Here is a 243,298-nt window from a genome sequence, read left to right as displayed (position 1 = left end):
AGAAAGAAAGAAAGAAAGAAAGAAAGAAAGAAAGAAAGAAAGAAAAAGAAAGAAAGAAAGAAAGAGAAAGAAAAAGAAAGAAAAAGAAAGAAAGAAAGAAAGAAAGAAAGAAAGAAAGAAAGAAAGAAAGAAAGAAAGAAAGAAAGAAAGAAAAAGAAAGAAAGAAAGAAAGAAAGAGAAAGAAAAAGAAAGAAAAAGAAAGAAAGAAAGAAAGAAAGAAAGAAAAGAAAAGAAAAAGAGTGAATCTTGAAGGCCCACACCCGAACTGAAAATTCTCAGTTCAGAGGGGACAAGAATACATTTGACATATGGGGTAATGTGAACGAGATAAATATACAAAACATACTGACCCGCGGGGATTCCCAGAACCAACCGGACGCCTGCACTGAGCTGGGAGAGAGTGGTGGTGATTAGGTAGTAGTGATGACCACATCTACCAGGTCCCATCCTTCACAGACATGAGCACACTGAATCCTCACAACCACCCTTGTGATGGGTTATTTTATCCCATAACATCGAAAAGGGCTCATTTTAAGTATGAGAAAACATGTTCAGCAAGTTTGTCCTGGGTCAGAGCACAAGACAGGGATTGTAATATTGGTGACTTTTTGAAAGTACCATCTTGGCTCAAATCTCTAAGGGAATGAGGGAACCAGGGTAGGCCAGGGCAGGGAAGGAGCTACACACAGCTGTGGGCTCCACTGAATGCTGGCCTCAGCTGCGTCCCACGGAAATGGCCGGGGCAGTGAATGGCACCGTGCTGTTAGCTGTGCCCCCCGACGTAAGGGGGCGGGCATTTGCACGCCAGTATCCGTTATTCCTTAGCTGTGCACCGCCCTCATCAGGAGAACACATCCCTTCGGGCACGCTCCAGAAAGGCAGGCAGTTCCCTCTGTGGAGGACAACTATGAGGAGGGCACAGCCATGTGCTGTTAGCAGCCGCTGGAAAGGGGGTGCATCAGCCTGGCAAAGGGGACCCGGGGGCAGGCAGGAACCAATAGCTCCTTCCACGGGATTCATGGACCAACACCGATGCAATTGCCAAGTGGCCAAGCCAGGAGGCACACCCTGATCTGCTTGAGCTCTTATCTCTACAAAGGCATAGATTCGCCTATTTATCCTACTCTTCGAAGTTTTACACAATTAGTATTTTTTTTTCAGGGCCAGCTTTGGGCCAGACACCATCCTCAGAGCTGGAAAGGGAAGGGGACCGGCCAAGAGGGAAACGTGGCTTGAACTTTTGAAGCCATTAACCTGTGAGCTGCCGTGGAGGCCTAGGCCATCGGGCCGGCGCACTGAGACATTCATGCTTGTGTTGGCTTTTTCTCCTAAAGGCTGATGAGATGCAGGATGTGATGCATTTCAACTACATGGCGTGGCCTGATCACGGGGTGCCCACGGCAAATGCTGCAGAGAGCATCCTGCAGTTTGTACACGTGGTTCGACAGCAAGCTCCCAAAAGCAAAGGCCCCATGATCGTGCACTGCAGGTAACGACATCAGCCGTATCTTCTGTTAGGGTCCCACAGGCTCTGCTTTATCAAGCAAAGAGCCCACCGTTCCATATACCCAGTCACACTGAATTTGCCATTATGTAAACCATGACTTTTTTAAAATTTACAATTGATATCTTACCTGATACATGATTTACTTATATTATGGCTTTTCTTATCTCCCATAGCCTATGAGATAGATGTTATTATTCTTATTTTCAGAAGAAAAACAAACTGAGAAGAGGGGAGATAAAGGGATTCACACAAATTCAGGCAGCTAGCATGAGGAGGGATTAAGGCTCAAATCCGTGCCTTTAGGTGCTGTGGGATAGTACCCCAGCCTCTCGGTGATTCTGAGTGGCTTATAACATGGCCAAATACAAAGTCAGATTAAAAATAGCTAATCACAGCGCTGAATAATATAAATATTATTGACCGCCTGCAAATGGCTGTAGCCGCAGAGCTAGAACTAGTGTGTGGCCTCTCAAGCAGACTTTCCAGCAGGGAATGTGCACCGAACTCCGAGGCTACACAGAAAAGTGGAATTGTTTTCTGTGTATCCGCTCTCTGAGAGCAGGAAGCGACTCTCCAGCCAGCTCCCTCTGGAATCCTTACCTTCCTCAGGAGGCAGGGTGCCCTGTGGTGGGACCGGGGTGGGGCTAAGACTGTGCAGCCACACACCTCTTTGAGGGAGGCAGCAGGGTGAGTCAGAAATGTGACAATGAAAGACAGTCGGTTAAGCGTCTGTCTTCAGCTCAGGTCATGATCCTGGAGTCGCGGGATCGAGCCCCGCATCGGGCTCCCTTCTCCCTCTGCCTCTGGTCCTCCCCACTTGTGTTCTCTCTCTCAAATAAATAAATAAATAAATAAAATCTTTAAAAAAGAAAAAAAAATACCAACCACAATCACGTACTTCAAAATCAGGAAAATATTGTCAGGAGTATTTCTTCTTTTATTCTGAGTGCTGCTACCTGTAGTTTGGGGGGTTTTCTAGTGGCCGATGTGTTTGCAACCGTGTAAAAGGACTGTCTGAGGAATATGCTGTCCGAACACTCTTTTGCAGTGCCGGAGTTGGCCGGACGGGAACATTCATTGCCCTGGACAGGCTCTCGCAGCACATTCGGGATCATGAGTTTGTCGACATCTTAGGGCTGGTGTCCGAAATGCGATCCTACCGGATGTCTATGGTGCAGACAGAGGTAGGAACAGAATCAAAATGTATTTTCAAATGTGCCCTGGACTGAGAAACTTCCCATGATTCAGTCTGTTTCAAAACAGTTGTCTCAATTTTTATTTTTCTGTCTCTGCTCTTCCCAGTTTCTCAGTGTGCATGTTCAAACTGCTTCAAGGTATTAAAAAAAAAAAAAAATAGATCTTAGCCTCTAGAAATCCATTCAGTGTATAGCGTTTGCACTGTGGTTGGTATCACATGCCCTTTAGTAATCCAGAACATATGGATGTATCTATACTATCTATAATAGAATAAAACTTTTTGAACAGACTGAGTGTTCGGTGAAGGTGACAGCCATTCTGGGTAAATGCCACCAAGTGGAGACTGTGGAACTGATGTGATTTAATTTATATTTGAAATGCTAGATTTGATTCAGTAAGTTTGGCCTTAGTTCGTCCTCCATGTGACTCTCTGTCCCAGTGCATTTTGGATGATGATCAGGGGTTGGATTTATGCTTTCTGTCCCTCTTATAATTTTAAGGATTTCCAGCTCCCATCCAAGCAGTGCTGCCAGTGCCCTTGATCTTAAAGGAATGGAATTATCATTGTAACAACATGGGAGCATCCCCAGAAATATCCACCAGTGTTATGCGCTCCCTCTTCGTCCTCTCCCACCTAGTCCTCTCCTGCCTGGAAGCCTCAGAATGCACTCCAGCCGGCGTGGTTAGCCCTGGGCTGCTTGCTGCCCACACACAGCATCACACCGCCTCCCAGCAGCAGCGGGTGGGCCCCTGGGTGCGCCCCGAAACCTACGCACAATAGCTGGTTCATAATCTTCGTCACCATGCCCTACTGTGACTTCTCAGCTTCGAGCGTACAGTAATCCTTTTTTGCTCAAGGAGTGTGTGTGGGAGGAACGCTTGGAGAGTAGAAGACAACCTGGCCTGACCTCTTACTCAATTTCCAGATGAAATGCTGCCTTCGTCTTCCCCATGCTTTTCCTACTAAGCATCACTAGGTGTCAGTATAACTCAAAGAGCCTGCAGTAATGGCTGCTTTCTGCGCTTCCGGTTTCTCCTCCCCCACTCTCTTTACTTTTCTCTCCGGCTTCCCCACTCCCCTCTGACCAAGGCTCCACACAGCCAGCCCAAGGGATTTATTTCTGCGCTCCAGCAAGATCATACCACTTTGGAAAGAGTGACCCATTCACATGCAGGTGTCTCACTGATGATGTGTTTGCTCACTTCCTGGAGCCCACTCACATCCCAGCCCTACTGCCTTGGAATTCACAGCGGTGGGGACGTTAACATGACCTCATTAGCGTAAGCTCAAAATGTTCTGCTTTCCCAGAGAAGCCCACTACCTAGTGATTAAACAGTGCTTTATGAATCGGTCCATATTTTTGGTTTTCACCGCTGTAAACTGACATCCTAATATGTGGTTAGAACTCCCCAGTATGTCTATTAATCCCCAGCCTTCAAAGGGCCACTCCTTATTTTAAGTATGTTGGATGTGATGAATTGTCTGCCCCACTGACTTAATTTATGCCTCTTATAACTTTATAGACTTTGATTATAGCCTAGTTGCCTTTGACTTTCCCAATTACAGAATCCTAATGCCTTTTTTAAAAAAACTACCTACACGGGGCGCCTGGGTGGCTCAGTCCGTTGAGCATCTGCCTTCGGCTCAGGCCCTGGTCCCAGGGTCCTGGGATCGAGTCCTGCATGGGGTTCCTTGCTCAGCGGGGAGCCTGCTTCTTCCTCTCCCACTCCCCCTACTTGTGCTCTCTCTCTGTCAGATGGATGAATCCAATCTTAAAAAAAAAAAAAAAACTACCTGCACATGGCAGACCCTCTGTCCAATTTTCAACACCATTATCTCTCCTCAAGTGTGGTAATCACGCCAAAGTACAGCAGCCACCGTGTGCCTCTCAGAAGACTGAGGAAGTGTTTTGTGTTCTCCCTAACTTTCTGGTCCCAAATTTTGGTTGTTTGGCTTCTTTGTTTATGGCAGCATTTTTAAGTTGCCGTCTCCAGGGAAACAGTCTTTTTAAAGTACAATATCCCTTCCCTGAACTCTGGTGGGAAAACTCAAAAGTCAGCAAAAGAGGCGGAGGTCACCACAGGTTACTGATTATTTTCCAACTGTTTCAGCTTCACTCTTGAGTTCCCTCGGGATTCTGCAGTGCAGGCTCTCTAGCTCGAGTTATTTATTTATGTCTGTTTTGTTAGTTATGTCTGGAACATCTTGTCCGTTTACCTTTGTATTTTCCTGGTTCCTGTGCTCTTCATGGTTCAACCTGGATTCTGAATGTTAGGGTTTTCCTAACATCCTCCTCGAGCCCAATCATAATACCCCAGTCCTGCTGCCTTTGACCTTACTGATGTTAACAAGTAAGGAGCGGAATAAACAAATTATTTTCCTCAGCTTTTTCATCCCACAGTACCCCTTTGACACTAATGATTTTCCAAGAGGCCAGAGTGATTCTCCAGCTGATTTCCGATTCTCTATATAAACCACCTGTGTGCTGTGGACCAGGTTCCCTCCCATGGCTGGTTTTCTAATTTTTTCTAATTTTCCTACCTCCTCGATTCTACCGCCCGTCATCTCAATTCTACCACCCTGCCCCACTCTAGAAATAGCAGGACTAACTGATTAAAACAGCCTGTCCAGAGACGCACATTTCAGGTCACAGCAACGCACTGCATGGGCTGCATTTTGACATGTTCTCTTCCCTTTTCTCAACTGACCGGCACATGGTATGAGCCTCTCCACAGGAGCAGCAAGGGGTAGTTAGAGAGTTCAGGTCCGCAGGCCAGAACGCTGTGAGTCGGCCTGGGTCACGTATGGCCTCTGTACACCTAGACAAGCACTTTGAAACCATAAAGCGCTCTATATGGGTGGCATTCACCTCTTTTGAGCTCTCTCTTCTATTTCTATCAAAAGTTTTGTTTAGTTTTCCTCTAATAGGCTTTCCCTGGAGGTCAGTTAGTGCTTTGCTTTGAGCAGCCCTCATCCTGATCAGCAGCTTAGACTTCTCAGGGGCTCTCAAGGATATGTCTGTAAATAGTCTCTCATTTACTTTTCCTGTGGTTCAGCTACTTTTTTTTCTTTGTGACACAAAGTTTGGTCACCGAGTAATTTTGAATTGAAAAACAAGGCACTCTCTGGCCTGAACCGTGCTCAGTGCTCGATAACACCAGAAACAATGGAGTGATGTGTGATCATGAGAAGAGGTAGTCAGTTGTGGATGTGATACTATCACAAAGTAAGGGAATATATTTTCTTCAAAGCTTGAAAAATACAGATTAGGCTGAGGTATCAACCTTTAAGTATTAACCTAACCTTTATAAAGTCGTCATACAAAAGACCCCTTAAATCCTTTGACTGTCATGACTGGATTTTATGTCAAGGTTATTTCTAATGGTATTACTTACAGAGAAGCTCTAGGAAATAAAGAAAAAAGGTGAAAGATCATGAAGTTACTTGATTTCATGGCACCAAGACAGCTTCCTCAATATGCTGATGGATTTCATCTCCATCTTCGTTCAAGTATAACTTTACATGCTATATGTACATATACTAACTTTACACTGTAATTTTCCACTTAACATTTTGCTATACATATCATCCCGAATTGTCCAAAACTCTATAAATCTCATTTTAAAGACACTAATATTTCAGTACAGATCTGCTGTGCCTTATTTAAACCATTCTCCTTTCTACAGAACATTAAATTGGGTCCTTTTCCACTGGTTTACTATCTGTGTCCACAAGGCCATTTACTAGCACCTAAGTAATAATACCTCCACCAACAATAGATAAAAATGACAGCTTCTACAAACTCAGGTCATCATCGAGCATTACCATTTTCCTTTAGCTTTGCTCATATCATGGATGAAACAAAATTGTTTCAACTTACATTTTTTATTATGTCACCATCTTTTGCATATGTTTTAATATTTCCTCAGTTTACTTCAGAAAACCTTTCATAAGCCCAAACTGAGTCCTAGGCATGAGGAAAAAAAAGATATAGTCCCTGCCTTCCAGGAACATTTGGTTTAATTGCCGATATATTTTATTGGCCAATTTAAGTGTGTGTGCTAATGACTGCAGGAATTTTAAACAAAAATAAAGGTATCGAGATGCGTTCGTTAGGTTACTCCTCCCTGCCCGTGGATGCCCACCGAGTAAGCGTCATTAAAGTCTCCCTTCCCACCACCATTATATCTAAGTCAGTCTCCCAAGAGCCTGAACAGCAGCAGAAGCTCTTCATCGGAGGTTTGAGCTTTGAAACAACTGGTGAGAGTCTGAGGAGCTATTTTGAGCAATGAGAAATGAGCTCACGGGCTGTGTGGTCATGAGAGATCCAAACACCAAGCGCTCCAGAGGCTCTGGGTTTGTCACGTATGCCCCTGTGGAGGAGTGGATGCAGCCATGAATGCAAGGCCACACAAAGTGGATGGAAGAGTTGTGCAACCAAAGAGGGCTGTCTCAAGAGAAGATTCTCAAAGACCTGGTGCCCACTTAATTGTGAAAAAGATTTTTGTTGGTGGCATTAAAGAAGACTCCGAAGAACATCATCTAAGAGATTACTTCAAACAGTATGGGAAAATTGAAGCGGTTGAAATCATGACTGACCGAGACAGTGGCAAAAAGAGAGGCTTTGCTTTTGTAACATTTGATGACCATGATTCTGTAGAGAAGATTGTCATTCAAAAATCCCATACCGTTGGGGCGCCTGGGTGGCTCAGTCGTTAAGCATCTGCCTTCGGCTCAGGTCATGATCCCAAGATCCTGGGATCGAGCCCCACATCGGGCTCCCTGCTCTGAGGGAAGCCTGCTTCTCCCTCCCCCACTCCCCCTGCTTGTGTTCCCTCTCTCGCTGTGTCTCTGTCAAATAAATTAAAAAAAAAAATCTTAAAAAAAAAAAATCCCATACCGTGAATGTCCACAACTGTGAAGTAAGGAAAGCCTAAGCAAGAGATGGCTGGAAACTTTGGTGGTGGTTGTGGAGGTGGTTTTGATGGGAATGACAACTTTGGTCATGAGGAAACCGGTGAGGTGGCTTTGGTGGTGGTGGTGGATATGGTGGCGGTGAGGGTGGCTATCTTGGATTGATAATGATGGAAGCAATTTTGGAGGAGGCAGAAGCTCTCATGATTTGGATGACTACAACAATCAATCTTCAAATTTTGGACCCATGAAAGGAGGAAATTTTGGAGGCTGATGCTCTGGCCCCTTGGTGGTGGAGGCCAGTACTTCACCAAACCACGAAACCAAGGTGGCTGTGGCAGTTCCAGCAGCAGCAGTAGTGATGGTGGTGGCAGAAGGTTTTCATTGCTGCCAGGAAACAAGGCTTAGCAGGAGAGGAGAGCCAGAGAAGTGACAGGGAAGCTACAGGTTACAACAGATTTGTTACCTCAGCCAAGCACAGTGGTGGCAGGGCTGAGCTGCTACAAAGGAGACATGTTTTAGACAATACTTACATGCATGGGCAAAAAACTCGAGGACTGGATTTGTGACTAATTGTATAACAGGTTATTTTAGTTTCTGTTCTGTGGAAAGTGTAAAGCATTCCAACAAGGGGTTTTAATGTAGACTTTTTTCTTTTTTTGTACCCATGCTGTTGATTGCTAAAGTAATAGCCTGATCTTGATACTGAATAAATGTGTTTTTTTTAAATGGTATCAACATTTTGTCAAATTTCAGAAAATAATTTTCCTTCCCATTTTCCAATTTACCCTTTATTTTATTCATTTTACTTTGTTTTAAAAATTGTAGTTTGAAATTTTCATTTGTGATTTATTACATTGCTTTGAAGTTTAGAAAGTCCCTCCTAAAAGTAATCAGAGAAAAACTAACCTGTATTCCGCCCCCCATATTTTTATGGCTTAATTTGTTAAACTTCCCAGAATTCATTTTGGTGTATTATGAGATGATACACTATTTTTTTTTTCAAAATAGGCCCGTGATTTATTGATTGGATAGTCATTGCCTTTAGCGTTACGTTGTGATGACCTAAGCTCTATTATTAATCAAAATATTTTTACAGTTGATTCTCTTGGATTTTCTAGTTATAAAATTATCTCATAAATAATGGACATTGTTTCCTTTGACATCATATCATAGTATCTAATTCTGCCGTAGTATGAAAATACTAAATCTTTGCATGTGTTTGCACAATACCTCGCTCTGAACCCTGCTTTGGTCTTTTGCTCAGGAGCAGTATATTTTTATCCACCAGTGTGTGCAACTGATGTGGATGAAGAAGAAGCAGCAGTTCTGCATCAGCGATGTCATCTATGAAAATGTTAGCAAGTCCTAGTTCAGAATCCAGAGCAGTAAGTAGACGAGGCCATCGTGGGCACTCTGTCTTCGAACCAGGGAAGGGGACGTGATGGGATACAACAGAAGGCAGCAGTCACCTGTTGTATTGATTCTGACCCCCCAAATGTGGTTATAGGGAGAGAGTAATACCATACAGATCTTAGAGCTCCAGTGCACCTTGGTCAGGGGATGACAGGCAGGAGCTTCGGCAACTCCTTATGATTTGACCTTCCTTCCCTGCATCCAGAACTTTCAGTTGTTCTAATATTGGATCTGTGCCTGAGATATCAGGATGCTACCCTTCCACTCTGTTTATCTCAATATTTTGTGCTAATATTTTATGGATTACAAGGGTCATACAAGGGGTTACAAAGGAGATATGAGCTGGAGTACACATCCCAAAGAAGAGAAACAATATTAACACCAGTCTCGGGATGGTGGAGTCGAGGAATGCCTTGCTTCCGTCCCTTATGTGAACACTTACTTGAGAGCTTCTTGAAAACATTAGTAACATATTCAATGCCTTGTGCTCAACTTTGGCTACGAGATCGATTTTGGAGGTGTTATACTCTTAGCTGAAGTAATAATATGCCAATTCAAGTCAGTAAACAGTGAAATGTATCGGAGTATAGTGAGGTGGGGGGACCATTCGCAGGGTTGGGAGAGGACAGGGGGGCATTGTGGGATTCATATGGAAGGACAAAGAGCATATGGATAAGTGGGTAGCAGGATAGGAATCGTATTCTACCTTTATACCTATCAAAACATAGAAAGCCCAAGGAGGCAGGAAGGGTAAAGACTAAGAAACAAATTTGCCAAAAAGGGGAAGATATTTAGACCCACAAAAGGGACTTAAAGGGAAAAGGGTGCACAGATAAGCCTGTGTCCACATGGGCGATGGGGTTGAGTGTAAAGAGAGCAAGTAGTGGAATCGGGAGGAAGATGCTCTACTTCTAGACCCAGACCTGTCAGTGTGTGCCTCGTCCCTGCCAAGCTGCTTACTGTCTCCCTCTCTCTCTCTCTCTCTCTCTCTCTCTCTCTTTCATCCACAGAACAGGACATGCCTCCCTTGCTTCCAGAGTTTTTTAGGGGCCCTGCTGGCCATTTTGCTAAGAAGAGCCCCTGCTTTGTAGTCTGTGGCCAAGGAGACAATCTATCTCACTGAAGCACCGGGAAGACTTAGCCTTAAAGAGCCTACAGTGTCTTTTGGACTCCTTCACTTCTGGACATTTAATAACGGACCAAATTCAACTGAACACCACAAAGGTCCAGACGCTCTGCAAAGGGCAGGAAGCACAGCACTTCCGAAGAGTTTCCTTGGCCCTTGGCTGGTTGGGCTGAGTTTTTTGTTGTTGTTTTTAAGTGCAATAATTTTTGTATGTGTGATTTTATCAGGAAGTTGAATTGTTTTCTACCCACACGACCGACCAAGCCCATAGCCCATGGGGGAACAGGAATGGTTAGTATCAAATTATACCTCATTGTTAAAAAGTGGCCTGGCCACACATGAGGAAATGTCAATTCCACTTCAAGGAAATTGAACCAGCGATATCGGTCCTCCAACATTAAGCTGCTGGATCAGGAGCGGGGTGGGGGGAGGAGGTGGGGAAGAGAGAAGGCTTCTACCCACAGATCGACTGCATATCTTTTCCAAATAGGAAAAGCTATAATGCAGCTGCAAAGTAGAGTAGAAAAAATATTTAAGTCTTATTTGTTCTAGTTCTTGATGGTTTTCTTCCTTATTAACAGTTAAGTGTTGTTTTTTCCTGGGCCCTCTTGAACTAATGTCACTGTCCAGATTCTTTTTTCACCAAACCAGATCTGGTTCAGAACAGTTTGAAGAAGGACTCTTAAGACTCCATTGCTGTCTGAGCAACCTTGGTGCCTAGACTTTGCATTCCTTTTTCTGTGGACCTGCATACATGTGAAAGCTATTTCTTTGAGAACTATATAGGCTGTGAAAAACGCACTTTCTTGCCCCCAAAGAGCTGGGGATTTATGAAGTTATGGCAACGAACTGCAGCATGCTAGGATGATTATTTGGCTATTGTCAAGCGTCTCTATGGATTCCAACGGAGGTTTCTTTTGGTTTTGTTTTCTTTCGGGTTGTCAGTTTCATTTTAACCAGTGTAACTAGTAACATTTTCTTCGGATTTTGTATAATTACAGTACATGATTGTGTATTGTGACCTACATGCTGTCAAGATGGACGCTGACAGCATCGTGAAGCCTGTTACTTTGTGTCACTTCCTTAACAAAAATAAGAGGTGATGGTATGGAGATACAAAGGAAAACATTTGGAGCTGAGAGTAAACACAAGCTGACTGCTTCACTGTGGCAATGTGGCTGTCCTGCCTTCCCGTGTGTGCTTCCGCAGGCTTTGCTCTTCTCTGTGTATCTGATCATTAACCCCTGGCCCTGGCTTCCCTTCACTCCTGATCATATTCACGAAGCCATGTACCTAGGAGCAGCTTAATAATTTATCAGTGACCTTAGTGGTGGCGAAGGATGCCAAGCAAACAGCTCCGCACCCTGCCGTCTCCTGCCACTGAGAAGGCTTGGCCACAGCGGACCTTGGCACGGGTCTTTGCAAGAGCTGGTCAGTGAGTCTCAGGTTCACCTTGCAGGGGGAATGGCAGAGGACACCCAGACCCCGTGGCTTAACAGCTTGGGCTCCTCAGGTGTTGTGAGTTCTCCCTCGCCTCCCTTCCTCCCCTTCTCGCCTCCCTGCTGCCACCCCCTCTTCTCACCCCTGCCTGTTCCATTTCCCTTCTTGGACATGTTCATAAGGTATCGCTCCATTCTCAGGAACACACGGGGCTAAAGAAAGGTGGCAAAGGGATGTGTGACATTCTTAGATTTCCACACAAGGACAGGTCAGGAGGGACACGGGCAACCTTGGAGGGGGCCAATAAGATGGAGCGGGTAAGCTGGAATTCGTTTTGGCTCCACAGACCGGACTATTACTTCCCCTGAAACTTAAAGCACTTCGTAAATATTTCATGTTTTTTTCTTGAGCACCCCCTTCACTGTCGGGATCAAATGGTACCAGATCAGTTTTCCCAAAAGAGAAGATAAAGTATCCAGCGTTTGGACTGAAGACTCCGAACTGAGACCACAGAAAGTTCCCACGAAAGCATTTTACCAGATCCTTCCTTCAGGGGTCTCCAGAGCAGTCACTTTGTTCACTGGGACACGGGTGCTCCTGAGGCTGTAGAATTTATAGTGAGGAAAGCATCCGTCAGAAGGCTTGGATTTTCATCCCAATAGATGCCTTTGGGACTTCTCTCTCCCAAGTCGCCGCTCACAAGCTGTAGAATGTCTTACCATAGCTCCAGATTTTTCAGATATAAAGAGTATCAGTATGACAATTCACCCAAAGGCGATTTGCATCTTGTCCTCTCATGTACCCTAAAACCACTTTAACCAGCTTCACTTCCACTCCAGGACTCAATATGAGCATTCAGAGGGGAGGTTGCCAGGGCCTCTGTATTATTAATAAGGTTATTGTTGTTGTCGTTGCTGTTTTAATCATCTGAGTGGTGCTACAATGTTCTGAACTCAGAGGTGCTGGCACATACAGGTCAAAATAGCCTACATGGTGCATGGAAAGAGAGGAAGACTTTGGAATCACAAAGTATTTAACTTTCAGTGTGTGGAGATCAAATTTCTTCACTGCAAAAGTCAATTTCTAAAGTTACCATGAGGGCCTAATTTATAAATTTAATATTTAATACCAATATATCCCTCACTACACATTATATGATGTTATTTAACTTGAAAAGGAAAAAAAAGTGATGAATGACAACATTTTTTTGGACAGCATTTTTAATTCAAGGCTTATCATTTTCCACTACAAAGTCAACATGACCCCTCAAATTGAGAGAAGTTAGTAAGATTATTTTAATCTCTCATAAAATCTTTAATCAGAATTTCTAATGTCTCTCCTTTTCTAAAAGCTTCCCCTCCCATACCCCCCACCCTGCCCCAAAAGGCAATACATCTCTCAAAGAAGGCTGTGGTGTCAACACAGAAGGCAGGGGCTGGAGACGTTGGATCTGAATTTTTTTACAGACCATATGATAGCTATTGCCTGGAGGATTGGCCCTTAGCCAAGGGATTAAAGAAACTGAATCCAATCTCTAAGAGCCAAAATCCTCCCCGCTTTCTAGCAAGGAGGCCTTCCTTTCCACCTCAGGAAACGTCTGATATAATGTGCTTCAAATGAGCTGGCTCGCTTCCTGGCTCACAGCTTTCTAGCCGGGTACTTGGCACAGGCTCCAAGTCCAGAGGCCATGCCCAGGACTAAATATAACATCTCCTTTGGCCAAAGGGGTTATAAAGCAACAAAAACAGAACACATGCAGATTTCTACCCCTAGTTTTTCACAGCCCCATTTGGATGCATTTGGAAGAAAAAAAAAAAAAAAAAAACATGAGCTATGATATCTCTGACACCTGGTCCTTCAGAACAGCAAGAGTTTTGTGTTCGGTTTCAGCCAGTGCTTACGGCCAGGCCTGATCCTGGTGGGTTCACTCGATGAAAGATGGAGTGTGATGTGTAGCTCTGGGAGTTGTATCACGAGGGATATTAAGAAACTGAAAGCCGTTCAGGGCAGAGTCACCAGAACCGTTAGGGATGTGGAAAACAGCAGGTCAAAGTTTCCAAGAACTTGAGAGAAGTGGGGCCCTTAAGCCCGGAGTAGAGTTAGCGTCCTTTGTTTATTCAATCATTAATTCAACAAATGTTTGTTGACCGAATCCTGTTGAACAAATCAATCCATTGACCAGTGAAAGATTTCTTGATGACTTGCGATATGCTAGGCGCTGTGAGAAGCACAAGTGGTGCCATATGGTCACTTTTAAAAATGTGCCATGAAATCCGGTTGTTGTTGGAAGGAACAAGAAAACAGTAGTCAAGTCTTTTTCACTATGTTTCACTTACATATCTCAAAACATTGTCAGTATATTTTCGACAGTGCCTACCAGTCAAGAGAATGGTGTTAGGCTTTTTTCCCTATGGCTTGTAGAACAGCGAACTAGCTTCTCATTGTTCTTGTTGCTCATCCGTCACTACGCTGACATGGTCCTGTTCCTTGAGGAGAATCACCCAGCTAGCCTCCTCTCCTCCTCCAAAGAGGACTCTCCTCAACCATATAGATCCCTGGTGGATGGTGAGTTCTTTTCTACTGAGCCCTTCTGGCATGCCCTCACCAGGCAGTCCATCCCTTCATTTGTCAGAAAGCATTTCCTTCTTCTGTTTACACGTATAACCACCTTATTGCTAACATTAAGAATGTCTGAGTCCATACCTCTCGTGGATATAGGCTTGAAGCCCAAATCGTGTCCCCATTTTGGTAAAAGGGCAGGCGCTATGTGTGCTAGCGCCCAGAGCTGCTTTGAACACAGGTCTAATTTCAAACCATTCCATTTGAGAAACAGTCCACTCCTAACCCTCTCAAAAAATCATTTATTTACTCAGCATCCCCTATGAGGCTCAGGGCCTACGAGGATGGATGAGACAAGGTTCCTGCTTCGAGGAATTTCTATTCTATTAGGGGAAGTTAGAAGTGAAACTAAAGGCAACGGAGTGTTACACGCACTGTGATAGAAAAACATAAAGCATCCAATGCGGGCCCAAGAGCGGGGCAGGTGATTTTTTTTTTTTCTAGAAGGGTCAAAAAAGACTACCCTGCCATATGAAAGTGTTAAAGACCGCAGAGCCATATTAAGAAATACTAATGATGTACACTCATTCCTGCACTCAGCAAGCATTCAGAAAACCCATTGTATCAGTCACCAGAGCCCATATGGGCAACTTAACCTCCAATCCTGCCTTCTGAAACTTTTCTTTCTAGATGACTCCAAAGTGACAATCTCTTTCCAAGCCTCCACAGACAGCTCTAGCTCATGTGTTATTCTGCAAAATACAGTGAATTTACTATTACTGCCGATGTAACAGAGCACATCAAGCCCACATTTGCCAGCTACTTACAGTCCGTGCTGTGCAAGGAAGATAGGCAGAAACGGTTAACTCTACTCCCTGGACTGTGATGCTGAAAATCACCCAGGAGCAAACTTCCATCTCTGCCTGTTGGTCTGTCTGTCTCTCTCTGTCCCTCCCTTCCTCCCTCCAGATTGAGATGGTGGCGCCAAAAAGACAGAAGGAGGCTGGGGCCCTGAATCACTACCTGGAGCAGGAATACCTGCCCACAGGCCCATGATGTGACCAAGTAACACATTTCCATTGTGTTCTCACAGTGATTCTGGTATCGTCAGCCCGGGCAGTCAAGCTGCTCTGAACTAATATGGCAGCACAAGGATACATTTTACGACCGTGGGTGGCCTCCATTACCATGGGCATTTTCCAGGGCAATGGTGTGTACTTCCTAATAAAATTCCCAGGGCGCCTGGGTGGCTCAGATGGTTAAGCGTCTGCCTTCGGCTCAGGTCATGGTCCCGGGGTCCTGGGATCGAGTCCCGCGTCGGGCTCCCTGCTCCTTGGGAGCCTGCTTCTCCCTCTGCTTCTCTCTCTCTCTCTCCCTCTGTCTCTCATGAATAAATGAATAAAATCTTTAAAAAATAAAAAAAATAAAAATAAATAAAATAAAATTCCCAGAAGGCAGGTGAGAAATGAAACAGAGCAGAGCAAGGTTACCCCACAATGCAAACAAGTGCTCAGGCAGAGGCCACAGGAGCAATGATGGTTCTTTTAATAAAGTCTTCTATGGAAATATATGCATTCTTCTCCAGAAGTGGTTTTCCCCTGCATTAGATCTCTCCTTCTCTTTGTCATCCCTTTTTAAACCCTATCATAAGAAGACCATTACTTAGGAAACCCACTTGAATTCTTTAGCCTTATGTAAGGCTATTGGCTCTGAATCAAAGTCCTGGATTCCTATTAACGATAGGTCCCACTGTGGTTTCACATCAATAAAAGCCCAAACGTACAGGAGGCCATGAGGCTTGGCGTGTGCAGTGATGCTCAGGAAAACTAGGAAAAGTTCACTGGAACCACTACTGCCTTTACAGATATAAAACAGAATGGTCTTGGAAGGGTTCCTTTATGTCCCAAACCAAACTAGATTACATCCTCCCGTAACCCGTGAGTGAGCTTGGGACACAGGCCAGCCAAGGGTCCAGCAGCATAGCAGAAGGGAGCTGCTTAGAACAAGAGACAATGGACAGGGAGAGACTTGAGCTGAAACTCTGCCCATCTGTGACTCAGTTGTCTCATCTGTGAAATGGACATGGTGATGGTGGCTTTATGGTAGCACAGGGCTTCAAGAAGATGCCATAACATGTGGTGGGGCTGAAAACAATACGTGGAAAAACACAGCGTATTTCATGGCTCCCTGGGACAAGCTAACCACCCACTGTCCCCAAGGGCCATCTTGGTATTCTTGAGTAAATTTGATTAGAGCATCTGAAGCTGGTCCCTGAATTAGGCTGGGCCAGTTTCCCCAGGGTGACAAGTGAACCCCCACCCCCACCACACCTAGTCACACAGCTCAGAATATAAAGGAGGTGCAGCCTGTGATGCAATGTGGACTCTTGTGTCATAGGCACGGGGTGCCGAAGCAGGGGCTGACCCTCCAGATGAGAGTCTTGGACTGTCCAGGCCTGCCCTTCTGCTCTGATTCTCTATTGCCAAGTGCATCAGCAATGTGTGTTTCGTGTCTAGTACACATCACCCACACAGACGGTTGCCCAGCAGAGCAGTGCCACGACCTGACTCACATTCAGTGAGAACGTCTGCCATTGTGCAGGCAAGTTCCGTCTAAGACAAAGGCGCCGATCTGTACGAAGTGTGAGATGTAAGAGTTACGAGTCAACTCTCCTGGGTAAAAAATAGAGGCTTGGAGTGAGCACACGCCGCGGCGAACACCGCTCGGCCCCTCAGAGAACCGGGCTCCTTGTTCGTAAATGGGAGTCAGAAGAGCTTCCTCCACAGTGTTGAGGATGAAATGCAAAGCCTTTGGTGTGGTGCCTGGTGCTCTGAGGCAGCAGAGTGACGTCACTGAAAAAGTACAGACTCGGAGTTCGAGCAGCCCGTGCTCCGCCACGCTGTAGCAGCGAGCCCTTGAGACGTGCCCAACCATCCCTAAGCCTAAATGTCCCCACAAAAACCAAGTAATACCAACTCTGTGAACTTGTGGTTGCGTAAAGCACCAGCCGGGGCCTGGCAGAGCGGCACGGAATAAATGCTGTCCGGTTCTCCAAGTGACCACCAGACCTCCCACTCGTTCCAGCACCGCGACATCTCCCGACTGGGCATGCGCAGGTGATTCCGCGATCCCCTGTGGGAGCGCTGAGCACACGACGCCCTCTGCGAGCCCGGCTCCCCAGATTCGCGGTGACAGCCCTCTGTGCTCAGTGCTGCCAAAGTTGGAGTCAGCAACTCTGCAAGACAGGCATCTGTCTCATCTGCACACTCATGTCCGACAGGGCTGTGGGAGACTCACTTTGACAAATGCTACAAGAAGCGAGGAGCATCCAAGCCATTCCAGATAGCTGTTCTAATTTGCATTTTGTCACTCCGCTGTGCTGTCACCAAGGCATAAAATAACAATAGTCACTTCCTCCATTTTTTTTTCCCTATTGCTGCAAGACAAATGAAATGAATTACCCAAATGTCTAAATTCTGCCCTATGATTAGATTGGTTATAGAGATGAGGTAATAAACTAAATTCCCTGTGCTGTTTTCCTAATGTAAAATGTGTCTTCCCTCACTGGCTGCAGGATCCTGGGTTGTTACAAGTTGCTAATGCTCTAGACCTCCTAACCTTGCAAAGGGCTGTATTTTGTAAGCTAGACAACAGATCAGGGTAATTGTCTTAGCCTGTGGCACAATGGCTCTGCCACTTTCATCTCTTCCCCGGTGCAAGTCACACTGTTTTGCCACATGCCTCCAGGGAGCTGAAGACCCTGACACTGTTGTTTCCCGCATAAACCGCACCACAGATTAACTTGCAGCAAATGTGTATCTCTTCCTGGCTCTGGCCCGGCTATTGTGGGGGAAATTGGGACAAGAATCAACTAATATTTGTCAATTTATTGGCAGCTTTTACAATTTCTACTTCAAAGCATAAGTATGAACTTAAGAGAGGGGGCACCTGGCTGGCTCAGTCAGTTAAGCGGCTGCCTTCCGCTCAGGTCATGATCCCAGGACACTGGGCTCCCTGCTTCTCACACACACTCTCTCTCTATTCCCCTCCCCATCACTTGTTTTCTTTCTCAAATAAATAAAGTCTTACAAAACAACAACAACAACAACAAAAAACTAAGAAAGTATGTCCAAAGGCAATTTTCCCCTGACATTATTTAGTGCTGTTTTGAAGGGGTGGTCAGCCACCTGAAATTTCCCAAAGATGTGAATGACTGCTGAGAGCAAGTCTAGTTGTGGCCATGGGATGATCAGCTCCCAATCCACCTTCACGTTCACCTGCAAGGGTCTTTGTGGGACGTGGGCCAGTGATTTCCAAATCAGGCTCCAAATCTCCTCTCCGCAGCCTTGACAAGAGAAACTCCGATTTAACCTATTTTATACAGTGGTATAATATACAAAATTCCAGGTCTTGAAAAGATGCTTTCTATGCTTAAAATTTTTTTCTACACTGACCTATGATATCCGAGAGTAAAGATAATGCAGGCTATACAGAAGTCCAAGAGAGTTGAGTCCAAATTTAGTTTTTCTACTTACTGTGTGACTTTGTATATGCTGCTTGACTCATATTTGAATCTCAATGTCCCCATCTGTAAAGTGGGGTTATTTATATGTGAAAGATCTTGGAATACTGAGTTCAGTTCTTTCTTTCCCTTCCCTTGGACTAGATGGGAGGCAGAAAGCCTTAGCATATGATACCAGCTTGAAGTAAGACACTTTAAAACAGGACCAAGTACAGATATAAACTTCTCACTGTGTGAATATATCATCCCTTGTTTTTCCATTATCTGAAAGACTGTGTGTTCATGGGGGGGAGGGGATGATGGGTGTAACTAAAGTGGGAGAAATTATGTTTCACCCCACAGCCAGGCTGAGGGGCGAGAAAAGCAGCAGGAACTGGGCCAAGAGGCTGGAACTACACTCAGGAAGGAAAGAGCGCACGGGACCAGCCTGGGCCAGGACCATCTGGGCCTGGCAGGAGCCCTGATTCATTGCCCACCCTATCCGCACACCAGAGCAAAGGCAGTGTGCCTAACGCTCTTCAGGAAGCATCTCAGCTATTAAAATACCCCGTTTGATACAGAAATCCAGATTCAGGACTTTAGTCCTCTCGGAGCAACTGATTATCTTTCCCCAATTCAGATTGGACCCTACTAAGTGTAGCTCTTAATAATTCCTTTTAGCTTACCAGATTTTACGGGCTTTTTATTTTTCTTTTACAAATTTTAAATTTCTTTTACAAATTTTACCTTTCTTTTACAAATTTGATGGGGTAAACCCAAATATCTGGATCCTGGAAGATATTCTTTGCCTGGTAACTATGCCCCTTCTCCACCAAAACACTGAGCGTTTCCCATAAAACTGAGCTCAGAGCACCAGCTTCTTCAGCCTCTTTCCGGTCCTCTACTCCGAGGACAGAAAGGAACAAAGAGGCCAGGAAAGGAGGTTGTGAGGTGATGTGGGAGTAGATGCTGGAGAGGCCTGCAGCCAAGAGGACACGGAGGAAACAAGATGGTGGAGAGAGAGTGGGTGAGGAGGGGGGAAGATGTGAGTCCAGACTGACATTTCTTTTCGGGACCCAGGACGGCTGGAAATACCACCTTTCTCTGGGAGTTGTCTATAGCAACTGCAGCTTTTTGTTTTTTAAATTTTGTTTTGTCTTAGGAAAAGCAGCCCCCAGAGAAGAGCGGTAGAATGGTACCCGCCTGCCCCTGCCACCTCCTTCCTAGGGGCCCCTTACATAACCCCACAAAGATCTCTGACTAGACCAACTGGGAGGAATGCCCTTTGGGAAAAACTAAATGTCACAATAGAAAATCACAGCCTCCAGGAAACCCCCCACGGCTGGTTTTAGGGTGTACTTTAGCCTTCAGGAGACCAGTAAGACTAGCTCCAGAGACAAATAATGCAAGCTGCACAGTTCTTTAGATTATATGTTTCCTGAGGCCAGAGGCTGTATCTAGGATTCTCCTTCATATCCAATTCTTAAAGTAGACGCTTACTAAATGTTTACTGAATGAACAGTGCCTTCTCCTACTTACAAACAGCCAGTCTCTATATAAACCCCTTTATTGAATCCAAACTTTCTAATACTGTTCCAGTCTGCTAGTGCAAGCATTGAGAGGAAAGTGAGCAGACCCAGCCCTGGTGAGATCTCTACATAACCCCTAGTGTAGCCTCCATAAATTTACTCTCAATTTCCTACAGATTTTCTTAGAGAAAAATACTGAAAGGAACACCTTTTAACACTTTGGGAATCCATCTGAGATACAAAATAACCTGGAAATTCATCCATAAAATTTATGGAAATTCCTTAGAAGGACTCCACAGTAAAAACTACTCTTGACAGGTACAAAGTCGCCGAAAATTAAGCCTTCACCAGCTATGCAGAAAAGCGAGAGTTTGTAGATAAAGTCCCATCAAGTTAGAAGACCTTGGGAAACAACTTGAGCCATCATGACCCTCCCAGAAAAGTATAAAACCAAAGCTATTCAAGTTCAAAGTGATCAGCCAGTATAGAACTGCTTGCTAGAACAAGAATAAATATTCTTCAAAGAAAGATAACATGTTCTAGAGTATCTAAGACATCTCTACAATGCCAAGTGTATCATAAAAAATTACTACACATGCAAAGAAGGAGGAAACTAAAACGCACAGGGGCGGGGGGAGAAAAAAGGCAATCGATAAAAATTGAGCTTGAAATAGCCCAAATGCTAGATTTAGCAGATAAGGATTATAAAGTAGGTTTTATGTGTTCTTAGAAATAAAAGAAAGTTATTAAAAAAATTAAAGAGAAATATTTTAATGACTGAACAGTCTTAGCAGAGAAATGAAAGCTAAATAAAAGTATGAAATGTAAATCCTAGAATAAAATACAGTAACTGACAAAAATTTTTTTTGTATTAACAGCATATTGGAAAAAAAGATCACAGGGGTAGGGGCAGGAGAGCTGGTGAACCTGAATACATAATAACAAATTTTCCAATCTGAAGAATGGGAAACTTTTTTTTAAAATTAAGAGATTCAGAGATCTTTGGGATGATATCAAGTGGCCTACCATACATATAATAGGAGGCCAAGGAGAGAAAGAGAGAAAGGAGCAGAAAGAAGTATTGGAAGGAATATGGGCTTCGACAACGGGAAAACAAGACTTAGTCACTGAATCCCAAACAGGATAAATACCAAGAAAACTACATCTATCAGCTTTATAATCAAGCTGCTGAAAATGAAAGACACTGGGAAAAAAATCTTGAAAACAGCCAGAAGGAAAAGCATGAATGACGACTGACTGCCTTATCATTAGGAACAATGTAAGCCAAAAGTCAGTGGAATAACACTTTTAAAGTTCTAGAATAAAAACTGGCAACCTATATTTCTGTATTCAGTGAAATATGTACTTTAAAAAGCAAGGTGATTCCAAGTTTGGGCCCAGATGGAATCAGAGAAACTGGATTTACCCTCAAGCCTGAAACAATTAAAAAACAAGCCAAATGTATGAAATTCATGAAAGAACAGTTTTCAAAATATTGGACAGTGGGCTCTGAATGACTGTGATCACTGAAAGATGAAAATCAAGTGAAAAAACCCCACAATCGCTCAGCTTTCTGCCTAGAGATTGTTTCCAACCTGCAGTGGAGGGAGGGAGAGCCCGTGTGGAGTTAAGCAGACTCCTTGAGTTCAAAACACAAAGCTTACAGTGTAGCAAGGACAAAGGGGCTAAGGTTCATAGCCCAGAGTAACGAGAGGAGAAAGCTGTGCTGTGGGGAAGAGAGCTTGGGAGATCTTTATAGGATCCCCACAGTCTTATGTTGAGTATGGATCAGTGCAAGTGTATGAGAAAATGGCCCAAGGCCGAGGAAAGAACCCCCTGAAAGGCTTGGAGGAACAATTGTCAGAGCTCACACAGAACCAGGAATAGTTCTTATTACCATCGGCTAGAGTGGAAAACATCCTAATTCATGGAACAATAGCTTGGGTACTCAAAGTTTGTCTCAATAGTGGGATAAAATTAGGTTTAATGCAAATGTTACTCAAGTTCCACCTAACAGAGGTAAGATCAGAAAGAACCACACTCTTTCCAAGTAACTTAACAGCATCCCAAAACAAAGCAGGAAGATACTTATAGAAATACAAATGTATCCAACAAGGTAAAACTTACAAGGTCTTTCATCCAATTAAAAAATCACTGGGCATACAAAGAAAAAAAATAAGGCCCGTGGTAGAGAAAAAAAAAAAATCAAAACTAACCTACTCATATGATAGAATTCATAAACAAGAACATTAAGACATATATTTTAACTATATTCTGATTGATAAAGTCAAAGAAGAATTATTGAACAAATGAGACATGGGAGATATTTTAAAATATCAAATCAAATTTTTAGCAATGAAAACTGATGTCTGAGATGAAAAATACAATGAAAGAGACTAAAAGCAGACTAGAAAATTCTAGAAGACAAGAGTAGTGAACTGGGAGACAGCAACAGAAACCACCCAAAATGAAACACAAAGAAAAAGGACTGGGGAAAAATTAACAGAGCATTAATGAACTCGGGGAAACTTCAAATGGTCTAATATACATGCAACACACATGCAAACTTCAAATGGACTAATATACATGCAGTTGGCGCCTTTCAATGCTAGAAAGGCAGGAGGGACCAAAAAAAAAGTAATAATTGCTGAAAATTTTGCCTAATTTAATAAAAACTGTGATCCCGCAATCCCAAGAAGCTCGATGAACACCAAGATCAAGAAACAAGAAGAAAACTATGCAAAGGCCATGCCATCATCAAATGGCTTAACACCAGTGAAGAGATCTCCACTTTGGCAGCAGCAATTAATTCAGTAGCAGGTGATTTTAGTTTCTAGTCTCCCCCAACCACACTTTCAGAACCAGCATCATGACACCCCCTCAGAGATACCAGCATCAACTGTCCGGAATCCTCTCCTCAAAGCTTTCTGTCCCAGCTCCTCAGGGCATCTCTCCTTTGTGCTCCTGAGGCACCAGCACCAACACCAGACAGCACTTCCCCCAGGGTTCTCGGTCCAGGCTTTCTAGGGCCCTTCCCCCAGGCTTCTACACGCTGACAAACCCAAACCATCCCTTTGCTCCCCTAGCCCAAGGCATGGAAGCTGCTTCCTATCTTCACTACCTCTGTGATATCTCAGTGTTCTTTTTTTTTCTATCTTCTCCTGTTTAACCAATTCTGTCTGTTAAATGCTGTTTTAAGTAACAGGGAAGGATGATTACATCTTGTTTGGTAAAAGTATGAATTTTTCAAAAGGATTATATGGAATCTCAAATATGCATAGAAAAGTTAAGTATACAGGCTAAGTAGCCAGAATTGGAATCGGCTGGTTATTGAGCTTTTTTCAAATCTGTCCCTCTTTTCTCAACTTTGTGATTTGGAGTGTTGCCAGGTGTGTTCCCAACAGATTCTGCCCAAAGAGTGTGCTATAGGGAGACAGGAAGCTAGAGGGGCACAAGGCACCTTCTCCCTTCTGTTTTACTTCCCGCTCATATTAACATCTAATAACCCTAATAATGGTTCTTCACTCTGTAAGTAGCAGTTGATCCCCAGTAGGTGCCAGTTACCAGTTTGTTGGTTTTTTCCTGCACTCCCTAGAGCAGCCTCATTATGCCCTCACAGAAATCTGAGTAGCAGCTGGCTGGCATGGTCTCCTGAGGTCTGATTTCCAGCTCTGTGGGGTTTTCTCAACTGAATTCTTCTCTGAATTCCTGAGGCCACAGCACCAGACAGGGTGTGCCCTCTTCTCAGAGGTCTGTTTACCAGCTGTGGGGTCTTTCTTCTAAACTTCTCAGGTGCCAGAGACCAAACTCCCCAGATGTCTGGATCCAAACTCTGCAGTACCTCTCCCTCAAGATTCTAAATTCCATGAATCCCAACTCCTTCTTCTTCTTCTAAGATTTTCTATTATTTATTTGAGAGAGAGAATGAGAGAGAGAGAGAGCATGAAAAGGGGGAGGGTCAGAGGGAGAGGCAGATTCCCTGCCAAGCAGGGAGCCTGATGCAGGACTCGATCCCGGGACTCCAGGATCATGACCTGAGCTGAAGGCAGTCGCTTAACCAACTGAGCCACCCAGGCGCCCCCAACTCCTTCTTCTGTCCCCACAGCCCGGAAGGAGACAACTGCTTCCTGTAGTGGCCACCACTGTGTTATTTTCCGCTGGAATCTTATAGCATAATGACATCTTAATGAATTACACCAATTCTTTTAATATCATATATGCCACATTCCACTCAGGCTATTTTAACTTTTCTCTTTTATCTTATCCCTTCATTTTCAGAGACTTTCAATAAGGGCTAAGTTATAAATGTGTGTCAGTGCATATGACATGGAAAAGATCTAGAGTAATCATGCTTATTTCACTTTGTCCAAGGATGCATTGTTTTAGGGAAGATGAGCAACTCCCATATCTCTCATCATTTGAGGGGAAATGAGACCCCTAGGAAGCTGTTTCCTTGTCTATAAAATACAACTCCCAGAGTTACTATAGATACCTAAGGAAGCACTTCTGTGGAAACACTCAGTAATCATAAGTGCTGTCATACATTTGCTTTTACCACTGTGACCAGCTCTTACTAGATGCTCAACTATACTGGAAATCAGTTAAAAAAATAAAAAAATTAAAAAAGAGTGGGCCTCTGTTTTTCCCATTCTGCTCAACCCTGATCCGCAGTCTACATACCAAAGATCCCTCTTGCCAATGAGACAGAAGCCATTTATTAACATACAGCAAATACTGTTTATTGCAGACTTTCCAGCTGACTCATGTGAAAAAGGCACTATGAAAATTAATGAATCTAGATAATCTCTCTAAATGGATTTATGTTAAAATATACAACATTCTTACATAACATCTGTTTTATATATGTGAAATAATATAACATTTAATGACAAAAATTGTGTTTCCAAAAATAACATTTGTTGAAGGTTAAGTATCTTTCTTTTCTCTACCTAGAATCTTTCACAGGATTAAAATATGCGTAAATTAAGTGTTTCTTATTATCAGAAAAACTTGACACAGATAAACACATAAAATGGCCCCAATATCCATTTAACTACTCATATCAATATTCAGAACTGAGGCCTTCATTAAGCAAAATACTGTAACGCACACCAATGCAGGCTACTTTCTGGGACACATTCTGACTGCATGTGATCTCTTTTCCACTTGTGCTTTCTCATATATAAGAACACAATATAGATAATAAGCAGAATATAAACTAAATCAAAATACAGGCTATACAAGGAATTGTGATCAACAGAGCCATGACAAATGAATTGTCTTGGGAATGCTCCATAGGTTTATATTTGCATGTCCAAGGCCTTGTTGTATTTTACAGTTCATTAAATGTTCTGATTTTTTTAAGAAAACTGTTGGCATTAAGAACTTTAAATAAATCTAAATATTCTATCATTGAGTATGTCAAAGAAGAGACCTAAGTAAGCAGAGGCTAGCCTAAAGTAAGCTACGCTCTGAATGACAGACACCAGAGTCACAGGCAAAACTGAAATTATTTCGATTTTAAGTCACGGGCAATATCTCTGTTTTGCTGCTAAATATATTCACCGCTGTTAAAAGCTGCCTGCTTATACACTGAGATGGGGGAATGAAATAATTAATCCAATAAAAGAAACCTCACCTGGGTAAAGCAGGCAAAATATTTCTCAAGGGCAAAACAGCTATTTAAAATTACTCAGTTTTAATAAAAATAATGGGCCAGGAAGCAAGTCCTCTGCTTACTTATGTTTGCATTGTTTCTTTATGGCGATAACTTAAGTATTCTGAGAAATAAGAATCTGACATTCCCTTCATGGCTTCTTAAAACAAAGCACGTTGGAATAATGCCACAAATGGAGTTTAAAAACAAATTAGTGACTGCTTCCCTCATCAAAAGACTCCACTCCCGAATCGCTAGCCGCCGCACTGATTTTTTCCTGTCGTCTCCGCATGATTTCTTGCAACTCGGAGCTGCCGCTGCTATCCTGAAAAACAAACATGGTTCAGACAAGATGGCTATGGGTTTGTGCAGGCTGCGGGTCCTGTAATGAAATGGTTCAGGGTAAGAGTCCTTTGTTTTTCTTCCAATATCTCTCGGGGAAAACTGAAGGCTGCCCTTCATATAGAGTGATGCTCCTGGATTTCACTAATACATCACATTAATCGTTTCTTCATTTATGAGGTGTCTGAAGGCAATTCATTCACCATGCCTTTCACTTGGACATGATAAAGATAAATCAATAATGTATGTGGAATGCTCCAGATTCCCTGGGAGAAATAAGATATGTGTACAATAAGCATAATAAGATGGTAAATTATCGAAGAACCTTCTTAAGTCAAGCGAGATCTGCCCTTAGGTGATTCTAAATTAGGCTCAAAGACTGGGCTCAGGGTACACCAAGCTCCCTTCAGGCTACAGGAAGGCTCTGACCCTCTGACCTCACGGCAGCTTTTCTCCTCGCCACGCTCTACCTACCATCCCTGTGCACCCTCCTTATTCTGCTCTCATCGGTGGAAGTTTCTGGCAACCCAGGTGAGTCATCTAAAAGATGGACTAGATGCAAGAGAAGGGTGTGGTGGGAGGGCAGCTGAGGAAGATGAAGAACCTCCATTCATATCCAGAGGAATGGAAGCGAGAAACCAAGAGGGAGTGGGTGGTGAGGGCAAATTTATAGGCAGCCTGACTCAAAGGAATTCAGAAATTTTGGAACTTTCTATCACACCCTTGCGAAGGAAATTTATACACTCTCAATAAAGTTAAAATGTATAATGGTAAAAAAAACCTGCCTCAGAAAAGATACACTCATAGTCAATATACAGAAAGCCTAATACAGAATACGCCCAAGATCCACCTAATATGGAACTCCCAAGATCAATGTTGTAGGAAAAATTTCCAAGGAGATAAAAATTTCTCCTGAGAGTGGTTACAGGTTGCATTCATGAAGCTATTTCACTCTGAGTTATTTCACTGTTGAATTTAGAGGATATACCTGCTAGAGAAAATTATGTATCAATTTTACGCCAAAGCCAATACCCTTTCATTTGAGTCAAAGTATAATTTCATGAAAGCTATTAAGAGCTGTGAGATATAACAGTTTGAAACTACTGCCCTTACACAGCCCATTTTAAGAAGAGTAGGATATGGGAAGCTTAAGGATATTCAATCTAGAACACATTTCCTTTCCTCCTTTCCTACCTACAACTATGACTACTTATTTTTCAGCATTCTCTCTTTTCAATGATTCCTACCTAATATTTTCCCTCTGATTATTTAAATATATAACAAGACCTAAGACCCACAGTCAGGATTTTAAGGCCTTGTAACAAGTAGCCTACTAGAATCTCCAAACTAAATATTAAGAACAGGCAAAAGAGTTCTGACCTCTTAAGGCATTTACTCACTCAGGAAGTGAATGTCCGTTATTGTGTCAAAATTTAAATTCCTACAGAAGTAGTTAATGCATATAAAATGAGAACATTAGGCTTTTCATTAAATGTCCAAAAGCATATGTTCCAAGCTTCACGTTACAGGAGCATTTATGATAAATTAATCTCCCTGCAAATGGTCACTGATGGTCTCCAGTAATCAATTATAAAAGTAGAGTCAAATTTAATTCAGCTCTGTATGAAAGGGAAATTGACCACTATGGACATAAACAGTTGATTTCAGAGCTTTCAATTCACAGTCCACACTCTTGATTAATGCAGACAAACACCAACTTAGGTTGACAAGTCATACCTCTAATGCAGCTTTTTGTACAGTGATTTGGCTAAAGACTCTGGACCCTTCAGGGCAGACTGTCCTCAGTTCCTCTTTGTTGAGAGAGAAAAGTTGTGCACCGTTTAATACTCCAAGACTATTGACAGTCCTGAAAAACACGAAGAAAGAAAGAGAAATATAGCATTAAAAATATTATCTAGATAGGGGTACCTAGGTGGCTCAGTCATTTAAGTGTCCCACTCTTGATTTCAGCTCAGGTCATGATCTCGGGGTCATGGGATTGAGCCCGGCATCAGGCTCCGCACTGGGCACTGAGTCTGCTTGGGATTCTCTCTCCCCTTCTCCCTCTGCCCACTCCCCCCCACCTCCAGCTCATGCTCTTTCTCTCTCTTAAAAAAAAAAAAAAATTTATATATATATATATATGCCATAACCTCTCTTTTCTAAGTGTTCCATACGATGAAACTTATAAAATGGTACTACAGTGCTTATTCAAGGCAGTGACAAGAGAGACTTTCATGATGATGAGCCTGAGGCTATAGAAAATGATTATAAAGTATCAAAAAGGAGCCGACCGTATTTAGTATCATTATTGTTGAGTACCAATTCCCTGAAATACAATGTTTCATGGGGAACAGATAACTTTCTAGTAACCAGGCAACTGACTAACCAATGTATCTCATTTTTCAGTCACGTTGGTATATGAGTTTACAAAATTCTCTTAAATATGTATTATTGAAATAGTTCCTTGTATCAAATACATATAAAATATTTTCAAATTTTTAGATTGTAGACAAATTGAATTGTTGCCATGGGTTTACTAAGGGAAAAGCTCTATTGGGTTATAATCTATGATAGGTAATTTATCTAGTTTTTATTTGGCTGAGAATCTATATCCAGCAGCAGAACATTCCACTATATACTCTCTAAGGTCTGGGGAGTCCAGCTAACACCTTAGTCCTACCCTGTGTAACCAGATGAGGGTGAAAGAAAGCTACCACCTCAAAGCTACTGACAGTTTGTTTAAGGGACCACCGATAAGCAGTCATTATCAACTAGAAAACAGGGTAGCACCAAAATTATAGTTACTTCTTCTTCCAATTTCTTTTCTTTTCTTTCTTTTTTTTTTTTTTTAGCTATAAATATCTACAGTTATTTCCTGAGAATGGAACAAATGCAGTCTGGCCCCAAATTATTAAAGAGTCATTTGTGACATCTTAGCGACCAAACTGAAAATAAGGTATTATATATTACACACAGAAATGCAAAGTATTCCCAGAGAAACTTACACAGGGCTGAACCCCTTCGACTGTAACCACGTCTTCACATCTTCTGCTGTGGAGTCGTAAGTGATATTGACAACTGGCATGTTCTGCCGTGGCACGTGGAACTTCTTCTGGGCGGCACTCCGGCCAATGGTCAGTCTGTGGATGAGCTCATCCTGGACTTCCTCCATCTGAGATTTCCTTCCTGCACATCAACACGGAGTAGGTTATTTTTGAAAACCCCTAACACATGTCACTCTCTCTAGAACTCCAATGCCCCAAATCCTTTGACCCCAAAAGGACTTCTAGTCTAGTGTTCCTACCACCTTTCCTCACTTTCATCCTCACCCAGGACAAATTCCATGATCAATTATTAAAATCACTCCTTGGCTCTTCTCTCTCTTCATTGTACTCACTTGGCAAAACCCCAGCCCTTGTTAAATCGAACTTTCTGCTTATTCTGTGCCTGCACCTGCACAGTGAGTGTAACACAACAATGCTGAATGATCTCATGTTAAATTCATGAATATGAACCTCAACCAGGCTGTTGTTTCCTGACAATCATACTGCATTTCCTTAGGTCCATGGTCTCAAGTGGGGTAAATTCTGACCCCGGAACATCTGCCAATGGCTGGAGACACTTTTGGATGGCACAATTAGAGGGGAGGAGGAGAAAGGATGCAACTATCAGGCCGTGGGGAGAGGCCTGGGCTGCACAAAACATTCTACAATGTACACGTCAGTCTCCTACTACCGAGAATTATCCAGGCCCGTGTCAACAAGGCTCAGGTTGAGAATCTGCCCTAGACCAAACAGCTGCCCACTGTTAGACCGGTATTTACTCTCTTCTTTCTCTGCAAACCTCCAACACTCGTTCCCCAATTCTCACCCCGATGACCTCACTTTCCCAATGTCGAATAAAATAAAGAAGTTAGAAGAAAACCTCCATAAGTTCCCTCAGCGGTTTTCCTCACCTACCAGCACCTTCCCCACGCACTCTGCCTTCCTTCTCTTCCTTTCTTCCTTCCCTTCCCCTTCCCCACTCTCTCCCTCCCTACTACATTATGGGTCAACTGCTTCCACACTCCTAAGGCCCACCCCCTTCATGTGCACTAGATCCCATGTCCTCTGCCTATGTATTTATTTATTTTTTTTTAAAAGATTTTATTTATTTATTTGACAGAGAGAGACACAGCGAGAGAGGGAACACAAGCAGGGGGAGTGGGAGAGGGAGAAGCAGGCTTCCTGCAGAGCAGGGAGCCCGATGCGGGGCTCGATCCCAGGACCCCGGGATCATGACCTGAGCCGAAGGCAGACGCTTAATGACTGAGCCACCCAGGCGCCCCTCCTCCGCCTGTTTAAATACTTCAACAATTTCTCCTCTACTTATCTAGGGTATCCATCTTCCTCTTTTACGGAATCATTTCATCAGCAGACAAAACTATCATTTTGTTATTGTTCCTCTCCCGTTTAAGCCCTTTCTTGACCTCGTGTCCCTCCTAGCTACTGCCCATTTCTCTGCTCCCCTTTTGGTAAAGTTCCATGAAAACCTGTCTATACTAGCTGACTCCCATTCTTGTTCTCCAATTTTCTCTTGAATTCATGGCTAAAAAATATAGGCTTTGGGCCCCATCCCTCCACTACATTTTGCTAAACTCCTATGGTCAGTTCCCAGTCACTGTCTCATTTAATCTACCGGCAACATACAAAGAAGGTGATCGTTCCTTAAAACGCCTTCTTCCCGTGGTCTCTAGGACACCACACTCACCTGATTTTCTTCCCATCTCACTGGCCTCTCCTGCTCAGTATCCTTTCCTGATTCTTCTCCCCCCCCCCCCCCGCCGCCCCCGCCCGCCCCCAGAAGTAATGTTGAAGAGCCCCAGGGCACAAACCTTGGACCTCTCCTCTGCCTGCACTCACTCCATTAATGATCACTGTGCCATCTAAAAGCTGGTGACTCCCAAAATTATTTCTCCAGTCCAGACTGTTCCTCAGAACTCTAGACCCATATAAGCCAACCGTCTACTTGATATATTCATTTGGATGTCTATTAGATAGCTCAAATAGAACGTGTCCAAATCTGAACCACTTTTCTTCCTAAAGCTTGCTTTTAGGCTATACTTCCCAACTCGGTTAATGGTAATTCCATTTCTTCAGTTCCTCTGGCAAAATGCCATGGAGCTCTGCTAGACTCCCCTTTGTTCTCTATTACATCCAATCTATCAGCAAACTCTGTTAGTCCTATCACCAAAACATACCAAAAATCCAACCACTTTCTCCATTTTTTCTGTGACTAGCTCAGTCTGGGCCACCGGCCTATTCACAGGTTGCCTTCCTTCTACTCTCGACCACGGCAGCCCTTGCTCTTCTTTCTGTTTTCAACAGAACAGCTAACGTGACCTTTTAAAATGTATGTCAGATAACTGCAACTCTCCTGCTCTAAACCTTTCCAAGTAATGCAGAGTACTCCCAGTAAAGGGCCTCAGAGGATCACTTTCTGAGGTAACTCTACTGCTCTCAGAGCCCTCTGCTCTAGCTCATAATGGCTTCCTTGGTGTTCTTCAAAATTAAGGGCCTCTGCCTGGAATGCTTTCCCCCCACGAATCCACTTGGCTCAGTCTTCCCCTCCTTTAGATTTTCCATATTTAAAATTGCAGCCCACTCCCCAACACTTCCTATCCACATGGCTTTATTGTTCTCCAAAACCACTTATAATATTCCCTGTCAATTCAATCATTTACTTATCTATCTCCTTTCATCAAAATATATCCCTGAAAATGGATTTGTGCCTGCTTTGTTTGCTTTCCCTGAAACACCTAGAACAGGGTAGGGATTCAATAAATACTCACCGAATAAATGAATGACTAAGGCATTCTGCGGACTTTTTCAGTGAGAGAGACTCTGAAAAGCATCATATACAAACCCCTAAAAGAAACAGCTAAGAGAATGGAGGCCACAAGAGGAGAAATGATCTGTCGAAATCACAGTATTAATTAGCAAAGTTTAGTTAGAACTGGATTTCCTGACTGCCAGCTCACGGCTGCTTTATGATCAAAGTCATTGAAACTACCTTTGATTAACTTATACATTATCCCTCTCCCCAACCCATTTTATGGTCATGGGAAAGATGTATATAGGCACATATCTTTATGAGAAAAATGGGGAAGAAATTAATGTATGGAAAGAGAAAAATGGACTAGTGTATTTAAGAACATATATATATACGCACACACACATAATTACATAATTTACTTACTATATATATATATATATATGCACACACATATATACATAGATACATTACTTATATATAATCTTCCAGGATTAAGTAGAGAACTGATATAGTAATTCAGTTAACTAATTAAGTTGGCAAGTGGCAATGACCTGGCCACTAAGGGAGCTTCTTGTGACCACTCTTTCATGATCTTTTTTGTCTTTTTTCTTTTCCTTTTCTCCTTCCTTCCCTCCCTCCTTCCTTCCTTCTAAACTTCCTTCCTTCCATCCTTCCCTCCTCAGGGAGAATATTTCAGAAAGTGTTTGATGTCTTTGGGAAGTAAATGAAAACGTGAAATAACCAAATAGTGTTCTTTCAGGCTAATGTTTTAATGCCTTAGGTATTCAGGAAACCTGGAGAAGTCAAAAGACAGAAACAGGAGAAATGAAGGGCGAGAGGGAGGAAGAACGTGGGGGGGCTAGAGAGGGTGAGAGGGAACATTGCTGACTGGTTCATTTAAGTGCACACATGCACTCCACTACTTAGCTTTTTTAATTCAACACATCAAACGGCCACACAGAATACGAGTATGTCTCAAAGGAGTAAGAGGGAAAAAGTATCACCACACTAAAAGATTTATTTTCTTCTCTCTTAATTTAGCCTCTGCATGATCATCTCTAGTCCACAGCATAACCTTCCACAGAGTACAAAATCCTCCTCCGCTGTGCTCCTGGCTTCTGGTTTCCATTTGTAATGTTCTAGCACACAGTAACAAAGCAGCCTGCCTTTACACCTCTTTCTGAAATAGCACTTCTGATTACAAAAGATTAAACCCAAATAAAAGGACCAACATTTCAAAGGAAGTGGCAGAAATGCAAAATACCCGAAGCACTGGTATCTTCAAAAGTGATAACAGGAGAACCTTTTTGAATCCTGCGATAAACCAATTTGAATAGCTTATATGACCCATGGCTCCGAGCAGCCAGTTTGAATAGGCTAAAGAATTGTCCCTGTCTTACTCTTCCTACCTGCTACATTTAAAAAAACAGGCATGTTGACTTTTTTCCTTGTTTAGGACTATTTGGTAACTTTTTTTTGAGTATTCACTTTCCAGTTCCTTCCATTTTATTTTCATCAGAAATCTAGGCAGTAAGCAGAGAATGTAGGAAGCAGAAAAGGTTTTTTTTTTTTTTTTTGAGAGAAATCTGGCTCTTGACAAATATACATTTAAATATGTCTGTCTGGTTCTAAAAGACTGTTGAGAAGCCCCCACGTTCATTCAGAAAAACTCTTCTCCAAAAACGTGCTCAGAAAAAAGCTATCGTGAAAATAAGTGTTTTATAAAAAGAAATACATTTATTTAATATGAAACTATGCTTTTGAGATATCTTTAAAAGGGAACTTTGTGTAGGTAAATGTAAACTCTTATTATTATTTTATTTATTATTACAAAGAAACAAGTAGAGATGTTAATTTGGGGAGAGATGTATATATTTTATATACCAATGTCACCCTTTTACTTATGAAAAACAGATTCAAAAATGATGAGTCACAATTATCAGGAGAGGTCTCTATCTTTAAAGTATTCAAACTATGCCTCTTTCCCATTAGGTTATTCTTAGTTTCTTAGACTAGAACAAAGAACAAACTGTCCCGACCCACAGATTGTTCCAAATGGGGACTAGATGACTATGAACTCTGATCTAGGCCTGGAAAGAGTACCACAGTGTCAAAGATTACTGTGCTGACGTATCAAAGAAGGGAAATGTTATAAACTTGTGGTAAAAATGTAAAAAAGAACAGTCCTTTCTGAGAGGGAAATTTTCCTTAGGGAAATCAATAAAAATATTTACAGAACTTTCTCATCTCAAAACTATGTTTTTAAGTGTCTGAAAAAAATAAAAGCATCTTTTAAAAAAATAAACATTTAAGAAAATTTAGTAGCATATCATACTTCTACACACTTACACATTCTCACACACACAGTTGTTTTTGCTACAGTTAATCATTTCTCTAAAGCTTAACTTTTCCATTACGTTTTGGTAAGGTTGGGATATGGATAAGAAGGTGGTACATCAGCTCTACTTCGGGGAAGAAAGTAACTTATTAAAGTAGGCTAGTGCTTATTGCATTTAGCCAGAATTTCTAGAACAACTAAACAGTAATACACATACCTTCTTTTAAAATTTCTTAAAATTTATCAAAAATGACCGCAACTGAATAGATGTAGCTATGGTTTATTGAGATAAGAAAAATGTCAGATGAAAATGGAAGTAAAAGATTTGGTAATTTAGTTTTGAATCTAATCATCCAATCTCAGCTCTAAAATTAATAATTCAGGGGCGCCTGGTTGGCTCAGTGGGTTGAGCGGTCGACTCCTGGTTTCACCTCAGGTGATGATCTCAGGGTCCTGAGATCGAGCCCCACCTCAGGCTCTGTGCTCAGCGGGGAGTCTGCTGGAGATTCTCTCGCTCCCTCTCCCTCTGCCCTTTCCCCTCCTCTCTCTAAAATAAAAAAATAAACCTTTAAAAAAAAATAAAGTTAATAGTTCAATACTTGTATATGAATGGCAGAGATGAGATCTGATATGAAGACAAATTTGGGAATCATTCCTTCTCCAACAATATGGACAATATTAAAAGAAATGGAAATAGATTGGTCACTTACAGTAAAAGTATGTTTACATGCAGGGAAGAACCCAGAACCGAGCCCTAGGAGAAGCCACATTGAAAGAACGAAAGACATCCTTTATACATAAGCCAGAACTGAGCCCTAGGAGAAGCCACATTGAAAGAATGAAAGACATCCTTTATACATATGCATACACACACATTCATGTGCATACACACATATTGAAGAAATATCTTCCTGGCTCTAGTTTTCTAAGAATTTTTACATGTCCAGTATAGGTAAAGCAAAGTCATTTTATAATACATATACAAACATAATTTGAATATTAAATAATAAGAAAAATTACCTTAGAATTACCTTCAAATTTCAAATTTTCTACACTGCTGTTCAACAGTACAAACAAGGATAATCCAAAGTTTGCCACAGTGTCTTTTCTTTTAGCATTTTAAATCTGGTTTTCACAGAAATTACTCATATAACAAATCAAAGTTAATTTTATGAACATGTGAAATCTAAATCAAATAAAACCTGAATTTGGAGGGCAAATTTGAAACTGGTATTGGCAGGTTGATTGTGTTAGGCGAGGGTGAGTGTGTGTGTGTCTCAAATATGAGGAAGAGGAGCAGGAAAATTATGATGATCATACTGATGATGATAGCAGCAAATATTTGGACTGCTCATTATGTGTCATATTGGTCAAAATCAGAGTTTTTCAACTTCGGCATCATTGACATTTTGGACCAGATAATTCTGTCGTGGGGGACCGACCTGTTCATTGTAGGATGATGTTGCTAAATACCCCTGGCTTCTACCTGTTAGATGCCAGTAGCATCCACCCAACTGTGATCAAAACATTCCTCCAGACAATAGCGAATGTTCCCTGTGGGAAGGCGGTATAACCATCTCTGGGTGAGAATGACTGATCTAAATGATTTCTATGTATTATACCTCATTAAATTCTCACAATCATCCTATGAAGAAGATGCCATTATTTTCCCTCACTTTTCAGACACTGAGGTAGAGAGAGGATTATCAAATTGTTGAAAATCAATGTCCATAAAAGGTGTTTCACTCTACAAACTCAAGTATGTCTGGCTCCAGAGTCTACATTCAACCATCACAATATAATGGAATATGTGCAGAAGTATACACAATAAAACGGAGAGTGGAGAGAACTTCCTGTTTCTCAGCATTACTTGAAGGACAAGCAGCTAGATGAAAGTCTTTGCAATCTACGAAGTACTGTGCAAGTACAAAGGACCACTATTTATATTTCATAACGTTTAATACCAGTAGAACTAACAATATTTTACTTAGCAGTGCTTTTAATTCACAGAAGAAACTGCACATTGTTGCCTCCCTGGGAAACTTACGGTCCACGGAAAGTTGTTTGTGTCTCTGGTTATCTCGCACAATACCGCCACTGCTGTCACCGGAGCTGCTGTTCTGACGGGTTACATTTGCCGGGAACTTTGGCACAGAAACAGGTGCTGGGGTAGAAGGAGGAAGTGGGACAGGAACAGGAGCTGGTGTTGGAGGAGGTGATGGCGCAGAGGGAGTGTCAGCTGGTCTGGGACCATACTCCATCCTTTGTTTCTATAAAAAGACAAAAACTAATTTGAAATTGCAAAAATATAAAACCTAAGCTAGGAAAACAGTGCATACTTGACAGGACATTGTTGGCTATTTATTTGTAAACTTACCTGCAAATCCATAACAAATCCATGCCTCCAATCTTATATGATACAATGATCATTAAAAATCATCTTTTAAATAGTCTACATATTAGTTCAAACTCAAAATGTAAATTAAGAGGTCAAAAAGACATACCAATAGCAAATAGTAGTATTAAAAACAGTAAAAAAATGTCAAAAAAATAAACAAAATTTGAAATTGGAACCACACAAGACCAGGGTTAAGTCAAAAGATTTCTGAGTATTTTATAATTTCCATCAATATTAACCTCTAATTGCACTGGAGGTTTAAGTATCAGTAACATAAAGCATTATTTACTCCCTAGTTTTAAAGTATGCTAGATTAAATAATGTTTAATTATGCTCTTTCCACGTAGTTTGTTAAGAAAAAGGGTAGTATCTCAGTAGATAAAAGGACTATGTTTTAAAATAAATAAGTAATTTTTAAATGCTATTTTTTCAACTCATAACACTTTCTGCCATCATCTTGATGTTAACTTATAAAAATCAGAAACTTTCCTTGTTAAATAGGAATGCTGTGGGGTAGGTGGTGGTGAGGGTAATGGTATGGTCTTTAAATGTTTGCGACTGCTACTTGAAAACATGTATTTTAAAAAGTCCATGTGGGAATTTGTATTTAGAAAGGTGAATGTGTTAAAATACACAATAACTCTCAGAAATTTTTAAATCACGATCGTTAGGCTATTAGAAAACTGTATTTTTGTAATATTCCCTCTTAAACTCCACAGAAGAGTTTAAAACTTTAAACAAAATAATTTTAACTGATAGATAATTGCATTATAATAAGTTCCAAATTCTCAAAAGGCAGTTTTTGGTTGTTTTTTGTTTTTGGTGTTTTTTTGGTAGAATCAAAAATACAGAACACTGATTTATAATTTAGGTAAAGTTTAGATACTGCACTGGCACAATTTTAATTATGCCAAAATTCAAAATTAGCAGGCCTTTTGGTAATCTGGTCCTTTGGTTAGAACAGTATTTACTTTTAATTCCTAAATTGGCCCAAATATAAGGTGACATCGATTTTAGAAGAAGCCTCCCCAATTTCCACAGAGATGAAAAACATAACACAACACGCACACCATTTTAAAATTAAATCATTACTCAAAAACAAAACAAAAAAACAACCAAAAATCACACCATCATCATAGTTGCCTTCACAGCAAATGAGTAACACCTGTGGAAACCGGTGTGGGAAGAAATCCGGGTTCTTCTCTGCTGTTTCTTTAAAAACTACCACTCACCTGCCAGTGGGTGAAAAAAGTGGGAAGGGTATGAAGCAGACATGAAAACAGAAGTGAAAGAAGGGTCTGTAATGCTGCTAGATATGGGAGAGAGGCAGACACCGGAGAGAGGAGGACAGAAAGGGGAAGAAATGGAGGGTAAGATTGCTAAGCGCTCTCCCTGAAGTTAGATGGGGCAGAAACAGAGACCGCTGACCCTCTCGGCACTGGAGGCCTAAAAACATTCCTAATATGTTCAATAATAGACTTTTATTATTATTATTTCCCATAAAACAACATTCCTATATTTGGGCCAATAAGATATTTAAAAGCAACCAAAATACAGCAAATATCACCAAGATGTTATACTTAGCACACACCAAAGTCATCTGATTAATGTATATGCAATGTTCCCTTGACAAGAATATCCTCTGCATATAATTTCATGAAGGGTTAGTGAATTCCCACATTAAGATCTCAAGTGTCAGTTTAAGTTACTGTTTTTAAAGGTTAAACAAACAAACAAAAAATGTTATCAGCCCTGCACTCCAAGATATGATTCAAATTTCCTGCTTTCATAAAAACAAGAGCGGCTAGTGTTTTGCTATCCATCAAATAATACTGCAAAAAATGGGATATGCTGTGTGTGACTGTCACCACTGAGCCTGAAGACAGACTCACCAAATCTTGTGCTTCATCTCATTCATCTGGTGTTGCTGTATCATGCAACTTTATCTGTATAACCTAACAGAATAAGAGGCTTAAAACATACATATTTGATTAAAAAGAAACCATATGAAAACTTGTCATGAATTTACTTGCATATTTTCCCCTTTTCTTGGTCCTTTCTTCCTGCCTCATGTTTCCAATCCATGGAATGAAAAGGGGGGAAAGTGTTTCTTCAAATCATTAGAACCTGCCCTGAAACAGCAACCAAGACAGCTTTTCTGTGGAAACCGATTCGTCATTCTTGGTGCGGAGGAACCAGAGGATCAGTATTGACTCTTGAAATCACTTTTCTATGTCCCTTCCAATCTCCTTCATGGCCCCTTACCTACCACCCACTTACTGCTCCTCCCTTCATTATTTGTCTCTTGGTTATTTTTGGTTGGAGGTAGATCCAAATCGATGGCTCCTCAATATATGGGAAGTCCGGTAGAGCAGAACTACACTGAATTTTCTTCTCTTGAACCAAGTGCAGAAGCTCTAAGTCCCGCCCCCCAAAAATCTTGACCAAACTCTTCTTCATTTGCCCAGGACTTTCCCAGTATTAGCACTGAAAGTCCCATGTCCTTGAGCAAGCCAACATGACTGGTCACCTTGATGTGGACCAACTTCTGTACAGGGACTGTCGCCCTCTTAACGCTTGCCATTTATCTCCCAGAAATATATTTAAAGTTCTGTTTAAAACAAAATCTCTTTTTCTTTGTCTTCTGTTTCTCTGAAAGGAGTGAGAATTACTAGATCCCATGGCAAATCTACTTTCTTATTGATAATTAAGGCAGAATGAGTCACTTTTCTTTAGCCACTAAAGCTGAAATTCTCTAGGCTTAAAGAAAGTTATTTACAGATAAGCTCCTGATTCATGCAAGATACTGCTTCAGAGGGGAAGTTATGCAAGCAAGCCCAACAAAGCCATTGAAATGGATCTGTTCTTAAAAATTTAACCTATACATTTTTCCTCTAAATTTGGTTTCTTTGGAACTCTGCAGTGGGGGAAAAAAAAAAAAGGCACAGCTGGAACATTTGGAGGGTGTTAAGTCCAGAAATTGAATCCAAAAAATGATAATAAACAGAAGTGCCATGAGGGAACAAATGTGGGTTACCTCTGACAGCTCGCCAAGTAATTGCTATTAGGAAAATGGAGCAAATCAAATCAAATGAGAAAATTAACACAGGAGATGGAACGAAAATAATATCAATTACAATTCATATCAAATATCAGAACACGTGAGCAAATTAGTTTTTTGACAGTAAAATTACCTGCCCACCAATCAACCAGTGAAGGTGCTTGTAAATATATAATTAACTTCCATCATTCTTATCTAGCCATGGAAACTAATTATAGAGAATCATGCTACAGTATGAAGAGTATAGAGTATTTCAGTAACTATTTGTATGTTAGCGTACTGTGTTTTTAAAATATTAAGATAGGTTCATCTTATTCTTACAACTTATAAAGAATACAATTAGAGCAGATTAAATATAAGGCTAATCCCTCTTTAAAAGCTGACTTTACAAATGGAAATATATATCATTTAGTGAGCTTTAGGTTTAAACTTGTAAGCAGTGTAAACAAACAAAATTTTATAATTCTGCACATGTGCAAGTTGGGCAGTCATTACTATATATAAATAGTAATCATATGTGGTCATCTATATCTATATAATAGATTATATATAGAGAGAGAGCACACAACAGAGAGAGAGAGGGAGAAGACTATTCAAATCATTACAAGAAATACTTGGGAAAATGTCAACACATAAGACAAAGTAAAAAGTAAGCATGCTTATCTAAAAACCATGCCTCTAATTAATAGATAAATAGAATGTTTGGAGATTAATTTTAAAAAACACATTTTAAAGAACTGAATATTATCAGGAAGTTGGTCTGCTGGAATGAATATGAAAAATTCTTAGTAAAATGGTCACTGTCTGTCTAGCAGTATCTGAATATCGGGACTGAGCTTGAAAAACAGAGCATTCATAACATGGGGTGAAATTAGTACCACTAGTGGTTTAAAAGTCACCCACATTCCATTTCTAATCTAGGGCTATTTAAACATGCATAAAGAAAAATACTAACTGTTTATATCTAGACTGGAGTGTGGAGATCATTAAAGTTGACAACCCCCTCCGTTTCACAGCTGAGCAAACTGGAGCACAGAAAAATAAAATGCTTTCTTTAAGGTCACACAGCTCATTAGTGACAGAACCAGGGCTAGAATCCCAGACTATCAGTATCTAGATTGGGGCTTTTTCCATACTATCACAGTATCTCTTGCTAGGAAATGGAGAAGACAGGAAACTTTCTGTTTAATTCACGGGACCATAGTGACGAAATAATCGTAATTATTTGCACCTTGGTAGAGTAAGAGTCTATAATAATAATAAGCACACAGACTTAATAATAAATAATAAATGAAAGACTTTAGTCAAGACTTTGAGTACACCAGAAATAAGAGCAGGGAGGGGTCAGTTTCTGCTCTCATACAGCAAGAGAATCTATATGGGCAAGAAGGTAATGCGAGTACATGAAGAGTCACAGTGCCAGAGGTCTGGGAATCAAGTCAAAAGAAGTCTCAGGAAACTTTAGGTGGCAAGTAGATTCCAGATGGGGAGAAAGCACCCTGGATATCCATCTGTTGCCCAGCTAAAATACAACGAAGTCCTAGAATGCTCTACAACAAAATTTTTATCAACACGTATGTCGTTTATCTTCATTTCTCCATAATCTCTCATAAGCACCTACTTCCTTTTCCCTGTGATTTCGCTAAATCGTTTTTAGTGTTGCATATCTTTCATAAATTCTTCATTACCTCCCTCCCTTTTATTTTTAAAATTTTGTGGAACCCATGGGGGAAACACGTTCGGTGGGAATGGCAATCTTTACAGAGCTGTTAAAAATCACTCCAAATGTGAGGATATTAAATAACCTAGACTCTCAGGGACATCAGGTGGCAATTCAACACCTATTAACTTCTGTTGCCAGGTACTAGTAGCCCTGATATCAGAAGAGAATCACTAACCCAAAGTGTGTGAACAACAGACGAGTGTTGCCCCCTCCCCCCCGGGACCGCCATTAGTCCTTGCAGGAAACACGGGGCTATGAAAAAGGAAGAGTTACAACTCTGTGCATTTTCAAAACAATGGTGACTTATAGATGCTACATGGAACAGTTTACAGCTAATTCCCTTATTCCCACCATTCACAAAATGTCTACTTTCTAAGTGAATTATGTAACTTGGATTGTTTTCCTAAATGATGAAAAAAAATGAAAGAATTGATGAAATCCAAGGAACTGATGGGTAAGGCAGAAATCCCATTCTGAGGATGGTTAACTATCAGATTAACTTTTATCACAGTACAATGCATGGTAAAACTATTTTGAGAAAATGTCCCTGAAGCATTCATGTAGTGAAAACCATATGTAAATACAAAATGGGAAAACACTCTTTTCTAAGCCCGATTCCCCATGGGCTCTGAATCCAGAGTTCTGGGTTCCCAATCCTGGCTTCAAGCAGCTGTGTAACTATGGGTGACTTACTTTTCCATACCTCAGTTTCTTCATATACAAAATGTGCCTAACTTCCTAAGACTTGCTGTGGGAATTAAATGAATATTTGTGAAGTCCTTAAGCAATGCGTGGCCCACAGCGTGAGCACTGACCACCGGCACTTGCTACTTGGGAGGTAATACCGTTGCTATCTGCACGTGAAGGGATCTGAAGCAATTCCTCACTACGGATCTTTCTGCAGCACAGTACAGGGATCTAAAATGTTTTTGCAAGAAGTAGTTTCCTTAAATTCCTTCAAAATTTTTATCTCAATGAATAGAAGATACCAGGGGGAAAGTATGTCATCCATTTCGGAGGAGAGAGAGGGTCACCGTTCATCACGCTCCAAGCACAAAGGAGCAAAGCCGTGGCAGATGGGTGGCAGGCTATTATGGAGGATCTGCTCAGTGCTAGGCTTTCTGTCTTCCTTTTCATCAAATGCACGATCCTGGCACTCAATAAATATTTGGGAGGTGAATGAATGAAGAGATGAATGAGATACAGAATTGCTTGTTGGTTTGCTTGTAATCCAGTGGAGTTCTCTAAGGCTAGGGGGTTAGGATCACTGGAATCTACATAAATATGGGGGTACCTTTAATTATCATCTCAAAATAAGCTACAGAGTTTTCTTTAGATATTTTAGATAAAGGTAACTGCTAACGCTGTTATTACAGATATAAAGTGACTGGCATATATTTCCAAGGATGCTCTTCTTTTCCAGCTTACTTTATCTAGTCATTGTGTGTGTGTTTGTTACAAATGCTTTGAGAAGAGGAATTCTTTTAGAGTAGGATTTATGCCAGTTAGCAGACTGTCAAGCCTACTTATTAAAATTTTACAAGATTTTGGTGGTTTTGTTGGGCTCAGCCCAAAGTTTTCAGGAGCTGTTAAAAAATAAACTGCTTTTAATAAAATCTTTTAAAGTAGGGCTCTTAACCTAAACACACACACACACACACACACACACACACACACACACACACACACACAGCTTCTATAATGTTTCCACATGCATACTGTATTTAGAGTTGCATCCAGAAATTTTTAGCAGACAGTCAGATAGTGTTGAAAAGTTTAAAAGGAAACACCCCAAGCAGGCAATACCCACACATTTCTATTTACATAAAGTAGCAAAACAAACTCCTGAAACTTGTGAGCACTTAAAAAATTTCTTGGTTGTGCCAAAGTTGACAAAAATATAAGATGAGGTTCTGTTCAAGAAAAGAGGGACAGATTTTTATGCTCTCAAAAAGTACTCTCCTTACCTAGGATATGGATTAATAGTTTTACTTCAGGTTTAAACAGAAGCAACCACTAAACAGAAACATCAACTGATGGCTCAGGCCACGGAGTCAGAACTGAAGATAAAGACAAGACTGCACATAAATAGGCAAAGGTAAAAGAGGCTAAATTCATTAGGAAATCTCAGGTAGGAGAAAATACTTAGAATTGATACTATTTACAAGTTTTAGCTATTGTATTGGATTTGCTTATTCCTGGCAACCGTGCACGTGTGCGCACACACACACACAAACTTGAGTAATTGTTTTTAACTCTAAACTCTTGGCTCCCGATCACATGCAGCATCCAGGGATAACCTTTGTGAACAGTGTTTCTTACAGCTTCTCACAAGGTAACTGTTAAAAACATTCCATAAGTTCAAAGGGTATATACTCTATCACCGTTTTAATACTCTATCACCGTTTTAGGCATATATTTCAAGCATATACTCTTTAACACTGCTTAAGGCATCTGGTCTAAATCTCTACAGGAAGGAATGTAAAGAACTGGCATTTATAAACCAGGCAGGAGACTATGTTATGTCAGGTAACTACATCTCATAATCAGAAAAGAAGTTAAGAAAGAAAAAGGTATTCAGACTAAGTGAGAAAATTCACTTCAAAAATCCACAGGAAATAGAGCAGACCATACCTTGAATAACTCAAACTCCTTCTTTGGCATCAACAGCTAATGACAAATGATGAACATAAATTAAGTACATAATACATATGCACATCAGACCAGACAAAACAAGCAAACAGAATTTCCACTGCCATCACTTTAGGTCATCAAGATACATAAATTGTACACAAATTCTTTATTTTAAAAGTTTGCTTGACTCTTGGATTCTAATAAGGCCAAAGGTCACTCTAAATAAGTACAGGATCTGTACTCAACTTGAACACCATGAGGAGCCAAAAATAACTAAATGAATGGTCATGGCAGTGGGAGTATGATCACAATTCTAGGTTTGGACAATCTGTATCTTACTAAGCCTAGACCTGGCATGAAAATTAACTATTTCACAGCATATTTATTCTATGTAGCTTCTACTCAAATTTATGGTACAACATCAGCTGTGATCTTATGCTCAAGATTCTGAAAATTAAAATAATTCTTCCTGGGGGCCCGATATAAAAGCCACCATAGGTTCACAGGCTATACCTGAGATTTTCCCTCCATTCGGCCTCTGCTAGCAGACCAGACTCTAGAGATTCTGTCACAGGTCAAAAATCCCAAGGGTTTTTTTTTTTTTTTTTTTAGATTTTATTTATTTATTCATGAGAGACAGAGGGAGAGAGAGAGGGAGAGAGAGAGAGAGAGAGAGAGAGAGAAGCAGAGGGAGAAGCAGGCTCCCAAGGAGCAGGGAGCCCGATGCGGGACTCGATCCCAGGACCCTGGGATCATGACCCGAGCCGAAGGCAGACGCCTAACCATCTGAGCCACCCAGGCGCCCCCCAAGGGTTTAACAGTGAGTTCAGATGATAGGATGAATGAGATACCCAGGGTCACCAAAGTCCTGAAAATGTGGCATATCACTCAAAACTTACTCGTGACCAAGGAGAGAATGCCTGACCTATCTACACCATATTGTAAGTGTATGTTACTCATAAAATCAAGATAGGAAAAATATTATAGTCCAACTGAATACTCATGGGTTAGTGTAAGGTGAGAAGAGTGCAAGTTTAAGGTTAGTCAGTGGCAGAACATTTAAGAGAATGAGAGCAAAGGATGGAGGAGATGAGCTGCTGGACGCCCCAGCCACTGTCACAGTGCCATCCTCTGTCCAGAGGAAGCCACTGGATAGGAAGGCTCTGGGCAAGAGTGAAGAGGCAGAAATACTACTTCTCCACATGTCGGGAGCATTGCAGGATGGGGAAAAAATAGCATCAGAGAAACAGTCACTTGCTGGTAAACATTTTGAGCAATTTTCTGAAGAAATAAATCAGAAAAAAACATATTCTTCCCTGTATCTTTAGCACTGCCCCTCAATTACCCTAGGAAAAAAACTATACAAATTGTATAACAAATTAAGTCTCAAAATGATGAACACACAAAAGGTATTTAAATCCCATTGAAAAGTGATGAATATGAAAGTTTATAAATATTAAATTTTGGTAAAAAGTCATAAATACCTGTATGGTATGCATGTAAGGTGGATCAGCACGCCCTAATCCTGATTCTGGAGGTCTCACAATATCCAAAATGTTATTTGGCACAAATCCAGAGTCTCCACTTGCATTTCGAACTTTCCACCACTGCTTTCTATCATCAAGGATCTGTCATCATGCAAAAAGATAAAGGCATCATTCCATACCAAAACCAATCTATGAAAGAAACTCAATTTTTATTCCTTAGACCAAGAAACTCTTTTCACTTTTAATAAACTGGCTTACTATCAACATATTGTGGGTTGAATGATTCCCAGGAGTTACATTACTAATTATAATCACTAGTATAGGACAGGTATGGAACCACCACTATCATGAATATACCTGAGGTCCTCATTACCTGCCAAGAAGGTGAACTATTTGCATTATCTGAAGTACTTATAGATGACTAAGATGACTTGCTTGGAGAGGCCTTTTGTCTACATCCTTTGAATAGGAAGGGACAGTATGAAAACCATTACTTTTCACAAAAACCATTGTGACTATCCTACATTATTTATCAAAGAAGATGAACTCTCCGTTATGACCTAAGAAAGAGATTTGGGAGTCACGGTAGATTATTCCCAGAATCATTAGCTTACTCACTGATGGGTATATTTGTGCAAGGGTACTAGGAGAGGAAGAAAAAACAGTGTTCTTATTAAAATATTATGATGCATCTACATAACTAGCCTTGCTTACAAAATGAATAAAGCCCAGCAGCAGAAAGAGGACAAAGTAAGCCAAGAAATCCAACCTCTGTCCTCCACATTCCCATCTGTCCTCCACCCCCCTCCCAGAAAAACCCAACAAACAAAAAAATAAGATAAAGCAGCTCCCCCTCCTAAATAGATATAAGCATCTATAATATACTCTTATCCTTGATAAAATAACACCGAAGAATAATTTCTTGACTTCCATATTTCTTTGAAGAAGGTTTAGATACATACCAAAAGAGGAATACAATAAATCCATTTTATTAAGAGAATAAAAAAGGTAAAATTCTAGTACCTCTAAAATGTCATCCTTTAGAACCGAGAGTTCACTGTTGTTCCTTGCCACAAAGTCATACTTGGATTTGGCATATTTCTTGGGTTGTGCCTTGAGTGGATCATAATTTCTATAAAAAGAAAGAGAAATTATCATTCAGCTAGCTCTTCCTAAAGGCTAAAAACAGAACTAAAACATTTAGGCAAGCTAATTCCTACCAGAAAACATTCTGACAAATTATTTCACGAGTAGTTAGTTTATCACATTACAGAGAATATGAGAACTAAAAAAAAACTTTGGAGTTCTCACTATTAAAATGAGCAAACTATGGCTAGGGCAAAAATAAACAATGCAAAATCACAAGTTTATTGGGTACTAAGCCAAATCTAGAACGCAAATCTGTGAATTCTTTGTCCATTAAATATACTGGGACATTGCTTTGTCAATGAGCATCTCTTCACCATGGAAGAACTAGAACAAAGATCAAAATTAGCATTTTTTTAACAAAATTAAAGGAGAATGAAGATAATTTCCATAGTGGTAATTTAAATTATATGTTGATTTCACTAATTCAAGCAATGTCTTTAATTCATATGAAAAAATTATGACTAAGTGTCAATTTTTATTGACACTGAAAGCTTTGTCCAGTTCCTAAATTGCAAGGGAAGGTGTAGATTAAGCACAAGACTAGTAACACTTCCTAATTAATTCATTCATTGCCTATAAACTTATTTTAATAGTAAGAACAGGTCCAAGAGTCCTGTTTTTTTAAAAACAAAACTTTCTCAAAGAACCAAATACTTCCTTTAATCATTAAACGACCATTAATAGATTTAACATAATTTTTAAAAATACTTCTATACATAATACAATAAAACTTGGTATATGAACAATGTACTGATAATAGTTTATTCACTTCAGTAATAAAATAACCTTAACTGTTTCTTATTAATTTTACTCCCTCTTCTCCTTCATTTACCTTTCCATATTTCCTTACTCATTTCTACAAGAGAAAAAGCAGAAAGGAACTAAAGATATTTGTTCATCATTCCCTGCCAAGTGGCCCACCAGGGTCCTCTGGAATCACAGCAGGGCCGGCATTATAATTGTGGACACAATGTATCATGTCATCACAGGTAATTTGCAATCTCTTAGCAACTCCAGAACAGATGAGGGACAATGAAAAAAATGGCCCCTAAGCTATGCTACCAATTGGCCATTTTTGATATATTAAAAAATAAGAAAAAGTGAGAAAAGTAACATTATAGCCAAATAATTATTGTATAATAATAATAATTTAAAAACTGTTCCATGGGCTTCCCACCCCTATTCCCTAGTTTATATGTTTACATTCTACTTAGATTTCATTTGGGGGTGAAAAAGTTCAACCACTTCAAAAGTCAGAAAAGCAGTAATTTCAGTTTCCTATCTTTCTTCCTTCCCCTCAAGTTCCCCCCTTCCGTGATCTAGAAAACAATCACTATTAATAACAGAGTTGAGTACACTATAACAAAGGATAGAATAACTCTCTGCCACGGTGTATCTGAATCAGCAAGTTAAAAAGAAAAGTTTGCTGTAGTTCTTGAAGTCTTTGTTATCTTGAGTGTCTCAGAGGTGACTGCCCAGCATGCACTTTGTCAAGTGCTTTAGAATCTACAAATCTCCATGGTTTACAATTTCTTGTCCTCTACAGATTAAATTGAGCTATGATAGTGACCACAGTAATCAATCTGAAAATCCTACTTTGTAATTTTTCAGATATATGAAAGTTTCTTAAGAGATCTATAATGTATCAAAATGTATGGCTTTGGAGTAATAAATATGCACTTGATAGAGAGCTGACGTGGAGTCTGCAATGACTGGAGACATCTCTAAAAACACAAACGGCTTTTGGATACCAGTAAACTATAATCCTTCAAAGGTGAGGGCTCAGGCGCCTGGGTGGCTCAGTTGGTTAAGTGACTGCCTTCGGCTCGGGTCATGATCCTGGAGTCCCGGGACCGAGTCCCACGTCGGGCTCCCTGCTCAGCGGGGAGTCTGCTTTTCCCTCTGACCCTCTTCCCTCTCGTGCTCTCTCTCATTCTCTCTCTCTCAAATAAATAAATAAAATCTTTAAAAAAAAAAAACTTCATGAATATTAAAAAAAAAGGTGAGGGCTCTAAATTCAACAGGTGGTTTACCTAATGGCATGGTAAGTTTCACTGAAGAGTGCCTATACTTTGCGTGGCGTTTACTGCATTCCAGGCATGTAACAGAGTTTAGGGTAATAAAAATAATTATAAAAGCAAATTCCAAAGAAGTAAAGGAAAATATTAGGATGAGTAATAAGTTAGTCAAGAAGAATTTCAATGAAATAATTTTTAAACTTCAAAAATAATTTTCATGTATTATCTACTAAAAATTGAATCTATAATTAAAACTTATTTCATATGTTGGCATTTTCAAAATGTATTATTCATTGCTGACTTTATACTCAATCTAATATGTTACTGGTGTCCTTAGGGTAATATCTGTAAAATTTCCACACTAGTTACTTAGGTACTACCTCCATTATCATTCCTAACAAAAATCAAACATTTTAAGTCCCATCTTCTTTAGATTTTATTAAGAAAAAAGTATAATGAGAAGAAGGAAAGGGAATGCAACATTCATGATGAGTGAGGCTTTGAGGTAGGAAGGTAGCAGGGCAAGTTCTCTACCCCACTTCATCTGAATGACCATTCTCCCCTACTTTTTTTTTTTTTTCCATTTCCTTTTCTTTCTCTTTTGTAGATGGGTTGGCCACAATGTCAACCTCATTAGCTGAGGCTGGTAAACAAGACTGAAGAGGTGAACCTACTCCAGTGCCTTTATTTCTCCCCCATCTCAATTCTCCATCTTTGCCCACACTGAATGTTTTTCAAGAGTGAAACTATGGGAAAATAAATGAAATATAAAAGTGGAAAGTGAAAATACAATATAATAAGATGAAATGGCAAGAATGGCAAATAAGGCACTGACTCCTTCTAAATATTTAGTTTATACTTAGAAATAGGTCTATCTAAAGGAAGATTTGTTTTTGTTGGGGGAGAGAATGATGGAAATTGTTTCCTTTAAAAGTTACAGAGCTAGAAAGATCCTTAGAGACCATCTGGTATAAACTAATGGAGAGTTTCAAAAACAATTCTTCTTTCTTCTTAATTCAGATTTTGTCAGAGCATCTTTTTAAAAAGGGAAAGTCATCCAAAGGCATTTGCACTAAATTAGAGTTAAAGGCTAGAGGTTTTCCAGTAAGAATTACAGAAGAGAGGCTTTGTTTATCAAAGCCAATTCTATGAAGGAACAACTGAAACTTCATCAAACAATTAACAGATGGAAAGTTTAAAGAAGTGGTGAACAATGCAGACGCTGGGACCTCTATTTGCACTAAATCAGAGACAGTTATCCACAGCTCTCCAAGTGGTGCCCGTGAAATGTTACCTATCTACGTGGCGATTAGGAGTTGGCTTAAAAGCCACAACCGCTTCCCCTTGGTCCGGATGGGGCCCTCTTGTGTACATGTTACTGAGTGCATACCCATCAGCTGGAGGATACTCTGATACACTGGACTGCTGAAAGACAGAGGAAGAGAGATTAAAGAGTCACTAAGACTATTGGAATGACCACTAATATCAGTCAACAAAACTTTCCACTTTATTGTGATCCGTTCCTCATTTTCAAGTGTTTGACCATTATTAACAAAGTTATGAAAAGGGGGTGATACATTTTTGTCAAAGACCTATTTATAACAGGAAAAGTCATTACTACAAAAGCTAAATTGTAATTCTGAAAATAAGTGGGTATACAAGCAATAAATTCTTTCCTCAGGAATTTCAGTAATAAGTGATTTTGGTAGTAGGTAGACTTTAATGGCTTACATAAAATAAAACTGGTTTAAAAACAACAATAAAACTCTTCCCTCTTGCTCTCTGTGTTTAAGGAACAGACCCTTACCACTCTAGCAAAGTAAATAATACCACACGAAAATCATCTAAACCTTTCATTAAAATTACACACTTTCATTTTTTAAAGATACACAGATCCTATTTTATTTTTTAAAAAATGGCAGCTACTATTATCAGATTTACTGTTGAGGGAAATACAGAAAGACAGAAGCACATTAATCTTGACAATCAATACAGGATAAGACAATGCTGAAGTAATTCTTTTTTGTAGTTACCCAATTCCAACATGAGCCCACTGGGTGCCACCAGGAGGGGGAACTGAGGTCTATGGGCCCAGTGAGCACATGGTTTCAAAGCTATGGGGAAAATAAGAAACAGAGACAAAAACAAACAAACAAACAAAAACCATTCATGTAAAGATTTTATGCTGTTTCCTTATGTGAAATCAAGTATGGAGGAGGCACAATAGACCATGAAGTACTGGAAGTCCTTGGCTATTTAATTGCCTATGAACTCATTGGGGCAAAATATTTGAAACTGGAAATGTTTTAGAAAAGTCTTAGATACATGTTTACTACAGTTCATCCTAATGACAGAGTTGGCAGGAGTAGGGATATGTTTAAACACAGATGGTGTAGGTGAGGTTTCTCCAATGGACTAGTGTGGATGTCAAAATACCCACACTATATTACTCCTTTAGAATATGCTTAACACACAAATGCAAAGAAACAGTTTTCGCCATTTAAATACCTTAGCTTAAATCATCAACAAAATGAAAAGGCAACTATAAAATGGGAGAAAATATTTGCAAATCATATATCTGAAAAGGACTAAAAATCCAAAATATATAAAGAACTCATATAGCTCAAGAGAAAAAAAAAATCCATCCAATTAAAAAATGGGCAGAGCAACTGAATAGCCATCTTTCCATAGAAGACATACAAATGGCCAAAAGGTACATGAAAAGGTGCTCAACATCACTAATCATCAAGGAAATGTAAATCAAAATCACAATGAGTTGTCACCTCACACCTGTTGGGATGGCTATCATCAAAAAGACAAGAGATAACAAGTGTTGGTAAGGATGTGGGGGAAAAAAGGAACCCCTTGTACACCGTTGGTAGGAATGTAAATTGGTGCAGCTGCTATGGAAAACAGTACGGAGGAGATGGCCTGGGGGACTCAGTTGGCTAAGCGTCCAACTCTTGATTTCAGCTCAGGTCATGATCTCCTCGTCATGAGACTGAGCCTGTGTCCGGCTCTGTGCCCAGCAGGGATTCTCTCTCTGTCTGCTTCTGTCCCCAACACCCAGCTCACACAAGCTCTCTCTCTCTCTCTCTCTCAAAATAAATACATAAAATCTTAAAAAAAAAAAAAAAAGAAAGAAAACAGTATGGAGGTTCCTCAAAAAATTAGAAATAGAACTACCATACTATTCAGCAGTCCTGCTACTGGGTATAATAGTAAAGGTAATGAAATTAGGATCTTGAAGATATATCTGCATCTCCATGTCCACTGCAGCCTTGTTCACAATACGGAAACAACTAAGTGCCCATCAACAGATGAATGGGTAAAGATATGGTATAAATATACAACGGAATATTATTCAGCTATGAGAAAGCAAATCTTGTTATTTGCAACAACACAGATGGACTCTGAAAGCATTCTGCTAAGTGAAATAAGCCAAAGAGGAAAAGAAAAATACTGCATGGTATCACTCACACGTGCAATCCAAAAAAAAAAAAAAAAGGGTTGAACTCATAGAAACAGAGTAAAGCGGTTGCCAAGAGCTGGGAGAAATCAGAAGTTGGTAAAAGGGTACAAACTTTCAGCTATAAATGAATAAGGTCTGAGGATCTAATGTAAAACATGGTGAGTACAGCTGATAACACTGTATTGTGTAATTACAATTTGCTAATAGAACTTCAATGTTCTCACCAAAAGAAAAAAAGATAAATATGTGAGGTGACAGATGTGTCAATGTGCTAATTAACTCAATGGGGGGGGATCCTTTTGCAATGCATGTCAAATCACCAGATGAACATCTTAAATATCTTATGATTTTGTCAATTATACCTCAATAAAGCTGAAATTAAAAATGACAAATAAGGGGGCGCCTGGGTGGCTCAGTCAGTTAAGCATTTGCCTTCAGCTCAGGTCATGATCCCAGGATTCTGGGATCAAGCCTCGCATCGGGCTCCCTGCTCAGCGGGGAGTCTGCTTCTCCCTCTCCCTCTGCTGCTCCACCCTCCCCCGCTTGTGCTCTCTCTCTCAAATAAATAAATAAAATCCTTTTAAAAAAGACAAATAAGTAGCTTAATTAATTCAGTTTATCATTTCCCTAGTTGAGAGGAGAGGCACTAGATGATTAGGCAATGTTTTATAAAGGGGGTGTTAGAATCACCCTCACCTTTGGCTAACTCTGAACAGAACCGAGTGAGGTCAATCAGCATGAGATCACTGGGTCCTGAGAGTGACTAGAAATATTGCAAGGGAGGAGAGAAATGATGACAAATGACTAACTGTGATGACCAAACAAGCTTGTTTAGGGCTGCTCCTGGTTCAGAGGAAGTAAAAAAGTTGAGTATTGCCACCCATGTTTGACACCCCATGTCACCCAAGCCTTTCGATTCTACACAAAACCACAAGATCCTGAATCATCCAAGTCTTGTCCTGAGTGTATTTATTTTAGTAGCAATAAAGTATAATAAAGTTCCTCTTCTCGGGATGACTGCATTTTTTATGCATTTTAAATCACCATTAGTTGGCCTCTTTTCCAACAAAATCTTAAGACATAAAAATCCCCTAAAACAGCAAGCAGGTGCTTGTCATTTCATTTTTTTTACACCTCTGGATAAATACATAAGCCATAAAATGGAAAACAGTTTACAACAGGAAAGTGATAACTCATCACAAGGAAAGATTCTCAATAATTCTTCCTTTAAAATTACTTCTTCCATGAGGGTAGACAATTTTTACAATGGAAGCCCAGAACACATGACTCTCTCTTTAAATAAGCAAGTTTTTGAAAAAGAACGCACGAAAGTGAATTTCTGAGGCAATACATTAAGTGGATCTATTTTCTTAATTAAGATACAAAGACTGTAAGCTAGAAATTTCTGTGATTTGAAAATAGTCAGCTGTAACTACAGCAACAAGTGTGTCATAATTTCATGTTCGATTACATCTTTTTTCCTCTAGAAAAGTTGCCCTCTATGAGGAAAGGAAATCCACAGTGCTGAGGTCTGAACTATAAAATCCACACTGCTGAGGTCTGGAGAGGGACTGCCAACCAATGCAAAGGCTGTGAGGTCATCCTCTTAGATCACTTAGAAGGAACAGCAGTTAGAGACTCTACCCTTCGATGCGCCAGAGGAAAAAACAATTATATTAGAAAAAAACATGTCTTCAAGGCAGTGTATTTGCTTTATTTCTGAAGTTTCAAAATTTAACCAATCTTCTATATTATGGTTACTGTCCAAGGGACTGATTTTTAAAAAATTAATTTATGTGTTTTTCCTTAAAAGTGAAGATTTATTCTGGTTTGTTAATCATTCCTTCATATCATGTTTGCCATATTATAAATACCCACAGCACTCTGAGAAAATTAATCTATGGAATTAAATAAAGGAAATGAGCCAGACTTCAAGAAGGATCTAGTCATCATTTACTGTTTCTTCTCCAAACTAGATCTCATTCATCTGATTCCTTGGGTTCTGATTCTTCTATTTGGTTTGGTTCAGCTTTAAGCAATGTTGGATTTTCTTTTCTGACAGAACAAGAAAGAGTCACAGGAAAATCATTTTTAAGAAATGCGCAGAGATAACTTACCCAATTTCAATCTCTCAATTTGCTCCCCAAATAGGTTATACTCTAAAGCTTACTAAATACTTAAAAGGCACAATAAATTTTGTGATCTCCTCAGGGTGTATTAGTGTTATAAATGATCACTTGAGCCCTGGGACTGGGTCCAGAAGAAACTCTGGCCTTCCAGCCAGGCTGAGAAGGTTTCGGAGTTTAGAACTAGGTAGAAGGAAGGAGGAAGGAGGGAAGAAATGGGACATTTGGGAAAGAGCTGCTTGGAACAGGCTTCAGGGACCTAGGTTCAGGGAGCTGTCTCAAGGGTCTGATGATGGAGAGAAAAACAGAAAGAACAAGACAGGCAGCAGTGGGGCAACTGTCTCTGACAAGGGGAGAAAGCAGGCACTCACAAACTGAAACGGGATCACCAGGGCTCAGGGAACACTAGCAGGTGGGTAGGGGTGAGGGCTAAAAGGACTCTAAGGCTGGTGTTAGGCTTCACAGGGAAACAAAGCAACTGCCACGGCAATGACAAAGAGGTGAGAGGTAACCAAGGGCAGCAGGACATATAGTCATTGGTTCTAGAACAATCTTCAGATCAATAAAACGAGAACTCACAATCAGAATTACAAGAGAATGCACAGGTTATTGCACTTTCTACAAAGAGTGATGCTAAACAACTTTACCTCCGTGGATAATCTTTTTGTCTCCTGTTTGCGCTGATGTTCTGCTGCATTTGCCACAGACTCGGCCAGCTGATAAAGATCTTGTTCCATCGGGGCGCCCATGAAGCTCAGCATGGGGGGCTCCCAACCGTTGCGGAACCGCGGGACATACGGTGCGATGAACTGCTCTTTTGGCCACTCTGCTCTGTAGAGGGACAGTAAGGCACAAAATTAAGAAATGTATCCATGTCCAAAATTACTTTCAAGAAGGTTAGCCACAAAAAATAAAAACAGATAACAAACAGAAGCAAAGCATACCTCATCTGCCCTCTGTCTCTTCAAAAAGGGAAAGTGAACACGCTTATACTAGTCTGTAATGCCGACAAAATGAAAGGAAGATTGAATTCTGCCTCATGATCTTTCAGTACACTGCCTCAGTTCTCCATTAATTCAATTTCGTAACATGGATATAGGTTTTGAAAATTTGGAAAGGGAGCATGAGGCCAGAAGTGTTACAACTATTTAGAACATGAACTTCTCTTGCATCTAAAGTAGTTTCAGAGTCTCATCTTCCCCTTCCTTCCCCTCCCTTGGTATGAGCCCTCCTGGTATCAGACACATCTTTCAAAAGAGAAACAACAGAGAATGTTCTTAACATTTATGATTTTTTTAAGTTATAAAGTCCCCTAAATGAAACATTACCAATTTTATAAATTAAATTTATCAGTGAGCCTTTAATCAGTAAAATCAAGTTAGGACTAATCTGGAATCATAATCATTACCCATTCATTATTTAATGACTCTAAGTGAGGCTTATTTCTACAAGCTCCTAATCACTCATGAACCACAAAAATAACTGGGACAGAAATTATAGCTTCATCCCTGCTATACTGTATTGTTTTATCTTTCACAAGATAGGGGAAAGAAAGATTAATTCTTCAGGTTATATTTCTACTATGATGAAATAAGTCTTCTTATTCAGATTATTACGTACCTTCATGATCTTTTTATCTTTATGAATTTTTAAATCAGTATATTCATTTCCTAATACTCTTATCAGGATCTAAAAAATTACCTTTTCTCTTATCAAAAGCTAACAATATATTTCCTTTTGATGTAGTTTTCCCAATGGTCATTCATTTTCTCATTTTGAGGTAGGACCCAAAATCAAGAAATTAGAAAGTCTGAGCTACTTTTGTACTAGGAGATCTGATTAATTTAGTAAGTTTCATGGGAAAATACTAAAAGATCCAACCTAGGCTTATCATAAGATTATAAACTATGAAAATCTAATAGATTTAAGAAATCTATTTAACCAAGTACAATATATAAATAGCATGATACAGTAGGTTATATTAGTATATAAATAAATTTAAATATTATTTTCAAAATAAAAACAACAACTACAGGGTTTTAAGTAATTTTTTGCTTGGTAAACCATTCAATATGTAAACCATATTCCAACACAAGCTGTTGCCTAAGTCCAAAATGTAAGTTATATTTTATATATAAACACAGTTTATGTATGTTTCAATAGAAGAAAAGGAGGAGGAAAAAAATTATGAACTGATCCATTACTTTTAGGCTAGCCCATTCAAAAGCGTTAGGAAGAAAAGCTTCTAAGTGACCACACTGAATGACTCGCTCTAAGTAGTGAGAGAAAAAAATGATTTGGGTCATGGTTAGGAAGGCAAAAATTATTTATTCACATATCATAAAATGAGAAATATTTTTTTGCCTTGCTCAGGACACTTTAACACTGCAATGTTAAATGAGGCAATGTAAATAATTTGTCTTCCACAATGACTTCACTGACAAAAATACGGTTTTTAAAATGATCCCTTTCTCCTTTCCTTTCCCACTACTACTGTTCCAGACCCAGGGAAGGTTGCTTACTAAGGAATCGCTACACTAGCACCAGCATCCCAAGGGGCATCCTGGCCTCTAGTTACTCTGGTCCTCGTCCTTGCTAGGCTCAACTAGCAGACTGATCTTTCTAAAATGCAAATGTGATTATGTCACACTCCTATTCACACAGCTATTGGTTCTCCACAGCCTACAGAATCTTCTCCAACTCTTTAGCATGGCAGTGGGAGCCTTCAGAGCCCACCTGCTTATTTCCATGTGCCTCATTTAACACCATCCCTCCTCGCCCCCTTCCCCATAAGCACCTGCTACCCAAAGTCTATATACCAGCTAAACCCATATTCAGTCTCCATTCTCTTGACTTCCTGCTTCATGCCCTCATTCATGCTTCTCTATTAGGAAGGCCCCTCCCCAGCTATGTATTTGTGGAAATCCTACTCATCCAGCTGAAAGGCAGCATAGCAAAATAATTATGAACATCAACTCCAGAGCCAGACTGCCAGGTACAAATTGCAGATCTGCCACTTAAGAGTTATATGGCTTTGAGCAAATTACTTAACCACTCTAGGCCTCAGTTTTGTTATCTGTAAAATAGGGATAACAACAGTACTTATATAAAGTTCATGGAAGAGTGCCTGGCAAACACTATCTGTATAGTGTGTACATATATATTACATAATATACTACTATTATTATCTATTGATTTTAAATGCCAGCTCTTCTTTGAAAGCTAACTACACCCCCTCTTCAAATTCTCTTCCTGATGGCTCCCCTTACCAAACAACAGCAGTTTATAAGTCACTCGGGTGGTTAATATGCCTTACACTTTATATCTTCTCCATTAGACTGGCTTTTTAAGGGTTTAGGCTTTTTCACCTGTAATGCCTAGTCTTTCATACGCAGAAGGCTAAAAATAAACGTCTCATTAGATTCCTGTAATAACAAAGAACAATACTTAAAGTATTACAGGTATTAAACTCATATACATCTACCTGGCTTTCATCCACGTTTCTCCCAGTGACATCCACAGCTGTCTTTCATCATTGTTGACAGTATAATTTAAGAACTCAATTGTGTCCTTAGTCAATAGGGGGCTGAGTACTGAACTGGCTAGTTCAGGACCTCCTGTTGCCTGCACCACCTAAAATGACAATAAATCATTTTTTAGCAAGAAGATGATGATTACTTGTATATTTTCAAAATATGTAAAATCCATGCCAAAACAAGCACTGTTGTCTGCACCACCTAAAATGACAATAAATCGTTTTTTAGCAAGAAGATGATGATGACTTGTATATTTTCAAAATATGTAAAACCCATGCCAAAACAAGCAGTTTTTATATACTCAAATTTTGACATGGTGCAGTGTACTACTTACTGAATGAAAAACAGCTTATTAAGTCAACCTGCCCAGCCCAAAGGTGACTAATAATCTAGAATGAAAAGTTAGTAGTTTAACAACTTTCACAGGATCTATTGGTTGCATATGACCATATTTTCCCTGGAAAATACTAATGGCTATCCAAAGAATTCTCAGTCAGGTGGTTTAACTATCTCCGCTTTTTGCTTAAAAAAAAAAAAAAAAAAAGTACACGTATCTTTTTCTGGCAAATCTATTATCCCAAACTTGGAAAGTATGGTTCTATAAATGAATACTACAGAGAGAAATAAGGCTCAACTTAACAGTCTACGGCTGTGCCTATATAAAGACATACAAAACTAAAAGGATCCAGAGAGAAAAGTGAGAGAAGAATGAGAACTGGTACTCTGAATCTATGGTATTTTTCCCCAGGATTTAATTCTAGGAAATTGTCCTGATTTAAAATGGATAATTTAATGATTAGCAGAAACAAATAAACAGGTGCACCTCTCTGATAAACAAAAGGATGATAAGTGTATGTCCAGAAACTGCTCCAAGTTTCTGGACTTCTCAGAGGCTATTTCCTGGCTAAAGAATGGTAGTTATCTCCTAGAGCAGAAACCAGAGCCCTTTTATAAAAATCTCACCTTCCCAGAGATATGGCACAAGAAAAAAGGGATTTTTTTTGAATGGCTCCGGACCAAGAGTCAGTTTCTCAGTTTCTCCCCAGTCACCCAAGTGTTCTGAGCACGTACGCTGTTGTATGCCTCTGTGTATCTGCACATGCTCCTTCCCAGTTCCCCAAGAGGCCCTTCCTTTATCACTCAGAACTCTACTCCGGTACCACCTCTTCCAAGAAGGTTTCCTTAATCCTAAAGCATAGCTCCAAGGCACCTCAGTGTCCCCAAAACAATTTATGCATAGAAGTAACATGTTACATTTTAACTTATGGCTCATTTTTCAGTTTTCCCTCCTGTGAGGACTTGGGCCAAGTCAATTGCAGAAGACATAGTGTTAGAGGGGTGACCGAGAATCAGTGAAAGAAAAGATGAGAAGTAAGAAGGGAGGGCTGACTCTTACTTGAGAACAAAATTTACCCTGACTGCCTGGTACAGTAATTTTCTTACTTCCAAGCCCTATAAGCACTTCTGGTGAATATGTAGGAATGATTAAGAGGGAAAAGTAAAGGAGTAAAATCTAGGAGTAGAGGAACTTTAAAATCTTTGGGAATGAAGGAGAAGAAATGTCAATAAAAAGCTATAAGACATAGTTCCTTCTCAAGAACGGATGTTAAGCATGTATGGTTGCGGTGGGTGTGCCTGCGTGTGGAGATGCTGAGGGCAGAGGGCAGGTCTTGCAAGGTTTAAAGCCACTAAAATGTTGTGTGGCTGGTTGTAGGCCCTAAATAAATGTTCCTTCCCATTGTCTCTTGTCCAAGTAATATGTCTGGGGCTCTGTAGGCAGAACATTAAAAGGAATCACAAACATATTCTGATTGGAGAGACCATGAATAAGGAGTCATTTCTGATGAAAAAAAAAAAAAAAGACAAAATAAATCCCATTTTCAGATACAGAGCTTGATCACAAAGGCTAATTTCTACCTGTGAGGGAAACCAGTCCCATTATTTTATAGTTCTCTTTTATGTAACGACCACATATCTACATATCTACTTATAATGTGTGAAAGAGTATGCCAAGAATGAGGAGATGGCAAAAACTCTTTTAAAGTCAACACTTCCTAATATTCAAACCAAGACAGTATCAAATGTGTTAAAGAATAAGGAATATAAATTTTGTTAATGAGCTACTACTATGGGATTCTCTGCATATGAATGGCCTTGATTTAATTTTTAAAGAGCTTATAAAGCAAAAATTATTCAACAATAACTAGACAAGTAGAAATCTGATGTTCTATATATATATATATATAGCAACAACATATGGAAGTGTTCATAAATTACTGATGTAGTCTTGGACTTTCATCTTCTAATCTCTTATTGCCCAGTTCTGACACTTATGCTGATAATGTTACTTTCCTATGTTTGTAAAGCAATATTCATTTCATATTCTACTTCAGGTCTTTGTCTAGTTGCCCTTAGGGAAAGAAGAAGATTTATCATCCCTTTTTGTTACTTGCACTTTCTTTTTCTCATTTTTAGTTTGATAATCAAGTAAAACCTATGGGAAATGCATTTGAATTTGCCCCATTTTTGATAAATATTAGAGTACTCAAACCATAGGGTTTATATGCCCTCAACCAAAATTAATGAAATTTATCTGCTTCGTCTAGTCTTTAAAAAAAAAAACAATCACAGAAATAAGACACAGGATAATCACACATTTCTTTTTTTTTTTTTTTTTTTAAAGATTTTGTTCATTTATCTGACAGAGAGAGACACAGCGAGAGGGGGAACACAAGCAGGGGGAGTGGGAGAGGGAGAAGCAGGCTTCCCGCCGAGCAGGGAGCCCGAGGCGGGACTCGATCCCAGGACCCTGGGATCACGACCTGAGCCGAAGGCAGTCGCCCAACCAACTGAGCCACCCAGGCGCCCCGATAATCACACATTTCTAACAATTATCATTACTGCTATTGTCATCCCACAAAGTGATCATTTGCTCTTCTGACAGGCAGAGCCATTCACAAACACTCCACCCATGCCTGCCTTAGCCCACAAAGGAGGAAATTCTGTCCTCCTGGAAGTATTTAAAAGACTCCACCTTCTTTCCACTCCTCACTCACTTGTCCTCCCACAAAAACCGGAATGACCTATCTAACTGGTGAAATTGTCGAAAAGGGTGATTTGTAGCCTACTCTCTCTTCAGATCTGTCTGTATGGGAGGGCGACAACTGTTCCATCTGCTTTCTGTCGCATGCTTTTCCCAAACCCCTGCACTTGTTTGTTGTGTACTCTTTAATATTCCAGTGAGTTCTCCCAACTGCCCCATAGGACAAGATGGTTGTACGTAATGTCAGCCTAGACAAGTTGCTATTAACACCATTTGCAGATATAAGAAATATATAATGGGAAGGGAAGTATATTACCATACCATATAAGGAGAGAACACAGCTGCATACTGAAAATCTTGAAAATGAAGATGTGTATCTTGGATCCTGGCCTCCAGCACAAGAGGTATAACCTTTTGCTGGATAAACTCATAGGAGCATCCAACTCCTTCACAAAGGGAATTGTCCCCAACACACCCTTTTGTTAGCTTTAAAAATTATACCTTTTGTACAAATACACATGTATTTGAAGGGAGTTTTCTGGGGGAAAAATGTATTATGAGGATATCACTCCACCTGGCACAGAGTGAGTATGCTAAAGACTACTAATTGCTCCCTAGTGTCCACTCTCTTCTTCTTCCTTCTGGAAAGAGAAGTTCCTGCATTTTAGATGAATCTACAGGCACACAGATGGAGACTATATTCCTTTGGTGTTCAGTATGGCCACATGAAAACATTCAGGCCAACTGGACAAAGGCAGAAATTATCTGTTTAAGTTCAGAGTCACCTCCTTAAAGATAAATCACCTTTCTTTGCCCCTGTACAGCTGTAACAAGGGCATGGAGGTAAATCAGCTTCCACTATAGAGATATCTGACATAGTTGCTCAATTCTTCTCTTGGACACATTTTCTTCGTTTGGCTTCCAGAATACCATAATATTCTTATGTTTCTTCTCCTGACTTAACTGCTTCTTCTCAATCTTCTTTGTTGGTTCTTTCTATTCTCCTAACACTGAAATTGCCCAAGGCTCAACCAGTCCTTGTTCCTCAATTACGATTACTACCTTGGTGATAATATCATGGCTTTAAATGCCCTCTATATGCAGATGATCCTTAAATATGTATCTATAGCTTTGATTTCTCCACTGAACTCCAAATTCATATATTCAACTACCAAATTTTTCCATCTAGATGTAACAAAATTTTGACATGTCTAAAACTGAATTCCTTATCTTCCTTCAAAAAAAATCTGTCTTACCTATTGTCTTCCCCATCTCGATTAATAATTATTCCATCCCTCCACTCTTAGGCCAAAACCTTTGGAGATACCCTTGGCTCTTACATAGCACATCTAATCAACTGGTAAATGTTGCTTCTCTGGTTTATACCCAAAATCCGATTTCTTCTTACGATTTCTAATGTCACCCAGTCCAAACACCATAATCTCTGATCTGGATTATTTTAATAACCACCCTAGTCCCTTCTTCCCCCAGATTTCTAAGTATTCTAGCCAGAGCAATCCTTTTGTGCTGAAAACACCCCAAAAGTGTAAAAGATTTCCTAACCACTTAAAAAGACCAACAAAATATGACCTCCTGTTGCATTGCTGACTTCATCTCCTAATTAAGCTCTCCCTCATTCTGTTCAAGTCACAATACTTATTTATTCCAAGAACATAATTTGCAATTACCATCCCAGAGCACTCACAATAGCTGTTCTCTGTCTGGAATTCTCTTCTTTCAGAAATCCACATGACTCATTCCTCACTTCATTTGCTCACATGACACCTCTCACCTTAACCAACCCTATTCAAAAAGGGTAATACTCTACCTTGCATACGTGTGCACACTTGCATGAGCATACACCTGAAATATTCCCCGTTCTCTGTCCCTGCTGTATTTTTTCAAATAACACTTGTTTTTAGCAAAATATATTATTTATGCATATATTTAGGTTACTGATTGCCCCTCCATACTACGATATAAGTTCCAAGAGGGTAAAAATTTATGTCTGTTTTATTCCTGATAAGCTACTAATAGTGGTAAGCACGTAATAGGCTCTCAATTAATATTTCTGAATGAATAAATAAATGAGCAAAGCCCTCCATCCAGTACCAGTACCTCTTCACACCCAGACTATTTTGGGAGAAAGAGAAAAACTTTTACATTATTATAGCCCTTTGTATTATATCCTAGTATATACTGAAACACTAGCATCTGATAAATATTTCTTTTCATCTTCCTAGCTCTGTCAGAGACATCGGTTTCCTCAGCAATAAAGTAAAGATGCTTGAACAGGATGATTTCTAAGGTTCTTTCAAACTCTCAAATTGCACATTCTCGATATTGACATAGATGCCAAGAGAAATCGTATCCACGCAAAGTAATGAAGGAAAACTATCGAGATACTCCAGACAGACACCTGGGGTTGAAAAACATACTAAGGGTGATTACTTTCTTAAATTAACAGTCTTACCATATTTAATGGAGTAAATAAAAAATGAACCAAATCTGCAGCACTCGGATTCTGGATGTGAGACTTCAGTTTGGCCTGTAGCATTAAGAAAACAGACAAACAAATTACTATGATGCAATCAAGCAAAAAACAGATGCTCATAAAGGTCTGATACAGACTCAGAGAAAGAGTTCTTTACTACTAGTTTAACTTTTAATATATGAATCAGCCTAGGTAAGTCAGATTAAGAGAATTTAGTTTAAAAACAAGTTAGGAGTTGTTCTTTTTTGATAATTTGCTTGGATACATAGGTTTTATTATCTGTTGTCCTAATTAAAAGCAAATCAAAACATACATACCAAAAAATCTACAAGAATAATTTTATCTCTTCATTTAATCAGAAACATCCTGGCTAGAATTTGATCTCCTTCATTTGTTTCTTTTGATTATATACAAATAAATTCCACTTACCAGAAGGTTAAATCCATGTTTAAACTTTTGTAAACAGTCAACAAACTCCTCAGGAGGGGGAGGTTTTGCCCGCAGAGTTAGAACACCCTCTAAAAGAAATAAACGGGAAGGGGGACAGATGAAAGCAAAGCTGTCAGAAAATCTAGTAAATGAAAAAATAAAAAGCCCCATTTGTGTCTGTAAAATTTGATCATTCCCGATACCATGCTTCCTAGCTACTCTAGTACGTCTCCTAGACTCACTGTAACAAACTAAGGTGATCCAACATTTGAAATGGATTCTTCTACCCTTAGGCTCTACTAACCCCTCACCAATTCCATCGATCTATGCTGTAGCCCTTTTATGTCCCAATTATTGCACTTACCATCACAAAGACTATAAAAATGTGCGAGTTATAAGCCCTGCTCTGAAGGGCCTTAAAATCTTTAGAAAACACGAATCGGTAAGTAACCAAGATACACCAAGGAAGTGTTGTAGAAAGAGACTACACCTGGTTGGGAAATGGGAAAATGGACACCTAATGGTTGTTTCATGGGGGAAGTAGCTTTTAAGATGGGATGTGAAAGGTCTGTTACACGGCAATTTGGTAAGAAAATGTCATAGTTGGATATAACAGCATAAGTAAAAAAACATGGAAAAAGGAAATTGCACGTACATGAAACAACAAACTAAAGCAGAGAAACCAAGAGAATGGAAAAGTAGACCAAGGTTGGATTGAGGGTGACTCTGACTGCCCGGGGGGGCAGGGGGAGGAGCAGAAGTAAATCAATAGAACATGGAATTAACATGCTGTTCAGAAGAATGAAGTGACTACATTAGAGCTTGATGACAACTGTCCTCCCAGAATAAAAGACTGGAGGCTTGAAGACTACTTAGAGAGCCAGGTAAAAAATGATGACAGCTTGAAGCAGACATTAGCTATGAAAATGAAAAGGGAAACAACTGGATATAAAACACAGTGAAAATATAAAATCGATGTTGGCTGCAAGTTAAAGAATGAAGTCATACTAGATCTGTGGTCTTGAATCTGGATGACCAAAAGGATAGAACACCCCTCATAAAGAATATAGCAGGAATAAGTGGTTTGGGACATAAGGATGCAATAATAATTAATTTCAGAATATAGGGAGGTGAGGTATACCCAGAGGTACACATCTGGAAGACAAGTCTACAGGTCTTATGCTTAAGATGTAGACATGAGCTAGAGAAAAACTGGGAGGTCATGTGTCATGAAAGGGATATTTACTCACTATTCTTTTAATTTTGTTCCACAGTTATAAGTTTATATATTTTGAGGCCATTTTAAATAGCTAACTACAGCATACCCCAAAACTGCTTGTAAGTGACCTGAATATATTGTTTGGGAGCTCTGTGATAAAAAAATTCAAATCCATTGATAGTTGTAACTATTTTAATGAGAAAAATCAATCCTTTTAACAAAATAATGAGGTTCTATATTTATAATAAAATAAATCAAAATATGGGAAGAATAGAGCCACGACTTTCTTTAACAGATACTAATTTTACAGTCACTAATTAAAACTACAAAGAGATGGTTGTTAGCTGAATCTCAGAGTCTCTGTGATTTAGGTTAAGTATCCTAGAGTCTTTTCTTACTGTATTCAACTTGGAACCAAAATGGACCATTCCCTAGGGTCTTCTTAGTCTGTCTAACTCCCAGGTGCTATCCCAAAACTAGAAAAGGGACTTTGGCCCACTGTCAATGGAGTTTTGCTGAGCAGTTCACAAGGGCAGAAACTCTGCCTAGCACTGGAGTTCTGAATGGTCTTTAGAAGTTTAAGAAAATCCAGGGGCGCCTGGGTGGCTCAGTCGTTAGGCGTCTGCCTTCGGCTCAGGTCATGACCCCAGGGTCCTGGGATGAAGCCTCGCATCAGGCTCCCTGCTCTGCGGGAAGCCTGCTTCTCCCTCTCCCACTCCCCCTGCTTGTGTTCCCTCTCTCACTGCGTCTCTGTCAAATAAATAAATCTTTAAAAAAAAAAAAAAGAAAAGAAAAGAAAATCCAACTTACCTCCTGGTCCTTTCTTTTTACCTTTCTTACTTTTCTTCCTTTTAGAAAGCTCAGAAAATGCTTCAGCTGCTTTTTGGAGTTTTGTGATAAAAAATTCAACATCATCCAAGATGTGATTTAATATTTGCTGGAATGAGAAATTACAGAATAAGATTTAAGACAAAACCATTTTTGCCTTGAATGAATACTATTAGTCAGTAAAGGAAAATCAGAAAGTTAAAAAAAAAAAAAAAGAAATACCTCCCACATGCAAATTTCAAGTTTATCACTAATTCTAAGAAAAAGAATTGAACTAAATATACATATACCAGTGGCTAAAGTCTGACATTTACATTTTTCTTTAGCTTAAATCTTGTTCTATTTTCAATACCATAAAGAAAGCATTCACAGTATCTATTCGGATTATTAATTATTTTCAACTACTCTAATTTTCTCACAGGGTTCTCCCACATAAAGTTAGGAGAAAAATTCTAAGAAACATCCTGTTAGAAGAGCAATGAGCATTTCTGCTTTCTAATAAATATGCCAATAAAGCACCAACATTATTATTTCATGGAATTAAAGGTATACAGAATGTTCTGATTACCTAATAAACACATAGATAATCTAGAATAATAATCATTAATGAGAGTTGCCACATGGTAAAATAGAATTAATGATGAATTATGCTTTCAGGGATTATTGGATCAGTTTTGATTGTCTTAGCTGACTTTCTGTAGTATGTGTGAAACCTGACATTCTTCTAATTTAAAAGACTAGAAACCGGGATTAAATAAACTTTTAAGTATAATAAATAATGGTGTAATATAAAAATTAAATTCCAAACTTCAAATTCCTATATTTGTTTCCAAATAAGCTAGGATTGTGTATAACATAAATAGTAATTATATTGAGATTAATTTTATTATTATATCAGAAGGCATTGTCATTCTGTAAGGAAATTACTATGGACTAATAAAAATAAATACAGCCTTATTCTTTATAAAGAGTTAATATTTATATATCTACTTTTAAAAAATTCCACTTAACTTTTATCTTTCAGGCATTATAAAATTGTTTAATAAAAATAAATGTCATGAAGAGATATTTAGAAGACATTTCAATTATGAATTACAAGCTATGAAAAAAGTTAAAATCCCCCAAATCTGGTAATTCAGTTTAAGTTCCTTTGTAAACTAGTTAATATGCTAGTTCTTCTATCAGAGCCCTATCCTACTAACTAAATATTGACATAAAGGCAAAAATAGTTAAGAAAGAGATAATTCGAAGGGCATAACCACCAATGGAAAGAGAAAATACAGTTTGCACAAAACATCTTTATTTAAATCAACTTCATTTTCCCTATTTTTTTCCTCTTTTTAAAAAGAAGGCAATGGCCTAAAGAGGACTGTTGGACCTACCACGTCTCTGTCAATTCGGGCCGCCATCATTTCAGGTGCTTCTTCCTGCTCGTGATACTGCCTTGGTTTCTCAACTAAAGAAAGAAGAATCACAAGTCTTTCAACCTGTTACCTAAGTGAGATCAATCTAGGTAGTATGAAATATGAAAAGTGGCTAGAAAAGAGTGCCATTTGCACAAGGGAACACCTTCACTGGATACAAAATCAAAACTGCTCATCATCTATGAATGACATGCATCCTTGCCACCACTAACTGAGAAGCACTTGGCCAGGGCTGACGTGCTTGCCTTCAGCCTTTATGATTTACCCTGTAACTTCCCCTCCTATTCTCCCTCTTCCCAATGACAGTTGCCTGTAGAACCAACTCTAACTTCTCACCCTATAATTCCTATACAAGAAAGAAATACAAACTCACATTTAAGCACCTGCTCCTCAGGTCAACTAATTTCTAATGCAACCTCCCAATTTTATACATTCCACCACTGTGATTACAATAAAGCTTTGGGCGTTCTGACAGTAAAGTGCTTTTTTCAAATTCTAGTTGTCATTAAGCTTAAAATCCACAATGTTGGGCTCACTGATTTATACTTATAAGTATAATACCTATAGGATTTGCAAATTAAGTAATACATATCTTAAGAGCATTCAAGATGTTAAGTTAGCTCAGTTAGCTAAAGCATGATGTTAATCATAAGGTCACTATAATGAACTCCCTTCTGGTTAATGCTACCACTAAACACAGATACTTCTACAAATATTTCACAGTAGATTAAATAAAAGAAAAACTGTACAGATGAAACTGGAAAAATATATGATCAATAAGGGAAAAAACTCCTAATATTTCATCATGACTCATGATGTTCAATATAGAAAACTACAAAAAATACTGAGAACTCTGTATTGTTATACCTCTTCTATGCCTTTCCCAATAAATGGAATATTGGCCCCCCAAAAGAAGAAATTATGGAGTTTTTTGCAATTTAATTAGTGGCTCTTAAGTACTTTAAGATAATATGAATTTATATTTATGAACTCTTGCCAGTTAAATGCTGTTTTACATGGAGTTAGTGGCTTTCTTGGGTATAGTATACTACAGAAAACATGTTGAACTTGAAATATAGCTAGTAAGAACTCTAGAGAAGCCCTAAAATATCACTTGGAGGGTGAGGTAAGGGGAGACGCAGTATCTCGCAGACTTTTTCATGGTCTCTGGCACCACTACGAACCCCACTACCACTACTCTACAGAGATCACTTTTGGAAGTCAGGGGTAAGGCTGCGTCAAGGATTCAAAGGAGATGTTTAGTCTGAGTTAGCTGGAGCCTTCAGAGGGACCAAAAAGATACTCCTTTTGGGGGGGATTTCCAACCAAAAACTGGCCTGGGTCCAGATAGAACCTCACACAATAAGTGCTACGTTCTATATGGCCTAGTAGAAAATTAGAAGTTCTGAAAACCCTTTCTTACTCTCATTTAAATAGGTAAGATTGCACAGCATATTTTAGACAAAATCTAGTAAGAGCCCAGAAACATCTCTTTGTTGTAAATCATATAGGTTTTACAGATGTTTTCACAAATTTATTCAGAATATTTATAAACTGAAGATCTCTTATCCTTCCTCAACTTCAAGGAAGACCATTTTGATCTCTCTCCAAACCCACATCTCTTCTACCAAAAGAGCAGCAACAAGACACTATGTGAACACAAAAAACAGAAAACACTATAAACTATTCGTTTTTTTAAACACAAAATATTGCAGAAAAAAACAGATCAACAGAAATTTGTATGATTTCTAAAAACAAATTGTTATAAAGTAAATATTCTGCTACTTCATTTTTGATAAACGGATGTTTCAAAGATTTTTTTCTTTCATCTGTCTGGTAGCTGGGCTTACATGTGAAACTCTAAAAATAACTTCAAGTATACAAAAAAAAATAAATAAAATGGAAAGCAATTCAGAAATAAAATGAACTCAATTTGGCAAAAATGAGATGAACCATACGTTATGTGTTTTACACTGCAGTAGGGACTGCTGTAGACATTATTTGCTTTCAGATTCACAGCAACCCATGAATTATTATCCCCACTTTACAAATGAGGTTGAAACACAAAGAGATACCATCCAAGGTCGCACAGCAGATCCTGGTCTTACTCCAGAGTCCAACTTTTGACTCACCAGACTCAGAATAAAGTCTAGTGTCACTTATTTATGGTCACCAAGTTCTACTGTTTAACTACATTGTTAGATATCTGCATGAATAATGTTTTATTAGATAAAGGATAAGTGATTTAAGTCCACTGAACAGTGAGGCAGAAGAGTGAGACTCTAGTCTTCATCAGATTCAAACTCGTTGGATCACAATTTATAAACTCATAATAAAGAGATTGGACCAAACATATTTTAAGGCATTTTCAGTCATAAAAATTTCAGGTTTGGTAAAACAAAACAAAACAAAACAAAACAAAAACATTCTGACATACAAAAAGTTATGCTAAATTCTACACCGGGATTATTTGTCTTTGAAAAAGCATGCCAAGGTAAAATGACGATGCACACAAAGGTCCCCTCTGACAAGCTGAGCAAGATGGAGATGCTTTGACTCTTGTCCCAACACCCCGACAGCCTTTTCACATAAGCACAACAATTCTCCCAAACAGGAGAGCGGTAAGATAATAATAATGAAAAGAATTCTGAAGGAGAATCTTTGCAAAAAAAATCTGATAGTCTCTTCTCTGGTCGAGAGTTTGACTCACAGCTGAGTCAAACTTCCCATCTTTCTTTGATCGCATTAAAAAAAGAAAAAACAAAAAAACGTAATCCTAACACCGTATTTATTTAAATGACTGGTCTGAACTCTCATATACGATAGTCTTATAGTGTCAAAGTTTTAAATTTCCTTTATCTATGATTTTTTTTTAAAGATTTATTTATTTATTTGAGAGAGTGAGAATGAGAGAGGGAGAGAGCACATGAGAGGGGGGGAGGGTCAGAGGGAGAAGCGGGCTCCCTGCGATGCGGGACTCGATCCCGGGACTCCGGGATCATGACCTGAGCCGAAGGCAGTAACTTAACCAACTGAGCCACCCTGGCGCCCTATCTATGATCTTTTTTTAATTAAAAAAGCTAACCTCAAGCTTCAGCTCAGAAATCAGCGTCAGAATTTGAGAGCAAGGATTATGTCACAACCCAAAGTCAATGGTCAATAAGTAGCAATCCTCAGAAACACTCACAGTCCCCTTGGTCAGCAGCCCATGCAGACCAGGCTGCCACCCGACTTCTAACATCCACCTGGGTAACAGTCCCAGGGGGCACCGGGGCAGGAGCTCTTGGCGGAGGCGGTATACCAGGGTCTGCTTTGGAAATCATCCTAAAAAAGATGAAAAAATAGAATTTTTACCACCTCCGTGTCTATCAATTCTCAGTTTATGGTATTAGTTCTTCAACCTTAAGAACGATGTCAAGGTGGAGGACAACAAGGATTTCCTTTCATATTATGTATATTTACAAATGTTTATGGAATATGAAAACACAGAAAAAAATTTTTTTTACAGATTTTATTTATTTGACAGAGAGAGACACAGTGAGAGAGGGAACACAAGCAGGGGGAGAGGAGAGGGAGAAGCAGGCTTCCCACGGAGCAGGAAGCCCGATGCGGGGCTCGATCCCAGGACGCTGGGATCATGACCTGAGCCGAAGGCAGACACTTAACGACTGAGCCACCCAGGCGCCCCAAAACACAGAAAAATTTTAATTCAACTCAACACTAGGTTTAATTTTTTTCTGGGGCTCCTGTGACTTGGAGAGGCTATGAACGAACTATATTCCTCATATCTATTTGTACTCCTCCAGGCTTCCTTCCCTTAAAATGCCACTCATCTGACCTGACTCTGACAACACACATTAAGAGAAGGCTTCTCAGAGAAAGACCAGAAAACGCAGAGAGAAAAGGTGCACACATATACTGACAAACTAGGAAGAGTGAATGAGTTGAAATCACAGGTTGTAATCTGTAAAATAGACCTTCATCGAAGATCATTTTTCTAAATCTTTAGAAGAGAAACAACAACAACAACAAAAAACCTCCAAAAACCAAAAGAAAAACGCAAATAAAAAAACTTCAAAACAAAACAATTCTACCCCTTAATTCCTTTTAATGTTTTTACCTTAGGGCTTCGGGCCGCCTCTTCTGTTTCCCTCCTTTACTGTCACTGATTGCACTCTCAATGTCTTCACTAATGAGGTTTGCCTGAAATGCAAGACAAGTTACCTGTGAGGTCACAGATTTTTCTTGTCTTCATGTATAGGTTCAAACAGCAACAGCAAAATGGATTACGTTCCCTGTCTGAATCAATAAGTGTCCTGATGCAAAAGAAAAGTGTTTTCTTTTTTTTAAATGTGCTTTCAAAACATGACTCCTGCAGTTTTTTGATGGTGAATTTTATAATGACAAATTTTGAAAACTGAAGAAATTCTTAAAGATTATTTCATCAGATTCCATTAGTTTAGACAAAAGCTATCCTTGCATACAGGCAAAGAGAAAAGGAATTTGCATATGCTGGAAATGTAAGTATATGTGGAAAATGTAACTGGGAGGAAATCTCTACCTAAAAAGAAATGAAGGAATTAGAAGTGCATGCCGGTCGAGCAGAGCTCCTTCCTCTTTCTCAGCCTCAGGCTCTGGTGGGCACCCATTAACCTACTGGAACAAATCACTCAGTCCCAGCAGATACTCCCAGTTTGGGACAAATACACTATAATCGTGGGACGAACCCCAACACTAGGTTGTACCTTTTTTGATATATACCTTATTCTGTCATTTCAGGTAAAAGCTAACCTTCTCCAAACAATTAACCTAATACTTTTCCAACAAGAATATTTGATGTGGCTTTCTTGGGAAACAGTGTGAAGTTAGCAGCTTCTTAAGAAGTTTATTTTGTTTGGTATGAAGTTTACTTATGACCAGCGATTATTATTGCATATTAGATTCTTGATGGGATGTACTCACCTCCTATTTTTTGTTCCTGCTTGTTCTCTGTCATTTTGTATGTTTTTCTCAAATATGTATGCTGTATATTCTTTTACCATAAGCACAGACAATCATAGAATTTTAGAGCTGAAAGGAAACTTAAAGATCATCTAATCTGTCCTCTCTGTTTTGTAATTAATGAAACTGAAGAATATTCATATGATGGTTTGGCCAAGGTCACATTCCTAATTAAATGTGAGGGCTAACGCACTCTAGTTCAGTGTTACTTCATTAAGACTATCTTAGTTTCAGGAAGACATTATAAACATCGTGTCAAAGACTCTCTGTTATGTGGGATATTAAATAAAACTGAAGATGCTTAGGAACCCTGAACTTCCTATGGGGGGGCTATCATATTTCTAAGAAAAATTTTACTATAGAGGTGGGCAGGAGTATAGTGTAAAATCCCGTAATAAAGAAACTTTAAAACTCAAAAGTGATGTTGCAACATGACCCATATAAAAGAAACTACATCATATTTCATTGTGTTTATATTTTCAATATGTCAAGCAAAAAGAAGGTCTCATGTAGATAGCACTAATGAGTAAAAATACAGAGCTGCATAGTGGTATTTGAGCTTTTAGACAAAACAGTAATTCAGTAAATCTGTTTGAGACCCATCAATACCAGCATCCCCTATCAGATAAAACAAGCCCTTTATTCTCAACACTGAAACCCAGAAACTTTACTCAGCATAATAACTCTTAGTTTCAGGCTAAGTTTCAGAGCACTGAGGCTAATACCAGATTTAAAATGTCTTTTAGTTTAGTCCTCTGTTTTAAAAATATTTTAATTAAATTTCAATATATTTTCAGAGAAAAATATTCACTTTAATACTTATTTAATACTTAACAAATCTAACCTTGCAAAATTCTTAATACCCTTTATGACTTTCAAAAGGAACTACATAAAATTTGATGAACATCACTATGCAAATTATCTAAATGCCACAGTTTTCAAGATTTTTAGAAAGTCATCTATACATAAAACAAGAAAAAGAAAATGATGAAATCCACCATTGACAGTCAATCTTAACTTAGCCATCATATTTTAATGTCAAAGAAATACAGAAAAGATCAAGTGACACTTCATGCTAATCTCCTAACATTTCTTTATAAGATAAAAATTACCTGTATATTTTGTAATATACAGTCACAGTGATAAGTCACTGCTTTGGCAAAGCACCAATTAACTCAACCCAAAATGATTTCCCTTTTGAAGAAATCAACTCATGACCTAAAAATATTCAAGGTTGATGATAATTTCTAATGTCCAACAAAGCATCACAAGTGATAAGCATTTGAAAATTACAGTGTACTTTGAATACCAATCTTCAGGATACAGCATGTTTTTACTGGTAACTGTGCTTAACTACTTGCACATTATCACTTGGGGATTACATATCTTGAGCAAATTCAAGTCACATAATTAAATGGTGAGCTTTAAATCTGTATCATGGAAAATGTCTTGAGGGTTTCATCGCAATAATCCATGTTATGTGATTAGTGCAGAATAAAATAGGATGGCGTGATTACTTACTGTCCATGAAGCATGATTTTGGAAGAATCAATTTTTAATTATAAGTCCAAGTAACTCAATGAAGAATTTGATATATTATCTATGCCTGGTTTTTTTTTTAATAAATAGAATGCATCTTTCTTTTTTTAAATACCACTCTATTTCCTCTTTATTTATTGGAACCCCTCAGGAAAATACTAAGGTATTTGTTTTCCTTACAAAATCCTAAGAAACTAAAAATCCACTGGTCATATAACTGAAGTGGATAATCCAATGGCTGTCAGAATATCTACTTAAAGAGGAAAAAAATTCGCCATTCTTTTACCTTAATCTCATCACACTGGAAAAGATGAAGATCGGGCTTGTTTTGAGTTGGCTCTTTGCACACCAGGGCGAGAATTGAATCATAGTTACAGGAATGCATCACACCTTGACAGTGCTGGACTGTGCTTAAAGGAAAATTCTCTAGTTCATTCTGTAAAGAAAGTAAAAATATAATTTGCCTTAATTTTTATTGTATGTCAAAAATCTATTGAACAAAGAGCTCTAGACACTGTACAAATCACTTTTAAAGTGATTTCCAAAATTATTCACAATCTTACATGGTATTTTTCCCCACTCTGGTTATATAGTGTCAGAATTTTCTTTTACTTGAACATTGAACAGTCATACTCTTAGTTTCTACCTTCAGTGATCACAAATGTTAGGCTAAAAATAATACATCATTCATACATTTTTTTATTTCAATGACTCTCTCAGATGAAAAAATTCACTCTCTCTATATATTCATTCTAGCCAAAAATGTCAAACAGCTGGGCCAGAAGGATCTCACTAAAAAATACATTTTTCAGAGTGATTAAGATATTTGGAAGTATAAAAGTGAATATTCTCTAACCTATAAACAGCCACCTAAATAAAATACTGGCAGATTCTTAAACAAATGAGCTTTCTGTTCACAATTAGAATTCTGTATTTAATGAGATATATTTAAAATGCTCATTATTATACTAATGACTTTATACAAATAGTGAGTGGGTCATAATGAATTAATGAGAGAAACAGCGATTTTTTAAAGAAAATATAATATCCCCAATACATGAAAATAAATTAGATTAATAACAAATAAAAGGAAAAAGCAGCCACTCTGATTACAGATGGCACATACACACATACATCACACCATGAGTTTTATTCTAACTTTTGATTCCCTGAGATCCAGAAAAGGCAAAACAAGAAGCGCTCATTCCATAAAAATAAAATGCAATTTCTCAGAGTACCAGAGAAATAACAAATTTTCTTTCTTTGCAAAGTAAATTAAATAATACCCCTTCTCTCTATATAATTACTTAAAACCATGAGGATCAGAGAAGATGTTCTCTCATAGTATACGATGGATGTGAGAAAAGAAAGGGCAGATCTTACTCTGAGTCCTATCAGAATACTCTAAAACAATATGACAGTTGTTTTCTTTATCTTAGCAACTCAAATTCTTATTGGATGATGGGGCTCAGAAAAGTCCTGTGTTGAGAGCTCTAGCATTGTACCTACCAGTGGTTGTGCAAAATAAAGGTGCCTGCCACAGGGGCGCTGAAAAGTTAACACACACACACACACAAAACCCCTTCATCCCAGGTTACTCATTTACTGGGATATGGTTTGCCTAGTATATAATTAATATATGTCATAAAGAATAAGGCTCCACTGGGGCCTTATTTTAGTGCTTTGGATTTTTTTTCTCACTTCCTCCATCTCATCATTTGTGGTTAAAAACAAAACAAAACAAAACACATATCCCTCTGTCTCCAGTTTCAGGAACTGATTTTGCGGGCATAATGTGTATGCAGTAGTATATTTCTTCTTTAAAATCACTGACAAAATGTTTTATTTTGTCAAACTTTCATCCCCTTTTAAACAATATGACCTGCTTGTCAACATAAATATCTGTGGAACTTTCTTGGAAGTAAATAGTCTAAATTTTACAGACTTACCTTCGACTCTAAATCAATCAGGCTCACAGCTCTGTCATCCACTTGAAGAATCATATCCTGGGTCCACACTTTGCCCTTGGCATCAAGTAATTTCAGCTTCCTTATTCCATCATCAACAGTTATCATAGCATCTTTCCGATCCAGGACAAAGGTGGTCAAGTGCTTACGATTGACAAGAAGGAAAAAATATTTATTAACACACACATTCTCTTAGTGCACGTTTTCCAAAAAGAAAGCAATGGTGACCTGACTGAAGTCAGTGACTGGAGCGGAGAGAGCCAACAACACAAGGTATCCTACAACTTCGTGGCTCCCTTTCTGAGATTAAGAAAGTCAGGCAGGTTTTTGTTGAATTGAGGAAAGGTGCCTTGAGTCATAAAATACCTCAGTCTGTTTAATACCGAGCCATGTTGAGCGATATAAACAGAACATAAATTCTGAACAGCTTAAATAACATTCTCTTAAGACCGATCCCTCCCATCTCATTCCATGTGGGTTACTTAAGTGCTGAGTCACTGCAGCTTGAAACTACAGAAACTGATAAACGAGAGCAGCAGTCGGCTACCACGGTAGCAACCGTCAAACTGCACAGTACTGAAACAAACTTCACATCTCATGAAGCATGCCCGCTATGGGTAGAAAACGGAAAATAAGAGCAATTTAAAAATTACTCCCTACTTAAACATGTTCTATTATAAGCGATAGTCACGTACGTGGATTCCAATCAGGAGCAAATATATCTTAAAAAATAACAACACAGGAAAAACTAAACAAGAAAACCGTTGTTTAAATAGGACTAGTCACGACTTTAGGTAAAACTAAAACTAAACCACTCAGTGAAACCATTAAAGGTGTAATTTCAAAAAAGATTCTGTAATATAAAATAGAAGCCTCTGTCCCGGTTTTAGCCAAAATAAGGCTGACAATGACAAACGAGTGGTTAATTTATTCTCTATGAAAATAGACCCCAGATGAACAAGACACTTCATTATTTTACATCTCAGTTTTTCAAAAATCTGAAAGAAAAAGGTCAACGCAACTCAGAGTACATCACAGGAATAAAATAAAACATAATTCTGATTTTACCACCAGATTTTTATGTCCCTCAAGGTTCATTCAAATTTTAGCAAACATCAAAACATCTTACTTCAACACGATATTGGGATACATCGGACACACTGCTGACACTGTCCCGAGCATAATTCTTCCTTTGTTCTGAAAGAGAAGTTGAAGAAGTCATTATTTACCCACTAACAGGCTGAAGTTCATGTATCACTGTCTTGTGGCCATCTCTAAAACTAGTCTGTCTCCCATATAAATACAGTAGCTGACAAGTCACCATTGTGTGGTATATCTGAAAACACTCATTATTCACATTAAATGAAAAAGCCAATAGAAAGCTTAAATGATATGCAAGAACAATTTGACCCAATACAAATTTTCAGAATCCCAAAGGTAAAATCTAGATTATTAATGTTGTAAGAAAAAGAGTTATTTGGTCTAAGCGTTTTATTAATCAGATACCTACTCTTTGGTAAAAAGATAAAAACTGGCTTGTACCTTTCATCTCTTAATGTACTGAGAACAAAACAGAATTGCAAAATACTGTCATAGATACTGTATTATAGGAGTTAGACTACCTCATCAAGATAATGTTATCTTGGCCACTACAAGGAACATCTCCTTTCACAACATCCAAGCTATGGAGAGTGTCAGAGGAGATTCAAAACATGATTTAATCATACTGATAGCCATTAAACTTTAACAGTTTCCACACAGCTACAGAACAAACAAATGTGACACTCAGAATTGTAGATATCACCTGTTAGAAAATATGAGAGAGTTAGGCAGAAAGTTACTGCACCACACTATTGAAAAAAGCAAAAATAAACATTTGTTTTCTTTTGTAAAATGCTGCAAAACCAAAATATAAAATATGCAGAGGCAATATTTTGTATTTGTTGCTTTCTAATCAAGTAACTTGCTTATTTGTAAATTCAGAGTTGCCCTATTCTTTCTAAAGCAGAATGCTCTGATGAAAAAGAACCCTAAGTAAGAACCAGAAGATTATTGATTCTAGCTTTGGCTCTGTCACTAAGTAGAAGGCTAAATTAAGGCAAGACGCTTAGGTCTGGACCTCAGCACTCTTCTTGTAAAATAAAAGGGTTAAATAAGATCAAACCTCAAGACTCCTACAGTACTAATATTCAGACCCACACAGACACACACACACACACACACACTCCTCAGCTTTCCTTATATAACAGCTTTTCAAAAATAAACATTTTTTTCAGTTAATATAGAAACCTTTAGATCTTCCTACAACTTCAGAAGTTGAAAAGTTCTGCTGAGCATGAAAGCAAAGCAAGTACAAAAATATAAAGTACATGTATAGATTCGGAATGTTAGCAGAATATTTGAAAACTTTGATAAATCACTGTTTCACAATACATACAAAAGTAATTATCTTTTATATTTACATTAAGCCTTAGATAAAGAATATCCATATCCCTTATATTACATCAGTCTGATATTATTCCAGTATATTCTATTTTTGCTTTTGCAGCATTAAGTTACTTAACAGAAAAAGACACACTATAAAATTCAGTATCTTCTACCTTTCTTTTTTTGTTTGGATGATGACCTGAAGAAGTATGATCCATCTGTTCCTACCAAAATAATGTGATCAAAAAGAAAGATCTGGTTTCACCTTAAATTTTTCTATTCCAATATAACAAAACATAATCTTCACTTACATGACTGTATTCTACATACTAAAAAAAAAAACCACCATGATTTTTTCTGATTATTAGCTGAGCATTAATCAGCGTGAGATAGTTAACAAATGGATAACTGTTCTCAGGAGAACCACTGAAATGCAATATATAACTGAGGAACATATCTGACAAAAAGCACTTTGAGAAATAATCACTATTTCAGAATCACTGGTTTATCACTTTCTAGCACAACTCTCTGTGGCAGACTCAGGACATGAAGGTGGTTCTGTTTCCTGTGGTCTGACTGAGACAGCAAAAGAAATGGCAGTGGTTGCCATGGTATCCAGTTGTGATAAGGCAACCCCAGGACATTCAAATGCTTCACCAAGTCTTTCAGATAAGTGATCAGTAAACACAGCTGAAGCTCAACTGTATGTTTTGTAATTAAAGATTCTCATTATGAAGTAGTAAGAAAGTGTTCTCCCACATTTTCAAATACAGTTTCTTAATCTCATAGAAACATATTTTATAAGTGCAAGAAAAACACTGCCTATTTGATAGTATTTGTAAAAAAACATGACATTAACTGATCATTGACTGCCTAGAAGGTAGGTGTTATTTCTAGTATTCCAAATGAAGAATCCATTTTAGAAATTCTTAAACTGCTTTCTCTCCAATACTACACAGTAAATAAGACACTGTGTTACAAGAAATTACCTTTTAAAGATCCTAACAATATATAAATGCCATAAAATGGATTTATAAATAAACTAGTAGGTTCTAGTGATTTAAGTCAACGAATAAATAAAGGTTAATATTAACATTTTAATAGGAAAATTTTGAAAGAAGTTTCCTGAGAGGCAATTATGGTACATTTCTTTTTTATGAGAATCATATGTACTCTCAAGTACAGTTGTAAATAGTAATTATGCTCTTAAGCTGAAAATCTCACCAAGCTTTAAAAAAGTATGAGAAATCTAAATGAGTCTCAATGATACTCAAGGTAAAGCCTCCAGTGACGTTCCCCACTTTAACAATGGTTTTCAGACTTGGCCACACACTAAAATGAACTTGGAAAAACAGTGCCTGGGCCCCACCTGCTAGAGATTCCAATGTGACTGGTGTAGGATGCAGTTTGGGCACTGGGATTTATAAATGGCAATCCTATTGTGCAGCCAGGACTGAAAACCAAAATCTGTACAAACTCCAACTCATCGACTACATGTTACTTCTCTAAGCTGAAATCTTTTCTTTCCAAATTGAGAGTGTAAATCGTGGACAAATAGTGTATTAAATAATAACTGAATAAATCTGGCAGCAGGGTTTTGGGTTTCTCATACTATAGGCTACTCAACTGCTGATAAAAAGCCTCAGTTTCTATCTCTTTATCTCTCTCAATCTGCATTGATTAGAGGCAGGAACAAACTTGATTGCAGTACCACTGGTTGTGGTTTTACTGTTTTTCCTACTCGCTTTATACCAGACCAGAATACACAAACCCAAAGAAATGGAATTAGGTGAATTCAGTAACCAATGATGAAAATCCTTTACAGATTATTTTCGCATTATTGGACTGATATGCTGCTGGCAAAACGTGATAATTCACTTCTAGATTGGGAATATTTCAGGTTTCATTAAGACTTTGAGTGACTATGATATATCAATGTAGGTTCATCAATTGTAACAAATGTACCACTCTAGTGTGGGCTGTTGATAATGGAAGGCTATACATACAGGCGGTATATGGGAAATCTCCTCAGCTTCCCCTCAATTTTTCTATGAACCTAAAACTACAAGTCTTAATTTTTTAAAAATGTAGGTTTTGGGGTACCTGGGTGGCTCAGTCAGTTAAGCATGTGACTCTTGATTTCAGCTCAGGTCATGACCTCAGAGTGGTGAGATCAAGCTCCGCATTGGGCTCTGCATTCAGTGTGGAGTCTGCTTGAGATTCTCTCTCTCCCTCTCCCCCTTCCCCCACTCTCTCTTTCTCTCTCTCAAAAAGAAATAAATAAAATCTTTTAAAAAATGTAGGTTTCACTTACTTCTATTACTAAAATGGCAACTATAACAATATTCAGGTCTCAGTATTTAAACATAATTCCCTTTTGTCGATATTGCTGTTTATGCATACACAGCAAGATTTGTAAAAGCTAATATTCAGGGGTGCCTGGGTGGCTCAGTCAGTTAAGCGGCTGACTCTTAATTTTGGCTCAGGTCACAATCTCGGGGTCATGAGACAGACACCCACGTCAGGCTCTGTGCTTAGCAGGGAGTCGGCTTGAGGACTCTCCCTGTCCCTCAGCCCCTCCACCCCCATGCTCTGTCTCTCTAAAATAAATGACCAAATCATTAAAAAAAAGAGCTAATATTCAGATAATTTTCTCTTTCTCTGAAAATAAAACATAGCTTCAAAGTAAGGATTTGGCAATTAAAAAGGAAAAGAAGTAACATAAAAGCAGCTGCTATTTATTTCTCTCTCTAAATAAAACATTGGGCTACAGCTCCTATTACACTTTACACTTTCAAGCACAGTAAAGGAGAGTACCTTTCCCACTATTTTAGTGTATAATTTCCACAGAGGTGAGGTGCTTAATGGGAATCAGTGAAGAGCACCAAGTAATAAGTACAGCCTCTCATTATCTAGGCCGCCACAATCAGTTTGACAAATCAGTACCAAAACCAAGATACTGTTTGTAAAAACAAACAAGGTCATTTTTTACATAACTACATTATTTAAGAATTAATTTCACTGGCCTGTTCAACAAATTGTTAAGACAGCTTATCCCATGAGGAGAAAAGAAGCTTTAAAATTTTCAGGTAAGGTGGGAACACTGCCAAACTGTCTTTTTGAGTCACAAAGCACTAGCACACTCTATGAAGCTGAACTGGGACTCTAACATTGCCTGACTTCCTGATAATATATAATCATGGGCCACTGACTTTCTAAGAATTAAAAAAAAAAATTGTTCTTAAAAAAGATTTAAATGTTTTCTCTAGGTAAAATACACACCGTAAATGATGAGGATAGAGAAAAGAGAAATGGATTTTATTTTTTTTAATTTTTTTTTTTAAAGATTTTATTTATTTTTCGACAGAGAGAGGGACAGTGAGAGAGGGAACACAAGCAGGGGGAGTGGGAGAGGGAGAAGCAGGCTTCCCACCGAGTAGGGAGCCAGATGTGGGGCTCGATCCCAGGACCCCGGGATCATGACCTGAGCCGAAGGCAGATGCTTAATGACTGAGCCACCCAGGCACCCGAGAAATGGATTTTAATTTCTGAATGCCACCTGAATGTGTAAGAGATCACCTGGGCTTCAATTCTGACAGTTACACAAAGGGACTAATTCCCAACCAAGATCAGAAGATAGAGACAGGAAGAGAAGAAAGATAGGTACAAAAAAAAAAAAAAAATATGTGGGGTACATATCTCTTAAGAAAAGTGCTATATTCAGGAATATTGCTATAAGATAAGTTAAGCACTGTGTAAAAATACAGAAAAGTTTATAGTGAGGTCAATTACATAGAAACTGATCGTATGGTTTATAGATTACTTATACTCAGTTCTTACAGTCCCTCCTTGAGAAGAAAAAAGAAAAACAGGAAAAACACAAATATATTTTCCTCCTTGCTGGCTTCACAAAAAAGTTCAAACTTAAGGCTGAGAGTTCAGAGAGTGCCTATCATATTTATCCAATACTATTTGGCCTCCCGACAAAACGAATCTCAAAGTTACTATAAATGTTGGTAATGACAAAAAAAAAAAAAAAAAGGCTAACTGGTAATTCCCTGAAACTCGAGTTTTTCTGGATAGAGGACGACTTTAAACGGCTGATTATTATAAATGGTTATATTACAAATTCAGCAATATCGAATATAAAGAGAAGTTACTTTTCTAGAAGTTCAGCTATTTAGAACACAGGAGAGCCCACACTTAAGTCCTCTGAGTGGCAGACCGATGTCACAAGGTCTATGCATTGAAACTTGCACATTTTAATATGCAGACTTTAATGGGACTCTCAATTCCCCACTCAGAACTTATTTACTCTACCAAAGATTTTCTTTCTAGTTTTTCAGCCCATACGTATCAGAAGCAATGCTAGAAGAAGGCACGTTAACAACAGGCAAAAGTAACAGGCTTGAGACACAGCCACACAGAAAAAGTAGCCATAAATACTCAAAAGGGAAAAGATTTTGAATGATTTGGTGTAAAGGTAAAGACTACAGCCTCTGAGCACATCACAGCACACAGGCGCACTTGCGCTGATGGTCCTCTGAGTCAACAGGAGATTACAGGCACCACACCCTGATGGAAGGGAATGTTTAATATATTTTACAAGTACTTCCTTAAAAAGATACTAAATTTTAGTGCTTAGAGACTTTGACAAGCAGTCTAGCTAGAGAAAAATACAGAATTTTCAACGCCTCGATAACAGTAGCCAAATGAAATGTTACTGTCATGAGGTATGTGGAGGAAAATGAAATTAATATTTATTTTCTCTTTATTTATGTTATCAGGGACTTTGCTGATGCAGAGCCTCTCACATGCTGGCTTTGAAATTTCTTGTATCATAATGAAGAAATGACAAATTTCTTGTATCATGATGAAGAAATGACAAAACAGGCTTTGAAATTTCTTATATCATAATGAAGAAATGACAAAAAAGGGTTATTAATAAACTGCAGTATATTTTAACTGCTTTCTCTGAATAAATTAACACATATCCAAAAGAAGCTAATGTATCATCATAATTGTCTAGTTCACAGTACAAAAAAAATATTTCCAGTAATATCTGGAATATAAGCTTAAAAAATAGGATAAAGATTACTTCTTGACCCTGTCCAAGTATCACTGCGATTACACATATAACATCATTTGGAGGTAACATCAAAATATTAAGGGCCTTGATTAATCTAAGGACTGAGGACAGAAAGTGACTTTCCTATGCTCCTCAGTACCATGACAGACGCATTCCTTCTATTTTCTCATATAAACTTACCACAATATTATCATCATTTCTATTTTGTAGATGAGGAAACTGCGGCCAACAAGTAAAATCATTTGCCCAAAACGGCAGCCCTTTGGTAGAAGGGCCATGATTCAGCCCCAAATTACTTGGCCCTCAGAACCCATGTTGCCCCTCTGAGACTGAAGGTACTGAGTTACTGAAGCAATGTGGGAGGAACATTATGGTGTCAGACCTGAAAAGCATTTTCATGAAAAAGACAAGCTGCATGAAACTCTAGATGCAGTATCTAACCTGTGGCCAGTGTATAAAAAACAATGGTCATCACCATAAAACTCATGTTCCAGTGCACTAACTAGTCTCTTCACATACGAAATAAGTTCATGTACCATCCAGGAAAGAAACTAATTCTTGAAAGATTTATTCAACTGGTTCAATCACTGTGAAAGGAGAAATTTTAAAGAAAATACAGACACTGTGATAAACTACATTAAAAATCTCTCCTTTATCAATTCCCTAGCCAAAAAAAAAAAAGTTAAAACTTGAGACTGGGAGGCTAAACACTCAATGTTAACTAACTACAGGTGGAACTTCAGCTACAACTTGCTTATTGCAAAGGTTTGCTCAAAATCTGAACATATTTCCTCCCTGTCATTATACCATTCATTCCATGGGCACTGACTGAGAGCCCCTTTTGGGAGGGAAGGGGGGAGGATCAAATACAAAGAGGAATGAAACATTATCTGCAACTTCAAGAAACTTAAAATCTGCTTGTTTCTAAACCAAATACATTTGCTAAGTTTTCCTTCTTCTTTATAAATGCCTCTTGGATTTGCCCTTCTCTTTCCCTTCTCTTTATATCCTCTGTTTTACCAATACACTGTTCATTTTTGTCACACTATACAAAATTGTCACATTTTCTTATAATCAAGATTTTTAAAGTTATGCGACTCAGACAAATCATCTCATCTTAGAAAGGAGCTTCAGCTTGTTCTATATGTAAAAAGGGGAAAACAGACATTTACTGCTTATAGGCTGGTGATTTTCAATCCTCGGATCTATGATTTTTTGAAGAAGCTCCTAACACAAAATAAACATTAAAATTTGCAGATGAATTCTATTTTTTATCCCTTACCCCTTTCTTAGCTCTCTGAAAACAGATTTTTGGATCTATGGTATTTGTGAGAAGATTAAGACTCTTTCATCTTAACAAAAGTCTTAGGGCTACTATTTAGATGTCTGACTTACCTATTTCCATTCATGTTCATCATATCCATCCTCAATACTGCTATGAGAGTGACCCAAGACAACAGACCTTTTATACCCCTGACTAAAAAACTTCAGTGGCTAGACATTTCCTGCAAACAATGTCCAAATTCCTTAGTACGATTCTTCCCACTGTGGTCCATGTTTAGATAATCTTATTTCTCAATGCACCACCTTGCACCCTTCAGTTAAGACCAAACGGTTTGCAGTTCATTCATTCATTATATCCATTCTACAAGTATTTACTGAGCGTAAATTTTATATTAGCCACTGTGCTATGCTTGGGGAATCATGAAGTAAGCAAGGCAGAGATGCACCAACTTCACAGAGCTCACAGTCTAGTTTATAAAGGGTTCATACTGCTGTTTACAGCACCCATCAGCCTCCCAAATGCCTGGAGCACACTACTTAAATTTCAGAGTTCAGTTCAATACTCAGCTCCTCTATGAAATCCCTTCTGACTCCCACCCTCACCCACATGGAAGAACTGACCACCCCACCACACCTCAGACACTGCCATCCAAGCTTATTTAGCTCTTTATTATAACAATGCACTCACTAGTCTACCTCACCAAAACAGTGCATAAGCAATGACCATGTCTTATTCATCTTTGGAATGACTAAATTGTCATGGAAACAGAGACTATGAAGACCTTGGCCTGGCACACAGAAGTACTTAATAAATATCTGCCTAGAAATGAAAGACTGAAGGAATTAATTATTTTGTTTTTTAAAAAAATAAAACAAAACAAAACAAAAACCTCTTCTTTTTCAGTTTCTTCAAGTCAACCCCTAGACTGCAAGTCCCTTAAAGTCAAGAACCAAATATTACTAGCTCTGTTCTGTGCACGTATTAATCATAAAATAAGCACCTGCTGAATATATTCTCTGGATCTATAATTCACAACTACTAGGACATGGTAAGAATCTCATAATATAGTCCTGGAAAAAACTGAAACCAACACTAATCAGACTGACAATACCATAAGAAAATATATCCGTGTATGGTATAAAATCCATTTTATAAATTTCTGATTTGAGTCCTAAGGCCTAGTCACTCAATACACAGGCAGAAAAAGAGTCACAAAACCTTAGAATTGTTCATTCTTACTACACCCAAGACACTGTAGATCCAGATAATGTTAAAAAAAAAAAAAAGAGAGAGAGAGAAAGAGAGAGAGAAAATTCCAAATTTATAAAAGGGTGTTAGTTCCTATGGCAGATAATAATAAGGATACTTCCAACAATAATAGCAAATATATACACTACTTTCTGCTTGTCAGGCGCTGCTAGAAGCATTTTACATGTACTAGCTCATTTAACTGTCATATCATCTCTATGAGATATTCCCATTGTATAGATAAGCAAAATTAGGTAAAAAATCTTGTCCAAGATCATTCAGCTAATAAATGACAGAACTGAATTTGAACCCAGGAAGTCTGGTTCCAGAGTCTTTGCTCTTAACCACAGTACTATTCTGAGTCTTTTAACCATAATACTATTATTATTAATTATTGTACAATAATAAAAGCCCATGCAGGGGCACCTGGGTGGCTCATTTGTTAAGTGTCTGCCTTCGGCTCAGGTCATGATCCCAGGGTCCCAGGATTGAGCCCCACATCGGGCTCCCTGCTCCACGGGGAGCCTGCTTCTCCCTCTCCCACTCCCCCTGCTTGTGTTCCCTCTCTCGCTATGTCTCTCTCTGTCAAATAAATAAATAAAATCTTAAAAAAAAAAAAAAATTAAAATAAATAAATAAATAAAAGCCCATGCAGATCCTGTGGAAAAAATGCATTTCCAAACATATGTGGTATATTTCAGGAGTCCTCAACTTCTTTTTAGTAATGATTTCTATTTTATACTAAAGTTTAAAACTATATTATTTACACATGAGACAATCTAGAGAGGACAAGGGAAATTAAAGAAGAATCAAGGAGAAAGCCTACTGGTTTCACAATACAGAAAGAAATGATTGAACTTGTGGAGTTCAAGACCTATAAGGAAGAAATCCTGTCAACTGTCAGCCCACAATAAAACGGATCATTCATGAAGATCAACAATTATATCACAAATAACTAGCTAGGAAAATCCACCTAAGGCATTGATGCCGTATTAAAGACTCCTTAGAAAGCACTGCAATACATCTGTGGTTCTAAATTACATGACAGTAAGCAGAAGTCATATCTTAGTAGCTTTTACAAAAGCTCTTTTTTTAAACAATCCTTACCTCTCACCAAATCACTCCAAATAATATAAACAAGGCATGGGTTCAAATTACAAATTTGAATACATAATTTGTAAAATGTGGTTAGAAGTAGAATTATACCTCGTCAAATAAACACACATACCATAGAGGGCCTTTGCACTTGTTTTTGAACTGTGTTCTCTGTCCATTTGGGAAAAGGTGGGTGATGATCCATAGCCACTGTAAAAAAAAAAAAAGGTCATTGCTGGGTTAAAGTCCAAAGTAAGCAATAAGAATTCAAAACTACAAATAAAAATTCCAATGTACCACAATCACCGTGTGTTTTTTAAAAAACAGACTGAGTTAATGCTAACTAGGTTTGTCAAAATGAGTCAGATCCTGCTCTGGTCAAGAAACAGAATATAAACCACACTACCCCAGTGTGGACGAGGTAGGTACAAATCACAGCCTCCTGTCAAACTCCAAGTCAGAAGTCAATAAGGCTGAAACTATCTTAGAAGAGTTTAAGTTTGCCATACTAAATTGAATTATGAGCAATGATCCAGGCATAAAAAGTACTCAATGACTTAACCTATAATGGAATAGACATTATTTTCACAAAAACTTAAAATGTAAAATAACACTTTATCATTAAATTTGACCAGCTTTACCCTACTTCCAGCCTCCTGTTACTAATACGGGAGGTGGAGTAAACGTATCACTTGAATTTTAAGAATTTATTCAGTAAACATTTATTAACCCCAAAAATCTATTAGAATAAGGATTATGGCAGGGGACATGGTCTGTTAATAAAACAAGTAAGTAAAATTGTTACAACAGAATGTGAGATCTGGATAAAACTAATAGATATAACAAGTAAGATCAAAGAAGGATTCAATTTTTATCAGGATGTGCAGAAAGACTTTACCACCAAGTTGGCATTTTTGCAGAATGTAAATTGGAAAGAAGCTCTATGGATAGGTGGAAAATTAAATGAGGAAAAGGCATGTGGAACTGGCTCAATGACTAGCATGGTGTCCAAGGAGCCAATGCATCTAACGGGGCATGCCTAGATGAGAGGAATGGCTTCAGACATAGGGAAGGCAAAGAGAGGGCTTAAGAATTTTACATTTTTATTCTCTGGATGCAACAAATATTTTTATACAAGAACATGACATGATCAAAAACGTTTTTAAAGAAAATAATCCAAATGGCAAGGTAACCAGGTAGAGGGTGCTGCAAAAATTATGGTAGGAAAAAGGCCCTAAGTAGAGCTAGAAGAGAAAGAAGGAAGAGACAGAAACAAGAGTTCCTTTATAGAAGAAAATATCATAAATTCATGATTAAGTGGATATTTATTGTAAGAAAAGGGAGGAAGACTGAGGGTGTGGCCAAACTTTCTGGCTTGAATAACCGATGGACAAGATAAAGACAGCACCAGACAATACTCCCCAGGTGTCTCTTACTGACAAATACCAATGATCTTTGTAAAGAAAAAAGATGAAGCATAACTCTTTGCAATGTGAATAACCTATGAATTCTAAAAAATGATGAGCGAACTCTATACCACAATGGCCAATATAAAATAACTACAATATTAACCACACCCTATAAGGAAACAGCAACTTATGTCAGGGACGTGATTTCAAGCTATACCTGGAGCCACAGGGATTGTTTTGTTTGCTTGCCTGATCTTTTTATTTGTTTTACACAGTGATAAGTAGCTTGACAGACTGGACTAGAAGACATTTAACTCTCCTCAGATCCAGTATTTTATAAATAAAAATAATAGAATGCTCCAGAGAAACTGAAATCTCTGAAGAAATAATACATAAAATACCAGAACTGTCTTCTATTAGATCACTGTCACAGAGGCAGATATTACCTATCTTTTTCTTTCCAGACACAGTAAACTTTTAAATATTATCATAGCTTAGAATTAGAGAGAAATTATATATTAATGAGGAATAAACTACATAAAGAATTGGAGTTAATCTTTTCAGTAAAAATGTAAAACAAAACCACCAAATCAAATCCAAAAAGAACCCCAACAGGGGCGCCAGGGTGGCTCAGTGGGTTGGGCTTCCAACTCCTGATTTCGACTTAGGCCATGATCTCGGGGTCATGGGATGGAGCCTCACACTGAGCTCTGCACTCAGAGCAGAATCTGCTTAAGGTTCTCTCCCTCACCCTCTGCGCCCCTGCCCCACCCCCCGCTCATGCACTCTGTCTCTCTGTCTCTTTAAAATAAATAAATAAATCTTAAAAAAAAAAAAGAACCCCAACAAATTAAATATAAACCTTCCAACTTACTTCATTTGAGCTGGATACATTCCAAAACCACTGGGATGATTAGAAATATGACCATTCATTGTGGTTTTCACTCCTGGGTTCTGAAAAAAGAAAGGTACATAGATTAAAGGTAATAAAAAGGTCAAGACATTTCAGTTTCAAGTTTTTCATTCAAAAAATACATGTCACTGCCGGGATGACAGAAATACAAAGAGAAGATATCCACCCTTAAAGCGCTCTGGCGCCAGAAGTACAGATGGACCTATAAACAAAGATTCCACTGGCCTTTAACATTAATGTACTAGAACGGTAAGCAAATTTAGGCAAGTAAAAGAAAAATCTAAGATATAGTTTTGAGTCTTCTACATACAGAAGGCATAACTGTATGTTCTGCTCAAACTCATAATCAATTCTCAGTTTTATGAAATGTCACTTTGTTTACTGTTTCATTATGCAAGTAATGTAGGTTCATTAAATTTAAAAACCTGAGAACAGGAAAGTGCAAAATACAGAAAAGTACAAAGAGGAAAAAGAGCACCCAGAGCCCTATCATTTAACAATCCTGTCAGTTCCCTGCAGTTTTTTTCTTGCATCTACTTTTCTTCTTTCTCCCTTCCTTCAAAGCACGTTGGACAACATCCTATAGACACACACTTGGATACACCTTTCTTCCAAGAAAGTATCCATTTACACATTCCTTTTACTTTTCATGAGAAAGCAATTTTAAAAGTTAACACCAGATATTTAACTTCAGAAAACATTTTTAATATGTTTCACAAATTGAATAAATTCCTTTAAACAAGATGAGTAAGTAAAACTTCTAATTTGTCCTTCGAGACAGTACTGCTTACACCTGATTTCTTTTTTTTTTATGATTTTATTTGACAGAGAGAGAGAGAGAGAGAGAGAGGGAGAGAGAAAGCGGGCGGCAGGCAGAGGGAGAGAGAGAAGCAGGCTCCCTGCTAGCTGGGAGCTGGACACGGGACTTGATCCCAGGACCCTGGGATCATGACCTGAGCCGAAGGCAGACACTTAACTGACTGAGCCACCCAGGCACCCTACACCTAATTTATTTTTATTTACTCCTGGATACTTGGGCCTTTTTGGATTCTGTGACACTAAACAATTCTGGATATTATCTTACTTTTCTGACTTTTGTATACATTATATTACTATATCTTCTCAATAATGGAGAGGTAGGTAGGGCACATCCCAGCTTTATTATAAGACAAAGACAGAGGGAGCAGTAGAATTAATAACTACTGAGTCACTATTATGTGTCAGGTAATATGACTGATACTTGCAAGGTGAATGCAAGAGTCCCAGCTTTGGGTCAATAGTCTAGTGGGAAAAACAGTCACTTAGTTAAAAATCGTTTTCTCTTACAAAGGATGATATGGGTTCCATTTTGAAAGGGCACTTCATTCAGATTAGGAGGCCGTAGAAAGCCTACAGAAAGAAATTATATTCAAGACCAGTAACTTCAAGTTAATTTTTTCTCATTCTTCAGATCTCAGTTCAATCACAGTGTCCTCAGGGAAGCTTTGACTGACCTCCCTGAATAGGTAAAAGCCCACTATCAGACATTCTCAGACTATAAACCATTTTTCAAAGTACTTTCTCAAACTATAAGCAATTTTTCAAAGTACTTATCACAGTTATAATTTTTCATTTGTTTACATTAATTCTTGACTCCTCAGTAGACTGTAAGTTCCATAAGGGCAGAGACTTGTTTAATGCTGTTTCTCAAGCAGTAAGAACAGTACCAGGCATAGAATAGGTGTTAATTAAATATTTTTTCAAAGAAAGAAAAAAATGAAGGAAGTCCGTGTCCCACTTTTCAAAGACTTTACTGCATTCTTAATGATACAAAATTAATTCACATGGAACACACGGTAAATAAGTCCCAGTGTATGTGGCTCTACTTTAAATCTGCTAGAGATTCAAAGGGAAAAGCCAGGCTGACTGCCATAATTTTTGGAAGGGGTGAGACTTGACCTAGTTCTTAAAGAATAATTAAGGATTTATAAAGGTCCTCAAAACAGTCAAGTTTAATTCAAGCTTTCCCAATAGTCCTGCTCATATTTATTCACAGCTTAGAAGCAAATTTCTAAATTAAGGAACAAAGAAATATTGACCTCTCCCCTTGTTTTACAAAATTACATTAATTTACAAAATTACTACATTTACAAAATTACATTACACTTATATTACATTGTTGCATTGTTTTTGTGATCTGATCACACTTGGATATGATCAGTAATATACAGGTAAAGCAGTTCTCTGGGGAAAAATTAAATCCTGATTTGTAGTGACTTCCATGGTATAAATATTTCCACTATGGCTCATCTCAAGTTATCAATACTTTTACAGCAGCTTACAAAATTACTAAATCTCACAGTTGGTTCTCATACGCCTATAGCACCCAAACAGAGCACATCATTGTTATATTCTAGAATTTGGGCCTGGAATAACATTCTGGATCTAGAGCCCATGGCTGAACACAGTCATTCACAGAAGCCTATAATTCTATTTCTGGCACTAACTAGCTACACAAGTCAATTAAGCCTCTGTTTCAATTTTCTCATCAATAAAATAGAGATAATTCTTGGGTCTTTCTAACTCACAGAGCTAGTGAAAAATCAAATGATGGATGTGTAAGTTTCTTCTAAAGTTTTTTTGTTTGTTTGTTTGTTTGTTTTTTAGGTACTCTTTCAAAACAAGCTGGTTTGTTCAGTATATAAATTAAACCCCCAGGGTTTGTACTGATTTTGATCTGGTTTGCATTTTAAAACCACACCAGCTGGTTTTAATGAAAAGTGATAGCCACAGCATCTCATCCTTTTCATGTTTAATTCTTCCTGACGGTCAAATAAATGCGTGGTTTGTGTTTTGTTTTTAAAACAGTGATCTGTCAGAATAAGAGAATATTAGAAAAGGGAATAGAAAATGTCAATTTGCTAAATTGAATTTTAAATATAGAAACTTTTCCTATTTGGCAATCACAGTGTCATTTGTCACAGATGCTCATGTAGCAATATGGAGTTTTCAAATATTTAAATATAGCAATTAGAGTGCACACCTTGCAATGGAGACAATTACAAATGCTTGGTTTTCCTTCAGGCTTTTAAAAGACATATCCAAATTATAGCTATGTAGACCATATATATAGTTTAGAGGAACCTTCAAGTCTTCTTAAAAAAAATAGGTGTTTTCATTTTTATTAACTGTTAAGCAAAACAACTTAAAACTAAGGAAACAAACATTTTCTTTATCACTTTACAGAGTCACAAATTAGTTAATGCTACCAAATTAGCTACTTAATCCTGCTAAAGGTGTTCACTAAAACTGTCCTAATTGCTTCCACAGATTTGAGATTACAGCTTCACTTTCCTTATAAAAACTTTTTATAAGTTACAGTTATTATAATTTTATTTTCTACAGAAGATAACATTCTTCAGCCAAGCAAAAAGAGTAAAATGGCAAATTTAAGATCTAAGTTAAGCACACCAAAAATGGTAAACACTGAAATTCTCAATGTAAACAGAGTCTATGAAAAAATCACTATAAGCAGAAATAAATGAGGTTATCTATAATAAGGCAAAACCAGAAAGCTGCATTTGTATTAGACAGTGTTAAGATCCCAAATATAAATAAATAAATATTTAGATTCCCTTTCCTCTTCTTTACTCTCACTGGCATTTCATAACACTTTTCAAATGGATGAATGAGTAGGTAGTCATTACTCAATGTTAGAATACCACCCACCCATTTTGGCTGCTAAACAAGAGTAGCTCTCCCTGTATATTGAGCTATCCTTGAAATAACTTGTTCTCTCAGAAAATGCCAGACTTTTTTTGTTTAAGTTTTGGTTGGCGTATTTAGGTTTGACAGAGTATCTTGAAGTATCTTGACTTTGATTTCAATTTAACTAAATTCATATCTCTTGGTCTAAATTATAACCAATGGCAGGGGAGGGGGATGGGTATTGTCATCATTACTTAGGGTTTTTAACTAAAAAGTCACAAATTTAATTTTCAGCAGTACTTTGTGACATCATTTGCCAGGGGTTGTGCTTAAAACATAAAAACACAAAGAATTTGTTTTAAACCTTCTGAAGCATCACATGTTCTGTCTCCTGTGCTGTCTTCTGGAGTAACCACTTTTCAATACATGTTACCAGTACTGTTAGTATAGCAGTCTCTATTTCTCTGTCACTTGGTCTAATATTCAGTAATAAAGAGTTTGTGTGGGGGCACCTGGGTGGCTCAGTTGTTAAGCGTCTGCCTTCAGCTCAGGTCATGATCCCAGGGTCCTGGGATCCAGCCCTGCAGCGGGGAGCCCGCTTCTCCCTCTCCCACTCCCCCTGCTTGTGTTCCCTCTCTTGCTGTCTCTGTGTCAAAAAATAAATTAAAAATCTTTAAAAAAAAGAGAGAGATTGTGTGTGAATAAACTTGGGAAACTAATAAGTACATTAAACTATTACAATAATAGAAATGGTGATGATGATGAGGATAGTGGCCAACATCTGTGCAGGTACCACAATAATTTCTAGGCCATATGGAAGTACAGTATTTTCTCAATATCAATCAAGAGTAATTCTGTACCTTTAAACCAATACATTGTAATCACTTAAAATAATTATTTTGATTTCTCTCTTTTTTTTTTAATAATGCTGAGAAAATTCTTAGGTTGTTTACAAGTTAGGACGATTTGGAAGCAAGTCTATACTCAATCCAGAATGTTGGTGGCTTAACAACTAGCTGAAGAAAGAGATCTGTTGCAGAAATTTAATAAGCAACTAAAAAGCACTTTAGTACTAACTGTATGCTCAATACTGTGATAGATTTCATAAGAAGGCCTAATACAGAGAAGAGCCATATATACCCTATTACCACTATCTGAGTATTTCCCTCTAATTCTGGTTGCTCTGATGGCATCATCAGTGCACATATACTGCTTGATATTATACATGGGAAATGACTAATAACTCAGTTCAAAAACATTGTCAATACTTTACTGATCTGGGAAAATATGCTAATTTTAAAAAGAACTACAGTTTACCCTGTACCAAGTATTGTGCTAAATGTTTTCTATCCCTTATCCTATTTAATATTCACATTAATTTTTGATGAAGTACTATTTTCCATTCTCATAGATGAAGACGTTGAGCTCAAGAGACTACATGCCATTTGCATGTGATTTTTTTTTTTTAAAAGGTTGGGGTTTCTTTTTTTTTTAAGATTTTATTTATTCATTTGAGACACAGAGATAGAGAGAGAGAGAAAGCATGAGCAGGGAGAGAGGCAGAGGGAGACGCAGGCTCCTTGCTGAGCCAGGAGCCCGATGTGGGGCTCGATCCCAGGACTCTGGGATCATGACCTGAGCCGAAGGCAGACGCTTAACCATCTGAGCCACCCAGGCGCCCCTGCATGTGATTTTGAAACTAAAAATCAACTAGTTCCACGAATGACTAAAGAGTAACAACACACTATCTGGGTGCCTGGGTGGCTCGGCCCATTAAGCATCTGCTTCGGCTCAGGTCGTGATCCCAGGGTCCCGGGATAGAGCCCCAAGGCAGGCTCCCCACTCAGCAGAGTCTGCTTTTCCCTCTCCCTCTGCCTCACAGCCCCCGCCCCACCCCCGCCTGTGCTCGCACGCTCTCTCTCGCTCGCTCTCTCGCTCTCTCGCTCACTCTCTCAAGTAAGTAAATAAAATCATTTAAAAAAAGTTAACGTGCTGTTTCTTTATCAGATATAATCATAAGCAGAGAACGAGAACGGGGAAAGAAAATGACATTCCATGAGCCCCCATTTCATACGATTTTTTAAAAGATTTTATTTATTTATTTGACAGACAGAGAGAAAGCACAAGTAGGCAGAGAGGCAGGCAGAGGGTGAGGGAGAAGCAGGCTCTCCATTGAGCAGGGAGCCCAACGTGGGGCTCAATCCCAGGACCCTGGGACCATGATCTGAGCCGAAGGCAGCCGCTTAACCAACTGAGCCACCCAGGTGCCCCTCATAAGATATTTTAGAAACCTCATCTCATTGCATCCTTAGAAGTTTTTGAGGTAGTTATTAGCTCCATTTTGTAGGTGAATGACAGTCTCAAATAAGTTAAGACATCTGCCTAAGTGGTAACATAAGAAGCCAGAATTCGAAATGTACGGGTTCACTTAGATGCAGATTTGTTTCAGTAATTCCAGTACAACACTGTAAATGGATTTTCTCTTCCTAATGATTTTCTTAATAACATTTTCTTTTTTCTAGCTTACTTTATTGTACTGAATAGAGTATATAATACATATATAAAATATGTGTTTATCAACTGTTTATGTTATCGGTAAGGCTTCCAGTCAACAATTAGCTATTAATAGGTAAGTTTGGAGGAAGTCAAAAGTTCTATGATAATTTTTGACTGTGAGGGGGTCGGTGACCCTAAACCCCATGTTGTTCATGGGTCAAGTGTATAAAAGTGGGTCTTCTGAGTGCTTCATTCACATGTAAATAGCATGTGAAACCCATAAATTTACCTGGATCATTTGCATTTCTTCCATTATAATTACATATTACGGGGAGAGAGGAATAAGTCTCCAATTGAGCTAGAATCCTCCAACAAAAAATAAAAATATGGTAGGAAAGGGAACAAAATTCAGAGAGAGAAGAAACTGTCTTAACCCTTCTTTATTACCAGGCCCCCTATCCCACTGAGGCATACCCTGGGGTTGGGTTTTGAGAGAAATGGTGGTAGGATTGGATCTTGAACTGTTTCTCAGCAAAGTGTACGTTAAATTTCATAAGTGACATGAGGAATTTTAACTGAAATCTCCACATATATATTTATGTGTGAGTTTTCCTCTTTTTACATATACCTTGCCTTACAAAGGCTTGAAAAAAACCTTTTATCAAAATGTTTCTCTCCCTGATTGTATTATTTCCACAATTCACAATGGACTTACAGTTAGCCTTGTATAATGACTGTGGCAATAAACACGCTTAAAGGAGTATATACTTTATCAGTGGACGTTCCTGATATAACCACCCTGTGACAGCAAACACAGGCCTCGGCGCCTGCTCACCACTGCCACACCTTTAAACAGACTGCCACTAATTCCGTCACATGCCATGGAGGGCTCGTTAAAACTGCAGCTAAATTTGCAGTTTTTAAAATTTTTTTGTAACCAACTTTTCTATTTTTGAATCACTTTATATTTACAGAAAAGTTGTGAAAATAGAACACAAAGTTCTTGCAAAACCTGCACCGTATCTCCTTACTGTTAACATCTCCCATTAGCATGATGTATTTGTGACAATTAATGAACCAGTATCAATATTTTATTATCTAAAATCAATACTTGTTCTGACTTCCTTCACTTTTTTTACCTGATGTTTTTTTCTGTTCCAAGATCTTATCCACAATACCACATTGCATTTAGTCTTCATGTCTCATTAGGCTCCTCTCCCCTGTGACCATTTCTCACACTCCCCTTGTTTTTGATGACTATTTTAGTTTTCTAGGGCTTCCATAACAAAAGCATCACAAACTGGGTGGCTTAAAACAACAGAAACTTATTCTTTCACAGTTGTGGAGGCTACAAGTCCAAAATGAAGATGTCAGCAGAGCTAAGCTCTCTCTGAAGGCTGTAGGGGAGGAATCCTTGTCTCTTCTAACTTCTGATGGTTGCTGGTAATCTCTAGCTTTCCTTGGCTTATAGATGCATCACTCAAATCTCTGCTCTGTCTTCATATGGCCTCCCTGGGTGTCTATCTATCTACAAATTTCCTTCTTCTCATAAGGACACCAGTCAGTGGACTGGGGTCCACCCCAACCCAGTACGACCGCATTGTGATTCATTGGCAAAGATCCTATCAAAATGAGGTCACATTCTTAGGTACAGAGTGGTAGGACTTGAGCATATCTTTTTGGGGGACACAATTCAACTTGCAATAATGACTTTGATTGCCTTCTGAGGAGTACTGTATTTTGATATTCTATAGGATGTCTCTCAATTGGGATTTGTCTGATGTTTTTCTCATGATTAAGCTGGAGTTATAGGTTTTAGGGAGGAAGAATACAAAGATATGTGCCACTCTCACCACACCATATCAGAAGTCCATGCTATTAGCTATGACAAAACTGTTTATGCTAACCTTGCTCACTGACTAAAGTAGCATTCATCATGTTTCTCTATTATAAAGTGACCTCCCTCACCACCATGCTACAGGCCTGTTTGGAAGAACTCACTATATGCAGCCCACACTTATGGGGTAGAGAGTTATGCTCCACCTCCTAGAGGAGGGAGTATCTGCATGAATAATTTGGAATTCTTCTGCATGGGAGATTTGTATATTTTCCACTCTTTACTTATTTATTCTATTTTTTAATTAACAGAAAAGATGGAAAAACATACAGGAGGGGATCCGATTCATCAAATAGAAACTCCTGATTATTCATCCCCTATAAAACTCCTATCTCAGGTGGTTCAGACGAGATCCGAGTTAGGTTTCCATTCTGTGCTAGGTATTGCACAGTGATGAGTGACAGAGAGAAAGAGAGAAGTTGAGGCATGAGAGAGATCATAACCCTTAACACAAAACCTTGGCTAATGCCACCAAAAAAGATGATTGGAATTTTAAAAAATAAACATTATCTAAGAAGTTCAAATCTTCCCAGAAGCAAAAAGTTGTTGAGTGCGGATTCTCAGAAGAGGTAGAAGAATATTCCCTGTGGGCATTTTCTTCCAAAATAAGAACAAAAAGTACAGTTTTCTTCTGCCAGTTCAGCTCTCAACTGAACACGTGTCAGTGAACTACATTTTGGAACAAGAAGTAAAGAAAACCACCTCACCTACCTCACCTCTTCCCTACTCCCCAGTAATTTTTTTTCAAATTTCTATTTTTTGAAAATTAGCCTTAAGGGTCAGTATTCACTGACATTCTATGAACCTTTTGGAAAGGTTCCAAAATGAAACTCTGTGTCACTGACTAGTGCAAAACAAAAGCTAGTGAGGAACCTAGGATCTCACATGAGTATTTTTATTGTGAGGTATTCTTTTTCCATATAGTGCCACAAGCTAAATTAGTACAGTTCAACATATTTTACAAAGGCAAATAGATAAAGAGCTATCTGGGCCAGACATAACCCAACCTGGAAGACGGAAAAATATGTTCTAAAATCATCTTTAATGAAATCGAAACTCTTGAATTCAAATTTCATTATGACGTATTAAATGGCCTCTAAAAATAGTAAATCATAAAACCTTACGGGTACAGTGAGAAGAGTTTTAACCCATGGATAAGATATAACATTTTAATATTTAACTACCCTGTTGCCACATGATTACCTTTCTCTGTATTACCTACAGCAAAGGACACAAAGCAGTAAACAAAACACTGCTGGTGCTTCACTCCGCATTTTTAGTACAGCTCCTTAAGAGGATCAATGGTTTTACAAACTGTACAACATATTTTTAGAGTAAATGGTTACAACCTACAAAGTGGCAAATGTCACCTTCAAGCAACTATTATACTCAATTCATCCTACATTTCTAAATTATAAATACATCCCCCCAAGCTTATGATAAATAAGAAATGCTTAATTTCTAAACCATACAGGACTTTAAGCAATGCAATTCTGTTTATTTTTTTTTAAAGATTTATTTATTTATTTGAGAGAGAGAGAGAGTACATGAGATGGGGGAGGGTCAGAGGGAGAAGCAGGCTCCTTTGCTGAGCAGGGAGCCTGATGTGGGACTCCATCCCGGGACTCTGGGATCACGACCTGAGCCGAAGGCAGTCACTTAACCAACTGAGCCACCCAGGCACCCAATGCAATTCTGTTTAAATGAAGGTTATAGTTTTCTACTGTATTATAGCATCCATCACCCTCAAACTGCTTCCCAGATATTTTATAAAAAGATACTGCTTTTCATCTCAAGTTCATTTCTTTCTGTCTGACATACTACTCAAATATTGGTTATTTTGATAAGAAGACACAGAGGTATCATATCAAGAATTATTCATTATTTCAATTTGTCTGTTCTATCTTTCTCAAGATACGGTTTTAGAGATCCAAATGTCAGCATAATGGTAATATGGGGGCAGGTGTATGAAGTTTAACATCTATAACTTTATAAGCCAACAGAAAGTTCATGACTGGGCTATAAGGTAAAATTCTCCAATCATTCTTAACTAATCCTTACTCCTATTATTCCACAGTGCTTCACATTTTGTTGACAAAGATAAAAATACACGCCTTTTCACTTAACTTTAAAAACAGAGGTAGTCCCAATATGCTGTTAGAAAGTGACTCAACAAAGAACAGTCAAAACAAAACAAAAATCAATTCCAGTAATTATCTACATTTGACTGAATATAAAAATAACTGATTGCCAGTCAGTACTCCTACTAAGAAAACAAATCCTAACAAAATCTTCCTTGAAAACTTCCCCATCTTCTATGGAAATTTTAGGGGGGAAAAAAAAGAAAGAAAAAGTATATTTAGGAAAACACTGCAGGCAATGTTAGGACAGCATAGTATCAAGTTTAAGGGAAGTTAGATTAGGAGTGGGTCTAGAAAACAATATCTCCCTCAAAGAAGGGTTGAATCAAAGAAGGCAACATAAAGATCTGTAGAAATGTATGGCACAGTAGGGGAGGGAGACATCAACAGGATCATTTATAGTTCAAGGTGGCAAGTAGAAAGACAGAATGCAAAGTGGGCACCTTATGCTTCGGGCACGAGGGGAGGGCCTTCAGTTCATAAAAAGCCTTCCTCCGGGCTGTGATGCATGAGCTGAGTAAGCCAGGAAAAGAGAAGAGCAAAGACAGGAGACTGCATGGTACATTTAGGAAACCAACAGCAGTTCAGGGTCACTGAAGAATAATTTAAGAGGTAGAAGGTAATGAGGGAGATAAACAAGACTGCCTATCACAGAGGGCAAACTTACTTTTATATCAAATTTTGTTAGACCAAAATTCAGTGTTTACTAACCCTGTCTGTGTAATTGCTATTCACAGTAAATATTAAGATATTTCTTCGTTTGCACACTCTCTTGTCTTTAGAATAATCATCTTACTTTCAACCCTTACTTTTCCTTCATCTCCATTAATTTGATCCCTTCACTCTCCACCAGAAGTGAAGTTTCCTTTCAATGCAATCTATTCCGCTATCATTTTTATCTTTCTGCAGGCCTCTCTCCCTGATTTCCATGCACTGCCTCCTGCATGGCATCCACTGTGGTATCCAAATCAACACTACCCTATTCATTACTTTCATTTCCTCCTGTCTTAGATCCTTGTTTCCTGGAGCCCATGACTCCCTTTTCTTTACATTTACTTTTTTATCTTGGAAGGGCACATACTTCAGAGTGTAAGAAAGCTAATTTCCGAAGCTTTATTTGACTGAAAACGTGTTTATTCTACCTTCACAGATGACCAGTAGTTTGTCTTCATTTCCAGTTCTAACTTGTATATTATTTTTGCCCCAGAATTTTGAAGCCATTGATCTGTCTTCAGTGTCGCTGCTGAGATGTTAGGTGCCATTCTGTGTTGTTTTGGTTTTTTTTTCTTTCTTTCTGCAGTTCTGGAGTCTGGAAATCTTCACTTTTCTTCCCCGGATGTTCTGAAATTTCATGAATATACTGCTATAGCTGTTTTTTAAAAATTCGATATATTAGAAACTCGAGAGGTCTTTTCAAATTTGAAAATGACGGTCCTTAAATTCTAGGAAATTTTCTTGAGTTATTTCTTTGAGCATTTCTTCATGACATTTTCTAAAACTTTGCTTTTCTAAAAAATGCTACTGTTCTACTCTGAGGACTGAGTCTCTAATTTTATTGACTTTTCAACATTTGTTTGTCATTTCCTGGTATTTCTGTTCTACTTTCTGGGTGGTTCCTTAACTTCATTTCCAAAAAATCATTTTAAATTTTTCAAGTCTTCTATCAATTTTCAATTTCCAGAGTATATTTTCATGCCCCCCCTTTTTTAAATAATACTTGTTCTTATTTCCAGATTGCAGTATATTCTTTGATATTTCTTAAAATACTGATGATAATATTTTAAAGTTGTGTTGTCTTCTCCCTTTGTGTCTATTGCTGTCAATTTCCTTGTTTTCTCCAGGCTTGTTTTGGTCTCCAAATTTCTTCAAATATCTAGTGATCACTGGTTACTGCTCACATTGAAGATGGAGCACTAACAGGCCAATTAGAAAGTCTGTTTAGGTGAGTGGGTTTTGCCAACATGTAGGCTTCACTGTGGAACAATCTCACTGGGCTATTCCACTGGGAGACCCCCAACTGTCAGTATCCATAGGTCTTTTGCACAGAAGAGTCAGATTCTTCAAAGAAGCATCTGCCAACTGAATAGCCAGAGAATGTATTATCTGATTGCCAAATTTTTGGAGATGAGTAGAGGAAGTGCACTGGGGGTATCTCACTATTTAGTGTTTCATTTAACTTTCCACCCTCCTTCTGTGCTTTGGTATCCCTCACTCAAGAGTTCTCTTGCTCACATTCTCCAGAGAATTAACTTCCAGTGTTGCTAGAGTGTAGGGAGGCATCTGGGGTCTAAGTTCACTTTAAACACATTTACCACTGTTTTCACCACACTCTCACTTCAAGCCTTTCTGAGATCCTGAAGTGTCTCTCCCTAGCAGCTCAGGTTCCAGCTTCTTAGTACTTGTACGTTAGTTACCATCACCCATGGGCTTTCCAGAGTCACTTTATCTCACTGATTTTCTACATTTTCTTAATCCCTTTGCTGTCACTGTTTTGGGAGGAGTAGAATGAATGTATGTGCTTGATCTGCCTTTCCCTGTAACATATTTTCTTTTTTTTTTTTTAAGATGATTTTATTTATTTATTTGACAGAGAGAGAGAGCACAAGCAGGGGGAGCAGCAGAGGAAGGGGGAGAAGCAGGCTCTCCACTGAGCAGGAAGCCTGATGCAGGGCTCGATCCCAGGAACCTGGGATCATGACCTGAGCCAAAGGTAGACGCTTAACCAACTGAGCCACCCAGGCGCCCCTCCTGTAACATATTTTCATTGTCAAAACACTGACAAATATTTGTTAATGAAAAACTCAAGAGAAAAATTCAAGTCACCTCCAACATGAACTTGAGAGGTTAAGGTGGACTATGTAATATGAGCACAAGTTTATACTAAAAACAAAAAGACTAGGACAACTAGAGTGAAAGCAACACAAAAATGAAGAAAATTGACCTAACATAAAGTCAGCTGATATTTTGTGATATTTTGGTAGTGTATGTTTAACTACCTGTTGTTATATATAACAACAAATGCTGTTTTCAAATCCCAGGAAAGAAACAACAATTATAGTGTGTAAAAGTGAGACAATATCCTCAACTAAATCAGGCATTATTGTTAATTTAAAAAAATGCCTTGTTTTTCTAGAAATTAAATCACATCTTTTTTTTTTTTTAAAGATTTTATTTATTTATTTGAGAGAGAGAGAATGAGAGATAGCACAAGAGGAAAGAGGGTCAGGGGGAGAAGCAGACTCCCTGCTGAGCAGGGAGCCCGATACGGGACTCGATCCTGGGACTCCAGGATCATGACCTGAGCCGAAGGCAGTCGCTTAACCAACTGAGCCACCCAGGCGCCCTAAATCACATCTTTAAATGCACAATACAGTTAGATGACTAAATGAAACCTGAAATCCCACCCTTAGATAAATAATCAGTGACTTATTCATTTTAATTATTCAGGTATTTTTTCCAAAGAGAAGCCCTACTTATTTATTTTTTAAAGATTTATTTATTTATGAGGAGGGAGAGAGAGTGCATGGGAGAAGGGGCAGAGGAAGAGAATCTCAAGACTCCCTGCTGACCTCAGAGCCAGACACTGGGCTCAATCCCATGACCCTGAGACACAATCAAGAGCAAGAGCCAGATGCCCAACCCAACTGAGCCACCCAGGCACCCCAAGAAGCCCTATTTAAGTGAATATAGGTGGTAATAAATTCTGTGTCAGCTCTCTAAAAGAGAAATCAGAGATATCTGTGCATTAGTTTTAAAATCAAGTTGCCTTATAGGCATATGAAGTAGTGTGAAACTCTTTCCTTAAGAGGTTAGATATTCACATAGTCATAAAAATTAAAGAAGAAAAAAATTAAGTCCAATGGGAAAAAATTTTTTTAATTGAGACTACTAAATTTCATATTAAAAGCAGAAATATAAGCTTTTTGGCTATGGATAATACTAACCTTGAAAAATGTCTACTATATTTTAACAACAGAAGCGCTCAAAAATAGGAGTAAAGTTCTTCATAAGCCTCAAATTATCCATGAACTGGGGTAAATCTAGACATGTATCTGTTCGCTACTGTAAAAAAAAAATGCTCATTTATTAAGCATTTTAGTGTGTGAGTTACTGTGCAAGTGCTTTATATACATTATCTTATTTAATTCTCACCCACCTTATGAGGTTGAAAGAGCTTACTGATACCAGACAGGCCAAGGCCCCTCGCCAAGAGGGTTCCTGGCTTTGTGTGAGGAAGAAACCAAGCAAGCATTTCAGAGAAAAGGGACAAAGATTTATTAAGTACAGAAGAATGGAGCTAGAAGCATTCTCTCACAAAGAAGCAGTCTCTCCTCTCAGATAAGAAAGAGGACCCCCACTTTGCCTCTAATGAAGGTTTTTTTGTTTTTTGTTTTTTAATTAGCTAACCTATAGGGAGGGGCTTACTCTAACTTTGGGTTTATCACTTACATTAGGTAGTTTGTCCATTTTCTTAGGGTTATGGAATTACCCACAGCGAGCATTTTTAAGAACGTCCAGCTTTTGTGGCTTTTATTCCTGGAGAGAGTGGGGTCTTGTAGTTTTCCAGGAGTTGAGTCTTGTGACTCTGTTTATGATACTTGCTTTTAGGTTAAGGGTCAGCCTAAAACCGAAATGGCTTTACTTCGGTCAACTTGTCTCTTTAGTCTCCCTTCTCTCCTGTTTCATCATTATCCTACATTAATGAGGACTCTGGGACTTATAAAAGTTATAAGTAAAGGTAACTTGGCCATGACATCAACATACCATGGCTAAGGTTTAACAAGTCAAGCTTTTAACTATTGTATACCTCCCTTTAACTATTGATAAATCCAGTATTTTGAAATTGGTCAGGGATATGTCAACACTTATTAATTAAAAGCCAAAATGACCTTTGTAAATTCAAGATTCATTCAACAGCAACTATTACCAACCAAAACCAGTACTAATTTATTCAATCATTCACTCATTCAACAAACATTTACTATGTAACCATTATGTGCCCATCAGTGATCTAGATGAGCACTGTTAAATAAAACTTCCTGTGACGATGAAAATGTGTGATATCACTGTCCAATACAGTAGCTGAGCACAAGTGTTGAACACTTCAAGTGTGGCTAGTACCATCAAAGAACTCTAATTTTAATTTTATTAAATTTAAATTAGTTTAGGGGTGCCTGGGTGGTTCAGTGAGTTAAGCACCCAACTTGTGATTTCAGCTCAGGTCTTGATCTCAGGGTCGTGAGTTCTAGCCCCACACTGGGTTCCACACTGGGCATGGAGCCTACTTAAAAAAAATTAACTTTAAATTAGTTTATATTTAAATGTAAATAGCCACATATGGCTAATGGCTATCATACTAGACAGGAGAGCTCCAGATACTGAGTGCCCAGTTAGCAGACATGGTTCCCACATTTATGGGGCTTACAGTCTAGTGGGAAAGCCAACAGGAATGATAATAAATATACTATTATAATTTCTGTTAATGGCTTAGAAGAAAAAGAATAGAAAAGATAGTATTTATAAGGATATAAAGTCAGACTGGGTCACATCTAGCTATGAACTTCTAAAAACTATAGGATTAAGAGATTCATGCTGAAAATGTTATTTCCACATTTAAAATCCAGGATAATTAGTGAACCACTGAAACAAAGAGTTGATGCATTTTTTTGAAAGTGCCTTCAATGTCTTAAGACTGATCAGAGAAACAATGCTCTGTGGGCAATGAAATCTATGTAAAAATAATTCTGAATAAGGATAATTTCTTCTTATCCTGTTAACAGCCTGAATTTAAACAAAATAAAATGAAAGAGTAGGGAAGAGGAATCACAAAAAATAAAACAGTAAGATATATAAAATGCCAGCTTTAGATACTCCAAGTTTAAGAATCTGGATTTGAGGGATCAGGAAGTGAGAGTAAAACAAGTGAAGTACTATTCACTTGGAAAGAAACAGAACTTTTTATGGTAACAAGTCCTCTTTTGGACCAGTGTCAATTTATAAACCAAAAAAAAAGAAGAAAAAAGAAAAAATTTTTCCAGAAATTACATTCCTAGATTTGAGCACGTAGAAATGTAACAGAGCAAACAGAACTCTATGTAGTAAATTAATAAGTTAAAAAGAGGTGCTTGGATCAGCAGAGGAAGGAAGAATCACCAAATGCCTTCACGTTCCTGGATCATATTGTGTGGATTTTTGTTTGGGAAGTTAAGATAGATTTGTTTGGGTAAGTAGGCTATTTCAAGTTAAAAGGAAGAGGGAATTAGCACAAGGGCTAGTAATGCCACATTTGCATTTTTTTTCCTTTTCCATCTTTCCCATCTCAAGCCACTAGAAAACTGGTCCAGAGACCAAGATAAGTAAGATTGGGTGGGTGGGCGGGCGGGGGGGCGGGGAGGGGGTTGAAGCATGACCTGATTTAGTTGAAATGTGTTGTTCATAAGAACAAGTTTAATCTTTCTAAATAGCCCCCCCAAATTAATTCCAGCTCTTTATTAAATAAACTAGGTGTAATTTAGCTGGCATAACTGCTGTCTACCATTTTAAACCAACTGTTTAATAGAATCAAAGCACTAAGAGAACTAAACTACCACTGTTAAGCGCTAACAGCAATGGGAGGAGGAGGAGGAGGTGCTGTTTAGATAGCACTGTGTGTGCCAGGCACAATTCCAAGTGCTTTCAATATATTTAATTGTCACAACAACCTCATGAGGTAAAGACCATTACTCTCCTCACTTTACAGATGCATTAAGCTAGGGACTGAGTTTAATCAAATTCCCAATGTCAAAGAGCTAAAAGGTAGTAGATATGGAATAAAATCCAACCACTTTGCCATACAAAAGAAAACAATGTTCTGAGAGTTGGTTTTTTGCCCAAAATCACATGATCACATAGCATCTAAACAGAACAAAGGATTTTTTGTTTTGCTATAAATTTATTATAGTAAGAGTACATACATTTGTATAGAAAAGAACAGTGTAGCTTTACTTATAAAGAAGAAAGAAAAGGAATGGCTTCTGAATGTTTATGAAGTAAAGGCAGGAGATAATCAGGAATGTTAGAAATATTATCAAGATAAAGGCAAAGGTCTTACCAGAACAAAAACAATGCACCCTATAGTTTCAAATGATTACAAAATTCCAAAAGGTCATGGCATCACCTCGACTTTTGATCAGCAAAATCTATGCCTGTTACAGAGTATTTCTCTATGGGAACACATTTCCAATTATATAATGGCAATCAATAAAACTAGAATTGACTTTAATATTCAACTTTAGGATAGCATGTTTTTACAAACATGGTAACATGAATTATTTTAACAGAAATAAAGCATTAAGGTAATTAAAAAGGCTCTATGAAAATGTAGAAATAATCCATTTTATCTCTATTAAGCAGAAGTATACACAGTGAGTGATTTTCCTCCAAGTTTTTGGAAAATATATTTTCTCAGGAATTCCAACAAATCACCTTAAAAACATGTTCTGATTTTTCTAACATAATCTTACATATTTTTACTGAATTTGATGAGGAAAGAAGTTTTCACCAAGCTGCTAAACTAAGTGTCAGCATAGCTGAAACTCAGCAAACTCATTTAATAGTTTCAATATATTACACTGTAAGAGAGACCCATGACTGTTTCTGATAAAACATGTTTTTTTTTATATTTGGTACTATTTCTTAAAGTAGTTTTCAAACTCCATATATTTGAGTCATGTAAGCAGTAAAAATCTATTAATGAGAGGATTACCAGGATTTTAAATGATCTTTTTTTTTTTAGTGGTGTGAGGGGCAGGGGAGAGGGAGAGAGAGAATCTTAAGCAGTCTCTACATTCAGCACAGAGCCCAATGCTGGCCTCGGCTCGATCTCATAATCCCACAACCCTGAGATCATGACCTGAGCCAAAAATCAAGAGTGGGACATTGAACTGACTGAGTCACTCAGGCACCCCTTAAGTGATCTTTTGATGATCTAAACTGGAATCATTTCAGAAGCTTCTGTAGATAAAATCTGAATCAATCTAATACTGTTGCCTTCTAAAACTTAAATTTATTATTGTGCCCTCCAGAAAACATCCAGTTCAATTAACTAGCATAGTACTCTTTTCTGACCTGGCCTTTTATACCTTTAAAGCTGCCTTTCTCACCATTTCTGCCTTCCTGCCACCTCCCCTGTTCCGTCCCAGACCCACTCCTCCACCCTGAACACCTCCCTATATTTGCACAGGCAGACTATACAACATTTTGAAGATTCTTGCCATCAAGTAACATCTTCTATCTGGAATATTCTCTCACCCAAAAACCTCCCTGCCACCTTCACCTGGCCAGCTCCAACTCAAACTTCAGATCTCAATCTAGGGAGGCCCTCCCGGATTTCTGTAAAGTAGGGTAGATAGATGCCTCTTTCATGTGTTCCCATTATGTTTGAGTCTAAACTAAGATGCACTTGGCATACTACGGTAACTTCCTACTTTCTTGTTTGTACACAGGTTTGTAAGTTTCTTGAGGGCAGGGGTTAAATAATTTTACTGAACACAAGTGTGAAGCAGAGTTCCTAATACATAGTAAGTTCTTGGTAAAAATGTATTAGATAAATGAAAAATATTGTGCCCACAATTGTTTTTTTACTTGGCCAAATTAAAATGTTTATTTCAAATCTTATTAAGAAAAAACAGAATGAGACATTGCTCTAAAAGCAAGAAAAACTGATAGGAACTATTTTAGCTAGTTGAAGAGTTAAAAACCGAAAATATTTAGCATCACTAGCTTCTAACAAGGGCCACTCCAGGAAAACAGCAAACGTGGTCCACCATTATACCCAAATCTCTCTAAATCACCCCATCCACACTGTAAAATACCCAATTCCCTCCTCCTGCCTCTCCATCTTGATTTCTCTTATTGCCAGCAACCTTCCTTATTTTCCCCAAATGGAATGAAAAAAAAAATCCTCATTTAACCATATCCTCTTACCTTTCCAATTCCTTCCCTTGTCTGATGGTAAGCATCAGTCCCACCAGGATCCAACCACTTTCTGTGAGTGTGAGGAAATTTTGTTCCTAGACTTGCCACTGGAACATCTTAGATGTCAACTTGATTCAGGTTTGTTGTGAGATTAGAAAACACTGGACACCAAAGTTAATACTATTCCTTGCTTTGTCAATACTATTCCTAACTCTGGGCCCTTGGACATATTAAACTCATGGGTCCTCAACAGTACTGAGTAAGCTGGAAATTAGGGTATTTCCAGGGGTTCTTTGAAGCTCCAAAGTCCAGTGCATTAGTTCAGTGACATCAATCACAGAGGCTAGCACACTGGCTCAGTGTGCTTCTTGTCAACTAAATTTACCTCTAAAGATCACCTGACAAAACAGAAACAGGAGAAAGTAATCTATTTGCTCATGGTGTTGGGGAGAGGTCGGGGGGAGTTAACATAAGTAATTTTGAGGACTGGCTATACGTTACCCGCACAAACTCTACAGCCTGCTTACGCTGCCTACAAAGAAAGCATGTGATATAATTTCTTTTCTTTTTTTTTTTTTTTTACAATTTAGCTGGTGAGAAGCCCTGGGAACACCACATAGCAGCCCAGAGTAGCACACTCTTCCAACTTGAGTTGGCTAGGAAGAATAAGACGAATGTCCCTGCTCTCCCAGGAACTGAAGCTGCTCTATTTTGGGATGCCAAAAAGGAAATTTTTCTAGGAAACAAGTGTTTGAATTTTATGAGATATGATATGTTTACAAGAATAGTATTTAATCCTAACTACCACTGTTGTCTTCTTGGGGAACGGCTTCACTGCCATGAAAGAAATAGGATGAGGCAGAGTGGCCCTACTCCAGAAGTAACTGTATATGCCAAGACAGAAAACCAAAGAATCCACGTGATCTAGGCCCAAATGCTTAAGATAGAAGAAGTGAAAAACGACCAACTAATAATCTACTAATGTAAGTAGGCAAAGGACAGGTGATCCACAGCATGGATCACTGCCACCCACAAATGTGCCTAAAACTTATGTGGCTGCCCTTGCAAACCTTACAAAGCATCAAATGGCAATAATCGACTCTTAGAAAACAAAGCCCTACTGCTGGTCCTGGAGAGGGCGTGAGCAAACTTGCCCATAAGGCAATTCCCAGCACCCAAAGACCACTTTCCAGTTCCTAAAAAACAATAATAGTATTTCTGCCAAGAAGAAAAATGCTTTTGGGGTGCTATTTCAGAGCTACTGGAAACAACCAAAACGTACTACAATGCTTATGCTGTGGTACTGTGGGATAGTGAAAAGAGCATGCTATGAAGACAGATGGCCCTGAATGTAAATCTTGACTCTACCATGTCTCTGTGACTTTGAACAAACATTATCGGCTGAGCCTCTGTTTATTCATCTGTGAAATAAGACTGTTATGAAGACTACATGCAAAAGCACACGTGGGTCACTTAAGATTTATTATCTATATCTACATCTATCAGTTCTTTAATTTCCTGAAGAAATGTGTATTGGAGAAAAATAGAAATGGAGAGGTTTTCTTTAAATACAGATTCTAAAAATGAGATTCACTAAAGTAAAAACCAATTGCAATCCATCAAATACAACTCAAGGGAAATACATGATACTCAGAGCAAAATGTTACCAGTTACATACTCACACACACACATACACACACACACAAAGAAATTTCCTTTGCTTACCATTCCAGGCCTACCACAATTCTGTCCTAAGTCTTTTCTCCAGTCCTCCATATTCTCCCTAGCACTCCCACCTATAAACCTTCACTACATCACACTCTCTTCTGAGCATGTTGTGCACTGACTCACCTTCAGGCCTCTGTTCTTACCTTAAATACTCTTCCTGCCACTTCATACCTCCCTTCTAGCAAAAGCTCAATTCCACTCTTCGTACCCCCATTTTAGTCTTCCCTGACCAACTCGGCATTAACAATATCTAGTCCTTTGGCAACTATTTGTCATGTTAGTATTTTTTAATGTAGTTATGAAGAAGAAGTCTGGTTTATTTCTTTGTATCTCTGACACAGTTCTGGGGTGTGGCGAACTAGAACAATCTTCTGAGAAATAAACGTTGTACTGAAGTCATACTATAGGAGTTTTATATACATGTGCTGAAAGAAGAGTCCTAGCATTTTAGTGCTCAAAGGAGACATCATTACCAATACAAATTTCCTCTAAGATTTACACAAATGACTGCCTGATACAACAAATGAGTCCTGTCTGAGGCAAAATTGATGCAAAATAAAAACTGGTTTGGAAGTACAGAAACTGGGGCGCCTGGGTGGCTCAGTCGTTAAGCGTCTGCCTTCGGCTCAGGTCATGATCCCAGGGTCCTGGGATCGAGCCCCACGTCGGGCTCCCTGCTCAGCGGGAAGCCTCCTTCTCCCTCTCCCGCTCCCCCTGCTTATTTTCCCTCTCTCGCTGTATCTCTCTCTGTCAGATAAATAAAATTATCTTTAAAAAAAGAAGTACAGAAACTGAATTGAAATTTTTCTTAAAACATTATTTAACAGAATTTCTACAATCACAGTTAGATAAGACTCTTGGTGTTAATTCGGTGAAATACCGATAAAAGTACTATTGTTGGTGTGGTCATGTATCAATGATTTTTAACACATGATCTAAAAAGCAGAACTTTTGGTAAAAGTAAGCCTATTTATATCAAGGAGGCTCAGAACTGACTCAGAGGAAAAAGTATTATCCTCTGACTCATCAAGACCACTTCCTGAAACACCCAATGTTTTTCTTGGAAGGATGTCTATACAAGTGCCATTTCTTTCAAACACTGATTAGACAAAATTGAAGTCTAACACAAAATGGACAAAAAGACATGATTTTCCAAAGCCAACCAAGTTTCAAAGTAGACCATTCCATAAACATATATTATCTGGTCATAAAAGGGAAGACTTTAAATACAGTCAAAAATGGATAATCCCAGGTATATTACAATGACTAAACCACTGACTACATACACATATCCCTCTTTATACCATAATCTCTTAATGATAAGGAAACAACCTTAAGATTTTAATCCACAAAATTAACTAATGTCTTTGTCTTCAAAACAGTCATTTTGTTTTTCAAGGTAATTCTTTTCCCCTCTCTGAATCAACTCTGTGGCCAATATTTAATAATAATTTAACAAAAAGAATAAAGGACACTTATTAAATGCTTATATGTGCCAAACACTGTTATAGGTTCTTAGCAGGCATTAATTCAATAAACACAAGGCCTCTAAGAGATAGGTACAATTATTATCTCAATTTTACACATGAGGAAACTGAGACACAGAACAATGAAGTACTTTGCCTCATGACACCTAGTACATAGCAAAGCCTCAAACCCCAGCAGACCAACTCAAGAGCCCAAACTCTTTCTCTGCTGTCTGCGTGCGTGACCACACGCCTCCCATTAGAATGCTTGCTAAGCATTCTAGCACACACACACAACACACACATATAAGCAAACCTATACATACCCGTATAAACATCTCATTTACATAATCTGTGCCAAAATTTCATACGTCCTCTTACATTAGTTAATAAATCCTAATGTGACTATTATGTTGATAGGATTTGTGTTCAAATAATCCCAAGTCTTTTACCTAGAAGAACAATTACTTAGATAAGCTGCAAAACATTCCACTGTCCAGATACATTTTACGTCCATCTCACTTGTTTTTTATTTCTCACAGAACGATAAAAATACCAAAATGATACTGTCCTGGACACAGCCCTTGGGGAAGAAAAATACACATAACATTTCCTATTTCAAAATAACAAGCAATTAAACTGAATCTTGCTGTTTGTTTCCTCTTGAGTAATCTAGACTGGAAAGAGTTCGAATATCTGACTCGCATAGTATTTTGCTTTCAGTAGAAAGACCATCTTTTAATATGCCAATTCAGCTAATAAGTGTTCACTCATATCTATATCTGGTTCATAGAAACGAGTTTAAATATTAAATGACTGCATATTTCTAGTTCTAAACATCTGAAAAAGAAATTCCTAGTTAGCTAATGAGGCAGAATAAGCACTTTGAAAAAAGCCACACCACTCTGCCCTTCAGATTATTAAGGAGCAGTACAAGAAGGGCAAATTTATCCCAGAGGGTGAAGGCCTTAAGGCAGCAGCCTGTGGAAATAGATTATTCCCAGGGTCCACACCACTTGGGAGGTGCTGAAGATGCAGAGGTGTTGCTGGAAGCTGGCCTACCCAGTGCGATTTTAGAGCCAAGACAGAGTCCTCCTGCTTTTTTAAAGTATATCATTTACCCAAGTGACACGGTGAATGAACTTCTACTAATGGAAATTAACTTATTCTTTTGAATTAAGTGTTTTCACCCCTAGGCACCACTTTTAAACTTCAAACACTTCTGGAAGTAAAACTATATTGTATTGTTTGTGTGTGTGTATACACATCCATATGTACAAATGTGTGTGTGTATGTTTTTAATTTGAAATAAACTAGATCATACACCCCACTTTAAGAAAGATCAAGACACAAAATCCCTAATCTATAAAAAGAGCAAATTAAACTATGGGGGGAGAAAAAAAAGAGCCCTGATCAAGTTTTTACCAATTCTTGATTTTAAGTTCAGCTCTAATATTATTTAGCAGTCTTTCTTGCAAATGCCATTTTTCACTGATCCTTCATTTTCTCACCAAATAGAGTATCTATGTTCCACTCTACACACCAATCTCACAGTAAATGGGGGGATAAAGTAAGACAATATATACATAGGATTATTTTTAAAATTTAAAGAGATTTGGAATAGATATGCTCCTTACAAAAGGATCATTTGACTTATGAAATGGGTTAAAGAAATCTTTAAAATTTCTCTGCATTTTTCACTTTTTAATTGAGCTTTTAAACAATCTAAAGGGCAGAGAAACTTTGAGAAAAACATGCATTGAAAATAAAATATATCAGTATTCCTAAGGGGGTAAATATATACACATATATTTGTATATATTGACGCTTGAAAAAAACGGGTTTGAACTGCACTTCACATCTATGAGGCTTTTTTTCAGTAAATACAGTACAGTACTGTAAGTATACTTTCTCTTCCTTATGTTTTTCTTTTCTTTAAGATTTTATTTATTTATTTGAAAGAGAGCACAAGCATGGGGAGCGGCAGGCAAAAGGAGAGGGAGAAGCAGGCTCCCCGCTGAGCAGGGGGAGCCCAATGTGGGACTTGATCCCAGGACCCCGGGATCATACCTGAGCTGAAGGCAGTTGCTTAACCAACTGAGCCACCCAGGTGCCCTTCCTTATGTTTTTCTTAATAACATTTTCTCTTCTGTAGCTTTCTTTATTGTAAGAATACAATATATAATATATACAATGTACAAAATATGTGTTAATCAACTAAAGGCTATTAGCAGTTCAATTTTTGGGCAAAGTTATACATGGATTTTCCACTGTGAATGGGATCAGTGCCCAAACTCCCACATTGTTCAAAAGTCAACTGATATGCTGAATATACATATATTCAGTAAGATGGCTTCAAAGGTCCAGCTTTTAAAGTGGTAAGAGAAGAAAATATTTAATTTTGCTTTTATAATTAGTCCATAATTAAGTTCCATACTGAACATTAACAGGAATTACAGAATGATGCTAACAAAAACATGATTCATTTAAAAGGCCTAAAGAACATGTTGGTACTTTTGGTTAAGAAAGTCATCATGAACTTGATGTCTTATGGTAAATCAATTGTAAATGCAATAGTTAGAATATCCTGGAAGTGAGACTAATGACACTGATAATATCTAACTCACTAATTTCAATACTCAAGAAACAATCCATTTAAAATAAACACCTAAGAGGGGGCACCAGGGTGGCTCAGTCGGTTAAGCATCTGCCTTCAGTTCAGGTCATGGTCTCAGTGGGGAGTCTGCTTCTCCCTTTTCCTCTGCCCCTCCCCCTGCTTGCACTCTCTTTTTCTCAAATAAATAAAATATTTAAATAAATACATAAATAAAATAAACACCTAAGAGTTTTTCACATGCCAGTACCACCAATCCCCCTCCCAACACACCCTTTGAAAACCATACATTATACTGCAGGGGGTAAGGAGAAGGTCTTTTTTTTTCCTCACTAATAGAAACAAAACTTAGAGCTCTTGGTAAATACTTACCTCATCTGCTGGCCAGTATTATTCTTTTGGTAAGGAAACAGACTTATGACACCCAGTAAGGAATTCCTCAAAGTTCATAGGAAACCCCCAACAATGTGATACTATTAAACTAAAGTTCACTGAAGTGTAAGCCTAACTAAAGCATATACAAGTGTCATTCTTAAGTTCTTGTATCATCATTGTACATGTGTTGTTTTTACCACTTAGAGGCTACTTTTTTTTTAACTCAAAGACCATCATTCATGAAAAACCCTGAAATGTTTTCTTTTTTGTCCAATTCTCATTTACCTTCCCACCTAAAGTTATCCTCTCTCTTTCCTTGACTGTTGTAAGCCTCTATTTCACTTTCATTGTATGGTCAATATTTTGTAAAAATAGTCCTTCCATGGCTGCTACAACTTTATTTCACAGACTTGAGAAATATGCAATCCCCTCCTCATTCTTTCTACTTTATAAATTCCTCAATGCACTCAAACTAGTAAGTGAAATTATCTAAATTTAAAAGTCCAAATATGGTTTTGAAGAAATAGGCTCCACAAATATTAAGTATTTGAGTACTTAACTTCTTAATTTAAACCTCTAAGCCTGACGCTCATGTGCTATTTGGTCACCAATGACCACCCAGAGAACCAGGGATCCTATGTTCTAGTACAAAATACCCTTCCCTTCAGGTGGTTTATTTTCAGGAAAGTGGCTGTATTCATTCCACCTCAGATTTATTCCTGACATTGTAATAATGCAAATTCACTTTCCTTCTCAGGATCAGATCCAGCTTGAACAGTCTACATTCCTTTTTCCTGCTTTTTCTGTGCAGACTGTCTCTATGTCAAAGCTCCATTCAGATACTTTGACAGTGGTTACCAAGGTTTGGTACACCTGGGCTGCAAGTGACCTAGGATAATCTGGGATTACCAAAAATCTAGTAGTTTCATGTAATTAGGTAGGCTTCAGAGAGAGGGTAGTAGCCTTCATCCAGGCAATCCCTGTACTCACAATTATACCATGAATTTCCCAGTGAAATGTCCATTCATTCTTTGTCCATTCAGTAAATCTTGCTAAGCGTTTTCTATGTGCCAGCAAACACTGTATGTATGAAGCTGGATATACAAGGATGAACAAAACAGATACAATTCTTGTCCTCAGAGTTCTCAGGGGATACAATGACTTTCTTTGATGTTCCTTTGAATATGCCAAGCTCTTACCATCCTCAAGGCCTATCATTATCTGTCTGGAATAATTATCCTCTTTGTCTTTGCCTAACTCCTGTATTTCAGCTTAAAGGACCCCTCTTGGGAAGTCTTGGCCTGACCTTCCAATCTATACGATTAGATCCCTCATTACATGTTTTCACAGCACCATGAAATCTTCTTCATAAGACTTTATAATTAACATATGGGCCAATATTTGTCTAACAGTGGCTTTTCAAATATACGCTGCTGCCTGGTGTACTTTCTATTGAAACAGAATAAACTTTTCTATTTTGTACTTTCTATTGAAAACATTTTAAGTCTCCTCTTTCTCCTAGGTGAATATTATTTTGAGTTTTTAATATGAGTCTTGAATTTTTTCTTTACACTTTATAACTCCACAGTTTATCCAAAGATTTTCCTGCATATGAAAATTTTATAATAAAATTACAATTCTCCAACCAATCCTAATTTTTGTATGTAAAATTTAAATGTTTTGTTTATATTTTTAGATACTAGCTTATGTTACTACAAATGTCCACATATGATAATCTGTTTAGATATTTTCAACCCAGAATTCTGAATAGTACATACTCAATTTTTACCATTTTCTTATCTGGGAGACCCAGACAAATATATTTGAATCCCACTATTTATTAAATGTGAAACTTTTGATTACTTAAGCCTCATTTCCTCATTTTAAAGTACTTGTAATATCTTTCAAGGGTAAGAAAAATAAATATAAAGTATACAAAGCCTCTAGCAATATATATAAAGTAAATATCAATTCCTTCCCACATGTGGAAGGAAAAAAAGGCACAAGTTCAAAAATGTAGCCCTCTATGAAATATAATACCAGTTTCCATGACCTAATCTGATTTCCTAAGAGAACAAGTCTAACTTTTTTTGGACAGTATTTCAGATCAGGTGTTGACAAACTTTCTGTAAAGGGTCAAGTGGTAAATATTTGGGTTTTGTGGGCACCATATCTCTCTGCTGATATTCTTTATTTTTGTTTTTGTTTTTAATAACCTACTAAAAATGTAAAAATCATTCTTGGCTTGTAGAAAGAAACCACTGGCCGGAGTTTGCTAATCCCCTGCTCTAAATACAAATACTCATCAATTCCATCCTTATTTATCCTATTAACTGTATGATATTTAGCTTTTAATCAACACTCAACTGAAGAACTACTCTCTCTACTATTTATCAATGTTTCTGTTTAACAAATATCAATTAAACACTTGTTTAGTTGTTTTTATGTAAAACCCTACGAGGTGACTGGCCACCTAAAGAAAAAGTGATTCAGGACATGCAATAAAAGAAGTACAAATAAAGCCTCCCCTCCCCCTGCCCCAGAATAAAGCCTCTGGAAGGCTTCCTCTAGTGTCACCTCTCTTTCCTCTGTTTTGTGGGGGTTTTTTCTGAGCATACTACTAATCAGGATTTATAGTATAACCAATTTATGCTCATGACCTCAGATTTCTCATACTATAACCCTGTATTGAAATTGGTGCTAGTTTTAGTTCCTTTATGAGAATCTGATTGGGCTTCCTGTACCACAGAGTTAGAGGTCTCTGTACCCCAGAGTTAGAGGATCCCCATTGTTCATTCTCCATTAGTCTCTCTCCTTTCAATTCTGACATCACTTTATAAATTCACCCCCCTTTTATTCCAGTTTCCAACACAATCATTTCTCCTACTCAGCTCAGCTCACCTTATTGCTAATTGTCAAAATTGTCTCCCTTTTTATGAATTAGCCCCAGAAAAAAATCCTGAATTAGGTATTAGAATTAATTTCTGTTATCGTTCTGCCTCTGACAATCTGCATTTTTTAGCCTGGGCACCTTTGTGTCTTCATTTATTACAGGGGTTGAAATAGCCTGTGATGCCAGTCAGACACAGTTAAGTGTTGAGGAAATAACACATGCAGAAGTTATTAACTTATCATCTATAAAGTCCTCTGACAGACCACTAAAATCGAAGTCTCAGAAGTCAGACTTGCTTCTAGAACTGGCTCTGCCATTTATATTTATGAATTATCTACGTGGGCAAGATAATTAACCCTTCTAAGTTTCATTTCCCTCATCTATAAAATACAGTATTGACATATTTTATAGGGTTGTATGAGGATTACGTGGCATAATCCATGTCAAGCACTTATCACATAGTGCCCAGCACACAGTAAAGGCTCAAAAAATGTTAAACGTAATTATTATTTAAAGGTAAGAGATATTTTCACTCCAGAGCCCACAGGCCTTTTATGTTTACTTCTTACTCTCTACCTGCTTTTGAAGCTATCCATTTATTTCCACTGGTAAATTTATGCCCTTATTTTTTTTAAAGTCCTTTGGCATTTTCCTCTGTTGTGCTGTGTTCCTCCTTCCAGGGACTGTTTAGTGCCTTTCACCATCAAAAAAGAGGGAAGAGGAAAAGCGGAAATGAAGGAAAGAGAAAGAGAGAACCATCAGTTCACACTCTGTATGTTAACAATTAGTACAGCCAGTTCTAACGCAACATACATATTCCTAAAGATCATGATGCTATGCAAAAATCACATCATTAAAAAATCACAGGCTTATGGAGAAAATGGGGTTACAAGCACAACACTCAAAAACTCTTGTCAGTGACACTCCATAAAAAAGAAAAGAACCTAACAGAGATCACAACACAGTTTTACATATGTTAAATAGAAAACCAATAAAAACTACAATAAACATGGTACCTGACCTTGAAAAAGACCTGAAGTTTGCCTGTGGAACTGGCTGTCCAAAGGGTTATAGCTTGTGAGTTACTGTGAACAGGTGGGTAAAGGGTTATCTGAAAGTGGAGGGAAAATTATAAAACAAGATATAGGCATTTGTGGCTCACAATGTGCAATGAACTGGGGTAGCTGGAAGATGTCTGAGGTCTGTGCACATGCATTCTGTGTATTCCTATGCGGCTCAGTTCGACCAGGTGGCACTTTCTGTGTTCACCTCCTATTTCTCAGATAAAATCACATATAACAAATGTGAAATTTACATTATCCTCAAATCGTTCCCTAATACCAATAACGTAGGAATAAGTTCCCATTTTCAAAACAAGCATTATAGCAGAACTGACTGTATTCATTCCCAAACTAAGAACTCATGACAAATGTTCTCTGACTCAGAACTGTAGTCACGATCTACAAAGCCTGTGTTACTCTTCAGTATCCTATCAACCCAAAGTCTTTATCTAGAAAAAGTTGTTCTTTATCAGTACTGAGTCATTAAACATGATCGAAAACATTTCTCAACTGCATCTTTGATGTTTCTTCAGCTTTCCCTTCTGGGGACAGCTCAGATTCAGACAGCCATGCCTAACTGTTTAGCTCCCTAACTGATCCCCTGTTCCCACATGTCCATTCCAACAGAGCAGTAAAATGTCTGGTAGTCAGTAACTCACTCTCATGTCATTTCATTTATTCAGTCACCACATATTTACAAGCATCTATTGGCTACAAGGAATAACAGGAGAAATGTGACGAAACCAACTCTACCCATCCTAGTAAGAGAGTAAGAGACTTAACTCAGTGGATCAGTCAGTGTAATACAGGAGTTGTAAAATATTATGACGTGTGTTGGGGCCCTTGGGTGGCGCAGTTGGTTAAGCGTCCAACACTTGGTTTCTGCTCAGGTCGTGATCTCAGGGTTGGGAGATCAAGCCCCATATCAGGCTCCCTGCTCAGCAGGGAGTCTGCTTGAGATTCTCTCCCTCTCCCTCATGCTCGCTCTCTCTCTCTCTCTCTCTCTCTCTCTCTCTGTCTCAACAAAATCTTTAAAAAATATATTATAACATATGGAAAAATAACTGTAACACAAGATATAATATGAAGCACCTTATAAAATTGCAGAAAAAAAACATTCAATGTTGTTAGAAGAAATCAGGAGAAATTTAATGGAGGTGATTAGTAGACCTAAAGGATGAGGTGAATTTTGATTATAGGGAAAGACTTTATAATTGCTGCAGGAGTAAAGAAAAAGGCAGGAAATGTGAGATATATATAAGGCATCAAGATCAAGAAGCTTAGAGCATAAATTAAGATACGTGACTACAAATAATAAGTTATATAACAAACTGAATTTTATCTGATGGGAAAGCCAGTGACAAATTTTAACCAGAAGAGGACAACATCAGTTACGAAAGGGCAAAAGGGAGCCCAACTGGCCTTCACAAATCCAGGCTTTGAATAAGTTAAGAGACTTCATTCAGAGTCTTTGGAATGCCAAGCTAGAGCAGCAGGAGGGCTTTCCCCAACAACAATCCCCAGCTTTGTGTCCAAGATTGATATTCACAGCTCTACTTAATGGATCCTAACTGTGTCATTTGGTATGGCAAATTATATAAAATAGTGGAATAAAAAGAAATTACCTGCAAAATCAGAGGGAAGTATATTTTTAGAAACAATGAAGGAATAAAAGAATATAAGGAAACCTAATAGTAATAACAATATTATCAGATATTTAAATCTGATCACTAGGATCGTATAATTAGGAAAGGTAAATAATATGGTTCTGAATTACATCTAAATGTCTGACACAAGGTATTTTTAATCCTCAAGAAACTGTATACCAATATTCCCCAAAGCAGAGCCTTCTTGGATAAATGTTCATATAAGGTCTCAGGCAAGCTTAGGAAACACACTCCATTTCAGATCAGATTTTACCTTGCTAAATACAAAGAGACAGTATTTCACATATTGCTTTAAAATTTTAGAAAATATATTAAGAATTAAAACTACAAGTTTCTTCTAATCATATTCCTGATTCTACTTTTTTCTTTTTTTCTTCTGAATCTAGTTAATATATTCTACACATGACAGAAATGCCACAAATTTTAACTAAAATAGGAAATATATTTTCATATAGCTGAAAAATCCAAAAAAATGTTTCATGAAAAAATTAAAAATACATATACAAACCTAAACTCTAAAATAAAAAAAAAAAGCTTGGGGTTTTTTTGTTTTTTGTTTTGTTTTTGGGGGGTTTTTTTTGTTTTTTAGAGAGGGAGAGATTCAGAGTTGAGACAGGGATTTGGGGATGGACAGAAGGAGAGCGAGAGAGAAAATCTTAAGGAGGCTCCAAGCCCAGCACAGAGCCCAAGAAGGGGTTCCATCTCAGGACCCTGAGATCAGGACGTGAGCCAAAATCAGAAGTCGGACACTTAACTGGCTGAGCCACCCAGGCATCCCTAAAATAAAAAAGAATATTTATAGAATAATTGTTTAATTAAATTAGAACTATCCTACAGGGTAAATGATCAAAAGACTATATGAAAATCTACTTTATAAAAAAAAAAAGAAAGTAAAAGAAAAAAAAAAGGAAAATCTACTTTGTTGTATCACCTGCACAAAAATTTTATACAATTCAAGTAAACTATTACTTAAAAATCTAAAATATAATGAGCTAATTTTTGTCCACTTCAAACTCCGAGGCAGTACCTTGATGAATTAAAGAAACATGATTTCTCTGAAAAATAAACTGGAAAGGAAACTTCTCTACACAATTTATTTCAGAATTATATAGAAAATGAGTATAAACGTCTTATCCTCTCCAAAGTCATTTTCTCTTACATACAATTTACTTAAACGGAAGAAAGTGTTTCCAAGCCTATCTGTAGAAAAACAGAAACCACTTTTATACCCCAGGTACAGTAGATGCAGGGATATCCTCCTTAAGGTGAGAACAGGTCATAGGACAAAACACATACCATTCCCAGAGCATATATGAATTTTTTTTTAATGTTTTATTTATTTATTTGAGAGAGTGTGTGTGAGAGAGAGAGAGAAAGCATGAGGGAGAAGCAGGCTCCCTGCTGAGTAGGGAGCCCTATGCAGGACTCCATCCCAGGACCCTGAGATCATGACCTGAGCCGAAGGCAGACGCTTAACTGACTGAGCCACCAAGGCGCCCCTATATATGAAATTTAAGTATAAAAACATAACACTGACACTTGCTTTAGAATTTGGCCTCTAAAGCTGACCAAAGCTTTGCAACAAGGTTAAGAATAACTCAAGCCACAAACATTCCAAGGAACCTCACCTATGTATACTACCAAACATCTATGCACATGATGTTTGTATGGGCAGTTAAAGTTTTTGGGGTAAATTGATAATGTTCCTTATGGTGTAGTCTTAATAATAACAGTCACATTAGAGGAAAATCAACATATCCAAGAACGTACTTCAAAAAAAAGATCAATATAGGCATAACCATGGCATCTGAATTTAAGAATGCATTACATTTCCCAGCACCAAAATGGAGATGTAACCAGTTATTTACTTTAGTTCTCCATCTACTTTATTGTGATACAATATTAACTCTTGTTTTTAATAGTATAAATCTTAACCTTGCACTTAATCACTAGTAACAGAACAAGGAAATGAACTCCTCCTGAATAAAATTAAATGTAACAAATCTGTAAGAGCTACAAAAATAGATCTCTATATAAGAATTGTATATGTTTCTTGCTAAGCTAAAATTTTATAATATAAAACAACATAATTGAATTTTTTGAAAGAGTTGTTCCTTAAAAATTTCCATTAATTGACTATTTAAATGTTTACAAGTTCCATTAATATACATGGGTTTAGGGGAAGAAAAAAAAAACTTTAAATACACATATTCACTACATTTTAGGTCCCAAGCAAAATGTTTACACAGAAATTTGGCAGTGTTAAGTCTGTGGACTCAAAGCCAATAACAACCTAAGAAAACTGAACTTCGTCAATAAGCAAATTTTCATAGTACAACTAACACCGTATAAACAATCCAAAGCAGTTTTAATAGGATAATCACAGTATTTTGCATATCAGAATAATTTAAAAGTAACTTTAAGAAACCTTGATATATTATGTCTGTGCTTCCCCAACTATTATTAGTCAACAGATTTCTTCTTACCTACAATGGGGGCGGGGGGGGGGGAGGCGGATTATTCTCTTAAACACATGACCTAAGAGAAGGAAATCCTTTAAATCCCCAAGAGGCAGGAGGCAGGAGTCTGAGGAACTCAAGGTACCAATTTCAGCAAGTTCAGAATCCACTTGGAATACCAAATGGCAATTTAAAATATTGTCAAAAGGCTACCTGGGACTAAAAGTATAACTGCATGTTTCAAGGTCTACAAATAGCCTCTGTAATAATTAAGCCTTTGAGAGCCCTCCTTAGCAAAGTAAATATTCACAAACTCAAACTTACTTACCCACACAATCCAGGCAAGACTCCTCTGAGCGATCTTCCAGGCAATACTGAGAGGACATTACTCTCAGTTCCCTCTTGGTGCCAAGTGACCTTCGGCATATTAACAGAGAGGGTGGGACTCTAAGCTTCAGTTTCGGCATTGTACTGTAGTGAACAACGTTTCTCCTTTGGTTTCTCTAGGGCGTTAACTAAGACTTCCTCTTCTTGTTAAGTAAGTAAACACAACCACTACTACATGTCCAACTCTTCACTAAGGTGATAAAATAAAGCTTTAAATGTTGCAAATAACAATGGCTAACACTAATTGAGAACTTACTATGTGCTCCAAACTAATACTATACGCACAGACACTATTATTATTCCCATTGTAAAGAGGTAGAATCTGAGGGATAGAGGTTAATAAGTAACTTGCAGGAATTCCAGGTACAGCGATATGGTTAAATGAGCTAATGAAGAAGATCTTCCATGAGAGAAGCCTAGAAAAGATGAAAAAGAGTATAACAAAAAATTTTAAAATAAATACACAGCTTTACTTACAAAAAAGAAAATCCCCTGGTACTAAACCAAAGAGGTATGCACAAAAGCAAATATTGCCAGTTAAGGCCTCCAGGAAGGATCACGGATGTCTCTCTAGCACTTAAGTCTAACTGAAATTGGTAAGGAGATGCCCCCTCAAGTAAGGATAAGGAGCTCAGAAGAAAGTACTCTCTCAGGAGAAGAGTTAGGCTAGATTTCTGGCCCTGCTTTTCCTCAACCTGGGATATAACCTACCCAGCTGTACTCCGGTGGCCATGTAAGGGCAGAAGAAGAGATCTCAGGCACACAAGGTATAAAGCTGGTGTGGAGGTCCTTCCATAAAACCAGAGCTATTTTCAAAAGGCTGCAATCACATTAAAAAAATGATGAGGAGAACAGGACAAAGCCACCCACTGTCTTAATAAGATGTCAAGGGAACCTGTCTCTGACAATCTGGATAAAAGTGCAGAGGAAATGCTACAACCAGAAATTAAAAGCCCTATGCCTGTGTCACAACAGTTTTGAAGTCTGAATTTGTATGAGAATCTTCAAGCTAAGAAATTAAGATAAAATTGGGTTCTGCGCTTATGATATCCCTGGAGTATCTGGAAGAAACAAACATGAAACCACTTTAGAGTAACACTCCATAAACAAGGCCACATGGGATCTCTAAAAGCTAGAAAAACCAAACCAAACCAAAACCGAAAAACAATCCCCACTGAAGATGAGCCTGTAATTTAGAAATTACAAAATATGTAAAAAATGATTTTCTGTGATTGGGCCATTAACAAGTATACCAAACAGAAAATTTAGCACTCAACTAATTTTGTAGTGTGAAGACAGAAAAACAAAGCATTATTATTAAAGAATGGAGGAAGAAAAAAGAAGCCTATAAAGAATAACTGAAAAAAAGTAGGTTTTACAAAAACCATACAGAATTTATATGCAAAGATATACACATTCTCTGCACAGAGCACCCAGAGTTCTCATCAAGTTTCTAGAACTTAAAAAGAGAATAGTGTTAGTATAGATACACAGAATTTTTAAAATATACCTAGAAAAACAATAGTCAATGCAGGAACTCAGCTGTATGGTAGGATCTATTCCACACCAACTTTCCCTCTCTACTATTTCTGACCACTCTGCCCTTGCAACTCCTCATTGCTGGAAATTCTGACCCATCCCCCAGTCCATCGGGAACCATCCCCAGCACCCATGCAAAAAGGATGGAGTGGAAACTGCGATGTGCCACCCAGATCTCCTTTCAGAACTGAATGATTTATTCCCCTGCTGTACTGCTGCCAGCAAACGGCCCTCAGCTATGAGCTCTCTTGAGAACGACCTTGGCTGAAGATTCTCCTCACACAAGCTCTTGCTCCCTTCCCAGGGCAGCCCACACCCAAAGACTGGTTGACATGCGGAATATAAAGACTTGGCCCTCTCTCCCCAACTGGAGACAATGGTGAACAGCCATCGGGCTTCAGAACTCCCCACTGGGTCAGATCTCCATTAAGACTGCGCAACAGGGGCGCCTGGGTGGCTCAGTCAGTTAAGCCTCTGCCTTCGGCTCAGGTCATAATCACGGGATCCTGGGATCGAGCCCCGCATCGGGCTCCCTGCTCAGCGGGGAGCCTGCTTCTCCCTCTGCCTCTGCCGCTCCCCCTGCTTGTGCTCACTCGCACTCGCTCTCTCTGTCAAATAAATACATAAAATCTTAAAAAAAAAAAAGACTGCACAATAGCCTAACTTCTCATCTGCCCACTACTGGTCTCTCCCTTCCCTTCCACAGGGGTTGATCCAAAGAGCACTTTCTAAGAAACTTCCAGCACACTAATTTCCATCTCAGAGTTTGCATCCTGGGGACCCCAGACTGCAACAGAAGAGTCTCATAAACAAAAAGGACAGAATATGGGGCAGCACTTTAAAGGAGTGAGAAGAGAAAAATAATAAAGCTTTGAAACCAATGAGGAGAACACCAGAAAGTGCTAATATCTCTTTGGCGAGATCAGTAGCACAAGGGAAAGCCTTTTTCAAAATAAATAGTATAATCACAAAATTCCAGCACAACATTTCAATTGTCTTGCTGAACTTGAAAGCCAAAAGGGATCTTACAGGGTATACCGATTCCAACCCATCTTTTTAAAGATGTCATCTCTTAGGTCCATGGGTCTGCTAAATGCCAAAAATGTCGCTGCTTAGATACAGGCCATTTATACTCCTAAGACAGTCATCTTCCTCATAATAAGTTACCGGTACATTTAATTCCCAGCCGGAGAGCAAGGTTACCAGTAGAGATGTATGTACGCAATTTCCAACTTCCTTCAATAGTCATGGAAAAATGTGCAGCAACCAAATCTAACGTTCCAAAAAAAAAAGTATTTCTTACGGCTACTTCTGGTAAATGCTCTCTCTTAGAATGGTGAGGAAATCAAAAAATACCCATGAGCCTTGTTTACATTTGTCCCATGGTCCAAGCAACAGAATTTTGATATACCTTTTGATTCTAAACCATCAGTAAAGATGTTAATGATGGTTTTATAAAAGATTAATCTGGTTCAGGCTGGTATATAACTAATCATTATAAAGAATACTAATAAAAAACTGCATGGACTAAAACCACATTCACTTATATGCACGCTCAGGATGCCAAATACATGGGACCAATCTAAGCAAGGCTTAGATTGTCGATTTGTCTCACCCTTCTACCATAGGGCAGATTACCAGAAGTAGCCATGAGAAATATATTTGGAACACAGAAGATTTGGTTGCCATAGGTTTCCCTGTAACTACTGAAGGAAGCTGGAAATTGTACACCCACACCTCTCTACTGGTAACCTTGCCCTACATTCCACACTTTGTAACCACAAAGACAGAGGCAGACAAGATAAGCTTTAGCAAAACGTATCAAGTAAAACCACTGGATTGGCAATGACAGGAAGTCATTAACATACGTTATTACGGCAGGCAAGCAGAAAGGACCAACAATGTCACAATACATTCACCTTGGGAATATGGGAGAACCTCATTCTCAGTTCCTTCATACTCAGTTCCTGTACATCCTCAGTTCAATCACAGTTCCTCGTCTGTCATTCATTACTTCCTCTCCTAAGAATCACCATCTGCTTTGTCTTCTGTAAACCACCCCTTCTGCTCCTTCTGACTTTAAAACTCTTTTTTAATGGAAGAAACTAATATGTTACTAATATGAGAGAATCCAAAAGAAGTTTCTAAACTCTAAATTGCATATTGTCAAATCTCAATTACATACAAGTTAAGCTAGCTAAATTCATATGGGTAGAATGATCGACCAAATGCTTTAACAACTTATCTAGAGATGAAGTAGCAGTGCAATATAATTCATATTTGGGGAGAATCATATAAAATTATTAATATATTATAGGTATACAAAAGAACAAATATGCATGGCATGTGAATGAGACGAAGAACCAACTTGTTCATATGAAAAAAGACTGAATGAGTTTCTATCATTTTGGAGCTACTGTTTGGGCACAGAATCTGGATTAAAGGTGGAAAACAAACAAAGAAACAAAAAATATGATGGACACTTCTCAGAATGAATAAATACAAACAACAGGACCAACAATATTTATTCTTTACATAAGTTATTTAGAAGAGTGGTAGCATAATTAAATTTTCAAGTCTACAGATGGCTTGAGTCTCTTGTAAGTTAGGGAAATACTGATTTGAGAAAAATGAACTGCAAAATTATGTAACAGGGTAAATAAGGGAAAATGGTAGTTTCATCTTAAACTGGTAAAGTTTAGGTATATACTCAGGGAAACATCACACAAATTCATTTTGTTATAGATTTTAAATGTCATTTTTCAACCTAGGAATCACCATACAGTTCTGGTAAGTCACATTCTCGTTTGGCAATTACATTCAAAAAGAAAAAAAAAATTAATGGTGAAAAAAAAGTGATTTCTCATTTCTATCTGTGTCCTATAACCAAAGACAAGTAGTAAAGTGTAAAGACCTCAGTACTAAGAAACTGAAGACTTGTGTTTATGCACCAAGTCTGCCACTTAGTAGCTCTGTAACCTTGGGCAAGTAACTTAACCTCTCTCAGCCTCCATTTCCTTACCTGTAAAAATGTGAGATCAATGAGACAAATTTGTAAGTTCTCATTCAGGTCTATTCTAGAACATTTACATAGTTCAAAGTTAAAAACAGAAAATCTACTTAATTAGATTTTGGCTAAAACATAGTAAATGGCAGTTTTATACTTTTCAACATAAAATGGTAAATTTTCAGAAAAATGAAATCACTGAATAGTCACGATATCTACCAACTGAGCTATCAATGGGTGCTAATAGTCACGATATCTAATGACAAGTGAGGAAAAAGTATTAATTGCTTATGAGGACATCCATCAATTTGAAACAACACTTTTCATAGAACCTTCAATTTATGCTGAAAAATTCTGATTTAAATAAACTCTGCTAGAGGCGCCTGGGTGGCTCAGTTGGTTAAGCGACTGCCTTCGGCTCAGGTCATGATCCTGGAGTCCCGGGATCGAGTCCCGCATCGGGCTCCCTGCTCAGCGAGGAACCTGCTTCTCCCTCTGGCCCTTCCCCCTCTCATGTGCTCTCTCTCTCTCATTCTCATGCTCTCAAAATAAATAAATAAACCTTTAAATAAATAAATAAATAAATAAATAAATAAACTCTGCTAAAGCGCAGTAAGTATAAAGAATTTCTGGGAGGCAGGAAAAATGGAAACTTTTGGCATAGAGTAACAATATTTCCTGTCATTATTAAGATTTCACTCAGAGCCTCCTCATTTCACCTGACTCAGAAGTGCTAGCATTCCACATAACTGGCTCAGTGAATGCCTATCAAAAGAACTGACAGAAGGGGCGCCTGGGTGGCTCAGTCATTGGGCGTCTGCCCTCGGCTCGGGTCATGATCCCAGGGTCCTGGGATCAAGCCCCACATCGGGCTCCCTGCTCGGCAGGAAGCCTGCTTCTCCCTCTGCCACTCCTTCCCTCTCTCGCTGTGTTTCTCTCTGTCAAATAAATAAATAAAATATTAAAAAAAAAAAAACTGACGGGATGTTCCTTGTAAAACACCATTTTTTAAACACATCATCCCCCACACCTGTGCTTTCCACAAAAAGTTAAACTCTAAAAAAAAGAGAAAGAAATGATAGGACTGCTTTAGTTTATTAAAATCATGGCGTGCTTCTGGATTTTTAAGTGCCATTTGGAAAGAAAAAGGCTTTTCATTTAAGACTACTAATCCTTTCCAGAGTATTTTACCCGTAACTCTGTAATACAGTCAAGAAATTATCACATTAGCTAGGTAATGAGACTTAACCTCTCCTAAAAACTATAATCATGTGCTAAAGCACTGGGAAGAAAGTCACAGAGGAAGAAAGGGAGGGGGGCAAATCAGCAAATACAGAACATGAACTACAAATGTTCCTAAGGTACTATTTTTTCAAAAAATCAGCAGAAATGCCCAAGTTTAATTTCAAAGCGTATACCTACTGAAATACTGAAAAGAATCATCATATATATCCTTGAGCAAGCCACCTTGAAAAATTAAATCAGGAAGCATGACAACAGACAGAACGAAATGCATGTTTTTATTGTAGCAGTTTAGAAAAAGCCGTATAAATAGCTGTTAAAATGACTTAACTTATCATCCTTCAAAAATAAAACCTGCAATTAAATTTGCACCTCAAGTGATCCTTGAAGCTCAAATGTTACCAATAAGTAGGGATGGTAGAGGGCACCTAAATCAGACAAGCTGCACAAAGAACTGGAGTCATAGAAAGAGAAGCCATTACAGCAAAGCTTCAACATGATCCGAAGCTGAATGTCACGGTATTTCATATACTGTGATCATATCAGATACACTGATACGAAATTGCCAGAGGCTATACCCATTTTAAAAGCGATTTAACTTCTTTGAATATCACTGGACTAGAGTTTGCACCGGCAGAAGTATACTGATATGGCCTTTGGCTGAAGTGTTAATACAATGAAAGTTTAGCCTGGTTGGGCAAAATATTAAGGATTACTTTCAAGTTTATTTTCAGTGAATAAAATATTGATCCTCCAAACCAATTCTTAATCTTTGTTTAGGGTGCAGTTTCAAGACCTTTCAATGACAATTCTAACACTAGTACCTAATTCCTTTGTATTCAGGACATGGGGCTATGGAAAACAGATTCAATAAACTTATGTCAGGAAGTAAAATGTGATTGTCAAAAGAGCCATGGATTTGAAACCTAAAAGCTTAACTTCTTCCCCAGGTTCTACAATTCAGTCACATGACCTGAAGCAAATCATTAATGTAGGCCATAGAATACAGCTGTAAACAACTCAGGTTCATGTGCAAAACAGGTACAAAGACCAGTGCTGGCATTGACAGCTGTATGACTTCGCCAAGTGACTCCACTGAGTCTGTTGGTTTGTCTACGAGATGAAAATAACAGTATCTTCTTCAGAGGCACTGAATGAAATAACGCATGTAAAGAGCACAGCATGGTGTAGAAAAGTGGTTAATTAATAAATGGTTAGCTTAAGAAAAACACCATTACTTCTCTGGGTTTTCTTTACCTTTTAAGTAATCTACCTTGGATGTTGTCTTAGAATAATTTCCTGTGCTTCATGTTGTCTTTTTCAGGTCACTGATTACTTAAGAAAACTAAGTTTTCTCCATTTTAAAAGAATTTTGTTGGGGTGCCTGGGTGGCTCAGTCTTTAAGCATCTGCCTTCGCCTCAGGTCATGATCCCGGGGTCCTGGGATCAAGCCCCGCATCAGGCTCCTGCTCAGCGGAGAGCCTGCTTCTCCCTCTCCCACTGCCCTTGCTTGTGTTCCCTCCCTCTCCCCGTCTCTCTCTCTCTGTCAAATAAATAAATAAAATCTTTAAAAAAAAGAAAAAAGAATTTTGTTCACAAGTAGGTAACCTTCTGTATTTGCCTTTTAAAATCTTTTTTCACTTTGGTAAATAGATAATTAAGTATTATTTTATAGTCACCTGTGATCCTATTTGGTCAACAATCCAAACCTTTTGGTATTTTTGACAAAATTCCCAAAGTCTTTTCAAGATCAAATTGATAAGCTTCCCAGAGGGCCCTCGGAAAATCTCAAAGAATTTGTCTCTCCTCTTATAAAACAGAGATGTTAGTATAATTAGGTTTATTTGGTATGGTGAGTTCTATGGGAAAGACTGCCAAATAAGAGTGATAAACACTCACCGATTATATGTTTATGGATATATCTTATTAATGTAAGTATTCCAGAAGTTGTACAAAGTTCACAGAAACTTGTCAATACATTCTTTGTCTGGTTATTATCTTAAATTGTTGTATACCGCAGAAATAACTAAATTTTCCTATCAAACGAACTGTCATCAGATTTTAACCATGATTATTTCTAAGTCTTCTGTCATCCACAGAGCTACTGTTCTGCTCCGATTCTTTCCTGAAAGTGTTTACAGTCATCTACTATGAGAACGCTCCAAGATGGCATCACTTGAAAAACTTTGAGACAATGCCACTAGAATGGGTAAGAATTTCCAGAATAATGAAGAAACTGATGGATCCATAAACCTGGTAACCAAAGATCAAGCAGAATAAGAATTAATTATAAGGGAATGAATGAACCGACGTGGACGATTATAACTTTTGTCTGAAGCAGCACTTTTGTTCTTTAATGCTATATTTTTCAGATTTAAGGAAACCTCCTCTTTTCTCATGAGCTATCTGTAACTCACAGCCAATTTGGTAAATTATATTTTTGTAAACAGAATTGAAGCATCGGTCTTTTCTCCCTAACTCATGCCTCCGGAATTTGAAAACTCTTAGTGAGTATTCTTATTTTCATGGCAATATAGTTATTTGCATAAGTTCAATAAGTCTTTCCTCCCTGTAACAAGACACCATTGTAAACATTGGTTATATTAGACTTTGACTGGAATGCCATATTTGAGAACGATACGCACAGAATGTGATATGACTGGACAGCTATAAGGAAGTAAGTCTGGCTTTAAGGAGCCAACGCTTATAAAGCTCCCCTTCTAAAAACTGACTAGTAGCTTGCTTATAGGATTTCTGCCTAATAGGTAAGTAAGGAAGGTCACTTACTAGCAGAATCTAGGAACCTCAAGGTATTTGGGGGACCTCAAGAAGAGAGGAATCCACCCACATCTGTAAGTGTTGCAGGCAAAATCTGACAGGGAGTCATTGGCTTGGTCTCCTAGCCTCAAGAGGCTTTTTTAAAAGTCCAATCTCAGATTCCTCATTAGAAGTTCCAGCAAAGATGACTTTTAAAAAGCATATATGGTGCATCATTCTTCTTGCTGCACTGATATAAATAATCAGGCCAAGTTAATGAAACAAGACTTATTTTGCAAACAAATTGGTCTTACTTAAATTATCTTTGATTGAAACGGGGGTGACTACAGACACAAAAATTAAGTTTCAATGGAAAACTAGAGTACACCCCCCCGGGGTATTAAATTCTACTCCTCTTCACTGTCTTTAAGGTTTTGTTATCTACCTAGAATGTGCCAGATCCTGATTTCTTCTAGTCTCCTCCAATATCTAGCCACAATTCTCCAAACTAATGCTTACTATTTTTCTCCTGCCCTGCTGACTTGGAATCACTAAAAATTAAAAGTGTCTCTTTCCCAAAGCCCTGCAAGTTGAAGCTGGACAACTTGATATTGTCCTCAGAGAAATCACCACAACAGCTCATGGTGGGCAACCTTCCTGCCTGTTGCTCTGTGGACCACTCAGAAAGTTCACCAGAGCACCTGATAGCATCACCAGAGACGTTCGTTCAAACTCCAAACCAGGAAAGCCTGCCAGATTACTATCATCTGCCCTCACCCCATCTAAAGATGCTTTGAGTCAAATATCTATAAATATTCTTCATGACTAACTGCCCTCTGGACTCAAAAACCATGTTTATGGTTTGTTCTAACCATTAACCTTTTTTTTTTCCTTTTGTCTCATAGTAATGTCCAGGACGGAGAAACTGGTTCAGTGGGCTATGCGACAATCCACTAAATCATTTTCTAGACCAAAAAAGTTCTTGACGAAGTTTCCGATGGGGGAATGAATGACATGGTGCAGGACATACTACCCCCAAAATATGGCACCTTAGCAAACTGAATATTTTAAGGTAAAATTTAATTTGTCAGTTTAATTTGCAGATCCAGCTGGAGACCCTAAGAGGGTTGAGGTAAACTTTTTCCACCCCTACACTCCACAGATGCTATCCTTCACTCTCACCAAAACTGCATGTATATCACCTGAAAAATCTATCCCAATTAGACAGAGGAAATTTTTTTACACAATTCTTAGTTTAGCAGTGATCCCTTATTAAAACCCTTTGCCCATAACTTCAAATTTTTCTTGCTGATTTTTCACCTTTTTCTTTCCTTTTAGATCAACAGGATTCATTCTGTTAGTTGTCAGAATAGATTTTTTATTGTTACGTATAAGGCATAAACATACATAACATTTATCCTCTAGACCAAAATAAACATATACCTTGCATTTATGGTGTCAGTGTCAAGTTCTAACTTAAAAAACATAATGTAGACCTATTCTATAGCTTTAAAAAAAAAAAAGGTAGTAGGTTAGGTCTTTCGATACTCTCAATAATATCAGACATTATTCCCTAAATTAACAACCACATTTGTATTTCTTTTTTAAATCTGATACATGTGGCAACACTTTCTATACACCTGCCCAGATTATTCTAATTATACTCACTTTTTAAAGATAGATTGATTGATTGATTGATTGATTGATTTGAGAGAGAGAGAGAATGCCTCGGCAGGGGGTAGGGCAGAGGGAGAGAGAATCTCAGGCAGACTCCAGGACAAGTGAAGAGCCCAACTCCTCGATCTCAGGACCCTGAGATCAAGACCTAGGCCAAAATCAAGAGTCAGAAACTTAACCAACTGCACCACCCAGGCACCCCTATTCTAGTTACATTTAGTCCAAAACCAAAGTGCCTGTTGGGTAACTCCCAAGTTAAGATCATTTTACACATTAACCTAATGCCACCTTTTCCCATCTTAAAGACGGCATACCTTAATTTTTACTGTAAACACAGAATTCAGTTTTTAAGATAACCAATATGTTGACTATGTTAGTATTAAAGCATCATTTTATTTATGTAAGGATGCCTATTGTCATTCTTTCTTTATTTCCTATTGACTTTGAGTATTACAGTATTCATTCACATAACAGAAAAGTTCTTTGGCTTCTTAATAAAAAATCAAAATATAACCCACGAGTCAGTCAGTCCCTAAGGCTTATGAACTTTCAGAAATTGATGTCAAAATCTAATCCACGTCTCAGACTCCCAGGATAAATTGTGCACTTTACATATAAGATGTATGTATTTCAAATACCACCCAAAAGTCTCCATTAACTGACTTCAACAGTAGGGAAGACTAAGCAGAAAGAACAACACAGCTTTTCTTTCTTTTTTTTTTTTTTTAAAGATTTTTATTTATTTGACAGAGAGAGAGACAGGAGAAAGGGAACACAAGCAGGAGGAGTGGGAGAGGGAGAAGCAGGCTTCCGGCTGAGCAGGGAGCCCGATGCGGGGCTCTATCCCAGGACCCTGGGATCATGACCTGAGCCAAAGGCAGACGCTTAACGAATGAACCACTCAGGCGCCCCCAAGACAGCTTTTCTGACTGTCAGTAAATTTTGTCGAAGTTTTCTCTATCTTTAAATACAGAAATTAATTCAAATCAACTATAATTCTATTTTAAAATTGGCTGCTATGATATAGTGAGTACATATTAGTCACTTACATGGATTTTCAGTAGATTTTTACATAGTTCTTTTAGAAAGACGCATACACACGCATAACTCTCACACAGATTCTCCTGGCATTGCTGCTGTTTTGTAAAGGGGCTTGCTTACAGACAACTCACTATCTGCGAGTAATAGATACTGCTTTCTTGTTTAAACCTATCAATCCTCAAGGTTTCCCCCCCAAAATTAAAATAGCATAAGATGCATTAAAATAATGAATCTTCAGTTCCGTTTGTATCATTTTGATTCATTTAACAATGAAATAAAATTCAGTATCGAAACAAAAGATCACCTAGGTATCCTGTTGGGCAACATGAAAAATACTTTACTTCAAGAACAAACAGTATTCTGCATTCAATTAGGATACCACTAACCTAGGGATCCATGCCAATAAATTAAGATAAGCCAGCAGATCTTCTACTTGCCTGCTAGATCTCTAAACCAATTTGTATTCATTTACAGGGACTGTCAGTAATTATAGCAGCAACCTGCTTCATCTCTACCACTAACTTTGCAAGGACTGAAATCATTCCCAGAGAGTGTGTGTACGCACACATTCTATAGTACATGGCATTTTCACTTGCATTATTCTTCTTAATTCTTTTACTTTTGTTACCTTATGAAAAAAAATTTTATTTATTTATTTGAGAGAGAAAGAATGAGAGAGAGAGAGCACATGAGAAGGGGGAGTGAGAGAGGGAGAAGCAGATTCCCTGCCGAGCAGGGAGCCCGATGCGGGACTCGAGCCCGGGACTCCAGGATCATGACCTGAGCCGAAGGCAGTCGCTTAACTAACTGAGCCACCCAGGCACCCTGTTACCTTATCAAAAATTATACAATGGGGTTACACTAGTGACTCTCAGTCATACGATGCCTCAACCACTACTCAGTACTGACCTTGGACATCAGACCTGTAGAAATCTCACTACAACAGCCCTGATCCACCACCAAAGAACAGAGAGATGGGTGAGGGAAAAAAATACAAATGAGGGGGAAAATATGAATCTTAAAAATTCCTAAGCTCTGTCAACAGTGTCTTAAACATTTGTTGGAAGTTCGTTTCATGTAGTATTGAAGGGGAAAGGAAAACTTTTCCTTTTTCCTCTTCCAGGTTCTTTGGCTGGTCTAATAATTAAATTGACATAAAACAGATGAACAGGAGAATAACAAAATAAATCCATACGTATGGAAGCTCTTAGAAATAAGAGCTTCAAAGAAGTCCCCAGAAACAGGCAGCTTTTATATGTTTTAGACAAAGAAAGAATATACTCGTGAGGAAGTGATAAGACAAAGGGGTTTGGGCTTGCGGTGGGCAATTAGTAAAGATGTAGTAACAAGGTTTGTTTATACAGCCTTCTCAGACTTGAACTCCTTCTCTTTGGCAAAAAGGATGCTTTTTACCCTCCAGGTGCAGGGAGGATACCCTTCACATGGGGAATTTATTTCCTGCTTTCAGAGGGAGAGAAGAGAGTCAGTGTCCTTGCATGGGCTATTTCTTAAGTGACTTTAACTCACAATAATCAATATGCCAAGGCAGTATATTTTGGGGCAACCTGCCCCAAACGCAACAGTAGACTGACTGGTTCATAAAAAATATAGAATTTTCCCTTTAGGTATATTAGAGATATAGATACACATACTAAATAGAGTTTGCCCTTTAGGTTTATCTGTATTACAGATCTACATACACATACTAAAAGCATACAAGTAACACAGGTATATGTATAAACATTGAACACAGCGTAAGTCTAATTAAATCATATTTATGTATAAATGAAAGGTCAGAAGATTTTAATATGATAGCCGTGAGGAGTCAGTCAGTCATGAAAACTGAATAAAAAGAAAGGTTTCAGTAAGCAAATTGCCACTTCTTTTCCAGTAAGGATAGAAAGGCTTTGTGGGGAGTTTAATATCTGAAGATAATTCCACAACAAAAATTAAAGAGCCTGAAAAAGCAAGAAAGATTGTTTCTTTCACATGAAAGACAAGTTGAAAAAGAATACAAGCAGAAAAACAGCAAGAAACAAGAGGAATCCTTATTGTCCAGGATGATAGAGTGATGGGTTTGGGGAAGGGACTGAGAATTTCATATTCACCTGTGGGATATAAAATTCAGTCCCTGTGGTTGGCAGTAAAAAACATCTTAAAAACAAATCACCTGGAAAGGCAGTACTGGCTCAGTAGAATTCAAATATATGCCAAGGTCCAGGCAAAGAACTAGAACGAAAGTTCTACAGTGATATATGCCAGGTGGATTTATGAAAAACAGTCAGGAGGGAAGTGCCAGGTTTTGTCAAAAGCCTGTTTGTCTGTGGAGTGACAGCAATGAGTGAACAGAAACGCATATGTATGTATGTACATACACACACACAGGATGCTTTCTTGCTGGACACATTAGTGATACAGTAGGCATTCCTCGAAGCAGTGAAATGGCAATAAGAGGCAGGTTTTGAAGTGACAAATGAAAAGCTTTATCTTTCAATTTACTTAATGTAAGTTGGTGATTAATTATCCCGCCTCTCCTTGCCTCCTAAAAGAATGAATAAAGATTTACTGAGTGCCTATTATGTAGTGCGTACTACATTAGGTATAAATGAAATCATATAGTCGTCCTAGAAGCAGAAATGATGATAATTTCATTAATGACGTAGAAGTAAAAGAAAAAGAAAAAGCTCTTCAATTCAAACTAATTAAATGGAAAACCATTTTGATTACTGAGAGTTATGGTTTAGAGAGGACATATCATAACCAGAGTTAATTTAAACTTTGTTGCATATATGACTCCTCAGATTTAAATTATTAAATAGATAAGAAAGACTGTAATTCAGTAAGTGATATTTTTCTCAGGGTTTGAAATTTACTAGCTCTCTTAAGTCATCATTCTACTCAGGAAATCTTATAATTTGTACAGTTGAATCTGAATTACACACAAGTAACTAGTTTTACTGTTTACATCTCACAAGGCCTGTGGCATGTGGGGTTCTCATTGGTTCCCTGGCTGATTTAACTTCTAAACAGCTAAGGCTGTACAGAGCTGGGTTTGCTATAGGAGCATTGACCCCAAGTAGGAAATTCTCATTAATTTGGCAAAACAGAGTGTGTGTGTGTGTGTGTGTGTGTGTGTGTGTGTGTGTACACATGTATCTATCTCCAAATCAACAAATCACTACCCCCAATTCACTGATTCACTGTTCTGCTTGTATTCACCCCTCCTCATTCTTGGGTTATATTTTAAACCTAACTGAAACACCTTAACATTTCTTTTAATGGGCTGTAGAAACCTACAGGTTTAACTTTATGACAGCAGATCCACTGCCACAGTTTATGTAAATACAGTAAAGCAAAATATATGTAACGTTGTCTCAGTAAAATTAAGAATGGATAAACCTAGTTTCCTTTATCATGATGTTTCTGTCAGTTTTCTTCTCTCCCGCCCAATAATGCTTTCAACAAATGATTAAAAGTTTACAACTGCAGTACAGGATAATAATTCCCCACCAGTTCTGATTGCAATGGGAAAGTTTAAAACTGTGAAATGAGTAAACTCCTGCTAGTTAGCATGAAAGGAAACAATCAACAGATTAAAAGCACTGATGTAGCTAATTCTACTAAATCACTAGTTTTGTATTCTAACTATGTACTTTTTAGTGATGGAAATTTAACTGTTGCCTAAAGTGTGGGCAACTGGTAGTAAGAAAACACAGGTGACCTAACTTGGAAGAATCATGCCAACCACAGAACTAAGCAGACTATTCATCCCCATGGTACTAACTCTTAAAAAAAAGACACAGAAGCCAATTCATAGATTCCATTTTCAAACCAGGGAGCAATTTGGGGGTGTATATACATATAAATTTATACAGTGTCTTGTGCCAAACTAATAACAGTCCAAGAGATGAAGCTTAAATAAACGACAGCAAGTGGCCCTTTTAATAATATAGACTGCTAATACATGGAAAGGTAATCTGTTCCTCAGGCGAAGAACCATAGAGGATGTTACAAAAAACACAACAATAATCAGGAACATTCTCCAGGGTGCTGAGTCATTAACTGAACTTGAAAGGTCAAGCATTTCTCCTAACAGCATCATATCTACCTGAGGAGAGCATATACCTTCTGCAAGAAAATACAAGTCTGATATTTACGATTTGTGACTTGAATACAAAAGAACCTTACAAATCTAAGACTTCATATATTTTTTTTTTTTGTACCCAGTTCCTTTAACTGTTCCCCTAAGCCCTACTTTTGAGCCCTTTGCTTTGCAGGTGGCTCTTCTTGTAAGGGAACTCAGGTTTGTCCACATATGCAGATTTCTTAGAGTCCTCTGCCCTGTATTTATAGGGCCTCTTACCACAAATAAAATGGGTCCCAGGTTTATAGATTTGAGGTGAACCTGGAGATGTGTCACCCAGATATCCCTTCAAGGAATGATTTGTTGGGGTGCCTGGGTGGCTCAGTCTGTTAAGCGTCTGCCTTCGGCTCAGGTCATTGTCCTGGGGTGCTGGGATCGAGCCCCAAGTTGCACCAGGCTCCCTGCTTGGCGGGAAGTCTGCTTCTCACTATGCCCCTCCTCCCGCTCATGCTCTCTCTCATCTCTCACTCCCGCTCTCTCGCTCGCTCTCTTGAATAAATAAATAAAATCTTTAAAAAAAAAAAAAAAGGAATGATTTTTTTTTTGCCCCAGCTGCTGGTAGCACAGTCAATAGACAGCCTTGAGCAATCAGCCTTTTGAGGGACTGCCTCAGGGGCAGCAAGCTACCAAGCCCAAGGTCACGCCTTTCCTAGGGGGGCCCACAACCAATGAGTGATCAAGGTGGGGGTATAGACAGTTGGCCATTTCAGTCCAATGCAGGACAACTTTTACAGGCCATTTTTTGTTCCAAAACTTATGGTGGTGTCAGCAGTCTGTGTCATTGGTCCTACAACATAACCGGATTTCTCCCTCTGCCTACTCATGCCATATCTAAGTTTTCAAATAAGCTTTACTGAAAACAGTCATTTCAAAAATACAATTTCCAGAAAGAGTTAAAGCACAATATATTTTGGTATCAAGCTTTGGGCGCAAAATATTTAAGCCAACAAAAATATGCTAAAAAACGCAATTAAAAAAAATAAAAAGACAAGCCATGGACTGGAATATTTACAAATCATCTTCCTTTTAACATTTCTTTCAAGGCAAGTGTACTGGTGACAAATTCCCAGTGCGGTATTGTCCTTGTTTTGTCTCAGAAAGTCTTTATGTCTCCTTCATTTTTGAAGGATCATTTTGGGGATACAGAATTCTAGGTTGGTGGTTGGAGGTTTGGTTTTCCCCATAACTATAAATATTTCACTTTATATTCTCCTCGTGCCTACATGGTTTCTGAAGAGAAGCCCAGTGTAATTCCTCTATAGGTGAGCTACTTCGTGTGCTGTTAGCCACTCTTAAGAATAAAAGCACAGCCTTTCCCTCTAGCACTTGATTCCATATTGCCAGTTTAATTTAACCAATACATATTCCAAACACTGAGCTAGGTTCCAAACACTGAGCTAGGTACTTGGAGAGGATCTGAAAAATAAGGATTCCATAACATAAATTGGAACTAGGCTGTTCATGTCTACAGGGAGCTTAGAACTCAGAGGCTTTAAGAACATTCTGTTTTGTCAATGAAACTATGAAGTTTTTGAGGGTAGGGACTTTATCTTTATCGTGGCCAACCACTACTCAATCTTCTTTACATTTGCTTCCTGGGTTACAAAGGAGAATTACAAACTGGACAATCAGGCATTCTATAAATCTCTATCAGTCTTAGTTGCTCTCTGACTGTTGGCCATCAACACTTTATATCTTTCTGGTTCCATAATAAATTTCCCATAGTAACCATATTCTCCAGTTATAATACAGCACGCTCCTCTTTTCTGTCACCCCTCCTCGGAAAATATTACACTTCCCATGTAACTAAAAAGAGACAAACTGCATGCCTCCTTATCTACATGTAAATAAGAAAATCTTTTTTTTTAAGAAAATCTTTAATAGTACAAAAGATCTACTAGATGTTAAGAATTGTTTTAAAAAATGGATTCACAAATGACAAGCTTCCATATGACATTTCAATATTCCAGTTACTCATTTCAGAAATGCATCTCAGGCAGAAAGTTCAGTCAACAATATATCCTATAGTATCTTAAAGGCATGCCTTCATATCATCTGGAAATAAATCTTTTTTGGATAAAATAATCAAAATGTTCTGGGCAACTGTTATCCAAGTTTTTCACTGATTTAATCAAATCCCCTAAACAGAATCTTTGTCCTCTTGGAAATATTTATTCTCTTTTCAAAATATTTTAAGGGTTAAATACAGAATATAAAACTTTAAGATAAGCTTTTCACCATTTTAAATGTTTCACTCACTCAGGTCTTCTTCACCTCACGCAAACTTCACACTAAAGATTCAAAGAGCTAGAGTATTTTCCAAATAGAAACATCTTTTTTCTAGTATTCCTGCAAAAAAATACTTCATTGCATTCTATGTAAGCATCAGCAAGAAAAAATAGTGTGCCAATCTGAAGACAAAAAGAAGCTGAATGATTAATCACTATATATTTCTGTTCTTTAAAATCTGATTTTGGGGCACCTGGGTGGCTCAGTTGGTTAAGCAACTACCTTCGGCTCAGGTCATGATCCTGGAGTCCCGGGATCAAGTCCCACATCGGGCTCCCTGCTCAGCAGGGAGTCTGCTTCTCCCTCTGACCCTCCTTTCTCTCATGCTCTCTGTTTCTCATTCTCTCTCTCAAATAAATAAATAAAATCTTTAAAAATAAATAAATAAAAATAAAATAAAATCTGATTTTGGGGGCACCTGGGTGGCTCAGTCGTTGAGCGTCTGCCTTCAGCTCGGGTCATGATCCCGGGGTCCTGGGATCGAGCCCTGCATCTGGCTCCCTGCTCCGCAGGCAGCCTGCTTCTTCCTCTCCCACTCCCCCTGCTTGTGTTCCCTCTCCCGCTGTGTCTCCCTCTGTCAAATAAATAAAATCTTTAAAAAAATAAAATCTGATTTTGGGGGCGCCTGGGTGGCTCCAGTCGGTTAAGCGTCTGCCTTCAGCTCAGATCATGATCTCAAGATCCTGGGATGGAGTCCCCCACCAGGCTCCCTGTTCAGCAGGGAGTCTGCTTCTCCCTCTCCCTCTGTGCTCTCTCTCTCTCAAATAAATAAAATCTTTAAAAATATAAAATAAAATCTGATTTTGTAGAATTTTTTTCATCATATCCATAAAACAGAAATACACACTGAAAAGGTAAATGTTTTAAGTACTTAATACTTTTTTGTGTGTTTTTGCAAAGAAAAACAGTTTAAATAACTGCCTACTTCCGAGAGCAATTAAATCTGAAGATAAACTGTGCATTTCAGAAAACTCTTAACACTATTCTCAAAAACAGCTCAGTAGTGACCAATTAACCCATCTCAGTAACTTCAGTCAGACATGTTGACCTATCTCTAAGCTGGGACTTTGTCATGTTAACGAAGATGAAGAGTGTATCAGAGAATCCACAACTACACACAACTTCAACAAGAGACCTTATTTATCAACACTGCATCCTGTTACAAGCTCACCTATACATAACTCCCTTTGGGCTTAATCTCATAATAATGACAATGATAACAGATTGAGGGAAGAGGATAAATCAAAAATGACAATAATTACCTAAGCACACAGTTGTGCTCCATACCACCCTGGGCACTTTCTTTTCTTTTTACGGTTTGTTTGTTTGTTTGTTTATTTTAGAAAGAGAGACAGCGAGAGAGCATGGGGGGAGCAGAGGGAGAGGGAGAGAGAGAATTTCAATCAGACTCCCCGCTGAGCACAAAGCCAGATGCGGGGCTCAATCTCACGCCCTGAGATCATGAACTGAGCCAAAATCAAGAGTTGGAGACTTCACCGACTGAGCCACCCAGGCTCCACCATACTGGACACTTTCTGTAGGCTATCTCCTTAAATCCTAACAATTCAATAGTGTCAGTAACACTATACCCATTTTACAACCATGAAGTTTGAGGCTCAAGAGGATACATGCCCAGAATTTTACAAATGTTAGATGGTGAAGGCTGTGAATAGGCTTTCTCCTACAGCCTACACCCACCATCTAAAAAGAAAAGCAATTGGTAAAAACCCTCTACAATTATGTTTCTATAGACTGGTCAATTACTTTTTTTGGGAAACCGAAGAAATGACTTGTAAGTGGAACTAAATACGCCACTTGTTTACTAAGTAAGAAACAAAAATACAAAAGAATATGCCTTGCAATTGTACTAAGAGAACACAGAAGTAGTTGCTAGATGACTCAGCCAAACAATAAATTAGAGGCGAAAGTAGAGGCAGGAGAATTAAAACTGTTGAGCTGGCCCTGGAGATTAAAAGACAGGTCCCTGATCCCTGGGCAGGACCTTGAACACCGCCCCCTCAGTCACTCCACAAAGAACTGAATAAGTCCATTGTGTGAGAAAAATACATTTTCTTCTGGACTAAGAAAAAGAGATAGCAGCGGCAACGTCTGACCAAAGATGACCAAATCATCTAGCTACAGAGTCAGGACCACCACGCTAGAATCCATAACACCTGATGACAGACTGCAGGAAGACAGGAATCTTACTACCATTTTACCGATTTGCTACTATCTTTCTCTCCCAAGATATAAGTAAATTACTCTCAAAACATAGTTACTAGAAAGAAATACAGTAATCATAGTATTTGATAAATAGTATTTGCTAAATAGTATTCTAACACCTTTGAAAAGCCTCAGGGTACAATTTGGGAGACCCAGAATAAAAGGTTACGTGTAAAAACCTAAACCCAAAAAGAGGTAAGACAGGACACGTGCTGGCTGAGCTGAAGACAAATAAGAGAAATAAAGGAAGTTAAGGAGACAAATGAAACAAACAAACAAAAACTGATGGAGTGAGAACAAACACCCATTCAGCTTGACTCAGGCCACATACACTAAGGCATCCAGATGAATGGCTGAAACTCCAGGGAAGAGAAAAATCAGAACTAGATGTTTTTCCCACAGCAAGAAAGTAAAATGCTGAATATAAAAGTATTGAAAAGATATAACAGGCTTTTTTTTTAAAGATTTTTATTTATTTATTTGTCAGAGAGAGCACAAGTAGGAGAGCGGCAGTCGGAGGGAGAGGGAGAAGCAGACTCCCTGCTGAACAGGGAGCCCGACGTGGGACTCGATTCCAGGACCCTGGGATCATGACCTGAGCCGAAGGGAGACGCTTAACCGACTGAGCCACCCAGGCATCCCGACATAACAGCTTTTCAATAGAAAATACATTTTTTGTAATCCACAGATTAATAATTCCTCCAAATACATCCTCATAAGTAAAGAAATTTTTAGTTCTAAAAACGCCAATACTTGCCGAGACATCTAATTGGTCTGGCTCGCTTTCCTCCGCCACTTCTTCCTCCTCTCACTTTCCCCTCTTCTGTGCTCGCAGTTCTCTCCGAAACAATACATAAGACGGCATGGTCTTCCTACCGTTCCACTGGCTACGCTACAGTTACATTCAAAAATTCCATACTTACAGATTCTCTGCATGTAACTGTTAATTCCCATTTAACTCACTGACAGTTCACAGTATTAACACCTCCACCTTACATTTTTCTTAATAAGACACTTTACATATCCATGATCTCAATTTATTCTCACAACATGTAATCTGAAAGGTAAGCAGAGTCAATAGGCCCATCATTCCCATTTTAAAAACAGGCAAACTGACACAGAGAAGTCAGGTAACCAGGACTGGGCATGAAGGTGGGGACCTGGGGCTCTCCCACCACTTCACACTAACAGCATTTCACGGATAACTGTAGTATTTCTCAGAATACATGCAAATGTCAAAATTTCCTAAGAAACAGCAGGTGGCTTTAAATGCCTAAATTTTTCTACAAATGGACTCACCTCAAAAATGAAAATATGCTCCAGTTCTTATGCTTCCACTTCAGTCCAATGAGGGTTGTATTAAAGATGACCTGTGCATAAAAATAAGTGAAAAAAATAAAATTTCATTTTGAAGCACAGTCTGAAAAAGCAGTAGCTGCTTTTGCTTAATACATATATTTGTTCTTTCACTTAAATTTTTTGTCTCTTTTCATGTAGATTAAAAATTATATGAATGGAAAAGATAAAGAGGAAAAAAGTCACAAAGGATCAAATATTGTGATGAGCACACTAACATGCCATCTGATTTAATCCTTGTAGTAACTCTGAGAAGTACTTAACTTCTAAACAAACTAAAATTCTAAGACTTATACTAGGATCTGAACATACCAATGCCTCAGAGGTACTTTATTTTTCATCTTTTTACATTTATCTAGCATTTCACAAACTATATATAGAATAGCCATATTCAATTTTTTTCTATATGTAGTTAGACTTGTATATTTAGCTCAAGGTCTATAAACACACATAGTAACCTAGGTATTTATTTATTTTTTTAAAGATTTTATTTATTTATTTGACAGAGAGAGACACAGTGAGAGAGGGAACACAAGCAGGGAGAGTGGGAGAGGGAGAAACAGGTTTCCTGTGGAGCAGGGAGCCCGATGCGGGGCTCAATCCCAGGACCCCGGGATCATGACCTGAGCCGAAGGCAGATGCTTAACAACTGAGCCACCCAGGTGTCGCAGTAACCTAGGTACTTAAAATGCAAACCCACACTAGGAGCGCATGTTAGTACATGACATATCTGTGTAACTTACAATATTATAATAAATATTGTGAATAGGTACATATCCATTAGATAGTTAAAGATTCCATGTGTGAAAATTTTTTAAAAGTGAAATAACAAGACAAAGAGTTTGTGCTTTAAATAAGAAATGATCACTGAAAACAATTAATTAAAAAAACTAAAAATGATCACTAATACCACATAATGCTTAAGAACTAATAATTGCAGTATGGACTTCTTTGTCACGTGGCTCTAACAGCAATGAAAAGGGACTGTGGAGTACAGGAGTGCAAATTTGAATCCTAACTCTATAACAGCATGAAAATACTGAAGATCAGCACTTCATTCTTCTGTTCAGATGCTCATATAATATAGTCTCACTTGCTTAAAGGCCACACATCAATGACAACCTCAGCAATATCACAGAGTAAATTAAAAAATTACATGGCTAGTTAAATAGATGCCACATAGTCTATGTGCTAAACTTCTCCATTTTATTCAGATGCCCTCAAGCTCAGTTTAGATCACATTTTAGAAAAAGTTCAAATGAAGTTGGTAATCAAATCAACCCAACTCAAACTTTTTAATATAAACTGTACAATTAGCTAAACAAATAGTAGATGAAGGAGAGTTTTTCTTTAGAGACATATTCCAGGTAATAAATCAATATAAAGTAGAAATTAAAATATCATATTCTGCAACTCCTAATGAATTAAAGTATCTAGGCATAAGAGCTACTAGTATCCAAAAAAGAAAACCACCACATATTATGTCTCCTGAGGAAAGAAGAAATACCATTCATATATTAGGGAAGTGAAAAGAATAGGCGGAACAAAGGGAGAGAAAGAAAGAAGAGAAGAGAGAGGTGGAGGTGGGAGACAGGAAGAAGGAAGGAAGAAACAAAGAGAGGGAGGGAGGGAGTAACGAAGGGAGGAAGGAAGGGAATCTGAATTTGATTAAATCTCTAGATCCTTCTACCACTTTATAAACACGCAGGAGAGAAAGACATGTTAAACTGTATCACAGAGATATTAGTAATATCTAGCAAAATAAATATTAACCATAAAGGACATGATTTGGACCTTAATCAAACAAACTATAAAAAGAAGACTTACAAATCAAATATTAACTAAATATTTAATACTCAGAATTAACTTTTAGTTTCAGGTGTGATAATTAAATGGTTACAACATTTTATTTTTATTTTTTTTAAAGATTTATTTGACAGAGAGAAAGTGTACAAGTGCCCCGGTTGCAACATTTTAAAAGTGTTTTTATCTTTTAGAATAACATACTGAGGGGCACCTGGGTGGCTCAGTCAGTAAAGTGTCTGCCTTCAGCTCAGGTCATGATCCCAGGGTCCTGGGATGGAGCCCCGCATCGGGCTCCCTGCTCAGTGGAGAGCCTGCTTCTCCCTCTCCCTCTGCCCCTCCTCCCTGGGCTCCTGCTCTCAATCTCTCTTTCCTCTCTCTCGTTCACTGTCTCTCAAATTAATATATCTTTAAAAAAGAATAACATACTGAAGTAATTACATATACAATGGTGTATCTGAGATGAGATCTGCTTTGTTTCACACAGGAGGGAAGAAGTGGGCAGATGGATGAACCTAGATTAGCCCAGAGTTAATAACTGCTAAAGCTTGATGGTGCTACGCAGGGGTTCATTCTGCTATTCTGTCTACCTTGTATATTTGAAGGTTTCCAAAATACAAAAAATATGAGGTATACAACATATCAAAATAAATGGTACTTCAAGTATTGTAACAGAAGTACTTTTAAGAATTTAAAACTTAACTACATATTCCTATGAGATGTTTTAACAAAATAATACTAACTAATGTCTGAGCTAGTAGATATTTGTCTCAATTGTTTAGCTAAAATGTTATGTTCTGTATGTAATGGTCGATCTCTTTATTAAGTACAGCTAGTACATTGAAAACAGCAATTTATCAGAAAATGGAATAGTGACTCTGAAAAATATAAGCAAACTGCCAGACTTTAGATGTTTTACTTCAAAGGTTTTTGTTCACTTCATTTGGCACTAGGAAGACTCATGTTGAGCTACAGGGGTGCGAAGAGTTTGGCTCAAATTCTTCAAGTATGGACAATACATGTGTAATTTAGGGGCACCTGGGTGGCTCAGTCGTTAAGCATCTGCCTTCGGCTCAGGTCAATCCCAGAGTCCTGGGATCAAGCCCCACATTGGGCTCCCTGCTCCGCGGGAAGCCTGCTTCTCCCTCTCCCACTCCCCCTGCTTGTGTTCTCTCTCTCTCGCTATGTCTCTATCAAATAAATAAATAAAATATTAAAAAAAAATACATGTGTAATTTAAATTACTATATGATGAATCCTGTTAAGTGAGAAACAATTGTATTCAACACAAAAAGGTGAAAAGAACAAGGCTTTGCAATTCAATTTTTGATCCATCATTTATTAGTTTTACATCATCTCAAGCAAGTTCTATCTCCTTCATCCGTAAAATGAGAAAAATAATTTCTTCCATATAATGTGATATGTGGATTTGATATTATACAAGATTCAATATATTTTAATCTTTTATATGAACTACAGAAGTGTGGGTATACACACACATTTCCTACCACTGTTCTGTTAGTGTTTCACAGTAGCTAATATTCTCATTGTCAACAACCAATCATTATTCTGCTAGTTATTAGTATTGTTAATATTGTTAGGCTACCTAATATTAAACTCACTTCTTCCCCAAATGCCAACAAAATCCCCATTGGTATAAATAATAATTTGGAAAACATATCCACTCTGATGAACTAAGAAACCCCTTTATACACTGAAGCTATGAGTGTCCTTTATGTAATCAGTAGGACAAGAATTTGCCTATAACTTTTATTTACCTAAGTTGTAAAGATTTTGGATAATATTGTTACAAATGTTTAAAGATAGGCTGTTTTCAGTCACATAGCCAAATTTAAGTTACATCTGGACTATCTTTGGTGTTTGAAGGATAAATCTACCCTAAAAAATATCAAAGTAGGGGCGCCTGGGTGGCTTAGTCAGTTAAGCATCTGCCTTCGGCTCAGGTCATGATCCCAGGGTCCTGGGATGGAGCCCCACATGGGGCTCCTCACTCAGAGGGAAGCCTGCTTCTCCCTCTGCCTTCCACTCCCCCTGCTTGTGCGCTCTCTCTCTCTCTCTCTCAAATAAATAAAATCTTTAAAAAAAAAAAAAAGACAGTCAGGGCACCTGGGTGGCTCAGTCGTTAAGCGTCTGCCTTCGAGACTCAGGCCGTGATCCCAGAGTTCTGGGATCGAGCCCTGCATCGGGCTCCCTGCTCCACGGGAAGCCTGTTTCTCCCTCTCCCACTCCCCCTGCTTGTGTTCCCTCTCTCGCTGTGTCTCTATCAAGTAAATAAAATCTTAAAAAAAAAAAAATCAAAGTAATTCACTGGACTAATGCTTCTATAAGAAAATTCTTACCCTTGAAGATAAAGTATCAATAAGAATGGGCTTCCTTCCCTCACCTGATGCCCTAGGGCATATTGCATGTACCTTAAAGCTTTATTTTGTTATAACTTATCATGTTTTATCAGTCATTGCTTCACATACTGGTCCCATAGTTGGAACATGAGCTCCAAAAAGATAGAGGAAGACTTACTTTCTTTTTGTATCATCAGCATTTGCATAGGGAGTGCCTGGCAGCAGCAGGTGCTTAATACGTGTTTGCTGAATTCACATAAGAGTATATATACCTTCCTTCTCTAAGGACTTCTGGATCAAATCATTAAGTACCCCCTTGTTAAACACTCCATGATGGGACTGAGCCTACCACACTTGGGACCAGAACCTGAAGAGACTTCCATTGCGGTCTTATCCTTACCCCTTACTCCGCAGAGGACACATCTACTTCAGATCATTCAAGTTCAGCACAGACTATATATCCATGGGTTCCTCTTTCAAGCCTAGCCTTCAACTTGCAATACCAGCTAACACTTACTGACAGCACTCTTTGTGTAACATACTACACTAAACACAGCATATACTTTAGTTCATGTGTTCTTTACGATAACCTGGGAGTAAGTATTAGTATTACTCCCATCTTACAGGTTAAGACTAAGGCTTAAAGAGGTTATGAAACATGTCCAAAGTCCCAAGTCATAGAGCAGAGGCAGGATTTGAGCCAGGTCTGTCTGAATGTGGTCCACATTCTCAATCACTGACTCCCCTGAACGGAAGACTCCTAGTAAACAAAACTTTTCAAAAAAGACTCTGAAAGTCCCTTGAGATGATTTAAAATGTTTTTAAATAAGCTTTTAAAAGTGACATTAGTTCCCTTTGGGGAGTCCTTCATTTTTTCCTCTTGTATTTTCTGACACACAGGGACCCTAACCAACAGAAGCTAACTCTAAGATGGCAGCAGAGTTGAGGATAGAAATCATGCTTAAAGACAAAAAATCTGAGCAGTCTAGAAATCTTGTGAACAGGACTAGAAAAATAATAAAAAGGAGAGATGCAGAATATAATTGTATAAAGGACTAGATCGCTCTTAATGACTAACATCTGTATAGAACTTAAAAGCTACAAAGCACCTACAAATACACATACTAATTCACTAAACAGGGATTTCCTAAGGTGCAAAGCTGCACCAGAACATAGGTGTCATATAGATTTGACACTGAAACTTTCATTAGAGCCAGGAGAAATAGTAGAGGCTAATGAGTAAGACAGTTTTTCCCAAGTTTAAATCTCAGCTTTGACAATTACTGCATGGCTTTAGGAAAGGTACTTATCAAAAAAAAGGAGGGGGGCGTCTGGGTGGCTCAGTCGGTAGGCGTCTGCCTTCAGCTCAGGTCATGATCTCAGGGTCCTGGGATCGAGCCCCGCATCAGGCCCCCCGCTCCACAGGAAGCCTGCTTCTCCCCCTCCCTCTCCCCCTGTTTGTGTTCCGTCTCTCGCTGTGTCTCTCTCTGTCAAATAAATAAATAAAACCTTAAAAAAAAAAAAAGGAAAGGTACTTATCAACCACACTGAGCCTCAGTTTCCAGGTATGTAAAACAGAAATAATACCTCCTGTGTAGCAAAATTATGAGAAAAACCATTAATGCATCCAGCTGCCCAAAGCCATTAACCTAAGCACATCTGTTCAAAGCAGCAGCAAAGAAACTAAAAACAATTAGCTGTGCTCAGGCTTAGATTCCCAGGCAGAAATGGACGGCCTACATAGGGGTCCCCACCCAGAAATGGAGATCTGAAAAAAAACTGTTCTTCACCAGGGCAGGCTTCAAAGGCAAGCAACAAGAGTGGTTAGCGCACACTCTTTTTTTTTTTTTTTAACTACGCCCTATGCCTAACATGAGAACTGTAATAACTTGCAAATCCATTCAGCCACTAAGCAGTTAAGCTGGACTCAAACCCAGGTAGATAACACAATGTGATAAATGCTGGAACACCAGCATAGGAACATCAAGGCCCCAAATTTAAGTAAACTGGTTAGTAATAGATGAAGTTAATAAATATGTTTTATGGGCGCCTGGGTAGCTCAGTCAGTTAAGCATCTGTCTCTTGATTTTGGCTCAGGTCTTGATCTCAGGGTTGGGAGATCGAGCCCCACAACGGACTCTGCCCTCTCCCACTGCTCCGCCCCCATAGGCTCGTGATCTCTCTAAAATAAATTAAAATCTTTAAAATAAATAAATAAATAAATAAATATGCTTTAAAGTCTTAGAAATCCTTAGAAATACACAAACAGAAGGTAAACAAAGACATGGGCTCCATCTTTAAAACCTTCATGGACCATACAGATAATAGTTCAGGTTCACTACCTCTTAGCAGAAACATCAACAGCTGTTACATTTGGTTTTACTCATACAAAGAAGTTTAAAAACAAACGGTGAGTGATTAGGGCAATGCATTGCCCAAATGAAACCAGTTAGCATTATTAAACTGAATTACAATCATGACAAAAAAATGTGATCACATCATAGAATATCATGAAGCCACTGTGGCAGTGAATGGCTAAAAGGTTTGGCCATTTTCTTTAACACATAGGTTTTACATGGGGTTGCTCTTCCAACTTAGACTTTTATTAGAGAAGAAGAAACATCACACAACCAGGCCAACAAAGGTCTTTTTGAAGTGCGCCTGCCCACACCAGTTAGTTAACCAGATGTTTCATTCAGTGACACATCTAACAGATAAGTTATTCTTTCCTGAAGCAACAGTCTCAGGAAGACTTTCTGGAATTAAACTGCCCTCAGTTGTACCCTGTGAAGAAATTAGTCCTATAATACATGCTATCCTACTAGTCAATCCTCATTATCTGCAAAGTGTAATTTAACATTTACAACATCAGCCCCATAGTCTTGTCTGCCTAATAAAACATTTCTCCTTGATTTCCTAATTTATTCAAAATTGAACTTGATCTTCCCCACAAAACAAGTTTACTCTCCAAATTTACTCATTTATTATTTTAATGCAACTTCCTTTCTCATTACTCAGCTTGAAACTCTGGTTGTTCCTGACTTCTCCATCTTTTCCACTCTGGATCTCCTCACTGCCAGATTTAACAAAATAAGCTTAACTGGTCTTCCTATTCCAACTAACTTCTCCTTCTAATCCTTTTTCTAAGACTGTGAAAATTTACTCTTAAAAAGCAATGCTTTTACTTTGCTTTCCTCTGTCCCAGAACCAATGATGGCCAACATACAAGATCACATAATAGAAGCAACATTCTCTTTAATAATCAAGAAGCCTGGGTTCCAGCCCCAATTTCTCCACTAACTTATTTGAATGATTCAGTTAGATTTCCTTACCTGGAAAACATGAGTCCTAGGCTACAAGAGCTTTGCAGTCCCTTATTTGAGAGCAACAAATCTCTTGTCCTGGAATTTGTGGTCCAACATAACTGAGCTAATCAAACTCATCTACAACTATACCCCAGCAAGTATTCTCCTACCCTTAGCTACTGTCTATATGCTCCTGAATATGTCAGTCATCCTTGTGCTGTACTAATTCCTTCTTCTAAAATGACCTCACCCTTCTCTTACCAAAAACATTCTCAAACAGAAGGGTTACAAGGAATTACGTTCTTCTTTGTCCTTTTCTGACGTTTGCAAAATTTTTTACACTCTGTATTATATATGTACTAAATGTTCAGGGGAAAACAAATTCTTAAACCAGAGCTATAAGGCAAAATTATCTCAACACACAAAGCCTAATCTGGTAATCATCAATAATACGTCCTTTTTCTTCCTAGAGATTTTATTCGTGGTACACATTTGGCCCTGTTAACTCTAAAATTTAACCTGTGGCCCCCATGAAAGGACTCAATAGTTAATGAACTGATTTTATTTTGGTTCTCTTAAGTGCAGTCTAATTTATCAAAATTCAGCTCAGCTGAAGTGGATACCATATATAGCTAATGTAGTTAAAGTACCTAATCTTCGTACATTAACAAATTCACTCCCTGTTTCCTAGAAACAACCAGTTTTTAAACATCAAACCACATTATTTTATGAGCAGCAAGTTACTTCCAATAACATTGATTCAGTACTTTTGTAAGTTAAATTATTTTTTGTGAGCTGATCTGAGAACCCCCAATTACCATCTTCAACACCAACTGATAAGAAAGTACCAGCTGATAAAATAATAACTGGGGAGGAAGGCCAAACACGTTCTCCATTCTGCCAGTGATCATTCAGCTTGAAGAAAGGAGAAATCAATGACCCAGAGATAACACACGGACCTGATTTTGACACACAACAGAACAAATACTCATTTACGAAAAAAATCAGTGCCCCATAACATCCTAAAAAGAGCAAAAATGTGCTATCAGAAAGCCTGTGCCAAAGCCCACCATTTAATAACTTAGAGCCCAGGAAACTCTCATAAACTCACATCCTCAGATTTCTCATCAGCAAAATGGGGATCAACCATAATGCCAGCCTTGTCTACCACAGAAGACCCCTGAGCTTCAAATAACGTAATTATGTACAAGTGTTCTGAAAACTGCAAAAATCCTTCACAGTACAAATTAAGATATTATGTAAGCAATATTCATAAGTCAAATACTCACCAATTTTAAGTATTTATCACCAAATAAATCTACCTACTAGGAAAACGAAAATGACTAGAGAAGAATCATCCTTAATGATACCAATTTTCTAAGTCTGGGTTTTTATACATCTTGCTTGTTCAAGTAGGACACACAAAACTCTACACAAACAATTTCAGGCAGTTAAGTGTCTGAACATCTTTTCTTAAAGATCTCTAGGCAGAAAAATTCCACAGCTCTCTTGGTATTTTTCCCTCTGGAACTGAACAACTCAACGTATAAAAAAGTTCTGATTTCCTTCACCTGATATAAAGAAAATAAAATACACCAAGCTGGTGTAAAACAGTAGTTGGCTATAAAAAATTCTATTCTACAAAAAGTTTTATGGCAGACAGAGACAAAATAGCCAAGGTATAATGGACCTAAGCTTTTTCTCTTTCATCAAATCCCTCCTCACAGAGGTGGAAACACACACTGCCTAAACAAAAGAAAAAAAAACGCAGATCAGGTTTCTTAATTTTCATAATGGAATACTAACCTTGACACCTGCCAACCTAGCATATAAAACAAGGTCTTCTTTTCAAACCATACCACAGGGCATCAGGCAAAAGCAAATATTAAGACAATTGATGCTAGAAAGAATTTAAGGCCCACTTAACCAAATTTCACAAGATCCATGCCTGTGTTCTTTTGGAAGAGCTGAATGTAACGTACCTGAACTATAGTACTTTCACTGTTAGCAGAATGTTTTTATTACTTGACTATTTAAGGTTATGCCTTAGGCTCTTACTAAGGGACAACATAAGAAATAAGGACTTAAAAGAATGTTTTTTTTTTTAAAGATTTTATTTGAGAGAGAGAGAGAGGTTGAGAGAACAAGTGGGAAGAGGGGCAGAGGGAGAAGAAGACTCCCCGCTGAGCAGGGAGCCCCAACGTGGGGCTGGAGCCCAGGACCCTGGGATCATGACCTGAGCCGAAGTCAGATGCTTAACCAACTGAGCCACTCAGGAGCCCAAAAGAATGTTTTTATTCTGGCTTCCAAACTGTCCAATATTTTATTTCATACATCTTTTAATATAGTATCTTCCTATAGCAAGCACTCTCTGTGGCACTTCACTGACAATTTATGTTACAATTTACTGAAATTCTTATTTGCTTGTCTATCACTGGATAGACAAGTCTATGTCTTTGTCTATCACTAGATAGACAAGTCTAAATTTAATGTCTCCCTGGACATTAAATTTAAGGGCAGAAACTATATTTTATTCAACATTATTTCTCAAATACTGAGGGCAGTGCCTAGCACATAAGGGAGATTAATGATCATTTATGTAATGAATAAATCATATACTTTATTTTTACTTTCCTAGGACATGTTCAGTCCGAAATAGGAAATAAATCTTCTTTAAAAAAAGAAGTCACATCTTCCACTTATTTATCTTCTCCACTCTTCCTGGAACTTTCCTTGCTTATTAGCCAGGAATTAATAAATATTTGATGATGATGAAGACAATGACAAGAACAATTATGCTAGTAGTAGTGGTGGAAAAACAAATTATCCTCATCAAAACAACATAGAGCAAGCATTTTGTTCATTAAAATCAAATACAAAAATAGTAAGCAATCGTCCTTATATATTACAATTATACATCGTTATTTTCCTATTTTCTAGATTTCCCAACATTGGTTAGGAGATTTTGCTTATGATCTCCTACACCAGTAAGCCTAAAAAGAATCAGTTCCTCCAGGGGCGCGCCTGGGTGGCTCAGTCGTTAACCGTCTGCCTTTGGCTCAGGTCATGATCCCAGGGTCCTGGGATTGAGTCCTGCATCAGGCTCCCTGCTCGGCGGGAAGCCTGCTTCTCCCTCTCCCACTCCCCCTGCTTGTGTTCCCTCTCTCCCTGTCTCTCTCTGTCCCATAAATAAATAAAATCTTAAAAAAAAAAAAAAAAAGAATTAGTTCCTCCAGAATCTAGACTGGCTATAGTAATTCATCTAAGAAAATTTAATCACCTGCCATAGAATTATTTACATTTCAAAAACCTCAAGCTTCCTGCCTTTTGCCCCTATGTCCATGATTTCAGATGATCACTTTCCCTGGTTTTCTCCTGCTGAGGATGACTACCTGGAGAACTGGACTCTATCTTTCTGAACCTGCCGAGTGCTTGGATGAAGATAAGGAGAAAGCAGGGAGCCAAGAGTGACAGTGATCTTCTATCCTGTAGAGGACACACCTGCCATTCTGGTGCTCAGTGTGCATTTGCCATGGTCCTGCCCTAATTCCAGCTCTGGTTTTAGGTTATACCTGGCAGAAACAATATTCTTAATTAGCAAGTCTAGCTTTACACATTATCCTATGGCAAACACACATTCACAAGAGGAAGAAAAAGAAAAAAAAAAACTCTTAGTTATATATAAAACTAATATTTATCACAATCAGGGATGATTTGATCCCTAAGCAGTACAGGCACTCAATGAAGATAAAACATTGAGAAGAAATTCCTTTAAGTGCATCTATCAAGATAAGCTCTCTTCCTCAATAAAATCATTTGGTTTGTAGGCTGGATAGGTTTCACTTCTCCAGAGTAATAGTATTTGGAAAGTATACATCCTATGGCCTAAAATGGCCCATGCCAGAGTCCAGAGATAAAGCAGATGAAGAGGTGTGTATTCAACACCTAGAAACACTCACTCCAGCACACAGATTCAAGGAGCCTGAAGCAGTGAATACTTGCTTAACACCACTGAATGTCAAAATAGTCCAGCAAGAATGAAAACAGTGGATGCCTTTCATCACCTTGTTGAGTCCCTGAAAGCACATCTTTATTCACATGACATTAAAAAGAAACATATTTCTGGAATTGATGTGTATAAAAGTGTTAACTATTCATACAAGCAACTTTTAAAAGCATGTTTTGGAAACATATCTACCTATTTAGATATTAGACTTAACTCAAAAAGGAATATCTTAGATAAAAAGAACCCTTCTTTCCTCAGCATTTTGATGCTGAGAAAGGATTCCCTTTCTGAACGCTTCGGCTCAAGAGTATACTCAGAGAATAAAACTCTTATTACATTAGGCCGTAGATGTCGATAATAAGATAATTAGATCCTGAACTCTGCCCTTTTTCTTGTCATGAGAATGTCCTTAGCACGACATTCAAGATTTTGCATTATCAATTTGAGCATTCTAGCCTCTACTCCAGTAATCCCATTACTTATTCATTCATTCAACAAAAATATATGGAGCTCTAGTAATAAACAAGACCAAAATGATCCCAATCCCTAAAAGTTCACATTAAAGTGCCCTCCAGACAAACCAGTCAATTCAGTGTATCTCCCAAACACTCATTCAGCAAGTATTTACTGGATAGGTTAAATGCTGGGCAGTTTTTAGACAGTTTTAAAGAGATAGAGCAGTAAACAATGGGACAAGATTTCTTTCCTTTACAAAGTTCACAACTTTGTGAATGAAGAAATGTACCTGTCTTTTTGTACTTTTCTGCTATGTTCATGTCAATTTCCCCTTCTCTTTACCTCTGGACACCTTCCCTTCTCCTTAGCACCAACCAGTCCTACCAAATTCCATTTATACCATAGTTCAGATACCATGTTAACTGGATTGCTGGTGAAGAAACGGGAGACTCAAGCAAGACTTAAATCTGTGTGTGGGTATAGGAAGGTTGGGAGGGGTGGTCAGCTAAATCTAGGAAATTAAAGAGAATTAAGGGATTCTGGGCAGGTTCTTAAGGCTGAGACAAAGAGTCAATATAGGAAATCTGTGACTAGGCCTGGGGTAATTACCATACAAGCAAGACAGAAACCCAATTACCAGACTGAGGCACAAAGTTAACACAGAATCAAGAGCAACAGTATTTGCTATCAAGTAAGAAGCTAATGAATCAGGGTTCTTAAAATTTCCAAAGGACAGAACTGGCCCTTCAGGACTAGGCTGATCCTTTAAGCAGAAATCAAATACTCTCAGCAATGAAATCAAAAGGAATGTGTCTTTGCAAACCACATATATGATAAGAGGTCAATGTCCAAAATATATAAGGAATACATACAACTTAACAACAAAAAATAACCAGATTTTTTAAATGAGCAAAGGACCTGAATAAACATTTTGCCCAATAAGACACACAAACGGCAAACAAAAACATAAAAGGATGCTTAACATCACTAATCATCAGGGAAATGTAAATCAAAACCACAATGTGATATCACCTCATACCTGTTAGGATAGCTATCATCAACAAGAGATAACAAGTGTTGGCAAGCGGATAGAGAAAAGAGAGCCCTTATTCACTGTTGGTGGGAATGTAAATTTCTGAAAAAGAAACAAAGACCTGGTACAGCCATTACGGAAAACAGTATAGAGGTTCCTCAAAAATTTTAAAATGGAACTACCATGTGATCTAGCAATCTCATTCCAGAAGCAATCTCTTCTGGGTATACATACAAAGGAAATAAAATCAGTATCTCAAAGAGATACACTCCCATTTTCATTGTACCATTATTTGCAACAGCCGACATGGGGAAACAACCTAAGTGTCCATCAAGGGATGAGTAGATAAAGAAAATGTGCTACATATATACACACTGGAGTATTATTCAGCCAATGGAAAGAAGGAAATCTTGCCATTTACGACAACATGAATGAACTTGGAGGACATTATGCTAAGTGAAAAAAGCCAGGCAAAACAAGGCAAATATTATATGATCTCACTTATATGTGAAATCTAAAAAAAGGTAAACTCATAGAACCAGCAAGTAGAATGGTGTTTGCCAGGGGCTTGGGGAATGAGGGTAAAGGGGAGATATTGGTCAAAGGATATAAACTTCCAGTTAGAAGACAAATAAGTTCTGGGGATCCAATGTATAGCATGGAGACTAGACTCAGTAATACTGTTTTCTATACTTGAAATTTGCTAAGAGAGTAATCTGAAGTGTTCTCGCCACACCAGAACAAAAACAAAAAACAAAAAAAAGTTAACTATGTGAGGTGATGGGTGTGTTAATTGATTATGGTAATGATTTCACAATGTATATCACACCATCACACTGTACACTTTAAATACATACAATTTTTATTTATCAATTATACCTCAAAACTCAGAGGGGAAAGAAATTTAGGGGTCCAGAGTCAGGATTATTATTACACTGAGGCCTCAGATTCTCCAAGGAAAACAATTAAAAAGTCTCCAATTAGAAATTCCAGATTACCAATTGGCATGATGTGCCTTCCCTTTCCTGGTAAATTTAGTCAGTAAATAGAGAAGATGGGTCAGAGAAATTATACTCCAGTGGTGAAGATGTTAATAGTGATGCTGGTTGTGATAAAAGTAATAGTAGAAAAGTTAAATTGTAATAATAATAATAATGTCTCTTTATATTTATTGATCACCTAAAATCTTAAAAAAGACCTTTGAATCTACTATCTCATTTCATTTTATAAAATCCTATGAGGAAAGCAAAGCAATGATTATTTTTCTAATGACATCAACAATATTAGCTGCATCATTTCAGTGACGTTATGGTAGAAAAAGCATTTGTAGGATAAGCATCATTCACTTATAGCATGTCTAACAGAAATGTGCTTCAGGCTGTAACTGGATCCTTAAGAAATCAGGACATTTCCTAGGGCTGCAAATCCAGTGGTGAACAAGAGACTCCCAAGTGTAGGCTAACACAAGTGTTTTTCCCCAAACCTACCAAATTATTTAGGTTTGTTTAGAAACATTTAAGTGTCTCAGAAACATCAATAAAGTTCTTGGGCTTTCTCTGTTACTGTCAGAGATTTTTTTAATTAAAGAAAATGTAATTTAAGAATGCTATTAGTAATGCATCATAATCTCAGAAAGCAAAGCTAGAGTTAAAATGGAAGATTTATATAGATGAATCTCTGTGAAATGACCAGGTCTTTGTTTCTTTTTCAGAATTCTCTCTTGATTTCTTCATATACCTACAACTCCATTTGAAACTTTAAAACAAATCGTTAACAGATATACATCCTACTACCATTATTCAAATGAGGCATACTTAACATTACACTACAATTCAGGCACAAAAGCATAAGTATCATCTGATTCAGCAGATATATATCCACTTGTGGGAGACCCTGGATGTTCATTTCTGTCTTGCATATGTCAGAGAGTGACAAAAAGATAAAAGGTTCTAAAACTAATGTAAACCTTGCTACAAGTATTTCTAGTGATCAAAATAACTATATACAGCACAGGAATTACACTAGTTCTATAATTCACATCTTCACACTTCCTCTCCCACGCTCACTCCAGAAGCTCTTTTAATACTTCAACAGCCTGGTGTTAAATGGATTCCATTCTTGAATTCTGGCAAGCAATTTGAAGCTTTCATACCACTAATAAAGGCATATTGGTAGTACTATAGTTATAAATTTAAACAAAATTATGTAAATATCAAGCAACAGTGAGAGCAACTACTGTTTCCACAGGGTAAGTCCTGCAAAGGGACAGCTGGGCATTTTATCTTAGACATGAGGGGGTTGGGGAAAGGCCAGAGCCAATGGTTCACCCACCAGGTTGCCATCTGGCTTGGGACCAAGCAGAACAATCAAGCCTGGCAAAAGAAGTCACTGTGTCGTGCCTCCAACTGGGCATTAGCTTTATCCCAATGGATACTGTTAGGAGGCACAGTTTCATGCCATTCTTCTACCGTATGAATTCTCCCCCTGTGCCAGGCAGATGAGGAGAAGATTCGGTCACAGTCAGTGTTGGCCTGACCTCAATTAAGATACTTGTCCCGGGCGCCTGGGTGGCTCAGTTGGTTAAGCAACTGCCTTTGGCTCAGGTCATGATCCTGGAGTCCCAGGATCGAGTCCCACATCGGGCTCCTGAGCAGGGAGCCCGCTTCTTTCTCCCTCTGACCCTCTTCCCTCTCATGTGCTCTCTCTCTCTCTCTCTCTTTCTTTCTCTCAAATAAAATAAAAAACTTAAAAAAAAAAAAAAAGATACTTGTCCCATTTGGAAAAAAGGAGTTTAAATGGCTCCTGTTCTATAAACTCCCAAAGAGTCCAGAACCCAAACCAAAATTGCAGGCAAATGAAGGAAAGGATGGAGTTGGCAGGGGTCATGAGCTTGGCAGGAAAAGGAAAACAGGAATGGAAATCCTGAATCTCTTCACACCACATCATTAAAAATTTGGAAATACAAGGGAGAAACAGAAGGATGAGTCACATAATAACAGATTCTTGTTTTATTTAGTAGCTCATCTTAGGATCTAGTAGTTGACATGGGTTGGTAGTAAATGAAGAATAAGTGAATAGGTATTCAGCTTTAGGTCCTGGGTGAACAGAGTAACAGTCATGCATGCTAACAGAGACAAAGACATCCCCAAATAACTCAAACTCTTTTTCCATGACTGGAAATGAGGACTCCTGTCCCTGAACACCCAACTCCATGTAAAAGTGTATGTGAAATATGTGAAAGAACCACACCCCCCAAAAAAAATCTCTATGAGCAAAAATATTAGCCGTATTTTCTTCCCGTGTGTAAGACACAGGGATGCAGGCTGGCTGAGCAACGTGTAATGGGATGCTGTGATATGAAGAGGCCAGGGCAATCATTAGGCTCCCTGGGCATTCCCAGCCACTCACTCTCTTCTCCACCTCTCCACCTGAAGGGAAAGAGTGCTCCCTGTCTAAAGCTTAAGCCCTTGAGACCACAGTTCCTCACCTCACTACCCTCTCTACCAAAGTACCTCCCTGGCCCTATGTGTGCACATACCCAGAAAGGGTGTGTCCGAGATCAAGTCGGCTTGATCCTACTGGCTAAAGCTGTCAGGAGAGTAACTGTCTATGGATGACATCCACCAAAGGACCATGGAGAGGACATCACTCACATGTAGGCACACTTTCAGAGCCTTTTGAAGTCTGTCAGCCAATGCTTTCTGTCTCAAGATTTTGGAAAATCAGCCCTTCCTCCTAGATACTTAAATGTATTCACCTTGCCACCACCCTGAAGCAGTGGTGGCTCATTCCATGGGTTTCCTGCTCAGCAAATCCTTAAACTACTGTTTCCCAAGCACCCAAACCCACAACTCTACTTCAAAATTTAACAAGCGTACTCTCCCCTCTCCTCCTTTCCTGTCTGCCAACATTCACACCTACCCTAATGATCTCTCCCGAACCCTCCGCTGACTTTTTACTCTGCAGTTTTGCTCCACTTCTTAAATAATCCCATGTTCTTGCACATTTATCTCACCCTCCCTGAGTGAGGCCTTCCTAGCACCACATGCCTCTTACAATTTTATGCTTCCAGGAAGTATTGCTTTTGATTGCTCTTTCCCCAGCTAAATACCATTACTCGTATATTTTAGATGATTCTGAAGCAGCTCCAATCACATTTCCCCTCTATTAAAGATATACCATTTTTACTTAGCAAGAGTTGTACTCTGATATCCTTCTCCAAACTGTTGACTGATCAGTTCACTCTCGCATGGAATTTTTCCTGTAACCAAAGTTACATGGAAGAAAATGTTGCTAAATATTCAGTATGAGAATAAGTAACAAGTGAAACTGTACGGTCCACGGAGGAATTAAATATGGTGAACTTAAGAACATTAGCAACATAGTCTAACAACAAAGTTTCACCAGAAAAGACAACAATGAAATACTCCAAGTAGACCTATATTGATATATTAAAATGATGAAAATAATAAATAGCAGAAATCAATACTTATTGCAGGGCTTCAAGGAGTGTTTTTAGACTGAGGAAATCCCAACATCTCAAATCCACAAAGAGATTTTGCTGAAAAAAATTTTTAAATTTTTACTTTGTTTTTACAATATATACAGGGATGAAGTCATCCTTTGGGGAAAGTTTAACACCATTTCAATAAACACACGTACAACTATTTGATTACACAATACATTATTTGGCACATTTAGTACTTTTTTCACATTACATATCTATCAGAAACCCAGTTAGGATTCTAGGATCCTAACGTGTAGGATTTATTCCTTATTACTAAATTATATGTCCTACCAAGAACTTTAAATAGAACTCAGAACACATAGATCTGTAAATTTACCATTATCAAACCAAAACAAAATGTGCTTCTATCATTCCTAGGTCCCAAAACAAAATAAACAAAAACTATAAGAAAATTATGGGTTCTTATTGGCAGAACAAACTTTTAAACCCCCTTAGAGTTAATTTATATGTATTCTATTCATAACCAAGTAACAGGGATTGTAAAGCATGGTTCATCCGTATAGAATTCACTCAACAACTATTTGGGGCACTATATTAGATACTACCATGGTTCCTTAATCCATTGTACCCCATATTTTTTTAAATATTATACAACACTATCCTTACAGTCTTCAACTAATAAACATTATTTACTAAGTATTTAATAATAAGAAATTTTGGCCATGACAGGTTTATATTTTAAAACACATACATTTCTATATTTAGAAAAAGATACATTCAAATCCCTAAAATACAGGACTCACAGGACTTCTAATATAAAAGTGCACTTAAAAAAAAATCTGCTTTTAGGGGCGCCTGGGTGACTCAGTTGTTAAGCGTCTGCCTTCAGCTCAGGTCATAGTCCCAGGGTCCTGGGATCGGGCCCCACATCGGGTTCCCCGCTAAGCGGGAAGCCTGCTTCTCCCTCTCCCACTCCCCCTGCTTGTGTTCCCTCTCTCGCTGTGTCTCCGTCAAATAAATAAATAAAATCTTTTTTTAAAAAAATCCGCTTTTGGGGGTCCCTAGATGGCTCAGTCAGTTGAGCATCCAACTCTTTTTTTTTTTTAAGATTATTTATTTATTTGACAGAGAGAAAGAGAGCACAAGTAGGCAGAGCAGCAGGCAGAGGGAGAGGGAGAAACAGGTCCCCCGCCAAGCAGGGAGCCCAATGCGGGGCTCTATCCCAGGACCCTGGGATCATGACCTGAGCCGAAGGCAGACGCTCAACTAACTGAGCCACCCAGGTGCCCGAGCATCCAACTCTTGATCTTGGCTCAGGTCATGATCTCAGAGTCATGAGATAGAGCCCCCTGTTGGGCTCCATGCGGGAGCCTGCTTGAGATTCTCTCTCCAGGCACCTGGGTGGCTCAGTCCATTAAGCGTCTGCCTTCAGCTCAGGTCATGATCCCAGGGTCCTGGGATCGAGTCCCTCATCCGGCTCCCTGCTCAGCAGGGAGTCTGATTCTCCCTCTCCCTCTGCTGCTCCCCCTACTTGTGCTCTTTCTCCCTCTCAAATAAATGAAATCTTAAAAAAAATGATTCTCTCTCCCTCTCCTGCTGCCCCTCCCCCACCACGTGCTCTCTCTCTCTCAAAAAACCCAAAATACAAACCAATAAGAGCCTGTTTTAATTTTAATTGTCTGATAAAAGTATAATTTAGACAGCACCACTGACCAGCCCTTTTTTTTAAAGATTTATTTATTTATTTGAGAGAGAGAGAACACAAGTGGGAGGGGCAGAGGGAGAGGGAGAGAGAATCTCAAGCAGACTCCGTGCTGAGCATGGAGCTGACTCGGGGCTTGATCTCACAACCCGGGGATCATGACCTGGGCTAAAATCAAGAGTCGGAAGCTTAACACACTGAGCCACCCAGGCGCCCCCAGTCTTAAACTACAATATACAGTTACCATGATGACATCATTTTACTCTTTTGGAAAATAAAATGTCCTAGTTGAATCATCTTGGAACACAAACGTAGTATCACTCAGTCAAACCCTTTTGAATTCCAGCCATGTTAGGTTTCCTCCACGTGCTTCAAGGCAGTAAAATCAAATCTCCTATATTTCTATGTCCCTCGTTGCAAGGCAGTATCTCCCATGGATACCTAATCATGTTTATTAAATCACGCTGCAAAATGACAACAGTAAAATGATTTCTAAGATCATTTCCATTTTTAGATCCACTCAATACAATGGTGTAGCGTGACATGTTGACAAGGAAGTTGGTGGAAGCTTGTATTATTTGCAAAGTTAAAACTTCTCTCAGGCTACTTACTACTTACAAAAGGAAAAAGGCATTTATGATGAAGAGATAGGATGGACCACCACCTTAACCAAGTGATCAATTATCACCAATAAGTCACACTGACATCACACACCTCCTGATGTGATGCAATAGGAAATTCACACCATCACTCATGGAGTACCCTTACAAAATCGTCCAACCTGTATAAGTTATCTACTACTGTGTGAAAATTCCCCAGCACTCAGAAATTTGAAAAAATAATAATAATTTATTAGCTCTCCCTGTTTCTGTGCATCAATTATTCAGACAGACCCCAGCTGGGACTGTTTATCTCTACTACATCTAGGACCTCAGCCAGCAGAACTAAATCATCTGAAGGCCCATTCACTCACACATCGGGTTGTCAGCTGAGACCTTAACTGTAACTGTCTAACGTCATCAGAGGACCTATGCTTCCTCACAATGTGCTGGCTGGGTTCCAACAGCAAGCATCCCCAGAGTGAGTGAGTGACTCTTAAGGCACAGAGCATGACTTCCACCTCACTGCAATTGTCAGCTGTCACAAGTCCTTGCCCACACCCAAAGGGAGGGAACAAAGACTCCACCTCTCAGGTGAAGGATGTCAGTCACATTTTAAGAAAAGGACATGAGAGGTGCCTGGGTGGCTCAGTCGGTTAAGCATCTGAATCTTGAATTCAGCTCAGGTCATGATCTCAGGGTCATGAGATTGTGCCCCCTGTCAGGCTCTGCACTGGGTGTGGAGTCTGCTTAAGATTCTCTATCCCTCCCCCTCTGCGGATCCATCCCACCCTGTGACTCATGCACATAATTTCTCTCTTAAAAAAAAAAGAAAAGAAAGAAAGGATGTGAGATGGGCTAAATATATTAGTGCAGCTACCTCTGAAAGAAATAATCTGCTACAACCAGAATCTAATCACTAAGAAGCAATCAAGACAAATTCATAATGTGGAATATTCAACAAGACAACCAGCCTGAATGGTTCAAAAAATAAATTTCACAAAAGACAAATGAGGGGCGCCTGGTGGCTCAGTTGGTTAAGCCACTGCCTTCGGCTCAGGTCATGATCCTGGAGTCCCGGGATCGAGTCCCACACTGGGCTCCCTGCTCAGCAGGGAGTCTGCTTCTCCCTCTGACCCTCTTCCCTCTCGTGCTCTCTCTCTCTCATTCTCTCTCTCTTAAATAAATAAAATCTTTAAAAAAAAAAAAAGACAAATGAGATGGGGCATGTCCTAGATCTGTCCAATACAACTTTCTGTGATGATGGAAATATTCTGTATTTGTGCTGTCCAAGAGAATGACCGCTAGCCACATATGGCTACTCAGTACCTGAAATCGGCCTAGTGTGACTAAGGAACTAAATTTTTTATTGTATTAAATTGTAGTCTATTTAGCCACATACAGCTAGTGGCTACCATACTGGAGAGCACAGGTATAGATCAGAGGAGGCCTGTCCTGAAGAGACAAGACAACCAAATACAATGCATTTGCCTTGGCAGATCCTAGCTCAAACAAACAAGGAAAATCTATGAAAGGCAATTTTAGTACAACTGGAGAAACTGGAAAATGGACTATACAATTGATGAAGTCCTAAATCAGTGTTAAACTTTTCTATTATAAAAGTGGTATAGTGGCTATGTAGGAGAATATCCTTGTTCTTCGGAGATAATGTAGTCAGTGATAAAGCACCCTGATGTCTACAGCCTGCAATGAAATGAAGAGGGGAAAAAAAGCATACGTGTCTATGTACCTATACACAGAAAGACACATACATCATACATATGGAGGGGAAGGAAGGAAAGAATGAATTCAAATGTGGTAAAATACTGACAATTGGGGAATTTAGATGAAGCATATGTGGGGGTGCTTACTGTACTATTCATTCAACTTTTCCATAGGTTTAAAAAATTTTTAATAGAAAGATATGGGGGAATTAAATTTTCTTTCTTCTCTAATACCTACTATATTTCTTACATAAATTGTATTATCAAAATTAGCTATGCTTTTATGTTTTATGACTTGGTACTGTATAACTCCTACATTTTCAATGGATTTCAATAGTAACCATGTTGTTATGATATACCAAGTGTCCCAATAAATATGTTTTGAGGGGCGCCTGGGTGGCTCAGTCAATCAAGCATCCAACTCTTAGTTTCGGCTCAGGTCATGATCTCAGGGTCCTGGGATCGAGCCCCATGTTGGGCTCCATGCTCAGCGGGGAGTCTGCTTGAGATTCTCTCTCTCTCTGCCCCTCCCCCACTCATGCACATGCACATGCTCTCTTTTTTTCTCTCTAAAATAAAGAAATATGTTTTCTTTAAATATATATATATCTATATATATGTTTTATTTGACTGATTAAGTTTAAAAAAGAACATCTGTACAGGGGGTGCCTGGCTGGCTCAGTAAGTAGAGTATGCAACTCTTGATCTTGGGGTTGTAAATTCAAGCCCCATATTGGGTGTAGAGATTACTAAAAGAGAAAAAGGAACATTTATTAGTTAATTGGGAAGCAGAACTACTCCCTGCCAAATAAAGTTATAATGTGCTCTTGAAAAAAATTTTTTACTACTTCCAGATACTTTTTATTGAGGTATAGTTGACATATAACATTGTATTAAGTCTCAGGTATAGAACATTATGATTCAATATTTGTATATGTTGCAAAATGATCACCACGTTAAGTCTAGTTAACATCCTAGTTATATCATGTTTTCAACGTAGCAATTAGCGATATTTTCAGAATGTTGATCTGATTCAACACAGAAATGATTTTACACAATAAATAAAATACTAAAGGCCTAAAGTATTTAATACGAATCAATTAAGATATATACAAAAAAATTATATTGAAATGAAAAATGTATACATAAAAAGAAAGATATAAGAATCAGCAAGTTAAATCTCCATATACTAAAAAAGTTCTCAAGCTCTCTTAAATCTCAGGTTGTGTTTTCACTATAAAATTATAATCAGGTGTTTCTGATATAAATTTAACTCAACTTAAAATAGATTTTTTTTTTTTTTTTTAGGAAAAAGTCATAATCATAGCTGGGTAATAAGAATAGGTATGTATGCTAATGACATCAGATAATGACATCTGGCTGGGTTCAAACACCCAACCTTCCAAGTTGGTTATAGAAACGAGGAAGGCAATGAAATGTGGAATATAATATTTAACAACGCTGAAGGATGGCACATCTGGATCAGTTCCAAACTAAACGGAGAGACTGGGCCTATTAGAGAATACAGAAATAGCCTGACTGTTGCTTAGTTTTCCAACAATGGATCCCTAGGGCATGAGAATAAGAGGCAGGAACAGACTTGACATGCAAGGCAACCTACCACCTTGCACCACAGTTACTGTGCTGGATTTACAACAAGGGGCCTCTGTTCCTTAATGGAAAATACTCAAAGATTCTAAACTCTAAGCAGCTGTGTAAAGGTAATGATGCTCCTCTCAACTAGATGCTAAAACTAAAAAAAGGTAAATTCACGAGGCTACACAGGCACACGCTATATGGCACCCTCCTTTCTCTGTCCCATTTTAGCCTGGTACAAAATTTTAGTGAGGCTCTTCCATGCCATATAATGCCACTGTTCTAGTTTAGACTTCAAAGTCACAAATTCCAGTCACATTTCACACCCAGGATATACTTATCCCATGCCTCCTCCACTTATTTATGTCTATCATTTTTTGTTAAAGTATACAAAATTATTTATCTTCCAAGTAGTTTCCCTGGTACTGTGAAACAAGCCATGACTTGTTCATTTTTTATCCATAACAATACTCAGCACAGTATTTGTACAATGCCAGAGTATAAAAGATACTATATGAGAAAAGTTAGCTGTAGCTAGATGAGAGGTCAAGAGACAATCTACTTAAATCAACATAGTTCTAGGCAAAAGCAAATTAAGAAACCTGCCAGGATCAGTAGGAGACAGGACAAATATCAAACAAAAGCTATCAGGACCACAGACGGACTGATTTTATGAAAACTAAAATGAACAGGCCTTTGAAGACCTATTCTCTCTTAAGTCTATGACTCACTGTAAATCATCAAAGTTGTATTTTCCGGGCTTGGTAAAGCTTCAAAGTGACAAAGTAGGAAAAAAGTATGAGACACTGAAATTACTGGGGATAGGAGAGGGAGAAATAAACAACAGGAGGCCAACAAAAACAAAAACTGAAGAAGACAAATTTCTTCAGAAAAGAAGCGTGATCTGGGCATCTGGGTGGCACAGTTGGTTAAACACCAACTCTTGATTTTGGCTCAGGTCCTGATCTCAGGGGTACAAGACCGAACCCTGCATCAGGCTTGACCTCAGAGCACAGTCAGCTTGGGGATCTCTCTCTCCCGCTCTTTCTGCCCCTCCCCTCCACACTCTCACTCTCCCTCTCTAAAAATAAACAAATTTTAAAAAAAGAAGTGTGATCATTAGCATTACAAAGAAGTGCTTTTCAAAATGTCTACAGGGAGTTAAAGGAATCAGAAAAATCTCATATAGGGGCGCCTGGGTGGCTCAGACGTTAAGCGTCTGCCTTCGGCTCGGGTCATGATCCCAGGGTCCTGGGATCGAGCCCCACGTCGGGCTCCCTGCTCGGCGGGAAGCCTGCTTCTCCCTCTCCCACTCCCCCTGCTCGTGTTCCCTCTCTCGCTGTGTCTCTCTCTGTCAAATAAATAAAATCTTTAAAAAAAAAAAAAATCTCATATAAATGAGATCTAAATCTCATATAGTATTTTTGTTTTAGATACATGCCTACACTTGCAGAAAAGTTTTAACAGAGAAATGAATACTCTTCAGTGATTTGCGCTGGTATTTTAAAAAAAAGAAGTTTCAGAAAGAATGTGATACTGACCATGAGACCCTTGTCCAAGTTAAAAGCTAAGTGAAATTGATTTTCATCCAGGCTCAAACATACAAAATAAGACTCCATAGGGTCATTCATATATACATCTGACTTGATTCTCCGAAAGAGGCGAAATCATTCAATCATTATTACCACAAGGAATTAGTCTTAAGTTGTAGATGTTCACAATATTTCCTCTAACCTTAAAGACCAGCTCACATTTTAAGATTCTCAGATTTATACTTTTCAAATTCTACAGATCAAACGGCAATCCCTGGTTTTTGACAAAGGGGACAATGACGATGCTGATGATGGTGGAGAAATATAATGGCAGCAGCTAAGGTGTGGTGTGAAGTGAAGAACGAGAGATTGCATGATTGCTTTTTGTATTACACTCAAAAAATAACAGTGTGTTTATACAGTTAGGGAGCACCTAAAGAATGTTATTTAAAATATATATCCACACTGATGAGTTTACAAAATGGAAAGAGAATGAGATATAAATAGAATCAAGAGAGTTCTTGCCACCTTTTTCACAAATTAATTTTGTAGAAATAGACTAGTTCCACTGAGGTCTGGAGAATACTGCTTACCAGCGGTATTTTATGGGGAAAAAAACCCACAAAATTTGTTTCTGCTATAAAATTTACTTTGAAGCTTTCTGTTCTAAAGCCACAGGTTGTACACAGGACAAGCCCATTAAATGACAGAGAAGAGCGGTACAAATGAAACCCTCCTCAAGGAACATCCTACTGAATGGAAAACACAAAAGTTCACAATAACAGGTCAGGCTTGGTCCATAAAAAAGTACTTTATACCAACACTGTGAGTTTCTCTAGTCTTCATAAGAGCAAACTAAATGCTCTGTTTTTCCAATACATTAAGAAAGTTTTATATTCACCCACCCCACAACATCAAACTGTAATATGTCTTAGTCTCTACTAAACATAGTTGTTGTAATAAGGAAATTTAAAAGATTGCTGGCTATAGCACTCCTTCCAGGAATACCTGTCAAAATGCCCATTTGTCAGTTTCAAGCTGTCTGGAAATGTATTTTCCCCATAGGATTTCGCAAAGTAAAAACATATCAAGTAGAAAAATATATTACAGAATTATCTTTCCCCAGAGAATAAAAGCTAGATATTTTTGGGTTGCTATTTTACAAAGTTTTCCATTAGATTTAGAATAATGTAAAGAAATGATAAACATTATCCAAAAAATTAGAATGGTGCTACTCTTCCACTGTAATTGAGAAGTGACATGGATTAAAATCAAGGACTTGTAGAATATTAGAGCTGGGAAGGAATCTTGGAGATACCCAACTTTTTAAAGACTGTTCTGGGTTATACAATTAATTATTGAATAATCCTGGGGGAATGGGTAAAGATTGGGATCTGTGAATTTTAAAAGAGATTACAGCAGTTTCCCAGCAAAATACACGAAGTCAGGTATGGAGTAGTTACCAAATATTAATTAAAGAATACTACTTTAAAAGTTGGATTCTTGATACGTTAAAAGTCACAAAATTATCAGATGCCAATTTTTTAAAAGGGGAAAAAATTTTTAACGTTAAATCAAGCAAATATAATCCCTTTCTATCATAGCAGTGGTTTGTCCATCCACACACACCCATATAGGTGGATAGCTAACATTAAACAATATTGACAGTTGTCTCATGAAGTCATCTTAACAGTGAAACCCAGGAAAATATGATACAATAGTGAAAAAAGACAAAAAGAGAAAGTCTGGCACTCTCTGCAGGTATTCTAGGTTTATGCGCCTTTTGATTAGGTTGAAAAAGAAAAAAGAAAAACAAACTAAATGGGCCAAAACCATTTCTTAGACACATACTATTTTAATCAGACTATACTTTTGACATTTATAGATGAAATTAAAATCACTGAGCATTTAAAATAGAAAATAAAAATTAGGCACAGCTACTGTTGTTCATAATTGCAGTGGCAAATAATTCTCTGGAAGATTCTTAAATTCTTTGTGAAGAAATAGCCCATTTCCTTTTCCATATGCCCTCAAGTTAAACGAAACATTTACTTTATGTTCCAAGAACCAAAAAGAGGACAGGAGTTATCTTTCTATAGAATAATGTTGATAAAATAAATTGGTGTATACTTATCAAAAAGCACACAAAATAAGAGATATAATCAGGTACATGTTATAAATCATTCCTCAATCATTAAGACAAAATAGCAATTCTACTTCTGTAAATTTTATCCAAGATTCTCATTAAAATACATATAACAAGGAAGAGATAAATGAAAAATGCATTTTTGTGGAAATATTTAAGGGAATCATTCAAAATTTCAGTTAAAAGGGGCGCATGGATGGCTCAGTCGGTTAAGCACCCAACTCTTAATTTCAGCTCAGGTCATGATCTCAGGGTCATGAGACTGAGCCCCGTGTCCGTGTTAGGTGTGGAGCCTGCTTAAGGTTCTTTCTCTCTCTCTGCCTCCCCCCCAAAGGCCCCCAACTCATGCTGTCTAAAAAAAAAAAAATTTTTTTTCAGGTACAATAAGCAAATTAATTTATGGTTATCAATCAACTTTCAAAAGTTCAAACAAATATGGTATAAGACATTATTGTTGGCAAAAATTAAAACAAAACATTCCCACAGAAATATCTTAAAAGCAAGACACATTTTAAGACATTAACATATAAAGGCACTTATGATTTAAAATAGTCTCTATAAAATTATTCTATACATGTCATGAGAATATTCAAGATTCTGTTGAAGTTCTCCTCAAACAATGAACATCTCTAAATAGTAACCATATTTTCAGTCCTTTGTTTAATGCTAGCATTCTCCAGAATCTGAGTACACAGCAAAATGAACTGAACACAGTACAAAAAAATTTCCTGAGCATGCTGACCAAAGACATGTTTCATTATTTTTCAAAGGTTCTTCCAGTTTTGTTTTACTCTGGGCAGCTGAATAATATCCAAAATAGTTCCACTGCCATAATTATTTGTAATTTTCATACTTTTAATTGGATTTGATTCATTATAAAAAACTGGATTAAGAATCACTTAATAATACCCTAATAGGCAATAGTGAATCTAATTCACTTTACCGCATTTTGAAAATGTGCAAAATGAATTACAAAAAAGCAGGAAAAGAATAGATAGCATTATTCATACTATTAAAAAATTCATAATTACCATGGAGCTTGATAAAAACAATGTACTAAAGCATGGCTTTTGAGGCCCTTTTCATGAGTGTTTTTTTAAGTGAAAATATCAGAAAGATCTCACTGTCTTACTCATAGGTTGTTATTTTACACAAACCTTGAAAACTGTACTCTAATGACAGGAATGGATAGAAAGGGGAGGTGTAAAATTGAAATACTCTCACCTTTGCTGGCCTTTTATTTCAGTTCAGTTTCTCCATAGAGTAAGTTATAAACTACTTTAAGACAATGAATGGTTCAACTGACTAAATCTGTGAGATGCTTAAAGGGAATAATCATAGCCTACATTTAAAAGACCTTGTAAGAACTTGAAAAACAGGCATGTTTGCCAGAGGTTTTATTCTAAATAACAGAGTGCATTCTGATTGTCTCCATGATTAAACTTTTTCAGAGTATTTCAGTTTAGGCTCAGTAAAAATTGTGGCCACTATTACATTTTTCCTTTTCAGACTGAGAGCTGAGGTGTAATTGGTACAAAATTCACAAGGGAATATACAAGACAGGAATTCATTCATTTCATCATTTAACACATGTATATTGAGCTCCTATCACACACACAATCACCACTCTAGGCCTTGTGACTTGTCTCAAAGTAGAAATTAGATATGGAGCATCCCTTGGAGAAGCTTAATACCTGGTGGAAGGTAAGATGTGTGTGTGTGCAGTACACGTTAAAAAGAAATGCCAAAGGATCCTGAGAAAACATATGGGGAGAACATTTATCAGAGAACATAAAGATTATTCCATGATGGCACAGAATAAATTTGCCCAATGACAGATTCGATTTGCACATGAAGATAAAGTCAAACATATTCCAGGTAAAAAGAGAAAAGAGAGATACTAAAGGCAGAGAAATCGTAAAGACTGAGGAGGACAGGGAGACGTGCGCAGTACTTCACCTTGGCTAATCAGCAGTTCATAGGAAAGACGGTAGCGGGACTAAACTTAAAACGAAGGGAGGTCACCAGGTTGTGGAGGGCTGAAACTGAGCCTGCTTCTGTTGGCAGTGTTTTAAGTAATGGACTGACATGATCTAAGCTCAGCTTCAGCAAAACTGACCTAGAAGCAGTACTTAAGTATAAATTGAAGTAGGATGGAGGCAGATGTAGAGACCACATAGAAGGTAACAGTTCAAGAAAACAGTCATGTGGCCCTAAAGTAGTGAAAGTAGGGCAAATAAGGCAAAAGCAAGGGAAAACTTCAGTTTGAAAATAGCGGTACTTGGCAACCAACTGGATATGGCAAAGGAAGAAGTGGTCAAAGTTATGTTCTTATAATGGGCTAGAAATTCTCCCTAGAATTGAACTATTCCTGGAGCTAACTCATTGTAAGGATTATCTGTGCCAGTATTGAGAGCTAATTTCAAAATACAAAAGAAAGTGGGGGGAATTTATTTTGTACAATTTCATCATGACCTCAAATGAGATACCGTAGAGACACTGTTGTCCACATTTGCTTCACTCTGCCTTTTATTTCCATACCGTTGGAAATGAATTAGAGAAAACATACCCATCATATACAAGTCATTCAAGTGACAAAGAAACACAAAACTCAAGTATTATCTAATCATAACTTTCTTTTCAAACTCTAGGCAATAAGCCACTGGATAGAAGAGTAAGCTTTGCCCAAACAACAAATGAGGGTTGGAAAAGCACAGGGTTAGCACTTTGGAGTGGAAAAACTTTGGTCTCTATAGAGAGTTGTGGAGTCCGACCCACTCCCTACCAAAACAAGGGAGCTTAACTTTTGGATATCAACCAAAGACAAGTCCTAGCCCAAGCAACCCAAAATAACACATTGTCACCAGAAGGAGTAAAACTATCCCATGAAACATGGCTGAGTAAATTTTTGTCCTTCAAGCTTTTTTACCTTCATGCTTTAATTTGGGAATATTTTATCACCATTCTCTAATTTGGTTTAATTTCAGCCATATCACTCTAGTAGATGATCTGAAAAAAAAAAAATCAATTTATCAAGATGTTAGAGACTTTGGGGAATAGTTTGGATGTGAAACAAAAGAGAGTTGAACCTTGAACAATGTGGGGGTTAGAAGCACCAACTGCTGCACAGTCAAAAATCCACACAGAACTTCTGACTCCCCAAAACCTTAACTATTAGTAGCCGACTGTTGGCCCAAAGTCTTATCAATAACATAAAAAGTTGGCCAACACATAATCTGCAGGTTATATATATATATAGATATATATATATTACATACAGTTTTCTTACAATAAAATATGCTACAGAACAAAAAAAAGAAGAAGAAAACCATAAGGAAGTGAAAATACATTTACGGTACTATACTGTATTTATCGAAATAAGTCCACATATAAGTGGAGTACGATTCAAACTCATATTGTCCAAGAGTCAACTGTATCCACAAAACAAGAATTTAAATAGCATAAACAATTTAAGATCAAGACAGCTGAAATGAGATAAACCAACTTAATCACTTTATCAGACAAAAGTAGTATCTTCTTTTAGCAAAAGAATTCTTCTACCCCTGGATCAGCAAAGGGAAAAGAGAGATGAAAACCTCTCTTAGGGGGAAAGGAGTGGGAGGGTGTAGGGTGGAACAGACTGGTTAAACACAAGAGAAAGGCTAGAAAGAATATTATTCTAGAGGTTTTGGCAAAAATAAAGGTAGGATATGTTTCTCGGATTCTCAGATAGATTTTATGGTTCTTGTTCTTATTATGAAAACAGAAGGAGGAGGAGCAAGATGGCGGAGGTATAGGAGACCTAACTTCGTCTGGTCCCAGCAGTTCAGCTAGATAGGGATCAAACCATCCTGAACACCTACAAATGCGATAGGAGATCAAAGCAAAGAATAGCAGCAACTCTCTGAACAGAAAAGCGACCACTTTCTGAAAGTAAAGAACGTGTTGAATGCCAACCAACAGAAGTAAGCTGTTCAGCCCAGGGCCTGGATTTGCTTTCTAGGACGGGAAGCTTCAGTGATGGCATCCGAACTCCTTGTTCATGACAATGCCAGCCGTATTGGCCACCGTCCCCTTATTCTGGAAGAACTGATGAGAATTTCATGTCTGGAACCTACTTGCTTTGGTGAATAGGATCAAGATCCGGCATTCGGCATCCACCTTAAACTTATCCCACCTTGTTAGAATCATCTCGTTCCTGGGCTGTCTCCCCCGCTGTCATGTTAGCACCCTAAGAGGACGCCTCCTGTGTGTGCTCTGGGACTGGCACAGTCACTGGCACCTACACAACACTTCATGACTCAATGAGTTGAATGAATGAAGCCAGCCTGCCAGCCCACAGGAAGGAATACCTTCTACTATCTGTCCCACTCGAAAAGTGGAGGCCAGTTCATATTCACAGGCATGCAAAAGAAGATAAATCTTTGATATTTGAGGCAATAATGGAGATTAAAAGTCCCTAAACCTCTGCAGTTTACCTCATTCGTCTGAAAACTTCTAGTGGGAAAGGTGGCCTTTTTGAAGATGTAACCGTTGGAGCCAAGGCACCCTCCCTGGCATGCAGCTCTCCAGGCCGGAGGCCAGCGTTCTGCATGGCGGGCAGTCATCACAGACGCAAGAACCCGAGCTCCATAATAAGAGTGTTGCATGAAATTGTGAGTTGACTTGTTGGCATATTGTCTCTAAGAGAAGAGTTCACTTCAAATCTTTGAAGAACCAAGGTTGTGAAGAAAGTTGTAGTCGCAGAGAAGTTATGTCTCCGTTTCCCACAGAGAGAAATAGCCAAATATGTGCTGTGTCAGCAGCACCTGGGAGGGTATTCGCTCCTGGAGTCCCGTCTGTCCTTTGGGGGATGGAGTGAGGGACTCCGTTGGTGGAACTGAATGTTAACTGCTATGCATCCAGGCAGATAGACTTAACAAACTTCCCATTTGGTTTGCTGGAAACAAATTTTTAGAAAGAAAAATAGAGAATTTTGTATACCTTATTCGGAAGAGATGCTCTGTGAATAAATGTGTGTTGAATGAATGATTAACAAAAAAAAAAAAAAATGAAAACAGAAAACTTTAGTCCCTATAAATCAGCTCTATTGGGAATTAAATAAACTTCTGCAAACTCACCTGAGAACATAACATTTTCAGAATGTTTTGGGAAAATAATTTCAAGCATGAGACTTTATTTCAGTACTCAGTCAACACATTTATAATCTCTGCAAAAACCAGACCCTAACTTTGGCACTGGACAGGAAAGTTTTTTTTTAAGTTACTACTCTTCAAAAAGTTATTATGTATACCTCTAGTTAGGTACAAATATAAGTGAAAAAATAATAGCCTCTCGATATCATGAATAATAGATCACTCTCCAATTCATTTCAATTATAACATACAGCTTTTCCACATACATGACTTTTCTAGATAATAGAGTACCTCTTAAAGTAATTTTAAATTATTTTAATTACTTTTATTTCTTTTTGTATACAAATTTAAAATATTTTTGTAACAATTTATATATTTTACAGCATTTTATAAGATATTTCTTAATCATTTAAAAAATCTTGTTCATGCCTCTATTTGCCAATCTTTCCACAGAAAATTTTGAATATTACAACCATTTCTCTTTTTTTCAGCTTTACAGAGATATAATTAACATATAACATTATGTAAGTTTAAGGTATGCAATGTGATAATCTGATACACATATTGTATATTGCAAAATGATTACCACATTAACTTTAATTAATACCTCTATAACTTCAAGTAATTACCATTTTTGTGTGTGTGGTGAGAACATTTAAGATCTATTCTCTTGGGCGCCTGGGTGGCTCAGTCGGTTGAGCGACTGCCTTCGGCTCAGGTCATGATCCTGGAGTCCCAGGATCGAGTCCCGCATCGGGCTCCCTGCTCAGCGGGGAGTCTGCTTCTCCCTCTGACCCTCTTCCCTCTCGTGCTCTCTATCTCTCATTCTCTCTCTCTCTCAAATAAATAAATAAAATCTTTAAAAAAAAAAAAAAGATCTATTCTCTTAGCAACATTCAAGGATATAATACTGTACTACTGACTATAGTCACAATGTGGTGTTTATATAAGATATCTACAACTTATTCATCTTATAACTGGAAGTTTGTACTCTTTGACTAACAACTCCCTATTTGCCCCACAACCAGCCAAGGCAACCACTATTCCATTCCTGTTTCTCTAAGTTCAGCTTTTTTAGATTCCACATATAAGTGAAATCATAGAGTATTTGTCTTTATACACATTGCCCTCAATTTATACACACTGTCACAAATGGCAGGATTTTCTTCTTTCCACTGGCTGATAATATATAGGAATAATATTCATATATATATATATATATATATTCACATATATATATATACACCACATTTTTCTTTACCAGTTCATCTGTGGAGGGACCCTTAAGGTGGTTTCCAAGTCTTATTTATTGTGAATAATGTTACAGCGAACACAGGGGTGCAGATACCTCTTTGAGATCCTAACTTCCCATCCTTCAATTAATCAGTATCAGGATTTCTGCATTTTTTTTAAGATTTTTTATTTATTTATTTGACAGAGAGAAAGACAGCAAGAGAGGGAACACAAGCAGGGGGAGTGGGAGAGGGAGAAGCAGGCTTCCCGCCGAGCAGGGAGCCCGATACAGGGCTCGATCCCAGGACCCTGGGATCATGACAAGAGCCGAAGGCAGACACTTAACGGCTGAGCCACCCAGGCGCTCTGGGATTTCCGGATCTTATGATAGTTCCGGTTTTAATTTTTTAAGGCACCTCCGTACTGTTTTCCATAACGACTACCAATTTACATTCTCACCAACAGCTCACAAGGGTTCCCTCTTCTCCCTTTTCATCCTCACCAATACTTGTTATCTCTTGTCTTTTTGATGAAGTCATCCTAACAAGTGTGAGGTACTATCTGTGATTTTGATTTGCATTTCCCTGATTAGTGATGTATCAAGTTTGTCAATTTTATTTATCTTTTCAAAAACCAGTTTAGTTTTACTAATCTTTTCCATTGTTTTTCTGGTCTCTACTTCATTTATTTCTACTCTGGTCTTCCTTCTGCTGAAGTTCATTTGCTATCTTTCTAGTTCCTTGAGGTTTAAAGTTAGGTTGTTGACTTTCTTTTTTCTCAGTGAGTTTATGGCTATAAACTTTCCCCTTAGGACTGCTTTGGCTATGTCTCCTAAGTTTTGGTATGCTGTTATAATTTTGTTTTAAGATTTTTTTTTTTTTTGGGTGGCTGGGTGGCTCAGTTGGTTAAGCGACTGCCTTCGGCTCAGGTCATGATCCTGGAGTCCAGGGATCGAGTCCCACATCGGGCTCCCTGCTTCTCCCTCTGACCCTCTGCCCTCTCGTGCTCTCTATCTCTCATTCTCTCTCTCTCAAATAAATAAATAAAATCTTTAAAAAAAAAAAAAGATGCTTTTTTTTTATTTCCCTTCTAATCTCTTCTTTGACCAATTGGTTATTCAGGAGTATGCTGTTTAATTTCCACACTATTTGTAGATTTTTCAGCTTTCCTCCTGTTACTGATTTCTAGTTTCATATCACTGTGGTCAAAAGAGATATTTGGTATGATTTTAATCTTCTTAAATTTACTGAGCCTTGTTTTGTGACCTATCATATGATCTATTCTGAAGAATATTCTATGTGCACTTGAGACTATTTATTTTTCTGCTTTTGGATGGAATGTTCTACATGGGTCTGTTAGATCCATTTGATCTAAAGTATTGTTCAAATCCAATGGTTCCTTACTGATTTTCAGTATGGACTATCTATCTTTTATTGAAAATAGGGTGTTAATGTCCTCTACTAATATTGTATTGTTTTCTAGTTCTCCCTACAGATTTGTTAGTATTTGCTTAATATATTTGAGTGCTCCAGTGTTGGGTGCATATGTATATTTATAATTTTATAACCTCTTGATAAATTCACTCTTTATCATTATATAATGACCTTCTGTTTCTTATTATAGTTTTTAACTTAAAATCTATTTTGTCTGATATTAAGTATAGCTACCTCTTCTCTCTTTTGGTTTCCATTTATATAGAATATACCTCCTACCTCTCCAGTTTGAGCCTATGTGTGTTGCTAAAGCTGAAGTGATCTTTCATAGGCAGCATATAGTTAGCTCTTGTTCTGTTTTGTTTTTTTAATCCATTCATCCACCTATGTCTTTTGATTGGAGAATTTAATCCATTTACATTTAAAAGAATTACTGATAGGGAAGGACTTACTAATATCATCTTACTGTTTTTTGGCTGTTTAGTAGTTCCCTTGTTCCTTTTCTCCTCTCTTGCTGTTTTCCTTTGTGAATTGATCATTTCTGGTAATAGTATACTTTGATTCCCTTCTCTATCTTTTGTGTACCTACTGTAGATTTTTGCTTATGGTTACCCACAAGGCGTACAAGAATATCTTATAGATATAATAGTGTATTTTAAGATGATAAGATCTTAACTTTGATCATAGACAAAAACTACACTTTTACTCCCCCCCCCACACACACACACACATTTTAGGCTTCTGATATCAAAATTTACCTGTTTTTATCATTTATATCCATCAACAATGTATTATGACTATAGTTATTTTGAATACTTTTGTCCTTTAATCTTTGTACTAGAGTTAGTAAGTTAATGTACCACTATATTATAGTATTACAGCATTCTGAAAATGGCTAAATACTTGGCTTTATCAGTGGGTTTTATATTCTCATATGTTTTCCTATTACTAATTAGCATCATTTCATTTCAGTTTGAAGAACTACTTTCAGCATTTCTCATAAGGCAAGTATACTGGTGATGAATTCCTTCAACTTTTGTTTGTCTGGGAAAGTCTTTCTCTATTTCTGAAGAACAACTTTACTGGATAAAATCTTGGTTGGCAGTTTTTTTATTTTCCTTAAATATACCATCCCATTCTCTCCTGGCCTGCAATGTTTCTGCTGAGAATTCCACTAACAGCTTTGTGGGGGTCCCCTGTATGTCAGGAACTTTTTTCTTTTTTTTTTTTTTTAAGAGAGCACACAAGAGCAGGGCAGAGTGGCAAAGGGAGTGAGGAGAGGGAGAGTATCTTAAGCAGGCTCCACGCCCAGGGCAGAGCCCGAGGCTCAATCTCACTACCTGAGATCATGACGAAAGCCAAAATCAAGAGTCAGATGTTTAACTGACTGAGCCACCCAGGCACCCCTCTTGCTTTCTGTGTTTGATTTTAGACCACTTTATTATGTGTCTTGGATCAGATTATTTTTGGTTGAAATCTTGGGGAGATTGAGCTTCATGAACTTAGATGTCTACTTCTCTCCCAATATTTGATAAATTTTCAGCTCCATTTTTTTTTTTTTTTAAATAAGCTTCATGCCCCCTTTCTCCCTCTCTTTTCCTTCTGGGACTTCAAAAATGTGCTGATTGCTTCTTTTAATGGTACCCTATGGTTCAAGCAGACTTTCTTCATTCTTTTTCATTCTTTCTGTTGTTCTCCTCTAAACCAGATAATTTGAAATAATTTGTCATCTACTTCACAGATTCTTTCTTCTGCTTGATACAGTCTGTTGTCAATGCCTTCTATTGCATTTTTTTGTTTCATTTATATTCCTCAGCTTCAAAATTCTTTTGGTTCTTTTTTATAATTACTATCTCTGTTAAACTTCTCATTTTGTTTGTGTTTTGTTTTCCTGATTTCATTGAATTGTCCTTTCAGTGTTTTGTTGTTTGTAGTTCCCTGAGCTTCCTTAAAATAACTATTTTGAATTCTTTTATCAGGAAAATTGAAAACATCCATGGGAAGAGGGAGGGTGTCAGTTAATGGAAAACTGTCTTCCTTTGTTGGTGTCATTTTTCTTTGATTTTTTTAGGTTCCTCAAAGTTCTGTGCTGCTGTCTTTGCATTTGAAGAAACTGTCATCTTCTCCAGTCCTTATCGACTGGCTTCAGGAGAGAAAAACTTCCTTCAGTCCCTTAAAGATTCTGAGGCTTTCTCAGATCTTTTCTATGGATATCCCTGCTGCATACTTCTTATTCCTTTCTCTGGGGGAATTCATAAGATTGTATACCTTCTGTGTATCCTGCAAGTCAGGTCAAATGCTGATAACCTCCCTTTGCTTCCCCTAGGCAGTACTGAATGTTCAAGCTTATATAGTTTCTCCCAATTCTGCAGAGTCAGACCGGCTTTCTGCAAGAACTCACTAACTGTCTGCAGAAGTTCATTCTCACTGCTTCAGGAGTATACACAGGAGCTGGCCCACTATGAGGAGGTGCAGGGGTAAGGTACATGGAGCTCCTGAATGGGCTTCTTAATATAGTCTGCAAAGCTGTTAGTAGGATCTGCAGCCCTTTGATACATTCCACCCTGAGCCCTAACAGCTGTTTTCCCCATCATGCAATTCACTACTTAGTATTGTGGATGGGGCCAAAAAGAAGTTGGTCTCTTTGGTGGCATCCCACATACTGGAGAAGCTGGACACTCACTCACATACTCTCACTTTCCCCCACAGGAGAAATCCCGGGCTAAGGAGCTCTCTTTTGGCACTGAGCTATGCCTTGGGGGGGCGGGGGGCAACACAGGTAAAATGAAACTGTACCTGTTACCCTCTCCACTGTGTTCAATCTCTGATTTTTTTTTTTTTTTTTTTTTTTTTGCTCCAATGATGTGTTGGAACTTTTCTACTGGACTCCCAGGCTTCCACAAGGGCACTACTGTCCATGAGTGATTGTCAGTGCCAAAACTGGTGTTCTTCGCAGGAGGGAAAGGGACGAATGGAAAAAAATAAAAAAACAAAAAACCTCTTATTCCACTATAATGATAACATCACTCTTCAGTAGCACAAGGGTTATTCACCCACCAACATTCTGCCCTGGTTGCGGCCTATAATCATTTCTTAATGGTCACTTTATGGTTGAACATTTTTAATAACAAGTAGCATAATGTATTACAATATTCTTACAGTGTACTTAAGTCTGAAACATAACTTTTCCCCTTAATTAAATGTACTTCGTCTATGATGATTTGGGTTCTTTTGCTTAATATATATATGGTATATAAAGTATATAGTATATAATATATACAGGCAGGCACTTTTTCCTCTCTCTCACCAGCCTCTCAGCTGTCCCTTCCCCTTGCTATTTACATACCTCTCTAGAGCCTCATCATCACCTTCTATTTCTTTATTCCTCTGGGACTGGAAATAAGCTGAGCAAATTAGTTCTAAAATTTTAATAAAGAGATTTTAAGTAAAAGCCTAAGTATTGTACCTGTGATTTGAGTAGATGAACTATCATTTATACCCTTTTAATAATTTATTTATGCCTCCTTCACTCCATGATTTAGTCCCAGCTATGAAGGGCTACTTTATACCATCCCTAGTGCCCAGCACTGTACTTAGTACAGATAGGTAGGTAGGTAGGTAGGTAGGTAGGTATATAGATAGAGCTGATAAACATTTTGAGTAAATGAATTTTCAAATTCTTGACCAAATTTAAGACAGCATCAGTACAATCACACAAAGGCTTAAGATGCTTAGATTTTAAGACTAACTCTGCAATGAACTAGTTGTATGACGTCAGACAAATCATTTGACCTGTCTTCGTTTTACTTTCTTCATTAGTAAAATAAGACAGCTAGACCACACGATCTTTACATATCTCATATATTATACATTTTAAGATCATCTATTCTGATTACTAATCAGCTCTGTTTTCTTAAATAATTAAGATTATAAAATAAGTCACCTCCAGAGACGCATTCTGATTGAATACTGATCGACTGGCAAATACTGTAGGTCCACTTTGAGTGGAAAGGAGAGCCATAAAGGTGGTGGCAAGAAGCAAAAGTTTCAATTTTAAAGTTTCCCATACTGGCCCAATCCCAGCATTTTACCTATAAATCACAGGCTCTCCAGCCAGATAGAATGTAAATGTTAAACTTCATAAAGGTAGAGGTATGGGGACAGTGACATGTCTTGGTCAGCTGGAGGACAATCTTGTAACACCTATGGTACAAAATATGGAATGACGGGAGAGGAAGAAATAGAATGATACTGCAGATAAACTATCTTTCAATTTCACCTCCAGCACACTCTGGGAGAGAGAACAGGTGACACAGTCAGTGCACAAAGGAACCCCGCTCAGTTTTTCTATCACACTTTGTTCACATGTAGAACAGATATTGGAATCTCACTAACATCAAAAAGCATTTTAAACATTTATTCCTTGAAAATGTATTAAAACAAAAACTGAATACATACTGTCCACTTAGCATTGTGCTAAGACACATGAAAGACAAAGATTACTCAGACATGTTTTCTACCTGCAAGTGTTTGGACTAGTTAAAGGGAAAAAAAGTAAAGAAACCATAAAATGCAACTTAATTACTACTTCAAAGTAAGTGTAAGATAACCACTTGCGCACAAAAAAGGGACTAATTTTTTCCAGGAAAGTAACCTTTAAGCCAAATTTAAAATAATATAGATAAAATGATGAGGTTGACTGAGAGCAAACTCCAGGCCAAGGGAACAGCTTGTGTGAAGTCATAGAAGCATGAAGCTAAGTGTATTCAATTACTGTATTCAATTATAGCATTTGTGGAGTACAAGAGTCAAAGAATGAGACCTGAAAGTAAAGTAGGGAGACTAGGTCACAGAGGGCAGTCGTTGTGTGCCACTATAAAGAGGAACTGGACTTTACAACGAGCATATGGGGAACACTGAAGAATTTTAAGCAAGGTAATAATATGATTAGCAGTGAGGACAGAGAAGAGAATGCTCTGTCAGCCATTCTGTAATAGGAATCAAAGGATTTGGTGACTGATCACTTAAAGGTGGGACAGAGTGGTGGGTAAGGCAAAGAAAAGTCCAGAAAGATTCACAGATCATTAATATTACCATTTCAGTAATAGTGGCTCCATTTAGAGGAATAGGGGGGAAAAAAAAAGAGGGGAGCAGGTTTAGGAAAAATGTAACAAATATATTTTGGTAAATGTGAAGTCTAAGAGACCTGTGCAACCTTCAGGTATAGTCAGAAACAAAGGATTAGAGTTTAGATTAGAGTTTTAGGACATTACTACCAGCAGGAGATAAAAAATTTGAAAAGTCACTGTTCTAATGAAAACAATGTGAAGTGCTGACGTCATCTTGGAAAACAATGAAACATGAAATGAGATGAGAGCTGAGAAAAGAATTCTGGAAAACTCAGAAACTTCTCAACTTGTGAGTGTTCAGATTATGAACAAAACCATAAACAGAGCCCCCCCCCCCCCCCCCAAAAAGCACTGGCTTTCTCTGCTACCAACACATGGAGCTACAGCTTTGGAACAACTTTAGATACATACTAAGCTCCTAGGAGCAGAGCTTCTTTTTTTTTTTTTTTTAAGATTTTTATTTATTTATTCATTATTCATGAGAGGCAGAGAGAGAGAGAGAGAGAGAGAGAGAGAGAGAGAGAGAGAGAGAGGCAGAGGGAGAGGGAGAAGCAGGCTCCCAAGGAGCAGGGAGCCCGATGCGGGACTCGATCCCAGGACTCCAGGATCATGACCTGAGCCGAAGGCAGACGCTTAACCAACTGAGCCACCCAGGCGCCCCAGGAGCAGAGCTTCTGAATGCACATCTAAGTGCAAGTAAGTAACGAAAGGGAGGTAGGAGAGAAACCAGGAAAGAATAGCAAGCACCATGGGAGCCCAAGGAAGAAGACATTCTTTAAAAAAAAAAAAAAAAAAAGGCATTTCATTACAAGCATACATTCGCTCAATAAATGGACAATCTACAAAGTACTACAAATTCTAAGCAATAAAAAATTCAATAGTGAACAAATCACCATCCATGTCCTCTAAGAGCTTGCAGCAAATGCTCCAGCAAAATCAAGTAAGATAAAAACTAAACATTCGCCTTTTGGCTTGGCTTTTACAAGACTACAAATGACCTAGAGGCATGATGAGCTCAGGCACTGGACGACAGTGGGTGGACTGCTGAAGGAAGAGTGAGGAAGAGGAAACAACAGGTAGTAAGGCTGTCCCCAGGAACCGCGGCTGGGAACAAGACTCAAATGAGGCAGCAGAAAGAAGACATTAAGAAAATAACTTCCAGATATGCAGAACATCACATCAAGAGAATTAAGAGACACATGGACTCTAGGAGCTTACAATAGAAACAGTCTGACATAGACACATACATATAAGACAGAGAAGAATAACATTTTAAATTGATTCCATAATACATTCTAAAAGAGCCTGAGGCCTAAATTATTAAAATTACATCCAATGTTATGAATTTTGATTAATAATGATTTTCTTTCTACAGTTTGGTTTAAGTCAAGTTGAAAATTAGAAGGCAATCCTGGGGCCAAAGATATTCAATCACCCCCCAGAGAAAGAAGGAAAATGAATGAGATACCTTGATGCAGTGGGTGTTAAAGATATGCATGGGACCAATTACCTGGTAAAGGGAGATGCATGGAGTATTTTAGTATTGGGTTTACTGGCCCCTTCAAGAGATGCTAGAGAGAAGTCACAAAGTGTTGGGGGTGGGGAGAGATGGTGGAGTAGAAGCAAATAAATATTCTAAGTACTTACTAGAAAAAATAGTGTGATTTAGGTAAGTCCTGCTGACAAGTCTGTGTCAGTTTTATCATCCCAGCTGGTTCAACATATTTCAAAATAGCACATGACATGACCTATATACATACCTGGAGAAAAAGAAAGGTCTTATCCTTGTCCAGCTAACATTGTAGAGGCAAGATGGCAAGTAGAAGGCAGCGTATGACCTAACAAAACTACCTCATACTAGTATCTAAAATTCTCATCTCTGTAGTGGCAATTTGTAAAACTTATAACAAAGCTGGAAATCTTATGTAACTTTACTAAACATTATCAACTACATGAACTCATAAATATTTGCTTAATGAGAGGAAAACAGTCTCTTCATCTTGGGATCATCAAGGAACTGTTACCAGAAATGCACAAATTCATTTACTGCACAAGAAAAGCATGGGAACAATTCCATCTTTAACCAACACACGCTCATACTACCTTTTTCTTTAAAAAAAAAAAAAAAGTCTTCAAACTTCAAAAATAACTGAGTATGCCATCAATCTTTAAAAAAATAAATAAGGTCCTCTATTAATTATTTGAGACCCATATAAGAAGGAATAACCAAAATGAGGAAATAATGAATTAAGTTTTCTTTTTTAACAAAAGTGCTTCTATGTTACGGGATCTGGCAAAACTAGAGAGATTTATATACCTTTTCCTCTTTCCTTCTCTCCCCAACCCCCAAACTTGTATACAAGCCTAGTGTTATTCTAGTTAACAGCATATAGCTATAACTCTACAGCTGGGCAGACAAGCTTGGAAAATTAGGTCACAAGCTTGCCAGAGGGACTCCCATCATCTGTCTTGCAAGTCTGTATGACTTCCTCCTCCCTGTGATTCTGTTATACACTGCCCAAAAGGCAAGATAAGGGAAAGGTTATCAGGACTTTCTATAATAGCTACAAAAATATTTAGTCCACATCACTAACAATGTGGGAAAACACAGGCAGTTTTATCCTTCTACATTCAACATAGTAATCAGTGCTTTGATAAATATTTATTGAGAACCTTCTTTGCACAGAAATTGTTTTTTTAAAGTTCAATGCCAATCACGGCCCAACCTATACACGCCAGCTTACAACTTGAAAGCAATTCTTGATCCTGTTTCCAAACAATTAAGCTCTTTGCAATGCAAATAAAGATGTTTTTTGAAATAGATCGGTATGAATCTTTCATTCTTGGTAGCTAACTAGAAACACATGAGCCAAACACATTGTGGGGATCATTTCAATGGTGTGTAATTTGAGAGGTGTGTCAGAAAGTGCTTTGCTCCACTAAAGGAGTCCACATTTTTCTCTCTTGTAAGTAAAATGCAAAAGCAATGTTGCTTCATACAGCAGTCTTAAAGTTACCCACATTCCAAATTCAAGATAAGAAATATTTCCCCATCTCTAAAGATTAACACTTTACAACCAGCCTTAAGTCTCCAGCATGACTTCATTTTATGAATAATAGCTTCTTCGTTCCTAAAAGTTTCCAAGAACAAACTATGGAATAGTGTCTATAAAAATAACACGAACCATGCGTGTCTGATCTGATCTTAAATTAACCGTAACTGCTGAAAATCTTCCAAAGGTACTACCGCTGTACTATCATTTTTCCCAAAGCTCTTCATAAATAAATCTTCCTGTAGTGGAGTTACTGTAAAATCACACATATTTGAAGTACTTATAAATCTACAATATCAGTATATGTAAAATTATAATACAAAATGTGAGTATCTTCACTGTCTTAGAAGTTAGAAGGAAGGAGGGAGAGGACAGGAAGGTTATTCTTTATTTTCCACATTTTTGACCATTTACCTAGAATCTGATCTTTAAGGTTTTATGCTTCTTTTAACTTAGGCTTCTGACATTTGTAAATTCAGTAAGGCTATAAATCTTATCTGTCTCAACTGCAGCATCTTCATTATTTTGTAATACACCTAGCACTTAATAGGCACTCACTTAGTACTTTTTTTCGTATTTCTTTATTGACATATAAATTCCACTAACTGAAACAAAACTATTTTCTATTAAAGCTGTATAAGTCCATGACTATTATATCAAGAAATTAAACTGAGTTGAATTAAACCAGTGACTCTGCTAATAGTTTAGCCAAATCCCTAATCTCGTATAACTAACTCACATACACATACCACAAGAAGAATTATTGGAGAAAGTTGAAATGATCAAACAAGCTCTATCACCACCACAACAAACAAAACTCACCCTCACATATGAAGGACAGTTCCATATGCATTTTATTGTATTCAGTATGCATTTGTGTACACATTCCTCTTGTACAATTTTCTTTTAAAAGAAATTTCGCCCCAATATTATCCTTCCCAATGACTGCTAGGGTTAACAGCAGTAACAAAACCTTGCTAAGAGTAATTAGAGAGGGAGGAATAAGAAGCTGAAGGATCACAGCTAGAAGTTTTTAAAAGTTCTTTCAGAAAAAAACAAAAACAACACTCTGAGCTGAATTAGTTTCTTTGACTTTTAAAAATTAAGCTATGTTCTCAAATCAATCCCTTGCAAAAATCTACAGGTTCTTGTCTTCCTTTGGAAGAGAGAAAAACTCAGGCTTGGATCTGCTACCTAAGGTAAAAAGCTTTCCCCCAAATTCATGTCCGCTCTCTCAAGAATATGTAACCAGGGGGCGCCTGGGTGGCTCAGTTGGTTAGGCAACTGCCTTCGGCTCGGGTCATGATCCTGGAGTCCCGGGATCGAGTCCCACATCGAGTCCCACATCGGGCTCCCTGCTCGGCGGGGAGTCTGCTTCTCCCTCTGACCCTCTTCCCTCTCATGCTATCACTCATTCTCTCTCTCTCTAATAAATAAATTTAAAAAATTTAAAAAAAAAGAATATGTAACTAGATCAGCCTCCATATATGAGTAAGCATTTGTTATACCTAATGTCTAAAATCCAAATAATGTCCACATTAGCCTAATAGAATTGATGTTAGCTAGAAAGATCTGGCTGTTAAATCTTGCAATATTAAGAATGCCCATGTCCTGAACCCAAAGTCTTTTGGGTTTATTTGAATAAATAATTAATATACATTTCTACCACATAATACAGTGTTACAATATGTATAATCAGAGTTCCCCAGATGTAGCTCATGAACAGCACAATAATGGTAAAAATGGTTTATAGGTTCCTGTGAAATTTTAGTGTTTCTACTTTTGTCACACCAAACTATTTCTATGATCAGATACTACCACCACTAGTTTTCCCAATCATTTACTTTATCCATTAGTCTGGAATCTTTTAGTTTGATCATATAAGTACCTTTGAAAACCACAAATATAAAACAAAATATAACTGGTAGCCATTAGGTTAAATTATCCCCCATTCTCAGGTCTTCTATTCCATAATAAAGTAATAGCTCACAAATTCATACTTTAAATATTCCATTAACTACCTGGCAGAGCAAGAAAATGGAAATAACTACTGGTAACAGATACAGGTGTAGGGCAGGAAGTCTCGGAGATAAGACTTTTATTCCTGTTTGAAGACCCTTTAGAAGGCCATGGAGTATTCCATGTAAAATTATTTTTTATATTATATGACTTCACTTGAGATATATTTGAACTCAAATTCTTAAAATTCCCTACAGTGTTAAGGGGCTCCTACAAAACAAAATGTAAAAAAAAAAAAGAAAAAAGAAAAAGAAAGAAAGAGGGAGGGAGGGGAAAGCCAGTAGCATATATTCTAATATACAAACAAAACCATAGTGGATCTTTCCTAATTAGTACAAAAACTGGTGTTAAAATGTATTCCAGCTCAAGTTAATCACTGTTAATGTATTCAGTCTGGACAGGATTTCATTATCTTCATAATGAGACTTACTACTTCCAAAATAATTTACTTACTACCCAAATAAGATGAAGGTGATGAGGGCTTCAATTACTCCTTTGTTTCAAACCCTCTAGCAGCCTAAACTTGACCTTCACTGTCATAACCACCATGAATGCCCCTTTTATTCAGACTTCACTCGCCACGACTGAGATCTCACCAGGCAGTGAGAAAAAGTTAGAACAGTAACTGGAAAGATAGCAAAGTAACGAAAGATACATGTTTCAACTAAGTCATCTGAGGATTGAAAAAAGCTGTCAGACACCGGGGCTAGAGGATGGGGTAAAACAAGGATGAGGGGAGCAAGGTGGAAAAGGCATGTCAAGGGAAAACCTACACAGTCATTCAACTGCTTCAAAATTTTTATGACTATTTTCTTCATGAGGCCATAGAAGGTAGCAAGTCTCAAGATAGTTTTGAAAAATGTGAAATATGACCAAATGCATAGATCTTACAGTAAATGGTGCTAAAACTTTTTCTCTCAATTATTTGGATAAGAAACATAAAAAAATTAAGATAATATGAAATGAAAAGTTGAAACTTTAAACATTTTATTCCGTAATTCTACAAAGATAGCAAATCTACTAATATACAAACAATATAGAATTGATCATTCCTAAATTTAAATGAGGTCATAATTTTTTATATTATTTTATTATTCTTTACATATTATTCAAGCTTGGCTATTGTGGATTAGTCATTTAAAAATAGAAGAGATGAGGGGCACCTGGGTGCCTCAGTCAGTTAAGCATCCGACTTTTTTTTTTTTTTTTAAGATTTTATTTATTTATTTGACAGAAAAAGTGAGAGAGGGAACACAAGCAGGGCGAGTGGGAGAGGGAGAAGCAGGCTTCCCGCGGAGCAGGGAGCCCGATGCGGGGCTCGATCCCAGGACCCTGGGATCATGACCTGAGCCGAAGGCAGACGCTTAACCGACTGAGCCACCCAGGCACCCCAAGCATCCAACTCTTGATTTCCACTCAGGGCATGATTTCAGGATCATGAGATCGAGCCCGGCATGGGGCTCTGCCCTTAGTGTGGAGTCGGCTTGTCCCTCTTTGTTCCCCCCCCCCGCCCCCAGCTTGTGTGCTCTCTCTCTGTAAAAGAAATAAAATCTTTAAAAGAAAAATAAGAGATGAGACATTAACAAATCTGTGGATTAATGTAAATCTAGTTAAAATCTTTAGAGGGCTACTTTCCTCAAAATTAACAACACCCTCTTTAATATAAATTCTTTAGACATACATATTAATTTCACACCTTTACATGCATGAGTATGGTGTGAAAAATGCTACAAGCTTTATCTCACTGACTAGATTTTTATCACAGAAAGAATTCCATTGCTTTTAAATTATTCAGAATAAGGCTCCCCAAAAGAACTAAAGAAAAGTACTACCAATAAAATTAATGTCTTCTCTTGACTAAAATGATCCTGCGATGTATAAAAAAAAAAAACACCAGCTGTAGTATACAGTACTGAAAATGAACAGATTATACACCACAAGTTTTAATAATGAAGATAAACATACTAAAGACAATTCAACCTAAAGGTAGGGTTTCTAATCAGTATTTTTCTATATTAAAAGGTAATATTTTAAAATCCCAATATATGGTTGGTCATAAAACAGTTAAAGTTTTGAAAACATTGGAAAGGAAATTGGAAATTACACATATACATACAAACACAAACAAGCTGAGCATGCTATTGGGGGGTGGGGGAATCTATACAGAGATATAGTAATGTTCTATTTCCTTCCATTTATCAAAGTTAAATGTATCTTCTCTATCATTACAAGTATATCTTTTTTCAAATTTAAAAGTCAACATATTTAAAATCACCTTACTGTATGTTCATGTCTAAAAATACCATTAACTTCAAATGTCAAAATTATTATAGAAGATTAAGCAAATTGCATTCAATGACAAATTTCACACATACTTTTCTTTATGGATTTGTTTCACTACTTGTACTTTTTTTAAAATATTTTATTTTCTAGTGAAAAATAGAACCAATTACAGTATTACAAAATATTACAAAAACTAGAATCAGCAAAAAAAATTACACAGTGTTTAATGATCACAGACTTTCTATTTCAGACACTGGAAACATTCTATTGTTGCACTAAACAAATAATATGTCAAAAATACACATGTATTTCTAGAATAAGGAATAATATTCTAATGGTGATATTCTAAAAGAAATATAACATTTTAATGGTGCTAATAAAAGACTTTCTAAATAAAATGAAATTCATATCAATAGCCTTTAATAGGACTTTAAAAATATAAAAATATGTTTTTCCAAGTTTTTTGGTTACTGTTGTTGAAGAATAGTTGAAGAATAGTTGACATACAATATTAGTTTCAGGTGATTCAACATTTACATACATTATGAAATAATTACCACAGTAAGCCTAGTTACCACCGGTTACCATACACAGTTATTACAGTATTATTGACTCTATTTCCTAAGATGTACTTTATATCCTCATGACTTATTTCTAACTGGAAATTTATACCTCTTAATCCCCTTCATCTTTTTGCCCAACCTCCCGTCCCCCCTCCCCTCTGGCAACCACATTTTGTTCTCTGTATTTATCAGTCTGTTTCTGTTGTTTGTTCCTTTGTTTTTTTGATTCCACATTCAAGAGAAATTATACAGTGTTTGTCTTTCTCTGTCTGGTTTGTATCACTTATATAATATCCTTTAGGTCTATCCACGATGTCATAAATGTCAAGATTTCATTCTTTTTTATGGCTAATATTCCATTGTGTGTGTATGTATGTATATACACACAATCATCTTTATTCATTCATCTATTGATAGACACTTAGGTTGCTTCCATATCTTGACTACTGTAAGCAATGTTGCAATGAACATATGAGTACATATATCTTTTCAAATTCAAGTTTTCATTTTCTTCAAAAAAATACCCAAAAGTGGAATTGCTGGATCATATGGTATTTTTATTTTTAATTATTTTAGGAAGCTCCATACTGTTTTCCATAGTTGGCTAAACCAATTTAAATTCCTTCCAACAGTGCTTGAGGATTCCCTTTTCTCCACATCCTTGCCAACATTTATTATTTCTTGTCTTTTTGATAATAGCCATTCTGACAGGTGTGAGGTAATATCTCACTATGCTTTTTATATGCATTTCCCTGGTGATTAGTAGTGATGTAGAGCATTGTTTCATGTGTCTGTTGGCCATCTGTATGTCTTCTTTGGAAAAATGTCGATCGAGGTCCTCTGCTCTTTATTTAATTGGATTGTTTGGGGTTTTCTGGTGTTGAGCTGTATTTTGTAAAAAAAAGATTTTATTTATTTGAGAGAGAGAGAGAGAGAGAGAGAGTGCGCACATGCACGAGGTGGGGGGAGGAGGAGAGGGAAGGGAGAAGCAGACTCCCTGATTCGGAGCCTGATTCGGGGCTCAATCCCAGGACCCCAGGATCATGACCTGAGCCGAAGGCAGATTTTTAACTGACTGAGCCACCCAGGCACCCAGTGCTGAGTTGTACTAAGTTCTTTATATTTCTGGATATTAATCCCTTATTGAACATATCATTTGCAAATATCTTTTCCCATTCAGTAGGCTGCCTTTTCATTTTGTTGGTTTCCTCTGCTGGGCAAAAGCTTTTTAATTTGATGTAGTCCCACTTGTTTATTTTTGCTTTTGTTGCTCTTCCCTAAGGAGACAAATCCAAAAAAATGTTGCTAAGACTGATGTCCAAGAGCTTACTGCTTAGGTTCTCTTTTAGGAGTTTTATGGTTTCAGGTATATTTTTACATATGGTATAAAAAGGTGGTCCAGTTTTTCTAACACCACTTACTGAAGAGACTTTTTCCCAATTGTATATTCTTGCCTGCCTTGTTACAGATTAATTGACCATATGAGAGTGTGGGTTGATTTCCGGGCTGTCTATTCTGTTCCATTGGTCTATTTTGTGCTAATACCATACAATTCTGAGTACTACAGCTTTGCAGTACAGTTTGAAATCTGGGAATGTGATACCTTCAGCTTTGTTCTTTCTCATGGTTGCTTTGGCCATTTGGGGTCTTTTGTGGTCCCATACAAATTTTAAGATTATTTGTTCTAGTTCTGTGAAAAATACTATTGGTGTTTTGATAAGGATTGTAGTGAATCTGAAGATTGCTTTGGGTAGTATGGATATTTTAATAATATTAATCTTCCAGTCCATGAATATGGGATGTCTTCCCATTTGTTTGTGTTTTCTTTAACTTCTTTCATCAGTGCTTTGTAGTTTTCAGTATACAAGTCTTTCACCTCCTTAGTGTATTACTAAGTACTTTGTTCTTTTTGTTGCTATTGTAAATGGAACTGCTTTTCTAATTTCCTTTTCAGATAGCTTGTTGTTAGTATATGGAAATGGAATTGATTTTTGTTTGTTGATTTTGTATCCTGCAAACTTACTGAATTTGTTTATTAGTTCTAGCAGTTTTTTTATGGAATCTTTAGGGTTTTCCACTGATTATATATTAGCATGTTATCTGCAAAGAGTAAGTTTTACTTCTTCCTTTCCAATTTTCTTGTCTGAATGTTGTGGCTAGACTTCCAGTACTATGTTGAATAAAAGTAGTAAAATTAGGCAACCTTGTCTTGTTCCTGATCTTAGAAGAAATGTTTTCAGTTTTTCACAGTTGAGTATGATGTTAGCTGTGGGTTTGTCATATATGGTCTTTATTAGGTTGGGGTATGTTCCCTCCTAATAAAGCGTTTATCATAAATAAATGCTGAATTTTGTCAAATGCTTTTACTGCATCTGAGTTGACCATATTAATTCATACTCTTCATTTTGTTAATGTGGTATATCACACTAATTTGCGGATATTGAAATATTTTGTATCCCCAGAATAAATCCCACTTTATCCTGGTATAGGATCCTTTCAATATTATTAAATTCAGTTTGCTAAGATTTTGAGGATTTCTGCATTTATGTTCATCAGGAATATTGGTCTGTAATTTTCTTTTTTAGTAGTGTCTTTATCAGGTTTTCATATGAGATTAATGCTGAACTTAGAGAATGTATTTGGAAACACCTCTTCCTCTTCAATTTTTTGGAACAGTTTGAGAAGGATAGGTATTAACTCTTCTTTAAATTGTTTGGTAAAATGTAACTGTGAAATAGTCTGGTTCTAGACTTTTGCCCCTCTCTTTAAATATAAACTTCCTTCTATTGATGTTCATTTTTTTCTATTTTGTCTTTCCTTTTCTTCTCCCCTTATATTCAAAACACGATTTTTCAGCTGTAGAACTCTAACCCCCAACAAGCACATAATTCATACAATGAACAAATTATGTTAGCACATTGTTAAGTATTATGTTCAGGTTCTATTCAGAAACCATTCATAGCTCTTAGAATTCTGGATTGGCTCAAACAGGACTAGATGGTGCCTTTAAATGATGTTACATTCTAATGTTGCTCTGCTACTAAATATAAGCATCATTTGAGACAGAACCTCTGATTTCACCCCAAAACACACAAGTCCTCTTTCTTAATAAAATCACTTGAGTATCACAGGACTGGAAGGGAAAAAAAAAACAAAAAACACAAGAATTTATCTACTACATAAAGGACTATATTTAGAAAGTCATAGGATTAAAAGAGGAAATTCACACAATTCTTGAAACAGGTTTGAGATCTTTATCCTCTCCTACTATGATGCAATGAACACTGTATTGTATTGTTACTACAAAAATGAAAAATGATTATTCAGTTCTTTCTAATATCCCTATAGGCTCTGTGAGAATGCACAGAATTTCCCACTACTCCTGTCATGTCCACCCATCCTGCACGTCAAACATATTCATCTTTCTGCCTGGAATGCCCTAGAGTCCCACATCATACTCTTATTCTTGGCCTCAAAAATTCATCCTATAAAACCCAATGTCACACTCTTCAATAAAGATTCTTCTGATTCCTCAGCCACAGTGAGCCTCTCCCTTTGTCTATGTGATGAAATATAAATAAAATTCTTGTTCATTTAACCTACCCTCAACAACTGTGTCAAATAGGTACTATTATCGTTTCTACTTCCTAGGTAAGAAAACGAAGGGAGATAAAGACTTTCTGATTTCAAAGTCTATTCCTTGCTTGTTTATTTCATATATACTCTCATTAGTTCCGTAATCTACTAAAATGGTTGCCCCATTCTCTGGGTTCCCTGAAGACAGAAGGCAGAGATCCCGTCCCATTCATCTCTCTATTCCCAGTGTCTGGCGCAGAACAGATACTCCACAAATGCTCAATAAATGATGAATGAATGAATAAATGAAATGTAATGATGTTCAACTTACTCTGGGAAGAAAATTCCTCTTCTAAACATTCTTCTGTAACGAGTATGCTAGTAAGCACTTATTTCATTCAGCAAATATTTTGTGAGTGTATATCATATACTGTGCATAAAGGTAATTGAGTTTGGTTCCCTGCCCTCAAGGAACTTACAATTCAGTGAGAGAAAGGTATAAACAATTAGCTACTTCTACTATTATGTGTTTTATTTTTCCTAAACCCCTCAAGTTCTTCTCTTTAAAGGAACTTCATTCTTTATAATCATTTTCTAATAATTCACACCTCTGGGCCAATAAGATGCAGATCAGTCAACAGGAGAAAAAGAAAAAGGTTAAAATCATCTCCATGTATCTCAAAAACACAATTTTTGAGCCATTCTCATTTAACTCAGTAATTTAAGTAATGTACAATTTTAAAGAAAATAATAAAATTAAGGACACCTGATAGTAACAATCCTTGCACTTTTTCTTTTATGAGAGACCTCACAGCCAACTGGAAAGTTTTGGAGTCAAAAAGATCAAAGTTCCCATCCAAACTCTGTCCCTTTCTTTCCATATGGATCAGAGACAAGTCACTTTATCTTTCTGAACACATTTCTTACCTGTAATATGGAAATAAGGAGAACTGCCTTAAAGAGCTCTTGTAAGAGTTTAAAAAGATAATGTATATAACACCTGCCACACCAAAGCTGCTACTTTCACTATGTCAGACCTCATTAGATGCTTTTTGGAAGCTAATGGTTCTATCCGTAGCATAACAATATAAAAATTCTGGCCCCAATGTCAGTAACAGTGTTATTGACACATCAAAAGAAAGGTACTTAAAAAAAACCACTTGTTTCTGGCAAGAAGAGTGGCATGGGATACAATTCAAGATCATACAGTTAAGTCTCAAGTTTCTAGATGGTACATACATCATCTGCCTCTTCTCAGCATACACCTTACAAATCCCTTATTTCAGATCCTCTCTGCGAAAAAGAAAACCTTATTTATTATTTCTTATGGTTAAATCTGAAAGAACTGATAGATATCACTCTGTATTAACAATTCCACCTTCCAGGTGCCTGGGTGGCTCAGTCGGTTAAGTGTCTGCCTTTGGCTCAGGTCATGATCCCAGGGTCCTGGGATAGAGTCATACATCAGGCTCCCTGCTAAGTGGGGAGCCTGGTTCTCCCTCTCCCTCCTGCTTATGCTCTCTATCAAATAAATAAATAAAATCTTTTTTTAAATAAAAAATAGAGGGCGCCTGGGTGGCTCAGTTGGTTAAGCGACTGCCTTCGGCTCAGGTCATGATCCTGGAGTCCCTGGATCGAGTCCCACATCAGGCTCCCTGCTCGGCAGGGAGTCTGCTGCTCCCTCTGGCCCTCCCCCCTCTCATGTGCTCTCTCTCTTTCATTCTCTCTCTCTCAAATAAATAAATAAAAATCTTAAAAAATAAATAAATAAATAAATAAATAAATAATAGAATCTTTTATTTAAAAAAAAAAAAAACAAACACAATTCCATTTTCCACAAATGTCCAGAAACCAATCTCAACACACAGTCTATATGTATTACTACATTTTAGTTTCCAAGTCATTTCTCAACTGTTTCCCTTAAGGAATTTTGCAGAAGGTTTTTAAAAATCAAATAAAAACACTTTCTTTTCAATCCTAAGCCCAATTTATAATCTACTTGACTGAAAAATCTCATTTCCTTGGTCCTGATACAACTGAATAAAGTGAATCTAGACACAGACTTTACACCTTTCATAAAAATGAACTCAAAATGGATCAAAGACCTAAAAGTAAAATTATAAAACTCCTAAAAAAAAAAAAAGGATAAAATCTAGATGGCCTTGAGTTTGGCAATGAATTTTTAAAATACAACACCAAAAGTCTATCCATGAAATTGACAAGTTGGGATTTAGTAAAATTAAAAACATTTGCTCTGAAAAGACAGTTAAGAGAATAAAAAGAAAAGCCAGACTAGAAGAAAATATCTGCAAAATACATATCTGATAAAGCGACTGTATGAAAAAGATATAAAGAATTCTTAAAACAATAAGAAAACTGACCACCCTATTAAAAAAAGGGCGAAAGTTCAGAACAGGTATCTCCCCAAGGAAATATACAAAAGACAGCAGCATATGAAAAGATGTTTAACATTAAATGTCATTAGGGAATGGCAAATTAAAGCAACAATGAGATATTACTATACCTATTAGAATGCATAAAATTCAAAAAACTGACAATATCAAAAATTGACAAGGATGAGAAGCAACAGAAGCTTGCATTAATTGCTGATGGGAATGCAAAATGGCACAGCCACTCTGGAAAACAGTTTGGCAATATCTTATAAAGCTAACAATAATCTTATCATATTATCCAGCAATCATGTTCCTAGGTATTTACCCAAAAGATGTGAAATCTTGTGTCTACACAAGAACTTGTCCATGAATATTTGTAGCAGCTTTGTTCATAGTTGCCAAAAACTGGAAGCAACAAAGATGTCCATCGATAAATAGATACACAAACTCTGATACACCCACACAATGCAAAATTATCAAGTGATAAAAAGAAATGAGCTATCTAATCACAAGAAGACATGAATGAACCTTAAATGCGTATTCATAAATGAAAGAAGCCAGTCTGAAAAAGCTGTATGATTCCAATTATATGATGTCTGGAAAAGGCAAAACTACAGGGACAATTAAAAAAAAAAAATCAGTGGTTGTGGGGGAGGGGGAGAAGAGGGGAGGGGTGATTAAGGGAGTGATAAATGAAGAACAGGGGTTTTTTAATGTATGATACTTTGATACTATTAGTAATGGATACATGAAATGATGCATTTGTCAAAACCCAGAGAACTTTACAGGTCAAAGAGAGAACTTTAATGTATGCAAACTTTAAAAAAAAAAATCATTTAAAAAAAAATCATTTAGAAGGTCAGAAGGATCCCAGGATGGAACAAAAATTGTAACAAAAGGATCTGATACTATTTTTTTTTTTGAAGATTTATTTATTTGACAGAGAGAGACACAGCAAGAGAGGGAACACAAGCAGGGGGAGTGGGAGAGGGAGAAGCAGGCTTTCCGCCAAACAGGGAGCCCAATGCGGGGCTCGATCCCAAGACCCTGAGATCATGACTTGAGCCGAAGGCAGATGCTTAATGACTGAGCCACCCAGGCACCCCTGACACTATTATTACTGTGTGCAACTACTTCACTAAGTGGGATAGGACAGAAAGGAATGGAATCTAAACTAAAAGCAAAAGGAACTGAAATAAGAACTGTACTCTAGTTGATAAAGTTGTTTCTCACTCTCTGTAAAGAGAATATGTTAACAATTTCAATACTGCTATAAGTATATAAACGGATTGACAATTACGTAAATGTATGACAGACGGTGGGAGCCAGGTTTCTTTTCATGGTTGGAATGAGTTTACAGATAAGCAAGAAGAGAAGGCCAGACGATACAAATGGTAATGGGGTAGGCAGAGTTGTAGACTCATATTATGTTATAGACCCAAAATATGAACTCATATTTTGCTTAACATGGATACATATGACTACATAGAGAAATATGTATAGATAGGTGTAAATACAGGGTTTGTATACATACATATGTTTCCTGCTCTGCAAATAAGAGGGTCTAGAGGCAATGACACCCCAGTAGCAACAAGAACCCAGCAAGCAAATCTTGGCTTCTAATACTATTTCCCAAGAAGATGAAACAGATTCTTTCCAGCTAATTCTAGGACTGGGACAGGAAAAGGAAATATAAAAGATGACTCTGGAGCATCTTTTAATGCCAGAAAGTAAGGAAATGATTAAAAAAAAAAAAAACTCACATTGATGGAGACATGTCAAAGGGACACAAGAGCCAACTGAAAGACCTCCCAATGGCCAAAGCTGAAACAACTTGAGCAACAAAATAAAGTAGTACTGGATTATAACCCAAAGTATATAATGTATATCCATGAGTACAGACCAATATAAGTAAATGACTGAGTAAATACATAAATGGGGAGAAAAGAAAAATCTGCCACGCAGAGTGATTCTAAATAATCTATCTAGATACCCCACCCTCAAGGAGGAGAAGTAAAACTATCCACTCCTTAAATGTGTGCTGTACACAGTGACTTCCTTCTAAAAGTACAGCATGGAGAGAAGAAGAGTAACTTTTCAGGACAGAAACCTACCAAACACTAACTCGGACAGGTAATCAAGATCATTGTCAGCAGTGATAAGTCATGTTGATAGCACATACCTTTTATATGATGTAATAAAAACAGCATTTTACTTCTGTGATCTTCCTTTCAAAAGACTAAAAGCCGTGTCTGATCATGAGAACAAAGTCACACTAACTCCAACTGAAGGGCATTCTACACAATACCTGACCAATACTCCTCACAACTGTGAAGGTCATCAAAAACAAGGTCTAACAAGCTGTCACAGACAAAAGGACCGTAAGGACACATGACAACTAAGTGTGATGTGGTATCTAAGATAGTAGGGTCCTGAAACAGGAAAAATGACATCAGATAAAAACTGAGGAAAGCTAAATAAAGTGTGAATTTCAGTTAGTAATGATGTACCAATACTGCTTCATTAATCATCACAAATACTAATATAAGATGTAATAAGAGAGGAAGTTGGGTAACAGTGTATATAAGAAGTCACTGCACTATCTTTACACTTTTTCTGTAAATCTAAAACTGATCTAAAAAATAATATATATATTTTTTTAAATACCATCTAAGAATATATCCAGAAATCACTGAAAAGGCTGTAGTGAAGCACTGAACACCTTCCCTGCATACATTAAACTTAAAATGTTGACAACTATGTTGTTACAGAATTTTCCTTAAGAAACTATTTTCAATCACTAACAGCTGCAAACAATTTCATGCAGTAATTCCCAGCAGGGATGTACTATAGCTAAACTACTTTAACTAAAATTCCACTTTCCCCCTTACATACCATTGCAGATGTCTGAAAGTTTGTAACCTGTCATTAACTTAGGTTGTTCTGTGATGATCCAAATCTGTTTAATACAACCCACCAAAGCTAACTTAAATTTTATATAAATGAAATCAGTGCTAAAATACTCACCCAGCAAAACTTCAAGCATCTTAAGAGAAACCTTGAGAAAAACTATCATCTCTTATTGTGGATACTATATTCTCTTATACAAACCATGGTTTAAGTGAGCTCTTGCAAAATCAAAATAGGGAAATGAAAAACAGGAGAGTCAGCAGGAAAAAAAAAAAAGGCAGTGAGTGAACATGTATGTAGCGTAACACAAGAAAAGGAAGGGTCTAAGATTTGGGGTCAAATAAAAACTGAAAGCAAAGAGTACGAAGCCTATGTTATAGCACAGAAAAGGACTGATACCTGAAAAGTATCAGCATAAGTAAAAAATTGAAAAGAGAAAAAATTAGAAATGAAAACAAAATATTTTCGTTTGATCGGAAACAAGCAAAGTGTTCAAAATTAGACATTAGATTCCCAACAGAACAAACCAGAATAAACAAATGCTGACAAATCACCCCAAATACAACTTCAAGTATTCTCCCATCATCAATAAAAGGGTGAAAATTACTATTTATTGATATTCAATGACATTGGAAAGTGGGAAGAAAAAAGATTTCAAAGAGAATGTACCAAATATAGTGAACAGTGGTTATTTCAGAATAGTGGAATTAAAAGTTTTCTTGTTGGGGCACCTGGGTGGCTCAGTCATTAAGCTTCTGCCTTCCAGCAGGTCATGATCCCAAGGTCCTGAGATTGAGCCCCACGTCAGGCTCCCTGCTCAGCGGGAAGCCTGCTTCTCCCTCTCCCACTCCCCCTGCTTGTGTTCCCTCTCTCACTGTGTCTCTCTCTGTCAAATAAATAAATAAAATCTTTAAAAAAAAAAAAGTTTTCTTTTCATTTTTTTTTTCTGCTGTGGAGTGAATGACTTGTGGCATTTTAAAAAGTCTTAATCTATGAAGTCTGCACTAAAGGCTTTCTATAAAATGTTATTACATTTGTGATACCTTTTAGTGGCAGTTCTATAAAGTGCATTATTTCTCTAATTGTAAGTCAAAGTGTGAACTCATGACCAAAATTTTTTCACACTAGCAACTTAAGAACTATAAGAACCTGTCCAAAAAACTCCAATTCCAAACTGAAAAGCTATACTAGGTGAGAGAGGATGACATTGACTTTAATTTCAATGACCACAGGATCTACATTTACTGCACACTTTGCAAAACCCAACTCCCTTTAGAATGGTATCCTCTCAGTAGAAATAAATTAGAAGCAAAACACAACACAGCTACTTTGCTGTTTCTGTATATATCCATGTTTGTGTATGGATACATATGTATACACACATATATCTATATGTATATGAATATAACTATATATACACATACACATACATATAAAGTCATCTGGGAATCCTAATTCTCCTATCTCCCTAAAGAATAACAAAGCCAGGGACGCCTGGGTGGCTCCGTCCTTAAGCGTCTGCCTTCGGCTCCGGTCATGATCCCAGGATCCTGGGATCGAGTCCCACTTCGGGCTCCTTGCTCGACGGGGAGCCTGCTTCTCCCTCGGCCTGCCACTCCCTCTTCTTGTACTCTCTCTGTCTCTCTCTCTCTAGCAAACAAATAAATAAAATCTTAAAAAAAAAAAGCCAAAATCAAGCTGTTCATATGCATCTGAAACCAAGTTTTACCTGAACTCTTAAGACATTACCTATTCTTATATGACAAAAACTGAAACCTTCAAAAGAAAAGCAGTAATACATTTCATTAAAATATATTTTGTAAAGGAGAACTCCAATTCTTAATGCTCTACCGCCCTAGACGTCTCTGGTTTTCAAACCCTAATACCACAGGCGTCTTACCCCCAAAGAGATTCCAGCAGTACTATGGGTCTACGGGAAAATAAGGATATGAGAAACAATGCAAAGGAAGAGAACAATCCATGCAAAGATTTTTGCATACAGATAGTCCTTAAAAGGAAAGAAGAGTGACCCCAGGAGAAGCGAGCCGGGGGGGAAATCTACTCCAAAGGCATTAACTGACAAAGACACCAGAAAGGCCATCTGCCAAAAGTAAAATGGTGAGTAAAGTGGAACAAACTAAGAACTGAAAGTCAACAGGAATCAGGAGTGACAACTATTCAAAAACAAAGAGTTACCTTAATTTGAGAGGGTATGCGATGGTGGGACCTTGCCCCAAACTACCAATCTGAAAAGACACCCCTCCATTTGAGGGTGGGGAGGGTAGCTCTCGAAACCCCAAGCCTAAAATAAGCTGTGAGAATACCGGTTCCGACGACGCCCCACCGACCAGATAAGCGCAGGTGTATGTCCGGAAGCTCAGGTTACCAGGAACTATCACAAGGACACTGATAATCTTCTCTGCCCACCCTCCCGGAGCCCTGGGTTCGGCAGGCGGCTGGGCGGCCGAAGGTCGGCACCCGCTCCGCGGCGCCCCACGACCGGGCGCACGGACGCGCTCCGGTAGCAGCGCCACGGCACACCTGGCCCCCAACACCAGCCGAAAGCAAAGTGAATGAAAGCCGACGCGGCGCCTGGCACCGCTCCATCCAAGCACACAAAAGCGGATTTTTAAAAATCGAGGCTGAGTTCAAACAGCTGGACCCCCGGCCGGCGCCTTTCGCCCGAGGGGCTCTTACCTCGGATCCGCCCTCGGGGCCGTGGCTTTCCCCGGAGGCGCCTCGAGGCGGGACGAGGCAGGAGGCGGCCAGGAGAAAGCCCCCGACCTGGATCACGGCCTTCCAATCCTCCGCGAGCCGCAAAGCCGCCGTCTGCGCCCGGCTGGAGAGCAGCGATCTCCGGGGCGAGCACAGCGCCGGCCTCGCGCTGGGCAAGACCGCCGCGCCAGCCGCCGCCTGTGAAGTCTGGAGCCGCCCGCCGGCTCACCCGCTCGCAGCCAAAGCCAGCCGCGCGCCGCGCATGCCCACTACCCCTGCTAGGAGCGAGTGAGAAGGAGCGCGCGCGCGCGCCCGGCTCGGTCCGAGCTGGCTCCAGTCTCCGGGTCTTGCCGGCAGCCGAGCAGCAGAGTATCTGGTCGACCCCAACGCCGGAGGTGCACTGGGCGGTGGGGCCGGGTGGGCGGGAGAAGGGCGGGAGAAGAGAGGTCAGGGTGCCGCGCTAAGTTATCGAGGCCATCAAAGTCGGGCCAAGGTTCCTAGCTGCGGACAGGTTTCGAGAAGTGCCCTAGCAGGACCGACTAGCAGCTGGGAGACGCGGGAGGGAGAACAGAGCGTGTGGAGAGGTTCGCCCCCGGGCAAGGGTTGATGCCCCTGGCCATGGGAGCGCCCAGTTACAGCACCCCGGGTCCTGGCGCACAACTCGTGCGCAGAAAGCTCGCCGCGCCCAACCACCCGCCAACCTTCGTCTTCCTTCTCGTGGCCCTGGCACCTATTTTCCCCCTTTTGTCTCTTTCCTCTTTTTTGTTTCTTTTCATGCCATCAACTGGTGGCACCCAAGGGCCTCCGTGCGGTCCTTAGCTCCAGCCAGCAAGCCCAGACCCGCTTCGCAAGCCTGCCTTAGATCCCATTCTTCACGTAGTTCTTGCCAAGAGCCTGATGTGGTTTGAAGTAGTGGAGATTCTTTCACTTAATCCCTCTCGTAACTTAACCAACCCTCGTAATGAGCAGCTCCATGAGTAGCTCACTGAGCCACTAAATGAGAAGCCCTGTAGTCTTCGAGCGTTGTATTTTCCTACTCTTAAAACATTCATTGGTCGTAGCTATGCCCCCTTCCTGTTCTAACTTCTTTAAAGGCAATTGACTCTCAGAAATCAACGAAGATAAACTTGGTTAAAACAGAGTGGACCTGCTTGCTTTGTGAGACAAGCAGAAGCACATAGCAGTCAGGGGAAACCATTATGCTAAAAGTTCAAATAGATGTTAAGTCCAGTCCCCTATCTTAAGTAGAAATCCTCTGCAATATTTCCATCATACTATCATCCACTTAAACTTTTACAATGTTGGAAATCTTTATATTTATTGGTATTATGTATAATGATTATTCAATTTACCTATGTCAGGAACTAAGCAATTTTTATGTATTATTTATAATCCTTAAAATGAGATAGGCCTTATTATCCCTATTCAACAGGGAAGTAAAGCTCAGAAGTATCATCTCTTTTGCCACAGCCAATACTGATGCCAGAATTAAAGCCCAGGTCTGCTTAAAATGTCTATAATCATTTGCTTTGTGAACATCAATTCAGCTTCCCTTAACACCACTGGTGCTGATTCTGACCCCTAAGAATTAATTAATCTCACTCTTTACAGACATTGCAGGCCTTGAAATATTTGAACCAAACTACTAAGTAACTATCAGAATATCTAATATTTTTCTATTTTTCAAAATTTTTAGGTCCTTTTATTTGTCAAATGAAATGGTGAGCCATCATAACCACACTTTTTACCCTGCTTTGCATGTTCTTCAACTTTTCCTTTTCCTTCTTAAATTGTGCACTCAAAAGAGAACACAACATTCAAATACAGTGGGCTATGAACTTTGTTAAAAAATGATCAGTAGCCCCTTGAACCAAGCATACCCTGTCAGTAAGGTATCCCAAACTTGTGTTAGGTTTTTCTTTTAGCAAATGTATTACTTAGAGTTGAATAAAACATCCAAGTCTATTTTACATAGACTACAATTAAACCATAGCTTCCACCTTACATAGTCTATGTTTCTATAATTCTACATGTTTAAACCCAATTTTTGCCTTTGATCCATATTAAATTTCATCTTGTTTTAAGACATAATTTGAGATTTTGAAATCTTATTAGTCATCACTTTTAACTTATAGTCATCTGTGAAGTTAATGAACATAGCTTCTTTGTTTCCACTTAAATCTAATAAAATTATATAAAACAGGCTTAGAAAAGAATCTTGTAGGGGTGGCTCAGTCAGTTAAGCGTATGCCTTCGGCTCAAGTCATGATCCCAGAGTCCAGGATCAAGCCCCACATCCGGCTCCCTGCTCAGCGGGGAGCCTGCTTCTCCCTCAGCCTGCTTCTCCCTCTCCCTCTGCCTGCCGCCCTGCCTGCTTGTACTCTCTCTCTCTCTCTCTCTCTCTCTCTCTCTCTCTCTGTGTCAAATAAATAAATAAATAAAATCTTTTGAAAAAAAATAAAAAATAAAAGAATCTTGTAGCCCACCACCAAAAATAATCTCCAAGATAATAATTTATGAACCAACACTTTTTGAGATCAAGCACTTTAGTTCATGCAATCATACTATAACCTACAAGGATTTCATGAATGGTTTTCTAAATGCTTTACTGAAATGAAAATTCACTGCCTCTAGCAAGCCTAAATATATCAGTCCAAGTACCTATTAAAGAAGGGGGGGGGAACAAAGCAAAGCTAGTTAAACAGGATCCATTTTCAAATTAACCCATTCTGGCATCAATGATCCCCATTACCTTTTCTAAGTGCTTAGAACCAATGTTAATCTCTTTTATACTTTTGCTGAGAATCGTTCAAACTTGCCTGTTCATAGTGACACCATATACAAGTGTCCCCTTTCTAAAAATCTCATTTTTTATGTTGGTATACGGGATGAGAATAATGCAAGACAGAACAAAGAAAGATAAACGGAATGAATAGGGTCTTTCAGATGTGGAGAGAGTTTGCAAAACTTGAGGAACGGAGTAAGTCTACAGCTGGGTGTAAAGCTATATATAGAAAATGTGAAGAAATTTTAGTGGCTGAATGTATGTAATCTGAAGACTACGAGCTATATTTAAACTACTGAGGAATCAAATATATTCTTCAAATACCCATCCCCATTCCAATCTCCCAATCTAATGCCTGAATATCATTTAGAGACTACTGTGTGTAGCTTTATAGGCAGTCTTTAAAGCAACTAATGCAAAACATATCTGTAGATAAATTTGAAAAGGTATACAGGCATCCCTTGTTTTATTGCACTTCACTTTATTGCACTTCAAAGATACTGGGTGGGGTTTTTGTTTGTTTGTTTTACAAATTGAAGGTTTGTGGCAACCTCCCATCCAGCAAGTGTATCAGCACCTCTTTTCTTTTTTTTTTTTAGCACCTTTTTTTCAATAGCATTTGCTCATTTCATATCTCTGTGTGTCATTTTGGTAATCCTTGCAATATTTAAAACTTTTTCATTATTATATTTGGCATGGTGATCTGTACTCAGTGATCTTTGATGTTCCTATTGTTATTGTTGTGAGGCTCCAGGAACTAAAAACATACGCTATATCAGGTATAAAACAATGAAAAGAAGATTGGTGTAGCTATATTAATATCACACACAGTGGACTTAAGATAAAAAAATATTATTGGCGATGGACAAAGTTACCACTTAATGATAAATCAATAAGGAGAAATTGATAAATCCACCATTACAGGGGGATATTTCAACACCCTCTCACCTATTGATAAATTATTCATAATTTCATGTATATATAGATAGATATGGATATATAGATGTAGATCTATAGAAATACAACATTTAGAGAATGGACATTCTCATCAAACCCATAAGAAATATTTTCAAAAATTGGGGCACCTGAGTGGCTCAGTTGGTCAAGTTTCCGAATCTTGGTTTCTGCTGGGGTGGTCTCAGGGTTGTGATATCCAGCCCCTTGTCGGGCTCTGTGCTCAACAGGGAGTCTGCTTGGGATTCTCCTCCTCTCCCTCTCCGTCTGCCCCTCCTCCACTCCCCCCCCCCCAGGCTGGCCCACACTCTCTCAAATAAGTAAATCTAAAAAAAAAAAAAAAAAAAATATTTACATAAATTAACCAGCATACTTAATACATGTCAAAGAATTTGTAGACCAGGGGTTGAAAGACTTTTCCTGTAAAGGGTCAGATAGTAAGTACATTGGCTTTGCAGGTCTTTGTTGCAACTACTTAACTCTGCTACTGTAGCATGAAAGCTGCCATAGAAAATATGTTTATGCAATTCAGCTGTCCTTTCCTGCAGGAGCAAAGATAGTAATTAAATTAATGGCCATGACTGTTTTTCCAATAAAACTTTATTAGGAGCACTAAATTTGAATTTTTAAAAAGATTTTTGTTTATTTATTTGGAGAGAAAGAACGTGTGCAAGAGCTGGCAGCGGGGAGAGGTGGGGAGACAGAGGGATAGATGCAAGGCTCAGACTGTGCTGAGCATGGAGCCAGACTTGGTGGAGCCCCACCACCCCCAGATCATGACCTGAGCTGAAATCAAATCATTGGCTTAACCAATTGAGCCACCCAGGTGCCCCCTGATTTTGAATTTTCTGTAATTTTCACCCACCTCAAAGTATTATCCTTCTTTTTTTTTTTTTAACCAATTAAAATGTTCCAACCATTCTTAGTTCACTAGTGTAGAAAAACAGGTGGCAGGCTGGGTTTGTTGATCACTGATGTAGACCCTGTAATCTCTACTAAAGTCTCCCAATAGATTTAGAAATTAATAGACTAATTTTTTGAAGATTTAAGTTTAACTTAAAATCTATATAACAGGGCGCCTGGGTGGCTCAGTTGGTTAAGCGACTGCCTTTGGCTTGGGTCATGATCCTGGAGTCCCGGGATCGAGTCCCGCATGGGGCTCTCTGCTCAGCAGGGGGTCTGCTTCTCCGTCTGACCCTCCCCGCTCTCATGTGCTCTCTCTCTCTCTCTCTCATTCTCTCTCTCAAATAAATAAATAAATAAAATCTTTTTAAAAAATCTATATAACAGCACATTTTAATTTCTAAAGGTAAACTTAAATGGGATTTTAAAATAGACTTCTAAATAACTCATGGATCCAAGAAGAAATCAAGAATGAAAATTTAAAAGTATTCCAAATTGAATGAAGAGAAATAAATTTTGATATGTCCAGATCATGAAATATTCTATAGTGGAGAATATGAGGAAACAGCTGGTATGTTCAGCAGCATAGATAACTCTTAGGAGCATAACACTGACCGGAGTTCACAGATTTTGTTCAAGTTGTCCTTTGACAAAGCTTACGCCCAAACAAAACTAAACGATATGTTATCTAGGAACACATACACATGTGTTTAAAACTAGCATGTAAACAAGGGGATGTTAATTATAAAATTCAAGACAGTGGTTACCTCTGAGGGACAAGAAGGGAGATAGACCAGCAAGGTTGCCTAGATAAATTGCAATAGTGAGCCAGAGGCCTTCGCCTTACTCACAGTCCTTGCTCCTGCAAGAGGAAAAGATTGTTGAATTGCATAGAGAAGGGAGGACATTAATGCAGGAAGACGGCTTTAGCTATGGAGAGCTTGAAAGAGATGAGGCAGAAGGACAGCAGAAGGACAAGGCAATTGTCGATGCCAGTGATACAGCTACTATTCTTTTATTTACCTGGACACAGGTCATCGGAATGCCTCCTTCCTTATTATCCCTGACCTTTCAGTGACTCATGAGCTCTGTAGATATAACACTGCTTCCTAAGCAGGACCACCGATATTCTGTCCCTAATTTTAAGTGTGAATGTTTATTTTTACGGTACAATATATTTCTCCCAGAAATTCTTCTGCTTCTACAATTGAGGGAAATTTAATTTTTGAATCTGAGAGATATTGATCCTTTTATTACTAACACCTGAATATTTTTTATTTTTATTTATTTTTTATTTTTTCTGAATTTTCTTTAAAATTCAAAACAGACATCGTTTGTTTTATCTTTTTGAGATCATCGTATGCTTATTCCACAGAACTGGAAATTTGCCATTCAGAAGTAGCACTTGTTTCACTATTTGCCACTTTTTCTAGTCAAACTAGGCTTTTTATTTTTCTACATGTGTCTAACTAGAAGAGATTCAAAAGCGAAAAGTAAAATAACCATGGGAAAAAGTAAAATATATAGAAAAGTAAATAATAATCATCAATTTTAAGTTACAGTATAATCATGAAATGGAATTCTATCTTTTTTTTTTAAAGATTTTATTTATTTATTTGAGAGAGAGAATGAGAGATAGAGAGCACGAGAGGGAAGAGGGTCAGAGGGAGAAGCAGACTCCCCGCAGAGCAGGGAGCCCGACATGGGACTCGATCCCGGGACTCCAGATCATGACCTGAGCCGAAGGCAGTGGCCTAACCAACTGAGCCACCCAGGCGCCCGAAATGGAATTCTATCTTATGAATTGAAAAGAATGAGGTGGTAATTAACGACTAACCTGGGTGGACATCAAGATGTATAGTTGTTGGGGTGCCTGGGTGGCTCAGTCTACTGAGCATCTGACTCTTGGTTTCAGCTCAGGTCATGATCTCAGGATCCTGGGATCAAGCCCCTCATAGCGCTCTGTGCTCAGCACAGAGTCTGCTTAAGATTCTTTCTCCCTCTCCTTTTGCCCCTCCATCTGTTTGTGTGCACGCTCTCTCTCTCTCTCTCTCTCTCTCAAATAAATAATTTTTTTAAAGATATATAATTGTGAAGTGGGGGGGAGGCAAGTTGCAATGCCCTATACAGTATGAATTAATTCATATAAAAAAGAATGTAAGAGAAATACAAGCCAACATTTTAATAGCATTTTTATGGGGAGACAGGTGACAGTGTAGCTAGGAGTTACTTCTAGTCTTTCAGTTAACATATTTCTATAATATTTGAATTTTTAACTATGGATCCATATTATTTGGGGGCAGAGAAAATAACATAGTAATACTTTATTATCTATTGTGAATTTTGGGTGTTTCTGAATTCTTTACTCCTTCTATAACTAAGCCAGATTCAGCCCCAACATATAAAATTGTGTTTTTATGTCTTTACGTTACTGAGCTATAATAACTCTCAAGCTATTTAACAATTCCGTTTCCGTATGCTCATTGGCATTGCAAACACAGACTCTGTTTCCTTAAGTTGGCACCCAAAATTTGTTCTTCTTTGGCAGTAGAATCCTGGGGAATGGACGGGATAAAACAAAAGAAAACTCTTATTACAAATTTAGGTTTTAAAAAGCAAATTCAGATCTCTGAATAACCTTCTCACTCAGATAGCCCTGGTGCTTGAGAGAACCCCAACAACCTTAAAGATAATTTCTCTGATAAGTGTGTAAATCCAAGTCTCAGCAGGGCAAGAGCAAATATATCCCACAGATTCCATGTCTAATTTCATCTTAAAAGACTTGGAAACACACACACACATACACACACACACAGAGGAAAACCTCTAAAATATACTATAAAGGCTTGTTGACTTTCCAAATGCACTGCAACTTTCCTTTCCTCTAATGAACACTTGCAAATACTAAGTTTTCAAAGCATTTCCCACACTTTTGTACCACGTTAAGCAGAACATTTCTGATCTTATTAACCATAGGTATCATTGTGTGCATTCATGACTTTATAATCCCCTAACGCAAAGCTCTTGCAACTAAGACGTTTAAATCCTATGAAGGCACTCTGAAGATACCGTAACCTTCACAGGATCTTGCATGGGGCTTATTCCATATATTTCTAACACCCCCAGCAGGGTCTGTAATTAACACATTGTTTCTGCAGAAAAGATACTCACACAAATCAGAATAAAGTTTGTAAGTAAACTTCTATCAGTTCAGATCAGATTTGGGGCCAAACAAGTGCAATGCAAGTAGGGCTCTGTCAGCAGATGAGATTTGAAAAACAAATAAACAAATAATTATTTTTAAAAATTGGAATCTTTCAACTCAACATTGCAGATTAAGTCTTACGCACCTGTATGGGGGTGCCACAAAGGGTAACTGCATTATCTCCCTCAATAGCTATCATTTTGAGCCCTTGATATCTGCTTCTTTAAGTCTTTCTGCCTTTTCTGGGCAGCTGGGCGTCCCTCCATCTACTTAATGGATGTAACTTCCTCTACCGTCTTCTGCCTTGGTAATTATTACTTTTAGTCTGCTGTGACTTAAAACAATGGGCAACCAAATTATTATAATTGTGTATGAAATTTGACTAAGTAGGTTTTACATAGGGAACTCAAAAATTACTTTATGATAAGATATATAAATTTTGCTCACATTCTTGATGACACCTTTTCAACAATTACGAGGCTTTTTTGTTTGCTAATGATTAAATCTTCGAGATTGTTATCCTTTAAAAATTAACTCCAACTTCTTGCTCTAAAAAAAAAAAAGGAGTTTCATTTTATAGAGGTCACCTACTTACAAGGACTGATATTTTATGAAACCATGTTATTCTAATATATGCAAACATGTCCTTTTGGTCATCTCAAAGTAAGCTAAGGTCTAGAGCTTATTCATTCTTGCACAAAAAATATCGAAGCATTTATAGAAACTTAAAGTACGATTGCAGGATGGTATTTCTAAGTAATCATAGTCAATTTCCTGTCTTTGCTCACCTGGCAAATTCTTCCATTTTCTGACCTCACCCTATACTTTTATCCTCATTTATCAGTGCCCTGGTGAGTGTTCCCACAGCTCCAAAAATCAGAGCTCTTTGGCCACACAGGCCACACTTATCACTGCAATACATCGGAAAACTGGGAAGGAGTAGAGGGTCGTGACTAGAAATCAATACAGGAATGTCCATGATGCAAGGTGCCAGGAGGGAAGTAGCCAAAGCCGGCAGATTACTAACAGATGCTAAGAGAATGAGGTGATGAAAAGAAGAGTGTTGAAAACAATGGGAACCCAGAAACCCAGTCACGTGATTCAAACATGAGAAAGCATCTTTAAGGCCTCTGATTCATCTTTTCAGCAAAGGTTCAAACACCTACCAAGCACGGCAATAGGCCCTGGGGATATGACAAGGAGTACAAAATGGTCCCCACCCTTGAAAGCTTGCAGTATTAGCAATTAAACAGACATAAATAGTGACCACCATATGCCATGTCATACAGCACAATGTAATACCAAGCACTGTCTGAGGACAGAGAAATGGATGCCCAACAAAAATACCAAAATCAGGCTGGCATCATAGAGACTTGCTCTATAGCCTTTCACTGACCACCTTCCAACTTCCTTGCTCAAGTATCCTGGTACACTTCCACCACAGTGCCTTAGCACTTGCTGTTCACAAGCCCTGGAATGCTCTCCTTCCAGATATCTACGTGGCTCACTCTTTCACCTCATTCAGGGCTCAGCTCAAATGCTACCTCATCAGAAAAGATTTCTCTGGGGCGCCTGGGTGGCTCAGTTGGTTAAGCGACTGCCTTCGGCTCAGGTCATGATCCTGGAGTCCTGGGATCGAGTCCCGCATCGGGCTCCCTGCTCAGCGGGGAGTCTGCTTCTCCCTCTGACCCTCCTCCCTCTCATGCTCTCTATCTCTCATTCTCTCTCTCTCAAATAAATAAATAAAATCTTTAAAAGAAAAGAAAAGAAAAGATTTCTCTGACCAATTACCCTATTTAAAACCTTCTAACTTGTCTCCACTTTCTATCTTCTATTCCACCAGTCAATGCTCACACATTCTCTAAGACAAAAACCTATTGTTGATTCAATCGTGCATTCACTCACTCATTTACTCGCTTGCTCACTTACTTTTACTTAATAACATATAATGAAAACCCACTGTGTGCCAAGTGCAGCTCATTTTATTTCCCTCTAAATTCTTCAAAGTGCCTTGACTCCTTTCTATTATCCTTGTGCCTATGTACGTTCTGTGTCCACTCCCCCAGCCCCCCGACTCCAAGTTCCCTTGACAAACTGCTGCATGTTCTTCATAACTCAGATCAAATTTTCCTCATTAGTTCATTCAATTCTGCTCAGGCACTGGGGATGCAGTAACAAATACAACTTACAAATCTCTGCTCTACAGAATTTACATAAGGGAGACAGACAATAAAGAATTGAACAAGATGATTTCAGACTGTGTTAAGTGCTATGAAAAAGAGGCAATGCAAGGCAATTGTGGGGGGATGGAGAGAAACAGTGTGCATGTGTGTATGTGTGTGTTCATACTCATGCACAAGCATGCATGTGTTGTGGGGTACAATGATCTGTACTTGGCGCACATGGGCTTTCATTAAATGTTATTTTTTTTAAAGATATTTTTATTTATTTGACAGAGAGAGAGAGAGAGACAGTGAGAGAGGGAACACAAGCAGGAGGAGTGGGAGAGGGAGAAGCAGGCTCCCCGCCGAGCAAGGAGCCCCATGTGGGGTTTGATCCCAGGACCCTGGGACCATGACCTGAGCCGAAGGCAGATGCTTAACGACTGAGCCACCCAGGCGCCCCTCATTAAATGTTATTAAGTAAATAAGTAAGTGAGTAATGAAAGAGTGGGTGAATACATGATTGAATTAATGATCTGGTTTTTAATCTTAGAAAATACGTGAGCAGTAGTTGGTGGAATAGAAGGTAGGAAGTGGAGACAAGGTACAAGTCTGGTCTTCTGTAGAAAGAAAAGTAATGAAGGCCTGAACTAAGAAAGTGGCAATAGAGAAGAGAGACCACTCTTGGGACACAAGTAGATTGTCATATGATTGAACGTGGAAGAAGCCAAGGAAGGGAGAGAATTTTGATGTGAGTGTCCAGACGGGTGGTGGTGCCATTGACTGCAAGGTAAAACCAGGTCAGTTGAAAGGAGCTGCCCTAGGGAGATAATCCATTCTGTGTTGGACATCTTGGGAGTGAAGTATCTTTGTAATAGGTGGAGACAGTAATACATAGTTACAAGTGTAGAACTATGAGTGAAGTCAAGGCAGAGGATGGGTTTGGAATAGCATGGATGCCTTCATTTTTAGGAAAATGTATTAGAGTAAGAAGGCAAATTTTAAGTATAATTTAAGAGGTCAAGAGGCAGAGAGAGGCAAAGGAGTCTCCACTGAAAACAGAGAAGCAGGTAATAGAGTGAAAGAGGACAGTTAGGAGATGAGCCCATGAGAAGTAAGGAAAGAGGGAGGGATGGAAGGAAGCTTGGAAAGAGAGACTTGGTTAACAATAATACTCCAAAAGGATCAAGAAAGATAATGATACCTAAGACCTCAGATTTATTTTATTAAGAAATTATAACATGGGGGGCGCCTGGGTGGCTCAGCCGTTAAGCGTCTGCCTTCTGCTCAGGTCACGAACCCAGGGTGCTGGGATCGAGCCCCGCGTCGGGCTCCCTGCTCAGCAGGAAGCCTGCTTCTCCCTCTCCCACTCCCCCTGCTTGTGTTCCCTCTCTAGCTGTGTCTCTCTGTGTCAAATAAATAAATAAAATCTTTTTTTTTAAAAAAAGAAATTATAACATGGCAGGGACCATTTTTAGCAGCTTGCATGGCTTGATACCTTCAATTCTCACAACCCCTTGTGCAGGACAGATTATGATCATTATTCCTGCTTTCTAGATGAGAAAATGAAGCAGAGAGAGGTGAACTTGCTGCCCAGGCTTACACAGGAAGCAAGTGACAAAGGCAAGATTTAAAGTTCAGCCATCCTGCTCCAAAGCCCATGTTCGCATGGATGGAGGAGGGGGCGTTAATGAGCGCACTCTGTGAGGCCAGTTTCCAAACAGTGGCAGCTCTAGGGCCTGGGGAGGTAAAAGGAAGGTGAGGAAGTGGGGAGAACAAAGGCAGACAGATTGCAGTCTGCAAGAAGCTTCGCTGGGAAGAGGGATGGAATAAGAGCTAGAACGGAACACAGGAGCGGCAGAAGCTGTTTTGTGCTTAATGAGCAAGTCTGGAGCATGTGGACTTGATAGATTCTGTTTCCATCATACTCCAGAATTGCTAGAAGAAAAATGAGGGGGTTGGAAGGAAAGACATGCCGGTTACTTCCAGCCCTGATTCTCTCCCTCCACAACTCGGAGAGTCTCCCTCAGTGCAGCCAGATGGAAGCTTTCACTCAATAAAATCAGTTGGAAAAATAATCTCATACACTTCTAAAGACGGATTTAAATAGAAACCTAAGTGCCTATTTATTCTAGTTTCCTTGTAAGTCATGAGCTTTTAATTTTTTCCCACCCTGGTCTGTGACACAGCTGGTCCTGATGCGAGAGCCCTAAGTTTTTGCTGTCTTTGGATTTGGCCTGATGACATATTTTTTGCTTTCTTTTCTAAGCTCAGGAAAAAAGGAGTCGAGGCCATCTGGGTTCATATTCTTTTCCTCCATTGCCTTTCATTTTTGTGATCTACCCCTCCTTCCACAGGAAAAACTCAAGTGCAGGAAGTTATAGAAAAGCCATATTGTTTCTTTCACAATATGTCCTAATGTCATCATGAAGTATGGTTTCCTGTCATTCCCTCGCCACTATATCCCTTGAAACACCTCAGCTCTTCTCCTAACTCTTTTTTTTTTTAAAGATTTTATTTATTTATTTATTTGAGAGAGAGAGAGAAACAGCATGAGAGAGGAGAGGGTCAGAGAGAGAAGCAGGATCCCCGCTGAGCCGGGAGCCCGATGTGGGACTCGATCCCAGGACTCCGGGATCAAGACCTGAGCCGAAGGTGGTCGCTTAACCAACTGAGCCACCCAGGCACCCTCTTCTCCTAACTCTTTTTTTTTTTTTTTTAAGATTTTATTTATTTATTTATTTACTTATTTAAGAGACAGAGAGTGCAAACGAGAGAGTACAAGCAGGGGGAGCAGCAGAAGGAGAGGGAGAAGCAGGCTCCCCGCTGAGCAGGGAGCCTGATGTGGGGCTCGATCCCAGGACCCCAGGATCATGACCTGAGCCGAAGGCAGACACTTAACCATCTGAGCCACTCAGACGCCCCTCTTCTCCTAACTCTTAACGCTAAACTTCCCCTTTCCATCTCCTCCTGTACCTGACTGCGGTGGACATATGCCCATTCCATAAATTATACTAGCGCTTCATTTTGTCTCTACCCTCATTTGCACAAAGCCCTTTCTCGGCACACATCCTTCAATTACACATATTCCTATTTGTTTCATACCTCTGTACAACCTTTCTATCTCCAGTTGCTCCTGGCCCTATCCACACAATATCCGTTTTCCATTATTCACCAATAGGGCTGTAAGATGGGGGAGAGATTGGCTGTAAAAAAATAGAGAACTCGTTTCTTTTTTGGCTCTCCGATGTGTTTTCACACTTACTAAAATTGGTATATACCCCACTTTTGGAAAAATCACAACACTTCAAACAAAGTAAAGCTATCCTTGGAAGACATGTCTCAAAAGGAATTAGAAAGCTGTCCACTTAGCAAATCTTTGCTCCTTCCTCATTTCTATTCTGGGCACCCTTCCATACAATGGATGAATAGCGTTATCTCCTAAACAAATGCAAATCATCTTCCTAGAGAGATCTTTATTTTCTCCTCTAAAATATGGTGTCTTTCTAGCTCACAATTCCGTGGAGCAAGGTGATAAAGTGTTTCAGGTTCAAATGCGTTCTCTCTAAAATTCCTGATGAGCTAGCTTCAGATGGGACTGTGGGTAAACAGAAACAGCAATGATATCATAAGTGAATATGATAGGAATTTATAGGAAGTTGAAAATAAGAAGTGTCTGTCTAGTATTGGTGATCGACTCTATTCACATTTTCCCTGACACATGTGAATCTAAATCCCATCATCTGCGATAGTATTTTGGCAGGCTTATGCACCTAGCAAAGATGAATGGAACACAGATAAAGGATCTGTCAGTACCGTAGGCTGTCCCATGATAGCACCTCATTATAAAGAGACCTACAATATTTTGTGACAAGCAGGCAATACTTTTCTAGATATTGCAGAACTCTTCATAGCTCTGAAGCCAAATCATGATTTGCACTCTTTATCTTTACAGGCTTTGTTTTGTAACTGCAAAAGATTTTAGAGTAGTCGGCAATAATCTGGGGCAACCCAAGTACTTTTTTATACAGTAAGCAACATTTTCAAATATTGACAACTCTGATGATTCTAAACCAATTTAATCAGCTTGATCGGGCAAGTGTTCCTTCATTTTACTCTTGGTAAAAAAAAAGTTTTTACATTATTTGATACAATAAAAAATAATTCCTTCATTCTATTTTTCCTTATTTCTGATTTTTCTTGATTGAAGGGGAAAAAAAAGCACAAACCGAGTGTTAAACCAGGGAAATGTTATGTTGGCTGGGAATATGGAACTTTTTAGGTTAAAACAATTAAGTGGCAAATAACCAATGCAGATGCTTTCTGTCTATTAAAATGTTATGTTCATTTTTAAAAGGCTAAAAAAGAAACGTAGAATATGAGCTTTATGCCCACCAATAATGAGGATTCATCAGTATGTGAGATTCATCTGTGGAAGGAACAATTTCCCCTAAATGTGTTTCTGCATGGATCCATTTCCTATATTCCTGGGACACAACAATTTCCGACTTTTTGACAAGACCCATCTCCTAGAGCTTCTGATACTCTGTCCTAATGAGCAGTGGGAAGAAGCTTCTCTTTGCTTTCTCTAGGGGAAAAGGCCAGCACAGCTCCCCTCTGTTCTCTAGTGACGTACTGTCCTTCCCCACTCTTAGCTCCCTGGGGTCCTGCCAATTGGTTTTAATCCAATTCCAACTTTTTCACTGCATTCTTGAAAAGGCAACCTACATTTTTATAACTTGTTTCTCTTGTTTTACAAAACATGAGATAAAAGATTATCATAAAATACTGACTTTCAAACACCTAAATGGCCTTGGCCATGCTTTTATCCGCAGAGTCTAGGAGAGTCCTGTGGTACCAAGACCGTTTAGAAGATAGACTCTTATTTCTGAAATGGATTTGGACCATGTGCAGTATGTATAAGGAAGTTGTGTTTTCCCGCCGCAGTGGAAAACATCTGTTTTGCTCATGGAGTTGACTCCACTTGCCAGAATAACTTTCCAGATGTTTTAAAAGCTCTAAACAACTGCAGACTTTCTGATCAGCCCTGGTCCAAAAATTGATTTACTAAGAAAACTTGTGGGTCTGTGACATAAATGAAAACAAAAATATTTCTCTTAACCGCTCCATAAAACCCAAATATTTTGGATATGGCCTCAGATTAGTGACATTCTATAGATTTTTTTCCTAAGACATGTACACAGGCATTTATCCACATAATCTCTTTGAAGGGATTATAGTGTGAATAGAAAATTATTCTCATTTTTCTCAATGCAACTAATTGTTACTGCTAGACTATGCGCCTTTGTCATTTCCCCAGCTTTTCTGTTGACTTTGCATAAATGATATCCTGGTAAGATATGAGTATGTCCAGCATCTATTTGATGTGCATTTCCTTAAGGGCTCCTAATGCATGAAAAGTATTTTATATACTATTCAGACTTCTTCAACTTCTACCCTGGCCATCTTTTTCTAGTTAGCCTCCAGCTATGTTTTGTTAGTGTGATTTGTTTGTTTAATATTTGCATGATTTAAATAGACAATTTTTATCCTATTCTTCTATGATCAACTATCTAACAATACTCCTTTTTTCTGCTTCATTATGCCTATTGACTTCACTCTGGGCTATTTTTCCTAACCATGTTTGAATCTAAATCCTCTATGTTTTAGTTTCATTTATGAGTTCTACTCAACTTTTCCCCTTCCTTCTTTACAAAATTCTCCAGGAGATGATACTCTCATGTCCACTACAATCCAGAAATGCAATTGTTTTAAAAGGAAATTCCAAATAAAACAGAACAAATCTATTGTGTATTAAAATTCAGTATGCATTTCCCTTTATAAAGATTTGCTAACCTTTTATACGTTTCTTTATTTCATGTCATACATAAGTTTCCAAACATCAAGAATCTGTTTTGGGTATCTTTTACTTTTTTAAAGATTTTATTTATTTTTGAGGGGGGGAGAAAGAGAGAGAGAGCATGAGCAGGGGAGGGGGGGAGAGGAAGAAGCAGGCTCCCCGCTGAGCAGGAAGGCCGACACAGGCTCCATCCCAGGACCCTGAGACCATGAGCCAAAGGCTCAGTATCTTTTAAACACAAAAGTTAATGTCATTTCTTTTTTTTTTAAGATTTTATTTATTTATTTGAGAGAGAGAGAATGAGAGACAGAGAACATGAGAGGGAAGATGGTCAGAGAGAGAAGCAGACTCCCCGCTGAGCAGGGAGCCCAACGCGGGACTCGATCCTGGGACTCCGAGATCATGACCCGAGCCGAAGGCAGTCGCTTAACCAACTGAGCCACCCAGGTGCCCAAAAGTTAATGTCATTTCTAATTAACACTTTTTTAAAAAGATTTTATTTATTTATTTGACAGAGAGAGACACAGGGAGAGAGGGAACACAAGCGGGGGGAGTGGGAGAGGGAGAAGCAGGCTTCCTGCTGAGTGGGGAGCCCGATGCGGGGCTCCATTCCAGGACCCTGGGATCATGACAAGAGCCAAAGGCAGATGCTTAATGACTGAGCCACCCAGGCACCCCCTTATTAACACTTTTAAAATTCATCCCCTAGATGTAGGCTTCATCTTGTTCACCTTTGTATGACCAGTGCCTGAAGAAGAACAGCTGGTAGGCATGAAATTACCATTGGTCAAATAAGTCTAACATTTCTGAAGGGGAGATGGGGGTGGTATAATGTGCAGGGCACTATGCTAAATAATTTTACATATATATATAAAATACACACACGCACCCCATATATATTTCATGTAATCTTCTCAAAATTCTGTGAAAGAAGTCTTATTACCCCCTTTTTACAATCAAGGAAACAGAAACTCAGAAAGGGAGGGAAGTAATTTCTCCATATTCACACAGGTAGAAAGTTGCAAATTATTAAACTCCAAAGATAGTCTCTTTGGATAACATAAAAGATAAACATGACCTAGACAAAATCCTTTCTTTCCCATTTCTCTTTATTGTGGCTGATCTTAAGGAAAACTTTAATAATAGAGTAGTCAATCTTCAATTCTTTTCTTTCCCCTCAAGACCTAAATTTTGGTGCCCAAACCTTTTGATTTATCCATCTCAACCAACTCCGAAAAGCTTCTGCTGTGGACACTCCCTCCCTCACTGTGAGCCTATGTGCCTTGATCTGTTTCCCCAGCTATCTTCAGCCATACTAACGTCCGATTACGCTTCACCAAATGTGGTATCTCATTGCTTCATAATACTTGCAATTTGGAGATTGAAAACTTGCTTATTAGGTAACAATTCCTCCCTAACATGGAAAGCTAGAAGTGTCTAGAATTATCTGGTCATAATTTTATGGCCAAAATGTTACTGCAGTCGTTGTAATCAAAAGAAATGAATTTGGTGGTTGGGCCGTGGGCAGGGAGCGCCTGGGTGGCTCAATGGATTAAGCATCTGCCTTTGGCTCAGGTCATGATGCCAGGGTCCTGGGATGGAGCCCTTCGTTGGGCTCCCTGCTCAGCAGGGAGCGTCCCTCTTCCTCTCCCACTCCCCTTACTCTCTTTCTCTCTCACTCTCAAATAAATAAAATCTTCAAAAAAGAAAAAAAAGAAAGAAAGGAAGGAAGGAAGGAAGGAAGGAAGAAAGAAGAAAGAAAGAAAGAAAGAAAGAAAGGAAGGAAGGAAGGAAGGAAGGAAGGAAGGAAGGAAGGAAGGAAGGAAGGAAGGAAAGGAGCTTGGGGCACCTGGGTGGCTCAGTCGGTTAAGTATCTGCCTTCAGCTCAGGTCATGGTCTCAGGGTCATGGAATGGAGCCCCGCATTGCACAAGGCTCCCTGCTCAGCAGGGAGTCTGCTTCTCCCTCTTCCTCTGCCCCTCCCCTTGCTTGTGCTCAGGAGCACATGTTCACTCTCTCTCTCTCTCTCAGATAAATAAATTTTTATTTTATTTTTTTTAAAGATTTTATTTATTTATTTATTTGAGAGAGAATGAGAGACAGAGAGCACGAGAGGGAAGAGGGTCGGAGGGAGAAGCAGACTCCCTGCTGAGCAGGGAGCCCGATGCGGGACTCGATCCCGGGACTCCAGGACCATGACCTGAGCCGAAGGCAGTCGCCTAACGACTGAGCCACCCAGGCGCCCCGATAAATAAATTTTTAAAAAAGAAATGAACTTAAATTGAGCTGAATAAAAGTTTAGGGCAACACTTTTGCAGGAACCTGGTTTCCAACTCCCGTAAAACTTTGGGAAACTAAGTTGACCTATCCTCTATTTCCTGAGAGGAATCTTAGTTGAGACACACAAATGGCTTTAAATTTTCTTATGTAATTTGCATCTTGAAGTCAGGATTCAAATTACACTCAATGATAGGGTCCAAAAGTGAAAACAGAAATAAACCACCAGGAAGTTTAGTAATTATTGTGTTATTTTTTTTTAAAGATTTTATTTATTTATTTGACAGAGAGATAGAGAGCACAAGTAGGCAGAGAGGCAGGCAGAGGGAGAGGGAGAAGCAGACTCCCCGCTGAGCAGGGAGCCCGATACGGGACTCGATCCCAGGACCCTGGGATCATGACCTGAGCTGAAGGCAGGCGCTTAACTGACTGAGCCACCCACGTGTCCCAGTAATTATTGTGTTATTTTGTTAAATTGCATACACACACACCTCAAAGGTACAGTTCTCCTTGGAAATTAAGATGCCTGCTTTTCAACTTATATAATTCAAATACATTGACTTAATTATTAATTCATTCAACACAAATAGCTTTTTAGTATCTACTGAATATAAGGCTATCAATGGTACAAAAGAGATTACAATCCAGTAGACAATATAAGCCATGCACACAAATGATTCAAATTTAAGGCATATGTGATTATTGTAAAAAAAAAAAGGACAAAATAATTTAACATTTCAGAAGGAGGAAAGATTATGAGTACCTAGTGAGAATCAATGGTGATTTTGACATTTATGTCAAAAATCACCTTTATATTGTACCTAATATTTTACTTACAGGAGTAATAACCAGAGTTTTTAAACACATGTTATTTTTCAGGTACTATATAGACAGTTCACAGCATTATTGAATTAGGATTGCTTTTCGCTGTATGGAGTAAAATATCATATTACAATTCACTTAAACAATAGTGAGGCATTTCATTATTTCACTCAAAAATAAAGTCTGGAGGTAGGCAATTTGAAAATAGGGCAAGAGTCTCAGTAGCATGGAAGACCCAGGTTCTTCCCACCTTTCCTCTCTGCCAATTATGTGATGGAACAATGGTTGGAGGATCTTCTCCAGCATTGTGCAGTCCCCCAAAAGTTGCAAAAGCAATAAGAAAGGAGGTATCCTCCTTAAGGGACTTTCTGTTACAGGGGAGGAAATCTTTTCCAAGTGGCCCTGCTAACCTCCCCCATATCTTTTTGGCCTGACTTGGTTCACATGCCCACCACCCCTAGAGCAATCAATGATGAAGGACAATAGGATTGCCATGATGTAATAACCCCCCATGAACTGCCTCCTTGCTATCTCCCAAGACCACGTTTAAATAAGCAGTACATTTGCACTGATAATAGAATTTATAATTACTGCTCTTAATAGAATTATTACACTACTTTTCTATTTGTCAACCATGGCCACAGTCTAGTCCCACATTAGTTTTATTTTAGTAGCAGGAAACAATAAGTATTGTACAGATGGAAATAGTGATTTAGGTAAAGTTTTACTTAATTCTTCTGTCACTTGGTCCAACCTGTGACCTGAACATTTTGCTGAGGGGGTTCATACTAGCAACTAGGCATTAAAAACTGGTCCATGTGAAGACATTACAGGAAAGTCAGAGAAATGTGCATTGCTAGCATATTTGAAAACATTGTTTCTGTCAGAATAGTACTCGGTTTGAATTTATTGTGCTAGTTTCTTATACTTCTTATATTTACCCAGAGTTCCAACTTCCCACATCACTCAATCCAAACACCATACATGGAAGTGGCAACCCTGCTATCATCTGTGTGTAGAATGACAGAACATTTCAGCCATAAAAAAAACGAAAAACAAAACTTTGTTTTAACATCATGTAACTTTGAAGCTTCAATATAAGTATTTCATTTAAGGATTCTTCTTCACTTACACTGTGATATTTTCAAGATTATATTCCAATCATCTATTACTGCATAACAAGCCACCCAAAACTTAGTAACTTAAAACAAAAGAATCATTTATTTTGCTCATGAGTTAACAATTTGGGCAGGTCTTTGTCAGAATGGCATGTTTTGTTCACGCCAGCATCAGCTGAGGCAGTTTAACGGGGGTAGAATGTACTTCTATGATGGTTCACTTACACAGCTAGCTAGTTGCCCTTGCTTAGCTCAAACTCAGCTGGGGCTATTGGCTGGGGGCACTGGGTCCTCTACACGTGAGCTTCTCTGTGTGAGCCACACCACAGGACTGCTTGGGCTTCCTCATTGAATAGCAAATGGATTCCAGAAGTTAATATTTCAAAAGAAAGTTGAACTATCAGTATCTTAAAGCTTAGGTTCAGAAACTATCACATTATCACTTCTGCTGTATTCTATTAGTCACACAAAGCCGACCCAGATTTAAAGCAAGCAAACATAAATTCCTCTTTTTAATGAGAGGAGTGTCCCTTCACCCCCCCCAAAAAAAACAAAGAGAAGAAAAAAGTGGCCATCTTTAATTACCATAGACTAGAAGGAGAATCTGGTTCTATTTTCAAGGTTCATTCTTATGGAAATTCTCTATTTTTTATAATATAGTACAGTCAAAGCTTGAAGATTACCAGTTTTGTAAATAAAAACCACAATGAAAATATAGCAGAGTTTAAGGATACAAACTACCATAATTTTTGGCATTAAAAATATTCTCTATTGGGGCGCCTGGGTGGCTCAGTTGGTTAAGCGACTGCCTTCAGGTCAGGTCATGATCCTGGAGTCCCGGGATCGAGCCCCACATCGGGCTCCCTGCTCGGCGGGGAGTCTGCTTCTCCCTCTGACCCTCTTCCCTCTCGTGCTCTCTATCTCTCATTCTCTCTCTCTCTCAAATAAATAAATAAAATCTTTAAAAAAAAATATTCTCTATTAAAGTTTTAACTGGAAACAGCAATATTTTCTGATTTAATTTAAAATTAAATCATGTACTTTGTATTTTATAAATTATGCTAATGCTAGGCATTGTTTTAGATAATTACTTTGGGTTTTGAGTATTACAGAGTCATAACTTGATTATTTTCTTTGTGAGGTATTTGGAAATATTAGCTCATTTAGAACTGAGATTAATAACAATTTCTAATTATAGAACTCCAATTTTTTTCTAAGTCTTTTTTTTTGTGGTATCACCTTTACCCTTACAACATATACTGGGAAAGTTATATTTATCACACTTTTTAGACAACAAAACCAAAGCCTACCTATGTGAATTAATTTTTTTCAAGATTATTAAAAATATTAGCAACAGAATCAGGACTCAACTTTTATATCCAACCAATACTTTTCTACTCTACTCAGAAGATTGGCCGAATTTTCACCATGAAGCAATATTTAATATGGTAATCATGACTAAAAAAAAATGTTCCTTGCTTATACTTCTTTGTTTTAAATAATTCTTTTTAATTAAATAATTATTTTAATTAAATAATTCTTAATTGGATAAGATGTCTTTTCTTTTAAAAAGCAATATTCTAATTATGGAATCTTAAATATTCTAAAATTGTATTTTGGTATGTAGTTATAAGAAAGTGAACTAGAATGGGAAGTTTAACTATATGGAGTTATGTGGAACATTGCAGATAACTTCTGATGATAAATAAATGAAAATTATTATTTTAGGGTGGGAGAATAGTATTAACTCAATAGAAGGCACACAGAGGTAGTTTTCAATTAACTTTTTATTTTTATGAGGATGATATAGTTGGATTTTATAGAAATTGAAAGATTTCATGATACACTAAATGACAAGTCTTACAGGTTTTTCTTTTATTTATTATTTTGCTGCTGAAGAGAATGGCTTTTTTTTAATTTGTGAGGAAACTCTATGTTCTCTAGTTTTACAGGCATCATTAATATTGCCTGTCAGTTATTCTTCAACAACAATGTGCAAGGTTAGGCATGAGCAGTCAAAGCAATAAAATGAGAGACCAAAAAAAAAAAAAAACGAGTATGTATTTGCACTGGTAGTGTCTTTCCTTCCAAGGATAAGCTATTCAGAGTTTCTAGTACTGTCTGTCAGAAGACCAACTTCCTCCTTGAACATTTTGATGATAGCTGCTCCCACCCCCCACCCTCCCCCACCCTGGCCCCGGCTCTATTGCTTCTCTCAGTTTCTGACAGTCTTGTGTCCTCTTTCTACCTGAAGAGTGTTGGTATCTTCAGACTGTTGCTCCGGGTCCTCTTCCATTATAATTCTACAGTTCCTGATCATAGCTCCCAATATTTATATCTCTAGCCCAAATTTCTCTACTGAATTCCACACCTATAAGCCAACATTTCTAACTGTACATTTTACAGGAATCTCAACTCATCAGTCCCAAATTAGAATCATCATCCCTCTCCCTAAATAATTGAGTTTCTCCCCTTCACCCACATCCATTAGCTCAATGGGTTCTTAGGTCAATTTCTTCTTAAAACACACTCAACTTTTCCAGATCCTTTTCAACATCATTACTACTAACATATCTCAGGCCCTCATTTCTTTCCTAGGTTATTACAAAGGTCTCCTTATAGGGCAAAGTACTTCCAGTACTCCAGGCCATCCTACAAACTGCTGCCAGACTGACTGCCCCCAAGATACAAATAAGAACATGTGACTTAAAATATCTACCTTCGTTGCTTACAGAGTACAGTCCAGTCTCTGTTATCAAATACAATAAAACCTCCATGATATGGCCCTTGTCTTCTTCTCTATTAACTTCTTCCTGCACTGATTTCCCAACTATTCAGTTTCCTGAAAGAGCCATCATGTTGTTGCATGCCTCCATGCCTTTGTGTGCACATGCGCACACACACAACCTCCTAAGTAGAATGCCTTCCCTCTCTTCATAGGTATAGTGTCTCTATTTGCCAAGATCTAGTGTACACATGGCCTTCTCTTTGAAGCTTTCCCTCACCCCTCCTTCTCTGCTGCAGGTGGTTTATTATTAAATGCATTATATTACCAATTTTGCCTAAACCACACCTAACTCCTATTATTACACTTACAATATTGTATTTCCATTATCTTTTGCCTGTCCGTCTTCTGTAGAAAAGCACGAGTCCTTTAAGGGTAGAAACCATGGCTTTTTACCAGCAGCATCTAGTTGCAGGACCCTCCACAAAATCTATCCAGTAAATTGTGTGTAGTATGAATGAAAGAAAAATGTAAAGATAAACTGCACTAAATGTGGAATGCTTACTAATTCCTGAAATTATGTTGAGGGAGTAAGAACCACATTCTACTGTAGGAGAGAAAAGGCATAAAAATCAAATATCCAGAAGAAGTGACACTTTGAAATCCAGTCACAACAAAAAAATTCAGTCTGTCAGATTTTAATAAGTAGTATCAGATGCTTTTCCATGTAACAAAGTCAGAATTTAGAAGCAGACATGATTAGAAAAAAAGCAAATGAAAATAATTGATATTCCAAACAATTGTAGAGGCAGAAAGGATGGAAAATTGTTTATTATAGAATAAATACTTTGCTATTAGGAAAATAAGAAGAACAATGTGAAACATATCAGGAGGAAAGGAATAATTATAAAGAAGAATTATATATCAAAATAATAATCTCTACTATTTATTGCTTATTACCTGCCAGGCACTATCTAGAACTTTGTATATCTTATCTCATTTTATCCTCACAACCATCTTCGATATAGATATTACTATTTATGCCATTTTACAGATGAAGAAACTCTGTCTTACAGGGGTTACAAGACTTAAACTATCAAAGTCACCTAGTGTAGTAACAGAGTCAGGCCTTAAAATCTGACTTGAAAGCCAAGCTCTTATCTACTGCACTAAAACAGAGAGAATTTCTTACCCATGTTTGACCATGTTTCTCTAGTCCCTTAGTGGGGAGAAATGAGGTATCACATGAGAACCAAACTTCCTTTTAATTGTAGTAGTTGGATTAGACTACATTTTGTGATCATGGTCTTGGAATCATGAGATCATGAGTTGAGAATGGTGTTTTCTCTAAAGGGGATATATGTTTGCCATATCAATCGTCTATCCACTAAGTAAATCCCATGTGCATATCTGAGAATCAGACAGAAGGTGATGGCTTGAGACGGGAGAGAAGTTTCCTATTTCTTAAACTAGAAAGCAGATAATTTTTGTCTCCCAATAAAGGAAATATGTGAAATGGCTTTGGTGGACATTGATGAGCTGCCCCTGGCACATAGATTTCATCAAGGCGTCTGCCTGATCAGATGAGGGGGACAAAAAGAGGGATGTGTATGGAAGTTGTGCATAATTCCTAAGAGTTGCAGAAGCACTGAACAGAAGGAAGCTGTGCCCAGCAAGCTGGATATTTCATGAGGGTCCGAGGCACCAGGAGCAGCCCTGTGGTTACAAAATAGAGAAAGCTGGGTTTAGGAAATAAACGGCAGTGTGTACCAAGAATAGCAGCTGCCGACCGGACAACAGCATCCGAATGTTCGTCATTATGAGCAGCATAATTTGATCACTGAAAGTAAGTATGATCTTATTTTTAGCCATAAGCTGTTAAGGCTGAGACCTCTAAATCACATTAATCATATTAATGCTCTTGCTTTAAGACCTTTAGTACCTCCCTGCTCTCTTCAAAAGGAATCTCAAGTTCCTTAGCGTGGCAGAAATAAGGCAAATCATGACCAGCCCTATCGCTAATGTCCCATCCTACCAGCCTTCTGCCACCACACAACAGGCCCTCAAACTCAAATGTATTGTATTAGGAGCGTTTCTCCAGATGTGGTCTTCTCTCTTTTACCTCAGGACACATGATACTGTCTCTGTGTGTAATTCACTTTCCCAAATCCTTCACCTGGTTGTGTCTCTGAAACTCAATCTTCGGGGTGCAGCTCAAGAGTTGTCTTTTTTTTAATTTTTTTAATTTTTTTATTATGTTATGTTAATCACCATACATTACATCACTAGTTTTGGATGTAGTGTTCCATGATTCATTGTGGGTGTATAACACCCAGGGCTCCACGTAGAACGTGCCCTCCTTAATACCCATCACCCCCCCAAGAGTTGTCTTTTCTAAGAAGGCTTTCCTGACTAGAATTCAGCTTAGGTACCTAGCTTCCTCTATTTCTTCTTAGAACCCTACAGAGCCTTATATTTCATCACCCTGAACTGTTAGGATGTTTACTTACCTGCTTCCTTTTTACACCATGTGCTCCTGGAGTGAGCCGCCTCCAGAGGTAGGATGCAGTCATATTTGTGGAGTGAATGAACGGCCAGTAATCCTCTTGGTCCTGTATAGTCACTGCTCTAATCCTAGGACATTGGCATGTGCCCTTTCTTCTTTGAAAGTCATGTGAGCTGGAGGCTGGTTCTTCCTTTATTTTTTTTTTTTTTAAGATTTTATTTATTTGACAGAGAGAGACACAGCGAGAGAAGGAACACAAGCAGAGGGAGTGGGAGAGGGAGAAGCAGGCTTCCTGCCGAGCAGGGAGCCCGATGCGGGGCTCGATCCCAGGACCCTGGGACCATGACCCGAACCGAAGTCAGACACTTAACGACTGAGCCACCCAGGCGCCCCTGGTTCTTCCTTTAATGTACAAATAAGTTTGACCAAGATTAAAATTAGCGAGCAGAGCAGAAAAGGACTTAAGAAGAAAACGTTAACACTATTTTCTTTTCCTTCCTTAGTTAAGTTCACTGAAGTTATTACTGATTTTTCCATGTATTGTATGAATTAAATTGATGAATCTTAGAACATGCCCAAATGTTTAAAATATAGATATATTACTTCTTCTTTCCAATATGGCTGCCAAAGGAGGTCTTTCTTTTTATGTGCTCACTAAGTAGATTTTCTCACGATGAACACTTTCTAATGCTCCTTTCTCATGAAGAAGAAGAAGAAGAAGAAGAAGAAGAAGAAGAAGAAGGAGGAGGAGGAGGAGGAGGAGGAGGAGGAGGAGGAGGAGGAGGAGGAGGGGAAGGAAGAGGAGGAGAAGGAGAAGAAAGATGTACTTTCCCCTTAAACAAGGCGCAGTATTTGAAATGAATGAGAGTACTTCAGGAAACAAAGATTTGATTAATTCTCCCAATCCATACCAAATATGATTTCACAGCTCCTTGTAAATAAGTTTTTCACATCCTGTCATTTTTCTGGCACTGTCATCCTATTCATGGAATAGAAGAATGTATTGCTCTGATCCTTGACCTAATAATCAAATTTCATCAAACTTTTAAATGAATATGAATTACAACAGTCTGTAACAGAGATCAAAATCTGCTTTTTAACTTAATATATTTTTACTGAACAGACTGTTTTCACTAGAAGTTTCTGTCCCAGATGTTATGATACCTCTATTTTAAATTATCAAGGGAGAGCACCCACTAGCCTCTCTGTCTCACTGTGTTCCAATTTATTTTGTTAGTATTTTATGGCATAAAAATGGATACAGATAATGACTCATTAATCATGTTGGCACTCTTTTACACCCTTTTCTTCTAATTGTGAAATGGAGGTTTTATACTTTTTACAAAATTACATTAACACTCAACTAACAGCTTTTCTCTCTACCACTGGTTGAATATTGCTCTTGCTTTATGTTCTGTGCAGCTTTGTCCCAAATATGTATCTGAAAAAATACTTAAAACATTATTCTTTTTTCAACACTCACCCAAATCAATGTTAACAGCCTTCAAAGGCCATCAGCCTCCCTATCAAGATTTAATTTGCAAGGATTGTCGTCAATTTTTTTTAGTTATAAAATATTTCATACATTCAAAAAGGCAGAGAAATGATAAACACATGAAAAGATGCTCAATATCATTAGCCATTAGAGAAACGCAAACTGGAATCACAGTGAGCTTACATTACACTTCACACTCTATAGAATGGCTATATTCAAAACTAAAGATGATAGCAAATGTTGGGGAGGATGTGAAGAAATCAGAATCCTCGCCCATCACTTGTGAGAATGCACAATGATGCAGCTGCTCTGGAAAACAGTTTGGCAGGTCCTCAAAATGTGGCATCCAGAGTTAACAGATGACCCAGCCATCATTTCCAGATAATGTGAACATATGTCCAAAGAAGAACTTGTACACAGACGCTCAGAGCAGCATTACTCACAGTGGTCAAAAAGTGGAAACATTACAAACATCCACAACTGATGAATGAATAAAAAAATTATGATATGCCCAAACAATAGAATAGTATTTGGCTGTAAAAAGATATGCAGTACTGATCCATGCTACAACACAGATGAACCTTGGAAACATGATGCTAAGTGAAAGAAACTAACCACAAAAGAATTGTGTAATTCCACTTATGTGAAACGTACAGAATAGGCAAATTATCTACAGAGACAAGATGGAGATTAGTGCTTGCCTTGGGCAATGGGGGGTTGGGAGGAAGGGTGGAATGACAGCTAATGACAGTAATGGGTACACAGCTTCATTTTGGAGTGATGAAAACTTTCTAGAATTGATTATAGTTATAGTTATGCAACTCTGTGAATATACTAAAAAAATCATTGAATTGTATAATTTCAATCGATGAATATATATGGTATGCAAATTATATTTTAGTAAAACTGTTAGAAAATATATAGAATGAAAAAAGCCCTGCATATTATACATAACATGTAGTAGACCCACAAACATACCTTCAAGATTTCAAAATACGTTGTTTGGATATTTTTGCACTAAATTTTTTAAAAATGTTTTATTTATTTATTTGTCAGAGAGAGAGAGCACAAGCAGGGAGAACAGCAGGCAGAGGGAGAAGCAGGCTTCCTGCTGAGCAAGGAGCCCGATGTGGGACTCAATCCCAGGATCCTGGGTAGACGGTTTCATTTTGGAGTGATGAAGGCAGACGCTTAAGTGATTGAGCCACCCAGGCGTCCCTGTGCCAAATTTTTTTTTTTTAAGAAACAAAAGGCTACAAAGTAAGTTGAAATCTCTGGACTTCACATTTGCCACCTTGCCGAGAAATAGCCACTGTCATAACGTTGGTGTGCATCATTCCCTTTTCTACTTATGTGTATATCCATAAATTAAATATCTGTTTTGAATGTTTTGGACATTTTACATGCATGATATAATAAAAATAGCTTTCAAAGCCTGCTTTTTTACACATAGCATGGTGTTTAAAATGTAAAACTGTATCCATATATACATATGTAGACAATTCATCCATTTAAATTCTATATAGTCTTCCACTGTGTTAAAATAGCACAATTAGGGCACCTGGGTGGCTCAGTTGGTTGGGCGACTGCCTTCGGCTCGGGTCATGATCCCGGAGTCCTGGGATCCAGTCCCGCATCAGGCTCCCTGCTCAGCAGGGAGCCTGCTTCTCCCTCTGACCCTCTTCCCTCTCGTGCTCTCTGTCTCTCATTCTCTCTCTCTCAGGTAAATAAATAAAATCTTTGAAAAAAAATTGCACAATTAATTTATCCATTGTTCCAACGATAAAAATTTAAGTTGTTTCCAAACTTTTACTACTATAAAAAATACTGGAACAAACATTCTTTCAACATGCTTCTAGAGGCTTGGCCGTGCACCCCCGCCCTCTGCCCGCTGCCCCGGCTCCTCCCTCCTCTCGAGCTTCTCTCCGGGGCGGCCGCGCGGGAGGGAGGCCGAGACGGCAGATGAGATCGCCAAAGCACAGGCCGCACGGCCTGGTGGCGACACGATCTTCGGGAAGATCATTCGCAAGGAAATCCCAGCCAAAATCATTTTTGAGGATGACCAGTGTCTTGCTTTCCATGACATTTCCCCTCAAGCACCAACTCATTTTCTGGTGGTACCCAAGAAACCTATATCTCAGATTTCTGTAGCAGAAGATGATGATGAACGTCTTCTTGGACATTTAATGATTGTTGGCAAGAAATGTGCTGCTGATCTGGGCCTGAAGAAGGGTTATCGAATGGTGGTGAATGAGGGTTCAGATGGGGGACAGTCTGTCTATCATGTTCATCTCCATGTTCTTGGAGGTCGGCAGATGAATTGGCCTCCTGGTTAAGCATATTTTAGGGATAATTTTACCTTCTCTGGGCAATGGTCAATATTTCCCAGTTCCAGTATGTTAAACAGTATACTCACTTTTGTCTTTGTATGGAGAGATTGAGGAAATAATTTTTAAAACCCATACATAATAAAAGACAATGTTGCATGGTTAAAAAAAAAAACATGCTTCTAATGGGCATGTTTATAAATGTTTATCAGGAAGTATATATATGGGGCGCTTGGGTGGCTCAGTCATTAAGCGTTTGCCTTCATCACTGCAAAATGAAACCGTGTACCCAGGATCCTGGGATTGAGTCCCACATCGGGTTCCCTGCTCAGTGAGGAGTCTGCTTCTCCCTCTCTCTTTGCCCACTCCCCAGCTTGTGCTCTCTCTCTCTCAAATAAATAAAATCTTTTAAAAAAAGTATATATTTAATGGTGCAAGTCTCTGGGTTAGAGGTTATGATCACTTTAAGTATAGTCTGGGCTAATTTCCAAAGCATTTGTATCAATTTTCATCCTTGCTGACAGAATTTGAGAATATGAATTCCTCCCACCTTGGCCATCACTTGGAATTATGAATCATTTCAAATTTTTGCCAGTGTGATGGTGGTAAAATAGTATATTATTGTATTTTGGGGCACCTGGGTGGCTGAGTGCATTGAGCATACTACTCTTGGTTTCAGCTCAGGTCGTGTTCATGGGGTTGTGAAATCGAGCGCTGCATCAGGCACTGAGCTCAGTGCAGAGTCTGATGGAGATTCTCTCCCTCTGCCCCTCCCCACTGCTGGCTCGCACGTGCATGTGCTCGCTCTCTCTCTTTCTCTCTCAAATAAATAAGTCTTTAAAAAATACATATATATATTATTGTATTTCAATTTTTTTCTTAAATTTGGGTGTGATTGAACATCTGTGTCTTTATTACCTTTTGGTTGTTGTTTCTATATTTTATCCCTATCCATTGCTTATTTTCTTCTTGGGTTATTTGTCTTATTCTTCCTGACTTGCAGGGACTCTTCATGTATTCTGGATTGTAATTCTTTGTTAGTTAGCTCTATTTTAAACATCTTACTGTTGGTTTGCATTTTAAGTTTTTAAATAACATCTTTGTCAAATGCAGTTTTTAAATTTTTATGTCATTAAATGTAACAATCCGCTTCCTTATAGCTGGTGCTTTTAGTGACATGCATGTACTGTGCTATATTTTCTTCTACATATTTTAAGATTTCACCTGTCATATATGAATCTTAATCCTCCTGAAATTTATTTTTTGTATTGTGTGAAACAGAAAGGTATTTTTCTTCTTTTCTTTAAAGGCCACTTATCCTAGAACCCTTTTCTTACTTATTAATAACTGTTATACACCAAGTTCCCTATATAGATTTTTGTCTATTTCTGGATTATTGATTCTTTCCCCTTGGTCTATTTGTCTTCTCTTGTGTTAATACAATGCCATTTTAATTGCATATAAGTCTTGCTGTCTTGCTATTTTTTCTCGTACCCTACCAGCATTGCTTTGACCAATCATATAATAAACTTATAAACTTGTAGGCAAAATATTTGGGGAAATAAATTTCTCAAAATGATAAAATGTTGGCATTGATTCTGGAATGTTGCTTGGAATAATTCACAGTGGTACCTATCAGTGATATGTGCAACTATCTGAACATGTTTTGAATCATGGCCAGCTGCCTCTGGACTTTGAATATTGTATCTACTATGGCAAAGGATTTTCATCTGAAGATGCATAGAACTCTATTAATACACTGGATCTATGAGAAATACATTAGAGCCTTGTTTTCAGTTTTTCGTATATAATATAAAACCATGCATGGGAAAATTATTTTAAAAGCAAAGTAACTAAATTCTGGAATAGTAAGATACATTAATCATAATATGACTTTTTATGGCATATAACAAATATCCGTATATACTTTATATTGAAATATTACTGCAAAAATTATTGAATATACTGAAACATAAAAATTAAAAAGTTAAGAACATGGAAAGGGTCTTGCCATAGTAGTAAATAGCAGTAGTCAAACAGCAACTTTTCTATTATTATTATTTTTCTAAAGATTTTTATTTATTAAAAAAAAGATTTTTATTTATTTATTTGACAGAGAGAGAAAGGCAGCGAGAGAGGGAACACAAGCAGGGGGAGTGGGAGAGGGAGAAGCAGGCCTCCTACAGAGCAGGGAGCCTGATGTGGGGCTCGATCCCAGGACCCCGGGATCATGACCTGAGCCGAAGGCAGCCGCTTAACTGACTGAGCCACCCAGGCACCCCACAACTTTTCTATTATTGATAAAAATTCTCAATAAAGCCTGCTAGGAAATTTCATCTGAATATAGCATTATTTAAAACTCAACATTTCTCAAGATGATTTGCCCACATGTCAGTTTCCCCTCTCAACTGCCTTATTTCTGACATTGGTATCATTTTCTTTACTTTTTTCCAGGTTCAAAACCTTGGAGTTATCCTTGATTTATTTTACCTCTATATAATCTACACATAGTATGCAGAATAATGACACACCCCTCTTCCAAAAAGATGTCCATGTCCTAATCCCTGGAAACTTGACTCTGTTATGTTACATAGCAAGGGGAAATTAAGATTGCAAATGGAATTAAGGTTGCTAATCAGTGACCTTAAAATAAGGAAATCGTCCTGTTTGTATGGGTGAGCCCAAATGTAATCACAAGGATCCTTTAAGTGGTGATGAGGGAGACAGAAGAGTCAGTGTTAAGAGTGACTTGGCTTCTGAGAGACTCAACAGGCCAGGTCTGGCTTTGAAGATGGAAGTCGAGCCACAAGTCAAGAGAGGCAGGCAACCTCTAGAAGCTAGAGAAGACAAAGAAACAGACCCTCCCCCCCAGAGCCTCCAGGAGGAATGCAACCCTGCCAACACCTTGATTTTAGCCCAGTGGAACCCATTTTGGACCTCTGACCTTTCAGAATGGTGAGATAATAAATTTGTGTTGCTCTAGGCCAACCATCAAGTTTGTGGTAATTTGTTAGAGCAGCAATAAGAAACGAGTATGTTATCCAATCACCAATCATGCCTTCATTGGTTCTTACTTTACACTTCCTCTCAAATGTCTTTTTCATCTCAATTTCAAATGGCAGTATCTAGTTCAGGCCTTCATTTGTTAGCTCTGGATATTGCAGTAGATTCCTAATCGTGATATAGGGGAAATAGTCCTAAGTTGTGAGTGAGGATACCTAAGTCCCAGTCTGTCTTTGCTATTATTGATTAGCTTGTGACCGGAGAAAACCTGTGTTCCAAATGTTCTCAGCCTCCACCCTAACACACACACACACACACACACACACACACACACACACACACACTCACCTTATCAGAAAAGGAGGAAGTTGAATAATATGATTATTTAATTCATTTCTAGCTCTTGTTAGGGTAGTCTGTCTACCTCTTAGCTCCTCACGTCTTTACTCCATCTTACATATCAATGCAGAATTCTTAAAACCTGCTTTGAATATATTACACACTTATATCAACTTGCATTGACTTTTCCTTGCTTACAAGTTAAATAAGTCCCTATTAAAGATTTTTCACAGGAGTGCCTGGGTGGCTCAGGTCATGATCTCAGGGTCCTAGGATCGAGCCCCACATTGAGCTCCCTGCTCAGTGAGGAGTCTGCTTCTCCCTCTCTCTTTGCCCACTCCCCAGCTCGTGCTCTCTCTCTCTCTCTCAAATAAATAAAATCTTTTTTAAAAAAGGATCTTTGACAATTTGCCTACTGCCCCATCTCTCCAACATTCTCTTTCTTTCCCAGAGTACATTATCCTACCTATTTCAGCAAAACATATCTACTCATTTATTCTTCAAACATGCGCTGCTTGAGCTCTTCCCCCTTCCCGAGATATCTGAGCCCTGCTCCTTCTGTAAGAGGCCCAGCAACTACCACCCCCCACACTTACTGCCACATTTACTCCTCTTCCTCAATTACTGCCTACACAGTGTTTCTCAAATTAAGTTATGATGAGAACTTATAAATGATCTAAATTTTCCAGCTCCTCAGGTTGATGGTGAAAGGATGATTGAAGAGGAATAAAAGAAACGAGAAACCAGTTCAAAGGAGTAAAGCTTTGCCTCTGAAGTTTCTGGAGAGAGAGGAAACAAATATGTTCAGAACAAAGCTGGGGCAATCTTGCATTATTATTTCTCTTTTTACAGATATGTCTTGTCTCCCAAGGTATAAGCCCTTAATAACAGGGTCATTTCTGATATTTCTTTTTATTCCCACCACCTAGAAAAAGTTTTATGTTTTACCAACAAAAGTTACTTGTTTGCTCAGTGTTGGAATACATATATGATAATGACATCAACACACCAAATCCGGTTTTAGCCTCCACAATTCATAAGGGATAGGAAATACTTAGAGAAGATTTAATCAATGAGTTCATCAATCAAGTATATATCAAAAGCTCACTTGAGCTCAGTGTATGTTATTCAAATAATCCCTAATGCTGGACGAAAGAGACTCTCACTTAATCTCCTTCATTTCTTGGCTTCCAGAGCCCAATTTTTAGCAGCACTCTTCGGTATGTGCCAAAGATGACTCATAGTTCTTAGATCCCTCTCAAATTTCTCTGGTTTCTGGGAGGGAGTTCTTCCTAGCAATGGTCCAAAGCCTACTTCGTGGCAAGATACAGTCACAGCCATATCCCTGCAGCTGAGCACTCAGCTGCAGCCAGCAGGCAAAGCAATGGCTTGAATGAATCCAAATGTGTCTCATTTTCCAAAAGGAAGGGCAATTTCTTAAGAAACTAGGCATCTGTGGAGGGCAATACAAAAAAATGTATTCCCATCCTGCAATTTTATGAAACATTTGTAGATTTCCTTAATTTAGTTAACTCATAATAGCACTTAGGTTCTTTGCTTGCAACTCTGTGTTGAAACCATCCTAAGCCAATATTTGCAGCTCTGAATACAACATCATCTTCATGGGGGTGGCATGACTTTCTCATTTTAGTCTGAAACCAGAAGGACTTCTGCCTGAACAACTTACACTCATATACTCCACTGTACTAACAGCTGAGCTGCCACGACAGAGGGATGCTCTTGGCACAAGTCTGGGGTAATGATTTTAATCCCAAGTGAATAGAGCACTTGCTTGGAAATCCTAGATCCCATGTCAGCACAGATACATCACTGAGAATCTAACATGATGATATTTAAAATCATTACATATGGCTAAACATTTTATTTTTTGTATTGGTGTTCTCTCTCTGTAGTCTGTTCTCTTTCAGTTTTCTCTTTCCCTTCCCCCTTCACCCCACGCTGAAATTCATTTCCACATACGTATTTTATCAACTGTCAGTAGCATCCAAATGCCTTTTTATTTGGCTAGCCAATGACATAAATTTTCTCTAATATATCCTGGCAAGGGCATTGTATTAAAAACATCATTTCCTTCTCTCATTTAGTCACAGATTTTTTTTTTTAAAGATTTTATTTATTTATTTGAGAGAGAGAGAATGAGAGATAGAGAGCACGAGAGGGAAGAGGGGCAGAGGGAGAAGCAGATTCCCTGCTGAGCAGGGAGTCCGATGTGGGACTCGATCCCGGGACTCCAGGATCATGACCTGAGCCGAAGGCAGTCGCTTAACCAACTGAGCCACCCAGGCGCCCTTAGTCACAGATTTTAAGTCTCTTTCAAACATCCTGTATCTTTTTCATACAAATTCCCTCACCTATACAACATTTTTTTCTTTCCTATGCAGAACACGTATCTCTATAAAACATAATGAAACTGGTAAGGAGACGACTACTTCAGTCTTCTAAAACCATGATAATATCTTGGACTTAACATACTACGAGCTAGTTAGTTCAGTCATACATATGTGTATGTGTATATATAGATATACTTACAATACACACCCACCTTTAAACGATGTATTATATACAGACCCATTCACGTACATAGTCATACATATACATTAACTGTTGCTGATCTAGAAATACAACACAGGCCTACCCATACAGCCATAATCTCTTACACTTCTGTTTTCTCCTTAACCATATTTGTCACCACCAGGACCATGGTGTACTGATGGGTAACCTGACTACTGTGCCCAAAACTATTTGGAAGAGCATTCAGATGAAGGGCTTTGTGCCAAAATAAACATAACTGGACTTTACAGGATAGTGCAAAATATTTCTTTACTTTTATATCATATCATCTCATTTGAGGATACACAATAAACCTTCTACGGGCATCATCAAGTTACCCTTTCTTCTAAGAAACCACCTTTCTTTTCTATTTCTCAGCATTGTTGCTACCGCCCCATAACACTGGTTCTATCTTGGGACACCAAAGATGAATTTATGGTTCTTTACAGTCCTTTATGAAAGTTGACTTAGGGGATGCCTGGGTGGCTCTGTTGGTTAAGCCTCCAACTCTTGATTTCGGCTCAGGTCATGATCTCAGGGTTGTGAGATTGAGTCCTGTGTCAGGCTCTGCACTCAGCATGGAGTCTGCTTGAGATTCTCTCTCTCCTTCTGCCCCTCCCCCCACTCACACTCTCTTTTTCTAAATAAATAATTAAATAAAATCTTAAAAAAAAAAAAGAAAGTAGACTTGAATGTTTCAGATTCTCTAGGTTCTCCAGAGCAAAGCTACTATAACACAAACAAACCCTTCTCTTTCTAATACTGGTCGTTATTCAAAACAAAATTTCAATGCACAATCATGCTATGAAGAACCAGACCTAAGGATAGGAAGAAGGGGCAAAGCACAGGCAGCCCTCTCCCACCACAGATATGTAACAGCTAGCTGGACATACCAGATACAGAGGCCCACAATCTTGAGACCCAGCTCAGGACTGTTAAACAATGGCCTGGGCAAAACCCTGACTGACCTGGTCTTCAGGCCAGAAGGGACAATTGCTTTAGGCAAAAGAGATACTTTGAATGGGTAGTGAAGCTTTGAGGAAATTGCCTGGGAAAATAGCTTTAGGAACTCAATCCAGTCTTGATGACAGCTGTGGTTCCTGGGTTATAGGTATAGGCAAAATCTGACAAATGGATGAGACTTTAGATGTAAATAACCACAGACCATGGAGCAAAAGGGAGTGTAAAAACTGAAAATGAGGAAGAGACCAGTGCCAGTTTCAAGGTAATGCTGACAGTAGTTCAGGAGTAAAACAGCCTCGGATGAAATCCCTTAAACCAGTAAGAATCCTAACCTCAGAATGTAAGCTCTGTAAGGGCAAGGATCTAGGGCTTTTGTCAGGAGAGGCAATCTGCTCATGGGCCCTGAGAATCCCTGCACAGTCTTGCTAAATATGACAAGAAAACAAGACCCTCAGTGGTCTTTACCTGGGCCATTTTTCAGGCTCACATTAGTATCAGGCAACTTTGGGAGGAAGAAGTAACATCTCCCAGACAAAGGACAGGCTTGTTACCATTCATTTTGAAAATGATAGATTTTCCAAGCACGATATTCCTCCCCTGTCATGCAATCCAATGGGTGTGTAGGCACCCACATATTTCCCCCATGTCATCCAGTGGCATTTGGGGGAGTGAGAAATTGACACAAACAGGAAGCTTATTCTGCCTGCTATGCCATGAGCAATAAAGTTCCATGTCTCTGACTCAAGAGTCTCTGTCTTTTGCCAGCATCATGACACAGTAACAGGCTAGCTTACTAGCTTGACAGTAGAGTAAAATTCCAGACCCTTCACAGTTCCTCATAGCTCTAGTCCTAGCACCCAGAATAATATCCAGCAAAGAGGGATCATTCTATTCGTTAAATGAGTCCTTTACTTAATAAAGATTTGAATTTGGTTTATCTCACTATTAACCTCATTTATGAGCACGAAATTAGTCAACAAATTCTTGTGAAATCACATGGCATATAATTTATTCCTGGTTAAAAGATCATGTTAGGTGTTTGCTGCTCAAATTCAAATCAAATGGAGTTAGTGGGACTTCCATTAAGAAATGCTGCTAAAAATTTCTATACACTAATAATGAAGCAGCAGAAAAAGATATTAAGAAAACAATTCCATTTACAATTGCACCAAAAATAATAAAATACCTATGAATAAACAAAACTAAGAAGGTGAAAGACCTGTACTCTGAAAGCTATAAAACTTTGATAAAAGAAATTGAAGATGACCCAAAGAAATGAAAGACATTCCATGCTCATGGATTGGAAGAACAAATATTGTTAAAATGTCTATACTACACAAGGCAAACTGCAGATTTAATGCAATCCCTATCAAAATACCAACAGCATTTTTCACAGAACTAGAACAAACAATATTAAAATTTGTATGGAACCACAAAAGACCCCAAATAGCCAAAGCAATCTTGAAAAAGAAAAACAAAATGAGGCATCACAATTCCAGACTTCAAGTTATATTACAAAGCTGTAGAATTAAAACAGTATGGTACTGGTGCACACACACACACACAAACACACACGACATAGATCAATGGAACAGAATAGAGAGCTCACAATTATATAGTCAATTAATAAATAAATAAACCCACAATTATATAGTCAATTAATCTTCAATAAAGGAGGCAAGAATAGGCACAGTCTCTTTGACAAATGGTGCTGGGAACACTGGACAGCTACATGCAAAAGAATGAAACTGGACCACTTTCTTACACCATACACAAAAATAAACTCAAAATGGATTAAGGACATAAATGTGAGACCTGAAAACATAAAAATCCTAGAAGAGAGGACAGGCAGTAATCTCTCTGACATTGGCCATAGCAACATCTTTCTAGTCTCCTGAGGCAAGGGAAATAAAAGCAAAAATAAATTATTGAGACTACATCAAAATAAAAAGCTTCTGTAAAACAAAGGAAACAACAAACAAAACTAAAAGACAACCTACTGACTGAGAGAAGACATTTGCAAATGACATATCCGATAAACAGTTAGTACTCAAAATATATAAAGAACTTATAAAACTCAATATCCAAAAAAGAAATAATCCAACTTAAAAATGGGCAGAAGACATGAGCAGATATTTCTCCAAAGAAGACATCCAGATGGCCACCAGACACATGAAAAGATGCTCAATATCACTCATCATCAAGAAAATACAAATCAGGGGCACCTGGGTGGCTCAGTTGGTTAAGCGTCTGCCTTCAGCTCAGGTCCTGATCTCAGGGTCCTGGGATCAAACCCCGTGTTGGGCTCCTTGTTCAGCAGGAAGCCTGCTTCTTCCTCTTCCTCTGCCCCTCCCCCTGCCCGTGCTCCCTTGCTCTCTCTCTCGGATGAATAAATAAAATCTTTTTTAAAAAAAGAAAATAGGGCGCCTGGGTGGCTCAGTTGGTTAAGCGACTGCCTTCGGCTCAGGTCACGATCCTGGAGTCCCAGGATTGAGTCCCGCATCGGGCTCCCTGCTCAGCGGGGAGTCTGCTTCTCCCTCTGACCTTCTTCCCTCTCATGCTCTCTCTCTACCATTCTCTCTCTCTCTCAATAAATAAATAAAAATCTTTAAAAAAAAATAAAAAGAAAAAAAGAAAATACAGGGCGCCTGGGTGGCTCAGTCATTAAGCATCTGCCTTCGGCTCAGGTCATGATCCCGGGGTCCTGGGATCGAGTCCCACATCGGGCTCCCTGCTCGGCGGGAAGCCTGCTTCTCCCTCTCCCACTCCCCCTGCTTGTGTTCCCTCTCTCGCTACCTCTCTCTCTGTCAAATAAATAAATAAAATCTTAAAAAAAAAGAAAATACAAATCAAAACCACAATGAGCTATCACACCTATCAGAATGGCTAAAATCAATAACACAAGAAACAAGTGTTGGCAAGGATGTGGAGAAAGAGGAAGGCTCGTCCACTGTTGGAAGGAATGCAAATTGGTGCAGCCACTGTGGAAGACAGTAGGGAGGTTTCTCAAAAAGTTAAAAATAGAACTACCCTAAGATTCAGTTAATGCACTACTGGGTATTTACCCAAAGAATACAAAAACACTAATTCGAAGGGATACATGCACCCCTATGTTTATGGCAGCACTATTCACAATTAGCCAAACTTTGGAAGCAGACCAAGTGCTGATAGATGAATGGGTAAAGAAGAGGTGGTATATGTATGCAACAGAATATTATTCAGCCATAAAAAAGAATGAAATCTTTCCATTTGCAACAATATAGATGGATCTAGAGAGGATAATGCTAAGTGAAATAAGTCAGAGAAAGACAAATGCCATATGCTTTCACTCATATGTGGAATTTAAGAAACAAAACAGTGAGCAAAGGGGGAGAAAAAAAAGAAACAAACCAAAAAGCAGACTCTTAACTATAGAGAACAAACATGGTTACCAGAGGGAGGGAGGGAGGGGGATGGATGAAATAGGTGATGGGGATTAAGAGTACACTTATCTTAATAAGCACTGAGTAAAGTAAGGAACAGTTGAATCACTATATTGTACACCTGAAACTAATATAACCCTGTATGTTAACTACATTGGAATTAAGAAAGAAGGAAAGGAAAGGAAAGGAAAGGAAGGAAGGAAGGAAGGAAGGAAGGAAGGAAGGAAGGAAG

The 243,298-nt window shown here is 38.2% G+C and overlaps 3 protein-coding genes across 11 annotated transcripts in view; 2 read left to right on the top strand and 1 right to left on the bottom strand.

Moving 5' to 3' along the window:
* Positions 1-11,322, top strand: part of PTPRO (protein tyrosine phosphatase receptor type O) — a 234,436-nt gene extending 223,114 nt beyond the window's left edge. For all 3 annotated transcript variants that reach the window (XM_073877934.1, XM_025879885.2, XM_073877935.1), the window contains 4 exons: positions 1,335-1,489; positions 2,556-2,691; positions 8,887-9,007; positions 10,046-11,322. In XM_073877934.1, coding sequence (XP_073734035.1) covers positions 1,335-1,489; positions 2,556-2,691; positions 8,887-8,991 — 396 coding nt within the window. In that variant the 3' untranslated portion in view covers positions 8,992-9,007; positions 10,046-11,322. The remainder of the gene's footprint in view (positions 1-1,334; positions 1,490-2,555; positions 2,692-8,886; positions 9,008-10,045) is intronic.
* Positions 11,323-24,903: 13,581 nt separating this feature from the next.
* Positions 24,904-203,877, bottom strand: EPS8 (EGFR pathway substrate 8, signaling adaptor). Of its 7 annotated transcripts, none has more exons than XM_025879778.2 (22): positions 203,613-203,873; positions 144,402-144,472; positions 89,319-89,398; positions 87,169-87,245; positions 77,021-77,088; positions 75,874-76,035; positions 74,211-74,360; positions 71,505-71,587; positions 70,572-70,708; positions 67,343-67,416; positions 65,943-66,069; positions 63,914-64,002; positions 63,464-63,538; positions 57,896-58,044; positions 55,059-55,242; positions 50,108-50,238; positions 46,670-46,778; positions 45,644-45,787; positions 36,391-36,613; positions 29,197-29,377; positions 27,926-28,055; positions 24,904-26,171 (listed from the first exon to the last, which is right to left on the bottom strand). In XM_025879778.2, the coding sequence occupies exons 3-22, from the start codon at positions 89,375-89,377 to the stop codon at positions 26,058-26,060; spliced, it is 2,466 nt and encodes an 821-aa protein (XP_025735563.1). In that variant the 5' UTR covers positions 89,378-89,398; positions 144,402-144,472; positions 203,613-203,873; the 3' UTR covers positions 24,904-26,057. The 7 variants fall into 7 exon arrangements, with proteins under 7 accessions (XP_025735563.1, XP_025735566.1, XP_073734032.1 ...); XM_025879781.2 differs by having other exon boundaries at positions 50,108-50,235; XM_073877931.1 differs by lacking the exon at positions 203,613-203,873 and adding an exon at positions 175,667-175,863.
* A 359-nt stretch (positions 203,878-204,236) lies between these two features.
* Positions 204,237-232,943, top strand: LOC112830077 (adenosine 5'-monophosphoramidase HINT1). Its single transcript, XM_025879733.2, has 2 exons — positions 204,237-204,356; positions 232,301-232,943. The coding sequence occupies exons 1-2, from the start codon at positions 204,237-204,239 to the stop codon at positions 232,775-232,777; spliced, it is 597 nt and encodes a 198-aa protein (XP_025735518.2). The 3' UTR covers positions 232,778-232,943.
* The last annotated feature ends 10,355 nt before the right edge of the window (positions 232,944-243,298 follow it).

This window comes from Callorhinus ursinus, unplaced genomic scaffold, assembly GCF_003265705.2.
Source record: "Callorhinus ursinus isolate GAN/ISIS: 27379988/994484 unplaced genomic scaffold, GSC_fseal_2.0 scaffold27, whole genome shotgun sequence".
Classification (NCBI taxonomy): Eukaryota; Metazoa; Chordata; class Mammalia; order Carnivora; family Otariidae; genus Callorhinus; species Callorhinus ursinus.
The sequence above is the reverse complement of the archived record's forward strand: the minus strand, read 5'-3'. Positions and strand labels throughout refer to the sequence as shown.

Excerpts from the sequence above, each read along its gene's own strand:
- EPS8 (XM_025879778.2), bottom strand. The coding sequence starts at position 89,377 with ATGAATGGTCATATTTCTAATCATCCCAGTGGTTTTGGAATGTATCCA. Across the intron at positions 66,070-67,342 it reads CCCGAATTGACAGAGACGTG|CAAATATTAAATCACATCTT; the intron begins GTAGGTCCAACA and ends TTCTCATTCCAG. Across the intron at positions 64,003-65,942 it reads TAAAAAGAAAGGACCAGGAG|AGGGTGTTCTAACTCTGCGG; the intron begins GTAAGTTGGATT and ends TATTTCTTTTAG.
- LOC112830077 (XM_025879733.2), top strand. The coding sequence starts at position 204,237 with ATGCCCCTGGCCATGGGAGCGCCCAGTTACAGCACCCCGGGTCCTGGC. Across the intron at positions 204,357-232,300 it reads TCTTCCTTCTCGTGGCCCTG|AGGCTTGGCCGTGCACCCCC; the intron begins GCACCTATTTTC and ends ACATGCTTCTAG.